At 63.2% G+C, this 256096-nt stretch overlaps 34 protein-coding genes, 2 long non-coding RNA genes and 1 other non-coding gene across 52 annotated transcripts in view; 23 read left to right on the forward strand and 14 right to left on the reverse strand.

Moving 5' to 3' along the window:
* The first annotated feature begins 700 nt into the window (after window positions 1–700).
* Window positions 701–8130, forward strand: LOC126650109 (uncharacterized). Of its 3 annotated transcripts, XR_007631301.1 has the most exons (4): window positions 701–808; window positions 2791–2914; window positions 3218–3453; window positions 6500–8130. It is a non-coding gene; the product is annotated as an uncharacterized LOC126650109 (long non-coding RNA). The 3 variants fall into 3 exon arrangements; XR_007631299.1 differs by lacking the exon at window positions 701–808 and having other exon boundaries at window positions 2615–2914; XR_007631300.1 differs by lacking the exon at window positions 701–808 and having other exon boundaries at window positions 2616–2914; window positions 3218–3347.
* A 1042-nt stretch (window positions 8131–9172) lies between these two features.
* ZNF740 (zinc finger protein 740) lies at window positions 9173–13448 on the forward strand. 2 transcript variants are annotated; one of them, XM_050334557.1, is made up of 7 exons: window positions 9177–9476; window positions 10392–10520; window positions 11359–11445; window positions 11539–11601; window positions 11756–11870; window positions 12149–12267; window positions 12362–13448. In XM_050334557.1, exons 1-7 carry the CDS (start codon window positions 9468–9470, stop codon window positions 12452–12454), a joined length of 615 nt encoding a protein of 204 aa, XP_050190514.1. In that variant the 5' UTR covers window positions 9177–9467; the 3' UTR covers window positions 12455–13448. The 2 variants fall into 2 exon arrangements, with proteins under 2 accessions (XP_050190515.1, XP_050190514.1); XM_050334558.1 differs by lacking the exon at window positions 11539–11601 and having other exon boundaries at window positions 9173–9476.
* Window positions 13449–14985: 1537 nt separating this feature from the next.
* Window positions 14986–22306, reverse strand: RARG (retinoic acid receptor gamma). Of its 2 annotated transcripts, XM_050334556.1 has the most exons (8): window positions 22175–22306; window positions 19124–19269; window positions 18307–18448; window positions 17950–18104; window positions 17330–17506; window positions 16719–16923; window positions 16027–16185; window positions 14986–15249 (listed from the first exon to the last, which is right to left on the reverse strand). In XM_050334556.1, the coding sequence occupies exons 1-8, from the start codon at window positions 22293–22295 to the stop codon at window positions 15074–15076; spliced, it is 1281 nt and encodes a 426-aa protein (XP_050190513.1). In that variant the 5' UTR covers window positions 22296–22306; the 3' UTR covers window positions 14986–15073. The 2 variants fall into 2 exon arrangements, with proteins under 2 accessions (XP_050190513.1, XP_050190512.1); XM_050334555.1 differs by lacking the exon at window positions 14986–15249 and having other exon boundaries at window positions 15629–16185.
* A 3385-nt stretch (window positions 22307–25691) lies between these two features.
* On the forward strand, window positions 25692–27795 carry MFSD5 (major facilitator superfamily domain containing 5). The gene is made up of 2 exons (XM_050334587.1): window positions 25692–25766; window positions 26449–27795. Exon 2 carries the CDS (start codon window positions 26485–26487, stop codon window positions 27793–27795), a length of 1311 nt encoding a protein of 436 aa, XP_050190544.1. The 5' UTR covers window positions 25692–25766; window positions 26449–26484.
* Window positions 27796–29713: 1918 nt separating this feature from the next.
* On the forward strand, window positions 29714–34142 carry LOC126650111 (zinc finger and SCAN domain-containing protein 2-like). Its single transcript, XM_050334583.1, has 4 exons — window positions 29714–30366; window positions 31280–31337; window positions 31878–31979; window positions 32732–34142. Exons 1-4 carry the CDS (start codon window positions 30205–30207, stop codon window positions 33424–33426), a joined length of 1017 nt encoding a protein of 338 aa, XP_050190540.1. The 5' UTR covers window positions 29714–30204; the 3' UTR covers window positions 33427–34142.
* A 564-nt stretch (window positions 34143–34706) lies between these two features.
* On the reverse strand, window positions 34707–37385 carry PFDN5 (prefoldin subunit 5). Its single transcript, XM_050334589.1, has 6 exons — window positions 37260–37385; window positions 36680–36782; window positions 36336–36367; window positions 35927–36001; window positions 35160–35265; window positions 34707–34914 (listed from the first exon to the last, which is right to left on the reverse strand). The coding sequence occupies exons 1-6, from the start codon at window positions 37329–37331 to the stop codon at window positions 34847–34849; spliced, it is 456 nt and encodes a 151-aa protein (XP_050190546.1). The 5' UTR covers window positions 37332–37385; the 3' UTR covers window positions 34707–34846.
* Window positions 37386–37865: 480 nt separating this feature from the next.
* On the reverse strand, window positions 37866–52014 carry ESPL1 (extra spindle pole bodies like 1, separase). Its single transcript, XM_050334513.1, has 30 exons — window positions 51961–52014; window positions 50544–51611; window positions 50133–50237; window positions 49625–49745; window positions 49357–49493; window positions 48708–48943; window positions 48214–48456; window positions 47614–47758; window positions 47353–47497; window positions 47038–47177; window positions 46826–46960; window positions 46498–46617; window positions 46188–46359; window positions 45624–45755; window positions 45293–45449; window positions 44963–45072; window positions 43338–44674; window positions 42456–42963; window positions 42266–42364; window positions 41673–41886; window positions 41238–41434; window positions 40899–41026; window positions 40568–40690; window positions 40113–40274; window positions 39784–39957; window positions 39440–39544; window positions 39164–39276; window positions 38908–38991; window positions 38573–38737; window positions 37866–38328 (listed from the first exon to the last, which is right to left on the reverse strand). Exons 1-30 carry the CDS (start codon window positions 52012–52014, stop codon window positions 38130–38132), a joined length of 6828 nt encoding a protein of 2275 aa, XP_050190470.1. The 3' UTR covers window positions 37866–38129.
* Window positions 52015–53060: 1046 nt separating this feature from the next.
* C1QL4 (complement C1q like 4) lies at window positions 53061–62307 on the reverse strand. Its single transcript, XM_050334527.1, is given in 4 exon segments — window positions 53061–53629; window positions 55477–55867; window positions 55869–56894; window positions 62135–62307. Coding segments are annotated over 3 exon segments (672 nt in total). The 5' UTR covers window positions 55970–56894; window positions 62135–62307; the 3' UTR covers window positions 53061–53449.
* DNAJC22 (DnaJ heat shock protein family (Hsp40) member C22) lies at window positions 62001–63848 on the forward strand. 2 transcript variants are annotated; one of them, XM_050334525.1, is made up of 3 exons: window positions 62001–62036; window positions 62375–63191; window positions 63635–63848. In XM_050334525.1, exons 2-3 carry the CDS (start codon window positions 62442–62444, stop codon window positions 63812–63814), a joined length of 930 nt encoding a protein of 309 aa, XP_050190482.1. In that variant the 5' UTR covers window positions 62001–62036; window positions 62375–62441; the 3' UTR covers window positions 63815–63848. The 2 variants fall into 2 exon arrangements, with proteins under 2 accessions (XP_050190482.1, XP_050190483.1); XM_050334526.1 differs by lacking the exon at window positions 62001–62036 and adding an exon at window positions 62069–62086.
* Window positions 63849–63982: 134 nt separating this feature from the next.
* On the forward strand, window positions 63983–81315 carry SPATS2 (spermatogenesis associated serine rich 2). 3 transcript variants are annotated; one of them, XM_050334521.1, is made up of 13 exons: window positions 63983–64294; window positions 70014–70210; window positions 73380–73459; window positions 73546–73654; window positions 74020–74069; window positions 74350–74569; window positions 74825–74959; window positions 76026–76161; window positions 78819–78877; window positions 79323–79432; window positions 79677–79779; window positions 79915–80090; window positions 80313–81315. In XM_050334521.1, the coding sequence occupies exons 2-13, from the start codon at window positions 70186–70188 to the stop codon at window positions 80490–80492; spliced, it is 1383 nt and encodes a 460-aa protein (XP_050190478.1). In that variant the 5' UTR covers window positions 63983–64294; window positions 70014–70185; the 3' UTR covers window positions 80493–81315. The 3 variants fall into 3 exon arrangements, with proteins under 3 accessions (XP_050190478.1, XP_050190480.1, XP_050190479.1); XM_050334523.1 differs by having other exon boundaries at window positions 74828–74959; XM_050334522.1 differs by lacking the exon at window positions 63983–64294 and adding an exon at window positions 64667–68328.
* A 3-nt stretch (window positions 81316–81318) lies between these two features.
* MCRS1 (microspherule protein 1) lies at window positions 81319–86216 on the reverse strand. Of its 3 annotated transcripts, none has more exons than XM_050334519.1 (14): window positions 85830–86216; window positions 85417–85541; window positions 84968–85100; window positions 84521–84673; window positions 84322–84431; window positions 83852–83960; window positions 83499–83637; window positions 83338–83413; window positions 82917–82945; window positions 82720–82812; window positions 82444–82526; window positions 82255–82342; window positions 81782–81909; window positions 81319–81699 (listed from the first exon to the last, which is right to left on the reverse strand). In XM_050334519.1, the coding sequence occupies exons 1-14, from the start codon at window positions 86199–86201 to the stop codon at window positions 81613–81615; spliced, it is 1725 nt and encodes a 574-aa protein (XP_050190476.1). In that variant the 5' UTR covers window positions 86202–86216; the 3' UTR covers window positions 81319–81612. The 3 variants fall into 3 exon arrangements, with proteins under 3 accessions (XP_050190476.1, XP_050190475.1, XP_050190477.1); XM_050334518.1 differs by having other exon boundaries at window positions 83852–83969; window positions 85830–85959; XM_050334520.1 differs by lacking the exons at window positions 84521–84673; window positions 84968–85100; window positions 85417–85541; window positions 85830–86216 and having other exon boundaries at window positions 84355–84416.
* A 366-nt stretch (window positions 86217–86582) lies between these two features.
* On the reverse strand, window positions 86583–98286 carry ITGA7 (integrin subunit alpha 7). Its single transcript, XM_050334517.1, is given in 27 exon segments — window positions 86583–87504; window positions 87584–87706; window positions 87781–87879; window positions 87964–88074; window positions 88359–88451; window positions 88671–88838; window positions 89041–89143; window positions 89224–89301; window positions 89592–89671; window positions 89761–89844; window positions 89931–90129; window positions 90262–90374; window positions 90505–90571; window positions 90573–90652; window positions 90920–91089; window positions 91198–91259; window positions 91355–91450; window positions 91844–91971; window positions 92051–92139; window positions 92419–92612; window positions 92915–93122; window positions 94418–94537; window positions 94627–94758; window positions 95113–95368; window positions 95454–95533; window positions 95616–95743; window positions 97192–98286. Coding segments are annotated over 27 exon segments (3573 nt in total). The 5' UTR covers window positions 97521–98286; the 3' UTR covers window positions 86583–87321.
* Window positions 98287–100365: 2079 nt separating this feature from the next.
* On the forward strand, window positions 100366–102082 carry BLOC1S1 (biogenesis of lysosomal organelles complex 1 subunit 1). The gene is made up of 4 exons (XM_050334553.1): window positions 100366–100460; window positions 100697–100769; window positions 101204–101336; window positions 101749–102082. Exons 1-4 carry the CDS (start codon window positions 100400–100402, stop codon window positions 101860–101862), a joined length of 381 nt encoding a protein of 126 aa, XP_050190510.1. The 5' UTR covers window positions 100366–100399; the 3' UTR covers window positions 101863–102082.
* A 366-nt stretch (window positions 102083–102448) lies between these two features.
* On the forward strand, window positions 102449–105491 carry RDH5 (retinol dehydrogenase 5). Its single transcript, XM_050334575.1, has 5 exons — window positions 102449–102528; window positions 103607–103927; window positions 104372–104630; window positions 104724–104887; window positions 105164–105491. Exons 2-5 carry the CDS (start codon window positions 103615–103617, stop codon window positions 105385–105387), a joined length of 960 nt encoding a protein of 319 aa, XP_050190532.1. The 5' UTR covers window positions 102449–102528; window positions 103607–103614; the 3' UTR covers window positions 105388–105491.
* A 302-nt stretch (window positions 105492–105793) lies between these two features.
* On the reverse strand, window positions 105794–109421 carry CD63 (CD63 molecule). 2 transcript variants are annotated; one of them, XM_050334577.1, is made up of 8 exons: window positions 109342–109421; window positions 108650–108723; window positions 107354–107542; window positions 106706–106780; window positions 106522–106617; window positions 106313–106456; window positions 106152–106235; window positions 105794–106014 (listed from the first exon to the last, which is right to left on the reverse strand). In XM_050334577.1, the coding sequence occupies exons 2-8, from the start codon at window positions 108713–108715 to the stop codon at window positions 105949–105951; spliced, it is 720 nt and encodes a 239-aa protein (XP_050190534.1). In that variant the 5' UTR covers window positions 108716–108723; window positions 109342–109421; the 3' UTR covers window positions 105794–105948. The 2 variants fall into 2 exon arrangements, with proteins under 2 accessions (XP_050190534.1, XP_050190533.1); XM_050334576.1 differs by having other exon boundaries at window positions 108650–108718; window positions 109342–109413.
* A 79-nt stretch (window positions 109422–109500) lies between these two features.
* Window positions 109501–112412, reverse strand: INPP1 (inositol polyphosphate-1-phosphatase). The gene is made up of 6 exons (XM_050334574.1): window positions 112375–112412; window positions 111480–111694; window positions 111344–111404; window positions 110819–111019; window positions 110568–110742; window positions 109501–110479 (listed from the first exon to the last, which is right to left on the reverse strand). The coding sequence occupies exons 2-6, from the start codon at window positions 111681–111683 to the stop codon at window positions 109987–109989; spliced, it is 1134 nt and encodes a 377-aa protein (XP_050190531.1). The 5' UTR covers window positions 111684–111694; window positions 112375–112412; the 3' UTR covers window positions 109501–109986.
* A 1634-nt stretch (window positions 112413–114046) lies between these two features.
* GDF11 (growth differentiation factor 11) lies at window positions 114047–121769 on the forward strand. The gene is made up of 3 exons (XM_050334586.1): window positions 114047–114558; window positions 118086–118459; window positions 118952–121769. Exons 1-3 carry the CDS (start codon window positions 114180–114182, stop codon window positions 119330–119332), a joined length of 1134 nt encoding a protein of 377 aa, XP_050190543.1. The 5' UTR covers window positions 114047–114179; the 3' UTR covers window positions 119333–121769.
* A 4355-nt stretch (window positions 121770–126124) lies between these two features.
* SARNP (SAP domain containing ribonucleoprotein) lies at window positions 126125–141851 on the reverse strand. The gene is made up of 12 exons (XM_050334561.1): window positions 141788–141851; window positions 141068–141167; window positions 140897–140943; window positions 140127–140194; window positions 138500–138551; window positions 136808–136881; window positions 136293–136321; window positions 135818–135843; window positions 135317–135385; window positions 129357–129446; window positions 127564–127626; window positions 126125–126679 (listed from the first exon to the last, which is right to left on the reverse strand). Exons 1-11 carry the CDS (start codon window positions 141821–141823, stop codon window positions 127585–127587), a joined length of 633 nt encoding a protein of 210 aa, XP_050190518.1. The 5' UTR covers window positions 141824–141851; the 3' UTR covers window positions 126125–126679; window positions 127564–127584.
* Window positions 141852–142383: 532 nt separating this feature from the next.
* Window positions 142384–145143, reverse strand: DNAJC14 (DnaJ heat shock protein family (Hsp40) member C14). The gene is given in 8 exon segments (XM_050334590.1): window positions 142384–142561; window positions 142564–142678; window positions 142817–142916; window positions 143047–143207; window positions 143286–143405; window positions 143513–143619; window positions 143688–144430; window positions 144848–145143. Coding segments are annotated over 7 exon segments (1410 nt in total). The 5' UTR covers window positions 144393–144430; window positions 144848–145143; the 3' UTR covers window positions 142384–142459.
* Window positions 145144–145929: 786 nt separating this feature from the next.
* LOC126650118 (transmembrane protein 198-like) lies at window positions 145930–148147 on the forward strand. The gene is made up of 3 exons (XM_050334591.1): window positions 145930–146053; window positions 146519–147094; window positions 147414–148147. Exons 1-3 carry the CDS (start codon window positions 145930–145932, stop codon window positions 147638–147640), a joined length of 927 nt encoding a protein of 308 aa, XP_050190548.1. The 3' UTR covers window positions 147641–148147.
* Window positions 148148–148371: 224 nt separating this feature from the next.
* Window positions 148372–150201, reverse strand: PYM1 (PYM homolog 1, exon junction complex associated factor). Its single transcript, XM_050334554.1, has 3 exons — window positions 150132–150201; window positions 149389–149482; window positions 148372–148832 (listed from the first exon to the last, which is right to left on the reverse strand). Exons 1-3 carry the CDS (start codon window positions 150160–150162, stop codon window positions 148373–148375), a joined length of 585 nt encoding a protein of 194 aa, XP_050190511.1. The 5' UTR covers window positions 150163–150201; the 3' UTR covers window position 148372.
* Window positions 150202–150789: 588 nt separating this feature from the next.
* Window positions 150790–157905, forward strand: DGKA (diacylglycerol kinase alpha). 2 transcript variants are annotated; one of them, XM_050334566.1, is made up of 24 exons: window positions 150790–151130; window positions 152142–152260; window positions 152676–152752; window positions 152836–152944; window positions 153029–153109; window positions 153198–153247; window positions 153375–153449; window positions 153529–153648; window positions 153722–153839; window positions 153971–154059; window positions 154297–154416; window positions 154621–154719; window positions 154809–154898; window positions 155010–155083; window positions 155315–155389; window positions 155468–155553; window positions 155671–155760; window positions 155844–156004; window positions 156085–156149; window positions 156391–156481; window positions 156555–156729; window positions 157055–157175; window positions 157267–157327; window positions 157429–157905. In XM_050334566.1, exons 2-24 carry the CDS (start codon window positions 152191–152193, stop codon window positions 157525–157527), a joined length of 2196 nt encoding a protein of 731 aa, XP_050190523.1. In that variant the 5' UTR covers window positions 150790–151130; window positions 152142–152190; the 3' UTR covers window positions 157528–157905. The 2 variants fall into 2 exon arrangements, with proteins under 2 accessions (XP_050190523.1, XP_050190522.1); XM_050334565.1 differs by having other exon boundaries at window positions 152836–153109.
* PMEL (premelanosome protein) lies at window positions 157759–161275 on the reverse strand. Its single transcript, XM_050334514.1, is given in 12 exon segments — window positions 157759–158161; window positions 158437–158524; window positions 158599–158801; window positions 158885–158978; window positions 159065–159344; window positions 159346–159491; window positions 159590–159892; window positions 159973–160368; window positions 160505–160666; window positions 160740–160871; window positions 160948–161094; window positions 161171–161275. Coding segments are annotated over 12 exon segments (2373 nt in total). The 5' UTR covers window positions 161190–161275.
* Window positions 161276–163462: 2187 nt separating this feature from the next.
* On the forward strand, window positions 163463–166236 carry CDK2 (cyclin dependent kinase 2). The gene is given in 8 exon segments (XM_050334567.1): window positions 163463–163535; window positions 163538–163577; window positions 163642–163719; window positions 163983–164103; window positions 164326–164496; window positions 164567–164668; window positions 165517–165720; window positions 165798–166236. Coding segments are annotated over 8 exon segments (894 nt in total). The 3' UTR covers window positions 165903–166236.
* Window positions 166237–167036: 800 nt separating this feature from the next.
* RAB5B (RAB5B, member RAS oncogene family) lies at window positions 167037–174129 on the forward strand. Its single transcript, XM_050334539.1, has 6 exons — window positions 167037–167109; window positions 170762–170982; window positions 171140–171291; window positions 171369–171491; window positions 171573–171666; window positions 172239–174129. Exons 2-6 carry the CDS (start codon window positions 170820–170822, stop codon window positions 172352–172354), a joined length of 648 nt encoding a protein of 215 aa, XP_050190496.1. The 5' UTR covers window positions 167037–167109; window positions 170762–170819; the 3' UTR covers window positions 172355–174129.
* Window positions 174130–174220: 91 nt separating this feature from the next.
* SUOX (sulfite oxidase) lies at window positions 174221–177415 on the forward strand. 2 transcript variants are annotated; one of them, XM_050334538.1, is made up of 4 exons: window positions 174221–174674; window positions 174954–174996; window positions 175071–175218; window positions 175881–177415. In XM_050334538.1, exons 2-4 carry the CDS (start codon window positions 174965–174967, stop codon window positions 177309–177311), a joined length of 1611 nt encoding a protein of 536 aa, XP_050190495.1. In that variant the 5' UTR covers window positions 174221–174674; window positions 174954–174964; the 3' UTR covers window positions 177312–177415. The 2 variants fall into 2 exon arrangements, with proteins under 2 accessions (XP_050190495.1, XP_050190494.1); XM_050334537.1 differs by lacking the exon at window positions 174221–174674 and having other exon boundaries at window positions 174808–174996.
* A 1108-nt stretch (window positions 177416–178523) lies between these two features.
* On the forward strand, window positions 178524–199769 carry IKZF4 (IKAROS family zinc finger 4). 3 transcript variants are annotated; one of them, XM_050334535.1, is made up of 9 exons: window positions 178524–178529; window positions 183565–183619; window positions 186122–186253; window positions 187728–187832; window positions 191590–191850; window positions 192432–192599; window positions 195470–195619; window positions 196576–196707; window positions 196991–199769. In XM_050334535.1, the coding sequence occupies exons 2-9, from the start codon at window positions 183580–183582 to the stop codon at window positions 197704–197706; spliced, it is 1704 nt and encodes a 567-aa protein (XP_050190492.1). In that variant the 5' UTR covers window positions 178524–178529; window positions 183565–183579; the 3' UTR covers window positions 197707–199769. The 3 variants fall into 3 exon arrangements, with proteins under 3 accessions (XP_050190492.1, XP_050190491.1, XP_050190493.1); XM_050334534.1 differs by lacking the exon at window positions 178524–178529 and having other exon boundaries at window positions 181492–183619; XM_050334536.1 differs by lacking the exons at window positions 178524–178529; window positions 183565–183619 and having other exon boundaries at window positions 186166–186253; window positions 187732–187832.
* A 584-nt stretch (window positions 199770–200353) lies between these two features.
* On the forward strand, window positions 200354–201798 carry RPS26 (ribosomal protein S26). The gene is made up of 4 exons (XM_050334550.1): window positions 200354–200495; window positions 200960–201137; window positions 201488–201618; window positions 201696–201798. Exons 1-4 carry the CDS (start codon window positions 200493–200495, stop codon window positions 201729–201731), a joined length of 348 nt encoding a protein of 115 aa, XP_050190507.1. The 5' UTR covers window positions 200354–200492; the 3' UTR covers window positions 201732–201798.
* Window positions 201799–202738: 940 nt separating this feature from the next.
* Window positions 202739–213973, forward strand: ERBB3 (erb-b2 receptor tyrosine kinase 3). The gene is given in 29 exon segments (XM_050334559.1): window positions 202739–202873; window positions 205136–205287; window positions 205357–205543; window positions 205945–206070; window positions 206146–206211; window positions 206291–206409; window positions 206563–206704; window positions 206784–206897; window positions 206969–207089; window positions 207161–207234; window positions 207326–207416; window positions 207682–207881; window positions 208054–208152; window positions 208155–208185; window positions 208490–208580; window positions 208653–208807; window positions 208930–208983; window positions 209159–209300; window positions 209586–209705; window positions 209905–210003; window positions 210089–210274; window positions 210353–210508; window positions 210657–210732; window positions 210803–210949; window positions 211061–211158; window positions 211228–211386; window positions 211698–211769; window positions 212126–212390; window positions 212932–213973. Coding segments are annotated over 29 exon segments (3990 nt in total). The 5' UTR covers window positions 202739–202761; the 3' UTR covers window positions 213468–213973.
* Window positions 213974–214713: 740 nt separating this feature from the next.
* On the forward strand, window positions 214714–223744 carry PA2G4 (proliferation-associated 2G4). The gene is made up of 13 exons (XM_050334560.1): window positions 214714–214812; window positions 216867–216995; window positions 217217–217322; window positions 217611–217680; window positions 218362–218454; window positions 218728–218791; window positions 219524–219602; window positions 220518–220596; window positions 220710–220843; window positions 221307–221401; window positions 221819–221946; window positions 222257–222310; window positions 222499–223744. The coding sequence occupies exons 1-13, from the start codon at window positions 214728–214730 to the stop codon at window positions 222562–222564; spliced, it is 1182 nt and encodes a 393-aa protein (XP_050190517.1). The 5' UTR covers window positions 214714–214727; the 3' UTR covers window positions 222565–223744.
* A 638-nt stretch (window positions 223745–224382) lies between these two features.
* On the forward strand, window positions 224383–225294 carry LOC126650092 (uncharacterized). The gene is made up of 3 exons (XR_007631297.1): window positions 224383–224524; window positions 224968–224990; window positions 225104–225294. It is a non-coding gene; the product is annotated as an uncharacterized LOC126650092 (long non-coding RNA).
* A 586-nt stretch (window positions 225295–225880) lies between these two features.
* Window positions 225881–228130, forward strand: ZC3H10 (zinc finger CCCH-type containing 10). The gene is made up of 2 exons (XM_050334552.1): window positions 225881–225971; window positions 226362–228130. Exon 2 carries the CDS (start codon window positions 226382–226384, stop codon window positions 227567–227569), a length of 1188 nt encoding a protein of 395 aa, XP_050190509.1. The 5' UTR covers window positions 225881–225971; window positions 226362–226381; the 3' UTR covers window positions 227570–228130.
* A 108-nt stretch (window positions 228131–228238) lies between these two features.
* Window positions 228239–236475, forward strand: ESYT1 (extended synaptotagmin 1). Its single transcript, XM_050334511.1, is given in 32 exon segments — window positions 228239–228514; window positions 229613–229654; window positions 229995–230129; window positions 230206–230279; window positions 230385–230457; window positions 230535–230624; window positions 230728–230783; window positions 230867–230990; window positions 231062–231238; window positions 231493–231575; window positions 231667–231715; window positions 231952–232041; window positions 232149–232241; window positions 232341–232412; window positions 232497–232583; window positions 232872–233056; window positions 233122–233201; window positions 233204–233217; window positions 233441–233617; window positions 233713–233795; window positions 233884–233932; window positions 234018–234107; window positions 234248–234343; window positions 234433–234504; window positions 234585–234671; window positions 234757–234903; window positions 234981–235129; window positions 235232–235324; window positions 235401–235532; window positions 235600–235705; window positions 235800–235849; window positions 235957–236475. Coding segments are annotated over 32 exon segments (3165 nt in total). The 3' UTR covers window positions 235991–236475.
* Window positions 236476–236812: 337 nt separating this feature from the next.
* MYL6 (myosin light chain 6) lies at window positions 236813–239987 on the forward strand. 2 transcript variants are annotated; one of them, XM_050334510.1, is made up of 7 exons: window positions 236813–236903; window positions 237188–237215; window positions 238174–238317; window positions 238398–238571; window positions 239159–239236; window positions 239346–239384; window positions 239767–239987. In XM_050334510.1, exons 1-6 carry the CDS (start codon window positions 236901–236903, stop codon window positions 239372–239374), a joined length of 456 nt encoding a protein of 151 aa, XP_050190467.1. In that variant the 5' UTR covers window positions 236813–236900; the 3' UTR covers window positions 239375–239384; window positions 239767–239987. The 2 variants fall into 2 exon arrangements, with proteins under 2 accessions (XP_050190467.1, XP_050190466.1); XM_050334509.1 differs by lacking the exon at window positions 239346–239384 and having other exon boundaries at window positions 236876–236903.
* Window positions 239988–240274: 287 nt separating this feature from the next.
* Window positions 240275–248528, reverse strand: SMARCC2 (SWI/SNF related, matrix associated, actin dependent regulator of chromatin subfamily c member 2). The gene is given in 31 exon segments (XM_050334502.1): window positions 240275–240486; window positions 240488–240500; window positions 240676–240855; window positions 240858–241046; window positions 241161–241473; window positions 241561–241695; window positions 241773–241939; window positions 242018–242147; window positions 242234–242298; window positions 242371–242532; window positions 242908–243166; window positions 243241–243303; window positions 243372–243494; window positions 243722–243814; window positions 243943–244096; window positions 244462–244575; window positions 244654–244725; window positions 244812–244942; window positions 245172–245209; window positions 245289–245348; window positions 245452–245576; window positions 245679–245794; window positions 245887–246018; window positions 246101–246176; window positions 246276–246345; window positions 246450–246519; window positions 246615–246707; window positions 246787–246868; window positions 247153–247238; window positions 248131–248250; window positions 248393–248528. Coding segments are annotated over 31 exon segments (3603 nt in total). The 5' UTR covers window positions 248504–248528; the 3' UTR covers window positions 240275–240425.
* A 1131-nt stretch (window positions 248529–249659) lies between these two features.
* Window positions 249660–249741, forward strand: TRNAS-CGA (transfer RNA serine (anticodon CGA)). Its single transcript has one exon. It is a non-coding gene; the product is annotated as a tRNA-Ser (tRNA).
* A 548-nt stretch (window positions 249742–250289) lies between these two features.
* The window catches only part of RNF41 (ring finger protein 41), a 6972-nt gene continuing 1165 nt past the window's right edge, over window positions 250290–256096 (reverse strand). The window contains exons 2-7 of the mRNA XM_050334504.1: window positions 255248–255399; window positions 254055–254167; window positions 253313–253584; window positions 252739–252874; window positions 252421–252524; window positions 250290–251634 (exon numbers count right to left, since the gene is read on the reverse strand). Coding sequence (XP_050190461.1) covers window positions 251283–251634; window positions 252421–252524; window positions 252739–252874; window positions 253313–253584; window positions 254055–254144 — 954 coding nt within the window. The 5' untranslated portion in view covers window positions 254145–254167; window positions 255248–255399 and the 3' untranslated portion in view covers window positions 250290–251282. The remainder of the gene's footprint in view (window positions 251635–252420; window positions 252525–252738; window positions 252875–253312; window positions 253585–254054; window positions 254168–255247; window positions 255400–256096) is intronic.

Below are 256096 nucleotides of genomic sequence, written 5' to 3' on the forward strand. Positions count from 1 at the left end.
CAATGGGTCAGCTGCAGAAGTTTCCTGGGGAGCCTGGAAAATGATGTGAGGTCTGCTAAGAAAAGTGGGGCCAAAAGAGCAGGATCTGCGTCTGGAAGTGTGGGAGAAACAAGGAAGAGAGCAATGCACGGGTCATGCTCTGTCTCCAGGAGGGAGGGTAGCAGGAAAGGCCATGGACTAAAACACCGAAGTGCTGTTCCCTAGGGAGCCCCTGCACAGCACTGAACTTTCTGCACTTTGCTGTCCCTTTCCCAGCAGAGCCAAAGCGTCAGGTGCAGGTGCTGGGGAGCTGAAACTGGCAAGGACAAACTGGGAGGCTGTTTGCAAAGAAGGGGGTAGAAGGAACTCTTGACGTGCTTTCTTTACTTGTTCATCCCACAGCATTGGCACGAGAGGAAATACCTCAGAGGGGCTGGCCTCCAACTAAGCTCTGAATATGTGCGGAGGTTTCAGCGGGGAGAAAAGAGCAGTGGAAGAAAAGCACCCTAAACAGTAGCCAGTGGGGATCATCGAGTTTTGCAGACAAGAAAAACAAGGACAGAGATGAGGGAATCGGTCTCCAATTAATAATGATTTGATGGGTATACGAATCACTGCCGGTTGTTTTCAGTTCCCGCGCCTCGCGCCGGCCCCGCCCCCGGCTCGCACCGCCTCTGCCCGCGCCCCCGAGTCAGGCGGCCGCCTGAGAGGCCAACCGCCATTCTGTCCCCTCCCATGAGGGACAGGCTGACAAGTGGGCAGTGAGGATGACGAGGGGCGGGACAGCCTCAGGTTGTGACCAGGTCTACCCGTTGGACTCGATCACCAGGTCTATCTTTTAAATACGGACACCAGATCTACTTGCCTAAAAGAGACCAGGTCTACCCTTTTGACACAGACACCAGGTCTACCGGCCCCTGAGGGAACGGGGGCGGGGCCCCGCGGAGGGGCCGGGCCGGGCTGGGCGGGCAGAGCGGGCGGGGCCATCCTGGTGCAGCCTGTCCTGCAGCCCCGCCGGGGATGTCCCTGCAGCAGCGCAGCGGGAGAGGAGAGCGCAGCAGGTGCAGCGAGCTGAGGCGGGGCTGTGGCCCGGGAGAGTGTGCATAATCCCCCAAAACCCGCACCTAAATCGAGCCCAAAAGGACCCCAAAGCCCAGAGCCAAACGCCGCGGGATGGTGCTGGCCCCGCCCCCCGGCTCGCACTGGCCCCGCCCCCTGGCCGCCCGGCCCCTCCCTGCCCGTCTCCAAGAACGCCGCTGTCCCCGCAGGCTCCGCCGCCGCTCCCCCTTCCCCTTGTCCCGGGAGAGCTCCCGGACGGGACGTGACCACGGAGTTCCCCCCACCTTTCCCCGGCCCCAGCAGCGCCCGCCGGGGCTGCGGCGGCGGCGGGAGCCGCGCGGAGGGGCCGGGCCGAGCCGAGCCGGGCGGGCAGAGCGGGCGGGGCAGGGCCGCGGGGACAGCGCGGGCTGCGATTGGACGGAGGCGCTCGAGTGCTGATTGGGCAGCCCCTGCCCGGCCCGCGCTATTCAAGGGCGCGCGGGGCCGGCGCAGCTGCGGCTTTTTGAGCGTGAGGGCTGAACTGGGCCCGCTGTGCTGGACCGTGAGAAGGAGAGCGCCGTGTGCTCTGTGCTCGTGGAAGGGGGGAGCTGAGCGTGTTTGGGGCCGCGCCGCGCTGCGCTGTGCTGGGCTGGGGGCAAGAGAGCGCCGTGTCCTCTGTGCTCTTGGAACGGGGCAGCTGGGGCGTGTTTGGGGCCGCGCCGCGCTGTGCTGGGCTGGGGGGAAGAGAGCGCCGTGTCCTCTGTGCTCTTGGAACGGGGCAGCTGGGGCGTGTTTGGGGCCGCACCGCGCTGTGCTGGGCTGGGGGGAAGAGAGCGCCGTGTCCTCTGTGCTCTTGGAACGGGGCAGCTGGGGCGTGTTTGGGGCCGCGCCGCGCTGTGCTGGGGAGAGCGCCGTGTCTTCTGTGCTCGGGGGGGAGAGCGCCGTGTCCTCTGCTTGTGGAACGGGGGGGCTGAGTGGTGTGCTGCGCTGGGGGGAGAGCGTCGTGTCCTCTGTGCTCATGGAACGGGGGGGCTGAGTGGTGTGCTGGGCTGGGGGGAGAGCGCCGTCTCCTCTGTGCTCGGGGGGGAGAGCACCGTGTCCTTTGTGCTCGGGGGGGAGAGCGCCGTGTCCTCTGTACTTGTGGAACGGGGGGGCTGAGCGGTGTGCTGGGCTGGGGGGAGAGCGCCGTCTCCTCTGTGCTTGGGGGGGATAGCGCCGTCTCCTCTGTGCTCGGGGGGGAGAGCACCGTGTCCTTTGTGCTCGGGGGGAAGAGTGCCGTGTCTCTGCTTGTGGAACGGGGGGGCTGAGCGGTGTGCTGTGCTGGGGGGAGAGCGCCGTGTTCTCTGTGCTCGGGGGGCAGAGCGCCGTGTCCTCTGTGCTCATGGAACGGGGGAGCTGAGCGGTGTGCTGGGCTGGGGAGGAAAGTGCTGTGTCCTCTGTGCTCGTGGAACGGGGGAGCTGGGGTGTGTTTGGGGCCGCGCTGTGCTGGGCTGGGGGGAGAGCGCCGTGTCCTCTGTGCTTGTGGAACGGGGGAGCTGGGGGGTGTTTGGCTGCACTCTGTGCTGGGCAGCGGGGCTGGTTATGCCCATTACCTGCCGGGAAGCCTCAGGGGGAGCCGTGGCAAGGCTGAGGGGCTGTTGCTCTCTGGGTGCCTCAAGTTTTGCTTTGGAATCCCAGAGCCTCTCCCTGGGCGGGCTATGAGGTAAAGGCTACTCTAACTCAGTTTTTTGGTGCCGACTTAACGCTCTTTTCTCGTTCTGTGTCCATTTCCAGCCTCCCTCGTGGTTTCCCCTGGTGATGGTGGAGCGTGACAAGTTGTGCTTCCTGCTGGGAGAGAGAAGGACCTTGGAAAGCTGCTCTGCGACCACAGCTGTGCCGAGCCTGGGCGTTTGTACCGGTAAGAGCAGGGCTTATACTCCCAGTGAGGAACTGGGTTTTGCTGTTGGAATGTGGAATATGCATGTGCCTTTTAAATCCAAGGAGGGGTAGAAGCTGGGAGGGACCCTGAGCAGGTTTGGTGGCACGACAGCAGCCTCAAAAGACCTTGACTGTGGGTGAAGTGTCCAGGAAACATTACTCCTTTTTTGCAGGGAGGCAGTTTGACAGGGGGTGCTCTATAGCCTCCGTATCCAAGTGTCAGGAAAAAAGGGGGGATGCTGTCTGAGTTTTGAGGTGTAACGAGAGCTGATACTTTTTGCAGGGGGCTGTGTTATGGAAACTGCACAGACCTGAGCCAGGGGATTGAAAAGGACTAACCCAGCAAGGTAAAGAAAGAAGGAAGAAGGGAACTGAGGCAGCAGCCAAGCAGCACCAAGTTCCTCTGTCAGCAGGTGAGTTGTCTTGAGGTTCCTAAGGCAGGCACTTGGGACTTCGGGGCCTCCAGACAGAGAAGACCTCGGAAACCCTTCGCTGAAGCCCTTCGGAATCCTTATCAGGGTAGGTGTGTATGGTTGTAAGTGCTGGGGAACGTCCTGAGCGTGGAACAGGAATGCAGGGAATAAAATGAACCCTCATGGCATGCTGAGCCCTCCCATCATCTGCAGTGAAGGCACCTCTGTGTGCACTGTGGGAGCTGATGGCCAGGGCCCCCGGTGGGCTGGGATCACTGCAGGGTGTTGTCAGCAAGGAATGCCTGGCTTCTAAAACTCACCAGCTGAGTCTTAGAGGCTTCTTTGCCAAGCTGTTTTCAGGCAGCCAAATTGGCCCCAGGCAGGGACTCTGAGCCTGCTCTCCTGGTGTGCCCAGGGATCTCTGGGCCTTCACGCCGGCACCGAGATGTTCTCGGGAAGGCCCTCAGATCCCCGGAGCAGTCTGGGATACGGGCAAGATCCCCCTGCATTTCAGGGGCAGATTGGGCCCCCCTGGAGGGACAGTGCTGTTGCTGCCCCCGGGCTGGGACACTCGGAGAACTCCAGCGCGCACCGAAATTGTTCTTCGGGGAGCTCCTCCGGGTGCCCCAAGCTGGGGAGCTGAAAGCAAGGTCCCTGGAATGGATTCAGGCATTCCTGAGAGTATCAGAGGTGTAGCTGTCTGTCCTGGCCATGCAGCTCTGGAATGGACTGTAACTGGGTTCTAAAAGTGGTGCTCCAGCTGCAAAAGGAGTGTGGGATTGGAATTAAGGAATGAGTGGTGATGGTACCGTTGGCTGTTTTCTCTTGAGTGGAATTGTGAGAGTTGCAGGAGTGCAAGGTGTGGGTTCCAGTCCCCACCGTTTGGTTTGCACGTGTCCTGGTCAGACACAGGTCCAGCTTCCTCAGCCCTTAACACCCCAGAGGGAGAATTAGGGGATGGCACTGGGAAGGTGATTGGTGTGACAGGGGTTAAGCTGGGAAAACACTGGGTAATTCCTCAATTTGTTTATTTGCAAGCTCCCCTAAGCCTTTGCTAGGAAGAGATGGGTTGGACAAGTTGAGGCAGAAATGAAACTGGAAAATGGGGAGATTGAAATTGTAGTTTCTGAAATTAACTGTGTGAGAGCAGCAGCTCTTTTTGTGCAGGAGATAACTCCTGTCAGCAGCACCGTCCCGACAGAAGTGGCAGATGCAGTTGTTCCTGTGGTATGGGCCAGTGGAAAGCAGTTGTGGCCTATGAAGGACCAGGTTAAACAGTTGTCAAACAGTAGCAGAAGTGACTCTCCAGGTAGCCCAATATAAATATGAGAAGCGAAGAGGTCAAGTAAACCAGTGCATGCTGTGACTGCAGAGGCAGGGATAGGTTGGGATCCCAAAAACTGGGCTGGAGATGCTTGTGATTTAGCAGCTTTAGAGCATGGTTCAGAGGGTGAAGTGTTTGCTGAAGCACAGCCAATAACAGGAGGGAAAGTGGAAGGTGACCCCGATGGTTATCCCGTCAGGCCTGATGTGGTGGAGGATTTTACTCAGCCTGAACTTGCTGGTGTTATGGACAGGTTTAAAAGCAAAGGCCAGAGAGTCTGTGATCTCCTGGGCAGTTGGGCTGCATGACCTGGGAGCCTCTGGGATCAGATTGGACTGGGCAGACAGGGAGCAGTTTTTCCCATGGAGCTGGGCTGGGTTTGTTCAGGATGACTTCGGAGGCAGGGCTGGAGAGGCTCCTTTGTTGGCTGTAGTGGTGGAAGGTTATCCCAGGAGGGCTGGAGCCCTTCGACCTCCTGCTCCCCCCGTGAGCCCCGACGGGACCGTGCACTTGGCAATGGAGGGCCCCCCATTGCTGAGTCAGCGGTTCCGGGGGCCAGCAGGGGTGGGATCAGGATGCCGAGCTCCAGCCCAGGCAGGGCAGGAAATGGTGCAGCCACTGAAAGAAGCGAAGGCAGAGTGAGATGAAGGCCGAGCTCCAGCACAAGGGTGGGTGAGAAAAGCCCATGGCCCTCAGGTGGAGCTTTGAATTCCTTGGAAAAATGGATCTTGTCAAAGGGCTCAGGCCCTTGTGGGTGCTGGAGTGGAGGCCTCTTCAACTGATGGTCACCCTAAAAAGGTGCAAGGACAGCAAGTTTTGAGGACAGGATGAGGTGGCAAACAAGGTGAAGTGGTACAGAGAAAAGCTGAGCTTCAGATTGGTTCTCTGCCACAGCAGCCTTGTGGAGTGCTTATTGCTGTGCCTGACTGTGGAAGGGCAGTGGATATTTCCAAGGGCTGCCTTGTGCTGAGGAACACTGGGGTCAGTTCCCTTTCCCTGGGCAGGGCAGACAGGGCATGTTTACCTGCCCCTCTCGAGGGTGGCCCCATAAGACTTGACTTGATCACCAAATGCAAAGAGTAAATAGAGGGGGTCCATTGGTGACCTTTGGGCATCAGGTAGAACAACTCACTGCTCACCTCTGGGGGGACATATTTACAGCATTCTCACCATCTGATAGGAAGTTTTTGAACACTTTATTCCATCCACTAATCGTAGTAATTACACTTGACTTTATCAACAATATGGAGTTGTTGTCTATGGTATCAACTCCAAGAAGTTGTTTCTCACGCGCCTACTGTGCTTGCGGACTGTGAGTGGAACAGGAGTATCCCCGGCCGCCCAGCATGCTGTTTTGCTTATTTGCATTTTCTATAAATCTTCAATAAATTTTTATTACTATATTTCAACTCAGTTTCATTTTACTTATAACAAGAGGAGAGGAACTGAGAAGTGACACCAAAAAAAAAAAAAATCACACAATCACCATATTACTTGGACTTCATGGAGGTCCAATGCAAATACATTCACAGCAGGCCAGGGCACCACAGCAGCTGGGCTTGCAGGAACACCATCTTCACGTTATGGAGCCAGAGGCTGACAGTTGGGATCCATCCTGGGGGACTGGAGAGCACTCAGGCATCAGGGCCAAGTCCTGCCTGCTCACTGCAGACAGTTCAGCCCCAGCAGCGGTGGGAGTTTCTGCTTCTCCCTCCAAGAGGATTTGGGACCCAACAGCTCAGTACAGTAGAATTTTATCTTCATGAATATTTTACAAAGTTGAGCTTCAGGAGAACTGAGGCACTTTTCATTATTCCGTACTATTCAGGTGCCGCGCTTGCCAGGATCCTTTGGGCACGACGAACCTTCCAGAATGCTCCAAACCTTCACAGCCCACTTGTTCTTCTTGCCACAGTTGGACCGGCTCAGTGTCCCTGCAGAAAGAGAAAATTCAATGATTCTCTCTGAAACCAGAACCTTCCCTGCTTTGCTTTCCCATTCCACGTTTTGTTCCCTACACAACTGAGGCCCTTCCGGGCCTTGCCAAGTGGCAGCCAAGAAATCCAACCCAAGAACCTGCCAGGGAGCAGCCTCTGTGCCACAGCAACAGCATTCCAGGCCTGTCACTGCCGACCCTCCGCTTCACCCAACAGCTCCAGTGGCACCACAACTTGTCCTGAAGGCAGAAAGGCTCCTTTTAGGAGCACCACGAGCCATCTATACTGTAGCACTGGAATTCCATCTTCTGGACAAGCTGGGAGAAGAAGGGAAGAAACCAGGACCTTAAAGGCAAATTAGGAGCACCTGTTCATCCAGCAGCAGCTCCAATAAAGGTACCGAGTCAACACCTCACCAAAGACACAGGACAGCAAGGGCCAACACCTTGACAATCACTTCAGTTTTCAATTTATAAAGCCAAATTAAAGCAAAGCTTTTCAGACACTTGGGAAGACTCAATCCCATTGTAACCAGCTTGTGGGACTCATTCCCAGCCTCCTGAGGTTCATTTCCCACCTCACTCGTGGCTGCACTAGACCTGGTTACACACACACACACAGAAGGAGCTGCTGCAACTTGTCCAGTTTCCTGCTTCTCCTTGAAACTCCTCCAGCTGTTTTCCCAGCTCTCCAGTGTCCATTCCTTTGCCCACTGGACTTGTTCCCAGCCCCAGGGCTGCCAGGGCCACCCTGGGCTCTCACCTGCCCTCACACTGAGTGACCTTTCCCAGCCCCGAGTCCATCCGGCACTGACCGAGCTGCTGGGGGCTGCGGTTCTCCCTGCTCCTTCCCTCCCTCTGCCTGGAGAACACCCCTTCCAGCTCCTGCACCCCCACCTCTTACCTCCCAGAAAAGCAGAGCTGCGTTCCCCCAGATCCTCCGGCTGGACACCGCTGGCTCTGCGCGGCCCCCACCCTTCGGCGGGAATGGTGAAGGGAGCTGGGAGGCCACGGCCCCCGAACCTGCCCGGTCTCCGGCTGCCGCACAGACCTGTTTTGTTGACAAGCGGGGCGCTCGAGGAAACTGTGTTGGGTCCGACTGAGCTGAAGTTCCTTTCCCCGCAGTAGCCCTCCCGATGTGAGGCTTTGCATTCGCAGCTAGAAGGGTGTCAATAACGCTGGTGTTTTGGTTACTGCTGTGCACAGCATCAGCACTGCAACATTCCTTCCTCAGCTGAGGGCAAGATCCTGGGAGGGGACCCAAGTAGGCCAGCTGACCCAAACTGACCAAAGGGGTATTCCAGACCATATGACGTGAGCTCAGATATAAAAGCTGAGGCGTTCATTGTGGGTATCCAATGGATGCCTGCTGAGGAACCGTGACACGTTCCGAAGCCCTGCTTCTTGGGAGTAGCCAACCGTCACTGCTCACGAGAAGCAGAGAATAAACCCTGGTATCTTTCGCTTCTGTGCGCGCACGCTTTGCTTTACTTTTTTGCTTTAAATAAACTGCCTTATCCCAACCCACGAGTTGGGTTTTTTTTTTACACCTTACTCTCTCCCCTGTCCTGCTGGGAAGGGGAGCGATAGAGTGGCTGGGTGGGCACCTGGCATCCGGCCGAGGTCACCCCGGCACGGGGTCCCAGCGGGGAGGAGGGGTCATAACAACGGCGATCTCGAAAAGGGCACGGGGGGTTCCCAGAGGGTGTCAGGGGGTTGCCCGCTCGGGGTCGTTCCCCCTGCCGCGGGGCTCAGGCTGCTCTGAGGGCCGTAGGCCGTGCGGTTGCCGTGGCGACCACCATCACCCAAGATGGCGACGCGGTGCCCGGCCTCGCTTCTCCTTCATACGAATGCGCAGAAATCTCGTCGCTTCCGCCCGGCTTTTGCAGCTCCTGGAGGGGTGGCGGAGGCGGAGTTTCCGGTTCCGGGTGAGGGCGGGGGCGGCGGGAGTGCGGAGGGGCCGCGGAAGGTACGGACCGACTCCCCCCAAAAACCCCCCCGGAGAGATCCCCGCACCCCTCCGGGACACCGCCGGGGCCGCCTCGCAACCCCCGCCCGGGGAGGGGGGAGGGGAGGTACAATGGCGGAGCGCCCGAGACTACCCCGGTGGGACCCTGACCCACCCCCGATGTGACCCCCCCGATGATTCCGTACCTGGGACACCTCCGGCCCGACCCCCCAAACCCCGGGTCCTCTCCCTGCTCTGGACCCCTGCCGGGACCCCTGGAGACCTGACCCTCCCCACCGATCTCACCTCCCCTCCCTAGGGCCCCTCCAAACTCCTCTCAGGGTCACCCACCCCCCAGGACCCTCCTTTCTCCCCTCACCTTGTCACCCTACTCCTGAACCTCCCCCGGGTTCCCCACGCACACGTTTGGGCCCCCAAACCCTGCCAGACCCCCTAGTTTAGGGTTAATGACCCTGACACCCCGTGTCACCTCCCCCTGGTCCTCCCCAGATCCAACACCCCGAAGCCACCTCCCACCCCCCCCAAATTACCTTCCGAGCCCCCCCCCCATTTTTGAGTAGGTGACCCCCCTCTTTCGGGGCCCCTCCTTAACTCTCTTTTCCCCCAGGACCCCCCGACAGCTTCATCCCTGCGGATCCAACGCCTCCCGCTTTGGGGGGTCCCGGCTTTGGGGGGGGGCCTGGCTGAGTGTCCCCCCCCTTTCCCGAGCCTGTGGCCCCCCAGGAAGAGAAAGAGGAGGAGGAGGAGGAGGAGGAGGAGGAGGAAGGAATGGCGGCGCCGTGGCGGGTACTGGAGCCCGCCCAAAAATCCATAAAAATTTACTGATCCCACCTTTTCTGCCCCCAAAAGGAGCTTTGCCTAGGCGACAGTCAGGCCAAAGGCTCCCACATCATGGCTCAGGTAATGAGCCCCCACCCCCCATCCCCAAAATCCCCCAAAGGCCCCCAAATCCCAAGGCCCAGCAGCTTTTTTGGGGAAAAGGAGCCCTGAAATATGGGAAAAAGGGGGAAAATGGGGCCACGGCTCGAGGTCCCCCTTTCCCCTGGGATTATTCCAAATTTTCTTCAGTCTTACTCCAAAGTTTCCCATTTTTTCTGGAATTATGCCCAAATTTCCCATTAATCCTTTGGTCCTGTGAGGCCCCAAATAAGGGGGTTCAGCCCCCCCATCCCCACTTTTGGGGTCTTCCCACTTTTCCCTGGGATCATACTGAATTTTCCCTAAAATTATCCAAATTTTTATGGGATTACCCCCAAATTTCCCATTAATCCTTTGGTTTTGCCACGCCCCAAAAAAGGGAGTTCACCTTCTCCCCCCGCCCCGACTGAGAATCAGCCTGGGATTACTCCAAATTTCCTTGAGATTTTCCCACGTTCCCTTCCAGGGTCTTCTTGGGTTTTTTGGGTCCCTGTTGATGGTGGGGGTCCCTGTCCCACCAGGCGAGTCTTGTAGGGATTTTTTTGGGGGGGGGACTTTTGGGGGGTTTGGCTCACGATGGGGGGGTCCCAGGCAAGTCTCCTAGGGGGTTTTGGGGTCTGTGCCGATAGGAGGGAGTTTGGGGGGGGCTGGGGGGTCTTTGTTGGTGTTGGGGGTCTCTGTCCCCCTCCCAGTGAGTCTCTTGGGGGTTTGGGAGAGTTTTAGGGTCTCTGTTGATGGTGGTGGTCCCTGTGCCCCCCCAGGTGAGTCTCCTGGCCTGTGAGGGGCTCTCGGGGGTCTCTGTTGATGGGGGGGATATCGGGAGGTTTTGGGTGGGTTTAGGGGGGTTAGGGGGTTTTTGGGGTCTCTGTTGATGGTGGGGGTCTCTGTGCCCCCCAGGCAAGTCTCCTGGCCTGTGAGGGGCTCTCGGGGGTCTGCCTGGTCCCCACAGTCGCCAGTAAGAAGATGATGCCCAAGGCTGGAAAACAGGATGGGAATCGGGAAAGAGGCTCCAGCCCTGACCTGCTGGTATGGGATGCGGGGGAACCCCCTGGACTGCAGGGGTCCGGCTCTAATGGGGGGGTTACACCTTCAGTTGGGGGGATTCTGGCTTTAATTTGAGGTTTTTCCTGCTTTAATTTGCTTACTCTTGACTTGTCGTTTTACACCTTTGATTTGTGTTTTCCTGCCTTTAATTTGGCTCTTTCAACATTTAATTTGGGGTTTTCCTGTTTTACAACTTGAAGTGGGGGTTTCCACATTTAATCTGGGACTTTCAGCCTTTAATTTCAGACTTTTCACCTTTAATTCGGGTTTTTCCACCTTTAATTTGGAGGTTTGCTGATTTAATTTGGCTTTGCCCTACTTTTATTTGGTTTTTTTTCTTCTTTAATTGGGCCTTTTCCTTCTTTAATTCAATTTCATTTCCCTTCAGTTGGACTTTTCCTCTTTTGTTTGGGTTTTTTCTCCTTTAATTGGAATTTTCTATCTCCGATTTGCCTTTTCTGCCCTAATTCTGTTATTTATGTTCGATTCCCTCCCCCCCAATTCCATTATCCCCCCTCCCCCATTCCCTGCTCTTTTTAACCCCCGAATTCCCTTTCCGATCTTATCCCGATTCCCAACCCCCCAATCCCGATTCCTGTCTCCCTTCAACCCTCAATTCCTGCCCTCCCTTACCTCACATCCTCCTTCCCGATTCCTGTCCCCCCAATCCCTCCTCCCTGATTTTTCCCCCAATTCCTGCCCCCCTTTAATCCCCCTCCCCGATTCTCAACCCTTCAATGACTCCTCAAATCCCTTCCCATTCCTACCCCCTTTTATGCCCCAAATCCCCCCCCTCCATCCCACCCCCAAATCCCCCCAGTCCCTCCGCCAAGACCCCGACAAGCCCCGCGCCCGCAAGGATGACGACGCCCCCGAGGCCTCCAACCCCAAGAAATCCATGAAAAAGGCAGGTTCCCCTCCCCAACTGGGAGGTCTCCATGGCGTGGGGGGTATCTCTGTGCCCCCCATGCCCGCTAACCTCCCCTGGCCCCCCCGGCAGCGCCGCAAGCGGGTTCCTGGCGCCGAGGGACCCCCGAGCTCATCCCGCCGCTCCCAGTCCCAGGTTTGCCGCCGCCCCCCAGGAGCAGGAGGAGGAGGAAGAGAATCTCCCAAACTCCGGCAGGCGCAGGACGGCCGGGGGGGGGATTTGGGTGGGGCTGCTGGGGGCCCCCCCGGCTCTGAGCTCCCCCAATCTCTACCCCCCCCATGGTTTGTAGATGGTGGTGATCGAGCAAAACGGGTCCTTCCAGCTCAAGAACTTCATCTGTGACCACTGTTTTGGGGCCTTCCGGAGCAGTTACCACCTCAAACGGCACATCCTCATCCACACTGGTGGGGGCACCAATTAATGTTCCCTAATTAACCCCTCCCAGCCTTAATCAGCCCCCTCCTCTCCCCCTATCCTAATTCTCCCCCCAGTTAGGTTAGGTGTTAATTAACCCCCTAGACCCCTCCCAGTTTAGGGGAGAAGCCCTTTGAGTGTGACCTGTGCTCCCTCCCTCCCCGATCCCAACCCCCCCTTAATCCCCCAACTCCCCCTCCTCCCCATTCCAACCCCCCCTAATTATCCCCGGGGATGTTAATTACCCCCCCAACTCCCCCCACTTTAGGGGAGAAGCCCTTTGAGTGCGACGTGTGTGACATGCGCTTCATCCAGAAGTACCACCTGGAGCGGCACAAGCGGGTGCACAGCGGGGAGAAGCCCTACCAGTGCGAGCGCTGTATGCAGGTAATTCCGTGGGAAATCCCACCTGGAATTCCCTGGGAAGCCCCCAGAACCATCCCCACGCCGAATTCCAGCCCTAATCGCCTCCATTCCGCAGAGTTTCTCCCGCACAGACCGGCTCCTGCGGCACAAGCGGATGTGCCAGGGCTGCCAGGGCAAGACTCCCCCTGACTCCCAGCTCCTGCTGTGAAATTCTGGAAATTCTGGGGGTGCTGGAGGAAGGGGGAGCCTCCCTCCTGCACCCCCCACCCTCTGCATCTGCTTCACCTGGATTTTTCACCCCAAGCTGAGAACTCCTAAAAAACCCTGAAGCGCTCCCAGTGTGAAAAACTCGGAGCCTTCCCATTCTTCTGGCCTAAAAACTGGGATAATGAGCCCAAAAATTCTCCTGGAATCTTCAAGGTGTGCCCTCCTCATCGTTGGATCCCTAAATCCACCCCACATTCCCCCCCAGGACAGACTGGGAGCCCCCAAACTGCCCCAAATCCCATCGGGTTTGGGGTACCTGGGACACAGGTAGGAGGGTCCCGCTAGGAATGACATCTCCAATCCTGCTTTTTTGGGGGAAAAAGAGGGAAAAATGAGGATTTTGGGAGAGTGTCTTGGCTTCAGAGGAAGGCAAATTCCCCCTTTTTATGGAAAACGGGAACAGAATGAGGAATTTGGGGGTGTCCCCATTGTGGGACTCGGCAGCGCTTCCCATTCCTTCTGGAATTCCTGTGGATTTTGGGGAGGTTTCCCCTGTTTCCACATGGTTTTGGGGAGGCTCCCTGTGTCCCCCCCCTGCCTGTGAGGGGGCTGCACCCGGAGGGGGGAGCAAAGGGACCGCCATTTTCCAGAAAACCCCATTCCCAGGGGGAGGAAAATCCTGGAAAACCCCATTCTCTGGGATGGAAAAACTGTGGATCTGCTGAGGGGGGGTGGTTGTAGGATGCAGGACCCCCCAAAAACTCTGAGGGTCCCCCTAATGTTCCCCCCAGTTTTCGGGTCTCATGCCGCCCCCAGTCACAGAATGCTCTGAGGGGAAACAAAGCTCATGAATTTTTGGCCCCCCGTTTTTTGGTGCCCTGACCCCCCTTTCTGGACCTGAAGGACTCTGGGGACACCACTCCCTCCCCCCCCAGTGATGCTTCAAAAAAGGCTTTGGCTCTGCTGAGCCCCCCCCAGCCCCCAAATTTAGGGGTTGGGGGTAATTGTGAGGAGCTCCAGGGGGTGGTTTGAGGGGGTTGAGGGGATGCTGGGGGTTTAGGGCCCCCTAAGCCTGGGGTGGCCACACACACACCACCCCCTGCCCTCCCCAGCTACATTTTTGGGGTATTTTGTTGGGTTTTTCGGGTTTATTACAGTTATTTTGCTATGGGGGGAGGAGGAGGGGTCACCCCAGGGTGGGTGGGTGGGGTCACTTTTAAACGGTAGTTTTTTCTAAGGGTCCTCAAATCTCGTGTCCCACCCCCCCCGTGTCCCCAAAATGTCATCCTTTTTCCCACACACACACCCCCTGTGTGCCCCCCCCGCCTTCCTTTAGGGTTTATTTAAATAAAACTTTGGGGTTTTGCTTTTTTAACCCAAATTTGATTTCTTCAGGGGCAGGGGGGGCAGTATTTGGGGGGACCCCCAGAACCTATTTGTGCTTCCTCCCCCAGACCCAAAAATGGCAGGGGAGTCCCCAAGTTTGGAGGGGTTCCCAGTGCCACACCCTGTTATCCCTGAGGGGATGTCGCAATGCGGGGGGCTCCTAAGTGCCCCTCTGCCAAATAATCAAGGAGTGCCACCACCCCCACCCCATTGGTGCCCTGTATCACCTCGTGGGGGTTCCCGAGCCTCCCTTTCCCCTCTTAGACGTCCTTGCCTTCCCAAAATGCACAAACCCCCCCCAAAAAAAAAATTTTCATCACTTTATTTTGCAAAAATAGAAAAGTCCCGAGACCTCCCCTCAGCGCAGAGGGATGGGGAGGAGCTGTAAGCTATGGCTGGGGGGCCCCCCAAAAATGGGGGGTGGCTAGCAGTGGGAGGGGGGCAGCGGTGGGGGCCCAATGTAAACGCAGAGGAATAAATAAAGGGGGGGGGGGTGAAAGTGCTGCCCCAGGGGGAAGAGTCACCACCCCCCCATAGTGTAACAGATCCCACCCAAGGGGGAGGGGGGCAAATTCAGGAGGGAGGCAGCAAGCCCTGGCCCCCCCCACCCAGCCAGGCTTGGGGGGGACGGGTAACAGATATTTGGGGGTGGCCACCCCCCCCCAACGCTGCCCTAGGTGGGGGACTGGGGTCACCCTATGGCTTGAGAACCACCCAAAATGGGGGAAGTTGGGGGAGTCATCTTGTGTTCCCCCCCATCTTTGGTCTCTGTAGTGTATAGGGAAGAGGGTGGGGAGAGGAATTTTGGGGTCCCCTCACCCCCAACAACATATAAATGGGGACCCACCAAACTGGGGGGGGACTGTCCTGGGCGACATAATGGGGGTGCTGCCCCCCACCCCCCGCCAAAATCCACCCTGTGTCCAGTAAATAAACCCCCAGGAGAGTATTTAGGGGCACCCCAGGAGTGTTAATTTGGGGGAGGGAGGGATGCCTGTCTTAAAATTCCTCTCAATACAAGATGGGGGGCAGCGGAGGGCTGGGGGCTTTGGTTGAAGCTGAGTTTGGGAGAGTCCTAGACCCCCAGTTTAAGGCAATAGCTTTGCTCTGTCAGTCTCTGACCCCTAACTCGGGGGGCACTTTGGGGTCTCTCCCCCCTCCAGAGCAAAAGGGGGGGACCGTGGAAGGCAGCTGCGAGTGCCCCCACCATGGGGGCTCTGGGGAGTTGGGGGGGTTACGGGGATTTGCGGAGGCCGGGGGGGCTGTCCTGGGCCGTGGGAGGGTCTGGGGGCAGGGGGGGGCCCCCCTGGCTCCCCTCGGTGAAGATCTCAGGGTTCTCCAGCATCTCCCGGATCAGGGGGGGCATCGGCCCCGGGATCTCCGTGCGCAGTGTCAGGGCCCGTTCTGCCCCTGGTGGGGGGCATAGTGTGAGTGCCCCCCTCCTCCAATAATTAACATCTCCCCCAGGGGCTTAAAATTTCTCCCGAGAGCTTAGACCTGCCCCATCCTGAGAGCTTGGAGCTCCCAAAACAAGCTCAAAAGTCCACCAAGAGCTTGAACCCCCCTAAAACTATGAACCCTCCCCCTGAGAGTTCCAACTCCCTGCAAAAAGACCTTGAATCCCCCCAAACTACCTTCAACTCCCCCAAATTTAAGCCCCTTCAAGAGCTTGAACCCCCCAAATTTCAACCCCCTCCTAGAGCTTTAGCACCCCCAAAGACTTTGAATCCCCCTCAAATGAGCTTCAACCCCCCCCCCCAAGACCTTCAACCTCCCCCAAAACTTTGAACACCGCCTGAGAGTTTCAACTCCCCCTCCTGCAAAACCTTGAATCCCCCAAAACCTTGGACAGTCCCCCTCCAATACCTTAGACCTCCCCCCTCAAAATGAGGCTTGGGGAGGTCCCAGAGAACAATTCTGGGGTGTTGAGAGGAGGTGTTTGGGGGATTTGGGGGTCAAAGGGGCTCAGAGGGGTCCCAGGGGGCCTCTGGGGGCTGTTCCTGTCTAAGGGCAGTCCCAGGGGTCTCACCCTTGGTGCTGATGCCATGCAGGTTGGTGATTTTGAGCACTTGGGAGAAGCACTGGGGTTGGGGTGGGTTTTCAGGGTGTCCCAGGGGTGTTGGGCTGTCAGGAGGGGCTGTACCTTTTCGGGGGGGTGTATTGGTTTGGGGGTCCCGAGGGTCTCACCCTTGGTGCTGATGCCGCGCAGGTCAGTGATTTTGAGCAGCATTCGGGGAAATCGCTGCGGTTGCCGTGGCCGTCGCCGCCGCGCGTAAACCCGGAGAGCCTCAAGCAGCGGCTCCTGCAGCCGCTCCACGCGCCGGGGCTGCTCCAGCTCCATCCGGTCTGGGGGGACAGAGACCCCCGGGATGTGACCACCAGGACAGTGTCCCTGTGTCCCCATATTCCCATGTCCCCTCTATCCTCCCATCCCTGTCCTCTCCTGCCCTGCAGATCCCAGTGTCACTGTGTCCCCACATGCCCACCATTGTCTCCTGTCCTAGGAGACACGTCCCGCAGCCTGGTTCCCAAGCCCCCCATGTGCCCCAATACCCATGTCCCTGATGACCCCCCCAATGTCCCCCTGTCCCCAGTGTCCCCCCACCTCTCCACGACGCCAATGGCCCTGAGCAGCCCTGTCTCGGTCCTATGTCTCTTATACCCCTTATACCCCTCCTATCCCCGAACCCCTGATACTCCCCAAACCTCCTGGTGTCTCCCCCATGTCCCCACTCATGTCGTCACCTCCACAGATGAGGCCAATGGCTGTGAGCAGCCCCAACTCAGTGTCACTGAGCTGCTGGGGCAGGAGCTGCCCTGGTGTGACCCCCATATTCCTGATATCCCATGTGCCCCTGGTGTCCCTCACATCCCCCCACCTCCACAGATGAGGCAGATGGCACTAAGCAGCCCTGTCTCAGTGTCATCGAGCTGTAGGGGCAGGAGCTGCCCCGCGAAGGCGAACACAAGGTCGGTGAGGGGCCCAAACCCTGCGTTGTGCATCTGGGTCCTGGTCAGGGTAAGCCCGTCCGAGAATGTCATCGTGTCCTGCTCAGGGGTGTATCGGGTACAAATCCGCAGCATCTGGGGGTCAGGGTACCCCAAAATCAGCCAGGGACCCCCCCAAAACACCCCCCCCCCCAAGTCAGCCCATCCCATAATGTCCTCATCTCTTGCTCAGGCTGTAACAGGGGCAGATCTGCAGCATCTGGGGGTCATGGGGGTCAGGGAATCCCAAAATCATGCAGGGGTCACCAAAATCCCCCCACCCAGGGACCCCAAATATCCACCCAGGGACATCAAAGCCCCTCAAGAGACCCTGAAATTTCCATAGGGGACCCCCAAACCCACCCAGCCCCTCTCCAGGACATCCATGTGTGGTTGGTGAGGTCAGAGCCACCATGGGACCCCCCAAATCCCCTGAGGAACCCCCAAACCTCCTCCAGGAACCCCAAACACCCTCCAGGACCCCACATCCCCTGATGCCCACCAGGATGTCAAGGCAGGCAGCCTTGAGCAGGGTGATCTGGTCAGCCATGCTGAGCCCTGTGAACCCGGGGATCCGCTTCGCAAACTCCACGATCTTGATGATGCACTTCGTGGCCAGTTCGCTGAACTTGTCCCACAGCCCCAGGTCCAGCTGCACGCGGTGGTCTGCACTCGAGTTCTGGGGGGCACAGACCCTGTCAGGGTGGTTCAGGGTGGACTGGAACCTCCTCAGACCTCTAGAAACCCCTGGGATCACTGGGACCCCCAAAAGCCTCCTGTGGACCCCTCCCCAGCACCTCTCTGCCTCTGACTCCAGCTGCCCTAGTGCTCAGATCTGGTGTTCTGGGGGGCCAGGGGGTCCAGGAACCCCTCTAAGGGTCTGAGGATTGGGGTGCCCCCCTCAGAGACCCCCAAAACTCCCTACGACCGCCTCGGAACTCCTGGGACCCCTCCCCAGCACCCCTGCCCCTGAACTTGCCCCCCAGCCCCAGCTGCCCCCAGAGCTCAGATCTTGTGTTTTGGGGGGTCAGGGTTGCTCAGTGAACCCTCCATGGATCCAAGGATTGGGGTGCCACCCTAGTGCCCACCCAGGGACCCCCCGGAACCCCTAGTCCCACTCACCGTGGTGTACTTGCCCAGCTGGCACAGAGAGGGGAAGGTCTCCTGGTGGGCTCTGCTCACCCTCCGCACCAGCTCGGCCAACTCAGGGCTCAGCTCGTCTCCCCCCAAATCCTCCTTCACCTCCTTCCTCCGCTTGCTCTGGTCGTTCCTCACAGCTGGGGGTGGCAGGGAATTTGGGGGGCTGGGGGAGGTTCAGGGGTGATCCCCCCAGAACCCTGACAGACCCAAAAATTCCCCCCGGCACAGGACCATCCCCACCCTGAGCTTCCCCCAGCCCCATTGTGATAACCCTGAGACCCCTCAGCACCACTTGGGGGGGGTCCCAAATTTTTGGGGGGTCCTGGAGCTCCCCCGCACCTTCCTTGGACATCCCAACCCGGAGGCACTTCTGCAGGCGGCAGAACTGGCAACGGTTCCGCGTCACTTTGTCGATGGGGCAGTTCCGCTCCCGGGGACACGTGTACACCATGTTCTTCTGGATGCTGCGCCGGAAAAACCCCTGGAATTGTGGGGAACAGGGGGTCAGTGGGGCTGGTGGGACCCCCAAAATGGGGGCAGTGGGAACAGGGCACTGGGGGTCCCAGTAAGACTGCCCAGGGTTAACTGGGGGCTCCCCAGTGGCTCCAAAGGGGTTGTTGGAGTGACTGGGGTCACTCACTATTGGGGAGGGTCCCAGGGCTTTGGAGGGGTTCCCAGTACCCTGGGGGAAAGGGGAGGCAAAAACGGGCTGAAGGGGGTCTAGGAGTACCCCCAAACTGGAGGCACCAGGAACAGATCACCAGGGATCCCAGAAAAGCTGCCCGGGGTCAACTAGGGGGGTCCCAGTCCTTGGGGGGGGATCCCCATTTCCCAGTGGTCGGGGTCCCCAGAGTCCCCACTTCCCACACAGGGTTCCCATTGCCCCCCACGGGGTCCCCATTGCTACTTGCAGGTTCCCACGGCCCCAGGAGAGTCCCACTGTCACTGGGCCCCCGCCAGCCCTGTGCCCCCCCATACCCTCCCATCCCTCCCATGCCCACCTTGCAGCCCTCCCATGAGCTGACCCCATAGTGATACCTGGGAGGTCCCCATTGCCCCCATGGGGTCCCCACTGCCCCCCCTCGAGTTCCCACTGCCCCGGGGGGCTCCCACCACCACGTGGCCCCTCGTGCCTCCTGTCCCCCCCCTTGCCCACCTTGCAGCCCTCGCATGAGCTGACCCCGTAGTGATACCCCGAGCTCTTGTCGCTGCACACGAAGCACGGTTTGTACACGCGGGGGGGAGGTGGCGGTGAGGGGGGGCCCGTGTCCCCCAAAACCCGCCCGGGAGGGGCCTCCAGGGCTGGGGGAGGCACAAAAAGAGGGGGAAGAAGGGGTCAGGCAGATCCTCTGAACTGCCCCCAAAAAGGAAGGAGCGGGATCCCCCTGGATGGGGGGGTTGCCATGTTAAGCCTCCCTTCATCTTGAGACACCCCACCCCAAAAAGAGGGTCCAGGACCTCCAACCACCCCAAATCGGGTCCAACCCCCACAGAGGGGTCCTAAATGGTCCCTCAGTGGGGTCTGCACATCGTTGTGGCCTTCCCCCCAAAAAAAAACCAGGCCCCTCTTTCTGCCCCCCCCCAAACGTGTCCAGGATGCTGTGACTGCCCCTCAAAAACACGATTCAAAAAAAGAGTCCCTCCCAAAAAGGGGACCCTTCATATAGCTCCCACAGCCCCAAAACCTGAGTCTCAACCCCCAAAGCCCAAAACTCTTGTTAGGGAGGGTCCCATCCCCCCCAAATTCAGAGAGGGGAGGTCTCGAGGCCCCCCAAATGCCAGAATTCGAGTGGGGGGCCCCAGACTCCCAAATTCTTAGCAGGGGGGTCCCGAGCCCCCCCAAACCCTCAAAATTTGGAATGGGGGGGTCTGGGACCCCCAATTTCCCCCGAGGTGCCACCACGGGGGCGTGGGGGAACATCATCAGTGTCATCCCCCAATGCCCACCTTTGTCGCCCCCCTAAACCCAAAAACTCGGGGTAGGGGGTCCCCAGCCCCTTCCACCCTCCAAAATTTGGAGACAGGGAGTCCTGAGCCTCCATAAACGCCAAAATTAAGGGGGGGGGGGGTCCCAGCCGCCCCGAACCCCAAAATTCGAGGTGGGGGCGTCCCAAAACCCCCCTCACTGTGCCGGGGAGGGTGTGACACGGCGCGGGAGGGGAAAGAAGGGCCTCCCCGTGCACGGCCCGGGCGGTGCTGGAGGAGGGGCAGGCGGGTATTTTTTGGGTGGGTTTTGTATGTTTTTTTCCAGAAAACCCAAAATTGCTGAAATTAAAGAAATTCCGGCCTCGTCCGGCGCGTTTTTAACCCTGGAGGGGAAGCTGAGTGGCGGGGGGGCTGCCTTGGGCGTGCACGTGCCACGAACACCCCAAAATAACTCCCCCTTGACCCCCCCACCCTAAAAATGGGGCCGAAATGGGGGCCACACCCTCCCGCCCCCACACTCCCCTCTCCACGACGACCCCCCAAGTTTAGGGGGGGAGGCTAGTTGTGCCCCACCCGAATACTGGAGGGTCCCACGGAGGGTTGTGGAGGGCACATTTGGGGGACACTCCCATGTCTCGTTGGATTTTGGGGGGGGGAACCAAAATTTAAACCCCCAGCTCCAGAAAACAGCCCCCCCAAAGTGGCTACACCTCTTGGGGCAGCGGGGGCACAAAGTTATATATCCCCCCCAATTTTGGGGGGACCTCCAACTCCAAGGCGAGGGTTTAAATTGGGACGGGGGAGCACGGGGGATTCCCCCTCCATGGGGTGCAATTTGGGAGGCCAGGGGGGTTCCTCCCCAAAAATCGGGGGGTGACGCCCCTCCTCGCCCTGCTGAGAAGGGGGGACCCCCCCGCGACCCCAAAGAGGGATTGGGGCGATTCTGGGGCGGCCCCGCAGGGGTTAAAGTGCCACATTGGCAGCGCGAAGGGGGCCTGGGGGCGGGCGCGGCCCCGACTGGAACCAGTTGGGCAGAGGAACTGGGCGTGGGGGGGACACGGCAGGGAAAACCGCGCCACAGGCACGGGGGGAGCTTTAGGGGGGGGTTAGGGAGAGCTTGAGGGAAGTTTGGCGGGTTTTGGGGGTCCTGCCCCCCGCCCAACCTCTTTGGGCCCAATTTACACGAGGGAGGTTCTCGAGGGCACCCCAGGACCCCCCGCGTGGGTCCCTCCCCGAAAACCAAGTCCCTCTTATTGCCACCCCAAAGGGGTCCAGGACGCCCCCAAAAACAGGGTTTAGGGCCCCCGACCCCCCAAATCGAGTCCAACCCCCCCAGCGATCCCAAATGGTCCCTTAGTGGGGTCGACGTCTCTGTGCTCCCCCCCAAAACCCGGGTCCCTATTTCTGCCCCCCCAAACGGTTCCGGGACCCCACGAGCCCCTCAAATGTCCAAGTCCTCCAACCCCCCAGATAGAGTCCAAACCTCCCCAGAAGGGATCCCGAGTGGGGTCTCCACGTCTTTGTGCCCCCCCCGCCCTCCAAACCGCGACATCCTCAAAACCGGGTCCGGGACCACCCCCCCGCGAAGCGGGTCCCACAAAACCACCCCCAACACACTCCCCGGCTCCCTCGTTGCGGGGAGAGGGGGAATTGAAGGTCCCACACCCCACTCACTCCCCACGCGCTCACACGCCCCCCACTCGCCCCCCCTCCCATTTTTCCACACCTCTCACGTCACGTCACTCCCGTACACGCCCGGGTCGGTCCCGCACCCACGCGCGTCACTCACCGGCTGCCCCCACACCCACGCGGGGTCTTCCCCAACCCCCCCGGGTCACCTGAGCCCCCCCTTGCAAGCGCATTTGCACACTCGAACACGTCTACGCCCGCAGCCCTCTCCACACCTCCGCACCCACGCGAGGACACGGACACGCCCGCCCCCGCGCACCCACGGACCCCCCCGCGGACCCACCGACCCGTCCCGCTCCTTGCACACTCCCTGTCGCTCTCACACTCATTTGCACACTCAGAGACTCTTTTTCACTCCTCACACCCAGTCGCAGACCAGGAACCCACCGACCCTCCACGCACACAGCAACCCTCCCCGCTCCCCGTTGCTCTCATTTGCACACTCAAGCTCACAGACGCTTCCCCGCCCTCCCTCGCCCCCACACCCACTCGCAAACACGCCCCCACCTCCCGCGCCCAGAGCCCCCCTCTCCGCGCCGCATTCCTCCCTCAACCCTCTCATCCCCATGTCCCCCCCATGTCCCCCTCGTACCTCTGCGGGAGGGGGTCCCGCAGCTCGCAGGCACCAGGACTCTGCGCAGCGCGCAGCCCCCCCGGTTGGTCACATCGTGGAGCCGCCGCGGTGCCGCCGCTGAGTCCAGGCAGTCGAACATGGTCCCTCCGAGCCGCCCAGGAACCCCTGGAGCCCCCCGAGACCCCCTAACACCTCCCGCCCCCGCCCGCCCCGCCGCGATCGGTCCTGCTCGGCCCCGGCGGGTGCGGCCTGGCCACGCCCCCGGGAAGGGGCGGGGGCTGAGGGGTGGGGCCCGAGGGGCGGGGTGAATTGGGAGACTAGAAATGGGGCGGGGTCTGGAAGGGGGCGGGGCTCGAAGGGATGAATGGGTCTTGAGGGGCGTGACCCGATCAGGAATTTGGCGTGGCCTAAGTGGGGGCGGGGCCTCGGGGGTTGTGGTTGAGTACGAGTGGGGCGTTGTCTGACCAAGGGGTGGAGCTTTGGGGGGGCCTGGCGCCGCGGTCACACGCGTGGCCGCGCACACACGTGTCACGCGTGTCACACACGTCACTCGTGTCACACACACACGGTGTCACACGGCTCACACACACACTCCGGTCGCCAGGAGGGAGGGACCGCCCCGTCCAGCCCCCAGCCCCGCCCTCCTGTCACCCCCTCAGCCCCACCCAGTCCTCCCAGTCCCCTCCCAGTTCCATCCCGCGCACTCTTAATCCCTCCCACTCCTTCCAGTTTTCCCAGTCCCGATGTCACCTCCTCCAGTCCCTCCCCGTCCTCCCAGTCCTCATTATCTCACTCCCTCCAGCCCCTCCCAGTAACCCCGGTCCCCGTGTCACCCACTCCCCAGTCCCCTCCCAGTTCCATCCTGTGCACTCCCAGTCCCTCCCATTCCTCATGTTACCACCCGTCTTCCCAGTTCTCCCAGTTCCCCAATTCTCGCAGCCCCTGTCACCTACTAAGTCCCTCCCAGTCCTTCCAGTCCGTGTCACCGCCTCATTCTCTCCCAATCCTCCCAGGTGTCTGACTGCACAGGAGTGTGTGACCCCACACACGTGTCGAGGTGTGCACGAGTGTGTTTGTGTGACTGTGCACAGATGTGTGAGGCCCTACACACGTGTCCATGTGTGCACAGGTGTGTCCAGGTGTGCAACTTCCCCCACGAGCAGACCCAGCCCCCGAGGCAGCGATGGACATGGAATCACATGTCACTACATATGTGACACACCTGGACATGTGTCACTGCACATGTGACACACTTGGAGGTGGAATCACGTGTTCCTGCACATGGAACACACCTGGACACGTGTCACTGCACACGTGTGTGTGTCAACAGGGACCTGCACACGCATGTCAGGGAGGGGGGACACGTGAGGACACCCCCCCACACTGACACACGTGTCCTCCCTCACACGCGAGTAACCCCCTCCTCGTGCTTCAGTTGCCCCTGGAAGCCCCCCGGGCTGGAGAGCGGTTGGAGTGGGGGAGGGGCAGGGATGAGGGGAGAGGCGGGAATGGACTCATGGAAAAAATTTTGGGTGGAAATTCCTACCCCGCCCCTCCCCCCACCCGCGCCTCAACAGCCCCTTTGTGCGGACCCGGCCCCGCCCCCACAGGGCCGGGACCCCCCGGGGGTTCCTGGACCTCCGTGTGCTCCCCTTACTCGTGTGTGTCCCCCCCCGTGTTCCCCCATGTCTTCCCCTCGATGTACTCCCGGGTTCCCCCATTCATGTGTGTCCCCCCATGTCCGCCCCACTGTGTTTCCCCAACGTTTTTCCCCCCGCGTCCCCTTCCGTGTTTCCCCCATTCATGTCCCCCACTTGTGTCCCCCCATGTCCCCCTATGTCCCCATAGCCCCGTGTCCCCTCCTGTTCCCCGTGTCTCTCCATCTCCCCTTAATCCCGTGTGTTCTCCGTGTCCTCTCCATGTCCCCCACATTTCCCGTGTCCCCCGCCTCTCGTGCCTCTGTGCCCCTCAATAACATCGTGTTTCTCCCAATTGTGTCCCCCCATGTCTCTCATGTTCCCTGTGCCCCTCATATGCCCCATGTCTCCAATGTCCCCCTTGTCCCCCCCGTCCCCATGACCCCGTGCCGCCCAGTCGGTCCCCCTGTTGTCCCCCGTGTCCCCACAACCACGCGTTCCGCCACGTGCCCCCCCCTCGTCCCCCGCGGCTCAGCCGCTTTTCCCGGTAAATCCCGAGGGGAGGGGGGCCAGGGGTGGTGGTGGTGGCAGTGCTATGGGGCAGGGGGCGGAGGGAAGAAAGCGGGGTGGCAGTGCCATGGGGCTGGGCTGGCCGCGACCCTGCTCCCGTCGCCGCGGAGGGACTCTCGGGGCTGCCATCCCTTCCTCTGCCACGCCCCCGTGCTGCGCCCTCCTTCTGCCCCTCCCCGCTCTGCCCTCTCTGTTGCCCCCCTCCTTCTGTGCCCCCTCCCTGCTGCCCCCACCCTGTCACTCTCCTGGTGCCCTCCTGGTGTCCCCCCGCCCGCCCTGTCCCCAGTGTCACCCCCGCCCTGTTGTCCCCAGTGTCACCCCCAGCTGCCCCAGTGCCCCCCAGCCCTGCCACCCCCTTCCCTGTGCCCCCAGTGCCACCCCCTCCTGGTGCCCCAGTGTCACCCTCCGCCCTGTTATCCCCTTATTGCCCCCCTGCTCCCGCCTGCCCCCAGTGCCACCCTCCGCCCTGTCCCCCCCGTGTCACCCCTCTCCTGCCCCAATTGCCGCCCCCTCCTGCCCCCAGTGCCGTCCTCCCTCCTGCTGCTGCCCCCCCGCGCCGCCCTTCCCCCCGCCCTGCATCAGCATCAAGTGAGGGGGTCCGGTCCCTCCCAACACCCCCAGGGATCCCCCAGGGACCCCCGGACCCGGTGGCCGAGGTAAGGGGGGGACTGCGCCCCAGTTTGGGGAAACTGAGGAACAGGGGGGCAGGCGGGGGGTTTACACGGGACTGGGGCAATTGGGGGGGTGTGGAGCAATTGCACAGAGGAAGGTTGGAGCATTTGGGGGGTTTGCGCAAGGGCTAGGGCAACTAGGGGGGGGGAATTGCACGGGGAGGTGCACAAGTACTGGGGGGATTTGCACGAGGTTTGGAGCATTTGTACGGGGCTGGGGCAACTGGGGGCCCAGGCAGTTGTTCGCTCGGGGGACATTTGCTTGGGGGTATTTGCACGAGGACTGGGGCATTTGCACGGGGTATTTGGGGCAGTTGCTCGGGGTTGGGGCAGTTGCAGGAGGGTATTTGCTCGGGACCGTGGGCGTGTGACCCTGGGAGGGTGATCCCGGGGACCTCCGAATGACCTTCCCCTACGCGGGGTGACGTCAGTGTGACGTCATATGGGTGACACAGCACCGACCCCTCTGGGAGGGGTTATAGGGGTCCCCACCCCAAAGGCCCCCCCCCATATACCCCATGGTGGGAATTATAGGGACCCCCACACCAAAGGGACTCCATAGCCCTCCCATGGGGTGCCTGGGGGGTGTCTGAAGGAGTCCCTTTGGGGTGAGGGTCTCTATAATCCCCCAAAGGGAGTCGGGGGATGCCTATTGACCCCTTAGGGAGTAATGGTCCTGTGTCACGTGACGTGGGTCAAGATGGCGGCGCCCATGGGGAGGCGGAAGCGGAAGTGAGTCTGTGGAGGAGCCGCGCCGCCGCTGCGACCTCGGTGGGGCCCGGGGGGCTGGTGGGGCTGCGAGGTCTATGGGGATCCTATGAGAGGCCTGTGAGGTTGGAGGGCTCTGGGAGGGTCTGGGATAGTCCTGTGGGGACTATGGGAAGGTTGTGTTGGGGCCTGTGGGGGTCTGAAGGGTCCTACAGGGCTTCTGTGGCGCTAGGGGGGGCCTATAGGGGTCCATTGAGGGGTGTGGAGGTCTATGGGGGTCTGTGGGAAACCTGTGGGGCGTCTATGGGACCGGGAGGGCTCTGGGAGGGGTTGATGGAGAGTCCTATGGGGCCATATGGGGATCTTATGTGGGGGCTGTGGAGCTGGGAGGGGGCTATAGAGGGTCTGGGGAGGTGTGGAGGGGCTGTTGGAGGGTGTGGGAGTCTCTGGGGCTGTTTGGAGGGTCGGGGTTCCCGTAGCCCCCAGTAGGGTATCCTTGGGATGGGGGTGCCTATAGCCCTCTGTGGGGTGTGTGTGAGTCTGGGGTCTCTATAGCCCATCTAGGGGGTTGCCCTGGTGTGGTAGTCCCTAATCCCCCCCTGTGGTGTCCGGGGGTCCCTAACCCCCCTCCCTATATCACACGTGGGGGGTCCTTTTGAGTGCCCCCCAACTCCCTCCATCATTGACCCCCCTTTTCCCCTCACAGGCTGCCAGTTCTCCTCCCTTTAATGCCCCCCTCCCCATGATGCTCCTGCTGCCCCTCATCACCCTTCTGCTCCTCCTGCTGCTGCTGCTGCTCCTGGAGTTCCCCCCCCGGAGTCCCCCCAGCTCCAACCCGGCATTCCAGGAATTCCAGCGGCGTTTCCACCTGGGATTCCTGCCCGCCCTGGCGGCCGATTGGCTGCAGGGGCCTCACCTGTTCCAGGTGTTCCGCAGCAGGGGCTTCCTGCAGACACAGATCGCTGCCCTCTACTCACTGGGATTCGCCTCCAACTTGGTGTTCGGGCTCTTCTCCCACTTTTTTGTGGACCGGCTTGGCAGGAGAAGGTCCTGTGTGCTGTTCTCGGTGCTCTGCTCCCTGTCCTGCCTCCTGCAGCTCTCCCGGGATTTCCCGGCACTGGCGGCAGGGCGGCTTTTGGGGGGTGTCGGCACCTCCCTGCTCTTCACCTCCTTCGAGTCCTGGTACGTGCACGAACACCTGGAGCACCACGATTTCCCCCAGGAGTGGATCCCAGACACCTTCTCCCGCGTGGCCCTTTGGAACGGGGTCGTGGCTGTGGCCGCAGGGGCCGTGGCTGAGCTGCTGGTGCTGGGAGGGGGCCCCGTGACCCCCTTTGTGGCAGCCGTCCCCTTCCTGGCCTTTTCTGGGACTTTTGCCATGAAAAACTGGGATGAGAATTATGGAAAACGCCGCTCCTGCCCCAAGACATGCGGGGAGGGGTTGCGGGGGCTGCAGGACCCCACCCGGGCACTGCTGGGGGTGGTGCAGGCGCTGGTGGAGGGTGTGATCCTCATCTTCATCTTCCTCTGGACGCCCATGCTGGAGCCACTGGGGATCCCACTGGGAATCGCCTTCTCGGGATTTATGGCAGCAAGTGCCGTAGGATCATCCCTGTTCCGCCGGGCGGTCATGGGGGGGTTCCGGCTGCAGCCCCTGCACCTCCTGCCAGGGTCCATCGTGCTCCTGGGGGTCTCCCTCCTCCTCCTCACCCTCCCCCTGCCCCCACCCAGTGCCTTCCTGGTGTTCCTGCTGCTGGAATTCTCCTGTGGGATTTACTTCCCGGCCATGGGGTTCCTGCAGCGCCGGCTAGAGCATAGGGGGACCACGGGGGGGTCGCGGTGGCTGCGGGTGCCCCTGGGGCTGGGAGTGGCCCTGGCACTGCCAGCACTGCCCCCCGGGGAGGGGGGGGCACAGGGGGTGTTTCGGGGGGCGGCGCTGGCGGCGCTGGCAGCACTGGCAGCAGCTGGGGGGGTCCTGGTGGCGGCCCAGGGAGACCCACAGCTGAGGGTGGGAGGGGAGGAGGGGGAGGGTGGGATGGACACTGGGATGTGACGGGGACAGGGACGTGGGGACAGGGTCACTGGGATGGGGACGGTGACATCAGGATGAGGACAGCAGGATGGACACAAGGATGTGACAGGGACAGGGACATGGGCACAGGGACACCAGGCTGGACATGGGGATGTGGCAGGGACAGTGACACCAGAAGGGGGACAGTGAGCTGGACACTGGGATGTGATAAGGACACCAGGATGGGGACACCGGGATGTGACAATGACAGAGACACAGGGACTATGACACCAGGCTGGACACCTGGATATGACAAGGTCACAGTGTCAGTTTGATGGGGACAACAGGCTGTGATTGGCACAGTGACACGGGGCCAGTAGGACAGGGATATCAGGCTGTGACAGGGTCACAGTGTCAACCCCACATTGGGCTGTGACTGGGACAGTGACACGGGGCAGCCCAACAGGGACACTGTCACAGTGTGACCCCCCACTGTGACCTGGTCACTGGGACAGCACTGTGGGGACACTGAGCAGTGAGAGGATCATGGGACCAGTGTCACATCCACAATAGCATCTGGGTGACAGGGACACCAGGACACCCCAGTGGTGACACTGAGCTGTGATAGGATAACAGTATCACCCCCACAATGGCCCGTGGGCGACAGTGATACCAGGACACTCAATGGGGACACCCTTACAACAAGCTACAGATGACAACACTGGGACATTCGATGGGGACACTAATCTGTGACAGGGTCACTGTGTCACCCCCATGATGGACTTCGTGTGACAGTGACACCAGGACACCCCAGCAGGGACACCAGGCTGTGATGGGGCCACGGTGTCACCACAATGGGCTGTGGGTAATGACACTGGGACACCCCAGTGAGGACACTGAGCTGTGATGGGATCACAGTGTCACCCCCCAAACCAAGGGACTATGGAGGGGCCATGGGGACACCAGGGTGTGTGTCCCCCCCATCTCCCCTTGGGGTGGCCTTGTGGTGTCCACGGGGAAGGTCTATTGATGAATTAATAAATTATTTTTTAATACCCCCCCCCCCAAATCGAGGTGTTTGTGAAGCCCCGCCTGGTTTGGGGGTCAAATGGGGGTGGGCAGAGCACAGCCACTGGGGACACCGCCCAAAACCTGTGTCTGGGAGGCCACCAAGCCACTGACCCCCGTAGTGACCCTCCCAGTTCAAACCCGTGACTCCCAGTCTGCCCCCCCCCTCCCAGTTCAGACCAGTGATGCCTCCCAATTCAAACCAGTGACCCCCAGTTCAAACCCTGACTCATTCCCTAATTCCAACCATTTTTAATTTCCAAAAGGGGGGGCAAGAAGTTTTGGGGGCACTTCCAAAACGAGAGGGAGTCTCAGAGGTTTGGAGGGTGCAGGGGACACCCCAAAACCCTGATCCCACAACCCCACAGTCCCAAAATCTCTCCATTCTGGAATCCTGAGATCCCTCTGGCTCCTTGTGTAATTGCAACCACTTTTAATTACGAGGGGGGCAAAAAATGCACCCCCAAAACTTTTAATTACGAGGGGGGCAAAAAATGCACCCCCAAAACATCGGGGAGGAGGGGGGTCTCAGGAGCTTGGGGGGTGCAGGGTATCCCCCCAAAACACCAATCCCATTATCCCACAATCCCCAAACCCCTCAATTCATTTATTTATCCCTCAGGCTCAGCTCTTTGCATAATTCCAACCAATTTTAATTCCCGGGGTGGGGAGCACAAAGCACACCCCCAAAACAACCGGGCGGGGGGCTCAAGGCTTGGGGGCCTCAGGGGACACCACAAAACTCCGAGCCCACAACCCCACCATCCCGTTATACCACGAGCCTGCTGTTCCTCTATCCTGGAATCCCGAGATCCCTCCGGCTCGTTGTGTAATTCCAACCGTTTTTAATTCACGAGGGGTGGGGCACAAACCACACCCCCAAAGGATCGGGGAGGGGGGGTGTCTCAGTGGCTTGGAGGGTGCAGGTGACCCCCCCATATCCCCAACCCCCTTATCCCATGACCCCAACCTCCCCTCCCGAATCCCATTATTTCCCCCTCCGGCTGTTGCGTAGTTCCAACGTTTTTAATTCCCTGGGGTGGAGGGGGGGCAGGAAACGCGCGGAGCCGCCGTTACACAAAGCAGGAAAGAGAGCTGTAATTTTTTTTTTTAGGGGGGGGGGGGCGTCCTCTTTTTCTCTCCCTTCGCACCCCAAACACCCCACGGCAAAAAATCCCGTTTATTTTCCCATCCCGGGGTTGGGAAAACTCCCCCTTCCTCCCCCAACCGCCCTTAATTCGGGTGATTCCTGAACCCCCTCCCCGGCTTTTTGTCCGGGGGGGTGGCGGGCGGGACTCCCTCAATTTTTGGAAGTTCACCCCCTTTTTCTCGAGATTTTCCCCCTTTTTCCCCCCTTTTTCCGTCGCGTATCCGGGGAACGGGATGACGGGACCTTCCTGTTCCCGGCCCCGCTCCCGCCTCGCTCCCGGGGGCTCCCCCCGAAACGACCCCCCCGGACCTCCCGCACCCCCCAGAGTCCCCCCAAAACCAGCCCTGGAGCCCCCCGGACCCTCCGGGACCCCCCAGGAACGAGGTCCAAAAGGGGTGAGTCGGGGGGCGATGGGGGGGTTGTTGAACAGCCATCTTGGGGGGCGGGAAGGGGATTGGGGAACATTGGGAGACACCCCCTTCCAAATTTAGGACCCCCGTGTTGGATTTGGGGAGGGAAAGGCGATTGGGGGGACGAGGAGGGGGCGATGGATGGGGGCGGGGCGGGGCAGGAACGGTCGTTTTCAGGTTCGTAAAGGCGGGGGGGGAGTGGGGACCCCTCGGAACATTGGGAGACCCCCCAAAAAAAAAAAATTTGGGCCCTCCCCGTGTTGGATTTGGGTCGGGGGAAGGCAATGGGAGGCGATGTATTTTGAGGCGGGGGATGGGGATGAACAGCCATCTTTGGGGTTGGGGCAGAGAGGAGTGTGGACCCCCTAGAACAGTGGGAGACACTCCCCCCCATAATTTGGGACCCCCCCGTGATGGATTTGAGGCGGGGGAAGCGATGGGGAAGGATGGTGGATTTGGGGGGGGCGAAGAATGAGGCGCCGTTTTTGGGGTTGTGAAGGGGGGGGACGCCCCGGAACATGGGGAGATCTCCCCCCCCCACCCCGAATTTGGGACACCCCCCCCTCCGTGTTGGATTTGGGGGGAAGGGACGCTGTGAGGGGACGCAGCGATGGACTGGGGGGGGATGAACAACCATCTTTGGGGTTGGGGGAGGGGAAGGGAATGGTGACCCCCCCGGAACACTGGAAGACTGCTCCCCAAAATTTGAGATCCCCGTGTTGGATTTGGTGGGGGGAGGGCCCTGACTCCCCCAGCGATGCTACAAGACCTCTTTGTCCCCCCTAAATGTGGGTGGGGGGCTCAGTTCAGCCTCTCCCAGCCCTGTTTCCATTGGGGGGGGGGGTACAAGGGACCCCCCTGGGACCTCCCTGTCACCCCCCCATCCCCCTCCCCCCAGATTTTGGGGGCTGAGTGTGGAGCAACCATGGAACCCCCTGAGACAACCCAAGGAACAGGTAAGGGGGGGAACAGAGGGGCCACAGGGGCAACTGGGGAGGGTGAAGAGGGGTTAGGGTCACATTTGGGGGGGCACAAAGGAATGGGGGATCACTCAGAGGGATTTTGGGGGGACAAATGGACTTGGGGGGAAACAAAGGGATTTGAGGTCACACAGAAGGATTTGGGGGGGCACAAAGGGGTTTGGAGAGCACAGAGATTTAGGGAGGAGCACACAGAGAGGTTTGGAGGGGAAACAAGGGATTTGGCATCTCATTTGGGGGGACATAGAGGGATTTGGGTGGCACAAAGGAATTGGGGGGGTAGCAAAAGGATTTGGGGTTACACAGAGGGATTTGGGGGGCACAGAGGGATTGGGGGGGTAGGAAGGATTTGGGGGGCACCCCCCCCAAATCCCTGGATTCAGAGGATCCATTCCCAGCTCAGCAGAAAACGGGATACAAAGGGTCCTTTGGGATTTGGGAGGGGGGGGGTGTCTCTGGGGTTGGGGGTTCCCATGTGTGTTTTGGGGTGCTCATGACCCCCCTGTTTCCCCTTAGGCCCCCCAAACCCCACCATGGAGCAGGAGGAGCCTGAAGTGGTGGAGCTGCAGGACTCGGATGAGGGGGATGAGGGGGACGTGGTCAGGAGGGTCTTCATTGGTGAGGGGGGGGGTGTTTCAAAACTGGAGGAGCTCCAGGCACCCCAGGAGGGGGTGTATGAGCAGTTTGGTGGGGTCCAGGCACTTCAGGATGCACTTTTGGGGTGTAGTAGGTACCCCAGGAGCGGGGTGCAGTGACTTTTGGGGAGCTCCTGACACTTTTGGGCGTTCCATGTATTTTTAGGGTTCTCCAGGCACCTGAGGAGGAGGGTAGAGCCCCTTTTGGGGTACAGTCCCTTTTTGCAGCACAGTAAGGGGGTACAGACCCTTTGAGGGCATTTGGGGGGGTTACAACCCCTTTTGGGGTCTCCAGCCTCTCTGGGAGGGAGTACCTGTTTTCGGGCACAGTGGCAATTTAGGACAAGGGTGCAGACCTTCTTGGGGCACAGTCAGGGGGGTGCAGCCCCTTTCAGGGTGCAGTGACCATTTTGGGGCACAATGAAGGAGTACAGCCCATTTTAGGATACAGTGCCTATTCCTGGGGGGTCACAACCCCTTTTGGGGTCTCCAGGCACGCTGGAATGTGGGTACAGACCCTTTTGGAGTGCAGTGATCATTCCTGGGGGGGGGTTACAACCCCTTTTGAGGTGTGGTGACCATTTTGGGGGGTACAAACCCTTTTGGGGTCTCCAGCCACCCTGGGTTGGGGCTACAGCCCCTTTGGAGGGGCAGTGAGGGGGTTACAGCCCCTTCTAGGGCACAGTGTCCCTTCCCGGGGTCAGCACCTCTGATTGTTGGTTTCCCTCCCTCCAGCTGACGATGGCATCGTGAGTGAGGATGATGAGGAGGAAATTCTGCCGCAGGAGATTATCCAGACCGTGATCCCCCACAGCCCCCTGTGCTCCCCCGGGCCGCGGGCACCCCCGGGCCCCTCCCAGGGCGGGTCCGAGGAAGGGGGGGGCCGTCGGGGGGGGGGTCGGCAACGCCCCTTTATCTGCAACGAGTGTGGGAAGAGCTTCAGCCACTGGTCGAAGCTGCTGCGGCACCAGCGAACCCACACCGGGGAGCGGCCGAGCACCTGTGGGGAGTGCGGGAAGAGCTTCTCCCAGAACTCCCACCTGGTGCAGCACCGCCGCACTCACACTGGGGAAAAGCCCTACAGGTGCGGCCACTGCGGGAAGAGCTTCTCCTGGAGCTCCAACCTCATCCAGCACCAGCGGATCCACACCGGGGAACGGCCCTATGGCTGCTCCGACTGTGGGAAGAGCTTCACGCAGAGCAAGAACCTCATCAAACACCAGCGAACCCACGCGGGGGGGGCGCGACCACGGAGAGCCCCCCAGTACCCTGGGAAGCCCCCCAGGGCGAGGGGGGAGTCCTCGGGGGTGGAAGGGGGAGAGGAAGGGGCTGGGGAACCCTTGATCTGTGTGGAGTGCGGGGAGAGCTTCGCTCGGAGCGCAGCACTGAGGAAGCACCGGAGGGGGCACCTTCCACTCTTCGGGCCCTGAGGGGATTTGGGGACACCATGGAGGTGACACCACGGACAGTGTGACATGGCCCTGGCACGGGGACTGGCTGCTGTTTTTGCCACAGAGGACATGGGGACACTGCCATGGACAAGGGCACACAGGGCCCGTGGGGCACTGGAGGGGGCATCACCCACTTTGAGGGGACACAGGGACATCGTGGAGAGGACACATGGACAGTGGGACATGGCCTTGCTACTGCAGAGGGCACTGGCTGCTGTTTGGGACATGGGGATACACGGACAGGGGACAGATGGACAGTGGGACACTGCCCTGGCACTGGAGGGGGCACTGACAGCTCTTTGTGCCCTGAGGGGACACAGGAACCATGTGACACCACACCAGGGGACACACGGACTGTGCCACAGGCAGCTCACACTCACAGAGCTGGGGGCACAATGCCACACACAAAGGGACACGGTGTCCCCAAATCCCCCCGTGTCACCCCATGTTCCCGTGTCACTGCAGTGCCCCCCAGGACCCCTGTGTTACCCTCAGGACCCCCCAAGTGCTTTCCAGTGCCCCCGTGTCACCCCCAATGTCCATGTCGGTGCCAGAACCCAAAGCTGTAAATATTGCGGGGAGGGGGGACACACACACAGGAAGGTGGGATCCCTGGGGGGAGTGGTGACATCGGGACCCCCCTGTAGGCAAGGGGAGGAGGGGCCAGGACTATGAATAAAGTTGTGTTTGGGGGACCTGGGGGGTGTTTTTTGGGGGAGGAGGGGGCAAAAATGCCCCCCATGGGGGCTGGTAAAACCCTAGGGGGGGTAAAGAGTCCTTAAGGGGGGAGTTTTGGGGGATTCAGGGGTTGAGGGGGGCAGCAGGATTTTGGGGGAGGCAAATGGGGGCCCCAAAACTGGGACATGGCTGAGGGGAAACCCCAAACACAAGGAGGGGGGTCAAGGGGGCCCCAAAACCCAAGAGGGGAGTTGGGGGACCCCAAAACCAGGAGGGGAGGTTGGGGGGCCCCAAAACCAAGGAGGGGGTTGGGAGAGCTGGGGGGTCCCAGGAATGGGAAGGGGGAGTCAGGGCGACCCCAAAACTAGAAAGGGGGTCAGGGAGGGCCATGAGAGCAGGAAGGGGGATCCTAAAATATGAGGGGGGGAAGTGGGACCCTAAACCCGGGAAGGGGGTCCCCCAAATTGTGTGGGTGTAGGTGTGGCAGAGCCCCCCCACCCCAGTAAATGGGACACCCCTGTATCTCAAGACCTCCCCAAAAGCCCCCCAGCCCCATTCAAAAACCCTCCCAGGACCCCCCATTCCATCTCTCCTTTATTGGGGGTTTGGCAGCAAAAGCTGCTACAAAACAGGGGGCAGGGATCTGGGGGAGCTGGAGGGGCTGGGATTTGGGGGGGCCACCTCCCAAGTCCCCCTGAGGATGAGAAGGATGAAGGGGAGGTTACGCCTTGGCCCCTGCCGGGGCCGTCGTGAGCTGCTGCAGCTTCTGTGTCATCATCTCCAGAACGGCTGGGGGAGACAGGGGGGTCAGGGGAGACCCCAAATGGGGGGAACCCCAAAACCCAAGGCGGGGGCACCGGGGACAGGGGGACCCCAAAATCGGGGGGTGGATGTGGGGGTCAGGGCACCCCAAACCCCAGGGGACCCCAAAACCGGGGGGGGGTTGGGGGGAGTTGAGGTTCCCCCCAGCCCTGGGGGAGTCAGGGAGGCCATGGGGGGTCCCCCAAAGCCAGGGATCCCAGGGGAGTGCCCACCCTGTTTCATGGCGTGTTTCTCCTGCAGGGCCGGTTGGATTTTCTCCATTTGCCGCGTCAGGAACTCAATTTTCCGCTGGAAAAACGCCCGGGCAGCATCCGCAGACTGGGAATGAGGGACGGGAATGGGGATAGTGCGATAATGGGAATGGGGGTAAGGGGAGGATAATGGGAATAATGGAGGGATAAATGGGATAATGGGAATGGGGGGATAGTGGGGGGGGGTAATGGGAATAATGGGGATAATGGGAATGGGGGTAATAATGGGAATAAATAATGGGAATAATAGGAATGTGGGGAAATGGGGGAGGGGAATGGGGGGAAATGGAAGAAATACAAATGAGGAATGGGAATAATGGAAACAGGATTGATGGGAATGGGGGAATAATGGGAATGGATTGGGGGAGAAGAGGGTGGGAATGGGAATGGGGGAGGAATGGGATGAGAATGGAGGTGAGAAAGGGGGTGGGAAGTGGGGAAAAGGGAGGAGATGGGATGGGAAAGGGGGAAAAGGGGGGAAAAAAGAGGGAAAAGGGACGGGAAGGGGAAAAAAACAAGATGAGAGCAGGGCAAACACCCTCCCCCAGGCTCCCCTTGGGCCACTCCTCCCCTCCAAGACCCCCCGGAACCCTCCAGACTCCCTCAGGGCTCCCTCCCAAGCCCCCCAAGAGCTCCCACCGTGCCATTCAGAGCCCCTAAAAGCCCACTCCAGCAAGAATCCCCCAAACCCCCTCCACAACCCCCAAACCCCCAAGGCCTCCCCCCACCTTCTCTACGTAGTACCCGGTGCCCACATCCACCAGGACCCTCCTGACGTCCGAGAGCTTCCCAGGCACGTACATCTGGGAGGGTCAGGGAAAAGGGGGCACAGAGGGCAAGGCAGGTCTGGGGAGGTCTGAGGGGGTTCCAGGGAGGGGTTTGAGGAGTCTGGGATGGGGCTCTGTGGGGGTTTGAGGGATCTTCACAGGGCCTGAGAGGGTTTGTGGGAGTCAGGGAAAAGGGGGGTCCTGGTGGGGCACAGAGACACCCCCACCCAAAGGAGAGGGATCATGGGGGAGTTAGGGAAAAGGGCAGTCCCAGAGAACAAAAAATGGGTCTGGAGGGCACAGGGGGGGCTCTGGGGGGGCAGCAGAGCCTGGGGGAGCACAGAGACCCCTGGGGGGGGCCAAAGGATACAGAACTGGTGAGAGGCACCAGCAGGTCCTTCCCTGGAAAAAATGAAGGGGGGATCAAGGGGGGCTGGGAAGACCCCCTGAGACCCCCTACAGAGACCTAGGACCCTCCAGAAGCCCCTCTGGGACCCTCGTGATCCCAAACAGTCCCTGGGACCCCCCCGAACCCTCCCAACACCTCCCTGGGCCCTCCAACATTCCCAAGGACGCCCTTTAGACCTCCCAAGGGCCACCCAGCAGCCCCCCAGTGCCCCCAAGCCCCCTGTGCCTCCCCACAGCCTCCCCCGGGATCCTGTGTACACCCCCAAGGGCCCCCTCTGAGGCCCCCCAGGTTGGGGCCCCCCTGACCCTCGTTGCCCTTGTTGAGCACGTTCAGACACTCCTTGGCCTCCACAAACTTGGTCTGGACCACTTTGAGCTGGGCCAGGGACGAGGAGAGGAACTCCACTTCCTGGGGGAGCACGGGAGGGCTTTAGGGGTCTAGGAAGGCTCGGGGGGTCCCCAGGGCTGGTGGGGGAGCAGAGAGGGCTCCCTCAGAGCCCCCCCAGCCCCCAAGACCCCCTGATCCCAAAGCTCCCCTAACCCGTCCCAGACCTCCACAACCCCCAGGACGCCCAATTCCCCCACCACCTGCTCCAGCTGCCCCTTGCGCAGCCCCAGCTGGGACCCCCAAAACCCTCCAGAGTCCCCTCTGATCTCCAAAGCCCCCTCAGCCCCCAGGATACCCCATAAATCCTTCCCAGACAGCCATAACCCCCAGGACCCCCAACCCACTGCAGCTGCCCTTTTAACACTTCCAGCTGGGACCCCCAGCCCTTCCCAGGACCCCCAAACCTGCTCCACCGGGGCCAGCCCCATCTTACCCTCAGCCCCCGCCCCCCGCCTCCGATCCCCACACTCTCCGCAGACCCCCCCCGGCTCCCGAGACCTGGTCCAGCTGCCCCTTGAGCAGCTCCAGCTGGGGCAGCCCCAGCTCCCCCACGCTCACGGTCTGCGCCATCTTGGGCCGCCCCGCCCCAGGACCCGCCTTGGCGCGAGAGCGCCCCCTGTCGGGCTGGAGGAGCGCGGGGGGCGGTCCTCATGCCCACCCCACCCCGGGAAAGGCGGGGGCAGGGTAATGCCCCCCTCCCGCCCCCCTCCCCACCCCGAGAAGGGGGGTCCTAATGCTCCCCCGCGAAAAAGGGGGGTCGTAAAAGCCCCTTCACTCGAGGGAAAGGGGGATGCAAGGTCTCTCATAGGGAAAAGGAGGGGATCTGACCCCAGAGAAAGGGGTCTGAATGCCCCCCCAGGGGAAAAGGGGGTGTCCTCATGCTCTCCCCAGGAGAAAGGGGGTGGTCTTAATGAGAGACCTGGGGGGACCCAGGGAATCTTGAGTGGGTCAGAGAAACTTGGGGGGGCCCAGTGGGAGTTGGGCGCTCAGAAACACTCAGAGGGGGGTGGGATAAAGAAGCAGCAGCTTTTATTTATTTTATTGTTGCAGAAACTCGAATAAAAACAATTTTATTAAAATAAATTAAGGCTTGCAAAACTCCCCAAAACAGGCAGGGGACCCCAAAACAGACACAGACACCCCAAAAGGCCCCATGAGGGTAGGGGACCCCAAAATCCTCAGCAAGGCAATGGGGGGACCCCTAAGGTAACAAGGGGACTCCCAAACAATGGGGGGAACCCTCCAAACATCGCCACAGGGAGATGAGGAGCCTGTAGGTAAGGGGGGAACCTAAAACCAACTGGGGGACCCTCCAGCCCACACCACAAGCCATGGGGGGGAGCCCAAAGACCATGGGAGGGATGCCTCTCAGCTGAGGCTCACGGGGAGCCCATAGGCCACGGGCGCAGCCCCGATGAGGGATTTGAGTCGGGGAGCCTGGCGGGCCTGGGCCAGGTGGGGTAGAAGAGGGGTCCTGGGCCCCCTCAGCCAACCCTGCAGCAGGGCCTGGGCAAAGCGGTCCAGGTCCCGGTCAGTGACGTCCCACAGTGTCCCCAGCACCAGGGGGCTGCAAAACAAGGGGGAGAGTCCACCCAATACAGGCTGTGAGAATGGAGAGACCCCCCAGAGTCAGAGACCCTCCAAATTCCCAAAGTCCCCCTCAAACTTAACATGCAGAGCCACCCAAAGCCACAGAGGCCCCCACAGCCACCACTCAGCAACCATGTATTTGAGAACGGTCCCCGTGGGTTCCAGGCCCCCCAGATCCCCCAACCTCCCCCCAAGCACCTCCCAGGCCCCCCAGAACTCACCACCCGGCCATGATGTATCTGAGCACGGTCCCAGTGGGCTCCAGACCCCCCTTCAGGGCCAGGGCAGCGCTGGAGCAGCCGAAGAGCAGCACCACAGCCCGACATTCCAGCCGGGAAAGGGTCTGTCTGTCCAGGAGTCGCATCCCCGATCCATGCCCCGCATAGCTGGGGGACACAGACCCCTGGAGTGAGCCCCAGGGGTCCCCAGAAGCCTGGAAATGGGGGACAGAGGTTCCCCAAAACCCAGGGAGGGGGGAAGAAGGTGTTGCTGGGGTTCACCCCCTCACCAACTCTGAGCTCTGACCCTCCAGGGACCCCCCCAAAACCCCACTCACATGTACAAGTCATGCTCCAGAAGGGCCTCCTGGATCTGCTCTGGGGTCGGGATGGAGCCAGACACACCGTGCCAGCCGGGCTCACTGTGGGGGATGGGGGAATTGGGGGGGCAGAGCCACCCCAGAGGGAACAGGGGCAGGATTTTGGGGTGTAGACACCCCCCAGGGGGATAGGAGCAGGATTTGGAGTGTAGACCCCTTGACAGGAGGGATAGGGACAGGATTTGGGTTGCAGCCCCCCCATCGGTGCCCTTACCTCTCGAACCAGGCCCGGAAGCGTTGCTCGGTGCCCCCCAGGTTGTTGTGGGGGTTTAGGACATAGAAGGTGCTTTTGGGGTTCACCCCCCGGGCCAGGACGGACCCTGAGCTCTGGGGGGGAGAGGGAATGAGGAAATAAACCCTGGGAATGGGGGACAGAGACACTCCAAATCCCAGGAAGGGGGGATGGAGGGTCCCCAAACCCTGGGAATGGGGTTCAGGGGGCCCCCCCACCCCCCAGGGATGGGGTCCCAGGAGTCTGTGCCCCCCTGACCTGCTGGGCCATCATATAGCTGAGCAGAAACCGCAAGGCTGGGAGGCGCGTCACCGGCACAGCCCCAAGGGCCGGGAGGGACTCCCAGGGGAGACGCTGCAGGTGCTGCCAGGGAGGGGGAGAAGCGTGAGGAAGATGTGAGGATGAGGAAGGAGCCCTGGTGGGGTCTCACCTTGTCCAACAGCAGTAACAGGAACCCCCTAGAGTCTCCCAGCCCGTCTCCAGGGCCTCCTCCCGGAGCAGGTGAGGAGAAGGAAGATGAAGGTGTGAGGATAAGGATAAAGGGTAAGGATGAGGAAGGAGTGAGGATGATGAGGATGAAGCAGTAGCCCCAGGGGTCTCACCTTGTCCAGTAGCAGCACCAGGGACCCCACTCTGTCCCCCTGGTCCTTCTCCAGGGCCCCCTCCAGGGCCTCCTCCAGAATCAGCCGTGCCCGGAGGGGCCGGGCCGGGCAGAGGCCAAAGGCCAAGGCCTGGACATCGGGGGGGGTCAGTGCAGGGGCCCCGTTCAGCAGCACCTGGGGGGAAAAGGGGTCAGCACCCCAAAATCTGGGGTCAGCATTCCAAAGTCAGGGGGTCTGCACCCCAAAATTTGGGGTCAGCACCCAAAATCCCAGCTCAGCCCCCCCAGTCACAGGATCACTCCCACCAAATCCCAGCCCAGCCCCCCCACCTGGACGAGGGTGGGGTCAGGGTCGTTCCAGCCACAGCTCCGCAGCTCTGGGATGAGCCGGGAGGATTCCTCTGCCAAGATGGGGGAGCTCCCGGGGGACCTGGGCAGGAGCAGCCCCCGCCAACACCCCAAAACATGAGACTCCAGGCTCTGGATGAGGGTCTGGAAATGAGAAAAACAGGAAAAAGGGGATGGAAGGCATGGGGAAGGAAATGGGAGATGTGGAAAAGAGAGTGGGAGATGTGGAAAAGGGAAGGGGAGAGGCAGGAATAGGAAGGGGAGAGGTGGAATGGGACACATAGGAATGGCAGATGTGGAAAAGGAAAAGGGAGACACAGAAAAGGGAATAGGGAGAGGTGCAAAAGGTAACAGGATCCAGCTTCAGGATGAGTCACTCAGAGGGGTCAGGACCCCCCATACCAAGTTTGGGGAGTTGGGGGGGGAGTCTCCCCCACCTTCATCCTCTGATCCAGCCGGGAACGCCGTGACCACCACTCCTGCTTGTCTGTGCATCCATTGGTTTCCTTCTGCTCACACTGGATCGACTCAAATTCCCTCAGGATTGAACTGAGGGGGGCCTGGAGGGGGAGGCATCAAGGATCTGGTAATGGTGAGGGGACACCCTAAAGGGATCCCAACCCCTGGAATGGTTGGTGAGTCCCTAAAGAGATTCTGGAGTTGTGGGAGACCACACAAAGGGATCTTGGAATGGGGAGTGCCCCCTCCCCAGGTGAAGATGAGTTGGTCCACAATTCCAGCCCCTGGAATGCCCCCCCCTGCACTCACCTGGGACCTGTGGGTGGGGATCCGGATGATCAGGGGCTCCATGTCCCTCTCCAGCCGGGTCAGGAGCAGAGTGTCCCCAAGGGCCCCCGGGCAGGGGCTGCCCAGGGTCAGCAGGACCACGGTCACCCCTAGGGGTACACAAGCTCAGGGACCTCCCGGGCATCAGAGACCCTCCAAAACATCACATACCCTCCCAGGGCACCTCTTCCTTCTGCAGCCACTTTCCCTGGTTCTCCAGCCCCTCCTTATCCTGCACAGGGGACACCCAAGCCCCACCCAGAGTTCAGGATCCCTCTCCCCACTGCTGAGCGCTGGTCCCAGTGGCCCCCGTGGACTCACCACTGGGGATCTGCTGGATCTGTTCCTGGAATTGTTCCCTCTCTGGAGCCCCCAGCCCCGAGGAGCTGAACTGGAAGAGCCCCTCGAGCTGGGCCAGGCGGGGGCAAGGCTGGGGGGGGTCCCCCCCTTCCCGCAGGGAAAGGCCCTGAAGCTGCTCTGACACGTCCCCCGCCAACTTGTCTTTCTTCCTCTTCTTCCTGAGGGAGGGGATCATCCCAAAGGTGAAGTGGGATTGTCCCAAAGGTGAGGGGATCATCCCAAAAGTGAAGGGGATCATCCCAAAATGACCTCTGGGGGGTGAGGTGGGTGTGGGGTGAGACCCTGCCCCAGGACAGGGGGGACGGTGGGGAAGAGAGGGGACATTGGGACAGGGCAATGGGATGGGACCCAAAGCCCAGGGGATGAAGCAAGAGGACACGGGGAGGGGACACCCACCTTGCCCGGCTGTGCAGGATGCTCAGCAGCTGGTGGCGGGCGGTGACACACAGGGACTCTGAGAGCAGCCCCGCCGTGCCCAGGGGGTCCCTGTCCCCCATGAGCAGGGCCAGCAGCTGGCACAGCCCCCCGTACAGGGACCCCGGGGGGAAGTGGCTGATCCAGCCCAGGGCCTCCTGCAGCAGCCCCAGAACTGAGTCCAGGGATGGGTGGCCTGGGGGGGAAAGAGAGGGGACACCACACACAGGGGTCAGGGACATCCCAGGGACACACAGACTGGGGTCAGGAACCTCACGGAGAGGTTAGGGACACCCAAGAGAGGGGTCAGTGAAACCCCAAAGACACTCCAGAGTGGGATCAGACACCATGGGGAGAGCAGAGAGGGGAGGGGACAGAGGGGGGAACCCACCATGGCCTCAGCCCCCAACTCTAAGAAAGGCAAGTTTTGGGAAAGTCAAGTTTTGGGGGAGGAAAGGTAAGTTGGGAGGGAAGGAACTCCTGGAGAAGGGAAGGAAAATAAATGAAGTTGGAAACCAATAAATGCCCAGCAAGACCTTTTCCCCCTTAAATTACCCCAAATTCCATGTTCTCACCTCCAGCCATGGGCAGAGGTCCCCCAAAACCTGGCAGGAGGTCCCCCCTGCCTAGGACGTCCACATTGGCCTTGACCTCCCCCTTGGGCTGGACCCTCCCTGTGGGGTGAGGAGGACACAGAGGGGCTTCAACCTCAGGCTGAAGACAGATCTGCAGACAGAACCCACCCAAATCGGCCCCAAAACTCACCTGGGGGTCCTCCCCACTCCTGGGAGACCTGCAGGACTTCCAAGCTGTGCCGTAGCTCTTCCTCCTCCTCTTCCTCCACGGCCCTCAGGGGGTTCAGCCCCTCCAGCACCCCCTGGGAGGGAGGTCCCTGCTTTGTTTTCTCCTCCAGAGCCCCTTTTTGGGGGGTCTCCTGCTCCTTCTTCCCCCTGAGACCCCCAGCCCGGCAGGTTCCCCTTTTCTTCTCCAGAGCCACATTTCGGGGGGTCTCTTGTTCCTTCTTCCTCCTGGAACCCCCAGCCCAGCATGTCCCCCTTTCCTTCTTCTCCTGAGTCACTTTTTGGGGGCTTCCCTGGCCCTTCCTGGGCCTCCCCCGCTGTGGTCTGACCCCCAGTCCTGGGGGGCTCATTTGGGGGGACCCTGCGGACTTGGGAGGCTGCCCCTTCCTGCGGGCACAGGATGTTTTTCGGGCGGTTGAGGGACTGTAGGGGGTTTTGGGATCCTCCAGATCACTGTCATCACTGAATGTCACCTGAAAGGAGGGGAACAGGGGGGTCAGAGGTGGTTTGGAGGGCACCTCAAACTTTCCCCACCAGCCTTCCCCCCTCTCTTTGCCTCCCAAAGTTACGCCCCCAAAACATTTTCCCCCCATTTTATCCCCCCGAAGTTTCCCTCTCCAACCCTTTTCCCTCTCAAATTTCTCACCTCAACCTCTCCCCCACCAACCTTCCCCCTCCAAACTTCCCCTTCCCCCCTCAAACTTCCACCTCCAAATTTACCCCCCAAACTTTCCTCCCCAGTTTCCTCCCTCTCAAACTTCCCCCCCCAAACTTTTCACCCTAAACCTTCCCTCCCAACCTTCCCCCTCCCCAAAATCCCCCCAACCTTTTCCCCCCCAAAACTAACCTTTAGGCGGGACTTGACCCTCCCCTGGGCTCTGGGGGCTCTGCTGAGCTGGGCCTTGGAAGTAGGGGGTGAGGCCTCATTGTAGATGGTGAAGGGGGTCCTGGGGAGGCCGGGGAGCCCCGGGAGGGAGGGAAAAGCCTTGGGGCAGGGGGTGCAGGGCCCCCTGATGACAATGGGGGGCACAACCTCAGAGTCCAAGTCCCCTGGAGCAAACATGTCCTGAGGGCTAGGGGGGCTCGCCCTGGGGGGCTTCACCCCGGGGGGCCTCTCCTTGGGGGGCTTCTCCTTGGGGAGTTCCATCCCATGGGGCTTCACCCCCCTGGCCTTGGGGGGGGCGGGTTTGTGCTTTTGGAGTTCAACCTTGGGGTCTTTCAGGGTCTTTTTTTGGGGAGGGGGCTGCAGTTGGAGGGTCCAGCCCTGCGCAAGGATGTCGTCCACGGAGAGGCCCAGTTTGGTGGCGACATAGCCAAGGGTGGCCATGGCCTTGGCCAGCAGGAGGGTGGCTCTGGAGACCCCCAGGCCAGGCAGGTGGGGGCTGCAGGACCCCAGGAAGGCCAATCCCCACTCCAGCTCCTCGTCCTGGGGGTCCCAGAGCCCCCTGGGGCTGCTCAGGCTCTGCAGGGCCAAGGTGCAGTAGCCCATGGCCACCAGCTCATCCAGCAGGCCCAGGGTGGGCTGGGGTCTCATTTTGGGGGGGTTCTGGGGGTCCAGGGTGGGCAGATCCCAGTTCTCAGCAGGGTCTTGGTCCTCATGGGGGTCCTGCAGCCCCAGGTCCCAGTACCCAAGTGGGTCCCTGTCCCTGGTGGGGTCCCCAGTCCCAGGAGGGTCCCCATTCCCAGGGATGTCCTGGTTCCTGGGGTGGTCCCTGTCCCTGGGGGGCTCCCCTTCTCCATGGTGCCCCCTCAGCCTATCCCCCAGCTCCCTGGCAAACCTGTGGCCTACCCTGGCACAGCGGGGTAGGACCCTCCTCACCAGGGCTACCCCTGCAGCCCCCTCCCCTGCCAGGACCTGGCCCCGAGCCTGGGCCAGGGCCCAGCGCAGGCCCAGGACCGACACCACCAGGTCTGAGCAGCGGCAACAGGGGCAGCTCCAGGGGTGGGAGAGGAAGGCCAGGCTCATCTTCCTCATGGGTTTCAGCTCGGGGGAGGCTGTGAGGGCACCCAGAGGGTCCTGGGAGTTCGAAGGGGCAACGAATTCCAGGGCAGGGCCCTTCAGGAACCCCTCGTCGTCCTCTCCTGGGGTGTTTTTGGGGTGGTCCCAGCGCCTCCTTGGCTCCATGTGGCCCTTCCTCAGGTGGATCTTGGGTGGGAGCAGTGGTTCCTGGGGAAGTTTGGGCTCTGAAAGGGAAGGTAGGGTTAATTTGGGGTCCTTCAGCCTCAGAAACCTGGATGCAACACTCTCCTTTCTGGATTTAAACTCTGGGTGGAAGGGAGGGATATTTGGGGTCCTCCAGCCAAAGGATCCAACCTGAATCCTACACTCTGACAGCTCAAGGTCAACCCCAGGAGCTCCAGCTCCAGAAAGGATCCTGAGGCAGATCCCAAAACTGGGGACCCCCAGGATCCCCCCCAAACTCAGAGATTCCCCCACCCCTCAAAACCCCGCTTGCATCCCGGGGGTCTCACCTGGGTGGGGCTGCAGCAGGAACAGGGTGTGCTGGAGGTTGAGCTGGCTCAGCTCCAGCTCCCCCTGCTGCAGCTCCAGCTGGGATTTCAGCAGAAGGAATGACGTGCACCTGGAAAAGGGATGGGGAAGAGACCCCTCAGACCCCCCCAAAGACCTCTCAGATGCCCCAAATGCCCTCAGACCTCCAAAACACCCCTGAGACCCCCTCAAAGACCCCTCAGATCCCCCCAAAGATCCCTCAGGTTTAGTGTTAGGGTTTTGCCAATCCTGTTCTTTAGTCCCATTTTCCCCCTATTCCCAACCCCAAGGATCCCAACCCCAGGACTCACCACCGTGTGCCCTGCAGCAGCCCCGACACCCTGAGGGCCTCTCCGCAGAAGGCCCTGGCCCGGCACAGCACCTCGGCCTGGCCCAGCAGCATCACCAGGCGCTCACAGCACCACAGGGCCTCCCCCAGCACCTCCCACTTCAGCACCACGTTGGCACCTGGCGAGGACAGGGGAAGCAGGAGCTGTTCCAGAGGCTCCTGGTCCTCCCTGGAAGAGCCCAACTCATTGCAGAGGAACCTGACCCTTCCCAAGGAATTCAACTCATTCCAGAGGCTCCCAATCCTTTCCAGGGATCCCACCCCATTCCAGAGGGTTCTCCCTCGCCTCTCACCATAGTCCTGGAACTGCTCTCCCCCCTCGTTGTTCCGGGAGCCCCCCAGGATGTCAAAGCCCAGGAGGAAGATGATGACACTGCGAAGGAGCTTCTGGACCTCCATCAGGGCCACCTTGGGTGTCTTCCAGCCTGGGGGGGTTTGGGAGGGGGGTGAGCACCAAAGAAAGCCCTTCCTAGTGCCCCCAGCATGGAAAGATCCCCAAAATTCCCTCTCCTTGTTCCAAGTTTCCTTCTCCTCCCACCAAACCCTCTTCTTCCTCCTCAAATTGAACCTTTTTCCTCATCCCCCAATTCCCCCTTCCTCCCCATCCTCAAACCCCCTCCATCCTCCCCATCCTCATCTCCAAACTCCCGGCATTCCTCCTCCTCAAACTCCCAGAGTTTAAACCTTCCCAGAACCCTTCATTCCCCCAGAGACCCCCTGGGACCCTCCTCCCCTGTCCCCATTGTCCGCCCTCTAGGACTATCCATCCTCCCCCCAAAACCTCCCTGGGACCCTTCATCCCCTCTCCACACCCCTCCAACTCCCCCCAGGGGTGACTCCCACCCCCCCAGTCCCACCTTTCTGGTGGAGCCGGTGCCGGAGCTCTGGACCCAGGTGTGCAGGAGCCATTCCCAGGTACGTGGCCACCACCTGGAGCCCCTGGGCCTGGAGTAGGTACCAGCCTTTGGTGGCCTTTTGGGCCAGGGGGCTCTGGACAACCTGCAGGAGCAGGGACAGCCCCTCCTCCACCTGGGAAAAAAACGGGGATTGCATGGGGCCTCCACATCCATAATTCCCTCTTGTCCTACTTTTGGAGGGGGTCTCTCCACCCCTCAAACTCCCTCTTCCCACAGCTTTTGGGGCAAAAAGGAGCCCTTTTGGCTTTACCTTTTGGCTAACACAGCACAGGTGGCTCCGGAGCAGGAGGCAGGAATGTTGCAAGAGCTGCTGGGATTCATCTCCACATGGGAATTCCCTCAGGATGGACTCCAACTCTTCCAGGAAAACCTAAGAATGCCACACTGGGATGAACACCAGGACCTCAAGGATCATCCAAACCCCTTTCTGGTCATTCCCAGGATGTTGGAGGAGCTGCTGGGAATTCCTGTGGGATATACTCCAGCTCCTCCAGAAAAACCTGGGAATGCCACACGGGGATGAACACCAGGACCTCAGGGATCAACTAAACCATTCCAGTGCATCGTTCCAGGCTCACCTGGGCATGGGTGGGACATTCCAGCTGCAGGAGGAGCCGGGTGAGGTGAGACAAGGCCCAGGCAGTGCCAGGAATGTCACCGAGGCTCCGGCACAAGGATTGGAGCAGCAGGAAACTCTCCAGGGCTTGGATGGGCTGGGAAGCACAAAATCCACTGGTTATGGCCCAAAACCACCTCCGGGGGGGTCTCCTGGTGGTCCTGGGGGTCTCACCTTGGCCAGGAGCTTATAGAGGGTGGCCAGGAGGTGCAGGGAGGTCACAGTTTGTTCCAGGCTCCGAACACGGGGAATTCCAGGGGATTCCAGGAGCTGCTTCCACAAGGAAAAGGCTTCATCCAGGCTTTTGGTAAGAGCTGAGGGGACACCAAGGGGCTAAGAGAGCTCAGATAGAGCCAGGAAGGGCCAAAAGGAGGATTCCCAGGCTGGCACCTGGCTCTTCCCAAAAGAAAAGTTCTTCCCACCCCTCCAAGGTCCCAGAAAAGCCCCTCCTAGTCTCCCAGCCCCCTCCCCCAGCTCCATCCCACTCACCTCTGTCAGTGTCCAGGGTGCAGCTGATCCCATCCCGCGGATCCAGTTCCTCTCCCACCCTTCCCTCGGCATTCAGGTCATTGGGCTCGAAGTCCTCCAGGTTCTTGCTGCCCTGGGTCCTCCCCCTCTGCTCCCTCTCCATGCCCTGGGAATTTGGGACACCACAGGAGGCTCTGGATGGGTCTGGGACACACCCAGAGCTCCGGGATTTTCCCAAATCCTGGGAAAAAACAGCTCCTTTGAGCCCCTGATTCACAAAACCTTCTCTATGTGGGCCTCAAGGGTGCAGATGTGGAGCCAGAGCAGGGCCTGGGCCTTCTCATCCAGGAGCTGATCCCGGTTCTGGGAATTCTGCTGCACCTTTTCCAGCAGCCTCAGGGCCTCCCAGATCGCGTCCATCGCGGAGCTGCCAGGAAAAGGGGTCAGGAAACCCCCCCCCCCCAAAATCCCTAGAGCTCCACAGGGGGATCAGGAACGGCCCCCAAAACCCCTGGAGGTCCACAGGAGAGGGAGGGAAAAACCTCAGGACCCCAGAGAGACACCACGGGGCTGAGAGACCTTAAACAGGGACAGGGGATTAAAAAAAAAAATGTTCCCAGAGGGACACTCAACAAGATGGGCCTGGAAAAGCTCATCCCAACGCATCAGAGTTCCAAAAAAACCTTTCCTCACCTTCTCACCTCTCCTGGAAAAGCTGTTCCCACCCCACCAGGGTCCCCAAAAACCCCTTCCCACCCCTCAAACACTCTCCCACACCCCAGACCCACAAACCCCCTCCCCAAAACCCCAAACCTGAAACCCTCCAGTGCCTCCACTGCTTCCGGGGGGCATTTGGCATGAGGGTGGTCTCAGGGCACCCACCAGTCGGTGTGGGGGGCGAAGCTGTGGTAGCACAGGACCTGGGCCAACTCCAGGAGCCCCAGAGCTCTAGGAAGGAGCCCCCCAGGGTCCTCAGGGCAGAGCTCCAGGAGGTCACACAGGACGTTGTAACGCTCTGGCCCCGTGTCCCACTTCAGGCACTTGTAGGCCTGGAGCTCAGCCAGCAGGAAGGACACTAGGGTGGCCTTGTCCAGGGAATGGCCTTCCAGGGAGTCCCTGAGGGTCCTGGGGGGAGAAATCCCATTGTTTTCATGGATTCATGGAATGGGTTGTGTTGGGAGGGACCATTAAAGCTCATCTCATCCCATCCCACCCCCTGCCTTGGGAACTTCCACCATCCCAGGCAGCTCCAGCCTGGCCTGGGACAGTCTCAGGAATTGGGCATCCTCTGGCAAATCCATTGCAGGGCCTCACCACCCTCACGGCAGCTCCCAGTCCCCACCACAGTCCCTCCCAGCCCCCCAGTTTCCCCTCACCGCAGCCGCAGCTCTTCCTGTCCCTGTTTGGCCGCCTCCGACTTGATCTTGGCCCAGAGTCCCACAGGTTCGTGCAGGAGCCCCCCGGGCTCGGTCCCCAGGACCCCCTCAGGCCGAGCCAGGGGGCTCCCAGGCCATGCCAGGGCCAGGAGCCACGTGGTCACCGAGCCCAGAGCCCGCTCCGGCTGCCCCACACGCTTCCAACTCTCCACCTGCATCCGGAAACACTTGTGGAGCTGTGGGAGAACAGGAAGAGAATCAGGGCATGGAGAGGGAATTCCAGGGGTTCTGCATCCCCCTTAACCTGCTCTGGACCAAGGGAAGGGCATCCATGTATCCCATCCCCACCTGGGAGTAGGGAACCTGGGAATTGGGATTGTTCAGAGGCTAAGCCATTCCTATCCTCTCAGTTCCTCCCCTCACTGGGATAATCTCATGTCTCCCTTCCCAACCTGGAACAAGGGGAGGGTTGGGAAAAAAAAGAGGAAGAGCTGGTCCCAGGAGGACACAGTTGGTCCCATCCTCTCTCCCTTCACTAAGACAACCCTGTCCCACCCTTGAGAAGAGAATTTCTCAGAGCTTGGGATAGGGGTTATTCCAAGACCAAATCCCTCCACTGCCTCTCTCCCCATTCCCAGCCCCCCCATACCCTCTCTGGGGGAGTGTCAGGGCAGCCGTAGCCCCCCAGTTCCCCCACCCCCCTGCAAAAGGGCTCGCAGATGGTTCCGGCCTCTTCCAGAAAGTTCCGGCTCTGGAAGGCGAAGCCCAGCTTGAAGGTGCACGAGGCTGTGGGGAGAAGGACCCAAAGTCACTGAGAGAGCCCCCTCCCCACCCACAGGGGGACTGGGACCTCCCAGCTGTACAGAGACACCCTCCCCCCAGGACAGGGACAAGGGCTCCCCCTTGGTGGCACTGACCTGTGACATCGAGGAACTTGGCCCTGTCTGTCTCGGGGAGCCCCCTCAGAGCATCCACCATCCAGGTCACGCTCTGGGTGCAGCTCCTGCTCACCTGGGCCAGCCCCAGCCACCCTGAGGGCTGGAGGGACAGGGGGGTCAGCAAGGGGACCCCAAACCTCCACAGCCCCCAAAGAACCACCCCCAGGGCACCTTGAGCCCCCATTCCAACCCCACCAAGGGGAGAAGCCTCCAGGACCCCCAGAAATCCCCCAGGGTGGCTGAAGCCCCCATTCCAAGCCCACCAAGGAGGGGGCAAGCTTCCAGAACACCCTCAGGGCACCTCCAGCCCCCTCTTCCAACCCCAAGGGACTTCCAGCATCCCAAGGGTCTTATCCTGAGCACCCTAAACTCCCCTTTCCAACCCCACCAACAAAGGGAGAAGATTCCAGCACTCCCAGAACCCCTTCAGGGTCACTGAAGCCCCCCTTCCAACCCCAAGGATCCTGGGGATCCATCCTGAGTGTACCTGGGAGCCCTGGAAGGTGTCGTGGATGGTGTTGGAGAAGAGCTGGAGGGTCCGGAAGAGGAGCTGCTTCACCATCACCTGCTGCTTGTGGGCATCAGGGGGCACCTGGAGGGAGGAAAAGAGGGGTTCAGAGAGGGTAGGAGCTCCAGGAGCTGGGAATGGGGACAGGCATGGACTTGGGAATGGGAGGAATGGGGATCAGGGGCTGCAAGGTCTCTGGGAGCTGCTGGGATGCACCTGGGAAGGGCAGGGAAGGAGGAAAGTGGGATTTGGAGGTTCAGCAGCTTCTGGAGCTGCTCCTGGTGACAAGAACATCGGAGAGGGACATAGAGGGTTCACACAAATCCCAAACCAGGGTCACACCCCTGACAGCTGCCCCCAGACCCACTCCCAGCTCCCCCAGGCCCTCACCCTGCCCAGCAGCCGCTGCAGGGCCTGGCAATGCCCCTCGGTGAAGGCACAGAGCCCAGGCAGGTCCTCAAGGCTGAAGGGCAGCTCCCGACGCCTCCTCGTCACCTCCCCAAGCTGGGACGTCACAAACCGGGCCCCCTCCAGCAGCACCCCAAGGGTCCTCTCTGAGCCCTCCCCCCTCAGTGCTGCAGCTGCCTGGGACAGTAGGGGCCCTGGGGGGAACCTCCCCTTTCCCAGTTGGATCCCGGCCTCCAGCAGCACCAGGGGGGCCCCCAAATCCTCCCTGGAGTGCCCCAGGAATGCCTTGGCCTCCTCCAGGGCCTCCAGGGCCTCGTGGAACCTGCCAGCCCTGCAGAGGTGCCTAGAGCACTCCAGGGTGAGCTCCAGGAAGCACAGGGAGTGTTGGATTCTTGGAGGATTTGAGGCTTCGTTACGGAGAGTCTCCAGGAGGAATTCCCGGAGCTGCCGAGCCAGGAACACAGGGCAGGGAGCCCTCTCAGCCTCATAGAGGGCAGAGGCTGCTGCTGCCTTTTGGGCCGTCTGGGAGGTGAAGAAGGGGGGCTGCAGGGAGGGCAGATACCCCCCATCTCGCTCCAGCAGAAGTAGGAAGCGCAGGGCACGGATCTGGGCAGAAAACAGGGATCTTCCCTCTTCCCGAGGCCGGTCAGGCCCTGCCAGGGCCGCTGCCCCTTTCCAGAGGACACAGAAGGTGTTGTAGGTGACGGTGGTGAAGTCCTTGGGGGGGTCCTGGAGGGGGGCGTAGGTTCGGAGCCGTTCCCACAGCAGCTCTGCTGCAGCCCAGCAGGAATTCCCGGTGCTCCGGCATGAATTCACAGCGTTCTTGAGCAGGTGAAAGAGGATCTTCTCCAAGTACAAGCCCGGGGGGTTCGGGACCATGCTGAGGTAGCCCCTGGCAGCCTCCTGGGCCAGGGCCACAAGGGGGGGGCCAAGGGAGGGGGGACCCTCCCGGCCCAGCTGTTCCACACAGGATCGGAGCACGCGGTCACACGTCTGGAGCCGCCGCTGCCGGGACGGTGGGGGCACTCCCGGTGGGATTCGCAGGGATTCCTGTGGGGAAACAGGGACTCAGACCCCAGAAGACAGAGTCAAGACCCCTAGAACCCACCCAGAGCCCCCCGAGGGTCATTTCCTGGGGGAAAGAGTGAGTCAGACCCCCAGTCCCAAGGCCAGAGCCAGCCAGGGGGTTTGCTAGAGGGATAAAGAGGGTTTCCTGGGAATAAGAGGAGTCAGAGCCCCCAAACCCAGCTCAGAGCCCCCTGAGGATCCCCCTTGAGAGTCCCCCTAGCTCCCCCACAGCTGGGGGGTGCCAGTGAGAAACCCAGAGGGTTTCCCGGGAAAAGCAGAGACTCAGCCTCCAGTCAAAAAAACCCTCCCCACGGAGGCACCTCCAGCTCACCCTCAGCTTCTTCAGCCTCTCCTCGATGTCGTTCCGCTCTTCCTTCCCGTCCATCCTGGGGAGTCTCTAAGGGGTTTCCAAAGTGATGTGGGGCTGGGAGAGGTAGGAGAAGGTGTGAGACGCCCACAGCACGCCCCCCCCGTCCCCCCCGAGCTCACAGCCCCCTAAAGCTCACAGCCCCGCCATCCTCAGGCCCCCAGTCCCAATATCAGGCCCCCAGTTTCCCCTTCAGGCCCCTCCAAACTCCCTCCAAATCCCCCCCGTTTCTGCAGCCCCTCACGCCTTTCACCCCGCCCCCTTTTGTCCTTCCCATCTACAGCTCCCCTCCCCAGGACCCTCAGCCCTCTGAGGGGGTCCCACGACTCCCGATCTCCCCTCAGGACAGCCCAACCACACCCCTCCCGCTGCCCTCAGGCCTTTCACCCCCCCTCTTTGCCCCCCGGTTCCTCCTCACCAACCTCCTCCTGCCCCGGCCGCCCTCCCCGGTCCCCCTGGCGACCGCAGCCCCCTGAGCCCCCGCTCAGGACCCCCCGAGCCCCCGCTCCGGACCCCCCAAACCTCCGCTCACGTTTCGCGGCCGTTCCTTTTCGGCCTCCAGAGGGCAGCTCGCGCCGCGCGCGCGTTCAAACCTCCACGACGGCCAATCAGCGCTCTGGCCCGCCCCCTGGCCCGCTCCCCGCGCCGGGAATCACGGGAGCTGTAGTTTTTGCGAATAGCGAGGCACGGGTGCGCACGCGCAGAGCGGGGAGGGCGATGGGAGCGGAGGAGGGTTCAGGGCGTGAGGGGCCTGAGGGGCGTGGTCAGTGCAAAGGAGGCGAGGTCATGGTGATGGGGCGTGATCACCGTAAGGGGGCGTCCCCAGGTGTCCTCCAGACCCCTCTGGGGTTCCCCTCCGTCTGCCGGTGTCCCCCTTGCCCCCAGGTGTCCCCTCCAAGTGTCCCCGGGTGTCCCCATGTGTCCCCTAGACTTCCCTGAGGATCCCCCTTGACCCCAGCTGTTCCCAGGTGTCCCCCCCTGTCCCCAGACACCTCCTTTCCCTCCCCAAATCAGCAGCCGCAGCTCCAAACCTAGAGCGTTTTATTGGGGGGGGGGAGGCGGGACAGACCCCACGAGGGGCCCGGGGGGTGTCCCAGGGGTGGGGCCACAACACTGGGACCCCCTTCCCCCCTCGGGGGTGGCGACATGCGGGGGGGCGGTTTTGGGGTATTTTGGGGGCGTTTTGATGCTTTTTACAGGCGGGCGCTGCGGGGGGTGGGGCGGCATGACCCCCATCCCAGCGCCCTGAGCCCCCTCCTCACCTCACGGGAGCGGGGGGGATCAGTCAGGGTAGATGATGAAACCGGACAAGGTGCTGGACTTAGGGGTATTTTTGGGGCGTTTGGGGGTGGTTTTATGATGGGGGGCTGAGAGTCGTGGGGCAGGGACAGCAGCAGGGGGCAGGACCCCCGTCTCAGCGCCCCGAGCCCCCTCCCCGTCCGGGGGGTGGAGGTCAGTCGGGGTAGATGATGAAGCCGGAGAAGGTGCTGTACTTGTTGGTGTTGCCCCCGTGCACTTTGCCCCCGTCGAGCTTCACGAACACCTCGTCGCCCACGTCCAGGTGCAGGATGACGCTGTTACTCGCGTAGTCGTAGTTCTGGTCCGCATCCTGCGCGATGGCGCTGGCACGGACCTTGGGGGCGGGGGAGGGGCGTGGGGTCAAGGACCACTCCCCACCCACGAGGGAATGGGGATTCGGGACCCCCGAGGGGTGCTCAAGGTCATGGTGCCAGATGGGGCAGAGCCGATGTCCCCCCGGGCCACGAGTGTAGCCGAGGGGACAACCTGGAGACACCTGGGAACACGTGGGTTCCCTTCCCGCACCACCGGCATCCCACAGGATAACAGGGGTACCCCGGGGGTCCCACAGAGTGACAAGGAGATCCCCCTACCCAAGGCAGGCTCCAAGAACGGTGACCAGGAGCACGGGACCCCTCCAGGCTCCTGTGCAGCACCTCCCCGGACCAAGGATGTCCCGGGGGGACACGGGGACAGCTCGGTTTGGGGTGGTGGTGCTGGGGGGGCATTGACCACCTTGGATCGATCCTAGTTTTTCCCGTAATACAAGGATGGGAAGAGTCCCGGGGTGAGCCCACTTGGGAGCAAACAAAGGGAGTGGCCGGGGGGGCATAGCCCGACGCCCCCCACCCCCATTGGGGGTGTTCCAGTGACCCCCCACAGACCCCCCACGTCCCATCAAGTCCAAGCTCAGCATTCTCAGGGGATCGTGTCCCCTCCACCCCCCTGGCAGGACCTCTGGGAAGGGGGGGGGGGTGTGACCCCAAGGTTGAGGAGAGGATGGGGATGGAAGGGGAGGGGGGCAGGGGGTGTCATCCCCTCCGTGATCCCAGAGGGGGAAGAGGGTGGGAACAGATGGAGAAGGGGGCGGAGAGCGTGGGAACTGGGGGGGTTGGATGGAGAAAATGGAATGTGGGGACTTGGGAGGGAGGAACTGGGGATGGGGAACTGGGAATGTGGGAAGAGGATGGGAATTGAGGGTGTGGGGTTGGATGGGGGAAATGGCATGAGGAGAGATGAACTGAGGATGGGGAATCAGGAATGGGGAAAGAGGATGGGAACTGGGGTGGGACTAGATGAGGGAAATGGGTGGAGGAAATGGGATGTGAGTTCTGGGGGAGGGAGGAACTGGGGATGAGGAATCAGGAATGTGGGCAAAAGGATGGGTATTGGGGAAGGATTGGATGGTAGAAATGGGATGTGGGAAGAGGGGAGGAACTGGACGTGGGGAATCAGGAGTGGGAGGAAATCAGGATGGAAAGGGGGGGGTATTGGATGGAGGAATGTGGGATCTGGGGGAGGGAGGAACTGGGGATGGGGAATTGGGAGTGGGAGGAAGAGGATCGGAAATGGGGAGAACTGGATGGAGAAAATGGGACGTGAAGATTTGCAGGGCAGCAGAACTAGGGATGAGGAATCAGGGAGGGGGGAAGAAGGGTAGGAACTGGGGGTGGGATTGAATGGGGGAAGTGGAATGTGGGGACTTGGGAATAACCAGGGATGGGGAATCGGGAATGGAGGGACTGTATGGGAATTGGATGGGGGAAATGGGATGTGGGGATTTGGAGGGGAGTGGAGGGGTGGGAACTGGGAATGGAGGGGGAGAGAGTGGAAGTTCTGGGGGGAGAGGATGGAAATTGGGGAGCAGGGATTGGATGGAGGAAATGGGATATGGGGATTTTGGGGGGAGCAGAACCGGGATGAGGAATCAGGAATGGGAGAGAACCAGGCCAGGGGAACTAAAATTAAGGAAAACCAGACTAGGAAACCTGGGATGGGTGTAAACAAAAAACGGGACAGGTGTAAACAAGGAAACTGAGGCACCACAAGTTGGGTGGGAAAACCGAGATGAGGAAAACCTGGGTGGGGAAAACCGGGATGGAGGGGGACCATACGGAGAGACATGGGGCCAGTAGAGAGCAGGGGGGGCCCGGGGGTCTCGGGAGTCTCTCCCTGCATTACCTGCCCGTTCTTCATGAGGTCTGCCCACATACTGGTGCCGTCCCCACCGCGCATGAGGACGTGGTAGGTGAAGAAGTAGATGCCGGGCAGGGGGCACGTGAACTTGCCGCTGGAGGGCTCGTAGTAGTTACCCACGTTGGTTACCACGTCGTCGAACCGCAGCACCTCGTAGCCCTCGTGGGGCTTCCGCAGCCCCGCGTAGAAGGCGATTTTGGGGCTGTAGAAGGACGGGATGTACCCCCCGGGCCCCGGCCCCGGGGGGCCCGGCGGGCCCGGCCGGCCCGGCTCTCCAGGGGGCCCTCGCGGGCCGGGGGGACCAGGGGGTCCCCGCGCTCCGGCGCGGCCCCGGCGGCCCGGGGGGGGCTGCGGGGAGGCCGGGGGCGGCTCAGGTAGGGTCGCAGACCATGCGGCAGCTCCCCAGCATCTCGTAGTGCGCGGCCGCCTTGGAGCTGTGCACGAGCAGCGGGATGGCCACCAACAGCACCAGCACCATCGCCACGCCCGCGGCCACCCCGGCCACCCGCCGCCGCCGCCGCAGCCGGGACGCGGCCACGGCCAGCAGGTCCTGCTCGCCCTTGGGGGCGATGGTGGCGACAGCGGGGGGCGCGCAGGGGACGCCCCCGGGGCAATCAGGGCACGGGGAGGGCGGGGGGAGAGGGGATGGGAGTGGGACTGGGGATGGAAATAGAGGCAGGGATGGCGATAAGGATGGGAACAGAGATGGGGATGGTGGCTGGGTTGGGAGAGGGGATAGGAGTAGGAACAGCAGCAGGGATGGGGACAGAAACGGGCCTGGAGATGGGGACAGGGATGGGGATGGTGGCAGAGTTGGGAGAGGGGATGGGAGTGGGAACAGCAGCAGGGACAGGGGTACAGAAGCGGGGCTGGAAATGGGGATAGGGATGGGAACAGAAACGGGATTCAGACGGGGCTGGAGATGGGAACAGGGATGGTGACAGGGATGGGGACAGCAGCCGAGGCCGAGGCTGGAGCTGCGGGTGGAGCGAGGGATGGGACTGAGAGCAGGGATGGGGCCGAGGATGGGATCAGGAGCAGGAATGGGACCGAGAGCTGAGATCGGGACGAGGACGGATCGGGAGAGACGACGAGACTAGGAATGGGGCTGGGGACGGGGCCGGGAGCGGAGCTGCGGGTGGAGCCAGAGATGGGACCGGGAGCGAGGCTGTGGCTGTTCCAGGTGATGGGACCGGGAGCGGGGCCGGAGCTGCGGGTGGAGCCGGGATTGGCACTGCTGAAGGGAACGAAGCCGGAGCCGACGATGGTACCGGAGCGGAGCCGGGAGCGGAGTCGGGAGCGGAGAGTGGAGCTCCTGCAGTAATAGCCGGGACCGAAGCCGGTGTTGGAGCTGGTGATGTCACTGGAGCCGGGATGGAGCCGGGAAGAACCCGGGAGCAGAGCTGGGAACGAGCCGGGATGGAGCCGTGAAGGACCCGCTACCGAAGACGGGATGGAACCGAGATAGAGCCGGGGAGGATACGCCACGGCGCGCGGGTCAACTTCTCCCCAAGTTGTATGTGAGAGGGACCCCCGGGACCAGGACCCCTGGGAATGAGACCCCCGGGAGCGGGACCCCCTTGCCCAGGGAGCGCCCGGTTCTCTGGGACTCCCCCGCGCCCCTCCCGGGGGACCCGCGGCCCCGGGCCCTCGGTGAGCCCCCCTCCCCCCAAACCAATCCCTCCCTCTCCGGTACCTGCTGCCGGTGCCGCCGCCCGCACCGCGCCCGCCCCGCACGGCCCCGCTCCGCCCGCCCCGCTCGACGGCTCCGGGCACGGCGGGGGCGGGGAGGCGGCCAGGGGCGGGGGGGACCCGCAGGAGGGTGAGTGTGCAAGGGAGGGGGTGAGTGTGCACAGCCCTGGGCGGGGGAGAGCGGGGACCGGGAGATGCGGGAGAGCTGGCACAGAGTGAACAGGGATCCCCCCCCCCATGCACAGGGACAGCCTCTGGTGGGGGTCAGCCCCACGCAGGCGGCCGCAGGGCAGCTTTTGGGGGCCCTTTGGGGTCCAAACGCGTGGGGAGCTCCGTGTTGGGGTGCGGGGCTCACGAGCCCTCCCCAACACCGTCCTTGGGGCCTCAACCCTCCCCCCCCGCCACCGAGGGGCCCCCGGGAGGGGCAGGTTGGAGAGGTGGGATGGAGGGGTGGGATGGGGGAGTGGAATGGAAGAGTGGAATGGGGGGTCCCCTGCACGAAGCCGGGGGAGGGGCCTGGGGTGGTGTCCATGTGTGTCCGTGAGGTGTCACAGTGGGACCCCCAGGGACAGAAGCTGGGGGGTGGAGGTGTGTGCACAGGTGTGTAGGGGTGTGTGCTCTGTGTGAGGGTGTACTCAGTTCACGTGTGTGCTCTGTGTGTGTTCTGTGAATGTGCGTGTGCCCTGTGTGTGTGTTCTGTGCATGTGCGTGTGCCCTGTGTGTGTGTTCTGTGTGTGTGAGCACAGGGGTGTGTGTTCGTGGGTATATGGGCATGCTGGGTGTGTGTGCTTTGTGTGTTCATGCTTAGTGCATATGTGACTGTGATCCTGCTGTGTTCGTGTGTGTGCACGCATGTGTGTGCTCTGTGCACGTCTGTTGTGTGTCCATGTGCGTCTGTGTCTATTCCCTCTGTGTCCATTCCATCTGTGCCTGTGTCCCTCTCATGTCCATGTGTCCATCCCATGTGTCTGTGTGTCCATCCAATGTGTGTCCATCCCACACCCTTGTGTCCATCCCATGTGTCTGTGTGTCCATCCCATGTGTGTCCATCCCACACCCCTACGTCCATCCCATATGTCCGTGTGTCTATCCCACATCCATGTGTCCATCCCACATCCATCCCCAGCACATCCGTGTCCATCCCCACTCAGGAGTCACGCGGGTGGGCTCCACTCCCCCTCTCTGCCCCCCGCGGGTGATTTATCGGGTCCGTTCTCCCTCTCCCGGCGCTTCCAAAGGTCTCGGATCCCTCCGATCCCCGCGATCCATCATCGGCCGTGGATCGGCCGCGGATTTACGGCCGCGCTGCCCGCGATCGATGCGGCCCCGACACCGCCGTGTTTGTGCAACAAATTACGGCGCCGAGTGGTCGGGGGGGGGGGGCGGTCTGGAGGCATCGATGCCACACCATGTGTCCCCCCCGCCTCGGGGACACGGTGCAGCCCCGACCCCCGAGCAGGCTGAGCTTAATGAGCAGCAACAACGAATTAATTAAGACGGCAGCGAGGGGAAGCCCGGGCGCTAATTAGCAGGGCTGGGAGGTGACGGGGACACGAGGGGACATTGGGGGGTCCTCGGGGGTCCTGGTGGGGGAGGTGAGGCTGAGGGGCAGCGGTGAGAGCGGGGGAGATGGAGGTGTGGGGGAGTCACGGCCAAATTCTGCCTAAATCCCCCCCGGGCTGATCCTGGAGCGGGTTACACTGGGTTTGGGGCGGCTCAGTCACGGTCTGATCCTGCCTAAAACCCCCTGGGCTGAGTCTGGAGCTGGTAAAACTGGGCTTGGGGGGCTCAGCCCCACCTTTGGGGTCTCTCGTGTCTCTGCCTCAGTTTCCCCATCCTGCTGAGCCCAGACAGGACCCAGGACCCGCCCCGGACTCCTCCCGAATGAGGACACGGACCCAGGCTCCCCCCAGGCTGCGAGGGGAGCTGAGCCAGGGAGGCTGAGCGGGGGGGGGCGGCGGGGCCGGATTTGGCCGCAGCACATGAATAAATTCATGACACCACGTCCCCATGTCCCCGCCGGCCCCCTGTCCCCCCCGCCGCTCTGACACAACCCCACGGTCACCAGCTGCCTCCGCGGCCCCCCAGGATCCCCCGGCTCAGGGGGGAGCACGTCCAGTGCCGCCCAGTACAGCCCAGTACACGGTGCTGAAGCGTCCCCAGTGCCTGGAAGTGTCACCCCGCTGTCCCCGGGGGGACTGGTCGGGGTCCATACCCCGCGTCAATGGATATGGATGGGATGGGGGCGGCCACCGGGGGAGCCGGGGCGGGTTGGGGACAAATGGCCCGAATTGGAGGAAAATTGTCCTTGAGGGCATAATGAACCAGCGGTGGGGGACACACACACACGGGGGGGGTGGTCCTGGAGCTGTCGCGGGGCTGGGGGGGCGAGTGACAACGCTGGGGAGTCCCCGCTGTCACCCGCACCCCAGTGTGCCTCCCAGACCTCACTGCAGCCCCCTCCCCACCCTGGCACCTCCCGAGCACCCTCAGCCCACCCCCCCACCCCCCTCCCAGCTCATTAGCGACTGCTGTTTATTAGGGCCGAGAGGGGGTCAGGGGGCTGTGCCAGGCCCCCTCCCCGAGCAGTGGAGGTCTGGGGGATGCGATGGGGTGGGGGAGCGGGTCCCACCCTGGGGCAGCTGCATCACCCCAGGGTTGAGCGGTGCTGCGTGTGGGGGGGGGTGGTGTTATCTGCACCCCAAACACGCCGTGTGCCCCCCCCCCCGGATGGTGCTGAGCCCCCACCCCACAGCGGTGCTGGGGGGTCTCATCCACACCCCGAGCTCCCCCTGTGCCCCTCGGGATGGTGCCGAGTCCCAGCCCCACCACGGCCCTCCTACTTTGCCCCCACTGTGACGAGCCGTGGGGTCCCAACCCCGGCTACGGGGGCATCCCTGGGGCGGGGGGATTTCGTTCCCCCCCCCCCCTTATGCCCCCCTCACCGGCAGGAGATGGACGGACCGGTCGGGCCGGGTTCGATTCTCTGGACAAGCGACATTTATCAGGGATTCAGGAGATGTCGGAGCACAAACCCAGCCCGGCAGTGGGGGGGGGCCGCCGGACCCCCATCTCCGTCCTCACTGCCCCCTCCCCGCCGGGCCGGGGGGGCCAGGAGGGCTCATTGCGATGCGCCTCATGCGCACCTGAGCCGGGCGCTGACAAATAGACATTTAAATGAGACAATTAGCGGGGCCGCGCGCTGACATTTCTAATGGATTAATGCGCCTCGCGCCTAATCCAGGCAAAATTCCCCCAATTCCGGGCCCGCGGCGCTGGCGGTGATGGACGAGCCCGGGGGGACCCTCGGGCAGGGGGGGCATCGGGGAGGGGGAGGGAGGGGACGGGAACGGGGTTGGGCCTTTACACGTGTGTGTGTGTGTGTGTGCGCGCGCGTGCACACAGGTGTGTGTGTGAGCACACAGGTGTGTGTGTGTGACGTGTGTGTGCACATGTGTGTGTTTGTGCACACGTGTGTGATGCACGTGTGTGTCTGTGTGGATTGAGGGTCACATGTCCCTCTGTGTCCCCTCGTGTCCCCTGCATGTCCCCTGCATGTCCTCCCCTATCTCCCCCCGTGTTCCCCATGCCGTTCCCCTCCCACCGTGTCCCCCCCTCCCGGTGTTCCCAGTGTTCCCCCTTGCCCGGGCCGTGACAGATGCTCCAATTCCCAGTAAACTTCCCCCAAATCGATGCCCCCCCGTCGGTGCCCGTGAACGATCAATGGCACAAATTACACCCAAAATGGTGTTGGGGGGGGAGGTTGGGGAACCTCTTAACCCCTCCCAGCACCCCGAGATCCCCCAGGACTCCACTGCTTTCCCCCGGAGTGCTGGGGGGCTCTGAGAGCAGTTGAGGCCACCCGGGGGGGGGTGTCGAGCCCCCCTCTCCCCCATCGACCCGAGGCAAATTTGACATTTTTAAATCCAGATATTTGAAGGGATCGATCGGGATGTCAGAGAGACCCCCCCGCACCGAGCGGGGGAAACACTGAGGGGTCTGGGGGCTGCCCAAGCGGCGGTGACCCCCCCCCCAGTGGTGCTGGCGGGGGCTGGACCCCTCTAAATTGGCCGCGAGGGGGGCTGGACCCCCCCCGTTTGGGGCTGTCGGGGCCGGGGGGCAGCGGAGCGTGGGCGGGGGTCCCGCGGGAGCCGCTGTCAGGGAGGCAGCGAGGCGCGGGTGGGCAGCGGGGGGGGGCCCGTCAGCCCTGACGGCAGCGAGACAAGGGGGCTACAGCAGGCCCCCCCGGCCACGGCACGGGGGGGCACGGGGGGGAGCTCCAGCTCTGCCGAAACCGGAGGGGCAGCAGAGAGGAGGGGGAAGGTACCCACCAAAAAGGGGGGAGGGGCTTTGGGCAGCAGCGAGGGAGTGGGCAATGGGCCCCTAAAAACCAGGAGTCTGGGGGGGCCCATCCAGCCCCAGGGCAACAACAAAGGCGGGGTGATCGACCCCCAAACCTCAGGGCAGCAGCGGTGGGGGGACAATGCACCCCCAAAAAACGGGGGGTCTGGGGGTCCCCATTCGGACAGCAGCGACGGGGGGCGACGGATCCCCAAACCTCAGGGCAGAAGCGATCTGGGGTGAGTGGGGCGATGTCCCCCCAAAAGCCCATCCCGGCTGAGGCGGGGAGCGGTTGCAGCCCCCCCGGGAAGCCCCTGAGAGGGGTTCGGGGCGGGGGTGGATGGCGGGGGGGGCGTGACCCTCGGCAAGGGGATTTGGGGCTAGGGTTTTCCAGGGGGACTCCAGGCCCCCACAGGTCCCCCCGCCCTGTGCGGTGCCCCCCCCCTCCCCCGTGGTGCCCTTTGCCCGGGGCAAAGTCTGGGGGTGACGCGGCAACGGCAGCGTTGGGACAGGTGGGGTGGAGGAGCCCGGGGGGGCTCACGGGGGGCTAGGGGAGCTCAGGGTGGGTCAGTGGGACCCAGGAGGGTTCAGGGGTCCCAGGTGGGCTCACAGGGTGCTGGGTGGGCTCAGGGTGTCGTGGGTGGGTTCAGAGGGTCCCAGATGGGCTCAGGGTGTCCTGGGTGGGCTCACAGGGTGCTGGGTGGGATCAGGGTTTCCTGGGTGGGCTTGAAGGGTCCCAGACGGGCCCAGGGTGTCCCGGGTACGCCAGCAGCTCCTTGGAGGTCTCTGATGTGGGGGGGAAACACCAGTATGACCAGGGGTCCCTGACCCACCCCCACCCCCCTCACAGAGCTCTCCAGACGCCGGGGCCACGCCAGAGACCCCCAGGACCCCCGAGCTCCCCCTCACCCCCCACTATGGCCAAGAGCCTCGTGGTGGCCCTGGGGCTGTGGGCACTTGGGGGGCTCCTGGGGCTGCACCACGTGTACCTGGGCCGTGACCGCCACGCTCTGCTCTGGATCCTCACCCTGGGGGGCTTCGGCGCCGGGTGGCTCTGGGACGTGTGGCACCTCCCGGGCTGGGTGGCAACTGCCAACGGCCCCCCCCGGCTCCCCGAAAGTGGGACTGTGCCCATCCTTAGCCCCCTGCGCGTGGCAGGGCAGCTGCTGGTGGGGGCATATTTCGGGCTGGTGGCCGCGCTTGGGGTCCCCTGGGTGCCCCCTCCGCTGGCCGTGGCGCTGGGGGTGCTGCTGGTGGCCTCGGTGGGCGACCAAGGAACCAACCGCTCCCGCGTCCTGGTCACCGCCTTCCTCTCCTCCCTCCTCTTCCAGGGCGGGCTGTTGCCCACCAGCCTGGCGACCACCGCGGTGGCCGCGTGGCACCGCCGGTTCGAACCCCCACGGGACCCCCCGCCCCCGCTGTCGGCCCGGCTGTGCCACCTGGGGCTGGGGGTCGTGGCTTTCGGGGCCCCCCTGGCCTGGGGGGGCGTCAGAGGGGCCCTGGGGGTCGCAGGCACCGTCCTGACGCTACCTCTCAGGATGGGGGTCCTGCCCCTCCGCGCGGGGTGGGCGCTGCTCGAGGGGCTGGGGGTCGTCGAGGGGGCCCCCGAGGTGGGTCAAGGGGGCACGGGGAGCGGAGCGAACGAGAGGAGGCGGCGGGCGCTGGAGGTGAGGGTGGCGCGGGGGGAACGAGGGGATGCGGGAAGGGGGGCTGGGGGCTTCCATGGTGGAGGGGGATGGTGGGTTGGCGGGTCCGGGAGTCCATGGGACAGGTGATGTTCTGTTGGGGGTTTGTGGCGTGGGGGATGTTGGGATTAGGGCCTGTGGTGTCTGTGGGATGGGGGACTGGGGGTCTGGGGGTGGGCTGTAGGGTGGGGATGCTCTGTTGGGGAATCCATAGGACAGGGGATGACGTGCTGGGGGTCCATGGGGTAGGAGGGGCTGCGATGGGGGTCTGTGGGATGGGGGATACTCGGATGGGGGGTCCATAGGGTGGGGGAAGCAGGGATGGGGGTCCAAGTGCTTCAGCCGCTCCCACACTCCGGGGGCCAGACCTCCGCTTTGGGCGCCCCCTCCACCGTCCCCACCGCCCTGCCATGTACCCCCCGCAGGTTCTGGGGCTGCACGGGGGGTGCTCGGCCGAGGACGTTCAGCGGAGCTACCGGGAGCTCGTCAAGCTCTGGCACCCGGACCACAACCGGCACCGCGTGCGTGAGGCCGAGCGGCGCTTCATCGAGCTGCAGGAGGCCTACGAGGAGCTGGCGGGACCACGGCGGGCGGCGGGGGGGTGACACTGTGACAAACACGACCCTCCCCGTCCTCTCACCCCGGCGATCCCTCGTTGTGTCGGGACAGGGACTCGAACCCGCGATATCCAATCCCATCCCCTCACCCCCCCCTCTCCCCGCCCCCTCCTTCGGACATTTCCGGCAGTTTCCGGCCACGTTCGGAGTTCTTCGCCCCGCCCATTACGGGCGTGATCTAAAAGATCCAGGCATTTGATTGGCTGTTAGGGGGTTAACCGCGCCCCTCTCGTGGGGAGGGCGGGGCTCAGCTGCGGAACGGCAGTGGAGGGCGGGACTAAAGGGGCCTTCCCACGCTATCATTGGTGGAGCTCTCCCCGCCGGTGCGCAGTGATTGGTCTGCCGGGCGAGGGCCGCGCGCTGATTGGCTGTCGCGCGGAGGGGGCTCTGCCGGGCCGTGGCCCCCGCGCGGAGCGATCGCGGGAGGAGGAGAAAGGGGGGCCAAAAAGGGACCCCCGGGACCCCCCGGTGAGTGCAGGACACCCCTCGGGACACCCCGCGGACACCCCTGGGACCGGCCCGGAGGGCGGGAGGGGGCGGGGGAGGCGCGGTTGGGGCCTGGCCGAGGGGGTCTCGTGAGGGAGTGAGGGGGCACTGAGGGTCTCTTTAGGGAGGCTGAGGGGCCTTGTGAGGATTTGGGGGGGCTGAGGGATCTCTTGATGAGTTGGGGGTGTCTGAAGGAGTCAGAGGCGCCTTGTGAAGGTTTGGGGGAGTCAGAGGGGGCTTCGTGTGGGGTTGGGGTGCTGGGGGACCTTATAGGGGGTCTGAGGAGTCCAGTCATGGGGGTGGGTGAGGATTTGGGGAGGGTGTGAGGGTACTTGTGAGGGGGGTGGAGGGAACTTATGGGAGGTCTTAGGGACTTTATGAGGATCTGGGGGGGCTGAGGAGCTTTGCCAGCCCAAGGGGGTGACAGGAATTTTGGAGTTGTGAAGTGGCTCCCAAATCCCCAGGGACTGGGGTTTTCCCTTCCTTTGGTCGTTATTCCCAACAGTTAACGCAGTGAAAAATGATGATGATGTTCCCCCCAGACCCCCTCGAAGTTCCTGGGTTTAGCACAGATTCTCACCCTCCCCATCCACTCAGGGATTTCTCCATGGCACATCCAGGCAGCAGGATATGGAGAGTCTTTTCCAGAGCCTGATTCCCACTTTTCTAGAGCTTAAATCCCACTTTTCCAGAGTCTAATTCCCACTTTCCCCACCCCCGTGGGTGCTGCTCTTGTCCCAGCCCGTTGTTGAGAGAGCCAAGTTGTGGTCCATTCCCTGTGGAAACACAGATTCCAGAGGGATGGAAAGGGAAACATGGGATTTAATTCCATGTGGAGAAGGGGGAAGATTCTGATTAGGATGTGGGAATTGTCCCTGAGGTGCTTTCTGGTGTCATTGTCCCCCCTCTAGGGGTCCTGAGGGTGAGATTTGAGGGGTCCCAGCTTGGGATTGGAGGAAAACTTGGAAAACCAGGAAAAATGGCTGAAAATTCCCTTCCAACTTCCCAAGCGCTTGGCCTCAGTGTCCCACCAGATATTTTGGGATTTTGAGGGGTTTAGGATTATTTTTTCCTCATTCTGGGCTGTGTTTCCCACTGGATGCTCCCACAGGAAAGCTCTGGCTGCCACATCTTCCCTGGGAGGTTTTTCCTTGGGTTCCGTGATCCCAGAGATCTTTTCCAGCATAAAAATGGTTCTTTTGGAAGATGTTGAGGTTTTTTCCCCTCAAAAGTTGCAGGTGGAGAGTCTGGAGAGTTTGGGATCTTTCCTTTCCCTCTTTCTTTCCCTTCTTTCTTGCCCGTCTTTCCCTTCCCTTTTTTCCTTCTTCTTTTCCCTCACCCTCTTTCCTCTTCCTTTTCCCTTCCTTTCCCTTTCCTTTTTTCCTGTTCTTTTTTCCCTTCTCCCTTATTTCCCCCTTTTCCCTTTCCCTCCACTTCTCTGAACGCCAGTTTTACCCCTTTGAAGCAGGAAAACGTGTCCCAGTTACCTCATAAAAGATGGATGTGGGATGATTCCTCATTCCTGGCCGTGCCTGGAATAACTCCAGACAATAAACGCGTGGATTTCCCTGGAATACAGACACCTCATTATCTCCCACCTTCCACTTCCCCCCCCCCACCAGGCCCCAGGAGGAACATTAAAGAATTATTCCTTTAAAATCCTGAGATGGGGTTTGGTATTCCAGGAGCACCTTTGGGATGGGAAAAGCCACTGGAATCGGCCTTTCCTTGTGTTTAAAAGGCTTATGAAAACTGATTATCCTGATTTTTTTAGGGCGAAAAAACCTGATTCTCCTGATTTTTTGGGGGGGAAAACCCCTGCAATTCCAGGCAGGCTTCCTTCCTTTGCAGTAAAATCCCTGGATTGATGCATTCTGTGTCTGTTTTGGGGCTAAAATACTTGCTTTTGGGTCAGAACCCACCAAGGGGTATGTGAAAAGAAGGCATTTGAACTTCATGTGTTTTGGGGGAGAAAAAAATCCCAAAGTATAGGGTTTAAATTTCCTGGGAATTCAGCAGAATTTGGGATAAAACTGGAGCTGGGAGTTCTAAACATGAAAAACCTTCCTACCACAGCACAGAAATTTGGACTGTTGGGGTGTTAAATCTTTGTATATTTTATTTAAGTGTTATTTATATAAATCTATAATATATTTTATATATTTATGCATTTTATTTCCTGCCCAGAATTCCCTTTTCCAAACCCTCATCCCAGCCCTGGGTGTGTTTATTCCCCCCTTCCCACTTAAATCCTGTTTATTGTCCTCCTTTAAACTGAATGAAACTCTTATTTTTTGGCTGTTCAGGTGGAAATTTGGGGGGGGATTTTTGAGCTTCCCCGGAAACTTCACAGGCAATTTGTGGTTTTTTTCCAGCTCTTTGGGAGGACTTTGAGGTGTTTTTTTTGTGAGAAATCCCTGGATTTTTAGTGTCTTATCCCATTTTTTAGTCAGGATTTAATTCCTTGTGCTCCACGGGGGGGTCAGGGCCCACCTGGGGCCTCCAGAGTGTTGGAAATTGGATTTTTTATTGAAAAATAATTAGAAAATGCCAATTTCTGTGTACTCAGGGATGATCCCCAAGATGGAAATAAGCTGGAATATGAGGTCCCATAATTCCAGAGCCAGTTATCCACACGGTCCTTTCCAGGAGACCAAAACACCCCCAAAACCCCCAATTTTTGTTTAATTCTTTCAAACACCAGTGTTTTCAGCTGAATCTCCCTGAGCCCGATAAAAACCCAGACAAATTTCTCCCTTTTTTCACTTTTCCACCCAAATTTTCCTTGAATAATCAGTCTGGATGGAGCAAAAACAGCTCTGGAACTGGGAGTTTGGGAATTGGGTTTTTTTTTTTTACTTACTGGCTGAGAATTTTAACTGTTTTCCTTCTGATAACAGTCCCCTGTAACACTCCTCTGCATTTCCATGGGATTTGGGGAAGTTTCCTGCAGGAATTTGGTTGTTCCAGCCAGATTTGGGTTGTTTTGGTCCACGTAAATTCCCTTAAAAAAACCACTATTTGTTTGAAATACGGATTTTTGGGGCAGTTTTGGGGCTTTCCTGTGTCTCCGTAACCACCCCCCCCGCCATGTTAATTCCTCTTTTCCCGCTGAATTCCCACTCGGATTTAGGGGGGTTTTTTTCAGCCCTTTATGTTGAAAATTCCCACCTAAAACCGGTTAGGAATTCCAGGGATCTGCTGTGTTCCAGGAGCTTTATCAGGTGAAATATTAATTCATATTAATTAATTATCAAGAATTAGCCATTTGATCCCATTTTATCCATCCCTGTGCTTTCACTCCCATTCCCAATATTGCATTTTCTCCTCAAAATTCCCTTTTCCAAACCCTCATTTGTTCTACCCCTCTAAATTTCTGTTGATTTTCCTCCTTTAAACTGCACAAAACTCTGTTTTTTGACTGCTCAGGTGGGAATTTTGGGGAGATTTTTGAACTTTCTCCAAAAATTCCACGGACAACTCATATTTTTTCCAGCTTTTATATGAACTTCAAGATGTTTTTGGCCCGATTTGCTCCTGGGATGTCCCTGCAGAGGCACTTTTTAAACATCCCTTTGTTCCACGAATTAAACCCCAGGGAATTAAAGCACTCCCAAGGTGCTCCAAACCCCTCATGCCCAGGCATTCCCACCATTTTTATTCCCAAAAATAAGATTATAAAGGGGATTTTAGGCTTGGTTTTACTGAATTGCTGCGTTTTAAGCCTGGCTTTAGGTTTAAAGCCCTTCCAAAGGGTTCTAAAGCTGGGATCAGAGGTCGGGGCGGGAGCTCCAGCCTTTCCTAAGCTCCGGCTTTATCTGGAATCTGAAGGTTTTCCTGGCACAGCATTTCCTGGTTGTGGCCACAGAGCAAAGCAGGGAAGTGAAACTGGGCTGGAATCCCTCGGATCCCCCTGAAATTCCCAATTCCAGACTTGCTTTTAAGGGATGAAGGAGTTTTAATTGGGAAAAGCTGAAGGCAGGAGTTTAATCCCTTCCTTTTGGGACTCTTTCCAGGTAAAAAATTCCTTTTCCTGTTTTGCTTTGTTTTGTTTTGTTTTTTTTTTTTCTTTTTTGGTACCGACAGGAGGGTTGATTTCGTCTGGGATTTCAATCATTGGGATTCACTCCTCAGGAATAAGTTTGGGAGCTTGGAAGGGAAGTCCAGAGTGGAAAAGACTGGTTTTAAATCCAAACCCTGTCCCTGTTCCTGGAGCATTCCTGAGATTTGTGAATCCTTACGAAAAATTCCTAGGACTTGTCAATGCTTAAAAAAAATTCCCTTGGCACTTTTTAATCCTTAAAAGCAATCCTGATCCAGGGGGTAGTTAATCCTGCAGCAAATTCGCTGTCAGGTCATTCCTGCCCCTTTTCCCACCAGGGACAAACTCTCCCAATATCCCAAATATTTTGTGCCCCGAGATCCCTCTGTTTTCCAGAGGAAAATGAGAATTTTGGGATCTGTTTTGCACAGAAAATGGGAATTTTGGGAGCTTTTCCCCTGCTCCATCGGGAGGTTTATCCCAGAGCCGGATCTATTGTTCCCTCACCTTTGGATCCTGGTCTTTGTTTAACCCTTATCCTGCTTCTTTTTTTTTTCCCCAAGGAAAATCCTCCCCTGGAATTCTCACCTTGGAGGGTGGGTTGTGCACCTTGAAAGAAGCAGGAAGGAGTTAAATTTGGGGGTCTTTAGGTGCTGGTGGCAGGATTTTGCCTTTCCTGGGGGAATCAATCCTGAAATCCAGGAGTTTGGGTTGTCCCTGGGTGGGATTTGATCCCGAAATGTTGGGATTTGTGGCAGTTTTTATTGTTTTAGTTCAAATCTAGATTTTTTCCACTCACTGTTAGGGGTTTAAAGTGGCTTTAAATTCAAGAGTTGAACTGAAGCAAATCCAAAGGGATTTGGGGCTTTATGGATATGTTATGGATAATTTATAATGGAATAAAGTTCATATTACATAAAATTTATGTTGAGTATAATTTATGTGTTTATATTAAGCAAAAAGTATATAATACAAAATATAGATTACATTGAATAAAATCTGTATAGCATAGAATATACATTATATAAAATTCATATAGAAAATATCTATAACAAAAATAATATATATTATATATATACAAAATAATGTTAAAAATATATAAGATTTATTTTATGTACAAATTATGTGCTATAAAATTTAGAGTATAACATTTCTGTGCTATAAAATTCATAGTTGAATAATTTCTGTGATATAAAACTATATTAACAAAAGCTATATGAAATTAGATATAATATGTGGAGGTTATTTGATATGGAATTTACTTTATATGCTGTTTAAGTTATGAAAATTTATATATTAAAAATTATTACATTTATATTGTAAACATTATGATATATAACGTTGCATGCAATTACCGTATATTAAATTCTATAATATATAAATTAAAGTGTATAAATAATAGTGATTATAGGCAATATTTTATAGCATTATTTGTAATATTTCCAATATTTAATATCATTAATAACACATAAATTAAACCTATGTAATAAATAGAAATTTATATCTATTTTTAGCTGTTTTTTTCCCTACCTGGCTCTTTTATCCCTTTCAAAGCCCAACTCCTTAAAAACCCCTGGAAACTCCTGGGAACACTTTGCCTCCCAACCCAGCAATTCCCTCCTCTCATCCCTTATTTTTGTTCCACCTTTTCTCTTCCAGAAATTCCACTTGGAGCTGGGACAGAACCTCCTTCAGGAAGGAGCTGCTCTGCCTGTCCCTACATTCCCGACAGCTCCAGGCCCCTGGACTGGGAATTTTCCTCCCCAGTCCCCAAAACCTCTCAGAATTCCCATTATTTCCTCCCTTTTTGTAGCTGAATTTGGGGCTGAAAATGTCTAAAAAGCAGAACACAAAAGGTAAGACGTGACAGGATCAAACCTTCCCTTTTCCACCCTGCCCAGGGCTGGTGATTCCCAAGTTTTTTAATTGGGAAAAGGCCTCGTTCCTACCCCGTTCCCTGGGGAGCCTCTGGGGCCTCTCTGACAGCTTCTTGTCACCATCTCGGTGACATCCCGGGACCTTCTGGGCTCGGTGACATTTTTAGGAGCATTTCAACTTCCCGCTCGGACAGCTGTGACTTCCAGGCTCTAATGGGAATATCTCAGCCTTTCCACAGGCAGCAGGAGTGAAAAGAGCAGGAAAAAATGAGGATATTGAGGGAAAAAACAGCAGCTGGGAAGTAGCAGAGCTGGACTTTGTGGGTTTTTTGGGATCCCAGTGGTGAAATCCCATTGCTGGGCCTGGATTTAGGGAGTGCTTTGGTTCCTTATGGATTAATTCTCCCCAGATTTGGTCATGTTTTCCACAGAATTTGGGATTTTAAGACAGGATTCCTCCTTGGAGTGGCTCATGGGAGCCCATTCCTAGGAGTCCAGTCAAGGAATGAGCCGAGATTTGGGGTGGGAAGGCTCAGGCCTTGGAAAAACACTTCCCTCTTGGAAAAACACCTCAAATGAACCCTCTCCAAGCCTTTTTTTCCTTGGGTGTGGTACCAGGAGCAGTTTTCTCCCTCCAAACCCACCTTTCTCTGCCACCTCAGAGCTGATTCCAGGGGATTCTTTGTGTGGAATATTAATTCCAGAGGGTGTTTGTGTGTCGGGAGGTCACATTTTCTCTTTATTTGCACCGACTAATTAATAATTTAAGGCTCCTGAGTTGACAATTCCCGTCCTTTCCCTCCTGGAAGAGCTTTTGTTCTCTATGCATAAAGTGGTTATTTCCAGAGGCTTTGTCACAGAATTGCCACCGATCTGAGGAGCCCTGAGCTGGATTCAGGGAATTAGTCCTGGAAATTGGGATATGGGATCATTTGGGAGTGGTTTTCAATGGTTGTGTTGGAGTTTGAGCCCTTGGAATCATTTAAGGAGTTGAGGAATGGAGTCGGTTCCATGTGCTGAGGGAAAATCCCACCTGGGAAAGGAATTGAGGGGTCTGGGAGGGGAAAAACAAGGGGGAAACTGAGGGAAAAGATGGGAAGTTGAGGGAAAACATTGGGAAGTAGTTATTTTGAAGGAATTCAGGCTCTGACCAGAGGGAAAATCTGGCTTTTCCTGAGCTGGGGAAGGAGCTTTTCCTGGCGCAGGGAAGAATCTTTTCCCAACACAAGGAAGGATCTTTCCCTTTCCACAAAAATGCAAATTCCGAGCTCTTGAGTCCTGGCGGCCGCGTTTGAAATTCCGTCCCTTCCTGGGGAGCCCCTGGTGCCAGCAGATCCCATTAAGGATTCCTGGGAGCACATCCAGGGCCATATCCAGCGGGTTTGGGGTTGGCTCAGGCGCATAATTTTTGCATGAGAAGTGTCTGAACTCCGGGAGGATTTGGGGCCGGAGCAAAGCAGCCAGAGAGGGAATGTAGAAGGAGCTCCCTGCCCTGGGAATCCCAGTACTTCCAGCTGGGAATAGGCACTTCCCAGGGCTCAGGGAGCCTCTTTAATGTCCTGGGTGATGATTTGGGATCAGTCTGGACAAGGGGATGGAGGCACCTTCAGGATGGTACCGAGTTGGGCGGGATGTGGGAAGGGACAGAGGGATGGGCCAGGCTGGATCCTTGGGATCCTGGAATTCTGGGATTCCTTCCCCAGGATCCTCCGTGGCTGTTCTGCTGTGAAAGTTTTGGGGGAAAACATCGTTAATTCCCACTGTTGAGATGAGGTTGGAGCTCTTTGGAAGATGAAGGGCTGGAATGGGGAGTGACATGTCGGGGGTGGGAATGTGGCTCCAGCCAGGGGGCTTTGAGGGATTTATCCTCTCAGAATCCAGGGCTGACCTTTCCATCATTCCCAGGGTTCTGTCACTGTGTTTGGAGCTGTGGGGGAGGAAAAGCTCCATCAATGTCTGGGAGTCAATGGGGCGTCTCCGACCCACGTCCTGCTTATTTACAGGAGGGGAGGGGATGCGCCAGCGGCTCTGGGATATCAGGAATGTCGGTGGGGATGGAGCAGGGAGGGCCAGGACACAGCCAGGGACACCGGAGGGGCTCTGCAGGAGAACTGGGGAGTGGGATGCCTCAAATCATGGGGATTTGCCAAGGAAAAGGGATCTGGGTGTGGTTTACTGGGACAGAAATGGTGGGAACTGGTGGTTCAGATCTCAGGAGGGAACAGGTGTCATGGAATCTCTGGGGAGTCCTGGAATTATGGAGGTTGGAAGAGCCCCCTCAAACAATGGGATTTGGTGTCTGAGGGGACTTTTCCAGCCTTAATAATTCCATGACTCCCTGGAAAGGGGGTGGTGGTGCCAAATGGGATCATTCCAAACCTCCGGGTCCTGTTTTTGTCCCCTCCAAGGCCCTTCCTGAGCCCTAAACCACCATATTTTATCCCAGAAAACCACAGCAACATCCCTTTTCCTTCTTAAAATCTGAATTAGACCTGCCTGGCAGGAAATCCCCCTGGGAATGGCTGGGGATGTGCAGATTTATGTGACCTTTCGGATGTCAGTGATGGCTCGTCTCCGTTTATGGGTCTCTTGGAGCATCCAAACATTCCCTGGGAGCTCCTGGAACACAAACTGCTGGATCTTCATTCCCATTTATCAGTCTGGATGCCACTGGTGTCTCCAGGAGGAGGAAATTGGTATCCAAGGGCTGCTCCAGAGGCTCCTTAACTCTTTGCTGCTGGGATCAGGGGGAGGTTTGATGTGGGAATGAGGGGTGGGAATGGTCATTGTTCATCCCAGTCTCTGCTCTGGAGGACCCCAGGGAAAGGCTGGAGCTGTGACAGGGGAGGGTTTAGGCTGGATTTTGGGATAAATCCAACCCCCAGGGGTTGGTGGGACCCTGGAACTGCTTCCCAGGGAAGGAGGAGGCTCCAAACCTACCAGAGCTGAGGGAAAGGCTCTGAAAAGTTGAGATTTTGGGAATTAGAGTGTCCTGAGCAGGACTCAGAGCTGGACTTTCCATATTCCAGAGGTCATGGAGGGTTTGGACAATGCTCTCAGGTGCTGGGATTTTGGGATTAGTGGGATTTGGGGGTCCACGTTCTCCTTGGCACAGTTATTTAGGACTTTCCTTGTCCTTTTCCCACAGATCCTTCGGGATTTATCTTTGATGTTCAATCCAACACTGTGATGGCCCAGGGAGGGACCTTTGAGAACATGAAGGAAAAGGTAAAGGAGCCTTTGGAATCTTTATTCTGGATAAATCATCTCCCACAACCCAAATTCCAGCCACTTTTCCATGTTTTTCCCCCTAGATTGGAGCTGTCCGAGCGATTGTTCCCAACAGGAGCAACAACGAGATTGTCTTGGTCCTGCAGCACTTTGACAACTGTGTGGATAAAACAGTCCAGGCCTTCATGGAAGGTGGGAATTCTGGGATTTGGGATGGAATGTGAGGTGTAGAAGGTTCATCCCATGTTTGTGGACAGGGATTTGATGCCCAAACCTGTGAAATGGCAGAAATTTTGGGAGATTTTTTTTCCTCAGAAACGGGGATTTTTCCCCTGGAAAATGGGATTTTTCCCCCCCAAAAGTGGGATTTTTCCCCTGTATCCCAAGGGGGCAACATCTCAACTGGGAATTCCCAAAGCCCAACTCAAACCCCTCCTTTAATTCCATCAACCAGGAGATTTGAAACTTGGTTTTCCAGGTGTGGAAGCACCTCCAAGTGTCTAGGAAGGACCTGGAATGCTCCTTTTCCCACCTCTCATCCCTGTTTTCCTTTACAGGGAATGCCAGTGAGGTGCTGAAGGAATGGACTGTGACAGGCAAAAAAAAGGTACCACTTCTTAAATATTCCCTAAAACCTTTGGAATTCGGGGGATCCAGTTGGGAATGGTGGGAAAGGGAATCCCAAGGGGAATTTAATCTGCATCTTTTGGGGACCTGGCACAGAAATTCCCTGTTTTCTTCTGGGATTCTCATGAGATTTCCCATGAGATTCCTGTGATTTTCCATGGCATTCCTGTGGGATTTTCCAGCCAAAATTCCCTCCAGGAATCACAAATCCCCTCAGGAATCACAACTAACATGTTTTTTTTTCTCCTCGAAATTCCCAGAACAAAAAGAAGAAACCCAAACCCAAACTTCCCAGTGGTTCCAGCCCTGCCCTCCCAGCCCCTGGAAAACCAGTTTCCCCCGGAGAGGAGACCCCAGGAAACTGGGAAAAGGGGGGAATGAACGGATTCCATGTGAACGGCTGCGCCCAGGACACAGAATCCGTGGATTCCCTGAGCGAGGGCCTGGATGGGATGTCGATGGATGGCAGGGAAGTGGATGGTCAGTGCTAGAAAGCTGGGAATAGGAACAGTGGGGAGGGGCTGAAGGGCATTTTAGGGGCTTTTCCTTGGGTTTGGGCCTAAATCCTGATTTTCTGGCGGGTTTTTTGGGGGATGTTTTTGGGTCCTAAGTCCCAATTTTTCCAGGTGTTTTTTCAGCACAGCCTTGATTTTCTGGGAGGGCTTTTCCTTGATTTTGGGTCCCAAATCCTGATTTTTGCTGGATTTTTTGGGCTCAGAGTTTGCCTTTCCCCAGCAGAGCCGAGCCTAAGGAATGGACTGTCTGACCCGGACCCCCCAAGGCTCCCTATATCCCCCCCCAGGGCTCTGCCCACCTCCCACCCTGAGTCCCGGGAAGAGGCTCCGGTGTCACCCCCTGGCAGGAAAATGGGTAAGGACACAAAACCTTGGGAATGTGGAGGTGTCATAGGGTTTGGAGCAGCTCCTGGAGGAGGAGAGGCCTTGGGAGCTGGGCTTGGTTAGGCCAGACTGGGAGGGGAACTCATCAATCTGTAAAATATGTCAGATAACCATAAAAATACAGGAAAAGCTGCTCAAGCCTTGGATAATTGAGGGAAAACCATAAACCTATGGATTCATGGTATGGTCTGGGTTGGGAGGGGCATTAAAGATGATCCAGTACGAACCCCTGCCCTGGACAGGGGCACCTCCCATAGTCCAGGTTCTTCCTCCTCCTCCACCCAGCACAGCAGAAATTCCAGCACTTTCTCTGAAGCAGGGAGAGCTCATCCCTTCCCCCCCACATCCTATCACATCCCGGGGCTGTTCCTGAGAACCTGTGAAGGGTCAGGCTGGGGCTGTGACAACGAGTGACAACAAGTGACAGTCCTGGAGGGGGTTCCCCTCCCCTTTTTGGGGTGTTTTGTCCAAATCTGGGATGTGACAATAACAGGGAGGGACAGGAGGGACCTGGAGACCCCCCGGTGACCGGGGAGGTTGTGCCAGGGGGGATCGGAGGCGGAGTTCAGGGAATGGTGGAACAAGAGCCATAATTTCACTTGGCAGGAGCCAAACTCTGCCCCCAGGACCTGAAACAACGGGTCCTGTCACCTCCTGGTGGAGGCTTTTCATCCCTTGGAGAATCCAGACATTCAATCCCAGAGAAATCATGGATTTCCCATCCCTGGCAGTGTCCCAGGCCAGGCTGGAGCCACCTGGGATAGTGGGAGATGTCCCAGTGGAGGTGGAACTGGATGAGCTTCAAGGTCCCTCCTGTTCCGAGGTCCCAAACTGTTCCATAATTCCTTGAAGTTCCCTTCCTCAGACAAACAGTTGGTCTCCCTTGTGCTGGGCTTTGCAGCAGCCTGGGCTTTGGTCATCTCCAGCCTAAATCCAGCTCAGGGTTGCGTTTAATCCCCGCTATATTTTTGGAACACCCCTTCCCATGCCAGCGGGAAGGATGCAGGGCTGGAACTGCCCATTCCCTCCCGTTGCAGGGTCGAACATTGAGAAGTCGGTGAAGGACCTGCAGCGCTGCTCCGTGTCCCTGGCGCGCTACCGGGCCCTGCTCAAGGAGGAGATGGACACGTCCATCAGGAAGATGAAGCAGGTCTTTGCTGAGCTCCAGAGCAGGTGGGTGGGAATCTGAGTGTGGATCCTGCTCCTGGGATGGCTGGATTTGGTTGTCCCGGGGGGTTTTGGCTACACCACCCGCTGGGAGAGTCCCAGGATGGTGGGAGGTATTGCTGCCTATGGAACCGGATGGGCTTGAACGTCCTTCCCAGCCAAAACATTCCATGAATTCATGACAAACCAACCAGGTCTGTGTCTTGGCTTGCCCTCTGAGCTGAGCTGGAAGAAGAAATTTTGGGATGTGGAAGGAGAAGTTTTGGGAGTTTGTGGCCTGTTCCTGCCTGTCCTTGAGGAACAAACATTCCCATTCCAAACCCTTGAATTAGGCTTGACTGTGATGTCACCAGGGAGGTCTAAAAACACATGGAAAGCCTTGTTTCTGCATTTTAATCCAGGCTTAAACTGTGCCCCCTCTGTGTAATTAGTGCTGGGGTTTAATTGGGGCTGGGTTTGATGTTTGGAGCAGCTGATTGAACCCAGCCCTGAGAAACTGCACAAATATTGGGTTTGGGGGAAGAAAATATGCATTAAACAAGAAAATATCCATAAAACCCTGCCTTGGGTTGACAAGGAGCTGAAATCCTGCTCCCACATCCCAGGATTTCAGCAGCTCTTGGTGTCAAAACTGTTTGTGTCAAAAACCTGACAGTTTTAAATTATTAAAACCAAGAATTTAAAGCCTTTTAGCCAGTTTTGGCTGCTCATTGTGGCCTTGTCCTTGTGCTCCTGCAGCATTCCCATCGGGAAGTGCTTCCCTGAAGGAAGTGTTTGGGTTTTTTTCCAGACTTAAAATCAGCTGAAAATCATTCAAAAATGGGAATAAATGAGTCTGGAACTTCCCTGAGGGTTGGGGTTGAAGGTGCCCAGGGGGTTTTGGGGTCTCTGGGCTGATCCTGGAGAATTTCCAGAGGGAATTTGAGTCTTTTTCCAGCTATGTAGTCTATATTATATAATTATATATATTGACATACATTATTATATATAATACACAGAATATATTATACTTTTGATAATATCTTATAATTATCTGTACTGTGTTATTATCTATATTGTAAAATATTGCCTGTATTATTATCAAAATTCTGTATTATTAGAGGGAGGGTTTAAGGGTTTTTTTAACCTCTCCACACAAATTCCACGTGTAAAAACCTTCTCCCAGGTCTGGAAAACATCCTTCCCTCGGTTAACTGGGATTAATCCTGGTTTTTATTCCTGGCTAACAAGGAATAATCCTGGGAACAGGATGAGGCCGTGAGACTGTTCCTGCGTCTTAATTAATCATTAGTTAAGGAATATTTAATTAACCCACATTCCCACCCTTCTCCAGTTCCGGGAATTCCAGATGCCCACACAGAGATGGGCAGGAGGGAAAGGGAACCTGTGGGAGGGGAAGATCCAGGTGCGAACACTCTGGGAATGGCCTGAAATGGCTGGGAATTAATTAATTAAGGCTGGAAATGGCTGGGAATTAATTAATAAGGCCACATTCCCCCCTCCTCCACCAGCTCCCGGAATTCCTGCCCTTTCCAGGGGGCACTGGGGCACCTATGGGTGCTGCAGATCCAGGTGTGGCCACTCTGGGAATTCCTGGGAGCAGGGAGAAGCCTCATTCCCAAGACTGCCCCTTCTCTGCCCTGGAAAAAGGCAGGAGGAGGGAGCCATAAATCACCAGAAGCAGCCAAATGTCAGAGCTGCTGTTCCAGGGAATTGTGGAGATTGATCCCCCTCCCTCCCAGGGAAGGGGGGTTGGTATTTCAGTGCCTCAGACAGGGACTAAATTAAACATTCTGCCCATTTCCAATGCTTTTCCCTCAAAAAGGTGAGGGATGAAGGGCTGACCCCGCTGTCCCCTGGTGGCTCTGAGCGGGGAGCAGGGACAGGAGGGTTTGGGCTTTTGTAGTCAGGAATGAAAAGGGAAATGAGCCCAATTAAAGGGCTGGATTTGAATTCTTGACTCACCTGGAGCAGTGGGAACCAGGAATGGGGGCAGAGAGGGCTTAGGGGGGCTGGGGTCTGTCTGGGAGCCAGTTCCTGCACAGAGCCAGACTGGGGGGACTGGGATTCCTTCGGGGTTTGTTGGCACCCGAGGGAATGGGTGGGAAAGGCTCTGGAGTGGGAGCAGAGAGATGTGGTGATCCCGGGGGCTCTGAGAGGGTTGCACCTTACCTGGGGGGCTGTGCCTCAGCTGAGGAACCCCCGGCTCACCTGAGGGATATGAGGTCACCGGGGTGGGCTCGGGGTGACCTGAGGGGGCTCTGGGACGCCTAAAGGGGCTCTGGGGTTGTGCCCTGCTCTGAAGTCCCTTGAGTGTCCCCTGTGTGTCCCAAAGGGTTAGGGCCCTGCGGGGCTCCAGGTGCCCTGTGGGGCTCACAGTTCCTACTCTCCAGTTCATCCTCCTGCCCCCAACTTCGCCCCCAGCTCTCTGCTCCCAGTTCCTGCTCCCACCTCTTCCTTGTCCCAGTTCCTGTTCCCCAATTTCTTCTGCTCCCCAGTTCCTCCCTGTCCCCCCTCTCCCCTTCCCATTCCAGCCCAGTCTGGGGCTCTCCAGCCACTTCCCGCGGTTCCAGCTCCACCTGCTGGTGTGTCCCGGCTGGATCCTCCTCCTGGAGCCTTTCCCTGCCCTCTCCAGCACTAAATCTTTTCCCTGTTTTCCACAGCCTCATGGACCGAGAGGTGGCTTTGCTGGCCGAGATGGACAAAGTGAAGGCAGAAGCAAGTAAGGGACTGTTCCTGGAGGGGTTTTCCAGGATTTCCCTCCTGTTTCCATCATTCCCAAACACCTCAAGACCATCACGCCTCCCCAGAGGGTGGAAATTCCTGAAATCCTGAGAGTCCTGAGGATGGAAACAGCTTTTCTGCTCACTTTTAGGGTCCCTCCCAACCTAAACCATTCCAGAAAATTCCATGAAATTCCCTTCAGGGTTTATCCTACATCTCACCTCTCAAGATATGGGGGATGGCGGGATTTCCCCAACAGTATATGGGACAAATCTTATGGAAAAGACCCAAATTTCAGAGGTGGCAAAGGGACAGAGCTGCTCCCAGCGTCCCTCCTAGAGCTTCCACCTCTGGTTTGGTGCCTGTTTGGAGCTGGAATTACCCCAGGGAGGGCCTGGGGGGTCAGAGGGGTGGTTTTTCCCTGATCCAGGGCTGTTTTCCAGTGGAGATCCTGGTGGGGAGGCAGAGGAGGGCAGAGGCCTTGCGGAAACTCACGGAAGGGGCTGCGCGGATGTCGGAGGAGCAGCTGCTGGAGCTCAGGGCTGACATCAAGGTGGGCCCTGGGGGGGCACCTTGGATTCCAAACACCTTTGGATTCCAAACAGAATTTAAAATGGTTTTGTAGAATCCTGATTTCATCCCAGCACCTGGGGAAAGTTCTGCCTTCCCTAAATTCCCTGAAACCCCTCTTGTCCTGGGCTGAACCAGGAGAGTCTCCCCTGTCCAGAACAGAACCAGGAGGATCTTCCTGTTCCCATTCCCAGCCCAAATCCCCCCCTTTTTCCCTGCTTTTGCAGCACTTTGTGAGCGAGCGCAAGTACGACGAGGAGCTGGCCAGGGCTGGCAGGTTCACCTGCGACTTGGAGGGGCTCAAGAGGAGCATCACCTGCTTCGGCCAAGGTGGGGCTGGGGGCTCCTGGGACCCCCGTGCTGGGCTCACTCACCTGAGTCCCTCCATCTGCTCCCCAGAGTATCCTGTCCAGTGTCCCAGTGAACCCAGCCCCTCTGACCCCTCCCCTGCTGTCTCTGTTCCAGTGTCCCACCCCAAGACCAGCTATTCCAGCCGCTCCCGCTGCAGCTCCGGCCCCCCTGGGGCCCCCCTGGGCCTCCCTAGTGCCTCCCCCACCCCCAGCACGGCCGGAAAACCCCTGGGACCCATGGAGGGGGCTCTGGGGGACACAGCGGAGGGCCGGCCCCGGCCCCCCCAAGAGGTGGGTCTGGAGAGGGTATGGGGGGTTCTGGGGATCCCACCCCCTGTCCGGGGAGGGTCTGGAGGGTTCCCTGGATAGATTGACCCCATGGATTTGCGGTTCAGGGGAGGGGGCTGTTTTAGGGGGGTCCAGGATTTGGGTGTTCCCAGAGCGGGATTTGGGGGTCCAGGAGAGGGAGTTTTGGGGGTGGGTCCCTGTTCTTACCTCCCCCTCCATTCCCAGCCTTCCCAGCGGATCCGGAGGGTGGGAGCAGGACCCCGAGCCCCGACCCCGCGGCACAACGGCCCCCCTGGGCCCCCCAACAGCGGGACCCAGCCTGGCCCCCGCGAGCCCCCAACCCCGGGCCCCCTCAGCCCCCCGAGGGGGGCTCCCCCCACGGAGACCCCGAAGGAGCCGTACTGAGAGAGCGAATTCCTGAGGAAAACTCCAGGATCCCGCCGGGGGGGGGGTCCCAGCCACGTTTACAATTCCCGTTCTGTGCCATTTTTCCCCCTTTCTCTCCCCCCTCCTGGTCTGTTCCGTGTTGTCCCACTGGGATTTGGGGGTCCAGGACACCCCAGTGCTGCCATCGTCCCTTCCACCTCCCTTTTTCCTTCCTCTCCATCTCAAAAATCCCTCGCGCTGGAAGCGAGGAGGAGTGGGGAAGGAGGAGGGGGCTCTGACCCCCCCCCAGGATCTGGAATGTTCTCCTCTGGGAACTGGGGAGTCCCCTCTGTCTCCCCCAGATCTGGGATGTCCCCAGACCCTCGGGGATCTGAGGTGTCCCCCCAGGATCTGGAATGTTCCCCTTGGGATCTGGGGGGGTTCCCTCTGTGATTTGGATTTCTCTCCATGTCCCTCCAGGCTCTGGAATGTTCCCTGTGGGATCTGAGGTGTCCCCTCTGTGACTAGGGGAGTCCTCTCTGTGTCCGTTGGGATTCGGGGGGGGGTTCCCTCAGCTGCACATTTGGGGTTTTTCCCTAGATTTTCTTTAGGGAATTTCCTTCATTCCCATGCCAGTTCCTGCCCCCCCCCCCTCAAATCCCCACCACAGCAACACCCAGGAGCAAATCCCAGACATTCCTGGGAACAGGGACAGTAAATCCACATGGGGGAGGGCTGGGAGGGGTCCCCAACTTTGCTCCCCCCACACACACACTTTTTCCATGTTTTTTTTTTTCCAAGTTTGATTTTTTGTTTTTTTTCTTTAATTAATTAAAACTTCAGAACAAATTAATTCAATGAACTGTTGAACTTTAAAAATGGTGTTTTTTTGGGAGAGGAGAGGAATTCAGGGATAGGGGTTTGGAGGGGTGTCTGTGTGTCCCCCCAACTCACCTGGGTCAGGTAAAGTGGGAGGGGACCCCAATATCTTTGGGGGGGGGTGTTCCAGTTAGCTCCTGGGTTGCCTCAAGCGGCCCCTCCCCAGGGGTATCGACGACTTTATTGGAAGCAGTTTGGGATGAGGGGGGACACAGGGGAGTCCCAACCCCACCCACTGCCAAATTTGGACCCCTGGGGACCCCAAGCCCCCTCACCCCCCTCACTGCTGGGCCAGCTTGGCTGCCTCGGCCTTGATGAGGGCAATGAGATCCTGGTTGATAAGGAAGACGAAGCGCAGGCTGGCAATCTGGGGAGACAAAGGGGGGCTTAGTGGGACCCCCGGGATCCCCTGGGACCCTCCGGGACCCCTTGGGAACACCCTGCCCCACCTCGACCACAGAGTTGTTGTTGAGCTTCCACTTGTTGCCCCCTAGGACAGGGCGGCCATCGATGTAAATGGGGCGCCGGCCCTCGTTGGCGATGAAGAAATCTCCGTTGTTCTTCAGCTTGATCACTCCTGGGGGGGATTCCAGGGATTCAGGGGATTCAAGAAGATCCAGGGGAAAGGGGGTGTGGGGGCAGGAGGGGGCCAGGAATGGCCCCCAAAGAAGGGAGAATGGGGGAAGGGGCTCTCTTGGGGGGGGTTCTGTCAAGGGGGTCCCCAATCCTGAGAGGATCCTTGGGGTTGGAGGAGGACCCCAGGGTTGGGGGGGTCCAGAGGTCCCAAAGCCTGAGCAGAGGAACCTCCCCCTTGTGAGGGGTCCCAGGTTTGGGGGGTGGGGAGTTTGGGCTTGGGAACACCTGGCAGGTAAACCCAGTTAGGAAAGGGGTGCCCTCACCCCTAAAGCCCCCCCAGCCCCACCTTGTTTGCGGGAGATCTTCCAGGCCGGGCCCTCCAGTGCCAGGTCCACGTCAATCTGGTTGTCCTTGGTGGCCCTGCCCAGGGTGATCTGGGGGGGTTGAGGGGGTGGGGATATTTTGGGGTGTCACAGCTCCAGATCCACCTCCTGGGAGTGCATGAGGTACTGGGAGTCGTTTAGGGGTGTTTTACCTCCCGGGAGCGCATCAGGTACCTCACCATCCGCCCCCGCAGCACTGCCAGGGTCTGGCTGTCGAAATCTGGGGAGCTCATCCCTGAAATGGGGGGACAGGGGGTCAGGGAGGGACACACAGACACAGGAGGGAGGAACAGAGGGACACTGGAAGTCAGCATGACGCAGAGACATGGGGGGACAAAGGGACATCAGGGACACACAGGGACATGGGGGGGGAAAGAGGGACACGGTGGGGGACAGAGGGACACGGGGGGACAGTTGGGGCACCCCACCTGTGATGGAATCCACCAGGACCTGCCACTTGTGCAGCTCCTGCTCCAGCTGCCGGATCTCCCGTTTCTGCCGCCGATCTGCCACGGTCAGCTCTGGAGAGGCGGCAAAGGGGGTCCTGGGGGGCCAGGGGCTACCTGACCCCTCCCCCAGGGATCCTGGGGGTTTAGGAGGGCTCAGGAGGGTGGGAGTCACTCACCATGCTCCAACACCTCGTCCCGCACGTCCCTGCGCAGGAGAAGGGGGGGTGGGATGGTGAGATGTCCCCTGGGACTCCAGACCCCCCAAAAATATCATTGGGGCTCCCTGGGACACCCTGAACCCCCCACGGGGTGACCTGTCTGCCTCCCAGCCCCCCCAAACAGCCCTCAGCCCACTTGACCCTCCCTCAGTCCTCCCAAACCCTCCCTTGAGCTCCCTGTGCCTCCCAAACCCCAAACCTTCCCTTTATCCCCCAGTCCCCCCAAACTCTCCCTTGAGCCCCCCCAAACTTCACTGGAGCTCCCTGGTCCTCCCTCGCCCTACAAAAAACCCTTCCTTTCATCTCCCAGCCCCTCCCTTGACCTCCTATCTCCCCCTGCTTCCCCAAAACCCCCCAAAACATCCCCAAGCCCCCCTACCTGAGCTTCCCATCATCCACCATCTCCTCGGCATCCGAGAAGTTCAGCACTTGGTCCCCCTTGGGCAGGGGTTGCACTGGGGGGTGAGAAGTGGGGGTGAGGGGCTGGTGAACCCTGAGGTACCTCCCAGGACCCCTCAAGCCCTCCCAGGCCCCCCTCACCTGTCTGGTCCTGCAGCAGGTGGTACTGGCGCAGAAGCTGCCAGTGCAGCTGCAGGGCCTTGGGGGTCCTTGAAGGGTAAAACACCTCGGGGTGTCGGAGCAGCAGGTCCTGGAAGGTCTCCAGGGATGGCTGGGGAGTCTGGAAGGGACAGAGAATATGAGGGGGGCATGGGAGGACACTTTGGGACAAGAGGGGAGACGTGGAAACCCAAGGGGACAGGGAGGGACATGAGGGGACACAATAGGAAGGGCCACAAAGGGACAGTTGGGAACCCCCCACTGTCACCAATCCCCCCCTGATGAGCAGCTGAGGGAGTCAGGAGACATTTGGGGACACATTTGGGGCCACTCACCGAGGGGACCCTGGTGAGCAGCTGCTCCTCAGCTTTGCTGAACAGGACCTTGCTCTGCACGGCAGCCACAGCCTCGGGGTGCAGCGACCGCATGGCCTGGCAGGCCAGTCTAGGGGACCTGGGGGTGAGACCCCCAGGGAACCCCAGCGTGGGGGAGACTCCCCAGAGACGCCCAAGGACAGCCCAGATACGAGACCCCACCAGGGACAGGTGAGATGCCCCAAGGACCGCCCAGACCTCCAGGGAGGGCTGAGATGCCCTCCAGGGACACCTGAAACCACTCCCTGGGGACATCCTGGCTCCTCTGGGGACATCTGAGACCTCCCAAGCCCCCAAGGACCCCCGAGCCCCCCGCACTTGCAGATGAGGGGGTCATAGAGCAGCGCTCCTGGATCTCCCTCAGGGAGCAGGGACCACCCCATATGCCCCTAACCCCCTAGAGCCCCCCAGGACCCCTGGTCCCCCCTCACTTGCAGATGACGGGGTCGTAGAGTAGCGCGTACCAGCGCTCCTGGATCTCCCTCAGGGTGAAGCGGCAGCTGAACTTCACTCCCAGGTGAACCGAGGTGAGGTCGTTGGTCTGGGAACACCCCCAGGTCAGGGGGGAGGCCTGGGGGGTCTCCCCAAACCCCCCCAGGTGCAGGGGGTCCCTTGGGCCCCCCAGCCCACCTGCAGCACGGCATTGATGAGCAGCAGGTCGTCAGCAGGTTTCCACCGTCCCAGATCCCGCGGCACCGCTGGGCTTTGTTTGCTCTTCTTGAGCCTCTTGGGCAGACCAGGGGGGGGCCCCGGGGCCGCAGGGGGGGGCACCGCCCTCGACACCTGGTAGGAGGGGTATACGGGTTTAGAGGGGTCTCTGGGGGTCCCTGGGCTGCCAGGATGTCCCCAGTGACTCCAAGATGTCCCCAATAGCCCTGCAGGTGGAGGGGTTCCCAGGCTGGGGGTCATGGGGGGGGCACAGGGGTCTCTGGGGGCTCCCCAACAGCTCCTGAATGAACCTGGATGGCCCCAGTGACCGCAGGATGGCCCCCAGAACACCTTCCCTGGGACTCCCCCATTGGCCTCAGGGTGTCCCCAATGTCCCTGTGCTGTCCCCAGTCCCCACTCAGCCCTGACCTTCCTCCTGTCCCCCGGGGGGGGGTCAGGGCCAGGCCGGGGTGGGGGCTCCGGGCCCCCCTTGGCGCGGCTCGAGGACTTGGCCAGGCTGCTCTCAACCAGCTCGTCGTCGAACTTCTTCCTCTTGATGAACCTGCCGGGGGGCCACAGAGGGGCACAGACATGGCACCGGACCCCCCTGTGCCCACACCCTGCCTGGGGCCCCCGTGTCCCCCACGTCCCCCACCCCCTATCACATCACCCCCAGTGTCCCCTCGTTGCGGCTCACTCTCAGACCACCAGACCCCTCCCAGACCCCCCAAGACTCCCAAAGGCCCCCGTACCTGGAGGACCTGCAGCATCTGGGGACAGTCCCCAGGGGACCTCTCCAGTTGCCCCTCGTTGTGGCTCATTCTCGGCGACCCCGACCCCTACCAGAATTCCCTCAGCCCCCCCCAGTACCTCCGTACCTGGAGGAGCTGCGGCGTTTGGGGACAGTCCCCGGGGGGCGGGCCCCTTTGGTCCCTCCCAGGGACTCCTCGTCCTCCGAGCGACTCGTGGCCATGGGGTGTCCGGGGAGGGTTGCTGGGGGTCTCTGGAGGGGACACAGCAGGTGGGTGGGTCACCCGGTGCCTCCCTCCGGGGCTGTCACACCCCTGGGGTGGGGGGTTTCTGTCACACCGCGGGGGGCAGATTGGGGGGTGGGGGCCATGAGAGGACACGGGGTGACACCACGGGGGGAAATAGGGCACAACCCGCCGCCCGGGGGGGACTCGGCCCGGGTCCCATGCCCCTCCCGCCAACCCCAGCCACGTGTACCCCCCAGAACCCCTCACAGACCTCCCCAACCTCCCCGGACCCCCCACTCCCCCTCAGGCCTCACCAGCCCCGGCATCCCCGGGCCGCCATGGCCTCTTCCCTTCAGGAAGCCCACTGACGTCACTGAAGCCGCGGAGGCCGCCGCTTTGTTAAAGGTTCCTCCTTTTCCTTTGCGGCGTGACGCCATTTTGACTAAGGGCAGGGCCGCACCTCCTGCGTTCTGAGCCGGAGGGCAGGCCGGAGGCTGCCGGGTCCAACTCACGGGGCTGCGAACGGGACGTGCCCCCTTATCCCGGCAGACACAGCTTGTTCTGGCGGTTGAAGCTGCCATTCCCATCATAGTGGCACCACAGCCACACTTATCATGGCGGCTGCCCGCACCCATCATGGCGGCTACCGTCACGGCCTCACGGCACCCACCACCTCCACTTATCATGGCGGGTGCCCTCACTCATCAGAGGGGTTGTGCGGCCCCGCCCGTCTCGGTGTCCTGGAACTTCCCGATCGATCCGATCAAATTTATTCGACCTAATTAGTAAACCTATGTAGTTTGGCTGCTGGAATATCCACTGGCTCTTGTGTCTGAGCCAGGAGCCACCCCAATGAGCTAGGGGCCAACTTAAAGGCCATTTTTAGGGGTTCTTACAGACCCTGATGAGCCAGGGGCTGTTTTAGGGGTTCGCACCAACCCCCCCAATAACTCAGGGGCCAATTTAAGGGCTGTTTTAGGGGCTCCCCTCAGTCCCCCAATGAACCAGGGGCAGTTTCACCCCCCCCTGCCATGACCGTCCCCAGGCTGTGAAGGACTCAGGCCCTATGGGGGGACAGCACCTTTTATTGAGGTGAACATTGCTGTGGGGCCGAGCTGAGCCCAGGGGTGGAGACCCCAGTGTGAGGCCAAACCCTCCATGTGGGGCTGAAGTGACCCCTGGGACCAAACTGACCCTGTAGGGCCAAAATGCCCCGTGGGCCCGATGATCCCATCCCATGACAAACATTCCCAGGAGCTCCAGCACAGCCAGTGCCTTGCTGGGACCTTCCCAGGGCACGGCCAGGGCGGGAAATCCATGTCCTGTGTTCCATATTCCGTGGCCCGCATCCCAGGTTCCGTGTCCCAGACTCTGTGTCCATGTCCGTGTCCCCTGTTCCTGCCACCATCCCCAGAGCACAGCCAGGGCAGACAATCTCATGTCCCATGTCCCATGTCCCCTGTCTGTGTCCCATGTTTCATGTCCCATGTCCCATATCCCGTGTTCCGTAATCTGTGTTCCACGTCCCATATCCCATGTCTGTGTCCTATGTCCATATCCCATGTTCCATGTCCACATCCTGTGTTCCATATCCATGTCCAATGTCCTGTGTCCATATCCCGTACCCATGTCCCTTATCCCTTGTCTGTGTCTGTGTCCCACATCCCGTACCCATGTCCCTTATCCCTTGTCTGTGTCTGTGTCCCACATCCCGTATCCCATGTCCGTGTCCCACATCCCATGTTCCATATGCCCTACCCTGTGTCTGTGCCCCCCGTGCCCACCCCCCATTTCACAGCGGGGGGTCTATGCAGAGCTGGGGGTCCTGCGTCCGTCCAGGGGCTCGGCGGGGCTGGCGGCCCATTCCTGCCTCTGGATCGTGCCCGTTCTGCCCTCGAGGAGGTGCCGCCGCTGCTCCCGCGGGATCCGCACAGCATGGTACTGGGGCACCGCGGGGGGGGCACGGCGGGCACGGCGGAAAAACCCCACCTGGGCCATTGGGGGACAGGTCAGGGGACGGGGGGTGGGTCACCGGGGGTCAGGGGGGTTGGAGGGGTCCGTTCCTCACCTTCCAGAGCCCGAGGACCAGCAGGGCCAGGACGAGAATCCCAACCAGCACCGCCAGTGGGACAACCCACCATGGGATCCCCGCCACCGCCACCCCTGGGTCCAGGTGGATGGACACCGACATCTGGGGGGTAGGGAGGGTCAGAGGAGTCTGAGGGAGTCGGGGGACTCGAAGGGGGATCGGGGCAGGAGTCAGACCTGCGTGGCCGCATCCTTGAGCACCAGGTTCTTGCTGGGGGAGGTGATGGAAACCTCGGCACGAACAATCAGCTCCAGCGAGGAGACATCCAGGAATTCCTGGGGGAAACAGGGGTAGACCAAGCCGAGCTGAGCCCCCTTCTCGCCAATCCCCACCCCCCACCCCCCCTGCGGCCCCAGTACCTCCAGGAAGGTGCCATTCCAGAGGCGGCCCCGTGCCCGCAGCTCTGAGCGCTCCAGGGTGGGCAGCGGGCACCGGAACAGGCGGCAGCGGGCGGTGCCCCGGGCACAGTCCTGGGGGGATGGAGGGGACACCCCAGGACGGGACATCAGGAATGGGGGGAAGACCTCAGGAATGGGGGAAGGGGGGGTGTCACACTGCAGCCTGAAACAGGACTCCAGGAATCCAGGGGGCCCCAGGAATGCGGGTACCCCAGGGTGGGGGGATCCCAGGACTGCATACTGGGATAGGGGCACTCCAGGAGGGGCATCCCCAGAGTACCCCCCCTTGAACAGGCCCACCGAAAGCAGGACTCCCCCTGAGCAGGGCCCCCGAAAGCAAGTGTCCCCCCACTCACCAGTGTCACGTTCCTCCTCCTCTCTGAGGGCGCTGGGACCCACCAGGACCGCGGTGGGGGCACCTGGGGGGGGTCACCTTGTCCCAGAGGTTCCTGGGGGGGAGTAAGAGCGGGGGCAGCAGGGACCCTCAGACATACCTGGGTACTCCCAGACAACCCCCATACACCTCTGGACACCCCCCAGGCACCCCTGGGCACTGCTGAGCACCCCTTGGCTACTCCTGGGCACCCCCTTGGGCACCCCCACAGACATACAGGCACCCCCCAGGTGACCCCAAACCCCGCAGCCCTCCCCAGCCCCCGTGGCTGTACCAGGGTGAGGCGCAGGGGGTTGGCAGAGGGGCTGCAGGGCACGGGGGGTGTGCCCAGTTCCAGGCTCAGGGGGTACAGGAGCCACTTCCCGTTGGGCAGCTCAAGGGGCCAGTGCAGGGTGAGGAAGGCAGAGCCCAGAGTCTTTGGCGCCTGTCCCCTGTGGGACACCTGGAGGAGGCACGAGACCCCGACCCCATGAGTGCCACCCATGCCACAAACACCCCTCACCCTGTCAATGCCACTCACATGGACCCCCCAGACTCCAAAACACCCCCCACCTCATAAATGCCCCTGCATGAATCCCCCCAGCCCACAAACACCCCCCACCCCACTCCCACCTCTCCCACGGGGGTCCCGGGGGGGGACTCACCGTGACCTTGAAGCTGACAGCGCTGCCCACCTGGCTCTCCCTGCGCACCGCGCTCTCCCCCCGCACCTCCCCCCCGAAAAACAGCCGGGGGGGCACGGCCACTCTGGGGGACACAGACGGTGGTCAGGGGGGTCCCAGAGAGGGTCCGGGGGGGGTTCTGGGGTGGGCCCGACCCCCACTCACCCCGTCACGGAGAGGGGCAGCTCAAGGACCACCCGGGCACGAGCGACCACTGGCTCCAGCCCTGGCTGTTCGCTGATCCTGGGGAGGGGGAGGGGGTTCAGAGGAGGCAGCACCCAAACTCTCCCCGTGCTGTGCCCAGAGCCCAGCATGTGGGGCTGAACCCCCTCAACCCCAGGATCCAACCCCCAAACCCCCCAGGGCTTCACCCCAAATCCTGGGGCCTGCATCCCCTAAATCCCTGGGTTCTCCAGCCCCCAGACACCCCAGATCTCTGGTCTCCAAATCCCCCAGGGCTCCAGCACAGCCCCCACAGGGGTCTCGACCCTCAACCCCGGGGGTCTCCACCCCCCTCTCCCCCCACCGCTCACGTGGAAAGCGCGAGCTCCACTGCCAGGTCCGAGGTGTGGATGGTTATTCCCGAGGTGCTGAGGATGAGGAAGAACCGCACCTGGGGCACAGGGGGGGCACAAGAGGGGAGCGCTGGAACCGGGCTGGGGGGCAGGGGGGGCGAGGGACTGGGGAGAGGGCTGCGCCCACCTGTGCTCCACGTTTCAGGGGGTTCCCCAGCTCACACTCCACCTGGGAGCCGTTCTGGTTGGCGAGGCACAGCACGGGCTTGTCCTGGGGGACACAGGACTGAGACTCCCCTTGCGGGCACCCCTGTCCCACTGCACCCCCACCCCCCTCCCCACCCCACATCCTCTCACCCCAAGCCCCCCGCCCTCATCGGGCCGCACGGCCGCGTAGGGCAGCTCTGGGGGGAGGGTGGCCGTGAGCTGGGCCTGGTGGGCGTCGTCCCCGTCCCGCTGCGGCTCCGCCGGGTCAGACGGCTCGTTAGTCACCAGGACCTCCAGGGCCACGTCCTTCTGGTCACTCATGGCGAAGATGGCAGTGCCATCATCGGCCCTGCAGGGCACAGCCACTGTCCCACACCTCTGGGACCATCCCACACCCCCAGGACCATCCATGTCCCACACCCACATGCCCCCGCACCCTCCATCCCCCCCCAGGGTGGGCACTGCCCCCCAGCCCCCCAACCTGGGCAGGGGCAGGAATTCGCTGTCGCCACGGCGGGTGCAGAACTGGAAGCGCAGCTGGAGGTTGCTCTGGCAGATCTTGTCATCCCCGCAGCCCTGGCGCAGGAAATGCACCTGGGGAGGCATGGGGGGGGCACTCAGGGGGGCTTCAGGGGGGATGGGGCAACCCCAGGGACAGGGGTGACACCCCAGGTACCCCTGGGTGGAACAGGCCCCCAGGCCGGTGGTCCCTGGCAGTGCCCACCTCAGTGCGGTGGGTGCTGGGTTGATGGGGGCTGAGTGCAGGGGAAAGGGGGGGCAGCACAGCCCCCCGCCCCCCGGTGTCCCCCAGGCCCCCGGATCCCATAGGCCAAGGTGACAATGATGGGCCGCAGCTTATCCCGGATCCCGTCCTGGGGGGACACAGAGATGAGGAGGAGGACAGAGGGAGGAAGGTCAGGGGCCACTCAGGGATCTGGAGGTGTTGGCACAGCTGGAGGGGGCCGTGGGGGTAGGATTGAGGAGGGGGATGAGGATGGGGATGATGAGGATGAAGGTGGAGACAGGAGTGGAGACGAGAAGGATGAAGATTGGGAATGGGAACAGGGATGGGGATGCTGAGGATGAGGATGCGGCCGAGGCCAAGGCTGAGGGAAGCGAGGCCGAGGCTGAGCACCCACGTGCAGCTGGAAGGTGGGGGTGACGCAGGCCCGGCTGCGCTGCCGGGGCAGCTCCAGGGTCCCAGAGAGCTGGTGCTCGGGGTCCGTGGGGCCACGGCTCAGGAACAACCCCCGGGGGGCTTGGCCACGGCGCCGGCGCTCGGTGTCCACGTCCAGCACGAACTCCAGCTCTGGGGACACAGGGAGGGGGGCATCAGGGGTGGGGGGTCCATGGGGCTGGGGGTACTCAGGGTTGAGATGTTCCCGGGGCTGGGGGTCCCTCCTGGGGGCGGTCTCACCGAGGCGGGGGCTGTAGGTCGCAGGACTGGCCGTGTAGCTGAAACAGGCTCGGACCTCCACGCTAGGGGGAACATGGGGTCAGACAGGGGGAAAGGGATAGTGACCCTCTGGGCCCATGCCCAGGGTGGGGGTGCCAGGGGGCTCGGGGGCACCCACCAGATGCCCTCCCGGTGGTGGCAGTTGCTCTGCTCCAGGTCGATGGTGGGGGGCAGCAGGGACACGTTCCGCGACACATGGACCACCGGGCGGGCCCTGCCGGGGGCAAACAGGGGGTGCCAGAGTGCGCACCCCCCTCCTGAGGGCACCCTGAGCTCTGCAGGGACCCCAGGGCAGGGGATGCTCTGAGAGAGATTGAGGGGGTCCTGGGACGGGGGGGTCCTCAGGGATGGAGGGTCCTCAGGGAGGGGGGATGCCCAGGTATGTGGGGCGTCCTTGGGGATCCAATCCTTGGGACTGGGGGGGGTCTTTGGGGATGGGGGCAGTGCAGGGCTGGAGGATACTTGGGAACGGGGGTCCTCGGGGATGGGGAACTCCAAAGGATGGGGGTCCTCAGGAATGGGGGGTCCTCGGGGATAGGGGGGATGCTCAGCCTCAGGGTTCCTCAGGGCCAGGGGCTCCCGGGGTGGTCCCAGGGCAGGGTCTCACCTGTAGAGCACCACGGTGTCGGACAGGGACCCCACCAGCAGATCAGGGTACAGGTTCCCGTCCACGTCCAGCCCCCCCGACAGGGAATACCCGAAGGTTGGGACCCCCACGGCCTCCCCGTCCAGGACCTGGGGACACCAGTGGGTGACAGGGGACCCCAAGGGGGGCCCTGCCCAGGGCAGCCCCCTCCCCACCGTCCCCCCTCACCTGGGCCGGCCTGGCTGCGATGCCCAGGGCGCTGCCGTGGTAAATGAACACTTTGCCGGCGCCGTCGAAAGGGGCTCCCACCGCCAGGTCTGGAGGGGCAATGGCAGCTGGGGAGGGGGGTGCAGGGCCCTGTGGGGACCCTTGCGGGGGGCAGCCCCCAGTGCCACTATCCCCCTGCCTTGGCAGGACCCCAGAGCCCCACTGAACCCTCCCCTCACCCTCAACTCCATCATGGTTGAGGTCTCCAGTGCCATCATCCCCAGCCCTTGGAGACCCCAACCCCCCCAATCCCCAAACCCTCAAATCTGTCATAGTTGGGGCCCTTGTGGACCCCAAATGCCCCTTAAATCCCCCCCAAAGCCCCTCACCCTCAAACCCATCGTGGTTGAGGTCCCCGGCTGCGCTCAGGGCGGTGCCGAACATGGACCCCCGGGTGCCGTTGAGCCGCAGGGGGGTCACATTGTCCCAGAGCCCCCCGGGATTGATGTAAACATAAACAGCCCCCCCGATCTCCTCCTGGCGCTCGAAGAAGTGGGGGGCTCCCACCACCAGGTCCATCCACCTGAGGGAACATGGGTCTGTCATGCCCCCTGAGCCCCCCAAAGTGTCCCGGTGCCCCCAGACACGGCACTGGGATTTTTTGGGGTTTCAGCGATTGAGGGGTCCTTGGGGATCGGAGGGGATGCTTAGGGATGGGGGTCCCGGGGGTGGGGAATCCCAGGGATTGAGGGGTCCTTGGGAATGGGCAGGGTCCTCAGCCTAGGGGCACTTAGGGATGGGGGGACGGGAGGTCTTGGGGAACAGAGGATCCCGGGTTGGACTCTGTCCGGGGGGGAATCTCAGGGGGGGTCCCCCCGCGCTCACCCGTCGCTGTTGAGGTCGAGCACGGCCAGGGCGTGCCCGAAGGCTGAGCTGAGCTGCGGCCCGGGCAGCACCGCCTCGGGCACCAGGCGGTTGGCGCTGTCGCGACGCAGGATCACCACAGCCCCGGTGTGGTTGGCGCGGGGGGCGCCGGTGACAAAGCTCAGCCCCCCGCGGCGCGTCAGCCCCGCGCCCGAGTCCACGGAGAACCCTTCGGGAGGGGGGAGAGGGTTGGTGCCCACTCGGATCCTGGAACGCCCCCGCGGCCCGTCCGTCTGTCTGTCCCATCCCCTCTCTGCTCGACCCGTCTGGGACCCCCGTGGGAATGGGGGAATTCCCCTCGTGAGAATGGAGGGGGATGGGGGGATTCCCCTCATGGGAACGGGGTGAGTGGGGGGATTCCTCTGATGGAAATGGGGGGAATGGGAGGATTTTGCTCCTGGGAATGGGGGGATTCCTCTGGTGGGAATGGGGGGCCCATGTACCTCAGTGTCCCTGCTCTTCCTGCCTGGGGAGGGCAAGATCTGGGGTCTCCCCCAGCTCGGATGGGGGGGCGGAGCCTGTTGGGGGTAGGGGGGAGGGAGGAGCAGCCCCCCGGCATTGCCAGAAGGGAATGTTTGGGGTAGAAAAGGGCAGATTTTGGGACCAGAGCAGCAGATTTTGGGCTGAGAGAGCGGGGAGAGCCCCTTCCCCACATGCAGCTATTGCAGAGTGCAGCCCCCGCAGCCCCCACGGCCACCTGAGCCCCCCAACAGCCCCCTCGAGCCCCCAACCAGGCTCCCTCCCTGCAAACAGTGCACCCTCCCCATGCAGAAACATCTCCGGGGGGACAAGCAGGAGGACGGGGGGTGCTGGGTGGACACACCAGGCTCAGGGATCCGTCCCCCGGGCTCTGACCACCCTCCCCCAGCCTGGCAGTGACCCCAACACAGCCCAGACACAGTGATGGGACACAGGACGCGGGTCGGGGGGACAGGAATGGGGGGACAGGGATTGTGGACACTGGGATTGAGGGGACAGGGCTGGAGGGACAAGGAATGGGAGGGGACAGAGATGGGAGGTCTGAGGGGATGGACACGGGAGGAGTGGGGGTGTGCGGGGGGGCTGTGGCCACATGTGCACGGCTGCATGTGCAGGAGGGTGCGGGGGGGTGGGGTGTGTGCAGAGAGAGAGAGAGAGAGGCGTGTATGGGGACATGGATGTGAGGGGGGAAGGGGGTAATCCCCAGGACTGGGGACAAGTGTGTGCTGGGGGGATGTGTGTGTGTTTGGGGGGGACACATATCCAGAATGACACGTGTGCACGGGGACATATGAGAAAGGGGACATGTATGTGCAGGGTGACATGTGTGTGCACATGTGCTCCCACAGGGCCCCCCAGAGCCTGGGTCTGTCCCCACGGGTGACATGGGTGACACAGCACAGGACACGCTGCAGGGAGGGCATACACGGCACACATATGGCACACACATGGCACACGCGTGGCACAGCCGTGGCACACACGAACCCATGTAGCTATTGTGGGCCACGTCGGGGGCGGCGCCGGGGACCCTCTCGCCGGGCTGGGGGGTCCGGAAGACCCTCTGGTCGGGGGCGGCGCTCTCAATGTTTGTCACAAAGAGCAGCCCTGGGGGGGCGGGGGTGTCAGGGCGGGCACGCGGGGGGTGCGGGGGCCGCGGCAGCCGGAGGGGACCCCCGGGCCGGGCCCCCCCGTACCGAAGTAGCTGTTGGCGGGCACGGGGATGAGCGAGGGGTCCTGGTCCTTCTCCCCCCCCGCTTCAAAGGGACCGGCGTCCGGGCGCAGCAGGTCCAGAGAGCTCTGGTTGAGCTGCTCCACACGCAGGGTCCCTGCGGGGGCCGGGGGTGAGAGGGGCAGGGGGGACCCTCGGGGACAGCACGGGGACACTTCTGCTCCAGGGGGCTCTGGTTGAGCTGCTCCATGCGCAGGGTCATCTGCATACATATGTGCACACCCAGCCCACCTGCCCAGGCAGATGTTGCACTCACACCCCACATCTACCCAGAGCCCCCACACACTCTCACACACGCAGCCCCTCATCCCCTGGGGGGGCATCCGGGTTGCCCTCTCACCCTTCCAGTTGTACATGCCCGGGGCTCTGAGCAGGAATACCCACCCACATCCCACATCCCCCTCTCCTGGGCAGCCCCTCGCCCCTACGGGGGGTTCCCGACCCCCCTCACCCTTCCAGTTGTAGGTGCCGGGGGCCCCGAGCAGGACGTAGCGGCGGTCGGGGCTGAACGCGGCCGCCAGGCCCTGTTGACAGGTGCCGAAGCGCTCATGGCCCTGAGGCCGACCCTCGCAGAACTTCCATTCGCCGCCGTCCATCTCGTCCCGCACCCGCAGGTCCTGACTCAGCACGAAGCACCTCCCGATCACGTCCCGCGTCTCCAGCGGCTGTCGCACCCGGTGCCGCACCTCGTACCGATGGGCGCAGGTCTGGGGGCACCCAGAGGGGTCACGGGGTGCCGAGCCCCCTCCCCCAGAGCTGCCAGTGCCCCCTGCCTCCAACCCCGGCACTCACCACGATCTTCCCTCCGGCTCCTTGGCTCTTCACGCTCACCCCCAGCCACTGGTTCTCTTTGCTCTCCCGCTGCGGGTCCACTGTGGGCACAGGGGGGAGGGTCAGCCCCACCGGAAGCCTCTCACGGGACCCCCTGCACCTTCCCCGGGGAGCATAGCTCACCTCCCTCATCGATGGGCACCCGCCAGCAGTCGGAGAGCTCGGGGGTCAGTGGGCAGGCGAAGAGCCCCCCGGTCCGGTTGGCACCTTGGCTGGGCAGCGCCTGCGCCTGGGGGGCCCCCACCAGCAGCCTGGCAGGGCATGGACCCCCGTCAGTTGCCCAGAGCCCCACCGGGGACCCCCCGGAGCCGTCACACGCCCACACCGATGTCCCAGTGCCCGGGTTATGCCAGCCCGGCCGAGCAGCTGCTGCCCCAGCACCATTCCCAGACCTCGGCCGCAGCTCAGTGCACGGGTGGGGGTAGGGGGTCGCACATCCGGACCCCCCCGCACTCCCCGACTGCCCCCTGAGACAACAGCGTTGGGGGCACCCTGACCCCCACCCAGACCACCACCCCGGGGTCCCCGAATGGTCACACTCCGCAGGACAAGTCCGGTGCCACCCGGGGCTCCTCGGTGGCCGCAGGGCACCTGCAGCCACCCCCGGCCCGTCTGCCCCGGGGGGGTTGGTGGCCTGGGGACACGGCCGAGCCCCGGGGGGTGGCAGAGAGGCAGAGTCGGTAAAAATAAACTGGAATTCACTCAAAATAACCCCGCAGCAACATGCCCAAAAAAGGAGGGAGGCACAGGGAGGCACCGGGTGCCCCCCGGAGCCGGGCCAGGGCATCCTGAGAGAGGACCGGGGAGCACCGGGGGATGGGTGGGGGCTGCGGGTGAGGGGCCGGTGGGACCGAGCCCAGCGCGGCTCCGCAAACACCCGCAGCGGCCACCGGGAGCCAAAAACCGCCCTCGGCGCCAAGAACGTGGAGCGTGAGGGAGTCGGGTGACAACGGCGACAACGGCGCCAACGGGGGCACGGGGACGGTCGGGAAAGGGGGGCAAGAGGGGGGCACACGACGGTGACACTACCCAGAGACCTGCCCGCTCAGGGGCTCTCCGGTGCTGAGACCCCCGGCAGGATCCCGGGGGCTGCCAAGGGGACATGGGGAGTCCTACGGGCTGTGGAACACGGGGACACGGGACGCGGGGACAGGGGACACGGGGCCGTGACGGGGGTCTCGGCAGCCGTGGGTGGGCGTTCGCCGCAGCGCCCGCGGGGGAGGCCGCGGTCACGGCCTGGGGGTCCCAGCCGGGGGGGTCCATCCACCCGAGCACCCTGGGGATGCAGCGATGGCCCCCCGAACCCCCCCAACAACCCCCCCAAGTCCCCGTCCCCGGTTAATGCTGAATAATCCCTGGCCGCGCAGGCGGTGACTCTGCGCCTGTCCCCGTCCCCTCGGGGCTGCAGTCCGGGTGGGTGGGTGGGTCGGACCCTCCGAGAATCCCGAGGACCCCAGCCCCACTCTCCGGTTCCTCCAGCCCCGGGGCTCCTTCCCATTCCCGGCTCCCGGGCTCGCCCAGCCCAGGTCCCTCCCAGAGCCGGGACTCCCGGTCCTGCTCCAGCCCCCCAGTCCCGGAGCACCAGATCCCCCCAGTCCCGGGACTCATGGTCCACCCCATCCCCGGGGTGGGGTGTCCCCACCCCGGGTCACCGGTTCCCCCCTCCCCGGGGGTCGCCCTCCCGGCCCCTTGCACTCACCAGCCCGCCGGTTCGGGGCTGAGCTGCCGGTGCAGCGCCACGGCGGCCCCGAAGAGGCTGCCCCGCTCGCCGTCCTTCAGCACGGGGCTGCTGCCGTCCAGGTTGAAGGCGGCGACCGCGAGCAGCCGCAGGGCGACCCAGGGCAGCCACTGGCACCGCCACCGGGAGCGGTCCCGGGGACCCTCCATCCCGCCGCCGTGCCCCGGCCGCGCCGCTCCGCCGCCCGCGGGAGGAGCCCGGACTGTCCCGGGGAGGGGGCTCGGCCCCGGCCCCGCCCGCCCGCGCATGGGAATCCCCCGGGAGTCCCACCCCGGGACGGGGCTGAGCATCGCTACACGAGTGGTAGGGACAGCTCCGTGTGGCAGGTGCTGCACCCATGTGGGACTGACTGCACCCCACAGCACAGGGGCTGCACCCACAGCCCATGCACCCCACACTCTGTCATCAGGGGTCCAGGGGGGGTACACAGTGACCTCCCCCCACCCGACAGAGTCCCAGGGGCACTAGGGACCCCCCCGGTGTCTCCCAGCCCCAAATCACTGCTCATCACCGGGCAGTAGAGGGTTGGATGAGTGGGAGGGACCCCAAAACTGGTACCCCACTACCTGCAGTGATATCCCAGTATTGTGGGACACAGCAGAGGGTGGGGGGGACCAGAACAGCCCCTCTGAGGTCCCCCTTCCACCTCCATCCTTTGGCTGGGTGAGGAAGAACCCTCTGAACCCCAAAAACAGGAGGAGAGGGCCCCACACCTCCATTCTGAAGGGGCTGGTGCCCGTGCGGGCTCCTGGGGGGACATGAGGGGTCAGCAGTGCCAGGACCCTCGACATCATCCAGGACAGAGGGGGTCAGTGGTGCCAGGATCCCTGGGAGCAGCTGTGACACCAGCTTGGCCCCAGGCACCCCACAGGCATTTTGGGGGGGGGGGACTGGGGGGAGTTGTCATGTTTTCCAGATCCCTGGCTATTTTTATCCACTCTCCAAAGGCCTTGGGAGATATTTGGGAGCTGCCAGGGCCATGTGAATGAGCTCCAGTGCCACTGGAAGCACCCCCAGCTCCTCCTCCCCACCTTTGGGGGGCATGAGAGCAGGCCCAGGAGGGTCCGTGCCCCCCATTTCCCCCTCCCAGATCCCCCCACACTCTTCCCACTTTCCAGCCCAAATCCCTTCCCAGACGTGGGAACAGCCTGGGAGCGGAGGATGGGAATAGACCCATTCCCAGGGGGGCTACTTGGCCTCTGCCCCCCCGGTGGGTTCCCCAGGGAGGAGAATGTGCAGGATAACTGGGAAGGACATCGGGAAGAGGGATAAACCAGGATTCAGGGTGGTGATGGCACAGAGGAGACCTCCAAATCTGCTCCAGGGAGTAACAACCCAAACCTTGCCTGATATGAGCTCCTGAGGCTCCAAATCCAGGTTGTTTTCCCTCAAAATGAGCTGAACTCGAGTTCTGGGATGGATCTTTGGGGGTCTCGGCCTGGAGCTCCCCCCTTTTCTGGAGATGTGCTGGAGGCAGCAGCTGCTCCTGATTAGAGCCCAGGGATCCTTTGGGATGGGGATTTCCAACCCCAGAACTGTCCCACGACCTCGTCCCACCTCGGCATCCCTGGACACGAACCCTCCATGCCGTCCGTCCCATCTCCAGGGGGTTATTTTTGGGACGAGCGTCTCAAAAAGTGAAGGATGTGCATACGGAGCATGAGGCTCGCGGGGCTGTTTCCACCCCCCCCTTCCCACCGCCCGCACAGAGGGAGCAACTGGGGCCGCGCTCATCCCCGCTCCCACAGCTCCAGGACTGCGGCCAAGGCTTTGATGGGATCGGGAGCTCCGAGTGGGCGACAGGGAAGCGCTCCCTGGGGAGCGGAGATGGGAGCGGCGATGGGGTGGGGCAGGGATGGGAGGGAAGGAGGGAGGGAAACTCTCCGCGAACTCCGGGAAGGGCTGGATGGGATCCAAGGATCCGGGATCCCCCCGGAGCACCGTCCGCGGACGGGGAGAGGGACAGGAGCAGCTCCCCATCAGCACATTCGCAACAGGATGAGCACCTGGAGAGGTGTCACCCCCCCGTGGCACCTGGGCGAAGGTCGCTTGTCACCTGAAAGGTCCCCACCGGGCACTGACCTCCCGTTCCTGCGGAAGGCGGGGCAGGAATTGCCGAGAATGGCGGTCCCTGCCCACCCCAAAACTCGCCGAGACCCTCCCGGAGCCAATCCCGGAAAGGTGGGGAGGGGGGAAGGGGGAGGAATCCCGACAGTTTCCCCCCCCCCCAGTCCCAAAACACTCCTTGGCTCCCGGGATCGATCGCGGAGCCGCTCCCGGGGCTCGGCGGGGCTGGAACCGGAGTCGGGATTATTTTTATCCTCCCGGGTTTATCTCCGGCCACGTTTCGCACTCGGGTTCTGCGGGAATTCCGCCAGGTCCCTGCTGGAAGAACTGGGAGCGGCACCGCGGGGATGAGGAATCGAGAGCTGCAGGACCCTGAGCCCCCTCCCCACTTTGACTTTCACCGTCCTCATCCTCCCTCCCCAACGCGAGGGAATGATGGATCTTCCTCCTCCTCATCCTCTGGGGCTGCTGAACCCCGGCTTTTGTGCCTTCCTCATCCTCCCTCCCGTGCCCAGCCTGAGGGAACAGGATCTTCCTCCTTATCATCCTCCCAGTTCTGGGGCTCCTGAATCCTTCTGCTTTCCTCATCCTTCCTCCCCCTCCCCAAGGGGAGGGTATGACCTTCCTCCCGCTCCTCTTCCCTTCCCCGGCTCCCGGGGTGACCCCAACGGTTTTTTTTGGCAGCCCCCCCTCTCGGCTCTCCCGAAGGAATTCCAGGAGCACTTTCCTGGCGGCGGCTCCGGCTCCAGTCCCTCCCTGAGCGGAACAATTCCCGAGGATTCAGGGCCGGGAAGGGGGTGGCAGGGCGGGAATTCCCACTCGGGAACACCTGGAGAGGAAAAGTGTGTGTGTGTGTGTGGGGGGGGGTGTCATTCCAGCAGCCCCTGGAGTGCAGGACCCTCTAGACCTCCCCAGTCCTCTACAGCCTCCCAGTGCCCTACAGACTCCCCTCAATCCCCCATAGTCCCCCCCAGTCTCCCACACAGACCCCCCCCATCCCCCAGAGACCCCCACAGCCCCCAGGTCACGTGTCCCCACGCTCCGTGTCACGTGCCGGTTTGGGAATCACGTGTCGGTGACGTCACGGTCACGTGTCCCGGCCATGCTGTCGCGGCTGCTGAAGGAGCACCAGGCCCGGCAGAGCGAGCGGCGCGAGCTGCAGGGTGAGCCCCGCCCCCGTCCCCATGGCGGCCGCGACGGCCCCACCCGCCATTGGCTGCGGCACCTGCCACTCACCACGGGCTGCGCCCCATTGGTTGGCACCACTGTCCGTCAAGGAGGGAAGCGGGAGGGGAGTGGTGGCACGATGACGTCACGCACGAGCATACTGACGTCACGGGGGTCGCGGGGGCTTGGGGGTCCTGCCCTGTATGTGTGTGACCCCCCCATCCCATCACAGAGCGGCGCCGAAGGGACGCGATCGCGGCCGCCACGCGCCTCACAGAGGCCCTGGTCGATCATCTCAATGTGGGGTGAGCCTGCAACCCCTGACCCGGACTGGGGACAGCTGACCAGGGACCCCCGGATCCCCAACCCCCCTAGGGACCCCCACACCACGGCTGGGAACCTCCGGACCCCGACTGAGGACCCCCAGGCCGCAAACCACGGCTGGGAACCCCCAAACCCTCTCTGAAGACTCCCTGATCCCCAAACCCCTGCCTGGGGATCCCCGAGCCCTGCAGGCCCTCCTTCCCAGGGAATTCCAGCCTCACAGAACCCTCAAGCCCCCAGCTGGGGACCCCCCCTAAGACCCCCACCCCTCACCCCTTCCTCCCCAAAACCCCGCCCAACACCCCCTCCTCCCCCTAACCCCTTCCCAGCTCTTTGTCCCTTTTCGGGGGCTACCCCTGCCCTGGAGGGTGTCAGGGCAGGACCCCATGACCCAGCCCCTCCCATACCCCCCTAGGGTGGCCCAGGCCTACGTGAACCAGCGCAAACTGGACCAGGAGGTGAAAACCCTGCAGGTGCAGGCGGCCCAGTTTGCCCGGCAGACGGGGCACTGGATCTCCATGGTGGAGAACTTCAACCAGGCCCTCAAGGTGGGGGACCCCTCTCCACAATCCACGGCCCCTGGGGAGGATCCCACTCCTGACCTGCCACAGGGAGGGAGTCACTCTGGGACGCCCCTGGGACTGAGTTAGGGCACTGAGGAATGAGGGGATGGGGCACTGGGACAGGGGGGAAAGGTCCCCTGTGTCTTTGGGGGGAGGATGCAGCCCCCAGACTCCTGGGTTAGTGCTGGAGTGGGTGGGCAGCACCCAGGGGTCTTGGGCAGCATCAAGGGGGTCCTGGGTGGCATCTAGGGGGTCTCAGGCAGCAACCAGGGGGTCCCAACAGAATCCAGAGGGTCTCAGGGAGCACCCAGGGAGCCCTCCCTCCACCATGGGACCCCCCCAAATCCCTGAGCCCCCATGGGATCCCCCCAAACCTCCAGGCCCCCCTGTCCCGCAGGAGATTGGTGATGTGGAGAACTGGGCACGGAGCATCGAGATGGACATGAGGACCATTGCCACCGCTCTCGAGTACGTCTACAAGGGGCAGCTCCAGCCCTCCTCCTGCTCCTGAGGGACCCCCAGGACCCCCAGCACTGTGGCTGCTCCCAGCACAGGATGGGGGTCCTGCAGCAGCAGGTCCTGGAGTGTTCCCGGGACCCCCAGCCCTGGGAATGGGTGGAATAAAGTGTGGGGAGCTCAGGGGAGTGGGGGGCCGGGCCAGGCACCAGCAGGACCCTGGTACAGCCCCCCCCCGGTTCCCCCTAAGCCACCTCATCCTCCTTAGTGCTTAACTTGGCTCAGAGGCTCCTTTTTCCTCGGGACAAAGGGCCCGTTCTGGGCTCTAAATCCCCTCGCTGGGGGGGCTCTGGGTGATGCCCTCCCTATTTCCCAGTGCTGGGAGGGCTCTAATCCCCCAGGGGAGGGGGTGATGGCCCCCCATCCCCCAGGGCTGGGAGGGGGTCCCAGGGTCTCTGTGGGCAGGACCTCCTCCATGGGGAGGGTCCCTCAACAACGGGAGGGGGTCTCCCAGCACCCCCAGAGGTGCTCAAGCCCCCCCCTCCCCCGGAATGTTGCGGGGGAGGGAGTTCAGCCCACCGAGACCTTTGGCCGTGCTGGGCACAGGGAGGAGCGGCCATGGCCCCCCCTCCCCCTCCCTGGCTCTCACGGGACCCCCCTCACCACACTCAGCCCCAGCACCGTGACCAGAACAGCGCCTGGAGCCCTGTGCCCTCAAGAGGTAGGTGGGGACCCCCCTTTGCACCCCTGACCCATGGGGGTCTTCCAGGGGGTTTCTGACCAGAGAGGGGGTTCTGTCCTGGGGCTGGGTGAGGGGAGTTTGTCCAGGGTGGGTGGGGGCTCCTACCCACCCCCCGCCCAGCTCTGGGGGTGCAGGACAGACTCTGAGTGTCCCCCCACCCTTCAGTGTCCCCCCTAAACGTGAGAGTGAGGAGCAATGGGAGTCCTGGCACCTGCCCTCCCAGATGGGCCTTCTGGAGGGGAGAACAACTCCCCCCTGGCTCTGGGGACATAAGACAGACTGTCCCCTCCCTTTAGTGTCCCCCCTCAAGCCCAAGGGTGGCAAAGGGGGTCCCTCCCACCCCAGCAGGTTCATAATTCCCAACAAGAAATGAGGGGTCCTGACACCCCCAAAACCCCTCAGACGGGGCTCCTGGACAGGGGCACAGCCCCCCTAGGGCTCCTTCCCTACGAGGGGTGGGGGTCCCAGACCCTCCGGTGCCAGACCCCTCCCTGCAGGCCCCGGGGGGCAGAGGGCCCTGGGGGTCGCTCCTGCTGCAGGAGGGGCTGTGGTGGGGCCCCCCCAGAGCCCCCCCCGGCGCTGAGTCCAGCCCAGGTGGTGACATACGACCGGTTAATCCAGGCTTGGCTGCCTGCGGGCCCGGCCTGTCCGCGGGGAGGTGGGTCAGGGATCACAGGGGGCTCGGGAGGCCCACCCCCCACCCCGAGCGGGGGGCCTGGGGGACCAAACACTAACCTGGAGGGGACAGGGACGCCCCTGGGGTCACCTGTGTGCCCCGAAGCACCTGGGCACTGAGTGCCCCCCTTTGCCGACCTTCCACCTGAGGAGGGCCAGAACCCCGGGGGGGGCCAGGGTGGGCATCCTCACATCAAGTGTGAGGGGTTGGGGCTCCTCTTGGGGTGCAGGGGGAGTCCTGGCAGGGGTCCCACAGTCCCCTGCCCTGGTGCAAGGCTGTACGTGGTGCTGGTGGCACTGGGGCAGGCTGGGGGTCCAGCCAGGCTTCACCCAGGCTGCAGGGGGGTCGTGGCGAGGGTCCCACAGCCCCCCCGCCCCGCAGGCCCCCCCATGTGGCTGTACGTGGTGCTGGCTGCCCTGGCCTGGGTGCTGGGCTGGCTCGTGCGAGACCACCGGACCCTGCCCTCGGTGAAGGACAAGCACGTTTTCATCACGGGCTGTGACAGCGGCTTTGGCAACCTCCTGGCCCGGCGGCTCAGCCGGAGGGGCTACCGAGTGCTCGCTGCCTGCCTGACCCCGCACGGCGCCGAGAGCCTCCAGAGGAGCTGCGGGGGCCACCTCCGGACCACCCTGCTGGATGTGACCTGCTCTGACAGCATCCGCAGGGCCGGGGAGTGGGTGAGGGCAGAGGTGGGAGAGAAAGGTGAGGGCAAGGGGGACACGGGGGTGGGGGCACAGGGAGGGGTTGTGGGGTGGGACAGGACCTGAGGGGTCCTCAGGGAGGATGAAGTCCCCAGGGAGGTGCTGTGTGGCAGGATTAGGGGTCCCCCACAGGGGGTTAAAGAGTGCAACGTGGCGGGGGGAGGTGTCCCACCAGGGCATCGCAAGGTGAAGGGCAGGGGGGTGCTGTGGGGAGCCCCAGAGAGGGGCTACAGGTTGGGGGGGTCCCAGCAGGGAAGGCCATGGGGCAGGACAGAGGGGAGGGTCCTGCCAAGGCACCCTGGAGGCAGGATGGGGCTCCTGAGGGAGGCACAGGGATATGGAGGGAGGGTCCCACCAGAACACACTGGGGGTGGGATGGGGGTCCCAGGGGAGGGGCCCTGGAGCAGGGCCATGGCAGGGGGACCACGCCCCCTGCCCCCCACAGGCCTGTTCGGGCTGGTGAACAATGCGGGAGTGGCCAACCCGATCGGCCCCACGGAGTGGATGGACATCGAGGACTATCGACGGGTCATGGCCGTCAACACCTTCGGGGCCATCGAGGTGACGCTACAGCTGCTGCCGCTGCTCAAACGGGCGCGGGGCCGGGTGGTCAACACGTCCAGTGTCCTAGGCCGGGTCTCGGCCAACGGCGGCGGCTACTGCATGTCCAAGTACTGCGTCGAGGCCTTCTCCGACAGCCTGCGGTGCGTTCCAGGCCCCACCTGCCCTGGAGCCCCCCACCCACCCCTGACCCCCCGGTGTCCCAGAGCCCCCCTGATTCCCCCTGTGTCCCCTAGAAGGGACATGTACCACTTTGGGGTCAAGGTGAGCATTGTTGAGCCCGGGTTTTTCAAGACGGCCGTGACCAACCTCGACGTCATCGAGGCATCGCTGCAGCAGCTCTGGGAGCGCCTGGCGCCCGAGACACGGCTGAGCTACGGGGAGGACTTCTTCCAAAAATGTGGGTGAAGAGGGGACTTCTTTCGAAAATGGGAGGAGATGGGGGGCTTCCAAAACTGTGAGGGGGGAAGGGGGGGGCTCCTATAAGTGTGAGTGGGCAGAGGGCTCTGCCTCAGTTTCTCTCCTCCTGAACCCTTTTCTCCCTTATCCCCCTGAGCTGCCTCAGTTTCCTTCCATACCACCCCCATTTCCTGCATCCTTTGCATCCACACGATGCTACCAGCTCATCTCTGCCTTGGTTCCCCCTTTCCTGACCCTCCTCTTTCACACTCCCCAGACCTGAAGGTGCAGAGGTTCATCATGACGCTGATGTGTGACGGGGACCTGACCAAGGTCACGGGGTGCATTGAACATGCGCTGGGGGCACGACACCCCCGGACCCGCTACAGTGCGGGCTGGGATGCGAAGCTGCTCTGGCTCCCGGCCTCCTACCTGCCCTCCTGCATCGTGGATCTGGTCCTGGCCACCATCCTGCCCAAGCCAGCCCACCGTGTCCGTTAGACCCCCCCAGACTCCCCTCCGGAGGCGGCGAGGCCCCCAAAGTGTGGTGAATAAATCCCCTGGCCCGACCCCTGCCTGCTCGGGGCCGTTGGGGGCTGTTGGCACTTGGGGATTTGGGGACATTGAGGTTGCATATGGGCACTTGGGGACATTGAGGTGGCACTCAGGGACTGTTGGGATCATTGAGGTGGCCCAGAGAGCTCCCAGACCCCCACAGGGCTGTGAGAACCCCCCCAAGGGTAGTGAATAAACCCCCCAGCCTGCTCGGGGATTGCTGGGGACGTCACAGTGACATGTAGGAACTTGGGGACTCTGACATGGCACATGGGGCCCCCACCCCGGAGGGTCCTTGTCCCACCCTGAGGGACCTCCACCCTCCCCCACTCCCAAGGGGCACACTCAGCTCTACAGAAGCTTTTTCTCTTTATTTCCACACCTGGAACACCCCCCGGTCCCCCCAGGCGGGGACACTTGGGGGGATGTTGGCACATGGACCCTGCTCTGGCAGAGCCAAGGGGGACCCCCCAGGACCTCAGAGCACCCCTGGGGGTGTTGGGGTGGCTACATGACCTCATAGCCGCTGCGGATCCCCCTCATGAGGCAGCAGGCGAAGATGATGCCCAGGATCTGGGGGGGAAAAAGGGGAATCAGTCCCACGTGGGGCGGGGGGGGAGTCAGTCCCACTCCAGAGGGGTTGGGGGGCAGTCCCATAGCGGGGGTGTTAAGAAGGCCCCACATTGCAGGGGTTCGGCCCCACATCCCACCTCAAAGAAGGCAATGCCCAGAGCCACTGCGGCCACGACCAGGATGTTCTTCTTCATCCACCCCTCGATGCTCTGCACGCAGCCCTGGGGGGCACAGGGGCGGTCAGGGGGCTCAGGACCCCCACAGGGCATGGCAGGAGGGTCTGGGAGGGGGGTCTCACCTTCGCGTAGACGGTTGCAGGGCTAGGGTGGACGTTGCAGGTGGTGGTGTTGACGCGGCAGCACGACCTGGGCACAGTGTCATTGGCCTGGAACTGCTCGATGTTGGCCCAGTCCGTGTAGTTGATGGCCCCACAGCAGTTGAACTGAGAGGAGAAGGGGGGTCAGGGTGGGCTGGACGTCCCCCCGGCACCCCCACCCTGATACTCACGTCCCTCTGGAGCTCGTCCAGCGCTTCGGTCACCGCTGGGTCCTTCCCGTACTTGTTCATGGCCTCCTGCAGCCCCTCGTTCAGCACCGAGCGCACCTGGGGGGGGATGTGGGTCACACCGGAGCTGAGGGGGATCCCTGGGACCCCGGGGTGAGGGCTGTGTCCCTGTCCCACGTGTGCCCACCTTGTCCTTGAAGACGTATCCAGCGATGGCAGCGGCGATTTCCACCAGGAAGATAATGCTGAGCAGGACAGCAAACTGGGGGGCACGGGGGTGGTCAGGGGGTTCACAGGGGCAGGGGGAAGTTGGGAGGGCAGGGGTCACAATGGAGGTGGGGGTTCATGGGGGCTGAGGGGGGGTTGTAGCGGCAGCGTCAGGTGAGGTGTCAGAGTGAGGGAAGGTCATGATAGGGGTTACAGGGAGAGATTTGGGGGGGTGTCAGGTATTTTGGGGTGGAGGGTCACAGTGTGGGGGGGTCATGGTTAGTGAGGGGTTATGGTGGGGGTTCACAGTGAAGGGGTGAGTTGAGGGGGTCACAAGAGGGGTTATGGTGGGGGGAGTCACACTGGGGGTCAGAGTGGGAGGTTACAGTGAAAGGCTGGGTGCAGGAGGTCATGGGGGTTGTGGTGAGGGGGTCACAGTGGGAGGGGCATGGTGGGGGCTCAGGGAGGGGAGATTGGGCTGGGAGTCACAGTGGGGATTATGATGGGGGATCGGGTGGGGGTCACATTGGGGGTGGTCAGGGTGGGGGGCTTGGATGGGGGTGTCCCTGTGGGGGGGGGCTTGGATGGGGATGTCCCAGGGGGGTCCCAGCAGGGTGTACCCCCTCACCGTGGTGACCATGCAGTAACTCTCCTTCCAGGCACCGCAGCAGCCAAAGAAGGAGATGAAGAAGATGATGACGCCCAGGACCAGGATAGCCACGGGGGTCCCGGCTGAGGAGCCACTGCTGACCACCAGGGCCTTACCCAGGGCCACCTGGGCGTAGATGCCGATGGCAATCAGGGCCACACCACACACCTGGGGGGGTACAGAGCGTTAGGGTACAGCCAGGACCTCCCTGGGACCACCCCAAGCCACGGAGCGGGGGGGGGCACCCGCAGCCTCTCTGGGGTTTGGCTTCACACGGAGGACCCCCTTCCTGGGGGCCATGGGGGGTTTCTCTCCCAGCACAGCCCTGCCGCGGTGGAAGGGGGGGCACAGAGGGGGGAGCCACCGCTGGCTCTGTGAGCGCCAGAAAGTCCAGGAAGTCCAGCCTTCTGGCCACGCGAGGCCTCGGCGGGGGAATCTGGCACCAGCTCACCGCCCTGGGGGTCCCTGTGGATCGTGGGTGATGGTGGGGGGGAGGGTTATCACACCAGGAAGCACCAGCAGCCCACTCTCACGGGAGCCAGGACTCCTTGCCCCTGCCCGGCTGTGGGGTCTATTTCCCCCCATTTCCAAGCCCCCCGCAAGGGTGGAACCCCCGCCAAGTTCCCCCCGTGTCCCGGTGGCGGCGGGACCCCCCCGTGCCGTGCCCTGTTTGCTCGAGGGGCGTGGGCTCGGCCGCCGCCGCACAAACAGCGGAGGGGGCGGGGGGGGCTGGCGCCGTGTCACCGTGTCCCCCCCCGCTTCCCCCGGCCCTCGAGGGGTGACTCAGCCCGGCAGGATCAGGGTGGGGACAAGTGACTCCATGCGTGGGGGGGCGGGAGAGCGGCAGGGAAGGGGCCCGTGACCCCCCACACCCCCATCCCCCGCTGCAGCCGTTGGGTTCTCGCGCCTCTTTCCTCACCCCGACTTCCCCAAACCCACGCCCTGCTTATCAGGGGACCCCGGGCAGAGGGGTCCCCCCCAACCACGGGGACCCCGGTCACCCGCGGGATCCCCACCGTGACCCCAGGGCCGGGCTCCCCCCGTTAACCCTGGAACCGACGGACGGCACATGGGGCTGCAGGGACCCAGAGTGGGCACGGTGGTCCCTCCCTACCCCTCCAGGACCACCCCCACGACAGCAGGATCTCCCCTCCCGGTCCCCGCGACCCCCAACCCAGGGTCTGTGGGATGTGGGGAGTGGGGGGCTGGGTCCACCTGCCAGGTTCTGCAGACCCCCCTCGGGTGCCCCCCGGTGCCCCCCGGCCCCGCACTTACCCAGAAGATGAAGTTGAAGAAGAAAACCAGGAACTTCACGCATTTCATTCCCCCCTCGACCGCCATGGCCTGTCCTGGGAGAGCCGCCGCTCAGCAGCGGCCCCGGCACCGCGCCCGGCCCGAGCCCCGCTCCCGTTCACCGGCCCAGGACCCCCAGTCCCGAGCCCAAGGACCGAGCCCCGCTGTTCTGGCACCGTTCTCGTCCCGGTCCCGGTGCTCCCGTAATTCCCGGTGCTGCCCGCCCCCGCTCCCGGAGCTCCGGGGGCTGCTCCACAACCCGCGCCAGTCCCGATGCTCCCAGGGCTGCTCCACAACCCGCGCCAGTCCCGGTGCTCCCGGTGCCGCTCCGCCCACTCCGGTCCCGGTTCCCGTCCGGTGCTCCCGGTGCTGCTTCATTCCCTGGTCCCGCTGCTCCCAGAGTTCCCGGGGCAGCTCCCCTCCTCTCCCCCGTCCCGGTGCTCCCGGTCCCGCTCCCCACCCCGGTCCAGGAGCTCCCGAAGTTCCCGGTACCGCTCCCCCCCGGCCCATAAGCCTCAGCGAGTTGCCGGTGGTCCCGGTGCCGCTCCCGGTGCTCCCGATACCGCTCTTCCCCCCGTTCCCCTTGGACCGCTGCCGCTCCTCTCTGCAGTCCCGGTAGTCCCGGTGCCGCTCCCCCCTCCCCGGTTCCCGCTCGTCCCGGTGCCGCTCCCCACCCGGTCCCGGTGATCCCGGCGCTCCCGTTCCCCGCCGTCCTTCCCGAGGGCTCCCCGATCATGTGATGGGCCCGGGGGAGTCAACAGGACCCCGGACCCGCCCCGGCACCGCCCCGGGCCCGCCCCGCCCCGGCAGGACACGCAGGACAGACGCGGGGGTGCGAGAGGCGCTTTAATGGGAGGGGACACACGGGGATTCCCACCGAGGGGAACCGGCACTGAGAGCTCCCACCCCATCCTGGCAGCCCTCGGTCAGGGGGTCTCGGCCACCCCAGCACCGGGGAACCCCGGAGGCCCTGTCCTCCCTTACCCTGTACCCCTGACACCCCTGATCCCAATTCTGGGGTCTCAGCCCCCCTACCCCACACTTTGAGATCCCTGACCCCAAACCCGGAGTCCCTGCCATCTCCCTGCCCTTGGTCCCTGTCACCCTGTGACTGCATCTCAAGGTCCTTGAGAGCCCCTGCTCTGCATCCTGGGGCCTCAGACAGCCCTGAGCCCACACCTTGGGGTCCCAGCCCCTCCTGAGCCCACACCTTGGGGTCCCAGACCCCTCTGACCTTCCATGCCAGGGTCCCTGCCATCCCATTGTCCTTGGTCCCAGCCCCCCCATACCCACTCGTGGGGGTCCCGGCCGCTGTGGGCTCACAGCCCGGGCACAGTGGCCAGTGCCCCCAGCACGGCATCCAGGTGCTGGGGGTGCAGATAAGCCACGAGGCCCCCTCGGTTTGCCCAGCGCTCGGCCCCCCCCACCCCCTCTGCTGGGCGGTTATAGACCAGCTCAGGGGGGTCCCCGGTGCGCCCCTCCTGCCGTGCCCGCAGGGCCCCCTCCAGGGCCACCAGCCCCCCGCCCAGGGCCCGCAGGATGGCATGGGGGGCACAGGCATCCCAGGCGAAGGTGGTCCCCTCAGACAGCACATAGGCGTCCGCCAGCCCCAGGATCACGCACAGCATCTTGTACCCCGCTCCCGCCGCAAAGTGCAGGTGACCCCCGCACAGGGGGCCCAGAGCCCCCCGCACCGCCGCCCCTTCTGCCCGGCTCAGCACCACGCGGGGCACGGGGTGGGGGTCGGGGGGGCTCAGCGAGCACAGCCGGGTGTCCCCATGGGCCACGCCCCAGTGGTACCTGCCCTGCCACCTGCAGGGACACGGGCACAGTGAGTGTGGATCCTCCCATCGCTGGGGGTTGCCCCGGTGCCCCTAGAGTGCCCCTGCGGTGCTGGTACCTGCGGGTCTGGGGGTCCCGTCGGAAGAAGGGCTCATTGATGACTCCCAGGACGGGGCAGCCAGAGAGGCGGTCGAAGGCCCCAACGAGCACCAGGGCAGAGCAGAGCCCAGCGGGGGCGATGCCATCCACAGGGGGCACGTCCTCGCGGCCCTTGATGTACTCGTTGGTGGAGTCTGGGGAGCGCAGTCGGGGCTCAGCGGTGCCACACGGCAGGGTCCCTGCCCCCCACCCCCGCAGCCCCTCACTCACCAATGGGGTCTATCCACACAGCCAGGTCCCGGGGAGACACACCGGGCTCAGCGCCCGCCAGTGCCACATCCCCCAGCACCACGTCCCGGTGCACGGCGTCTGCCAGCAGCTCGGCCGCCGCCTGCTCTGGGCCCAGCACCGACAGCAGCAGGGCCACCGTGTCCTCCCGTGTGCCACAGACATGCACGGCCACCGTGCCCCCTGCCACACCCTGAGTCAGCCCCAGCCCCATCACAGGCACCCCCAGCTCAGCCACAGCCCCACAGACCCAGTGTGGGGACCCCCAGTTCAGCCACATCCCTGGCATGGGGACCCCCGACTAAGTCATAGCCTCATAAACCCAGTGTGCAGACCCCCTCCTCAGCCACAGCCCCACCCAGGCCCTGCTGAAGGGACCCCCGAGTGAGCCATGGCTCTGCAGACCCAGTGTGGGGACCCCCTCAGCCATGACCCTGGGACCCCCGACTCATTCACAGCCCTGTGGTTCCAGTGTGGGGTCCCTTGCCCCAGTGACCTCCGACTCACCATGCACATCCCTGAACTCATTGGACTCCTCCCCGTGGATGTGGCCCTGGAGCTCTGGGAACTGGGGGGGCACAGAGGGGCTCAGCATGGCGCGGGGGGCGTGGGGTACCCCGAGGATCCCCGAGTCCGTGCCCACCTCCTTGCCCAGGTCGTGCTTTATGACCTCCTGGATGAGAACGTCCGCTAGGGTCTTGAAGTCCTGCAGGAACCTCCTGTTCCTGTCGGGGCCCGTCTTCTCGGCCACCAGGAGCTGGAACAGCGGCTCCTCCTGCCGGCACAGCCGCGCCAGCTCCGCCGCCTTCTCCGAGACCCCCACGAGTGCCTGCAGCAGCCCCCCCATGGCGGGACGGGCTGGGGGGACACGGGGCTCAGGGGAACCCCAGGGACCCCTTGGGAGGGGCAGAGCCCAGGGACGGGCCCTGCTTGGCCCCGAAATGATCCCGGGAGCAGAGGGAGGAGGGGGTATGTGGGGACACTGGGGGACAGGGTGACATGGGGACATAGGGATGTGCGGACAAAGACGTGGGGACGTCAGGATGTGGAAGTGGGGACATGGGCCTGCAGGGACACGGGGACCTGGACGTGGGGATGTGGAGCTGGGGACGTGGGGACATGAGGACATGAGGATGTGGAGACAGGGTGACATGGGGACGTGGGGACACAAACATGGGAACGGGACCGTGGCGGCATGGAGAGGTGTGGACATGAGGACGTGGGCATGGGGACACGGGACCATGAGGACATGGGGACACGGGGACGTGGGGAGATGGACATGTGGCCATGGGGCTGCGCCTCCCCGATGGTGCCCCCTCGGGGTGTGGGGAGGTCTGTCCCGCGTGTGCAGGAAGCGGTCGGGGCGGGGGGGGTCCCCGCTGCCCCCCGGAAGGCGCGGGGAGATGGGGCCTCCCCGTAACGACCGCGGCACAAACTTCCCTCCCCTACCCGGACCCCAACCCCTCGGTGCCCCTCCACCCCGAGCCGCCCCCGGGGGGACCCCCGGGCCCCTCGGGAGACCCCGCCACTGCCGTTACCGGGGCCGGGGCCGCTGACAGCTCCTCGGGAGGCCCGTGGGCGGGGACGGCGGGTGCGTCACGGAGCCGCCTTAACCCGCTCACTTCCGCGGCCCGGAGCGGGAGGACCCGGCGGAGGGGTCACACCGACGGTGGCGAGACCCTCGAGGGCGGCGGGATCCCGGTGTAGCGGGGGACGGACCGGCACGACTTCCCCGGGGTGTCACCCCGGGGAGCGGTGCTGCAGTGGCGGCGGGGAAAGCCCCGCTACGGGTCCCGTGTGGGGTCCTTGTGGGGTCTCTATGGGGTCCCTGTGGTGTCCCTTTCGGGTCCCTGTGTGTCCCTGGTGTCCCGGGGGGTTCCCGGGGGGTCCCCGTGTCCCCCCTGCAGTTCCCCCGGTGGCCGCGCGGTGGCGTCGCCCCCCCCGGTGCTGTGGGACGGGCCCCGGGAGCTCAGTGGCGCCGCCTGGCGGGACGCTCTGGAACCGCCCCCCCGGGACCGGGGGGTAACGGGGCCGCCCCCCTCCAAACCTGCCGCACCACCCCGGGACAGGGTCCCCGCCGAGGCCGAGTCACTCTCCCACCTCACAGGGCCAGGATCCCCTCACCAACCCCACCGCGCCGGAGTGGTGCCGGTGTATCGCCGGTGTCTCTTCCCCTCTCCATGGTTCTGATGGGGCCGACACCGGGAGTGAGGGGGGGTGTCTCGGGTCACCTGTGGGGTCCCCGCACTGCTCTCAGTGCTTGTGCCAATCGTTGTTTCTCCTGGAACCTACTGACAGTGTCATCTGCCCCGTGCCAGGCTTTGCCCGTCTCCCCAACCTCACTGCTCTGCCCCCCCAAAGCTCGAGCGCCTCCACCTTGGGAACAGGACCCCCGTGACCCCTCGGGGTCCCCATGGCCCCCAACTCTCGTGGCTGGTCTCCCCTCGGCCATGGTGTGATGGTCCTCGTTGCCCCTGGGACCCACTGACGGTGGCTGCAGCTCTGCCCGGTGCCAGGCTTCTCCCACAGTGGTCAGTCCCCTTTCTGCCACACCCCCCCCCCGCACCCGCTGTAGCTCCCCGGGGATCCCCACGCCCCCCAGCTTACGAGGGGGCTTCCCTCGGCCAAGGTCCCTGTTAGTCCTGGAACCCACTGATGGTCACTGCAGCACTTCCCAGTGCCAGGCTTCTCCCAGGGCGGGCACCCCACCCCCCAGCGCCCACTGCAGCCCACCGGGGACCCCCATGCCCCCCAGCTCAGAGTTGGGCTTTCCTGAGCCAGGCTCTGTCAGCCCTCGCTGGTCCTGGAACCCACCGATGGTTCTCGAGGGCTCTACCGGGGCCGGCAGCGGAGCGGGGCGAGCAGAGGGGGCTCTGAGGGTGGGGGGAGTCCGGGGGGGCCCGGGACGCGCATCCTGGGGGGCGGTGCACTTGCTGGGACGCGCATCCCCCCGGCCGCACTTGCCGGGAGCGGGTCTCGCCGCGCCGCCCCCCGCCCCGAACCGGAGCCGGGCGGGGAGTCCGGGGCGCACCGGGCGGCGGCGGGGCCGTTCCCCGGGCTCGGGGGGCCGGCGGCGGCTGGTGCCAAGCCCCTGCCAGAACCTCTTTTGTGCGCCCGCAGCCAATCAAGGCCGCTGACGACACACTTCTCTTGGGGTATAAAACCCCGGGGCCGCGGCTACCGCCGCTTTTTCATCCCCTTCGGCCCCCGGGGTCCCCGCTTCCCCGCCCCCGCCGCCGTTACCGCCTTCCCCCCCTTGCGCGTTGCGGTGGAAGCGGGGCGGGGGGGCGGCCCGGTGGGGAAGGGTTTTATTTTTTTTTCTTCTTTCTTTTCTTTTTCTTTTATGTATTTTTTTGTTTTCCCCCCCGGCATGGCCCCGTTGTGGTGGTTGTTGGGGTCGGTGGTGGCGGTAGTGGCCGGGGGGGGGTCGGTGGAGCAGCCCCCCGCCTCCGAGCCCGCCTGCCCCGTGTGCCTGTGGCGGCGGCAGAGCAAAGAGCTGCGGCTGGAGAGCATCAAGTCGCAGATCCTGAGCAAGCTGCGGCTGAAGGAAGCGCCCAACATCACCCGGGAGGTGGTTAAGCAGCTGCTGCCCAAGGCCCCCCCGCTCCAGCAGCTCCTGGACCTCCACGACTTCCAGGGGGACTCGCTGCAGCACGACGAGTACCTGGAGGAGGACGAGTACCACGCCACCACCGAGACCGTCATCAGCATGGCCCAGGAAAGTCAGTGCCGCCCTTTGTTCCGCTGCAAACTTCGCCGGAGGACTCCCCCTCCAACCCCCATCCCCGGCCCGGGCTCCCCCTTCGGTTCCCCTCCTGGTCCCCCCGTCCTCTCCCCACCCGCCGGCACCGTCCCTCTGGGACGCCCCATCCTCCGCTGCCTCCCCCGGGGCTCCCCGACCTTCCTCGGTGCTCCCCAACATCCCCCCGGAGCTCCCCGACCCTCCCTGGGGCTTCTTGACACCCCCCCCTCCTCCGGGGCTTCTCGGTTCCCCCCGGTCTGCGCGGGTCCCGCGGGGACACAGGGACGTGGGGGCATGGGGACACAGGGATGTGGGGACATGGGGATGGGACAGTCTGGCTGCGGCAGCCCCGGTACGGGGCACCGGGAACCGGGAGATGGGACTGGGACTGGCCACTGGGGCCTGGGACTGGGGACTGGGAGTTGGGACTGGTGTCTGGGAACTGGGAGCTGGTGCTGTGTACTGGAACCAGGGACTGGGTGCTGGGACTGGGGACTGAAAGGTGGCACTGTGTCCTGGGACCTGATACTGGAAGCTGGGACCGGGGACTGGGAACTGGTACTGAGTGCTGGCACCTGACTTTGGGTGCTGAGTGCTGGAACCCGGCACTGGGTACTGGGACTGGGCAGTAGCACCAGGACCCAGCACTGGCACTGGGAGCTGACACTGGGGACTGGGCACTGGGACCTAGCACTGAGTGCTGGGACCTGGCACGGGGGACTAGGACTGGAGACTAGATCTGGGAACTGGGACCAGTGAAGGGGGACTGGGACTTGGTAGTAGGGACTGGTATCAGCCACTGAGTACTGGGACCTGGCACTGGGAACTGGGACTGGGAACTGGGCACTTGAGACTGTGACCGGACACTGGCATCAGTCAGGAGTGGGACTGGGCACTGGGAGTAACACCAGGACTCCGCATTGGGTAGTGGGACCTGGCACGGGGAGCAGACTGGGGGCATGGGGCAGGTGGCACGGTGACCTCCCAGTCCCCAGGGCACAGGGCAGGGTGACAGGAAAGTGTCAGCCAGGTGATGGCAGGGTGACAAACACAGTGTCTAACAGGGTGACATCAAGGTGACAACAGACTGTGCTGGGGACAGGCCAGTGCAGCGAGGGGCTGTGAGGGCTGTGAGGAACAGTCCCCAGTGGGACAGCAGGGAGGGGACAGGTCACGAGGACTTTGCTGGGACGTGATGTAGCCCTGTCCCCCCCCGCAGATCCCCCAGGGTCTCTCCACCTGCTCCAGGCGTGGGACCCCCGGGACAGGGGGGCCGGGTGCGAAGGGCAAGCGGAAGGGAGGGAAGTGTGAGGCGCTGCCCCCCTCCTGCTGCCCCCCGACGAATTTCCTTCCCAGGCATTAATAGACTCGGGCGGCTTTGAAATTTTATTACCCATAAAATTGACGACACACTGGGGTTTTCCTCCCTGAGCCACGGCAACGCTCGTGGCCCCCAGGCCTCCCTCCTGCCCCTTCACAGCTCGGGGGCCCCCAAAATAAATACCAGAGGGCAGCCCCTCCTCCTGCGTGGCCCCACGCTGGGGGTCCCACAGCCCCGGACACCCGTCCGGATGCGCCACGGGTCCGCTCCCCACCTCTGACTGCCACCGCTCCGTTATTATTATGATTTTTCCTCCCTCCTCACCCTCCCCGGGGCAATTGTGGGGGGTTTTATGGTTCCTGAACAGAAGGAGGGAAAGGGCTTTACAGGCAGCAGAGCCATAAAGCTCTCGGGTTCCCCCCGGCTGCCCCCCGCCCCCCTGCTAATCCCCGGCCACCACCCCCAAAGCCCCCACACCCCCAGGGGTCTTTAACTGCAGGAGGAACCCGGGAAGGTTAATTGGGTCCTAAACCCATTGAGGGGCTACCCGTGACTCCCAGCGACCCGCGGGGAGGGAGCTTAATGAGGGGCGATGGGGGGCTGGAGGGGCTGGGGCGAAGGCCTGGCAAGGAACAGGGGGGCTGGAGCTGCTCAAGGTCAGTGGGAAGTGATGATATGGGGACACAAGGACATGGGGATGCAGCAGAGCCACCACTGGCACATAGCACCTTGGGGCTCCCTGGATCTGGGGGGGCTCCAGTCAGGGGGCTGAGGGGGCGGGTGTGGGAGCCCCAATCCGGGCTCCAGTGGGAACAAAGAGCGGGGGGGGCCGGGGGTGGCCCCCCTCCCGGCACATGCCCAGCTGTGACCGGTGTCCCGGTAACCTTTATCCCCTGTTGCCACAGCGACCGGACGAGCATCCTGGCACCGCAGCCAGTGTGGCAGAGCCCCCCCGCCGGATCCCCCCGGGCCCGGTGTCCCCCTGGGATGTCAGTCAGAACCCTGGTGTTCCCCAGGAAGCCACAGCGACCCCCGGGCCGGCAGAGGGTCAGCAGTGCTACTGGTGCTGCCACTGTCGTGGCGAGGGACTTTGGGGGCAGCTCCACAGGACCTACCCTGGCTCCAGAGCTGCTCTGACATCTCCCACCTGGAGACCCCCCCAAACCCCACCCCATGGCGCAAACTGGCCACCACAGACCCCTGTGCAGGAGTGTCACCTTGCCGACAGCCCCTCGTGGGGTGGCATCCCACTGGTGGCGGGTGGCAAAGCCTCCACCAAGGGACTGGGGGGGCACAATGTGCTGAGAGGACGGGCACGAGGGGGTTCAATCGGGGCTTTGAGCACAGTGCATTACAGTGGAAGTTTTGGTGGTGGGTGCCCACGGCCCCCATCCCCATCCTGGGGGGGTCGGGCCCCCCCCAACAAGGGGGCCAGGCAGCATTCCGGGGGCTGTGGCCAGTGTCGTGACCCCCGTGAGCCCGGGGAGGCCTCAGCACAGCAAATGGCCCCGCTGCAGCTGGGCGCTATTAAACCTGACCGGTGCAGGGGGAGGGGGCTGCGAGGGGCAGGGGGCGAATTCCCAGCTCAATTTGACACAGATGTTTGCCAGGCCGAGAGGGCCGGCATGGGGCCAGGGTGCTGCCACATGGCTGGGGGAGGGACCCCTGGCAACCCCCAGGTCCGATGGGTGCTCAGGGTTGTCACCCCACCAGGGGGGATGTCCCTGAGGGTCCAGTCACCTTCACCACCTCTGAGCACATGGCCCTGGCACGTCATGCTGGGGGGCCAGGAGAGACCTCTGCGGTGTGGGGCTACCCCGTAAACCAGCCGAGGGAGGGTGGCAGAGGCAGAGTGGGAGATACAGTTTAGAGGTACCTTGGGGCCAGGCACATTCCCAGCTCCAGCACTGAGATGTGCTGGGAAGCGGCTGCCCCGAACAGGTGCTGCAGGGCCGGAGCCCCCTGCCCCACTCAGCCCAGCCCCCTCTGTGGGGGGCTTGTTCCAGGGGGCTCAGGATTCCCTGGGGTCAGGGGGCAGCTGGGGATCACTGTGGGTGGAAAGGTGGTGACCCCCAGAGCGGCCTCTGACCCGACCTTCAACTCCTAATGACCGAGGAGGAGCTCACGGGGTCCCAGGGTTTGGGAGGGATCCTGGGGCCACCTCTGACACCTCCTTCCTCCTGCAGCGGACCCAGTGGTGCAGATCGAGGGCAACCCCCATTGCTGCTTCTTTAACTTCAGCCCCAAGATCATGTTCACGAAGGTGGTGAAGGCGCAGCTCTGGGTGTACCTGCGGCCGGTCCAGCACACCCCCACCGTCTACCTGCAGATCCTGCGTCTGAAGCCTGTCACAGATGAGGGCAGTCGCCACATCCGCATCCGCTCCCTCAAGATTGACCTCAACTCCCGCTTGGGACACTGGCAGAGCATCGACTTCAAGCACGTGCTGCAGAACTGGTTCAAGCAGCCGCAGAACAACTGGGGCATCGAGATCAACGCCTTCGACCCCAATGGCAACGACCTGGCCGTCACCTCTCTGGGGCCCGGCGCCGAGGGGCTGGTGGGTGTCCTCAGGGGGGGAGTGGAGAGTGTGGGGGGCAATTGGGATAGGTGGTGATGTGGCTCTATGGGGAGGGTGACGGCTTGGGAGGGTGGTCATGGATCTGGGGAACAGGGGCAGCTCCACAGGGACAATGACAGCTCCCTGGAGCTTATCACAGCTCACACTGGGGACAGTCACGGCTCCATGGGGACAATGACACCCTCATGGAGCTGGTGACAGCTTTTTGCAACTGGTGACATCTCCATGGGACTGGTGACACCTCCGTGGCATTGGTGACATCTTGAAAGGGCTTGGTGACAGCTCAGTCTCAGTAGGGCTGAGGGCAGCTCCTTGGGGCTGGTGACACCTCCATGGGACTGGTGACACCTTGATAGGGCTGGTGGCAGCTTCACGGGACTGGTGACACCGCCATGGTGTTGCTACCATCCCATGGGGCTGGGCGGGGGCTCCAGTGGGGTGGTGGTTCAACGTGTCCCTCTCTCCCCCCAGCACCCCTTCATGGAGCTGCGGGTGCTGGAGAACAACAAGCGCTCGCGGCGGAACCTGGGGCTGGACTGCGACGAGCACTCGACTGAGTCCCGCTGCTGCCGCTACCCCCTGACCGTCGACTTTGAGGCCTTCGGCTGGGACTGGATCATCGCCCCCAAGAGATACAAAGCCAACTACTGCTCGGGGCAGTGCGAGTACATGTTCATGCAGAAGTACCCCCATACCCACCTGGTGCAGCAGGCCAACCCCCGGGGCTCGGCGGGGCCCTGCTGCACCCCCACCAAGATGTCCCCCATCAACATGCTCTACTTCAACGACAAGCAGCAGATCATCTACGGGAAGATCCCCGGCATGGTGGTTGACAGATGCGGGTGCTCCTAGAGCCCGGCTGGGGCTGCCCCTCCGCCCCACCACCCCCTCCACCACCAACTCCTCGTTTCTTCCGCTGTTTCTTGCTTTTTTTTTAAGATTTCTTTTTTTTTCGGGGGAGAGGAAAAAAAAAATACAAAGACCAAGCGTTGAAATTCCTTTGGATGTTGGAAGAGAGAGAGAGAGAGATAGACAGAGAGAGAGAGAGAGAGAGAAGGAAATCCCACGGAGAAACGCTGCACCAAACCCGCGATTCGACATGCATTGTGCAATAAAGCAACCGAACGGAGAAGGGAAGGGGGGGCCGGGACCCCCACACGGTGACACGGTGACATGGTGAGACGACACTGGGCGGCTCCCCCACCCCAGCTCAGCGGCAACGGGGAGAGGAGGAGGCCGAGCAGACCCCGCGCCCCCTCCCCGCGCTCCTGGAGCGGCCGAGGTGACACCCAAGGGCGGGTGACCCCGAGGTCCCCGAGCAGCCACGGGCTCCTGCTGGAGCGAAGACGGCAGGATCCGGCAGCGGCACCCCCGGCACGGGCGCGCCGGGACCGTTCCGACCGGTGAGGAAACCGTCTCCCTTCTTTAATTTATTTATTTATTAATCACCCTCCCGGCCGGCGCTCGCCTTGGTCCATCCCATTGCACCCTCAGTTCGGACTGCTCTGGAGGTGCCACCCGGGGACCACCGGCACTCCCAGGATGGAGGGGACAGAGCTGCCGCCCAGGCTTTGGATCCAGCCCTGGCACCGGCAGAGGGCACACAGCGCTCTTCCGGGGGACTTGGGGGGTCTCCGCTGGCGAGAGGGCGTCCGGCCGCCCGGGGTTACCAGGAGGCAGCACCGGCAGGCGTTGGACGGAGGCTCCGGCCGGGGAGAAATTCCGCTTACGCGGCACATTCGCGTCCCGCCGCCCTCGGCGCTCCGGAGGATTTTTCACGTGAGAAATGATGATTCTCCCGCGTTCCCAGAGCCCAGCGGCTCCAGCGGCTCCCTCCGCGATGCCGCCGGGGCCGCTCCCGGCGCCGGGCGGGCGCTGACCCCGCGCCGGGGTGGGAGCGGCGGCTCGGGGAGGGGAAGCGGCCCCCGGGCCCAGCACTTATCCCGAGGGTGCCGGGGGGAACACGCGGCTCCATCCCGGGGCCAGGCGGGGAACGACCCCGTGGCCAGGCACGTCCGCACCCCGCGTAGCACTTAAGGGCCGGCGCCGGGCGGCCGGGTCTTCTCCCGGGATGTTCAGCACTTGTCCCCGGCTCCGCGGAGCCACAAGCGCTTACAAGGACGAGGCCGCCCCCGGGACGAGGACACGGTGCCGACCCCCGGCCGTGCCGGATCCCGAACTCCCCGGCCTGGCAGCACTTACGGCCCCTCGTGCCAGGCTCACGATGCCACCGGGCTGGTGGCTCCGGTGGCGGCAGCAGGAGTGGGAGGTGAGGGGATGGGGACGGGTAGAGCCGGGATTTCAAGGAATGGGGTTCTGGAAGCAGAGGAGAGTCCCCCAGCCCCGCTCAGGCCGGAATGGGGGGCACAGCTCAGCCCCAAAACACCGTGGCCAACAGCCCCTCGTAGCCGAGGTCCTCGAGCCTGGGGGTCGGTGGTGACTCTTCCAATACATTGGATACAGTGATGCCAATGAAAACCCCGGGGCTGGGGCACCCCCTCCCCCTGCCCTTCAGTGCCTTTTGGGGGGGCTGTGGCCTCCGGCAGCCCCGGGGCTCGCTGTGGAGGAGGGGGGACCCCCAGTGTCCCCACGCAGTGCCCGTGTGATGCCGAAGGCACCAGTCCCAGGGAAGACAGAGCCAGGCACTTGGAAAGATCCAGAAGCCACTGGGAAGGGACTGGAAAAGGCATGGAGCTGTCCCGGCCCTGGGGGAGCCCCAAACCCACTTGTCACCCTGAAAGCCCCCCCCAGGGCCCCAAGGCGACTGTTACAGGCAGGTGGCACTGAAGGAGAAATGATGAGAAGACCTGGGCACTGGGACCAGTTAGCATGGGGCACAGGGACCCATCAGGTCCTGGAAGTGTGACCAGTCAGCTCCAGGTACTGGGACCAATCAGCCCTGGGCACTGGGACCAGTTACCTCCAGGCATTAGAACCAGTCAGCCCCGAGCACTGGGACCAGTCAGCACTGGGACCTGTCAGCTCCAGACACTGGGACCAATTACCTCCAGGCAGTGGGACCAGTTAGCACTGGGCACTGGGACCAGTCAGCCCCAGGCACTGGACCATGGTCCCAGCAGCAGGCGGCACCAGTCCCAGTGCCCAGGGCTGAGTGGTCCCGTACGCAGCTCTCCCAGGCGGGGGTTGCAGGGGTGGTGGCCCCCTCAGTATATTATTATTATAATTATTATAATTATTATAATTATTTCCTGGTGTATCGGTCTGTGTGTAATGTCTTAGGTTCCTTTTCTGTTCGTCTGTTTGTTGTTTTGTTCCTCGTTCTGTCACTCTGGGGGGTCCAGGGAGGGTCCGGGATGGGCCCCGGGGGAGGGGGGGGTCACAGCGGGTCCCAAAAGGCCACGGTTGGTCAGAATGGGGTTCACGGTGGGACCAAACTCAGCACTTGAACAGCAAAACTATACAAGAAATAATAATAAAAAAAAAATAAAAAAAAATAAAAAAAAAGAGAGAGAGAGATAAATAATCCAAGAGTTCCAAGCTTTCAGCTCCATCTGCACCCCTGGGGTCCCAGCACCAGTTCAGGTGGCACCAGGACCCCTGGGCAGCACCGGTGTCATCGATGTCCCCCGAGACACTGGGCTTGTGGTGGCTCATCCAGTGTCACCCGGAGGGAGCTGGAGGTGACACCGCAGCCGAGGGGCGGCCGGAGGGAGCAGGGGCGGAGCAGCCCCTCAGGGGCTGGGAACCATTTGCACTATGGAAAGGTGGAGAAGGGACGAGGTCAGGACCGATTGCCTTCGTGAGCGTCCGTGGGCACCGGGATCAGCCTGTCAGTGCTGGGGCCGGGGGGCTGTGGCACCCTGGGGGTCAGGAAGAGGAAAAGACCCCCCACAGAAGAAGACCCCCCACTCCCAGGCTGGCCTGAGGCCCCGCAGTCCTCATCCCGTCTGAGCCCTGGATCCATGGGGGCATCTGGCATGGGGACATCCAGCACTGCCACCATGTCACACATGGCCTTGTCACACTGTAGCCTTGTCACACATGGACTTGTCACAAAGGTCCTTGGGCGGCAATGCCACCCTGCCCTCCCCCAGTGGCAGAGAGGGAGGGAGTTGGTGCCCCTGGAGTAGGTGAACAGGGTGGGATCAGGGGATTCAGGGCCCCGAAGAGCCACAGGAGAGGAAAAGCCCCATGAATGTCCCCATGACTCCAGTGCTGGACAAGTGACATCTGTTGTAACTCGTGCCCTAAAGGTCTCCCCGGCCCCAGCCCCAGCCCCAGCTCCTTCGGTTTGTTTAGACCTTTTGTACAATAAAAAATTTATAGAGTCAAAAAGATATGGGGAAAAAAGGAAAATTGATCATAAATGTGTTTTGCTCAGGCTACTGATCGTGGCCCTCCCTGGGACCCAACCCCCCACCCGGATCCAGCCCCTCATCTGGATCCAGTCCCTCACCAGAACCGGATCCCACAGTCAGCACCAGATCCATGTCCCCGCAGCCCCTCTTGTGTTTCCGCAGTCCCCCCCGCCGCCCCCTCCCACCCATCCCTTGGGATCTCCTGGCCTGATCCAGCTCCGGGCGCTTGGGAAATCTTTCCTGATGCTTCTCATTTTTCCCATGCTCCCAAAGCCAGACGTGCCTCAGGGACGAGGGATGAGAGGGGATGGAGTCCATCCGGTGCCTGGTGCCCAGCTCAGAGCCCCTGGACATTCCCAGGTTTATCTCCCACCTGGGAATCACCCACAGCCCCCTCCCCTCCCAAGCCCCCCAGACACGCTGGTCCTTGTGCCTTCACACAACCAACACCTGGAGAATTCGCCCAGGAACAACCACCCCAAAACCTGTTCAGCCCCCCAGAGATGGATGTGCCTGTCCCAGTGATGGGGAAGGGGGGTTGAGACCACAACTGAGGGGGGGTCACCACCTTGAACCCCCCGAGAGCTGCAGTGAGGGCGGGTTGACCCTGACGGGGGGGACAGACAACACAGGACAAGGAGAGAGGATAAGGGACAGGGATGGAGGACATGGGACAGGGATGGAGACCCAGGACAGTGTGAGGGAACACCTCACACCAGACTACCAGCTCCAGGTCATGGCAGGAGCTGTGTTCCCCCTCCCAGCCCCCATTTCCTCCCAGTGCAGCCCCCTCGGTGGTAAAGCAGAGATTTACAAGTGGCCCCAAGTGCCGGAGGAGCCGCGGGATCAGGGGCAGCTTTATGGAGCCTCATTAGGGGCTGCAGGTATTCCGGGAATGTCCAGCAGCTAATTATGGCTGGGCCAGGACAGGGGACAGGGTGGGCAGGGGATTCATTGTGGGAGGGGACAGGGTGGACACTGGAGGGTCACTGCAGGAGGGGACAGTGCAGTCACTGCCCACGGGGCTGGGAAACCTTCTATCCCAAGCGAGCACCAGGGACATGGACATGGCTCCAGCTCAGCCCCCGATGGCCCTGCTGGGGCAGTGATTCCATGGCCATTGGCCATGTCCCTGCTCTCCCACCCCAACCAGGGTCCTTCAGGACATGTTGGAAGCTGCTGTTCCCCCTGGGAATGCCTCGGGCCCCTCCATACCCCATCCCAGCCCTACAGGTCCTGTCCGCCCCACCTAGAGACCCCTCAGCCCCCCTGAGCTCCAGGGAGAGTGCCCAGCTCTGCCCTCTCCACACTCTGAGGGTAAAACCCTCAGAGGCCTCCTGGAACCTTAGAGAGGCACTGAATCAGTCCCATCGATGTGTCAAGAGTGACACCCCACTCTGTACCCCAACACGGCCCTGGGGACAACACACAGCTCCCATGGGATCAGAATCCCCCTGGGAGCCACGGCCAGGAGGTCCTGCAGGGGGACCAGGCTGTGCCACCCATCCCGAGGGCCAGAGGAAGGAGGTCCCGGGGCGGGGGGTTTGTTTGTTTGCTTCGAGGGCGATGTCAAGAGTTTAACGAGCGCTCGCTTTTGTTCTGGTCACGTCTCCCCCGAGGCCGCCCGGGGGCTGCACCCCCACATCCCTGTTCCCCCTGGCCCCCGCTGACCTAATTCGGAGACCAAGGGCAGGGCTGGAGGGGGACAAATTAGGAATGGGGACATCCGGGTGACCACCCACGGTGGTCCCACAGCCCCCTGGACTTGCCCCTCCGCCGCTGACAGGACCGGCCGCCTGCGACATTCACAGTAATTAAACCACCAGCGGGGGCTTGGCCCAGCTCCACCGGCCCTGCCGGGGCCCGAGGATTATCCAGGGGAGCTGGGCACAGGCCAGGCCCCCAACACAGCAGGGGCACGGTCCAAGGGCAGTGCTGGCACCAGCACGGGGCTCCCCAGGGACCCGGCGAGTCCGTCCCCAGCCTGTGGCAGGGATGGGGTTTGGTGCCATCCCAAAGATGAGTGGTTCAGTCCCCAATCTGCATCAGAGTCATCCCTAAGATCCCCGAAACATCCTGGGATCCAAATGGCTCGGTGCCCTGGCAATGCCCAACCTACATCAGGGACGGGGTTTGATGCCATCCCAAAGACCCCCAGACCCTCCCTGAGCTCTGGTTGTCTCACACGTAGGGTTTGAGGCATCCCCATTCCCTGTCCTCCAGTGAGCACATCCCTCATGGAGCTCCCTCCTCCATGGCAGGGCAACAGAAGGATCCAAGGATCCAAGAAGGATCCTAGGGGATGGATCAGCTCTGGCCATGCTCTGGTTCCTGGGACATTCCTGTCCTGAGACAGGAGCCACAGCCAAGGAGGGGCAATCGTTGGTCACCTCAAGATGAGACTGATGGGAGATGAGGCCAGTGGGAGACATGACAAGCCTGGTGGGATTCAAGGCCAGTGGGATTTGAGGTCAGGGGGATCCGACACCGGTGTAGGGGAAGGAGGGGTCAGTGGCGCCAGAGCCCCCCACCCCTTTGTGCAGCCCCCCTTCTGCTCCTCCTGAGCCCCCCCCGGCTGACCCAGGGCCCCCCCACACGTCCAGCCCCGGGGGCTCTGACAAGCGACTTCACGCCGCATTTGGGCCCCGCTCTGCGCGGTCCCACGGCAGTCGCAGCCCCGGCCCTTCCTTTCTTCCCCTGCCTTTCCCACACGAATTTCCCCCGCCCATTGTGCGCCCGCGGCTTTTTTTCTTCCCCTATTCAGCCCAAATTAGTCACAAGGATCCCCCGGCTCGGGGAGGAAAAATAAATTAGGGGGTGTTTGAAGCCTGGGGCTGCTCGGAGTGGAAGATGCAGCCCCAGGGGGGAAGGGGAGCGGTGGCAGTGGCCCGGGATCCGCAGGGATGCGGAGGAGCCCATCCCAAATTTGATGCCACCGAAAACTCATCTCCGAGGAGGGAGAGGGATGGACACCAGGAGGAGAAGTGTCACCAGGACCTTCTGAGGTGCAGCTGGCGGGACCTGGAGTCCTGCAGAGGGACAGTGCCCACCCATGTCCCCTCACCCGCCCGTGACCCCAGTCCAGGGGAGTCTGTGCTTCCCCTGGAGCTCCACGAGGACCTGGTCCCGAAATTGTGGGGAGGAGGGGAGGGGAACAGCCCTGCCCTGGGTGACATCCGTGTGCCCACGTCCCGCTCCGGAGAGGCCGGAGGGGCAGGAGTTGGGCCATGGAACATCCTGGGTAATGCCAGGGATACCTAGCCCTGGGTATGTTGGGGGCAGGAATGTTGGGGGTTTCCCAATCCCAATCCAGGGAGCCCAGGAGTGCCTTGGAGAAGTTTTATTATGAAAGCGAGGAAGGAATGTCTGCCCTGGCACCACAAACCCTTCCAAGCCAACAGCCAGCGGGGGGAACCACGAGGCAAACAGAAAACACGGAGGAGAAATCCCAAACATGGACCAAAACACTGGGATAACGGGAGCACAGGGAATGGGGAGGAGCAACCAAGCTGGGGCTCAGTCAGACACAAACAGCCAAGGACACAGAGTGTCCCCCGGACCCCAGGGTGTCCCCTGGATGCCGTGGCCCCACCTGGATCCTGTGGCTTTCAGCTGCCCTTTGGGGAAGGAAAGGAACATTCCAGGGATTTCCTGGAGGCCCCGAAACACTCAGGGAACAGAAGCATTTTTGAAGACTTTCCACATTACAAAAAGTAGATCTATTGCTTGTCACTGGGGTGGGAGCCTTGGAATGCCTGGGGTAGGACATCCCTGCTGCTCCCAACGGCCTTCCCAGCGCTCCGGGATGAGGATCCCACGGGGAATAACAATCCTGGGACGTCAAGTCTTCACCAGGGGAAGGGTTTCGGTCAATGCCCACCTGAAATACAAGCAGACATTCCTGCTTACAGACACATTTCCTGCTCTGAGAGCTCTGGGAAGGCAGCAGGAGCTGATTCTCTGGGAAGGAGGAGGGGTCCTGGGCAGCCCCCACCAATCTCACGGGATTGGGGATGCCACACTTTCCCCCTTGGAGCTGCTCCTCAAATCCCTCAAATCCAAGGTGCCAAAGCTGAGGGAGCCAGAAAGGCTTCACCAGCAGCAGCTTTGGTGTGTTTTAGCCGTGGATTTTTCCATAATTTCACCAAAAATGGGATGTTGTAGCAGGGGGAAGAGCCACATTCCTCCAGGAACATCTGCACCCAACACATGGATCCCGGGGCAACGTTCCTGGTTTGGGGAGAAATCACCTGGTCTGGGGTTAATGGGCAATTCTGTCTCTGGAAGCTCCTGCAGGGAAGGTGGGTGGTCATGGGAATGCCCCAGGACACCACATTTTGGGAAAGATGTGACGGCGGATTTGGGAAAATCCTTCCCTGACGTTCTCAGAGGCAGCAGAGACTGAGCAGGACTCATGTCATTGTCCCCTGGGGGGAGTGGGGCCTGTCCTTGTCCCAGCTGTGCCATGGCCACAGGGATTCCTGGAGCCCTGGGAAGGATCAGGAGCTGCTGCCACGACTCCCCAGAACACTGGGAAACCCCTGGAATGTGGGGCTGGGGTGGCACCAAAACCAGCTGCTTCTTTTTGCTTTTTCCTCTTTTCTAAACTTGGCCATTTGAAAAAAAAAATCAAATGTTAAGTAGCACAAGCATCCAACTCTGGGGGAATTCCCTGTGTCCTGTCACTAAAACCATTAGAAAAGTGTGGGAGTGGGAAGTGGGGAGGGAGGAGCAAGAAGAGGAGGAGGAGGAGGAGAAACCCACGGCAGGAGCTCCGGGACGGCCTCACACAATCCCGAACCGTTCTGCTCTTTTCCTCTTCTTTGCCTGGAAAGGGAAGGACAAGGAAAATTAAAAAAACAATAAATGAGTTATTTAAAACCTCACAAAGAACCTGAGGGAGAACTGGTTCAAAATTCAGCCTAGGGAACACGCCTGGGAATCGGAGGCTCTGGATCCTGCTCCCACAGAGGGGGAGAGATGGAGTTTTTCCCAACACAAAGAGCCCCAAAATAGGGAGATCCAAACCACAAAGAACCCAAAACTGAGAGACCCAAATGACAAAAGGATCCTTGAAATACAGGGACCCAACCCACAAAGAGCCCCAAACCCCAGAGAGATCCCCAAACCCATGGAACAGGAACATACAGTGCCCGGAATACAGTGGGAAAGAGCCACAAAAGGGGCTGAGCCGGGAACAATGGTGACTTCAGGGGCCTGAAACCCTGGAAGGGAGTAGGGAGGTGGGAAATGGAAAAGGGCAAAGGGTGAACTCTGCTCTATTCATGGGGAAGGTGAGAGGGACACATTAAATACGCAGCCGATTCCCCTTTAAGCCGCTCCACGAGGGGCGTATAAATCTTAATTTTTAGCAGGATAAATAGCCCGGGGGGCAACAGAAGCCCCCAGTCCAGGATCTCCAGGGAAAGGTGCATTTGAGTGCACACAATGCCAGTAAAAAGCCCTTTTTGTTCCAGCACAGTCTCCGTGTGACCCGAAGGAAAAGCCTCATGCTCCCCCCACTCTGCCGGGAACAGAGCTCCTGCTTCACCCCCCCTGGGGAAGAAACCCCCCCAAAAACACACAGCCCTCAAATCCCACCTGAAGGGGCTCAGTTTCTCGCAGGAAGCAAACTGGAGCTGCCTGGTTTAGCTGTACCCAAATCCTGGTGCACTCACCCGGCACCCCCCACCCTGGGGGGGTCCCTTTGTCCTCAGCGAGGGTCCCCAAATGCCATGTTTGGGTGGCATTTAGGTGTGCAGGGCACTGCCCACCTGCTTCAGGCAGGAGCCACCTTCAAATCATTCCAGCCTGGAGCACAGGGTTGGAATTACTTGAAGGAGAAGTGTCAAAGCACAATAAAAGGGACCAAAATTGCCCTGAGGAGGTGATAAATTTAAAAGATGGGCCAGAACCGTTGAGGCCACGACAAAGCACTGGAAACAGGGTCAGCATCCCAATCCTCATTATATCCTGGAGCCTCCCGGGATTTATGGATGGAGAGCAACAATAGTAGAGGGTCCAGGAGCTGCTGGGGCCCAGGGAATGACGATGAGGAGAATCAGCTCCAGGGAGGGGAGGGGGATCAGGGTGGGATGTGCCCCCTGCTCCTTCTGGAACCATCCGTGATGTTCTGCCAGGGGAGGAGGCTCAGAGAGCTCTGGAGCAGCCTGTTCCCAGCATGGATCCATGGAAACCCCATCCCACGGGGTTCACAGGGGCTGCCTGTGCCCCCTTCCCCTTCTCCTTCCCAAAGAATCGGCTCCCGCTGCCTTCCCGGGACTCCCCCCAGCCCTGGGCCGAGCAGGGACATCTGTGAGCAGAAATCTGTCCTTGGATTTGAGGTGGGCATTGACTGAAAACCCTCCCTTGGGAAACCCTTTTTGTGGAAAAGCCCCCCTGGACTGGGAGGTGGGAGGGGAGGTGGTGGGGGAGCACAGCCCCGCTGTGGGGGCTCAGCTCCCCGAGGTCCTGAGGGGTCCCTGGATCACAGAGGTCCCCGGACTCTCCCAGCTCCCCTCCCTGTTCCATATTCCCTGGGAGAAGGATTTCCCTACCTCTGTGTCCTCTGTGGCTCCAGCCCCGGTTGAACTCGTGACGATCCCAAACCGCTCCTTCCTCTTCTTCAGCTTCTCATCCTCCTCGCTCTGGCACAAGGAAGGGACCGGGTTCAATGTCTGGGAATGCCCAGGAGTGTTCCTCCTATCCCTCCCCAGCCCACTCCACCTCTGCCTTGAGCAGGGACACCTTCCACTAGCCCAGGTTGCTCCAACATGACCTTGGACACTTCCAGGGATGGGGCAGCCACAGCTTCTCCAGGAAATGGATTCCAGGGCCCCACCATGCTCACAGGGAGGAATTCCCTCCCAAAATCCCATCTAACCGTGCCCTCTGGCAGTGGGGAGCCATTCCCTGTGCCCTGTCCCTCCATCCCTTGTGCAGTCCCTCTCCAGCTCTCCTGGAGCCCCTTCAGGCCCTGGAAGTGGCTCCCTGGATCCTTCCCTTCCCCATGAACCCCCCCAATTCCCAGCAGAGCTGCTCCACATCTTCCACTTCCTCCTTGGGTTAAACCCTGCGGTGACATCCAACAGAACAGCTCCCAAATCCCACCCCCACTCCCAGGGGGTTCAATTCCCTGAGCAGGGGGTCCCCAGATCCACTTTGGCACCACAATATTCTGTGCCTTCCCCCCTCCCTGAGCTCTGGGATCCTTGTGATTTATCTCTCGGGAGGCCCCTTCCTTAAATCAATCCCGGGATAACGATCCCGCTCCCTGACCCCCCTCCACGCGCCCGGTGAACTCCCCTCCATCCCAAGCTGTTCCCCTGCCAGGGGCTGATTCATGGGGTGCTGAAATCCAGCTGAGGAAAATGACCCTGAGCCCCCCCGGCCACATCCATCAATCCCAGCCCTGCCAAATCCAGGGAAAGCTGACCCCGCTGACAGCCCCTCACATCCATTTTCCAACCTCCTTGTTCCAATTTTTGTTTCCCTTTGCTCTCCCACTTCAAGAACGGGAAGAAGAGGGGAAAAAAGAGTTTCATGAGGGATTCCAAGCCCTGGAGGCAAAGCCTTCCCTGCGATCTGGTAACAGGATCCCCAGGATTGGGAATCCTGACAAGTCACCCACGTCTGTCCATGGATTTGTGCTGGATTTGATCCCAAAGAGTTCATTTTGAGCCCTGATTTTGGGGGGGATCCCAGGGCTGCTGGTAGCAGCAACATTCCAGTGCCATGGGAAATCAGGCTCAGGGTCTGCCCCCTCTCCAAGGGCTCCCTCCTGGCCTGGATGTCCACCCTGAATCCCAGAGCTCCAGGCACCAAGGGGACCCTCCTGTCCCCTCCCAGGGGATGAATGACCCGGTTCCACGATTAAATCTGGGATGAGCCGCTTCTCCGGCTCCAATCGCTTCTTCCCCAAGGGGAGAAGGATCCACTGAAAAACTGGATCATTCCCCTGTCCTGTGCCAAAAGGCTGTTATTTGTGGCTTCTGTGGCTCTGGCACTCAGGGAGACCTGCCCAGGATCCCGACTGGATCCCAGCTCCATCCCATCCCAATCTTCTGCTGTGGGCAGGGACACCTTCCAAGCCCTGTCCAGCCTGGCCTTGGACACTTCCAGGGATGGGGAATCCTCTGGGAAATCCATTCTAGTGCTTCACTGCCCTCACAGGGAGGAACTTCTTCTCAAAATCCAACCTGTAACTCCCCGTTTCCAGCATGAAACCGATCCCCCTTGTCCTGTCCCTCCATCCCTTGTCCCAAGTCCCTCTCCAGCTCTCCTGGAGCCCCTCCAGGCCCTGGAAGTGGCTCCAAGGCCTCCCTGGATCCTTCCCTCCTCCATGAACATTCCCAGCTCTCCAGGGCAGAGCTGCTCCACATCTTCCCCTTTTTTCCCTGCAGATTAAACCATTCCAGGAGGAAACTGCTCTGGAATTGCAGGTGAGGCCTCGAGTGTCCTCATCACAGGCCCCAGAGAGGGGCCGTACCCAGGCCGGGGCCGTCCCGGCCGCTCTCCCGGTGCGGGATGACGGATGAGGGGATGCAGAGCGGAGCTGAGGCCTCCAGGCACTGGAGGATTGATGGTGGCACGGCCTTGACCCCCCCAAGGGAGAGGTGACGGACCCTCAAGGGCAGCTCCGCATCCGATTCCGGCCCCGGGGGCGGAGCGGCAGCTCCCGGGGGAGTCACTGCCGGGAACGCTCCAATCCCGGGGCACGCAGCTGCCACCCAGGGCCTGTTTGAAATTCATCCCGACCTTACTTCCTCCAGGCTGTATTCCTGCATTTGCTCCTCCAGTTTCTTTCCCCTCCCCTCCCAATCCTTCCAGAGCTGACGCTTCTGAGCACCAGGAGACACGATGGCAAAGCCCGGGGTTTCTATGGGAATGTTCCACGTGTGCCTCACGTCCCTTCCCATTCCCAGTCCCAAAACTGCCTTTCAGGAGCTCTTCACCGCCTCACACTGAGCAGGACACAGGGATGCTCTGCTCTCCAAAGCCCCACCGGTGACCCCTTTCCTCCCACAGCTCCTCCAGTTCGAAGGATTTGGGATTCCAGCCCAGATTTGGGGCTGGTGGCAGTGGGACTGAGCCGGGCACGGCCTCTCTCCCAGAGAACACGAGGATTCCGCCTGGAACAGCCCATGAACCAGCTCCCAGCCTGTCCCAGGGGTTTTCCCATGAAAAGCCATCTCGGCTGTCACAGCTGGCAGTTTGTGCTCGCTCCAAAGGGGTTCAGGGGGAGGAGGAGGAGCAGAAAGTCACATCCATGTGCTAAGAGCACATGGAATGGAATTCCTGCCCTTCTGCGTCAGGGATGAGGCAAATGATGCCGCTGGAACGAGGCCAATTCCAGGAGGCAAAAGGGGCTTTTCATCTCTTCGCACCCCCAGAGCACCTCCAACGTCACCCTGTGTTTGCAGAGGCTCTTCCTGCCCCAAATTCCCAGCTCCAGCACAGGCAGGAATCGAGGAGAGTCCCCTGGGAACTGGGAACTGTGGAACTGGGCAAACTGGAGGTTTGGACCTTCTGGGTGGGTTTCCCCACCAGGTAGGGATGGATTCCCACATCCAGCCCTAAAACAGGGAGCACACTGTTTGGAAACACGTGATTTGGCATGGCTGAGTGAAAATCAGGGAGTCAGAATATCCCCCAAAAACCACTCGGAGCAACATCCCACAGACAAGGGAAGTGAAACCATCGAGTCTTCCAAGAATAGAACAAAGTTGGGAATTAAAAGGAATCTCTGGGAAGGAAGGGATTCCTCCCAGAGCTCCAGGAGTTCGGGAAGGAGGGATCCCCTTAAAACCCTGGGAGTTTGGGAAAGAGGGTTGCCCTGTGCTCCCTCCAGGCTTTCCACAGGGGGAATTTTTGGGTTGTTTTCATTACCCCCCCAGGAAAGGGGAAGGTCGGATTGTTCCCCCAGGCTCAGGAAGGGCCGGAGCCGGAGCAGGCCCTGCCATTCTCCTCCAAATTCCTGCAGCCAAGGGGTCCAGGAGCCCCTGAATGGGACATAATGACATCATTGATGGAATCATAATAGAGGGGGAGGGGGGGATGTATTTGTGTTCCAGACAAAAGCCAAGTCCTGTTTCCCAGCGGGGCCCAAGGAAGGACCAGTTGAGTGGGAGAGGGAGGTCAGCGAGGCCGGGAATGAGTCCTGGCCACGCCCGGAGCTTCCCTGGAGCCCTTGTTTGGGAAGTGACACAGGGAGGGAAGGCCTGGAAAGGCTCTGGGGAGAGGGAAGAGCGTGGATGGATGATCCTGAGGGAGAAGGGGATGATGGGGAGGCCAAAACGGAGCCGTTGCTGCTCCTCTATGTGTCCCAATGGGGCCTTCCCACTGTGGGATGGACATGGAATGGCAGCTTTGGGATGGGGCTCGTTGCGGTGTCCCACGGGCAGAGCCTGGGAGAAGAGCCACCACCACCTCCCTGGGCAGCTCCTGCCAACGCCTGACCACCCCTTCCATGGAGAAATCCCTCCTGATGTCCAGCTGACCCTCCCCTGGCACAGCCTGAGGCCATTTCCTGTCAGGGAGTTGCAGAGCCAGAGGGTCTCCCCTGAGCCTCCTTTTCTCCATGATGAGCCCCCCCAGCTCCCTCAGTTCTCCAGCCCCTTCCCCAGCTCTGGACATGCTTCAGCCCCTCAGTGTCTCTCCTATTCTGAGGGGTCCAAAATTGATCCCAGGATTTGAGGCGTGGCCTCCCCAGTTCCTCTCTGTCCATGTCTCTGACCTGTCCAGATCCTTCCTGGGGGGTTGCACAGCATTCCAGGGGTTTGGCCCCATCCCCTGCCCACATCCCACAGCCTTGTCCAGAGGCTTCACCTCTTTCACAGTCAGAAAACATGAAATTTGGGAAGAAAATCCCACTCAATGGCACGTGGCCTTTCCTACAAGGCCAGAGCCACCTCTCTAAAGTGCCAGAAATCAGAATTTCCCAACAACAAACCCTCCACTAAGGTCAATCCCACTTCTCTAATCCATAGGAATTGGCCTCCTGGAACATTCCACCAACCCTCTTCCCTTTCCTCTGTCAACATCCCCCCTCCATCTCCACCCTTGGCTTCCTTGGGGGCCAACAGCTCCTGGTGCAGGCTGCCAGGGGGGGTTTGAAAAAGCTGCAGGCACAGGGATTATCCAGGAGAAGGATATTCCTCCTCAGGCTGCCGCTCCGAGCTCCTGGAAGCCAAACAATTAAAGGAATTGTTTTCTCTGCCTCATTTGCTGGTTTGGACACACAGAGACTTTCTGCTGCTCCACTGAGTCCTGGTCCCCCCTGGCTGATCCAGGCCCGGATCTGCTCCACAGAAAACATGTTCTTGTCAACTGGAATTAAAGTAAAACTCAGCTGGAGCCATGAGGGGTAAAAATTAACCTGTCCCAGCACAGGGAGTTGGGACTTTTCCATGGAAGGGACACGCTGGGGTCATTCCCAGGGCTCCTGGCACTTCCCATGGCCACAACACTGGGATATGACGTGGAGAACTTGCAGCCAGGGAAAGGAAAATCATGGAAGGAGTTGGGAGGGGGGTTTAAGCTCATCCAACCCCAACATGGGCAGGGACACCTTCCACTAGACCAGGGGCCTCCAACCTGGCTGTGGACACTTCCAGGCATGGGGAATCCTCCAGAAAATGCATTCTGGGGCCTTACCACCCTCACAGGGAGGAACTGCTTCCCAAAATCCCACCTAAATCTTGTCTTTCCCAGCGGGGAGCCATTCCCTGTGTCCTGTTCCTCCATCCCTTGTCCAAAGTCCCTCTCCAGCTTTCCTGGAGCCCCTTTAGCCCCTGCCCGGGGAGCCACGGGGAGTTGTGTTCATCTCCCAGGACGTGTTTATCCCTCATTTTGCTTTCCCTTCCCATCTTCTGCCCCCTTTGCTGGCTTTAGGTGATGGACTATTGCTCCAGTTGTTTTCCAGCCATGTTTTCCCATTCCCAGCACACTTGGCTCCCTCAGATCCCACCCTGGAGCTGGACATGGATCCCAACTCCATTCCTGAGCTGGGCACAGATCCCAAATCCATCCCCCAGCTCCATCCCCTGCCCCTCCCGCAGATCCCACAAGATCCAGTACAAGGAGCTCCACAGTTTGTGTCCATTTTCCCCTGGAAAAACCAACAGCTCCAAGGCCAAACCCATCCCCGGCACATCTGTTTGTACTTCCAAGGGTAATCTCCCTCTGGAACCTTCTCTCCAGAGCTCCAGGTCTGGGCTGACCTGGCTCCTGCTCTCGGCAGGGACCTGCACAGACACGGTGGGATTTGAACCCCCTGGATCGTGGGGGCTCTTCCCACTCAAAATCTGGATGAACAACCTCAAAACTCCAACCCCTTGGGAGCTGTAACGCTTGGAAAACCCCATGGAGTCCCAGCACAAATAACCAGAGGGGAAGGGGAAGGAAATGGTGTTGACAGGGTTTGGGAATGGGATGTAAAACCTCGGAGAGGGACAGTGGTGGGACTGGAGCACTGGGATAACCCTGAGGTGGAAGGAGTGTCCTGGAATGTCCTTACCTTTTTGGAGAGTGAGGAGACATTCAACCCAAACCTCTGAGCCCTTTCCTTTAGTTTATCCATGTTTATCTACAAGAAGCAGGAAACAATTTCCGTGGCTTGTTTTTCCCATCCCCATCCCTCGGGTTTCAGGGACAGGGATCAGCCTCATCCTCAGATGGACAATTAAGGGCCTCTGGGAAAGCTGCCAGGACTCCTAAAAACCAGCTCTGCTCCCGGGCTGCCCCAGGGCTGGGAGGTTGCACCACCCCCTTCCAAACCCAGCAGCTTCCCAAGGTTTCCCAGAGCTATCGGGTACTGTTATCTCTAAATAAATTACCCCTAAAGAGCCCAGATTTTTGGGACAAGCCTTCCCTGGCAGAGCCCTGCGAGGGTTGTCCCAGCCCTGGCACAGAGGAACCACAACCTCCCCCAGGGGGTGATGCCACAGCACCCCCTCCTGCAGGAACCACTTGGACCGTGTTCCCACCCAAAATTCCAGCGGAATTAAGCTTTTCTTACCGTGGGTTTGCTGTCTGCAGAAAGGCCTGAGAGGAGGGAAGAGAGAGAATTCCCAGTTAGGGAACAGCACTGGAGTCGGATTTTGTCTCCAAGGAGACGACAATTCCCACTCCACTCTTCCCACTTTCCATCCTTGCTCACTCCCAGTTCCACTTTCACCTTCAAAGCAGCTTCTCCACCCTCAAACCCACCCCCATCCCACCTCTCCAGCAGCTCAAGGAGTGGAACGTGGTATTTCAGGAAGCCAAAGATGTTTGGAAGGACCAAGGAATGCCAAGGAAAACCCGTCTGTGCCTCCCAGCTGTGCTTGGAGTGAGAGACATGGGGAAAATCCAATCCCCCAGAGACAACGCGTGCCCTTTTCCTCCTGATTCCGACTCAAAAATTCCCACCTGGAGCTCCAGGGAAAAGGAAATCAAAGCTTGTCCCACCAGCCTTTTTTTCCCCCTCAAGGGCTGGTTCTGCTTCTCCTCACCTTTCGTGGGAGTTGTGGCCAAACCAAACCTGTGGAATGTGAACAAAGGTGAGTCAGTGGTGGGAATGATTAGCCTGGAACTCCCCTTCCAAGGGTTTTCCCTGGTTTGGGGGCAGGATGAGCTGGAACACGTCATTCCCAGCTCATGGAATTCCTGCAGCAACTCCCACCTTCTCCAAACCCAACCTCAAAGCCACTCAGATCCCAAACCCTCCAGCAAACCTGGTCTTCCAGACCCTTCCAGTGTTGTTGTCCCACCCCCTAGACAGAGGTCCCTGGAGAGACTTCTCCCAGGGAAGACTCATGGAATGGGTTGGGAGCTCCAAGTCCATTCACCTCCACCTGCCCTGGGGCACCTCCCGCTACCCCGGGTCGCTCCAACCCGGCCTTGGACACTTCCAAGGGATGGGAAATCCATTCCAGGACCTCCCCAGGCTCCCAGGGAGGGATGTGTTCCCCAGCCCCCCCACCCTGCCCCGTGGCAGCCGAGTGGGAGCCGCCCCGGCCGCGCTCACCGTGCCGCCCGCGCCGCCTTCTTGCTCTCGAGGCTCACGGGGACGTTGAAGCGCTCGGCCCTTTTCTGCATCCGCTGGGAAAGGGACACGGGAGTTGGGAGGGAACAGGGAGGGCTGGCAGGTGGCAGAGTGCAATGACAGACCCCAGCAGGAGAGGGAAGGGAAAATTTCCCCCCTGGAGCCAAGGGAGAAGGTGCTCCCGCGGCACCTCATGTGACCAGCAGGCTCCGGACACCCCCGGCCCCCAGAACTCCAAGGAAACCCCTGATGGAAAAGGTCCATCATTGCTCAGGGAGGAAACAGGAACAGGCAGCAGAGACAGGTGAGTATTTTGGTATGGCTGAGGCCTTCATCACAAGGAATTTCTGAGCCAGGGAAAGGGCCCTGGCCAGGAACAGCCAGCATCGCTCCTGGAGGCACCACCAGCTCCAGGGGCCAACACTTCCCTCCCTTCCTTTTCCCCAGGTAAAAACCCCAGGAAATGTGTTCAAAAGAAAAGATGAAGATGTTTTTTCCAGAGAATTTGTTTCTTTGTAACAAGCCCCTTCTCAGGAGCCAGACCCCATCCAAGACCACTTTGCCACCAGCGGAGAAATTCCAGGTGAATTCCAGCTACGACTCAGCCACTCGCTGGCTCAGAGCACAGGGAAAACCCTGGAATCATCAGGAATGCAAAGGTTTGCACTTCCAAGGACTTACATCCCCCCGAAAGCCCCAGGGAAATGATTAATATTTGATTCTTACGCCGCATGGGGTGCTTTGGAGGTTAGAAAAACAGGGAATATTTAATGGAAACACTGAGTGGAGCCAAGGGCACAGCGAGGAGCATCATAAACATCTGCTCCAAAATATAAATGTTTGGAAAAGCTGGACTGGGAGTAGCACTTGGGCCTCTCCCCGGGACTGAGGAGCTGGAACTCAGCGGAGGAGGGAAAACAAAGGTGGAACAAGGCAAAATAAGGGTGGAACAAGGCATCACCTTTTTCCCCTCAAAATCCACCCCCAACACCATTTTGCCGAGACCCACCAAACTCACACTAAATAACAACCAAAAAAAGAGGGGATTTTCTGGGAAAAATCTCGCAGAATTCAGGGGAAAAAAAAAAGTGCAGGAGGAGAAACTGCAGCAGTTCCCTCCAGGATCTGTCCTGGCCCCCCCCGACCCTGTTCCTGCCTCTCCAAGGTCACAATCCCCCTCCTGTGCCATCGCTCCCGTTGCTGTGGAAATCAGCGTGTCCCAAACAGCAGATTAGACCCTGCAGTCATTGGGAACAGCAGGAACTGTGTTTTCATAGGGATTTCTGCCTCAGGAGCCAACAAAATTAAGGGGGGATTAGAGAAGCAGATTCCTGAAACTTCAGAGCCTTCCCAGAGGAATCGGCAGCACCCGAGAGTTTCCAGGGAGCACAAACACAGGGAGAGGGGCGGGAAAAGAGACCAGGGAATCATGGAGTGGGCCGAGACGGACATTAAAGCTCATCCCATCCACCCCCTGCCGTGGGCAGGGACACCTCCCACTATCCCAGGTGGCTCCAACCCAGCCTGGGACACTCCCAAGGATGGGAAATCCAAAACCAATCCACAAAACTAAAGCAGTGTTCCCGTGGAAACACTGACCCTGCCTCAGGTACCCCCAGAAGGAGGGGAAAAGGGGAATCCCCTCCCAGAAGGATGCAGCAGGAGGAATCTTACCTCCATCTGGGATATCTCCGATGTTATTTTCACCACCTTCTTTTCCGTGATCCTGGGGGGGTTGGGAAAGAGAGAAACCAGTCAGAGCAGCTCCTGCAGGTTCCAGAGACATGTCCTGGTGGGAAAGGGGTTAGGAATCTGCTCTTGGCCACACATTCCCAACCCAACCAAGGGTCTGTGTGGAAATGGGAGCAGCCACGAGCCAGGTTTGTGGACTCTCCTCAAATCTGGAGCCCAGCATTGATGCCAAAGGGAAGGATGAGGTCTGGGAAACTTCTAACCAAAATTTTGGGAATATCTGGGGCAGAAAACATCACCCAGCAAAGGAACAGCTCTTCCAGCATCCCTGAATTCCCTTGGGAAATGAGGTGGGATCACACCAGGAGCAGCCACACTCTCATTCCTTCAGGATTGGAGGGATCATGAACCACTGAAAGCAGAACAAACCACCCCGTGGGGACCCCAAAACCAGAGGGATAGGCACTGGAACTGAAAAAAGGATGGACTGGACACTGGAACTGCAGGAACAACCCCTGGCCCAGCTCAAGGCTCCTCCAGCTCCCGTGGGAAGCCCAAAGCCTCGAATCACTGGGGAGTTTTATTCCTTTATGGCCCTGGAACACAAAGAGTTGTTGTGTTCTAGTTCATGGGGCAGCTCCAGGCATATTCCCTGCCCTCTGGGCGATTCCCACCCCCTACTTCCCCCAAAATATAACGGAAGGGGTGGATTCCAGGGTTGGATTCTGGGGCTTGTGCTCCCAAAACACAGCTGGGGTTTGAGGGGGAGAAACAAAGGAGGAAGAGCCGAAGTTGGGAAATTCCCAGGAGGGAAGGAGCAGCTCCTCCCCCCACAAACAGCTCCCATAAAACAGTGGGAACGCCAGGCTCATTAAGGAAAGTGAGCGGCTTTTGTTCCCGGTCCGGCACAGGTTCCCCATTTTATGCCTGGAAGGTCCTAATGGCTTAATGGCACTTCCCCAGGAAGCAATTCTGCCCTGGAGCCGGGCTGGGAACCCGCTGGGATGGGATGGGAGCAGGGCTGGGATGGAGCTGGAACGGCCCCAGGACGCCCCCTCCTGCCCAGGAGCTCCCGAGCTTCTTTCTGGGGTGGGAGAGCTGAGAGCTCCTCTCCTTCCACGGGCAGCAACACTTCCCCCCTGCCCCGGCGGCTCCAAGTCCTGACCAACCCAGCCTGGGACAATTCCAGGGATGGGGCAGCCACAGCTTCCCTGGGGAATCCATTCCAGGGCCTCCTCACCCTCACAGGGAGGAATTTTGTCCCAATATGCCACTTAACTCTCTCCTTTCCCAGTGGGAAGCCATTCCAAAGGATCAAAACCCACGGAGTCTTAACCCCAGGAACCCTCACCCACAGATTCTCCCACCCCAAGGATGGAATCCCACGGAATCTCCAGTCTCAAGAAATCTCCCACCCCCAGGAACCTCCAATCCAATCCCCCCCCACCGTTTCCCACCCCCAGGTGACCCCCTCAGGACCCCCGGTCCTGCTCCAACACGTGGGATCCACTCCCTCCTTCCATCCCACCCTTCCTCCCGGGTGGTGGATGAGTCCCGTGCTCCCTTGTGCTCCCGGATTTTCCAGGCAGATCCCAATTCCAATATTTACACATCAGGGGATTTCACCGGAGCCTCTTCCACCTTCACGGGCGGCTCCGCCGGCTTCGGCTCTTCCTCCTGGGAACCAACGTGGAGAGTCCGTAAGAAACATCCCAGCCACCTTTCCTGGGTGGTTTCCAAGGCACAAACCCCTGTTCAGCCCAAACATTCCCAGGAATTCACAGGTTCTGTGTCCAGTGGCCCCTCAGGCTTCGCTACAGGAGGGTTGGAAACTCTCCCTGTGCTTTTCCAAAGCCCCATAATCCCTTCCCAGAAGGTCTGGGCTGCACAAGGGGCTGGGGATGACCTGAGGGTGACATTCCCAGCCCAGCATAGAGTGGGGATGGCCAGGAGAGTGGGAATGACCAGGAGCGGCTCCAGCAGCACCCATCCTGCTTCTCACCCAATATTTCGTGGGTAAACAGGGAAAAATCCTCCTTATTCTGCACTTGATGAGCAGGAAGGAGCCTGACAGCGGAAAGAGTCACTTCCTGAGGGTGTTTTAGGCTGTATTTTTTTTCAGGCTGGACTTCCTGGCCCTGACAGGAACAGGGCTCAATCCCACGGGATCCACGGGTACCAACTGGGAGACTTTTCCTTAAACAGCCTTAAAACCCCCAGGTGTGAATCCCGCTGGGCATGGAGGGAACAACCCTGTTCCGAGGGATCCCAAAAACTGGGATCACATCAGTGATGGGATCCCCCATCCCACCCTCTGGAGAATCCCAGTTGGCAAACCACGACCCCCGCGGGATCATCCCAACCAAAACCACAACACACCTCTATCTCCTCTCCCAGCACGTCCTCCTCGTTGGCTTCTTCTTCAGCTGGAGGACAAAACAACGGAGCCATTGGAGCAGTAAAACACCCCAAGGAACCTCTGGATTCCCAGAGAACACAGGAATCCAGGCGAGAATTCCGGGGGATTCGGGAAGGGCCCGCAGCACCCACCGTGCTCCTCCAGGTAGGCCTGGAGCCGGTTGATGAGGTCCTGCTTGTTGCCTTTGGCCTCCAGCCCCCTGGCCAGGCATTCCTGCTTCAGCTCTGCCAGCTGCGGTGGGAAAAGCTTCCGTGAGTTGGGAAATACAGGGATTGAACGTAGGCATCAAAGGGGGGTTGAAGGACGGAAAGGAACTGGGATGATTTGCTCCAGGGGGAGTGTCCCAGGGGAACGTCCCTGGGACCCTCCCAGGGAATCGCTTTGGGACCTTCCTGGGGACCCTCCTGGGAGAATCCACTAGGGGAACCAACCAAGGGAACCCCCGGGGACCCTCCTGGGGGACCCTCCCGGGAGCCACCGCTGGGCCCCTCCTGGAGGAACCTCCCAGGGGAATCAACAGGGGGAACTTCTTGGGGACCCTCCTGGGGGACCCTCCCAGGGGAACCTCCCTAGGACCCCCTTGGGGAAACCAAGTGGGGAACTCTCCCCAGGACCCCTCCCCACTAATCCCCGCCCCAGGTACCGCCGTCCCCGGTATTCCCCCCCGGGTCTCTCCCATGCGGCTTCGCTCCCACGCGGGGCCTCAGGGAGCCCCGACTTCAGGGGTTCCGGCCCCCGGAGAGGTCACATCCCCTGGGGAGGGGGTCTGGCCGGCCCCCCCCGCGGCGGCCGCGGGTGCTGCCCCCCCGGTTCCCCCTCCCAGCCTGCCCCAGCCGCGGTCCCCGCGACACCTTCAGCTTGTGCAGCTCCACCGGCTCCGCCGCCATCTTGTCCCCGCCGCGCCGGCCCCGCCCCCGCCCGCGCCGGCCAATCAGCGCCAAACGCGCCCGAGGGACGCGGCAAGAGCGCCGCCCGCCATTGGTCAGTTCCGCCCGGCACCGCCCTCGTGGTATTGGTCGGTGGTGTTGAGTGACGTGGGGACGGACCAATGGGAGCGCGGCAGTGCCGGAAGCTCGGTATTGGTATTAATTATTCGTTATTAATTTGTTAATTATGGGATCATTAATTTAACCCCCCGGCCGAGGGGGATCAGTGACCATCAACATCCCTGGCCCTCACACACTCTCCCTTCCCCCACGTATCTGCCAGTCCAGCCCCTAAATGGCCTTAAATTGGCCCCTGGATTACTGGGGGTCGTGCAAGCCCCCAAATCCCTGGTTCTTTGGGAGCTGACTGAGCCCCCAAACAGCCTCTGGTTCGTTGGGGTCTGACTGAGCCCCCAAACAGCCCCCAGCTCTGTTTTGTTTCCCCTCCCAACCTGCAGCTCCTGGGCCACATCCACCCCCTCCTTTTTTAAAACAACTCCCCCACGTTAAAAAACACTCTCTTTTCTTAAAAAAAAAAAAAAAAAGAAAAATAGATTTTTTTATTCAAAGAAGCCCTTTGGCGGGGCCTGGGGCCCCTCAGCGCGGGAGCGGCCGCCGCACCTTCTTCCTCCTCTTGTGCTTCGTGTCCCCCCTGGGGGGGACCCCCTCGGGTCTGGGGGGGCCTCCAGGCGGGGCTGCGGCCCCGGGGGTGGGGGCGGCGGGAAGGGCCCCCCAGGGGCTGCCGGGGTCTGAAAGATGCGGGCGAGGAAATCCTGCAGCTCCGAGGGGGTGGGGGGGCTGCCCTTGGGGGTGGTCCTGGAGGGGCGACAAAGGGGGGTTTGGGGGTCTGGGGCACCCTGTGCGGGTCAAACCGCCTGAGAGAGGGTGCGATGGCACCCTGAGACCCCCAGGGCATCGTGTCACCCCCAGGTGACCCCTCCCCCCGGCACTCACCGCTGCCTCCCGGGCGGGGGGGCCCTGGCGCCGAAGGACAGGTGGTAGGGGACGCGGTGCGTGTCCGGGGAGATGCCCACACGCTGGCACCCAGCCCACTCTGGGGGAACAGAGACCACTCATCAGGGGGTACCCCAGGGGGGCCACAGAGGGTGGGACCCCCAGGGATGAGTACCCACTGGGTGTGGGGCTCTGTGACCCCCCCACGGGTGTGGGGTCCCTGTGCCCACCGGTGATGTCATAGACCCTGCCGTCCATGCGGGCCATGTAGGTGATCCTGAGCCCCAGCAGGTGGGACTCTGCCCACAGGTCGCCCTCCTCGGCCGGGTGCAGCCCCCCGCACTCAGCGCAGTACCGGGCACGCTGCGGGTCCCTGTCCAGCTCAAACCGCCTGGGGGGGACGGCACCGTGAGCCCCCCAGGGCACCACGGCACCCTGACCCCCACGCCCCCGAAGCCCCCCGGCCCACCTGTGGCGGCCCCCGCAGCGGCTGCAGGCCATGGCGTTCATGGCCTCCCTCAGGTCCTCCTGCAGCCGGCTCAGGAAGGCTCCCACGGACCGTGCCAGCTCGCTCTGTGCCAGCCTCTTCCTGCGGGGAACACGGGGGGTCAGAGCCCTCCACGGGGGATCAGAGCCCTCCATGGGGGTCAGAGCCCTCCACAGGGGGTCAGAGCTCCCCCAGACCCCCAAACTCACGTCTCGTAGTCCCGGCGCCGCTCGGGACTGCTCACCCGGTCCCAGCCCGCCTGCAGCACCTTGAAGGCCTCCTCTGCCCGCGGGTGGGGGCTCTTGTCAGGGTGCACCTGGGCAGGGAGCGACCCTCAGGGGCCTGCGGGGCAGGGGTCCCCAGGCCCCCCCAGCTCACACCCACCAGCACGGCCAGGCGTCGATAGGCCTTTCTGAGCTCGGCGTCGGCTGCCGAGGGCTCCACCCCCAGCACCTGGAAGGGGTTCAGCTCCTCCTCGGGCACCTCGGCCAGGGCCAGCAGCCGCCCCAGCTCCTCCTCCCCCGCTGTGGGGATGCCCGGGGGGCTCCTCCGGCCCCGCAGCCACTGCCGGGGGTCCCCCAGGAGCTCCCGAGCCCGGCGGGCTCCGGCGGTGAGGCCACGCCAGCAGAGCCGAAGCCCCCCGAGGAGGAGGAGGAAGAGGAGGAGCAGCAGCGCCAGGAGCGCCCCGAGCAGCCTCAGGCACAGCCCGGCTCCCGCCCGGGCCGCCCGCAGTGACCCCCGGCCCCAGCCCCGCAGCCCTCCACCCTCCTCCTCTTCCTCCTCCTCGTTCTCCCGGGGGGCTCCGCGATGCCTCGGCCACCTCCGGGCCCTCCGGGCCCTCCCGTCACCGTCGGGGGCTCCCCGGTGGCGGCAGCCGAGCCCGCAGGCCCCGGCCCGGGGCTCCCCCGCGGGGCTCGGCGTGGGGGCCAGGGGTCCCCGGCAGCCGCAGGGAGTCCCGGGGTCGCCGCTGCCCCCTCCGTCCTCCTCGTCGTCCCCCGGGCCGGGGGCGGTCCCGGCGCGGCCGCAGGTCCCGTTCCAAGCAGCGCTGGAGACTCCTTCGGCCGCGTCCCGGGGCCGGGGCTGCTCCATCCCGGGGTTAAGTCACGGCCATCCCGGTCCTGCCGGGGCTGGAGAGAGAGAGAGAGAGGGGTCAGCGAGGGGCAGAGACCCCCAAAATGGGCCGGGAGCCCCCGAACGGCCTCTGGGGACCCCCCGACCCACCCCGGGACCCCTCGGATGGGTCCCGAGAACCTCCGAAAAGGGCTCCGGGGAACCCCTGAACGACCCCGGGACCCCCAGATGGGCCCCCAAGAAACCCGCAAATGGACCGGGAGGGGGAGCTGGGGGTATTTTGGACTCACCGCGCTGGTACCGGTGTGGGGGGGGTATGTTAGGGATGTTTTCGGGGTATTTTGAACTCACCGCGCCGGTACCGGCGGTGGCGGGGGGGATGTTAGGGATCTTTTCAGGGTATTTTGGACTCACCGCGCCGGTACCGGCGGGAAGTGTGTGCTAGGGATGTTTTCGGGGTACTTTGGACTCACCGCGCCGGTACCGGCGGTGGGGGGGGGGTCGCCGCCGCCGCCCCCCCCCAGGTCCCCTCACGGTCGTACTTCCGCTTTCCACCCGCCGCCGCGCCGGCCACGCCCACTTCCGGGGAGGGGCCTCACGAGAGGGCGTCGCTTCGCCCGCCCCTAAAGGGGTGTGGCAGTCACGACTGGCGTGACCACGCCCCTTCGGCGGGCATGGACACGCCCCTTGGCTGGGTGTGGTCGCGGTCCCTTCAATGGGCACCGCCACGCCCCGTATCCCTGTCCCCGCCTTTTAAAGGGGCATTTCCCACCTTAAAAGGGCAATGCCACCCGATATCCGCGGTGGGCTCCGCGCGTCCCACACTGCCGCCCCCGCCAGGCCTCCCCCGCCAGGGCCCCCCCTGTGCGACCCCCTGTCTTCCCCGGGACTGGCCCCACGCGGGACCGGCTCCTTTCCCGACGCTTAACTCCCGAATGCCGCCCCCGCCCCCGCCAGACCCCGCACGGGACCCCCCGACGGCCACGAACCGCTCCCGGTCCCGCCCCTCCGCATCTCGGCCCCGCCGCGATCCCCGCGACGTCTGCGACGGTGAGTCCCGGGCGGGGGGACCGAGCGGAGATGGGACCCCCGAGCGGGGACCTCCCCCAGGCCTCGGTGGGAACACTGGGAGAGCTCTGGGATGAAGCTGGAGGGGCGGGGGGAGCGAGTGGGGATGGGAACCCGGTCGGAGACTCCCCCGGGCACACCCCCCTTCCCCTCCAGTCCCGTCCCACAGCGTTCCCAGTACCCCCTCCCAGTGCTCCTAGTGCCCTTTCTCAGCACTCCCAGTACTGCCACAGACCCCTCCCATCTCTCCCAGTTCCCCCAGTATGCCATTTCCCAATGCCCACTCCCAGTGCCCCCATCGCCCCCAGTTCCCCCTCCCAGCGCCCCCAGCCCAGTCCCTTCCAGATGTGCCGCCCCTCCCGCAGCGTCGCTGCCAGATGTTGGGTGTGGGGAAGGGGTCGTGGGGAGGGGGACACGAGGAGGGGGTGGAGGAGGGGGTAGGGGGTCGGGGTCGCTCACCCCCCGCCCCCACAGAGCCCGGGGGGCGATGGACCCCGGCGCCCCCCCCGCAGAGCCCCGCTGTGCCCTCGGACCTCGGGGACCCCTCGAGCCCGTCCCGGCCGCGCTCTGCGCCCTCGGGGCGCTCCTGGGTCTCGGCTGTGGCTGCTTCGGTGAGGGGGGCACGGGGTGACCCCCGGGGGCACGGCTGGGGGCTGGGGGGCTCCTGGGGCTGGGACTGAGGGAATCCCGAGGGAGGCACTGCTGGGGGTCGGGGGACCCTGGGGCACTGTCAGGGGCTGGGGGGTCCTAAGGGCACACCGGGGAGGACCCCGAGGGGGGCACGACTGGGGGCGTGGTTGGGGGCCTGGGGAGCACGGCGGGACCCCAAAAGAGAGCCCCAGGGACCCTGAGGGCATGGCTGGGGGGACTGGGGGCACCCTGGGGAGGCAGGGGCCACAGCTGGCACCCAGAAGGGATGGCACAGGGGCCACTGGGGGACAACTGGGGGACAACTGGGGGTCCTGGGCAGAGAGGATGGCACAGGGGACAGCGGGGGGCACGGGGGACACCGCGACCCCCAGGGACTGCCCAGTGCCCACCAGCACCGCCCCCACTGACCCTCATCGCCCCCCAAGGCTACCGCTGCTTCAGGGCCGTCATGTTCCTCTCGGGGCTGCTCTTCGGCTCCGCCGTCATCTTCCTCCTGTGCCACCGGGAGCGCGTCCTGGGGTCCCCGCTGAGCCTGGAGGCGAGCGCGGGCATCGCGCTGGGCATCGGGCTGCTCTGCGGGCTCCTCACGGCGCTGCTGCGCAGCGTGGGGCTCTTCACCACGGGGCTGCTGCTGGGGCTGCTGGTGGCGGCGGCCGCGCTGGCCGCGCTGGCCCCGGCGGAGCCCCCCGGCAGCCCCTGGGTGGGCGCGGGGGTGGCGCTGGGGCTGGCGCTGCTCGGGGCCCTCTCGGCGCTGCGCTGGCCCCGCGCCCTCACCGTGCTGGGCACGGGCGTGGGGGGCGCGGCCGCCCTGGTGGTCTGCGCGGATTATTTCGCCGAGGGGGCGGCGCTGGTGGGGTTCGCGCTGGCCCGGCTGCGGGGGGCGCCGGGGGGCCCGCTCTGCTGGCCCGGGTGGGCGCTGCTCGGAGCGTGGCCCGCGCTCAGCGTCACCGCGGTGCTGCTGCAGTGGAAGGTGACGGCTGGAGGGGCACCGAGGGGACACGGTGAGGGACCCCCGGGGGGAGGGAGGCGACAAGGGAAGGGTGGGATGGGAAGGGGACGGGGCTGTGGATGCGGGTGGGGATGAAGGTGAGGATGAGGAGGGTGAGGTGGCAATGGGGACAGGGAGGAGGGAAAGGGTGGGACTGGAAAAGGACTGGGACGAGGCTCTGAATGCTGGTGGTGGTGGGACGGATGAAGGTGAGGGTAAGGAGGGCGGGGATGGGGTGGTAAATGGGGGTGTCCCAGGTCGGGGGTGTCCTCGGGTCAGGGTGTGTGCCGGGATCAGGGGCTGACAGCTCAGGTCTCGCCCCCTCCCCACAGTCCTCAGTCGGCGGCAGAAGCGGCTCCGGCACAAGGAGCCCAAACCCTCCCCCGAGGGTCCTCCCGGCCGCCAGGCCCCTCCGGCCCAGCGTTGCATGGACCCCCCGAGCCCCGGGGACCCTCGAGACCCCCCGAGCACCGCCCAGAGCCTGCGGGACCGGCAGCCGGACAGCGGGGCCCCACCGGGACCCCCCAACGCCGCCCCCCTGCCCCGACACCGCCTCTGAGCCCCCCCAACGTGCCTTGGAGACCCCCACACACACACTTCGGTGTCTGCACCTTTAAATAAGCAAATGAAGTGCCTCGTGCCTCGCCACCGGGGGCGTGGCCTGTGGAGATGGGCACGTGGGTGGGTGGGACACGCGAGGGGAGTGGGGGAGAGCCCTGTGCACCCAACCCACCCCTCCGGCCCCTGGGGACACCCTTGAAAAGAAAGCCCCTCATTTATTTTTGTAGGACCTACCCAAATACTTTGAACCGTGGGCTCAGCCCCCTCCCCTTCTGTTGGAGGGAAGGAGAGGGGTCCTAAAAGCCTTAACCTCCACCCTGGGTGGGGGTCTCACTCTGCCCTGGGACCCTCCAGCCTTGCCTGACTCCTACAGCACCACATGGCCCCCACCCTGGGGAGGGTCCAGCCACCCCCCAAGCCCCCCCCAGGGGGTCCAGGCCTGACCCCCCCCACGCTGGGTCAGTGCTGCAGTTTTTATTCTTCCACAATTTTTAAAAATAAAGGGAAAAAAGAGAGAAAAAGAGAAATAAACGCGGGGGGAAGGGGCTGTGACACAGAATGGGGGGGGTGGGAAGAGCGGTGGGGCACGGTGGGGGGCACGGCCACCTCCCACATAAACCCACATCGATCCAATTAAAAACCAGGAGCTGCCGGGTCCTTGCCGGGAACAACCGTCCTGCCCTCCCCTCCCCAACCCCCCCAAACCGCCCCTGAGACCCCCCAGCCCCCCCTACGAGTCCGACTCGAGCCCCCTGAGTTCGTCCTCCAGCGCTTTCCTCCGGCCCAGCTTCTCCAGCTGCTCCTGGGTGGGCTGGGGGAGCCCCTCGGCCTCGAGGCGCCGCCGCAGCTCCTCCACCTGCCGCAGCTTCTTGCGCAGGCTCTTGATGCGGCGGCTGCGCTCCGAGTTCCCGGCGCCGTCGCCCCCCTGGGCCGGGGGGGCCCCTCCTGTCCCCGAGAGCGACACCTTCTCCAGTGCCGAGCTCAGTCCGTCCGTGTCCTGCGGCTGCTCCGGGGCCTTCTCCTGCTGCTGCCGCCGCTTCTCCTTGCGCTTGAGGTTCCTGCGCGCGGCCTTGGACAGCCCCTGCTCGGGGGGGGGGCCCTGGGGGGGCCGCGCCGGGGCCGTGTCCAGGCTCAGCCCCGGGGGCAGCTCCGGTTTGCTCCGGAAAAACTTCACATATTTGTTCTCGTACCTGCGTGGGGAGGGATGGGCTGAGGGGGTCCAGGGGGGATCCACGGGGGGCTGTGAGGATCCAGAGGGGATCCCTGTGGGAATATCCACAGAGGGGGCCAGGAGGGGTCTGTGAGGGATCCCGGGGGCGTTATGAGGGTCTGTGAGGGTCCGTAAGGGAGCGGTGAGGGAATCTGCGAGGGGCTGTTGAGGAACACGAGGGGGCTGTGGGAATCCAGGAGAGGCCCAGAAGGGACCTGTGAGGGTCCAGGATGAATCTGTGAGGGATCCCTGGTGGTCCAGGAGGAGCTGTGGGGGAATCTTGAGGGACCTGTGAGGGTCCATAAGGGATCAATGAGGGATCTGTGAGGGGCTGTGGGGCTCCAAGAGGGGCTGTGAGAGGATGGAGGAGATCCAGGAGCGGTGCAGGAGGATCTGGGGTCCATGAGGATCTGGGTGGCATATGCAGCCCCTGGGTTGGGACCCACCCACATGGGGGCACAAACTCAGCCCTGGGAGGGGGGACACGGCCCCAAGAGCCCCCCTCCCCACCCCAGCCCAGGGACCCCCCCACTCACACGGGCACCTCCTCCTGGGGGACGTATCCCTCCTTCACCCGCCGCTGCTTCCGCCACGTCCCGTCCGGCCGCTGCGTGGAGGGGATGTACCTCCCTGGGGGCACAGGGGGGCATGGGGGCACCTCGAGCCAGGGGGCTCCAGGACACCCCCGCGGATCCCAGGGGAGGTCTGGGAACACCCACAGCAGCCTCAGGACAACCCCACGGGGATCCCAGGACACCTTCAGGGAGGTCCTGGGACCCTCCACAGACCCCACGGGAGTCCCAGGAGACCCAACAGAGGCTCTGGGACACTCCCACACAGACCCCAGAGGAGGCTGGGACACCCCCAAGGGGCTCTGGGACACCACACCGAACCCAGGGGAGCCCCAGGACAACCTCCAGCTCCCCGGACACCCCCCGAACCCCAAGGGGACCCCAGAGACCCCACGCCCACCCTCAATGGGCCCCAGCACCCCCACCCAGAGGTCCTGCGAAATACTCAGAGCGGCTCTAGGACCCCCTCACAGACCCCACAGGATCCCCAAAACCGTCCACCGCAGCCCCCTGCCTCCCCCACATATCCCCAAGACCCCCACCGCGGGCCCCACGCCCCCCACGGGCCTCCCTCAGCGCCGGGACCCCCGTGAGGGTCGGCGGTGGGCGCGGCCCCCGCGCTGGGGGGGGTGGGCGAGCGGGGCCGTACCCGGGGCGGTTCCGGGGGCGTCCCGGAGCCCCCGCCCCCGCGGCCCCCCCGCGCTCACCGGTCTCGTCCGTCACATAGGGCGTCGCCATCTTTGCGCGCGCGGCTCGGCCCCGCCCCGGAAGTGACGCCACGGAAGAGCCTGCCGAAGCTAAGGGGGCGGGGCCATCCAGAGGGGGCGTCTCCAATGACCATGTATAGACGTCATGGGGCGGGACCGCAGAGGGGGCGCGGCCATTGGACGCCTCGAAGAGGGGCGTGGTCCGTGCCGGGGGCGCGGTCTGGGGCGTGGCCACCTTGAGGGGCGCGGCTCTCGAGGCGCTCAATGAGGGGGCGTGGCCGCCGCAGGGGTGTGGTCTTTGAGAGACAAGGCGCGGTTTAAAAGGGCGTGGCCTCAGAGACGCCATGTTGCTTTTAAAGGGACCGCGTCCGGCCCGGTGCCCCCCCTCGGAGAGGAGACACCCCCCACACCGCCCACCCCCCGGGTCGGGGCAACTCCCCGGGATGGAAGAGCCCGCCCCCACACCCCCCCCCGGGGAACACCCCGACCACCACTGGGATGGAGAGACAGCCCACCCTCCCCATCCCAATTGGGAATTCCCGGGATGGAGAACCCCGAGAGAGACCCTCCGCATCACCGGGCACCGCCCGGGATGGAGACACGCACACACATGAGAATTCCCAGGATTGGGACCTCTGTCACCCCAGGGACCCCCGGGATGGATCCTCCCCCTCCTTGGGAATTCCTGGGATGGAGACCCCCAGGATTGAATCCCCCTCACCTGACAAGCCCGGGATGAAGGCATGCGACCCCCCCCGGAATGCCCAGGATTGGGACCCCCGGGAAGAGACACCCACTCCCTCTCCCCTGGGAATCCCCCCTGGATGGGCATTTCCCGGGATGGGCCCCCCTTCCACGGCCTCCCCTGGTTGGGACCCCCGACCCTTCTTTGGGGGGTCCCCTGGGACGGTCCCGGCCACGGCGGCACGTGCGCGGTGTCCCCCCCCTCACCGGTCCGTGACGTCACGGGCGGGGCCGGACCGGGAGATCCCGGACCAGGTACGGACCGAGCGGGAGAGCCCCGGGGGGTCGGACCGGGGTCCCAGGGGCGTTACCGGGCTGAGCCGGAGCGGTGCGGGGTCCTACTGTTCTGTACGGGGGCTGTTTCGGGCACTACCGGGATGGACCGGGGCGGTACCGGGCGGAACCGGCGCGTTACCAGGTGTAACGGGCTCTAACGGGCCGGACCGGGCGCTGATGGGGCAGTATCGGGCTCTACCGGCAGTACTGGGGCAGTACGGGGTTGAACCGGTCCGTACCGGGGCTGTTCCGGGCACTACCGGGACTCTACCGGGCTCTACCCGCGTGGTACCGGCCACTACCGGGATGTCCCGGGGCCGTCCCGGGCGCTACCGGGATGTCCCGGGGCCGTCCCGGGCGCTACCGGGGCAGTACCGCGTTCTACCGGCGGTACTGGGGGAGTCCCGGGACGTACCGGGCTGCACCGGGGCCGTTCCGGGCGGTGCCGGGCGGTGCCAAGGCCGTACCAGGCGGTACTGGGGACTCCTCGTCAGCGGGAGACCCCCGGGGGTCCGTTCCCTGCTCTCTCCGGTGCCCCCGGGGTTGGGCGGGTCCCGCTCCAGTCGCGCACCGCCCGCTGGGGGCCAAAGCTCAGCTGGGGCCGCACACACGCGTGTTCAGGCGTGTTCGGGGGGTGCTCACACGTGTCAGGGCGAGGCCACGCACGGGCAGGGGCTGCACGACCACCCCCAACGACCCCCCTTTTCCACCCCCATCACGGACCCGCGTGTGATCCCGTGTGGATCCCGTGCGATCCCATGCACATCCCGTGTAGATCCTGTGCTGCTTCCACGTGATCCCATGCAGATCCCGTGTAGATCCTGTGCTGCTTCCACGTGATCCCATGCACATCCCGTGTAGATCCTGTGCTGCTTCCACGTGATCCCATGCACATCCCGTGTAGATCCTGTGCTGCTTCCACGTGATCCCATGCACATCCCGTGTAGATCCAGCACAGATCCCATGCAGCTGCCCTGTGATCCTGTGCAGGTTCTGTGCAGATCCCGTGCCTTTCCCGTGTGGCTCCCGTGTCTCAGCCATGGAGCAGACCCGGCCCTGGGCCCCCCTGAGCCCCGCGGACTTTGCGCAGCTGCAGAAGTACCTGGACTGTGAGTGGGGCCCTGCACATGCGTGTGCCGGGGGGGCTCACACGTGTGGGAGGGGGGCTGCACACGTGTGGGGGCTCTGCACACGAGTGCACACCCCAGGGCAGCTCCACACGCACACACAGTGGCTCCACACGTGTGTGTGTGTGTGTGCGTGTGTGTGTCCCACAGCAGCCTTGCACGTGTGTGTGGCCTCTCTTGTGTGCCAGCACGTGTTGTTCCCGTGTGCAGACATGTCAGGGCACACATGTGTACCAGGTGCAGCTGTGTCGGGGCACACACGTGTGTGGTCTCTCCCACATCAGGACACACGTGTCAGCACACACGTGTCAGCACACACATGTCAACACACACATGTTAGAGCACACACATACATCAGCACACACATGTCAGAGCACACGCGTGTCCCTGCCCTCAGACAGCAGCCAGAGGGTGCAGGATGTGCTGCAGGATTTCGGCGGTGGGGAGGCCCTGGCTCAGCCCCACCAGGGCAAGGTGAGACCTGGAGGACCCCTGTGGGGTGGGGGGGGGTCAGGGGATCACCCCCCCACCCCCCCAACCCGGCCGTGCCCCCTCAGAGCCTCGACCTCGAGGGGTTCTCGCGGTTCCTGCGGAGGTACCTGGAGAGCGACGATGTCCCGGAGCAGCTTTGCCAGCGGCTCTTCGCCTCCTTCCAGAGTCAGGACGGTGAGGGGGCTCGTGGGGGCGGGGCAGGGGGTCCTGGACGGGCTTTTGGGATCCCTGGGGGGCTCACGGGGTCCGTCCTCACAGGCAGCGACTGCGTCTCCCTGAGCGACGTCTCCTGCTACTTCTCCCTTCTGGAGGGGGGGCGCCCCCAGGACAAGCTGGAATGTGAGTGGGGGGTCCCAGAGGGTCTGGGGGGGCCTCAGGGACAGGGAAGTCCAGATTTGGGGTCACCTCACCTGCTGTCTCCCCACAGTCTCCTTCAAGCTGTATGACAAGGACGGGAACGGGGTTCTGGACAGCTCGGTGAGCAGCTGGGGGGGCTGGGGGGCTCTTGGGGGGCTGGTGAGCGGACTGGGGGAGCTGTGAGGGGGGGCTGTGGATCTTGGGGGGCTGAGGGACCCCCCCAGCTGTCATTCCATCCCCCCCCCAGGAGGTGGATCGGATCATCACCCAGATGATGAGGGTGGCCCAGTACCTGGACTGGGATGTGACAGAGCTGAAGCCGGTGAGCGGGGCCGGGGGGGCTGTTTGGGGGTCCATCCCCCATCCCTGTGCCCCCCCTCTGAGCGCCATGTCCCCCCCAGATCCTGCAGGAGATGATGCGGGAGATCGACTACGACGGCAGCGGGACGGTGTCTCTGGGCGAGTGGCTGCGTGGTGGGGCCACCAACATCCCGCTGCTGGTGCTGCTGGGGCTCGAGGGGGTGAGTCTGGGGGCGCTGGGGGGGCCCCCCCCGGCCCAGAACCTCCCCCGAGTGCCCCCCGTGTGCCCCCTAGGACATGAAGGACGACGGGCAGCACCTCTGGCGCCTGAAGCAGTTCTCGCGTCCCGCCTTCTGCAACGTGTGCGAGGGGCTGCTGGTGGGGCTGCGGAAACAGGGGCTGCGCTGCTGCCGTGAGTGGGGATGGCAGGGATGGGACAGGACGGGGCGGGGATAGGATGGCTACAGGGACAGGATGGGACAGGGATGAGCATGGGATGGGAATGGGATGGAGGGACCAGCTCTGAGCTCGTGTTCCCCCCAGTGTGCCGGTTCACGGTGCACGAGCGCTGCGCCCGCCACGCCCCCCACAACTGCATCAGCACCTACGCCAAGAACCGCAGGGAGGCCGAGGTGAGTCCACCTGTCTGTCCGTCCATCTGTCCGGCTGGGCATCTGTCCACCCACCTGGGCATCCACCCACTCATCCACCTGTCTGTCCACCTGCCCCTCTGTCCTTCTGCTCCTCCGTCCAGGGTGGGGGTGCTGAGGCTGGGGGGCGTGACATGGGCTGCTGGGGGTGACCCTGGCAGTGGGGTGGGGGAGGGTGCGGGGGTGACCCCAGGGGTGACCTGGGGGGGTCACCTGCAGGTCCAGGCCCACGTGTGGGTGAAGGGCGGCTGTGACGGTGCCAAGTGTGGCGGGTGCCAGAGGAAGATCCGGAGCTTTCAGAGCCTGACGGGGCTGCACTGCGTGTGGTGCCACCGCAAGGTGGGGGGGCCTGGGGTCCCCAATTTCCCCCGAACACCCTGACCCCCCTGTTCCCAGATCCACGACGAGTACCAGCCCCCTCCCCGTGTTGTCCCTGTGGTATCCCCATCCCTTTGGTGTCCCCATCCCTGTCCCCATGGTGTCCCTGAACCCACGCTGTCCCCATCGCTGTCCCTGTGGCCCCCCTGCTCCCTCTGTCCCCAGATCCACGAGGAGTGCCAGCCTCTCATGCCCCCAGCCTGCGACTGTGGGGCCCTGCGGGACCACATCCTGCCTCCCGCTGCCATCTACCCCGTCCTGCTGGTGAGTGGGGTCCTGGGGGGCTCTCCTGGGGCAGAGGTGTGCCCCCCACTCCCCTCCCGGCCTCCCCTGAGCCGGTGTGGGGGTCCCAGGAGAGGCAGGACAGCCAGAGGGACAACGGTGGGACCCCGGTGGAGGAGACCCCCCAAGTGTTCACCACCCCTGAGGGGCAGGCGCTGCGGGTGAGCCATGAGCCCCTTGAATGTCTGGGACTCCCTGGGGCCCCTCATGTGCTCCCTCGAGTCCCCTCCATGTCTCCCCTGGGGCCAGGCTGACATCCCCTCTCCCCTCAGGTCAGCCCCCCCCCCGAGACCCACCCGCTCCTTGTCTTCGTCAATCCGAAGAGCGGAGGGAAACAGGGGGAGAGGTAAAGGGGAGCTGGGGGGTCCTGGGGCTGCTCTGCACCCGGGGGGGGACAGGATGGGGTGGGATGGGACAGGATGGGGTGGGATGGGACAGGTTGGGGTGGGTTGGGATGGTGTGTGGGGACCAGGATGGTGGTCAGACAGTATTTCGTTGTGGTGGGGAGGGGGTGGCCACCGGTCCCCCCAGCCCCCCTGTCCTCCCCAAGCTCCCCCAGCTCCCCCTCTCCCCTCAGGGTGCTCCGGAAGTTCCAGTACCTGCTCAACCCCCGGCAGGTTTACAACCTGCAGCAGGGAGGCCCCATGCCTGGGTGAGTGGGGACGGGGCAGGGGAGGGCACTGGGGTACCCGGGGGATCCAACCCAGCCCTGACCTCCCCTCCCTCCCAGGCTCGATTTCTTTCGGGATGTGCCGGATTTTCGCGTCCTGGTGTGCGGCGGGGACGGCACCGTGGGCTGGATCCTGGACGCCATTGGTGGGTGCTGCCCCCCCAAAATGGGTGCTACCCCCCCCAAAATGGGTGCTGCCCCCCCAAAATGGGTGCTGCCCCCGCCAGCCCCCCAGGCTCTGCCTCACCCCCTTTTCCTTGCAGACAAAGCCAACCTGCCCCACCGTCCGCCCGTGGCTGTGCTGCCCCTGGGCACTGGGAACGACCTGGCCCGCTGCCTGCGCTGGGGGGGAGGTGAGAGGAGCAGGGCAGCCTGGGGACACCCCCCGCGCCCCCAGCCCCTCTCCCCCTCTCCCACTTTCCCCCTCCTGCCGCAGGGTATGCGGGGGAGGACCTGGGCAGGATCCTGCGGGAGCTGGAGGGCGGCACCGTGGTGCAGATGGACCGGTGGAGGCTGGAGGTGCTGCCCCAGGACCCGGCGGCCGAGGGGGACCCGGTGCCCCAGGGGATCATCAACAACTACTTCTCCGTCGGGGTGGTGCGTGGGGAGGGCAGTGGCCACCGGTGGGGCCATGTGTCCCCCCCAGGGCCTCACTGTCCCCCCTGGGTTCCCCCCAGGATGCCTCCATCGCCCACCGGTTCCACGTCATGCGGGAGAAGCACCCGGAGAAATTCAACAGCAGGTGGGGGTGGGTGGGGACAGGGCCCCTCCCGTGGTGTCCCTGTGGCATCCCCATCCCTATGGTATTCTTATCCCCATCATGTCCCTGTGATGTCCCACATACCCGTGGTATCCCTGTCCTCATCTCCCTAGTGTCCCCATCCCTGTCCCCATCCCTCTGGTGTCCCCATCTCCACGGTGTCCCCAACCCTGTCCCCAGCCCCATTCCCACGGTGTTCCTGACCCCACCCCTGCCCTCCCAGGATGAAGAACAAGCTCTGGTACCTGGAATTTGCCACCTCTGAGACCCTTTTCTCCACCTGCAAGAGGCTCAAGGAGCACCTGAGTGTGGAGGTGGGAGGAGTCCCTGCCCCGGGATGGGGGGGGAGTTCAGGGGGCTCTGCCCAGCCTGACGTGCCCCCCCCAGGTTGGCGGGACCCCCCTGGAGCTGGGGGGAGCCCTGGAGGGGCTGGCAGTGCTCAACATCCCCAGCACCCACGGGGGGTCCAACCTGTGGGGCGAGACCCGGCGGGCACTGGGGCCCAGCACGGCGCAGCCCCCCAACATCACCGACAGCGAGACCCTCCGGAGCTGCGTGCAGGGTGGGTGGGGAGACCCCCTCCCCAGAGCCGGGGGGGACACCACGGGGATGGGGGGGACACCATGGGATGGGGGGGCATGGGGATGGGGACAGGGACAGGGATGTGGACAGGGACTGGGACAGGGACGCCACGGGTATGAGGATGGGGATGGCGTGGGGATGGGACACCACAGGGATGGGGACAGAGTTGTCATAGGGATGGGGGACACCACAGGGACATCACGGGGATGGGAATGAGGATGCCACAGTAATGGGGCCAAGGACATCATAGGGATGGAGATGCCAAGAATCTGCCCCCACCACCCTGACCCCTCTCTGTCCCCCAGACCTGGGTGACAGGCGGCTGGAGGTGGTGGGGCTGGAGGGGGTTCTGGAGATGGGGCAGATCTACACCGGGCTGAAGAGCGCGGGGACACGACTGGCGACCTGCTCCGAGCTCACCCTGAGGTGAGGGGAGACTGGGGGGGTCTTGGGGGGCTCTGGGGGGTCCCAGGACAGGCCAAGCCCCGGCAGTGATTGACCATGGGGGGGTTTGCAGGACACTGAAGGCCCTGCCCATGCAGGTTGATGGGGAGCCCTGGATGCAGCCGCCCTGCACAGTACGTGGACACCCCCCATCCTCACTGAGCCCCCCAGGAACCCCCTGAGTGTGGGGGCACCCCCAGCCCCCCAGCACCCCGCCCCAGCCTCTGTCTTGCAGATCAGGATCACCCACAAGAACCAGGTGCCGATGCTCATGGCTGCCCCGCCCCGTTCCTGTGGCTTCTTCGGCACCAAGAGGGGTTCCCTCGAGGCCTGAGGGGGCTGGGGGGGCCGGGGGGGCGCCCCCAAGCTGTGCCTGGGCAGGCAATACAGGCCAACCCTCCCTACATCCCCCGTCCCCAGCAGGAGCAAGGGGGGCTGTGCCCCTCCCTATACCCAGGGGTGCTCAGAGCCTGGGGGTGCTGGGGGGTACGGGGGGGCTGCATGGAGCCCCCCAGGGTACAGCGCAGTGGCCAGAGCCCCCCACCCTGTCTGGCCCCCTCGCTATTTATTCCCACCCCAATTTCAAGTGCCTCTCGCAGTAATAAAGCTGGTGTTGTAATAAACACTGGGGCTGGTTGTGTCCCCCGGCCCCCCAGGCCCCCCCAGACACATGACCAGGTGGAGGCACCGGCGCAGCTGAGCCTTTAATCTTGGTGGCATCGAGGCCACGCGACCCCCCCACAGCCCGCGGCCCCCCCTGGGTCTGGGGGCTCGGGCCAGGCAGGGGCGGCGCGGGGCGGGGGGGCTCTCTAGACGGTGTTCCCGCGGAGGAGGGGCTGCTCTCGCCACTCGGAGCCCCCCCGAAGGCCCGGTGCAGCAGCAGGCGGAGGGCAGGGCCGGGGGGCAGCCACCCCCTGGGCCGGGGGGCCGGAGGGGCCATGGCCAGCAGGGGGGTGTACTTGACTCGTCTGGGGGGACACGGAGGGGGCAGTGTTGGGGGGCCAGGTTGTGCCAGGGTGCCCCCCACCCCACGGTGTATGTGTGTTCCCCGGTGTCCCCACCACCCCACAGAGCCCCCACCCCACAGTGTGTGTCCCCAAGTGTTCCCTCCATCCCACAGAGTCTCCCACCCTACATGGTGTGTCCCCAGTGTTCCCCCATCCCACAAAGGCCCCAGCCCCATGGTGTGTGTGTCCCCCCTGCTGTGTGTCCCCCGCTGTCCCGAGGCCCCCAGCCCCCTGACCTGTAGGTGTAGGCAGCTGTGCCCAGAGCAGCAGCGACGAGCACCAGCCCCACAAAAATCGTGGGGCTCCCAGAGGCCGGGGCAGCGCCTGTGGGCAGGGACAGCTCAGCACCCCTGGCCTCCAGAACCCCCCACCCCCAGGGCCCCCCGACCCGCTCCCACCTCCGACAGCCACGCGGGTGCTGGCCACGGCCAGGCCGTTGCCGTTGGCCAGGGACACGTTGAGGCAGTAGAGGCCGGACTGGTTGAAGTCCTGGCGCAGCACGAGTTGGCAGCCGGGCGCGGGTTCCACGGCCGAGCACGTCTCCGTCTGCACCGTCTGGCACTCGGGGTCTGCCACCACCGTGCACACCTCCTGGGGGAGGCTGCGGGGGCACGGGGGGGTCAGCTGATGTGAGCCTCCCACCCCAGCGTGGGGTCACGGCCCCCGCCCCCTCCCCATCCTCACCTCCCCTCGCATGTCACCGTCAGCTCCACGCTGCTCTCGCTGCCCTGGGGCACCACCGGCACCACCTGCACGATGGCCACGCTCTCGATGCCCTCTGCAATCAAGGGGTCGAGGTGGGCTCAGCGTCCCCTGCCCAGAGCCCCCCCAGAGTCCTGCAGAGCCCCCCGGCCTGGTACTCACGGACGATGTTGAGCTGTGTGGAGAAGGTGCCGTAGCGGTACAGGATGCAGCCGGTGGAGTCTGCGGCTGGTGCCTGGCGCTTCACCAGCACCAGCGGCTCAGCAGTGGCTCCAGTAGTGGCGGGAGCAAGGGACAGAGCCGTGGCTCCCACGGTTGCTCCCACTGTTGCTCCAGCTGTGGCATCAACCGTGGCTCCAACTGTGGCATCAGCTGTTGCTCCAGCTGTGGCATCAACCATAGCATCAATCGTGGCTCCAGCTGTGGCTCCAGCTGTGGCATCCAGCTGTGACTCCAGCTGTGGCATCAAGTGTGACTCCAGCTGTGGCTCCCACTGTGGCTTCAGCTGCAGGTCCAACTGTGACTCCAGCTGTGGCTCCAGCTGTGACTCCAGCTGTGGCATCATCCGTAGCTCCATCTGTCTCTGCATCTGCAGGAGAAGAGGCTGGGAACAGCCGAGGGGACACCGAGCCCTCGGGACCACCCCCCAGACATGTCCTGCCACCCCCTGCCCAGGGCAGCACCCACCTGCAGCCATCGTTCCCTCCAAGGGTGTGGGGGCCACTGTGACCAGGGTGTCCCCAGCTGGGACCACCGAGGTGGGGAGCAGGGGGGTCCCGGACACTGCAGCAGAGCCGGCCTCGGTGCCGCTCACCGCGGTGCTGAATGCCAGGAGGGCGGGCTCGGTGACAGAGGGGGCCGAGGGATCAGTGACAGCAGGGTCTGAGGTCTCGGTGACAGAGGGGGCCGAGGGATCAGTGACAGCAGGGTCTGAGGGCTCAGCTGCAGATCCCCCCGTGGGCTCCGCTGGCTCGATGCGGGGTGTGGGAGCTGCGGGCAGAGCAAGGGCCGGAGGTCACTCCTGTCGGGGAACACCCGTGGGGACCCCCGGACCCGCTGTGCCCCCTTACCGGTGCTGGGTGCCCCGGTGGTGCCCTGCCCGCCCGGCGTGGTGCCTGCGGGCTGCGTGGGCGTGGGGCGCACCGAGGGTGGGGGACCCGTGGTGGGGTTCACGATGGGGGCGGCGGAGGTGCCACAGGGGCTGAGGGGGATGGCGGCCTGCAGGGTCAGGCGGGCGGTGAAGGACCCGGCCTCCAGGTAGGTGTGGGTGACGGTGGGGCTGCGCGAGATGAGGGTCCCGCTCTGGTCCCCGAAGTTCCAGGAGTAGGCGATGTCGGCGTCGCGCAGGTACCGGCTGGGGTCGTGCAGCCGCACGGTGAAGGCCACGGCGCGGTTCCGCACGAAGCGCCCGTCGCCCGCAGCCGCGTCCTGCACCTGCTTCACGTCCACCGCAAAGGGAACCTGGTCTGGGGGAGGCAGGAGGGGCTGTCGGTGAGGCCATCACCATCACTGGTTCTACTCCCGCCGCCCCAGTATCTGTCACCCTGACGCCCACGGCCCTGGCACCCACAACTCCACTGCCCGCAACCCCCCAGCACTCACCAGTGATGCTGAACTGGGTGCTGGCACGACCGATGGGGATGAACTTCTGACGGCCACGGTAATGGTAGACGACGACCTCCATGGTGTAGGAGCCGAGGGGGACCCCGGCCGTGCCCACCGTGAGCCGCGACGCTGCCCCATCCACCACCTGCCAGTAGCGCCCTGTGGGGTGGGACGGGGGGTCAGCACCTCCTCAGGGCTTCCCCGGACCCAGGGGAGGGGGTCGGAGCCTTACCCCAGGTCCACCAGACGTAGACAAATTTGCCCTTCTTGCCCCTGGGGAAGGGCTGCCCGTCAGGGAAGATGCCACCCACGTCCTCTTCTGGCTGCTCTGGAAAGACAGGATCGCCCTGGGCCACGCGGGTGCCTGTGGGGAGCAGAGAGTGAGGGACGCAGGGCAGGGTTCCCGGGACAGGGGTGGGGGGTTTGGGGTGGCCGCTGACCATTGACGGTGCAGTTCTGGCTCCAGACGACGCGGCCGTCGGGAAGCGCCGCCTGGGTGCCGGGGAAGCGCAGGGCGATGGAGAACGTGGCGTCGGCACCCGCCATGGTGGGAGCGTCGTTGCTGATGTCGAAGGTGACTTCGCCGCCTGCCCGGCACAGGGACGGGGGCTCAGCGACATCCCGAGCCCCCCGCAGCCCCCACGGCCCCCCCAGGGCACCCACCTCGCCAGCAGTCACGCATCCCCTCCTGCCACGGCCGGTACAGCCCCGCGTCCCAGCTCCGGAACGCCGCCGGCCGCCCGCTCCAGGCCTGGCTCCGGCCACGGCTCCGGCCACCAGATCCTGTGGGAGAAGGGCATTGTGGCACCCAGACCCCAGCCCAGCACCCCCGACCTGCCGGGCAGCCCCCCCGGGATGTGTTGGCCTCTCGGTGGGGTGTCCTCTGGGACCCCGGGCCATGTGACGGGCTCGGGCCAAGCCCCACGCGGGGCAAAGCCCATCACATGCGCCCGGTGCCGCCCCCAAAGCCCTTTCATGTGACGCTCAGCTGAGCCGGCGCCGGCAGCCCCAGCCAGGGCGGGGTTGGGCACCCCCCTCGCGGCCCCCCAGTCCCGGGGGGCTGCCAGGACCCCCATGTCCCTCACTGTCAGGTTTCTGCCAGGTCTCCCCATATGACCCCATTTGTAGGGGGCTCAAGGACCCCCCATGTCCCCCACTCACACAAGTCTGCCAGGTCCCCCATGTCCCACTCTCAAGGGTCCAAAGAGCCCCCCCATGTCCCCCTACTCTCAGGGGCTGCTGGATTCCCCTCACAGACAGAGTGGGGGCCCCCCATTTGAAGGCAGCACAGGGTTGTGTGTCCCCCGTTTACAGAGGGATGGGGACCCCCTCTGTCCCACCCCACTCCTGAAGGGCTGGAGGTCCCCCCTACATCTTGGAGAAGGATGAGGACCCCACAACAAGCCCTCCAAGGCCTCCAAGGGGAGATTGTTGGTGTGTAATCAGGATTTGGCTTTGGAGGGTTCTGCTCCCATCGGTGCCCCCCGTAGCCCTCAGAGCACTGGGATGGTCCCATGTCAGGCTCTGGGTGCTCCCCAGATCCCCCCCAAGCCCCCACTTACGACGCTGAGCTGCAGCCAAGGCCAGGAGGGTCCCCAGGACCGCGATCACTCTGAGCACCCGCATGGTCCCTCTGTGTCGTCTCCCCCCACGCTCGGGCACCGCCGGGGTAGAGGCAAAGGGGTTGGGAACAGGGGGATTTGAAGGGGCTCTCATTTGCATAATCCCACCCCAAAAAAGGGGGGTCCCAGCCCCTCCCCCGTGTGCTGCGTGGGGACACGTGTGTCCATGCGTGTGCGGCCCTGGTCACACGCTCCAGCCCTTCTCCGGGTGGGGGAGGAAATGCGGGGTGACACAGAGACACTCAGCCCGGGGAGGGGCTCTGGAGGTGCTGCCCCCCTGCTCTCAGCACCTGGTGGCCCCAGGGACCAGGGGGATTTGGGGTCCACGGGGACCCTCCACCCATCGAGCTTGGGGGGGGGGCCCTGCTGTGCATGGTGGGGGGCACATGTAGGGAGACCCCCGATCTGACACACACAAAGGGGTCCCCGATGCCATCGACATGGGAGGACCCTCAATGTGACACCCGTGGAGGGACCCCCATCCCACCGACACGGAAGGACCCTGGCACTGCGCGTTCAGGGGGACCCCCTCGCCGTTGACACGAGGGAACGCCGATCTTTGCTGCTGGGGGGTTTTCCAGCGCCCACCCGGGACTCGCACCCCGGGGGGTTTCAACCCGCGCCCGTGGAGGTCCGTGTGCTTGGTGTGACTGCTCGTGCGGGACGGGGCCCGCGGGGCCGCGTGTGCGGGACAGAGCCCGGACCCCGGAGAGCCGGTCCCAGTCCCGGTCCCTGTCCCTGTCCGCGTCACGATCCCACTCGTGGTCCCGCTCCCGGCGTCCCCCCGAGCGTTCCCTCCGGGTCGGTATCGCTTTAAGGGATCTCCCGCGTCGCCGGTGACGTCACGCGGGCCCGGCCAATGGCGCTGTGCGGGGGGCGTGGCCGGCGGAAGGCGGGAAGGGCGGGGGGCGGGGCTCCCCGACAATTGTCGCGCGCGCGGGGGGGACGCGGCGGCCGCGCTCGGGAACCCGCGACTCCCACGGACCCCCCCGGGACCTCCCCGCCCCCGGGACACCCCTCGGTCCCGGGATACCCCCCCAATCCCGGGACATCCTGCAGGGCACCCCCTCCACCCCGGCATACCCGCCCCACCCATCCCAGGGACCCCCCCGGGACATCCCCCAGCGCCGGGACACACCCCACCCCCGGTGACAGCCTCCTTCCCCGCCAGGGACACCCCCTGGGACCACCCCCATACCCCCTCCCTCCCCTCCACTCTCTTCTCACTCCCCCGGTGTTTTCCCGGTTCCTCCGGGACAGGGACACCACCTCCCTCCCTAGACTCTCCTTTCCCCCCCGCCGGTGTCCCCCGGGCCGCCCCCACGGACCCCCCATGGAGAACTTCCAGAAGGTGGAGAAGATCAGGGAGGGCACCTACGGCGTGGTGTACAAGGCCCGGAACAAGGTGACGGGGAGGTGGTGGCACTCAAGAAGATCCGCCTGGACACGTGAGTGGGGGGTCCCGGGGGCTGGGGGTGCAGGGTCCCGGGACTCACCCCCTCCTTCCCACAGGGAGACCGAGGGCGTCCCCAGCACAGCCATCCGGGAGATCTCCCTGCTCAAGGAGCTCAACCACCCCAACATCGTCAAGTAAGCGGGGGGCTCTGTCCCGGGGCTGGGGGTGGTGACGAGCCCTGCGACCGTGGAAAGACCACTGGCCGTGAGGGGGCCCTGGCTGTGGGGAGCCGTGGCTGTGAGGACCCCCACGGCCGTGGGCAGATGCCCCGTGGGGAACTGAGGCTGTGGCACGCCCGTGGCTCTGGCTGTGACAGCCCCGTGGCTGTGCTGAGCCCCTGGGGCTGTAGTGGGTGCCCTGTGGCCCAGGCTCTGCCCACCCCCCGCCCCTCCCTCAGGCTCCTGGACGTGATCCACACGGAGAACAAGCTCTACCTGGTCTTCGAGTTCCTGCACCAGGACCTGAAGAAGTTCATGGACTCCTCGTCCCTCAATGGCATCGCGCTGCCCCTCATCAAGGTGGGAGTGGGGGCCGTGGTGTGAGGCCCTAAACCCCCTGGGGTGACTCTGGGGTCTCTCGGTGTCCCCCAGGATGTGCCCAGCGGGTCCCCAGCCCCGCCCAGGTCGACACTGGAGTGCTCCATGGCACATCCTGGGGCATCCATTCCCCACACACCGGGGGGCTCTGGGGACCTCCTGGGCACAGCCCAGCGTCACCCTGATGAGGTCCCTGCCCTGCAGAGTTACCTGTTCCAGCTGTTGCAGGGCCTGGCGTTCTGCCACGCCCACCGGGTGCTGCACCGCGACCTCAAACCGCAGAACCTGCTCATCAACGCCGACGGCGCCATCAAACTGGCCGACTTCGGGCTGGCCCGCGCCTTCGGGGTGCCCGTGCGCACCTACACCCACGAGGTGGGCACCGGGGGGGCCGGGGGGGCGCGGGGTGGGCCGGGGGGCTCACGGTGTCCCCCGTGTGTGGCAGGTGGTGACCCTGTGGTACCGAGCCCCCGAGATCCTGCTGGGCTGCAAGTACTACTCGACGGCCGTGGACATCTGGAGCCTGGGCTGCATCTTCGCTGAGATGGTGGGTGCCAGGGGTGTCCCCAGGGTGACACTGGGGTCCCTGGGAGTGTGCCTTGGGGGTCCCCAGAGCCCTCCTCCAGGGGGATGCTGAGGTCCCCCGGGATGTGCCCAAGAGTGACTGTGGGGTCCCCCAGGCTGCTCAGACCACCCAGAGTGACTCTGGGGTTCCCCAGGGGTTGTGTCCTGGGGGTCCCCAGACCCTCCTGGGGGTGACACTGTGGACCCCTGGGCTGTGCTAACCCCAGCCTGGGGGTCGGTCCAGCGGCTCCCGGGGGGCAGCCCTGACGTCAGCAGGGTGTGGGGTGACAAAGGGTCTTTGTGAGGAGCCGGGGGGGACATCATGTGAGCCCCCCCCGTGCCCACGTCAGGCGGGCGACCGCAGGCCCCGGAAAACCAGGCCTGGGGTCACGCGGGGCTGGTGTGAGAGCTCACGGGGTGGGGGCTGCGTGTGACCCCCCATCCGAGGGGTCAGACCCCCCCAGTGCTGCACTGGAGGACAGTGAGGAGGAGGAGGGAGATGAAGGTGCTCAGCCTGGTCCCAGGGACCCCCAGGAGGGGCCATGGCCATGCTGGGGGTGAAGCAGGGCCCAATATAGGACCCCCTGTCCCTCTGGGGGTCCAGCTCTGCACTGGGGGGCCCCTGGGGGGTCTCAGAAGTGTGGAGGGGGTGGGGTGTGGGAGAAGGGACATCCCTGGGATGAGACCAAGGGTTTGGTGCCCAGGGGGTGACTCTGCAGTCCCTTGGATGTGTCCTGAGAGTCCCCAGACCCTCCTGGGTGACTCTGGGGTTCCCCTGGGTGCTCAGGCCCCCCTGAGGTGACTCTGGGGTCCCCCCCAACCCCTGCCCAGATCACCCGCCGTGCCCTGTTCCCGGGGGACTCGGAGATCGACCAACTCTTCCGAATTTTCCGTACCCTGGGGACCCCTGACGAGGCTGCCTGGCCGGGGGTCTCAGCCATGCCCGACTACAAGCCCAGCTTCCCGAAGTGGGCCCGGCAGGACTTCGGCAAAGTGGTGCCCCCACTGGACGAGGAGGGGCGGAAGCTGCTGGCGGTGAGTGAGGGGCTCAGGGGGGCGTGGGGGGCACGTGGAACCCCCCAACTTCCCCCTCACTCCCTTTTCTCCCCCAGCAAATGCTGCACTATGACCCCAACAAGAGGATCTCGGCCAAGGCGGCGCTGGGACACCCCTTTTTCCAGGATGTCACCCGAGCAGTCCCCCACCTGCGCCTCTGAGATGCCCCCCCACCACAGGGGTTCCCCCAGAGCAGAGCCAGACCCCCCCACCGGGACAGGAGGGGGTCCCACAGCCCGTCCTGCTCTGCCCCAGGGGCCCCTCCCCCCAGAATCTTGGCACTTAATGGCCCATGGGGGGTCTCTGGAACCAGCACGGGGAGGGGGGGCTGAGCACCTTTGTGTCCCCCCACCCTCCTCCCCCTTCTTGCTGTCCCCCAGCTTGGTGCTATGGGGGGGCTGTCCCCCCTCGTCTCAGTCCTGCAGGAGTGGGACAGTGGTTTCACCCCGAGGTCTCCCCCTGATGGGGACTCCCCCTTGTCCCCCTCCCGGCCCTCAGCCCCACCTCGGGGGCCCTGCTGCCCCTCCCCTCCCCCATCGTGGGGGTTTTTTTGTAACTTTGCAAATTTTGTAGCAAATGTCGAACTTGGCGTGTGGTGCCTGCAAGGGGGGGGATGGAGGGTGTGGGCTGTGTCACCATCGCACCCTGCTCTGTCAAATCACCTCCCACATTGCCTCCTCTGCCCGTGGGGCCCCCAAAATGGCACCCAGGCCTCCCCCCTTGGTTCCCCTGTCTGTGTCCCCCCCGTCCCCCCTATGTGTCCCTGTAGGGCCCCCCCGTCCCCCCTCCCGTGTCCCTCTCGCCCCTCCAACGCCCCCCGTGCCCCCAAGGCCACGCCCACCCGGGCTCAGGGCACGCCCCCACGCACCCTGGAGCGCCGTGATTGGCTGGCCGTGGCACCGCCCTCCGAGCCGCGGGCGGGGCGGCCGCAGATCGCGGCCCCCGGCGGCCCCTCCTGTCAGTCACGTGAAGCGCCTCCTGTGATTGGGCGAGGCTGAGCTCCCCGCGTTCCCATTGGCTGCTGGTACTCCTGGTTCCCGCCCCTTAGGTCACCGCATTTGTTGTCAGTTCCGTGCCCCCCGCGCGGCTCCATTGGTTCCCTGCCGCGTCACTCACCCAAGCCCTGCCTCCCCGTGACGCTCCCTCCCTTCCTATTGGCCGTTTCTCTGCCCATTTCTCCGCTCGCCGCCACCCATTTGCCAAGCGTCGCGGGGGCGGGGCGCCGTGCCCCGGCCCGTGCTGCCATTGGCGCGGCGTGGGGGCGGGCGCGGCGCTGATTGGCTGCAGCCGCGCTCGGTCCCGCCCACGGCAGCAGGGTTTGGTTGAGCGCTGTTTGTGCGCTCGGGGCCGCGCCGGGAGCGAGCGGAGGTACGGGGGGCACCGGGGGCACGGGGGCACCGGGAGGGGCACTGAGGGGCGGCCCCGCCGGGAGTGGGGGCCGGGGCGGGGCGGGAGCGCGGGCACGGGCGGGCCCGGGGCGCTGGGGGTTGGGGCGCCACTCCCCGGGCGGGGTTTGGGGCAGAATGGGGGGGCCAGGACCCCTCCCGGAGGGGTCGCGGTGTCGGGGCCGGGTCCTTCCCGAGGGGATCGGACGCGGCTCCCTTCTGGGGGTTTTATCCTCCTTCCCGCTGTGGGGGTGTTGCCCCCCTTTTCCCCCTCACGGGGGTGTTTCCCCCATTACTGGGGGCTTCCCCCCATATTCGGCCGGTTCTGGGCCCTTTTCCCCGGCCCAGGCAGAGGCACCTGGAGCCTCCAGCCCCTCCCCGGGAGTGGGATCTGTGTTGGGCTGTGGGACCTCTCGTGTTTGGGGCCGGTCCCAGTCCCGGGGGGAGTTCTTGGTGTGGGATTGGCTGCTCCGGGAGTCTGGGGGTGAATCACGGACAGGGAGATCCCCTGTCCCCTCCTGGCTCCTGCCCCATCCCGGCGCTGTGGAGGCTCCTCCAGGGGGGCTGGGGGAGGCCACGACTCCTTCCCCGCCAGGTGCTCATCCCTCCTCCCACTCCTGCCTGGAGCTGGGGATCTGAACTGGGCCTCCTCCAGAACTGGGGCTTCCACAGAATTTGGGAACCTACGGAGCTGGCGCTCCCCCCAAGCCGGGGTTCCCCCAGAATGGAGGTCCCTGGGTGCCCTCACCCTGAGCTGGGGCTCCCTGGGCCTCTCTGCTCCACTGAGGCTCCGTGGAGCCACGGGGTGCTCCCTGTCCCCCGAGGTGCTCCCTGTCCCCCGGGGTGCTCCCGTCCCCCAGGGTGGTCCACGCCCCTGGACTGTGGGTCTCCAGCAGCACCCAAACCCCCCCAAGCCATCAGGACACAGAGGTGCCCGGCCCTTCCTGGAGCAGCACATCCATGGATTCTGTCCTGGCCACCCACCAGCTTCTTCTCCCAAGGGACTCTCCTGTTCCCCACCAGGGATCCCTTGGGATATCCCTGGGAGGACGAGGGTCCTCTCCAGGGTGTCCTGGGGTGCTGGTGCATCGGTGGGGGGTCCGGTGGGGCCGGGTGGTCACTGTGCCCGAGGGGTTGGGGGACAGCCAGGGCTCGGACAGATCCCTGGAGCTGGGGGAGATCCTGGTGTGTCTCTGGGGAGGGGTCCCAGTGTTTCAATAATGAGGGGTCCCAGTGTTTGACTGGGGAGGAGTCCCAGGGTTGCACTGAGGAAGGATCCCAGTGTTCCATGGAGGAGGGGTCCCGGTGTTTTGCTGGGGAGTGACCCCAGGGTTTCCTTAGGGACAGCCCTGCCTGGGGTGCCCGTCGGTCCCTCTGGGTTAAGTCCTGGCTCCGCTGTCCCAGCCCTGTGGCCAAGGCCATGCTCCCCCATGCCCCACTGGGACCGGTCCTGGTGGTCCCAGCCCCGCGTGGCTCTGCCGGGCACGGTTGGGCCACAGGAACAGCCCGGGTGGCAACAGGAAAAGCCGTTACCCGGCTGGGCTGTCGCAACCCCGGTGACAGACTGTGCCGGCCACATCCCAGCTCTGTCCCAGCCCCATCCCAGCTCCGTCCCAGCTGCATCCCAGCTCTGTCCCAGCCCCATCCCAGCTCTGTCCCAACCCCATCCCAGCTCTGTCCCGGCCACATCCCAGCTCCGTCCCAGCTCTGTCCCGGCTCTGTCCCGACTCAATTCTGGCTCAGTGCTGGCTCAGTTCTCTTTGGGAGCGGCTGCACCGGGTGGTGTTTTGGGGGAGCCAGAACGAGGCCCCTTGGAATCCCTGTGGCTCAGCACAGCCCCAGTTGATCCGTTGTCAGGGCCAAGATCCCAGTGTTCCATTGAGGAGAGACGCCAGTGTTCCATTGAGGAGGGATCCCAGTGTTTTGAGGAGGAGTGATCCTGGTGTCCCATTGAGGAGGGATCCCAGTGTTTTGAGGAGGAGTGATCCTGGTGTCCCATTGAGGAGGGATCCCAGTGTTTGTTAAGGATGGATCCGAGCGTTCCATCAGTGCGGGATCCCAGTGTCCCATTGAGGAGGGATCCCAGTGTTCCAGCACACCCCTCAGCCAGGGAGAGCAGGGTTTGTATCCCCACGTGCTGCCCTGCTCGGTAGATCCGCCCATCCGGCAGCTGGCGGCACAGGAACACCCCAAATGGCATCAGAGTCCCAGGGATTGGGGGGTGGGCACCTCCCACCTGGAACCGGGATGTTCTGGTGGGAACTGATGGGTCTGATGGCCCAAAAATCCAAGTTTCTCTGAGGGAATCTGAGTCTGGGGGATTGTGCCTCCCATGATCCCTCAGAAGATCCCTGGGATCTCCTGGATCTGAGTGGCCAGCACAGGTGGGGATGGACACGTCCTGGAGCATTGGCTACATCCAGAGTGGGATGGGGCCATCCAGCCCCCGGAGTGGGAAGAGCCGAAGCCTCGGGGCTGTTTCTCCAGGAAACCAGGGGCTCCAGGGGGTGTCTGGAGGCTCCATGGGCTGTGCAGGGGCTCTGTGGGGAGCAATGGGCTCCTTGGAGCAGGGGGGAGGAGGAGCCCTTGCAGTGCTGGGGGTCCACAGAAAGCCGGGATCCACCGGGATCCAGAGGTCCTGGAAAAAGTGCTTTGGGGGTTGTAGCATTCCCTGTGCTTTGGGAGGAGTTTGTATTCCCAGGGCTCTGCCAGGCCTTGGGTGGGAACAGGACAACCCCCTTAACCTGGGTGAGATCTGGGATAGCGGGATAGGATCCATGCTGTGGTTGGAGTTGTTTCCTGCTGGGATGTGGCTGGATCCCTGCTCCCGGGAAGGGGAACTGGCCACAAACAACTTTCTGCCTGGGCTGGTCTCCGATCCCTGTCCTGGCACTGCTGGAATCTGCTGCGGGCTTGGGACGGAGCATTCCTGGGCACAGCGAGGTTAGATCCCGAGACAAACGCAATCCCAGCAGGAATTCCTCCTGCCTGGTGACCCCGGGCTCCCGGTTGGTCTCCAGGTGCTCCTCCCAAAGCCTTGTGGTTCCGGGTGCTGGCAGGGATTGTGCTCCATCCCAGGGGGATGTGCAGGGATTGTGCTCCATCCCAGGGGGATGTGCTCTGCACCCCAACCTGGGCAGCACCATCAACCCCTGCTGCTCCAGTTGGGAATGGAAATCAAATCAAAACCAGGGAGAAATAAACAAAAAACCCTCAAACCAGGGTGGGGGGAGGGTTTTGGGGAAGAGCTGGGGAGTTTTCCAAAGCCTCCTCCCGGCCGGCAGCCGGAGCCACTGTGGCATCTCCCGAGCCTGGAGCCGCTGTCCTGCCACCCCTTCCCGGCTCCGGCGTGTCCCGGCTGGAGCTGCTCGGGGAGCAGGAGGAGTGCTGACTCACTCCCAGCCTCCTCGGCTGCCGGATCCCGGCGGCCTGGCTCCCAGATTAGCTCCTTCCCACCGAGCTGCTCCAGGAAATCCCTCGGGAACTGGAGCTCGGGGAGCGCAGCCGTGGCCAGCGAGTCCCTGCCGTGTGCCGGGGGAGCCCCCAGCTAAGGGGGGGACCCCAGGGACGGATCCCGTGGGGACGATCCCACCCTGGGGAACGTGTTGCTGAGGGATCTCCCCTTCTCCCCACAGGAAAGCCGAGGGATCGGTGCCTTCCAAGCTCTCCAGCGGGTCCGGCAGCACCGGGGCCATGACGAGCCGTGGGGCCGCCAGGCCCAACGGGCAGTCCCAGGCCAGTAAGATCTGCCAGTTCAAACTGGTGCTGCTGGGAGAGTCAGCCGTGGGCAAGTCCAGCCTCGTGCTGCGCTTCGTGAAGGGGCAGTTCCACGAGTACCAGGAGAGCACCATCGGGGGTGAGTCCCGTCGGACACGAGCCCAGGCTGCCAATCCCTCTTGGGACAGGAGTGGGGGCGCAGGGAGGGCTCCCCGGCAGGACTTGGGATGCGGGGAAGGACCGGGGGTGCGGGGGCGGCTCCCCCCGCCCATCACTGACCCCCCCCCTCCCGGCAGCGGCGTTCCTGACGCAGTCCGTGTGCCTGGACGACACGACGGTGAAGTTCGAGATCTGGGACACGGCGGGGCAGGAGCGGTACCACAGCCTGGCCCCCATGTACTACCGGGGCGCCCAGGCCGCCATCGTGGTCTACGACATCACCAACCAGGTGGGGCAGGGGCTCGGGCGGGGTCCTGTGTCCCCACAGGGACGGGGATAGTCCCTGAATTCCCCCCTCTGCCGCAGGAAACCTTCGCACGGGCCAAGACATGGGTGAAGGAACTGCAGAGACAAGCCAGTCCCAGCATCGTCATCGCCCTGGCTGGCAACAAGGCTGACCTGGCCAGCAAACGCATGGTGGAGTATGAGGTGAGGGGGGCCCTGGGGGTCCTGGGGGCCAGGGGGCGCTCCCAGGGGAGGTGCTGGAGCTGACGGGTCCTGTCTGTGCAGGAGGCGCAGGCGTACGCGGATGACAACAGCCTGTTGTTCATGGAGACGTCGGCCAAGACAGCCATGAATGTGAACGATCTCTTCTTGGCCATCGGTGAGGCTCCCCGGGGCACACGGGGGGGCTGATTGTCCCACCCCCAATGGGTTTCATGGGAGGCTGAGCAGGGCAGGGGGGCTTGTGCTAGGGCTGGGAGGGAGCAGCGCAAAGGGAAGCGGCTCCTTCTCACTGGGAAGGGCCCAACTGGAGAGGAGGAGGCTCAGGGGGGACCTTCTCGCTCTCCACAACTCCCTGACAGGAGGGGGGAGTCAGGGGGGTCAGGCTCTGATCCCAGGGATCGAGGGACAAGACAAGAGGGAACGGCCTCAGGCTGTGCCAGGGGAGGCTCAGGTTGGACATCAGGAGGAATTTCCTCATGGAAATGGGGTTGTCAGGCACTGGGAGGGGCTGCTCAGGGAGGTGGTGGAATCCCCACCCCTGGAGGTGTCCAAGGGAGGACTGGCCATGGTACTCAGTGCTCTGGGCTGGGGGACAAGATGGGGATCGGGCACAGGGTAGACTTGATGGGCTGGGAGGGCATTTCCAACCTCAGGGATTTGGGGATTCTGTGCTGAGGTGACTCAGCTGGGTCACCCCTCCCAATCCCACCTCCCGTGTCCCCTCTCCAGCCAAGAAGCTGCCAAAGAACGAGCCCCAGAGCACGAGTGGCGCCGGGGGCCGGAGCCGAGGCGTGGACCTGCACGAGCAGAGCCAGCAGAACAGGAGCCAGTGCTGTAGCAACTGAGCCAAGATCCCACCTCCATCCCCGTCCACGCCGCACCTCCACCCCAGCACCGAGACCCCCAACCAGGACCCTCCCAGAGCTCCTCTAACTGCACTTTTTAATGCTTCGAAGCCACCACTCGGCACCTGATCCCACCTGGCACCCGATCCCACCTGGCACCCGATCCCACCGGCTCCCGATTCCGCCACCACCCCACCCCCCACCCTGGAGGCAGCGGAGCCAGATCAGCTGGGACTTAACTTCTGAGAAACAACGAACTCTTCTTCACTTTGTATTATAGGTGCAAATAGCGCCCTAATGCTCGGATTTCTCCCTCCATCTCCCCCCTCTGCCCCTCCCTCTCTGCTTTGGGAAATCTGGGTTCCCCAAACTGCCTCCTCCTGCCCCCACCCCGGTGTGGGGGGTCCCTAGGAGGCGGCAGCACCGACCTCGCCGGTTCTCGTCGTGCCGAACTGGCCGGAACCAGAGCCCTCCGGAGCCGACGGGGCTTTTCCACGGGGTCTGTCATGGATTTCTTCGGAATTTTTATTAATTTCTCCCCCCTCCTCTTTCCTGTTGGGCTGTCAGGGGGAGGGAAGCTGCAGTGTCCTTCATTTCTTCCGAGGTGGCCTTTTTGATGGAAGATTGGAAGTGCCTGGGGACTTTTTTTTCGGGGGGGCAGTGGGCTCCTGCTGGACCCCAAGTGCCATGGGAGACCCTTCCCCAGTGCCCGCCCTCGCCCCGCTGTGTTATGGCTCTGTGGGGAACGTCCCCACGGTCACCCTGGCTGTGGCCACCCCACAGTGATGTCCCCTCGGTGACCCCGGCTGTGGTAACGATGTCCCCCTGGTGATCCCGGCTGTGGTGGCCCCCCAGGTGCCCACAGTGATCCCACCCCACAGGTGACATCCTCCCGTTGGTGCTGGTGGCCACCCCCCAGGTGACACGATCCCAGCTGTGGCTGCCCCGTGGGCAGTGCCCCCCTGCTGATCCTGCCCCAGTGATCCCGGCCATGGCCACCCCACGGGCTGTCCCCTGCTCCTGGTGATCCCAACGCACATCCACGTCCCCCTGGTGCTCCCACCGATCTCCACGGTTTGTCCTGGTCCTGGTTTGCACTTTAGTGGTGAAATGTCCTGTTGAGACTCACCTCGGTTCTGTTGATGTGTCGGGGGGTGCCGGGGGGGCAGCAGCCCCTTTGTCCCACTGCTTTTCCCTATGGAGCTTTTGGAGCTGGAGGGACCCTGGGTGGGGTGGGACAGGCGAGGACCTCCATCCCAGGTGCTGCCACGCAAGGGGGCACCCCAAAATGGGGACACCCCAAAACAGGGACACCCTGAACTGGCAGCACCACCTGGGCCTGTCTCCCTGCTGGCAGCTTGGGGGGCTCTGGGGACCCCCAGGCCCGGGGGAACTGGGGGGGCTGTGGCTGTGGGGCGGAGGGACCAGTCTCATATGAAGCCCCCCAGCGTGGGGGCAGAGCCTACAGGATTTCAGCCCTCTCCTGCTGTCGGAGCAGCCCCCCAGGGACCCTCTGGCTGCCGTTCTGGTGCTCCCAGTGCTTCATGTCATGGCCTGGGAGCCCCCCGAGTGGGTGACACGTATTTAACAAAGGGCTGGGGACCCCAACCCTCTCCCCGCCATCTTCTAGCCCAGACCCTGGACCAAATGGGGGACACTGCAACTTCTCTCACTCTTTTTTTTTTTTCCTGCTTTTTCTCTTATTGTTGTTATTATTTTTGCTTTGGGAAAGCTCCTCCATCGCAGTGAAATAACAATCGTGGTAACAGAACTCGGCCGCTGATTTACCGATGTATTTAATGTAAGTAAAACCAAACCGAACAACAAAAACAGAAGGAAAACGAAAAAACAAGAACTTTGTGTGCTCAGGGCGGGGTTTAGGGGCGGGGGGGGGTGACTTGGACGACGCAGCCACCGGCTGTTGGCACCGAGCAGGAGTCGGAGCCATCCGGTGCCAACAGCCGGTGTGAGATCGCGGCTCTGCCCTGATAACGCTTATCAGAGCGCCCAGCTGGGTGGCGGCCGCCGGGGCTTTGCCCCCTCCCCTCTCCGGGACAACCGGGACCGGCACCGGGACAGCGCTGCCCGGTGAGACCCGAACGCGTGGCCACTTTAAGCCCCCAAGTACTGCGACCGCTGTTGCCCCTTTAAGCCCGGGCTGGTGGGGCCCACTCTCCGGAGAGGCCACGCCCACGCGGCCCCGCTAAGGTAAACAGAGGGGGCGTGACCGGGGGGGTTCACCCCTTGAGACCACGCCCCTCGCCCCCCTCTTAAAGCGGCAGCGCCGCGGGGACGTCGCGGGACCGGAACCGTTACGCAGGTGGGCGGCGGGGGCAACCGGGATACGGCCGGGACCGGGCTGGGGCTGGGGAGGGGGGAGCACCGGGACCGGGCTAGTGGAGGGAGAACCGGGACCGGGATGGGGCGGGGGGAAAAAACTGGGAGTGGGACCGGGCTGGGGTTGGCGGGGGGAGAGAAGAGGGTTTGTCACACGCAGAGGTCCCCGATTCCTGCTTCCCTCGGGAGCGTCACGGGGTCCGCTTCCCGGTAACGGCGTCCGGTGACCGTTCCAGCCGCCCTGTGTTTCTCTCCCGCTCAGGAACTGCCGCGATGCTGCTGCTCCGGGCCGTCGTGGGGCGCAGGTAAGAGCCGCCCGCCCCGTCGGGGCTCCCCGGTGCCCGCCGGGGCCCGGTGTGAGCCCCCGTTGTCCCCGCAGGCTCCCGCCGCTGACGCAGCTCCGCCGCGGCTCCTCCCGGTTCACCGCGGGTGGCGCGGCCGCGGGGGGACAGCGGGGGGCGGCCCCGGTGCTGGCGGCGCTGCTGGGGCTCGGGGCCGTCCTCGCCTACGGAGAACGGCGGCGAAGGGTGAGCGGCACCGGGGAGTTGAGTGCCGGGATGGCGGGGAAGGCACCGGAGGGGCAGCACCGGGGGTGGGGTCCTGCGGGGTGGGGTGACATCCTGGGTCCTTCCCTGGGACGGGGGCACCGCGGGTGGGGATCCCGGGGAAGGGGTGGCACCAGCACGGCGGGGTCCTGGGGATGCAGCACCGCGTGAGGGGGATCTCGAGAAAGGACGTGGCAATCGGGGAGGGAAGAGGGGGCACTGGATCCTGGGAAAGGGGTGACATCGGGACAGCGAAGTCCTGAGGATGAAGAACCGGGGGGGTGGATCCCAGGGGAAGGGGGTGGTGCCGGGGGGTGGATCGCGGGGGAAAGGAGCCGCACCGGGGCGAGGGGTGGATCCCGGGTTGGGAGGAACATCACCGAGACAGCGGGATCTGGGGAATTCAGTACCGAGGGATAGGGGGGAAGATCTGGATCCTCTGGGACCCCCCGATTCTTCCCTGGAACGGGGATAGAGTGTTTAGCTGGGGAGGGGGCAGGCGTGCCCCTTCCCCTCCCAACTGTGGATCACCCCAGCAAGGGCCTGGTTTTGGGGGGACACCCCAAGCTCCTGGGTGGGGGGAGAGCCCGGGGGAAGGGTCCCCGGGTGCAGCATCCCCCACTAACAGGGCCAGGGTCCCGCAGAGCGCCCAGGCGGCCAAGGCCACCCCGGCCCCCCGGTACCCCGTGTACACACGGGAGGAGGTGCGGCGGCACCGCAGCCCCGGGGACCGGGTGTGGGTGACCCACGGCACCGAGGTCTTCGACGTCACCGACTTCGTGGAGCTGCACCCAGGGGGGGCCGACAAGGTGCTGCTGGCGGCCGGGGGGGCCCTGGAGCCCTTCTGGGCCCTCTATGCCGTGCACAGCCAGCCCCACGTGCTGGAGCTGCTGCGGGAGTACAAGGTGGGCGAGCTGAGCCCCGAGGAGGCCCCGCCGAGCCCCGACGCTGCCCAGGACCCCTTCGCCGGGGACCCCCCCCGGCACCCGGGGCTGCGCGTCAACAGCCTGAAGCCGTTCAACGCGGAGCCGCCGGCGGAGCTCCTGGCCGAGCGCTTCCTGACGCCCAACGAGCTCTTCTTCACCCGCAACCACCTGCCCGTGCCCGCCGTGGACCCCGGCTCGTACCGGCTGCGGGTGGAGGGCCCAGGGGGCCGCGCGCTGTCGCTGTCGCTGCCAGAGCTGCGGAGCCGCTTCCCGAAACATGAGGTGACGGCCACGCTGCAGTGCGCCGGGAACCGCCGCGCCGAGATGAGCCGCGTGCGCCCCGTCAAGGGGCTGCCCTGGGACATCGGGGCCATCAGCACCGCGCGCTGGGGCGGCGCCCGCCTGCGGGACGTGCTGCTCCATGCCGGCTTCGGCGAGCGCCGCGATGGCGAGTGGCATGTCTGCTTCGAGGGGCTGGATGAGGATGTGGGGGGGGCTCCCTACGGGGCCTCCATCCCCTACGGACGCGCCCTCAGCCCCGAGGCCGACGTGCTCCTGGCCTACGAGATGAACGGCGAGGAGCTGCCGCGCGACCACGGCTTCCCCGTGCGCGTGGTGGTGCCCGGCGTGGTGGGCGCCCGCAGCGTCAAGTGGCTGCGGCGCGTGGCTGTGAGCCCGGCCGAGAGCCCCAGCCACTGGCAGCAGAACGACTACAAGGGCTTCTGCCCGTCGGTGGACTGGGACACGGTGGATTTCCGCACGGCGCCGGCCATCCAGGAGCTGCCGGTGCAGTCGGCCATCACGCAGCCGCGGCCGGGCGCGGCGGTGCCGCCGGGCGAGCTGGCGGTCAAGGGCTACGCGTGGAGCGGGGGCGGGCGCCAGGTGGTGCGGGTGGACGTGTCGCTGGACGGCGGGCGCACATGGCGGGCGGCCGAGCTGGCGGGAGAGCGGCCGGCGCCGGGCCGGGCCTGGGCCTGGGTGCTGTGGGAGCTGCGGGCGCCCGTGGCGGCGGGCGCGGAGCTGGAGATCGTGTGCAAGGCGGTGGACGCCAGCTACAACGTGCAGCCCGACACCGTGGCGCCCATCTGGAACCTGCGCGGGGTCCTGAGCAACGCCTGGCACCGCGTCCGTGTCAGCGTCACCCGCTGAGCGCCGGGCACGGCCCCGGCGCGCGGAACGCGTGGCTCGAAGGTCGTCGGCTTTTATGGCCCCCGACGTGTGAAAGCGGCTCCATAAAGATTTGGGCAGTTTTATGGACTGGGCTGTTTGCTGGGGCGGCGAGGGCACAGCGGGATGGGAAGGGTGGGAAGGTGGGTCTGAGGACTTCACAGAGCCCCCTGGACCCCTCAGAGCAGCTGCCAAAGGACCCCCCTGTGCACAGGTGACCTTGGGACCCCATGGGACCCCCTGACCTTAAGTAAGCCCCTGGTCCCAAAGGACCCCTTGTTCCTATGGATCACTGTGGCCTTATAGGACCCTGTGACCCTATGGAACCACCTGACTGTGTAGGACCCCCTGACCCTACAGAGCCCTGTGACCCTGTATAACCTCTGACCTTAAATAACCCCGTGATTCTATGGGACCCCTTGATCCTACAGGACACTGGGACCTCATGGTAACCCCTGACCTTAAATAGCCCCCTGATCCAAGGGACCCTGTGATCTTATAGGACCCCATGAACCCTATAGGATCCTCTGACCTTAGGGCCCCGTGACCCTGTGTAACCCCCTGACCCTAAATAACCTCCGACCCCATGAGACACTCAACCCTAAATAACCCCTGACCCCATGGGACTCCAAACCCTAAATAACCCCCAACACTAAATAACCCCTGACCCCAAGGGCCCCCCTGCCCTGGGGACCCCCGGTACCTCCCAGCCCGTCCGGGCCCTGTCGGCCATCTGTGCTCTGTATTGATCCCCAGCTATTGGCTATTGGTCCTCTGTAACTGAGCATCAATATCGACCCTTGGTTATCGACCACTGGCTATCAATTCCCGGTTCTTGATCACCGGCTATCGGCCCCACTGATCGATCACCGGCCATCAGCCCCGCTGATCGATCCCCGGCTATCGGCCCCGCTGATCGATCACCGGCCATCGATCCTCGCTCATCCATCCCCTCTTCCCGCCCCGACCCCGCGCCTTCCCCATCGATGTTCTCGGCGCTCGGCTGAGCCCCCGCGCCTGCCCCCCCGCATGCCCGCTCGATGCGCTCGGCGCTCGGCGGCGCGGGCTGGCGGGGCCGGAAGTGGCTCGGGGGGGGGCCCGGGGCCTCCTCAGGTGGAGCCGCCGCCGCCGCCGCTCCGGACCCCCCTGAGCCCCCCAGGGCCGGGCCGGGGGGGCCTCCGAGCCCGCCCCACCCCGCCGGTGAGAACGGGACGGGACTGGGCGCGGGGGGCTGGGTTGGGGGCAGGGGGCTCTTTGGGGGTGGGTCGAGGGCGCGGTGTCTGTCTGTCCGCAGGGCTGTGCTGGGGGGGTGCTGATTTGGGGAGGGGTCCGTGTTCCCCCCCCGGCGAGTGTCAGGAGTTTCGGGGGAAGGGGCTGTTTTTGGGGTCCGTGTCCCCGGGGTGTCAGGGGTCTGTTGGGGGGCTGGTTCGGAGGGGTCAGGGGCTGAGCGGGGTCTGTGCCGAAGAGGGGTCGGGAGAGGAGAACAGGGAGGATTTGGGGGCTGTGACACCCGCGAGGGGGCGGCTGCGCCCCGAAATCCCCCCTGAGCCCCCCACGTTTTGAGGGGCTTGTCCCTCCCTCAAACACCCCCATTTGTGGGGGTGAGACCCCCCCGGGACCCCTCCCCGGAGCGATCCATGGAGAGGTATTTGTGGGAATACCTCTCGTGCCCTGGGGGGTCCCGCCCTGCCCCGGGGGTAGCGGAGCCCCCACCGCAATTTCTGGGCTTTTCCTGCTCCGTCCCCTGGATCGTTCCCCGCCGTTTCCCTCCCTCCTTCTGCCCCCATTTTTGGGGAGATGGGATTTTGGCCGGGGTGGGGGGGGCTCATAGGAGGCTCTGGAGGTTTGTGGAAGTCTTTGTTGCCCCCCTGGACGCTCCCGCCCGGGGGGCTCCGGGGCTGCTTTTCCCGGGCAAAGTTTTCCCCTCCAGCCCGGGGAAATTCCAGCCCGGGAATGCCGGAGTCTCCTCCCTGTCCCTGGCATGGGAGGCTGGGATTTGACCCCCTTCCCCCCTTCCTGATCCCCCAGGCAGGGGAGATTCCAGAGAGGCTCCGGAATCCACCGGGATGGGCAGCACGTGGCTCCAGATGGGATAATCCCCCCCCCATCCCGACCCTGTTCCCGTCGGGACCCTCCCACTGTGCCGACCCCCACAGTATTCCATGTCCATTCCATTCCAACCCTCGCCCGAAGCTCCGGGGGGATTCCCGGAGGAGGCTCCTGGGAAAGCTCCGGGGAATTCCCAGAGGAAGCTCCTGGGAAAGCTCCCGAGGCAAAACCTCTTTGCCGTGGCACCCTCTGGATCCTGGGAGGGGGTGGGGGGGTCCAGACCCACGTCCCGGCAGAGCCAGGAAAAGGGATTTTGAGCCTTGGCTTGGGCTTTTGCTTCCAAGGACTGCGGGAAACCTGAGCCCAGGGAGCCCCGGGGACGGGACCAGTGGCTCCCGATCCCGGGGAATGGCGATCCCCGGGGAATGGCGGGGTTATCCCGGGGCACACGGACTGGAGGGGAGCGAGGAGGGAGCTCCCAGCAGGGCCCATTTCTGGGCTCCCGGTGGATCAGCTCCAGTTCAAACCCCGGCGGAGCAGCCGGGAGCGAGGCCGGAGCTCTGTCCTGTCTGTCTGTCCTGGAGCTTCTCCCCCCTCCCTGGCTCCCCTGGAATGGTTCTCCAGCCCTCCCGGGGTGATTTACTGCGTGGTGCCCCCGGGGCTGGATCCCACACAAAGGCACGGGGAGAAAACACCCCCGGGTTGGCTGGGAATCCGAACTTCCCTGGAGCCGCGGGATGCTGGGAGCGTGCCGAAAGGGAGGAATTTCGTGTTGTTCCCCGTTTTGGGATGGTTTCTCCGGGAAGGGCTGATGTCCGGCCAGAGCTGCTCCGGCGGGGAGGAGCTTCTCCAAACAGGGAGTATTAGGGAAAAATAACATCCCTGCTCCCATGGGAAGCAGGGCCTGGAGTCCCCGCCCGCAGCTGGGCCCCGTGGCCACCCCCGGGCTGGGATTTGTCTGGAATTTCATTCCCTGCTGTAGCCACAAAAAGGGTGGAATTCGCAGCCGTTGTTTGCCTGGTTCCAGGAAAAAGGCCCTGGGAATGTGGGGGATTTGTGGGAGAGGATCCCAGCCCGTAACCAGGGTCAGGGAGGGCTGGGCTTGGACTGGGGGATCGTGGGGATCTTTCCCAGCTGAAATAGTTCTGGGATTCCTTGTCAGGCCTGTCCTGGGGTTTAGGGCTCTGTGGGGAGGCCGAGCCGTGGGACAGACCCGGAGTGCTCTGGGGGGGCTCTGCCCCATCCCTAAAACAGCGACCTCGGAATTCCCCAGGGCACCTTTCCTGGGAATGTCAGAGGGGACCGTCCCCCTGTATCCACTGTTCCCTCTTATTTGGTAAAATACCTCAAAGTATGGGAACAATGGGAGCTGTTTGACCATGGACAGAACCTCTCCCAGCACTTTATGTTCCCTTTTCAAGGCTCTTCCCTGCTCCGGCAGAGCCGCTTCCTTGGCATTTCTCTGGGAATGCTGGTGGGATGGGGCTTTCCGTGGGCTCCGGAACGTTTCCACTGACACAACCTTTGGGGTTTTGGAGCAGCAAAGGTGGAAAAAACGTCCTCAGCGTCGGAAAATAAACTGCAGCTGAGCGGAAGCAGGGCTTGGGAAGGGAAACAGGGAATTTCGAGTGGTTACTGGTTCCTACCCGAGGGGGCTTGGAGGTGTTTGTCCCAAAAACCTCTTCCTGGTGCTTCCAGAGCCAGGATGAGCTGCCTGGCAGCAGATCAGCACAGAGACAGGAGCCAGACCTCGGCACTGACAGCGCTGGGGTGGTGTCTGGGAGGTGTTCTGTGAGGAATTCCACTGCTCCCAAGGGGTCTTCCTGGCCCAGAGGGTCCGACCTGCCCCGGGACCTTCCGGGAAGGAATCCCTGTGGCAGAGGAACGGTTCAGACCGAGGGGATTTGCTGTTCCAGGCCGGTTCTGTGTGAGTTGGCGGGAGCTGAGCAGTTCCCTCCGTGGTGCTGGGGTTGGGATTCCACCCAGATCAGCAGATTCCCTGCTGGGGTGGGACTGGGGGGTCTGGAGGTGCCTGGAGGTGGGAATTGTCCCCGTGCTGAGCGTTCAGAGTCATTCCATGGCGCTTCGGGTACAGTGGGAACAATAAGGAGGATCCAGGTGGGGGATCCATGGATTTAAGAGGCTTTTCCCAGTTCTAGGACGGTCACGGCTGGGGTGGGGGGATTGAAATGAGGCTGCTCTGGAGGACTTTTCTGTTTCCTTGAGTCGTTGCCACCTGGGGAAAAGTCCTGATTTCCGTGGGAAGGAGAGCGCTGCTCTAATTGTGTCGCGCTCCCGCCTCCAATTCCCGGGGCAATCCCGCCTGCCAGCCGGGAGGGAAGTTTGGAGACGGGGCCGTGCGTGTCCCCGGAGCGGGTCAGACCCCCCGGGAGAGGATGGATTGGTGCTCCAGGGGCTTTGGGGAGGGGAGCTCCGAGCCCAGGCCGTGTCCTTGGAAGCGGCCCCGTTGTCCTGGGGCTGTGCCGGGTGTTTGTCCGTCTGTCCGTCCGCACAGCTTCTCGTGCTACTTGTCCCAGTCCAAAGGGCTCGGAGAGCAAGCAACTGGCAGGGCCATTTCCCATCTGGGGCTGGGTGTTGCTACAGGGCCGGGGAGAACTTTGGGAATTTGTAACTTTTAGTTCCAGTTCCTGCTTGGGAGGCCTCAGGCTCAGCCAAAATCAGGGAAAATAACTGTGGAAATAAGAGCTCCCGATGTTTTCTTCTGGGTTCTCTTAAAATAACAAGGAGTGAGGAATCCACCACTCCCTGCCCATTATCCCATTGGCATTGATGGGGTGGCACGAGTAGGAATTACAGAACCAGCTCCTCCAATTGATTTCCCTCAAATTACTCATCCAGTAATTAATTCCTGGCTCTCGCTCCTCGTTGTCCGTGGACTGGGGTCCAGCTTGTTCCCTGGTTTCCCTGGGAAGCGGAGGGAGTGGTGCCAGCATTTCCCATGCTCACCCCTCAGACCTCAGACAATTGGCCTTTATTTTTTTTTTTATTAGAAATTCCTGTTTTCAGGGATTTCTGAGGAGCCCAGGAGGGAAAAGCCTTTCCGAATGAAATCCCTCCTCATTACGGTGCTGCTGTTCCCGTCGTGCCGAGCCCACGGATCCCCCAGCGCGGCTGAAAAGCCAAATTACGGCTTCCATGGAAATAAAGCTGCAGGATGCGTTTTCAGACCACAATTCCTGCACAACCCCGCGCTGGGGAGGGAGATTCCAGCCCAAATTGTTGTCAGCTCGTGGAGTGAATGGATGCTGTGGGGCGGGAAGGGGAATTCCGGAGTGCTTGGCTCTGTTTTTGCTGCCTGGAATTGTCTTCGGCTCTGGGATTGACCCCGGGATGTCCTTGACCCTGGGATGGCCCTCAGCCCTGGGATTGTCCTGGCCCTTGGGATTGTCCTCAGCCCCAGGGATGTCCTCAGCCCCGGGGTGCCCCCTCCACGTCGGTGACACAGATGCCAGGGTGGGAACAGCGCCAGTGTTGTGACACCGGCCCGTGTTGTCCTTATTTTGTGCAGCCCCTATAACTAATTAACTGATCCCTCCCTGACTGGAACTGCCTCGAGTTCCCGTGGTGCCCGTGGCACTCAAGGACACGAGGCACCTCTTCAGCAGCTCTGGCAATGTGCAGCCCAGGCTCCTTGGGCTTGGCCCGTTCAGGAGCACTTTAATGTTAAAATTTTGGGTTCGGAAGGGAACGACCGATTTGTGTTGGCTCAGGAAGCTCTGTGGGATGGAGGGACCCCCTGATGGGGCTGCTGCAGCTCAGCTTTCCTTATCAAGGAGACAATTAATCTCCCAAATTGTCCCTGGTTTAATTGTTCTCCACAGCAAATGCTCCGTTCCTGACCCAGCCAACAGCCAATTAGAGCAACTGCACACAGCACAGCTCCTGTCTCCAAAACTGGGCTCATTTGGGGTTTTAACAGCTGGGAATCGATAAATAAAAGCCATTTGAGCATCTGAAACCTTGGGTATCTCTGTGGGGTGCCAGGAAACACAGGACATGGCCGATTTTCCTTGGATTTCAGGGTTGGCCCTCGTGAGGCCGCACACGGGGTGTTGGTGTTCTCTCCTTGCCCAAAATCTTGATTCTTTTTGTGGATAAAATGAAAGGGAGACACCTCAGCAGCTTCCAGAGGCTGATCCTGACTGGGCTCTGCTTTCTCTTCCAGCCAGAGCCCTCAAAGATGGATATAGAAGACTGTAACGGGCGAGCCTACATACCTGGTAGGTCCAAGCTTGATTTTGCCTGGCTGGTTAGGGTTGGGTTTAGATGCTCAGCACCCTCCTCCTGCCCTGTGCTCCGTGGCTTTGCCCCAGGCTGTTCCATCACACACTGAGGAGCAGCTCTGGGAACATTGTTGGGAACACCCGTTTCGTCCGAGAAGGGTTAATTCCCACAGGGTAATAAGATTCCCAGCTCTGAGGTGGAGCCTGGGAAGTTCTCCTTGGAGTTTGTGTCCTTGTGCCTTCACCTGGTGCGTGCTGGTAGGGGACATTGCCAGGCTTTGTGTTAAACTGAAAGGAAAACGAGGACTCTGTGCTGGGGGTCACAGCCCAGCTCCAGAGGGGATCCCAGAGGATCCAGGGGATTTAGATAGTCCTGCAGAAACCTGGGATGGGCAGTGGGTGAAAACTGGTTGGGTGGGATTTGTCCTTATCTCCAGGAAAGTGGTGTTTGCAGAGTGAGAACTCCTCAGCTTGTCGATCTTTGCTCAGGATTAGAGTGAGAGCTGGTGGAGATTTACAGGTGGCACAGCCAGAGGAAACTTTCACAGTGACTGCTTCCGGCCCTGGAGAGGCAGGAATCTGTGTGGGAGCTGGGATGTGCCAGGGTGAACGGCACGGAGGGGATGGAGGTCAGGAGCTGGAGGTGTTGGGAGGAGGATGGAGACCTTTTCTCCCTCAGCACAGTCTGAATCCTTCCTGGATTCCAGCTTTTGGGGCCTAGGTTTGAGCAGCTTCTGGAGCTGAGAGGGAAGGGGAGCAGTTCAAGCTCCTGTTTGTCAAGAGTGAAGGACCGAAAATCTGGGAACTCCGTGAGTGAGAAATATTCCATCTCCTTGTATCCTTCACAGGGCAACAAGACAGTTCTGAACCAGCTCTGGCAGAGATGCAGTTATCACAGGGGCGGTGGGAGCTCGGGGGAGGTGGGGAAGGGGCCTCTCCATGCTCCTCAGGCTCTGAATGCTGTGGATGCTCATCCCAAAAAAATGGCTTTGCTGTGCTTTGTGTGATTCCCCGCTATGGGAGCTGAGCCCTTTGGCCCGTCCCGGCTCCATCCTGCTCCAGGGCTCAGGTCCCTGTCCCGAGCTGAGGACCCCCAGGCAGGCAGGAGGGGATCAGATCCCTGTCCTACCACAATTTCCTGAGGAATTTTGCCCTCCCTTGCTCTGTGCTCTCCCATCAGAGGCTGTTGGAAGGTGAGGGATGTTTCCAGGGCACCCCTCCCAGCTCCACTCCCCAGAAGAGCCCAGATGCCCTCCATCTTCCCCCCTTTTTTCGGGTGCTGTCACCTGAGAGCAGGAGAGCCTGTCCCAGCTCCGTGGATAACCAGGGTAACTGGGCTCCAGGCTCCAGAGCCGTCTCTTTCCTGACATTCAGGTTTCCATTTTTCTTTTTTTAGAACTGCTGAAACGTGACCCCAAAATTTCCTGAAATCCCAAATCTGAGCAGTTTTCCGAGAGGGAAATTGCTGAGGGACCATGGGAACGAGGCGCTGGCTGCTCCCAGGGGTGGGGTTGCAGCCCCTGCTCCCAGGGGTGGGAGTGCAGCCTACCCGTGTTCCCAGGGCTCTGAGCCATCCCCGGGGGTCCTGGTGCCAGACCCACTGCTGCACAAAGGGAAAAATCCTGTCCCTGTGTGTGTGTGATTTTCCAGAGGGGGCTCCTGGCAGGGGTCCCTGACAGTGATCCCGCCTCAGGAAGCTCCGCCCTGGCCTGATCCCGATTTTGGGGCGGGCTGGGCACCAAGGATCAGCTCAGTGATGTTTCCAGTCAGGAGGAGCCTGGGGATCCTTTGGGATCAGCAGGATCCTCAGGGATCCAGAGGATGAAGCTGGCTGGCAGAGGAGCTGAGCTCGGAGCCTACGCCGGGTCTTGCCTTTGTGCTTGCGGGGACTGAGGAGAAATTTCCTTTTTTAACTCCTTAATGTTTAATTCCATTGGAATCTGGAGGCTTTAACCTTTCTCCAGAGCCCGGCAGTCGCTGGGATCAGGGAGAAAGGCACAGGAGGTCCTTCCTGCTCTCAGCATCCCCTGGATGCTTTGCCAGCAGCCCAAATCTCCTCCTCAGGGATAAACCCGGGGCCGGGAGGGGCTTTGTTTGTGGGGTGGGCAGTGCATGCCACAGAAAGCTCCTCAAAAATTCCTCGCGGCTCCAGCACGAAGCTGTTCAAGGTGTGTGTGGGGAAGGAGCGAAGGGACACTTTTTGAGCTCTGGGTCCACACCAGCCCCTGTGGCTCCTTCCCCGGAGCTGCGGATCGAGCAGCAATGCCGGAGGGTCGGAGCCCATCCCTGGCTGTGGCTGAGCTGGGAGGGGGAAACACTTCTCCCTCTGCTCATTCCGCTATTGGGGATCCTGTGCCTGGTGGCTGAGTCCCCTCCCGCGTCCCGTGCCCACCTCCCCGTCCCCCGCTCTGCCTCCTTCCCCGTGCCCTCCACAGCCCCGGTTCCCGCTCGCCCGGTGCCTCCTGACTGTAAAATGACGGACGTTTCCCTCGCTTCCAGGAATCTGCTCTTCCTGGAAGGTGAGTGGCTGCGTGCGCCCTGCCAGCGACGCAGACATGCACACGCAGCCCGGAATCCAGCGCTGTTTCCAAGGAGTTGGATGTGATAACACTCCAGGGTATCTCCAGCAAGGTACAATAAATGCGCCTCAAACGGGAGCGAGGGGCGGGAGGATCCGGAAATAACTCGGGCACGGCTCCGCTCGCTCTGTGTGTGTGGAGAAGGGATGCAGGGGCTGTGCTGGGCTCCGGGGGGCTCTGGGGTGCTGGGATTCCCTGTGCCAGCAGGAGGAGGGGGGGGAAGGACCTGGCCCTCCTGAGTGCAGGTTGGAACGAGGTGGGCTCAGGACGCAACTCTGAGACCCTGCAAGAGGGTCCGTCCTGCCCCACTCAGAGTGGGTTTGGCACCGGGATGTGCCCTGAACTGACTCTGGAGAGGGATTTAAGGGTGTCTGGAATTCCCTGTGCCAGCAGGGAGGAGATGGGGGAAAAGGCCTGACCCCCCCGAGCGCGGATTGGAGCGAGGTGGGCTCATGACACAGCACCGAGACCCTACGAGAGGGTTGGTCTCACCCCCACACAGAGGGATTTGGGCTCAGGATGTGTCTCCAGAGTAGCCAGAGATCCTGAGCAGCTCCAGGAAGGGATTTAGGGGTGCTGGAATGCAGGGACTCATTGGCTCCAGGAAGGGATTTAGAGGTGCTGGAATGCAGGGACTCATTCCCTCTGGGCATCATCATCCTCAGGCTCAGAGTCACTGGCAGCAGCTCTCCAGCCTCTCAGGAGCATGGGGAGGGGAGAGGGAAGGGTGCTCCAAGTCTCTCCCACTGCCATCCCAGGAGGGAAGGAACCTTTAAATCCCGCCTCCAGGAGCTGAGGCCGCTGCTGGGTGTCCCAGGCTCTCCAGGGACACTTCCCATGAGCGATTCCCATGCTCAGCGAGGCCGATGAGCTCAGCCTCCCAACAGTCACCAGACAATGGGACAAGCCGGGCTCGGGGAACACGGAGAGGAGAGTTTTCCAGCTGCCAGTGTTTAGAAATAACATTCCCAGCTGTGCTCAGGGAGCTGCTGCACTTTCCATCATGAAACTGCCGTTCCCGCAGCATCGCCCGGCTCCAGGGCGGCCGGGGGGGCTCCAGGGATTGCTGGGATTGCCGGAACAGACACTTGGTAGCCCCCGAAGGGGAAGGAGCGAGGGGATCCATGGACAGCTGTGTCAGGGAATTCATGTGCTGGTGTGAGCGGGGAAGGGCCCGTGTCCAAGTGGGGAGGGATCGGCTTCCCAGGGATGTGAGTGTCTGCTCGGGAATTGTCGTGGAGGGGGATCCCAGTGCCTGGTGAAGGGACAGGTCCTGGGGGTTGGTGCTTGGGCGGGGGGTGGTCTGGTCCCCCTCGGATGGACGCCTTGGCTCTGCCGTCGGCTCCGGGATGCGGGGTTTGGGAAGCTCCCAGCTGGAGGGCTGGAATCCGAAATGCACCCAGCCTAATACCATGGGAGTAAATTCCTGCCCTCCAGCCCCTTCCCAAAGCCGAGGGGCCGGGCAGGGGGCTCAGCGGGGGGATTCCCACCGGCCACTGCTCACTCATGTTTCCCTCCTCCCAAAGGCAGTGGGGATTCCTCGCTGGAGAAGGAATTCACCTCGGCGATCGTGGGCCCCGCGGTGAGCACCCCCAACAGCCAGCACTCCTCCCCGAGCCGCTCCCTCAGCGGTGAGTATCCTGACCCGGCTGTTCCCAGTCCCTGCGCTCTGCCAGGAATTTCGACTTCCCGCTGTGACAGATTTCGCTCCGAGTCTGACTCTTTGTTTTCCAAGCAGAGGGGATAAACCCGGCTTTGGGCTCCGCGTGGAGCAGCTGCCTGGTCCCTGATCCCAGTCTCAGATCCCGGGCACTGATCCCAGGAACTGGCTGCTGCTGAGCTGGGTTTTTTTTTTTGTGGAAAAACCAATGTTGAGGGGTGGAAAAACCTCAGCCGGGGGTGGAGGATTCAGAGTCTTTCCTTGTGGTCCTGAATTCCATCTGCACAAGAAGTGTGTTCCATACTGTCAGGGATCGGCTCTGAGGGGCTGTGGAGCTGTGGGTTTCTTTGGAATGAGTTGTATTTTATATCCATCGGGATGGCAGTGTGGGAAACGAGGAGCTTCCTCTTGTGTGGGAGCCGGGGCGGGTCGGAGCAACTCACAGAGCAGAACTTGGCCTCAGTGGGAATGAGGCTGTTGGGAAGTTATTTGTGTCACTGCCGTGGATTCAGAGAGGCCCTGGGATCCTTTGGATACACCGGGAATGCCACGGGCTGCTGAAACCAGCTCCCGGATGGGCTGTTGTGTCCCTGTCCAAGTGCCATGAGCCGAGCTGGTGACCCGACAGGGATCCAGAAATGGAATTAATGTGGGGAATGAAATTCTCCATCTCCTTCCCTACCCACCCTGGAATTCTCTGCTTTTCAGTAAAAATGAACAAAACTGCTGTTTGAGTTCTGTGTAGGAGCCCCCCCTCAGGCAGGTCCCCTCTCTGAGCTGTGGCTCCATCCCGCACACTCCCACTGCTTCCTCTGCCTTGCGCTCCCGATATTCGCAATCCAACAGTTGCTCCAGCTCTGGATGAACCCAGCCAGCCCCGAAACACCTGGCCCAGCTCTGATCTTTCCTCTCTCCCACTCCCAGCTGTCACTGCACATCACTTTTCCCTGGCAGAGGAACTCCCCGTCACTTATCCGGTGAGGTCGTGGCATTTGATGGTTGTTTTTCCTGAGCTGGGATAAAATAAACCCCAACACCACAAGTTCGGGAGGACAATGCTTGGAAATAGCTCTGTTACCATATTACTCGTTATTTATCTTGCACTTGTGCTCTGAAGCATGTGGAAGCTCCTTGCAGAGATGAGATCTTGGTGTTCCAAGGGGTAGCGCGGCCTTTTTGCTCGCTGGGAAGCCAGAGGAATATTGAACACGTGGAAAATCCCGATCCCTTCCCCTTTAACAGCAGGACACGGGTGATGGCATTGCCTCTGATCTGACTTGACTTCACAGCTGGTTCATCCGGCGAGCGCCGTGCCCAGAGGAGCAGGAATATTATATAACCTGTTCTGCCGGCAGAGACTTCTCCCGGACCCCACGTCGGATCTGAAAGGAGAATTACAGAACAATACTTGGCCTCTCTTCTATGCCCAGGAAAAAATTAGTCCCCGGGGGAATGGGAGAGGAGAGAAAAAAACCCAACAAAACCCAACCACAAACATCAACTCGTCCCAGCAGCTCCGGCGCGGAGCGAGGAGCTTTTCACTCCGTGTTTGCGCACGGAGGCGGCTCCTGGTGCTCCCAGGGGAGCGTGGTGGCACCGGATGAAGTCCTGTTCCCCCCCGGGAATGCTCCAGCCACAGCCTCCTCCCAGCCTCCTCCCATCCAGGGGCTCAGCACGTGGCCTGGAAGTGCCTGGGGGTGCCAGGACCGGGGGACGCGTTGCCCGGAGCCCCCCGGGGAAGCAGCATTGTCTGTGCCGTGAGGATCCAGGGAGGGAAGGAGCCAGAGCCAGAATTCCTGGGCTCTTCACCCAGCAATAAACCTCAGGCAGTCTCGGATGAATCACTTCCATGCTGCTGCTCCTCGGTAATCCCCACTTGCAGGGCTGTACCTGGCTCCGGGGAAGAGCCCGAGTGCCGAGGGTGGGGGGCTGGCCTGGCTCCTCGGGGGTCCCACGGCACCGGGACCATCCTGCCGCACCGTCTCCGCTCTCCGGCGTTTGCGCGCCCGCCTTGCCTGGTAAGCGACCCAGGGAAGGGTCTTCCCCGCCCCAGCTGATGCCAGAGTTTATCCAGACCCGCCCCAGCTTTTAAAGGAGCCCCAGGATGTTCCCGAGGTTTTCTTGAGTCCCCTCAGACGGTCCCGGGGTGTCCCTGGGCTGTGGGTGAGAATCCACACTCTCACAAAGAGCTGGACCCCTCCAGGGGACACATCAGCTCCAGATTTGGGAACCACTGGGAATTCTGTGGTTGTGCTCTGTCTCTCCATTCTCCACGAGGCAGCTCGGACTCCGCCAGCTCCTGCCCTCCAGGAAGCCCCCTCTCCTTGAGCAGGCAACGCTCTGTCCCTCCAGCCCTGCGGTTCCCCTCTCAAGGGACTGGGAAGAGCCTCCTGCTTTAGAAGGAAGAAATAAGAATCTGATCCTTAGAGGAATTCTGGAAATATTTAGCTGGAGCCTTGGGCTCAGTGCTTGTGGGTGACCTGGATTCCACTTTGCTCCATCATCCTCCTCCTCCAGCCTGCCAGGACCAGCGCCACAGGAGCAGGTCGCAGATGCCATCAGCTGAGGAGCCTCCCAGGGAATTCCCTCTTGCTCCCAGCTGCTGGTGTTGGCTTAAAACGGGAGGAAACTTCCCAATCTGATCATTTTGAGCCCGGATCTCCAGCCTGGTGTCTTTTCCCGAGGGTGTCTCAGCGGTTCTCCCTCAGGCAGGGGGTGCAGCTGCATGGAGAGGTGGGACAACCATTTGGATACCTGGCTGAGGGAGGAAGTGTGTGGGATCAGGGTGGACGAGTTCACTGGGAAGGAGGAGAGGGAGAGTTTCTCCCTGTCCTTCCCATCCCAGCTCCCTGGCAGCGCAGAGGGAGTGGGCTCGGGAGTGTTTGATTTGTGGCATTCCTCAGATCATTAGAGCAGTCGGGAATGTAGGTCAGGACTGGTGCATCCCCTCCATCCTGGTGCTGCAGGAGGAGGGAAAGGTGGTGGTGGGGAGGGAAATCCAGGGGTTCTGCTGCAGTGGGGAGACCCCCCGTGCTGCCCCTGCGGTGTCTGGAGGGTGGGCTTATCCAGCACAGCTCCACCAGCCCCTGCTCCCATTTAGGACACCAGCACTCCTGGCAGCCACCAGCCCTCGGCTGTGGGACCTTTCCCTGGTCCCTGGCATCACTCACATCCCCTTCCATGTCTTTCCAGGGGTTGTCCATGTCTGTCCCTCCATGTGTGGCCCCGTTCTCTTCATGGGATGAGGGAAAGGCAAGAGGCCAAGGTGCCCATGGGTCAGGTTTTGGGTGTTCCCAGGCAGCACCTCCTGCTCCACTCCTTTTTCCTGACATTGGATGCCAAAGGTGGAAGCTGTCAGTGAAGCCATGGCTGTCCTGGTGAGCCCAGGTTTCCTCACTGCCCAAGGAACTCGATGCTCAGCTCCTTCTGCTGCGGAGTTTGAGCCTTTCTGGATTCCAAGACTTGAGATTTGGTGTCTTTGCTTGCCCTTGAATCCAGGGAGTTACATGTCTTTTCCCTTGGGACAAGGAGTGAAGATCTCCAGGTGTCCAGACCTTGGATCCCCTGTGGAATCTGTTCCCGAGGGCCCGGGGAGACGCAGACTGATCACAAATAAATCACCGAGCCCGTTGGTGTTTCTTTCAGGAGTAATTCCCACCTGAACTCTGGGAATTCTTCTGGGAGTTTTTCCTGCCCTGACCCGTGCCGTCCCCTCTCCCTCCCCGCAGCCAACTCCATCAAGGTGGAGATGTACAGCGATGAGGAGTCCAGCCGGCTGCTGTCGCAGGACGAGCGGATGCTGGAGAAGGAGGACAGCGTCATCGTGGAGGACTCGCTCTCGGAGCCCCTGGGCTACTGCGACGGGGCGGGCCCGGAGCCGCACTCTCCCGGGGGAATCCGCCTTCCCAACGGGAAGCTGAAGTGCGACATCTGCGGCATGGTTTGCATCGGCCCCAACGTGCTCATGGTGCACAAGCGCAGCCACACCGGTGAGGTTTGGGGCGGGGGGGGCTCCAGTGGCCTGGGGGGGTGGGCTGGTGGCCACAGATGCCGTGGGAGAGGGCTGGCAGGTCCAGGTGCTGACCCCACAGATTGAATTGGGGAATCCCATGAGGATTTGAGTTGGGATGGACCTTAAAGATAGATAGTCTCATTCCACCCTCTGCCACGGGACACCTTCTACTAAACCAGGTTGCTGCAAGCCCCGTCCAACCTGGCCTTGGACACTTCCAGGGATGGGGCATCCTCTGGGAAATCCATTCCAGTGCCTCACCACCCTCACAGGGAGGAATTTCTTCCCGATACCCCACCTAACCCTACTGTCTTTCCCTGGGAGTGGTGGCCAGAAGGTGCAGGTGAGGGAAAGTGCAGGAAAGTGCCTGTGGCTGGTCTTTCCTCGTCCCTGTCCCCACTCCAGCAGCAGATCCGTCCCTCCCTGGGTTGGGGCCACATCTGGATCACTCTGGTGGCTGACCCAGGGCTTTCCAACGCGTGGACACCTGGGGAAGCTCCCGCTCTGCAGGGCTGTTGGCTCTGAGCAGGAGTTTCACCCGCTGCTCCGGTTTTCCAGGAGAAAGGCCCTTCCACTGCAACCAGTGTGGAGCCTCCTTCACCCAGAAGGGAAACCTCCTGCGCCACATCAAGCTGCACTCGGGCGAGAAGCCCTTCAAATGTCCCTTCTGCAACTACGCCTGTCGCCGGCGGGACGCGCTCACCGGCCACCTCCGCACGCATTCCGGTGGGTCCCCAGGGCCAGGGGGGTGGGCTGGGGGTGGGAGCCAGGGAGGGAACACGGGAGGATGGTGCAAACCCAGGGATTTGGGCTGGAGAATCATTGAGGTTGGAAAGGACCTCTGAGACCGTCGAGTCCACCCTGTGCCCGATGCCCACCTTGTCCTCCAGCCCTGAGCACTGAGTGCCTTCCTTGGGCACCTCTGGGGATGGGAACCCCACCACCTCCCTGGACGGCCCCTTCCATGGAGAAATTCCTCTTGATGTCCAATCTGAACCTTCCCTGGAAGGTTCACAGTCATCAGCCCTGAGCTCCCAAACAAAGTCGCTCTCTCTCGGACCAGTGCGGAGCTGAAGGCAGAGGATGTGTCAGAGTCAGGGACTTGCTGACCAGAGAGGTGCCCACAGGGCTGGTCCAGTTTCTTCCAGCTGATAAATGTTTAAATTATTTTACTGAGTTAAGACAGGTCCCACCCGTGGGTGTGGTGGAAACCAGCACCAGGGGGTTGATTCGTGTCATGTTTTGACATTGTCCTTTTTAAAGATGACATTTGAGCTGTGGTTTCCACCTCCATTTCCATGATGTAAGAGCTGGTGGGGCCATGGAGGGGAGGGCAGGATGCCAGGCCCCCATCTGGCACCATTTTCCCTGGATTTGGGCACCACTGGGGCCTTACAGCGCTCTCAGGTGTTCGGACACCTGCAGCTCCAGGATCTTTAGAGACTGCGTGGAAATGAGTGTCAGGGGCTTCCTCGGAGGAAGGAACCTTTCCCTGAAGAACCTGTTGGCATCAGGAGCCCCCAGACCCGCTCCATCCATGATAGTTCATCCCTGGGTGTTCCCGCTGCCGAGGAACAAAGCTGCTTCTTTTGGTCCTTTGGAGTCCTTCAGTCAGGAGACACGGAAATGGGACAAACCCTCACATCATATCAAACAAAAATTAGGCTTTATGGGAGCTAATTACTAAGAAAATCCTTGATTTGCTGTGGATTTCAGAGGCGCTGCCCTGGCGGGTAGAAGCGGAGGGGGTTTGGTTCTCCCTCCTCACCCACAGGCCTGAGCGTTCCCTGCGTCCCCACGAGGGACACCCGCCTTTCATCTGCAAGGATGTGCTGCCCAAAAAAGTGAGGGATTAACATCCAGATCAAACAGGCTGCGATGCCCCGAAATAGATCAGAGGCTGCAGCCCCCAGCCGGGGCTGCGCAGGGAGCTGGCACTCCCCCGAGACCCCCGCCCTCCTCCCGTCCCGTCCCCTGAACAGACCAGCCTGGGGCTGTCTGCCTGTGCAGGGCCACAAGACAATTCTGCTGGGGCCCAGATTCTGAGGCTTAGGGTCAGCTCTGGGCTCTGGGAAGAACTTTTTGGGTGAAGAACCTCAGGGATCCTAAACAGACCCACGGGAAGCATCTTGATAGCTTTGGGTGACAGATGGGCTGATGGCCTCATCCCAGAGTCCTCCATGTCCTGCTGTTGCCCTGCGCCCTGGGGGTGGGATCCTGACGATCCTGTTTGTCATGGAAATCCATTCCAGTGCCTACCACCCCCACAGGGAAGAATTTCTTCCCTACATCCCACCTACCCCTGCCCTCTGTCAGTGGGAAGCCATTCCCCCCTTGTCCTGCTGCTCCACGCTCTTTTATTATCCCTAGGAAATGCCTCTGGGGTATCCATGGGGAGTCCTCTGGTGTGGAAAACCAACCCCAATCCCATCAGGGGAGCTTGGGGAAGCACAGTTGTTTTGGAGTAACAAATCTGAGCAATTTGAGGGAATGTTTAAACTTTAAAAGCTCCTCGAGTGATAGGGATTAATGAGAATAATGGAAGTTGGAGTCGAGTCGCTCGCATCCGAATTGCTGGCTTTGAGGAATCGGCTCCTGGGGCACATTTTTGTGCTGATGCTCGGAGGCCGGGGCCCTCCTTGCCCCCCTTGGGATGGAGGAAACCCGTGTTCAGCTGCCTGAGACAATGCTGGTGCCCAGGGCGGGATTTGCACTTGTCATCGGCTCCTCTGGATTGATTTCCAAGCCGGAGCTCCGGCGGGGAAATCCAGGGCTGCTCCTGGACTCCCAGATCCCCCAGGCCAGGGCAGTGTGTGGCCATTGGGGTCCCCCTGCCCAGTGTGGGGGTTTGGGACAGGATCTGGCTCCTGGGGAGGTGCTGATCCCACTTTCCACACGGATCCAGGTGTTGGAGGGTGAGTGCGGATTCACCAACAGCCCCAGCACGTGGCTTTAAAAAATCCCTTTAAAGGTTAAACCACAAGCTGCCAAAAACAACCCCCAAACAGCCTGTAGATCTGACAGGAGCAGCACATCCCTCCCTCCCCGAGCTCTGTGCTCTGCCCTGGGGTGTCCAGCTTTTTTGGGGAGGTGACATCCCATGGGACTGATGGCTCTGGGAGTGAGGGTCTCTGCCTTGCTGGGTTGCTCCCTGTTGACCAGTTCCTTTTCTCCCCCACTGATCAATTCCTGTTCTTTTTCTCCCCCACTGCCCAATTTCTGATGCTTTTTCCCCCCCACTGACCAATTCCTGCCAATTTTCTCCCCCTTGACCGGCTCCTGCTGCTTTTCTCCCTCACTGACCGACTCTTGCTGCTTTTCTCCCCCACTGACCAATCCCTGCCAGTTTTCTCCCCCACTGATCGATTTTTGCCATTTTTCTCCCCTGTCAGTCGATTCCCACGGCTCTTCCCCCCGCCTTGACCAGCTCCCCCCGTTTTTCTCCCCCATTCAGCAATTCCCGTTGCTTTTCTGCCGTCTGACCCGATTCCTGCTGGTTTTCTCCCCACCGTGAGTCGCATCCAGCCCCTCCCAGGTCCCTCCAGCGAGGGCACCATCCCCGTGCTCACATCCGGGCTCTTCTTTTCCTCTTCCAGTCTCCTCCCCCACCGTCGGCAAACCCTACAAGTGCAACTACTGCGGCCGGAGCTACAAACAGCAGAGCACGTTGGAGGAGCACAAGGAGCGCTGCCACAGTTACCTCCAGAGCCTCAATCCCGAGCCACAGGCGCTGCCTGGCCAGCAAGGTCAGTGCCAGGGGGGTCCCGGAGCCCCAACGCCCCCCTGGATTGGGGGAGGCCGTGAGGGGTCTCTCAGCAGGGTGGGGAATGGGAGCGTGGGGTCACTTCCCAGCCCCCAGCTGGTGCGGTTGAGTTTTGGGGACGGGGTTGAGTTTTGGGGAGGTCTTTCCCAAGGAAAGGGGGTGCTGGGGGGGGGAGCAGTGCCCCCAGTGGGCTCCATGCCCCAGATTGGGGCGGAAGGTGCGATGAGCCTGCGCTGGGTGATGCCACGAACCTGCCAGTGCAGTGTGACCTCCCAGGCTCTCCCCGGCTTCCTCTGGATCCCAAAGCCCTGAACCCAAACACTCCCCAACCCCTCTTTCCAGTGCAAGAGCTACCAGGAGTGTTCTCCCTAAGCTGTGGTGCCATGAGCTGGGATTTACCCCTGCGGGCAGAGTCCCAGCAGGCACGTGTGGCTTGGGAGCTCCTCGGGAGTTGCAGGCGGGCAGAATTCCCTGGCAAAGAGCCAGAAATGGGGCCCTCCTGGCTCCTCACCCTCCTGGAGTCGGACATGGAGCCACTGGAGCTCACAGGGAGGTTCCCAGTGCTCAGGGCCAGGTTCCCCGGGGATGTGGGAGCTGCCCTCGCCCGCAGAGCGCGGGGTCTGTCTCGCCGGGGCCAAGAACCGGCAGGAGAACTCGAGGGCACTTCGATCCGTTGAAGCAGCTCCTCTTCCCAAAGTGGCAGGAGCGGGCCCGGCTGGACGGAGGAGGGATGCGGACCGGCTGCCGGCGCTCCCCTGCGACCGACCACCGACGGGGTAAGCTCGGGGTCCGGCAGCCGGTCCGTAGGTCCGTCCCAGCTGGCAGAGGGCAGGAGCGGCGTGTCCAGAGCGCTGCCCGCGGCGTCTCCGGCCTGGGTGGCAGCGTGCCTGTCCCGTCCCGCCACGCCGGCTGATCCGGGCTTCTCCCTTCTCTCCCCAGCTGAGGAGATGCGGGACCTGGAGATCGTGCCCGACTCCCTGCTCCACCCCTCGGCCGAGCGGCCGACCTTCATCGACCGCCTGACCAACAGCTTCACCAAACGGAAACGCTCCACGCCGCAGAAATTCGTGGGTAAGGGGACGTGCTCCCACTGGGAACGGGGAGCCCCCCGACACCAGCCCTGTCAGGCACCCCTCGGGAGCTGAGACCCACTCCCTGGGCTGTGGGGGGTCTGCTCGGGGCCTCTGCTCTGGGATGGGGTCGGTGTCGGACATGGTGCTGGGAAGGGAAGGGATATGGGGGGATGTGGGTGGTCATCCCAACACCAGACCTGCCTGTTCCAACACTCTAATATGGGGGGGGGTGGTATCCCAAATACAACCCCGCCTGTTCCGACGCCGGTCTCCTCCCGCAGGGGAGAAGCAGATGCGCTTCGCCCTCTCCGAGCTCCCCTTCGACGTGAACTCCAGCTTCGAGAAGGACGTGGAGGTGGTCTCAGCCCACCACCCCCTCGACGCCTCCTACGGCGGCCCCCTGTCCCTGCTGGGGGGGGAGCACCTGCGCTCGCTCCGCCTGCCCCCCACAAACTGCATCTCTGAGGTCACCCCCGTCATCAGCTCCGTCTACACGCAGATCCAGGCGCTGCCGGCACGGCTGGAGCTGCCAGGGGGCCGGGAGGCGGCCGAGGGCCACGAGGAGGTGCCCGACGGGGTGTCAGTGGTGTTCCGGGCCCGGGAGCCCAGCGGGTCTCCCTCCAACGGCTGCCAGGACTCCACGGACACGGAGAGCATCCACGAGGAGCGGAGCTCGCAGCTGGCGCCCGGGAGCAGCCGGCACAGCCCAGCCTATGCCAAAGAGGAGCCCAAGGGGCCGGAGGGACCCCCGGGCGCCCGGTGCACCCCCAGCTCCGCCAAAGAATCCCTGCGGGTGCTCAACGAGGACGGAGAGCAGCTCCGGGCCTTCAAGTGCGAGCACTGCCGGATCCTCTTCCTGGACCACGTCATGTTCACCATCCACATGGGCTGCCACGGCTTCAGAGACCCTTTCGAGTGCAACATCTGTGGCTACCACAGCCAGGACCGGTACGAGTTCTCCTCCCACATCGTGCGGGGCGAGCACAAAATCGGCTGAACCTCCTCCGGGCCCCCCAGCCCAGCCCACCCCCCTCCTCAGTTCTCCCCCCTGTCTCTAGCGCAGCCCCTCCATCCCTAGGGCATGGAACTGTTGGTTTTTCTTTTATACTCCTTTGCACTGACTTTGGCTACAAAAAGTATTTAAAAAAAAATTTTTTTCAATAATTAAAAAAAAAAAAAAAACAAACCACAAACCAACCGGCCCCGCCGAGGGGGAGCCCTTAATCTGCCTTTTTATAAACGGAGTTATTTAAATATTGAATATTAATGGACTTTTTTGTGCTTTCCCCCCACCTCCCAAACCTCTCTCCGTTATTTATTAAGCTTTTGAGTTTCCCTTTTTATAACTCTGTCGGGTCTTTTACCCAAAGAAAGTCTCACTTGAACTTTTGAGACTGTTCCCGCCTGTCCTGCCCCATCGGCTCCTCTCTGAGCCCATTCCTTGGTGCGAGCCCGGCATTGCCCGTCCCCATTCCCGGGCAAACTGAACCTCAAATTAGGTGCTAAACCCCCCCGGGACCCCCCCAGTCCCCAGCCTGACCCTTCCCAGCCCGGCAGGAGCCACTGCATCCCGAGCTTTGTCTGGGAAACCCCCGGAGTGGGATGTGGGGACTCCCAGGCACCTTCCCAGCTCCCCTCTCGTGGAGTTCAGAGCCCCCTGACCCCACGTGGGGGCAATGGGGGTCCATGTCCTCCCAAAAAATGAAGGATGAGCGTCCGGGGGCAGATCCATCCTGTTCCTGGGATCTCCTCCTTCTCCTCTTCCTCGGCACAGGCCGGAATCTGCTGCAGGGCAGGACCCCCCCGGGGGACCCCAGATCCGGCGGGACCCCCCCGGGGGACCCCAGGTCCGGCCCCCCCTTGCTCCCCCCAGCACTCCCAGGGGTCAGCGGGGTCTCCGTGCTCTCCTGGTGCTCCAGTTCCTGCTTGGAGCAGCCGGAAGCTGGAGCCTCCCAGGACCCCCACGTTTGGGACCGATGCCCCCAGCACGCCCCTCTTCCCCCTGGGATGATCCTGGGGGAATTGCCGGGATCCAGGCGGATTCCAGGGGTGAATTCCATTCCCGGTTAGGGGTTCCCAGTCCCACGGCTGGGGGGTCTGGGTGGGAGAAGGGGCCCCTCTGGGATGGGAGAAGGGATTCAGCAGCGAGAACCAAAAATCCCGGGCTCAGCCCCCGCCCCTCGGAGCTGGGGGACCCCCAACCGCAGCCCCCCTGCCCATGGGGACCCCTGGCTGCAGCCCCCCCTCCCCTTGGTGCTGAGAGCCCCCCAGCCCGTCCCCCCCGGCCCAGGATGCATAAAAGGCCCCTCGTGGCGCCCCCGAGGGCGAAACCAAAGCTGTTCCTTTGTACGGACACACACACACCTCAGGGCGGCCGCGCCCGCTGCCCCTCCCGCCTCTCTTTGGGAGATTATCCCATTTTTGGGGATTTTATCCCTTGTTTTCCCCCTCCTTTTTGCTCTCCGTGACGGCCTCTGGTGGCGAGTGGAGGTGGGGGACGGCTGAAGGAGGGGGGGTCACCCCATTCCCAGCCGCCCATAACGGGGTGCCCACGGCACCTCTCTCCCCCCCAGCGCCCAAACCAACCCAAAAAAGGGGTTTTTTAATCCAAATCGAAGCTCTGCCGTTTCCAACCCCTCTTGGGTTGGTTGGTTGTTTTTTTTTCCCCCTCTTTCCGTTTTCTTTTTTTTCCCTGTCGGAGTCTGAAACAAAACTGTAGGAATTTTGTAAAACCTCCAGGTCGCTTTATCCCTGTAAATATCTATTTTTTAATCCGATGGATGAAGAACAAACGAGGATGTGCAATACCCCGCCCCTCCCCGGAGTTTTTTGGTTGTCTCTCGTTAATGGATTCGCTGTTGTCTTTGCTTTGCCCTTTTTTGTGAGGTTTTGACTCGCTTTTGGACACCCTCTGTCCCCTCTCCCCCATCTCCCCGCCCCCAGGAGCTTTTGTATCTGTAAAATATTGTAATTAATGATTTGTGTAACGAGATCTACTGTAAGTTTTGTACTGTACTGGCTGAGGGTCTGTTATAAATAAACCGGAGTAATTTAATGCCCCCCCTGGTTCCCTGATGTGGGGGGCTCAGGGGGGACCCCACAGGGGTTTGGGTGCTCAAAGGACACTGGGGACCCCCAGGGATGGGGGGGGGGGGCATCACTGAGGACCCCCCAGGGATGCAGGGGGGGGTGACATCACTGAGGACCCCCCAGGGATGCGGGGGGAGTTTGGGGTGGTGACAGGACAGTGAGGACCCCCAGAGATGGGGGGAGGACACTGGGGGTCTCCTCTGGGGGCTTGCGATGGTGACAGAACAGTGGGGACCCCGGGGGGATGTCCCACAGGGGATACTGGGGATGAGGACACCGGGGGTCCCACCACAGGGGTGGGGCAGGAGGGTCCCCCCCCCCGAGAGTCCCCCCGGGGGTGGGGGGGGGACCCCGGCCCCCCGGACTCCATTTCCCGGCGGCCCCCGCGGCCGGTGACGTCACACAGCGCGCGAATCGCCGCACACCTCGCGTGCCGCGGATGCCTCCGCCGCTCCGAGCGAGGAGAAATAGTTCCCGTCCCCCTTTTCCCCCTCATCTCCACCGCCCTTCCCCGTCCCGCCGCCGCTCGGGGCCGCCTCTGCCCGCTCCGGTGCCTCGGGCGTAGCTCCTGAGAGGCGGCCGGGGGAGCCACGACGGGTCGGGGCGGTGGCGGAGGCTCTTCCGGGCGGAGGGAGCGCATATAAGGGCGGTGGTTCTGCGGCCGCGCCTCTTCCGGCACCCCTCAGAGCCGCCATGGTGAGCGCGGCGTGGCCGGGGGCGTCTCGGGGGGCTTTGGGGGGCTCGGGGGGCGGCGCGGGGCACTTTTGGGGCAGGAGGGACTGAGAGAGGTCTTTGCGGAGGTTTCGTGAGCGCGGGGGGAGCGTGGGAGGCAGAGGGGCGCAGGGCGGCCCATATTGGAGCAGGGGTGCTGGGGCGGTTGGATGGGGAAGGGGATGGTGGGGGCGGAAGGAAACCCCAGGCCCTCTAAGGGGATGAGGGGACATCAGGGAGCTGTTGGGGTGGATGGGGACCTTAAGGGCCGGGAGGTTGAAGGGATTTATGGGGGGGCGTAGGGAGTGTTGGGGCTCAGGGAGTGGTAGGGGAGGGCTTGGGGGGGCTGTGGGGGCTTACAGAGAATGATAAGGGTTATTATAGGGTGTGGGGGCTGGGGTGGGCTCGGGGCAGTCCCGGGGCTCACCCTCAGCTCTTCGCTCGGGCAGACGAAGAAGAGGAGGAACAACGGGCGGGCGAAGAAGGGCCGTGGGCACGTGCAGCCCATCCGCTGCACCAACTGCGCCCGCTGCGTCCCCAAGGACAAGGCCATCAAGAAGTTCGTCATCAGGAACATCGTGGAGGCTGCAGCCGTCAGGGACATCTCGGAGGCCAGTGTGTTCGACTGTGAGTTGGGGGGGGCCCTGCCCCTCCTAAAACCAGCCCACCCTGCTGCCTCTGCCACCCCAAAACCAGCTCATCTTGGTCCCCCTGCCCTCTCTACCTGAGCACACCCTGCCTAGGGCAGGGCTGTCACCCCAAAAACAGCCCACCCCCCGCTCCATCACCCCAAAACCAGCCCACCCCCAGCTCCATCACCCCAAAACCAGCCCACCCCCATCTCCATCACCCCAAAACCAGCCCACCCCCCGCTCCATCACCCCAAAACCAGCCCACCCTGCTTCCTCTGCACACCCTACCTGGGGGGGGCTCAGGACTGTGGCCTGGGGGGCTCAGGTCCTCACCCTCCCCCCCAGCCTACGTGCTGCCCAAGCTGTACGTGAAGCTGCACTACTGCGTGAGCTGCGCCATCCACAGCAAGGTGGTCCGGAACCGCTCCCGGGAGGCCCGCAAGGACCGCACGCCCCCGCCCCGCTTCCGCCCTGCCGTACGTATGGGGAGGGCCTGGGGGGGCCCCTGGGCCTGTGCCCCCCCAGAGCCACTAATGCTGATCTCTCTCCACAGGGTGCAGCCCCCCGGCCGCCCCCCAAGCCCATGTGAGGAGACTCTGCCCAGATGTGGCCCTGGGACCCCCAAGCTCAGACTCAATAAAGGGTCCTGCTCCGGCTCCTCCCGACTCTGTGCTTTTGGGGGGGGCTCTGGGAATTGGTTGGGGAATGGGGGGTGTTTGGGCCTTCCTGAGAGGGTCCCACATCCTTTCTTAGGGGGGACCCTGGGCTAACCCCCTGTGGGGAGGTGGGAGCTGCTCTAAGTCTGGCTCTGTGTTTTTTGGGGGTCTGGGGAATGGAGAGAGGGGGCTTGGGGGCTTCCGGAGGGGCTCCCAGCCCCCTTCTCATAGGGGAACCCTGGGGTCACCCCATTTTGGGGGGGTGTTGCTGCCCACCCTGGAGACCCCCCCTTAAGGGGGTCTCTGTCCCCTGGTGTTGTCCAGGTGTGTTTGGGGCACAGCTGGAGGTGTCCCCCCTGGGGTGGGTGAGAGGGGGCAACCCCTGCCTGCATGAGGCACACGGGGGGAGCTGTCCCAGAACTGTGGCCCCAAATGTGGGGAGGGGGACTCTGGGGGCTCCAAATCCTGCCTGGGGCCTGGACCTGCTGTGAGCTGGGGGAGAGGGGCAGCTCTGACACCCCCACCTGCCCCCCCAGAAGGGTAGACCCCCTCCCCGTGTTCTGGGGTGTCCAGTGTGGGCCGGGCTGTGCCCGGGGCGGTGTGAGTGGAGTTGGGGGCACAGTGGAGGCTCAGGGGGCTGCGGAGGGGTCAGACTTTGCCCGGGGCCGGGGGGGTGGGTGGGCACAGGAGCTTCACCTGAGCGGGCGGGGGCGGGACAGGGCCGGTCCCGGCCGTGCCCAGCGAGGATTTGGGCGGGCCGAGGGCTCCGGTGCCGCCGCCTCGGGCGGGGCGGGCGGGTCCCGGGAGGGGCGGGGAGAGAGCAGGGCCCCCACGCCCCCGCCCCGCCGCTGCCCCGCCCGTCCCAGCCCGTTCCCGGCCCGGCCCGCCCCGGCGGCCCCGCGCCAGGTGCATTCCCCCCGCCGCGCCCGGGCACGCGCCGCCGGGCCCGCGGAGACAGCCGCGATGGACCCGGACCGGCCCCGGGACCGGGACCGGGACTGGGACCGGCCCCGGGCGCTGCTGCTGCTCCTGGTGCTGCTGCTCCGCGCCCCCGCGCCGGGCTCCGCGCAGGCAGGTGAGCACCGCCCCGGGGAGCTGCGGCGGGATCGGGCACCGGGGACAACCGGGGGCTGCCGGAGGGCTCGGCGGGTCCCGGGACGGGCGCAGGGACCGGGAGAGTTTGGGGATCCTGGCGTCCGCGATCCCGCCGGTGCCGGATCCCGACAATTCCCGCGGCTCCTTCTCTCGCGGGGGCGTCCCGGGATCCCTTGTCCCGGGGGGACTCCCATGGCCCCGGGGGGACGGGGACCGGCAAAGTCTCCCCGGGTTGCGGCTCCGGCGGGGCCGGGGCTCAGTTCCCCCTTCCCGGGGGTCGATCCCTGGCTCGGGGCCCCCCCGGGTAGAGGCACCTGTGCCCCCCGCAGCTGCCCGGGCTAAATTTAGGCTGCGGGGCCGGGACCCGCCGATACCTCCGGGATCCGGCTGGGACAGGGCGGGACCCCCGAGGGGGAAGATCCCTCGAGAGGGGGACCCCGTCCCTGCTCACTTCGGCCCCCCCGCACCCTCCGCACCCCGGAAGGGCCGGATCCGCCCGGGAGTTGTTTTTTAGTCCGCAAAGGATAAACACCGAGGGCTGGACGCGCAGGTGGGGCCGGCGCGTCACCCCCGCAGGCCGGGGGGTGCCCTGGTGGGGGGGGCGTGCGGGGGTCGCGCCCGGCCCCTCGGTGTCCCCGATGCTCCATGTGCCACTGGCGACGCCTCGGGGGTGCCACCCACGGGGTCCGGATCACACGGGGGGCTCCCACTCCGAGAGGGAACAGTGGGGGACCCGGGAGCACCACGGGGAGCGGGACCAGCGCTGCTCCCCCCAAACCTTCGTCCCCATCCTCTCTCAGAGCCCCCTTTGTTTGGGGCCGGGCCCGGCGCACACAGACCCCTTTGTGCCGCCGCCGGCGGGGCCGAGGGCAGGAGGTCGGGGCTGGGACCCCCCCGCCCGGGTCCCCCCGGTGCTATTCCTGGCGGCGGGGGCCGGGGGGCCGCGGTGGCACGCGGCTGATAGCGGGGACGTGCCGGAGCTGCCAGAGAGGCACCGCGCTGATAACGCCCGGCCGCGACGCCGCCGCGGCGCCCGGGGGGGCCCGGCCTCGCCCCCCACAGCCCCCCGGGCAGGTGCACCCCGGGAGTCGGGTACCGGCAGCCCCTCGTGCCCGGGGGGTCACGGTCGGACTGGTTGAGCAGCCGTTAATGATTCACCACGTTGCCCAAACACACTGAGCGCTCCCGGCCACGAGGGTCCAGGGCGGGGCTGGATCCTGCCCCCTCAGCATCCTGGAGAACCCCCAAGCAGATCCCAGCTGCCCCCCGCCACTCCCCGTGTTTCACGGGGGGCCCAGCTCCCCCACCCCCCGCTTTGGGCCCCGCTGTGCCCATCCCCGGGGCGTCGAGGCTGGGGGCCGCGCTCGACACAGCTGGGACCTTTTTATAGCCCCTTTCCCTATCAAAATAGCTCTGGCCGGGGCGGGGGGAGCGCCGTGAGGGGAGGTGCTGCAGGCCCCGCGCCCCTTCCCGTTCATGCACCGAGCTGCCCGTTCTCTGCAGCCGCCCCCGGAGGGGTCTCGGGGCCGGACAAAGCTGCCTTTTACCCACCGCAGCCCCCCCGCGCCGGGGCCCTGAGTCACGTCTGCTGGGCCGGGGGGGGCTCGCACCCCTCTGTGCCCCGGGGGTACCGGTTTCGGGGGGCTCAGCCTCCCCCCCGTCCGCCCGCCACAATCGCCGCTTTGTGCGGTGGCGGGGAGGGGGCGCGTCCTTCCCCGCGCACAAAGGGGGCCCTGTGCGCCCACGCGGGGGGGGGACGGAGCCCTTCACCCCGGGGGGACCCACCGCCCCCTGCACTCGGGGGTGTCCGGGGGGCCCCAGAGTCGGGGCGGGTGGGTCGGGCCGGGCCGGGCCGGGGCCGAAGTCCGGGCGGGGTGTGCCGGGCGTGGGGGAGCCGTGCCCGCGGCACCCGCCTTGCGCAACCCTTGCCCGGCCGGTTCGGGCACCGCGCAGGGGTGGGGAGGGGAGGGTGGGGGAGCACCCGTCACCCCCCCCCGGCACTGCCACCCCCACGGCGGGGACAGAGCTGGGCCAGGGCTTTGGGAGGAACAGGGATGGCACAGGGGCACTATCATGACCAGCATGGGGGGGACACCGTGGAAAGGACAGGGACCCCGTGGGGGCACCACTATGGCCAGGACACCATGGAGGGGACAGGGACCCCACGGGGGACGTGGCTGTGGCCACAGAGCGGCCCCAGGGGCGCCGTGGTGGCAGTGGGGACAGGGTGCTGTGCCCACAGTGTGCGCAGGGACCCTGAACGGGCTGAGCGTGACGGGGGACGCGCAGCACCAGTACCAGACGCTGCACAAGATGTACAACAACTGCGAGATCGTGATGGGCAACCTGGAGATCGTCCTCATCGACCACACGCAGGACCTCTCCTTCCTCCAGGTGAGCTGGGGGGACGTGGGGGACACGAGGGGATATTGCACCAGCCGAGCTGACCCCCCCTGCCCACAGACCATCCGGGAGGTGACGGGCTACATCCTGATCGCCATGAACGTCTTCGCGTCGCTGCCGCTGCAGAACCTGCGCGTCATCCGCGGCACCCAGTTCTACGAGGAGAAGTTCGCGCTCTTCGTGCTGCTCAACTACAACCCCAACACCACCCACGCCCTGCGCCACCTCGGCCTCAACCAGCTCACAGGTGGGACCCCCCAGGGACCCAGCCCAGAGCGGTGCCAGCCCCCCAGGGTCTCTGTCCCAGACTGGTGCCACCCCCCCTGTCACCCCAGGGCCATGCTGTCCGCATGGTGACCCCCATCCCAGTGTGACAGTGTCCCCATCCTGGGCCCCATCCCAGAGTGTTTCTGTCCCCATGTACAGCTGTGCCACCCCCCTGTGCCCCACAGTGGTCCCTGTTATGGGGCAGTGGCACTGCCCCCGTGCCCCCCGTGCTGTCCCCATCACAGTGTCCCCTGGAGTGGGGCTGACCCCCAGGGTCCCTGTGCTGGAGCTGTGCCTTTCCCTGTGCCAGCCGTGGTGCTGGGCAGGTCAGGGGGGTCTGTGCCACCATCACATCCCTGGCCACGCCCTGTCCCCCTCCAGAGATCCTGTCTGGAGGCGTCTACATCGAGAAGAACGCGCAGCTGTGCCACGTGGACACGGTGGAGTGGAGGGACATCATGCGGGACCCCCGCCAGGAGCCCATCGTGAGGGACAACGGCAAGGCCTGTGCGTGGGGAGGCTCAGGGGGCTGGGGTGGGGACCCTCCGGCTTTAGGGGTAACCCCTCTGCGCTGTCCTGCAGGCGCCCCATGCCACGAGAGCTGCGGCGGGCACTGCTGGGGGCCCGGCCCCGAGGACTGCCAGAAACGTGGGTATTGGGGGCTGCGGGGGGCTAAGAGGGCTGGGCTGGACCCCTCCCCTCCTGCTGACCGCCCCCCTCCCCGCAGTGACCAAGACCATCTGTGCCCCCCAGTGCAACGGGCGCTGCTTCGGGCGGGCGCCCAACGAGTGCTGCCACGAGGAGTGTGCGGGGGGCTGCACCGGCCCCCTCCGCACCCACTGCTTCGTACGTGCCCCCCTTCCCTCGGGGTGGGGTGGGAGCCTTTGCCTGTCTGTATGATGGCATCCCTGTGTCCATCCATCCGCGTCCCCCCTCCCCGTCCCCCCGTCCATCCCGTGTCCGTCCGTCCATCCGTCCATCCGTGTGTCTGTCCCGCAGGCCTGCCGGCACTTCAACGACAGCGGGGAGTGCGTCCCGCTGTGCCCCCAGCCCCTCATCTACAACAAGCTGACCTTCCAGCTGGAGCCCAACCCTGACACCAAGTACCAGTATGGGGGCGTCTGCGTCCGGGAGTGCCCCCGTGAGTCGGGATTTGGGGGCCCCGGGGGAGCCAGGGGGGCTGAGGGGGCCGGGCCGTGACCGCGAGGGTCTCCCCACAGACAACTTCGTGGTGGACCAGAGCTCCTGCGTGCGCGCCTGCCCCAACGACAAGATGGAAGTGGAGAAGAACGGGTTGAAGATGTGCGAGCCCTGTGGGGGGCTGTGCCCCAAGGGTACGGGGCTCAGGGGGCCCGAGGGGGCCGGGGGCTGCGGGACCACCCCTCACCCTCCCTGCATCCCACAGCCTGCGAGGGCACCGGCGCCGGCAGCAAGTACCAGACCGTGGACTCGAGCAACATCGACACCTTCATCAACTGCACCAAGATCCTGGGCAACCTGGACTTCCTCATCACGGGCCTGGAGGGGTGAGGGACAGGGACTGGGGGGCTAGGGGGGATGCAGCCCCCCAGCCTGGCTGACAGCTCCGGCACCGCAGGGATCCCTGGCGCAACATCTCGGCGCTGGACCCCGAGAAGCTGAACGTGTTCCGGACAGTGCGGGAGATCACGGGTGAGCAGCGGGGCTGGGGGACACTGGGACCACCCCTGGGACACCCTGGGGCCCCCTGGGGCCGCTTTGACACCCCCTTTCCCTGCCCCAGGGTACCTGAACATTCAGTCCTGGCCCAAGCACATGCAAAACTTCAGCGTCTTCTCCAACCTGGAGACCATCGGCGGACGGAGCCTCTATAAGTGAGGACCCCCTTCCCTGCATGTCCTGCATCCCCCCTCAGCCCTAATCCCTTCATCCACCTGTCATCCCCCATCCCTGCATCCCTTTCCCTGAGTGCCCTCATTGTCCCACATCCCTACCCATCCCTGCGCTCTCCCATCCCCATGTCCTTGTCCCCGTATTCCCTCAGGGTGGTTGTTGCCCTCCCCACTCCCAGAGCATCCCCCCCTGGCTCCTGGAGCCCCCCTCTCCGGGACCCCCCACCCTGACCTCCCCTCCCCGCAGCCGGGGCTTCTCTCTGCTGATCATGAAGAACGAGAACGTGACGTCGCTGGGGCTGCGGTCGCTGCGGGAGGTCAGCGCGGGCCGCGTGTACATCACCGAGAACCGGCGGCTCTGCTTCCTGCACACGGTGCACTGGGCAGCGCTCAGCCGCTCCCGCGCCGACCTCGACATCCGCAACAACAGACCCCGCAGCAAGTGCCGTGCGTGGGCTGGGCTGGGTGGGGGGCGTGGGACCCCCCGGGACCCCGCGGGCACCCCACGCTCAGCCCCCTCTCCCGCTGGGGTGCGGGGATGTCTCGCTCTGCTGAGCTTCCCCCAGAGGGGTGTTGGGACCCACAGAGCCTGCTCTGAGCCCCCTTTTTTCCCCCACAGAGCAAGAGGGGAAGGTGTGTGACCCGCTGTGCTCGGCCGAGGGCTGCTGGGGGCCCGGCCCCGGGCAGTGCCTGTCCTGCCGCCACTACAGCCGGCGTGGGTCTGCGTGCCCACCTGCCACTTCACCCACGGGTCAGGGGGAATGAGGGGCACGGGGGGCTGGGGGCGGCTGGGCCTGCGAGGGTCATGGAGTGGGCACCAGAGGGGATCAGCCCCGGGTGGGCACGGGGTGGGAGGGACCCTGGAGTGGGCAGCAGGGTCAGCACCAGGCTGGGATGGGCATGGGGGAGGTTTACCGGGGTGGGATGGGCACTGGGGGTGGGCTCCCAGGGTGGGATGTGAACTGGGACGGACCCCACCGTGGGACAGACACTGGCAGGGGCTCCCTGGGTGGGCGGATGCCGGGTGGGCTGGTGACCCTGCCCTGTGCCCGCAGGGAGATCCGGGAGTTCTCCCAGGACGGCGAGTGCTTCGAGTGCCACCCCGAGTGCGAGCGCATCGAGGGCGGCGTCACCTGCAACGGCTCGGTACGTCCTGGCCGGGGGACCCCCGGGGACCCCGCTGACACCCCCGGGGTGCTCACACCGTGTCCCCCCCAGGGCGCCGACACCTGCACCCGCTGCGCCCACTATCGCGACGGGCCGCACTGTGTGGAGCGATGTCCCGACGGCGTCCTGGGCGAGCGCGGCCCCATCTACAAGTTCCCCGACGGCAGCCGCGAGTGCCGGCCCTGCCACGAGAACTGCACCCGCGGGTGCGCGGGGTGGGGGGCGCGCAGGGGGGCTGGGACCCCCCAGGGGTCGGGTGGGGGCCCAGGACCCCCTGCCCAGCCAGAGGGGGTCCCACCCAGGCTCAGCCCTGTCCCCATCTCCGCAGGTGCCTGGGGCCGCTGCTGCGGGACTGCCTGGGGGACGCCCTGCCCGTGTCCAGGTATCGTGGGCGGGGGCTGCGGGGACCCCAGGGGGCCACTGGGCCATCGCCTACCTTGCCATGCTGGGCCTGCCTTGCCATGCTGGGCCTGCCCTGCCCTGCCCTGCCCTGCCTTGCCCTGCCCGTCTGGGGGGACCGTGCCGGGAGCTGAGCCCCGGCCTCCTCCCGTGGCCAGAAAGACACCGACGCTGATCGCGGTGATGGTGGTCGGGGGGCTCTTCCTCTCCTGCTCCATCGTCCTCCTCGCGCTGCTCTACTGGCGGGGAAAGAAGATCCAGAAGAAACGGGCGATGCGGCGCTACCTGGAGAGGGGAGAGGTGGGCTGGGGGATCCTGCTCCTTGGGGGGCCACGGTGGAGCTGGGGGGGAACCCTGAGGCTGTGGGGAGGGGGCTCAACAGGTGGGAAGAGTGTGGGGCCCGTCCTTGGCTGTTCCTATCCCTGTACCTGTCTATAGCCATTGCTGTTCTTCTCCAGCCCCAATCCCGTCCATCTCCATCCACCTGCATCCGAGATTTCCATCTCTGTTTCCATCCCAGTCACTCTCTGTCCTCATCCTGCTCCATCCCCGTCCCTGGTCCCATCCCCATCTCTCCCCCAGCAGAGCTTGGAGCCGCTGGATCCCAGTGAAAAGGCCAACAAGGTGCTGGCCCGAATCTTCAAGGAGACAGAGCTGAAGCGGCTGAAGGTTCTGGGCTCTGGTGTCTTTGGCACCGTGCACAAGGTGAGGGGGAGGCTCCGTGTGAGCCAGGGCTGTACACGGCACCCACCGGGACATCCCATCCCATCCCATCCCATCCCATCCCATCCCATCCCATCCCATCCCATCCCATCCCATCCCATCCCACCCCACCCCTCACCTCACCCCACCCCATCCCATCCCATCCCATCCCATCCCATCCCATCCCATCCCGTGCCATCAGGGCATCTGGATCCCAGATGGGGACTCCATCAAGATCCCAGTGAGCATCAAGGTGATCCAGGACTGGAGTGGGCAGCAGTCCTTCCACGCCGTCACCGACGTGAGTGCGGGAGGGGCCGGGGGTGTTCCCGGGGGAGCCCCCGTGGGCAGGGGGGCCGGGCCGTGGCTCACACTGTGCCCCCCAGCACATGCTGGCCATCGGCAGCCTGGACCACTCGTACATCGTGCGGCTGCTGGGGATCTGCCCCGGGCCGCAGCTCCAGCTGGTGACGCAGCTCCTGCCCCTCGGCTCCGTCCTGGAGTACGTGCGCAAGAACCGCGACTCCATCAGCCCCCAGCTGCTGCTCAACTGGTGCGTCCAGGTGGCCAAGGTGAGTCCCTGTGGCGGGGTGGGGTTCATCCCGGTCCTCCCCGGTGCCGCTGGAGCCCCCGGTGTGTCCCCCTCCCAGGGCATGTACTACCTGGAGGAGCACCGCATGGTGCACCGCAACCTGGCCGCCCGCAACGTGCTGCTCAAGTCGCCCAGCCAGGTGCAGGTGGCCGATTTCGGCATCGCCGACCTGCTCTACCCCGACGACAAGAAGTATTTCTACAACGAGGTCAAGGTGGGGCCTGGCAGGGACCCCCCCTGTTCCCCCAGGACGCCCTGTGTCCCCTCCTCTCCGTGTCCTGTGTTCCTCAGGGCGTCCCCCCTCCTTGTCCCCGTGTTCCAAACCCCCACCCACGCCCCCCGCTTGCCCCTTTTCCTGGCAGACGCCCATCAAGTGGATGGCCCTGGAGAGCATCCACTTCGGGAAGTACACGCACCAGAGCGACGTCTGGAGCTACGGTGAGCGCAGCCCCCCCTGGACCCCGCCCGGCAGGTCCCCCCGGGCTCACGAGCGCTGTCCCCATGCCAGGAGTGACGCTGTGGGAGATGATGACCTTCGGGGCCGAGCCCTACGCTGGGATCCGCCTGGCAGAGGTGCCCGACCTGCTGGAGAAGGGCGAGCGGCTCTCGCAGCCCCAGATCTGCACCATCGACGTCTACATGGTGATGGTGAAATGTGAGTGGGGCCCCCCCCGCGGGCCCTGCTGCCCTGCCCAGGGCTGGCCCCGTTTCCAGGAGGGTCCTGCTCCTGTCCCGCCCCTGCTCTCAGCCCCCACCATCCCCCCAGGCTGGATGATCGATGAGAACATCCGTCCCACCTTCAAGGAGCTGGCCAACGAGTTCACCCGCATGGCCCGGGACCCCCCGCGCTACCTGGTGATCAAGGTGAGCACAACCCCCCTGAGCCCCCAGGCCCCCAGCCCCACAGCCCTGACCCAGCCTCTCCTGCAGCAGGAGAGCGGGGCCGTGCCCCCCGCCGAGCCCCCCACCCTCAGCGACAAGGAGCTGGATGATGTGGAGACGCTGGAGCTGGAGGAGGAGGAGGAGCTGGATGTCTCCTTCGGCCTCACCGCCGGGCTCTACCCACAGCGGCCACGGGGCAGCTGCGCCCGGGTGAGACCCCCCCCTCCCTCCCCTCCGGGTCTGGGGGCTTTGGGGACCCTGAGGCTGTGTCCTGGACTGTGACGTGGAGTCCTGGGATGTGGCACAGGGCAGGGAAGGGGCACGGGGTCCTGGGATGTGACAGAGTCCCAAAATGTGCCCTGGGGTCCCAGGACGTGGTACGAGGTTTCCCAGCCCCAAACCCTCCCATGGGGGTGGGATATGGAGCCCACCCCTGCAGTGCCACCCCCCTGCAGCGGTGTGGGAGGGGTCCCAGTGTCTGTGTCCCCCTCCCTGGGTGCCAACCCCCATGTTCCCCGCAGAGCCCCAGCCTGCTCAGCCCCCCTGCCGGATACATCCCCATGAACCAGCCTGGCCTTGGCAGCACCCGCCTGGTACTGGGGTCGGGGGGTGAGGGGTCATGGGGGAAGCTCAGGGGGTTGGCCTGGGTAAAGGGTGGGGTGTGGGGTGCCAGAGCAGGGCACGCAAAGGGGTGACAATGGGAGGGGAAGCTGTGGCTGTGGGGTGGGAGCAGGGTTTGGGTCCCCCCACTCACCACCGTGTCCCCCAGGGTGGAGTGGGGTGTGGTCAGGTCCAGAGTCCCCCAGGGTGGGGAGTCCTGGGGCAGTGGCGGGGTTGGGGTCCGCAGGGGTTGGGGTCCGCAGGGTTGGGATCCGCAGGGTTGGGATCTGTAGGGTTGGGGTCTGCAGGGTTGGGGTCTGCAGGGTTCCCCCTCACCCCCTCTCCCCAGGGCGGGGGGTCGCGGCCGCTGCGGCGCAGCCGGCAGGAGTCCCTGGGCCGGACGGTGTCGGAGTCATCGGAGGGGCGCGGCACGGCCTCGGAGCTGGACCTGGGCGAGGGCGGGTCCCTGTCCGGGAGCCTCTGCCGCAGCCTCCGCTCGCGGGGGGACAGCGCGTACCTGTCCCAGCGGGAGAGCTTCCCCCCCCCGCCCCCCAGCTCCGAGGGCAGCGAGGAGGACCCCAACGGCTACGTGACCCCCAACTGTGCCCAGCGGGGTGAGGAGGGGTGTCCTTAGGGGTGGGGGTCCGGTCCTTGGGGAGGGGGTCCCATCCCATTGGAGCAGGTCTGGGGTCTCCCCCATCATGGGGGTGCAGGGAGCCTGTCCTTGGGGAGGGGGTCCCATCCCATTGGAGGAGGTCTGGGGTCTCCCCCATCATGGGGGTGCAGGGAGCCTGTCCTTGGGGAGGGGGTCCCATCCCATTGGAGCATTGGTCCCATCCCATGGGTCTCCCCCATCATGGGGGTGCAGGGAGCCTGTCCTGGGGTGGGGGGTGGGTTCCATCCCTGCAGGGGTTGGGATTCAGGGGCTGGGGGGCTCCTGTATCTGTAGGAGGGGGGCAGCTCATCCCCAGGGATGGGGGGGCCTGTTCCCAATACTGAGGGTGGAGGAACCCATCCCTGCATGGTGGGGGTGAGGGTTGTGGGGTGGGATGGGCCCAGATGAGACCCCACCTAAATTCGGACAGGTCCTGTGGGCAGAAAGGGGGGCCTGGGAGCGCTGGGGGGCCTGGCTGGTGTCTCACCTGCACCTCACAGATCCAGAGCTCGCCGGGGGCTCGATGCCGGAGCCGGAGGAGGAGGAGTACGAGTACATGAACCGCCGGCCTGGGGGTGCCCCCGGAGCCCCCCAGCCCCGGCCGGCCTCGCTGGAGGAGCTGGGCTACGAGTACATGGAGGTGGGCTCGGAGCCGGGGGGGCCCCCGGGTGCTCCCCCGGGCCGGGGCGGGCAGGACGAGGAGGACTACGAGTACATGAACAAGCAGCCGCGGCTGAGCCGCTCGCTGGGCAGCGTGGCCGGGGGGCCGGGACCCCGCCCGCAGGGAAGCCCCCCCCGCCACGACGGCTACACCGACATGCGCCCCGGGGAGACCCCCGCGCCCCCCGCCCCGGAGGAGGAGCAGGGCTACGAGGAGATGGAGGCCGTGGTGACCCCGCGCTGCCCCGGCTGCCGCGGGCCCCCCACCCCCTGCATGAAGCCCCTGCGCAGCCTGGAGGCCTCGGACTGCGCCTTCGACAACCCCGACTATTGGCACAGCCGCCTCTTCGCCAAGGCCGATGCCCAGCGGACGTAGGGGACCCCCCCGGCCGCCCCCGGGTCCCCGCAAGGGCTCTTACATTGGATATGAAGGATCCCCCCCCGGGGGGATGAGCCCCGCGGGAAGGTGCCCGGTCTGGGGGGCACCTGCTCCCTCCCACCCTTTGCAGGGTCTTTCTTTGGGGGTGCGAGGCTGGGGGAGCTAATCCTGAGCCCCTCGAGGTGGTGGGGAGGGGGTAACCCAGACCCCCTGAAGAGGGGGTCGGTGGGGGTCAGGACCCCTGAGTCCCCCTCCCACCGTGCCTGGGGGGTGTCCCCCGGCTGCTCCCCCCAGCTGAAGGTGCTCCCCCTGTGCTGGGGGTCCCTGTGGGGCCGGGGGGGAGCAGCAGACGAGGTCAGATGGGATTTCTGAAGAACCCCAGACTCATTTTCAGGTTTCCCCATTTCCTGCTGGAGCCGGAGTGAAGGTTTGGAGGTGCCCCCTTCCCCCCGCGGGGGCACTTGGAGGGGTGGTGGGGGGAGAGCACTGCCCGGGGTGAGGGGGGTCCGCACAGCCCTCCTGCCCCGCGATGGGGGGGGAGTCCCGGGAATCTCCTCCGTGCTGCTGTCCCCGGTTTCTCGGGGGCTGCCCGGAGTTGGGGGTCAGCCTGACCCCCTTTCAGGGATCAGCCTCGGCGCCGGGGGGCGGGACGGGGCTGAATAAATAAAAAAGGGAATTTCAACAACAGTGTCGGTGTTGCGGCTTCGGGGGTCCCGGGACAGGGTCGGGGAGGGATCACCGGACGTGGGGGGAGGATCGGGGAGACCGGACCGGGGGCTGCGGTGGGGCCACGGGGCTGGGGGCGGTGAGTGGGACTGGGGACAGCGACAGCCTCGGGCAGGGAGCGGCGCCGGGGGGGTCGCGATGCCGGGGGGGTCGCGATGCCGGAGCCCCCTCACCCTCCGCCTACATCCCCCATCGCCCCCCGCGCGCCACTTCCGCCACGATCGCCTCCTCTCGCGAGAGCCGCGCTGCGCGCCGGGAGTTGCAGTCCCGGGCGGAAATGCCCGCCCGCCGCTCTGCGCGCGGGGGCTGCCGGGAGTTGTAGTCCGGGGGGCGTGGAGGACTCGCGTTCCCAGCGTGCCCCGCGCGGAGCCCGCGCTCTGCCCTGCTCGCGCCTCGGGCTCGCGGTCCCGGGGGCTCCTCGGCGGCGGCGGCGGCGGGCGGGGGGCTCGACCAGGCCCGGGGCTCGACCAGGCCCGGGGGGCTCGACCAGGCCCGGGGCTCCGGGGAGGCTCGGGCTCGGGGGCTCCCACCATGTCGGGCGAGGAGGAGGCGGCCGAGCTCACCATCGCCGAGGACCTGGTGGTGACCAAGTACAAGATGGGGGACATCGCCAACCGTGAGTGCGGGGCCCGGGGGCGGGGGCACGGCGGGGGCGGGCGGGGGCGGCTCCGGTAAGGGGCGGGAGGCGGCGAGGGCTGGCCCCCACGGTCTGACCCCCAGGCCGGCCCCTCTCGCTGGTGAGGGGGCTGCGGCCGCGGGTTGGGCCCCCCGTTCCACCTCTCGGTACGCGGGACCCGCCGGGCCCCGGCCCCGCAGCGGCCGCCGCCGCAGCCGGCACGTGGTCCCGCGCCCCACGTGCACCGGCCGCGGGGCGTGCGGGGCCGGGCCTGTCGCCCCCCGCGCCCCCGTCCCGCGCCGGGACACAGAGGGACCCCCTGCCCCGCCGGTGCCCCCGGGGCTGCCCCGCGCCGCCCTTTTGTTCGGGGGGTCGAGGGGACCGGGGGTCCCGCGGTGACGGCGGGGATGGGATCGGAGAGGGGAGAGCTCCGGGGGCTCCTGCCCTGGCCTAGGGGGGTCCTGCCCGGGAATGGGGGTGGAGGCTGCCCCAGGAATGCGGTTCGTGCCCCAGACTGGGGGTCCGGCCTCGGGAGTGCAGATTCTGCCCCTGCTCGGGGGTCCTGCCCCGGGCCAGGCTGTGCCCCCCCCGCCGGGCTCAGCCCCCTCCCCCCGTGTCACTCCCTTCCCCTGTTATTTTTTAACCCCTGTCCGCGCTGTCGCGGGTGCCCCGCCGAGGGTGACAGCTGTTAGAGCCGCCCCGACCGGTTCCGTGGGGCTCCCGGGTGTCCCACGCCAGCTCCTGCTGACTCCAGAGCTTCTCTCGGACTCCTGAGCTGTCCCGGGAGGCAGCTCGGGCCGGGAGCGGGGATGCAGATTCCCTTCGGGAAGGGAGGTCGCCGCCGCTTTGGCTCCCTCGGTCTGCTGGGCAAACTGGAAGTTTGGCCACCTCCCTTCCCGGGGGGAAAGGCAGCTCCACGCGGGTTCTCCTCCCTTGGGAAGAGCAAACACACAAGTGTGGCAAAAAAACTTCCAACTTCCTCGAGTTCTTGCCACAGTGAGGGCCTTTTAGAGCTGTAAAGTGCTTTAACTCCCTAAAAAACACTGGGAAGGGCAGAGCAGAGTCGGGAGTGTTCCTGGGCAGTGCTGTCAGCTGTCCCTGCTCCTCGGATCCCTTGGAATGCTCAGAGGGTTCCCCGTTTATCTGCTTCCCTATTTGTTTTATTTCTTCTCTGGGTCCTGCCAGCCACAACTGGCTCCTATCGGAGTGTTATCTGTGCTTTGAAATATTCCCAACTTTCCCATGGAAGGAGTGACTGCAGGGGGCTGAAATCTGATTTGTTGCACAGGTGAAAGGACCCACCTGTCCCTTCAGCCCTTCCAAGGATTCCTTGGAATTCCAAGACAGCACATTTCCCCCCCTTGTGTGATTCCCCCAAAACAAGCTCTGGTACAAACAGCGTGATCACAGAACAAGGGGAAACTTTGAGGAGATATCCTGGAATATTTGGGATCAGGGCTGTGGTTACCTGTGGAGTGTCACAGGTGGAAGCAGGAGGAGGAGGGAAGGGGCCCTGGGACACCCCTTTGCCACAGTTTGTCCCTAAAGCACGAGGCAGGCTGGCATTGCCAGCAGAATCTGAACAAGACTCACAGAGACTGAAATATTCCCCAAACTTCCTGTAAGCCCAGCACAGAGATGGGCGTGGGGAGCTCCTTGTGCCAGGCTGGGCTGGGAGCACATGGATTCCTTGGGAAACAGGGACTCCTGGAGTGGCAGAGTCTGTCTCCAGTCCGGCACGTCCACAGCGCCTTTGATGTCTCCCGGTAATTCCCAAACCTGTTCCTGGAGCTCTGACTTCTCCCAAAGGAATGTGGGGCTCCTGCTTCCCGCTGGGTGTCAGAGGTGCTTCACCTGTGCAGCCCTGTGGGAACAGTCCCAAAGGTTGGGGCGGGATTTGTGCCTCTCCAGGGTCGTTTTTAGCCAAGATCCGAGTCTGGAATCTTGTTTTGTCTCGGACTGCAGCGAGGTTTTCCCAGCACGGTGCTGTGAGGGGGATGTTGGATTTGAGGCTGTTTATCCGTGGAATGCTCAAGGTGTCCTTTGGAATTCAGGGGTCCTTCGTGCCGTGGTGGAGGCGGCGAATCCAGGAGCGTCGGTTCTCTGCCTGTGCGAGAAGGGGGATGCCATGATCATGGAGGAGACTGGGAAGATTTTCAAGAAGGAAAAGGAAATGAAGAAAGGTGAGGCTGCTCCGAGGACGTCCCGTGGATCTCGTTCCCGGTGGGAACGGACAGGAGCACGGGGAGTGCTCCTCGGTGCTGGGGGATGTAAGGAATGTTTTGCTGCTCCCAGGAAGCCAGTGCTAGCCCAAATCCTGCTGCCTGCAAAGTGTCCCTGCCCATGGCTTTGAGATCGCTCCAAACTGCTCCTTGATTCCAGGGTTGTGTTTTTGCCTCTCTAGGAATTGCCTTCCCGACGAGTATATCGGTAAATAACTGTGTGTGTCACTTCTCCCCCCTGAAGAGCGACCAGGATTACATCCTCAAAGACGGAGATCTGGTCAAAATGTGAGTGCCTGGGGTGTGTTCCCCGGGAGTTCCTTCTTCTGGTCCTGCTCCCTGTTAAATAACTTCCCAGAATCCCACAATGGTTTGGGTTGGAAGGACCTTACAGATCATCCCCTTCCCCCTGCCATGGGCAGGGATGCACCATCCCAGATTAATTACTGCCTTGCTAATTAAAGACTCATATCGAGTCTGGAGCAGCGCCTGGGGCGCTCTTCCATCTGCTGATGCCTCTGGAATCGCCCCTGAGCCGTGAGACCCACCTGGCATTCCCTTTGCTTTGTGTTGCAGCGACCTGGGGGTCCACGTGGATGGGTTCATCGGGAACGTGGCCCACACCTTCGTCATCGGCGCCTCCAAGGTGGGTTTGTCCTTGGGGGGTGTCTCTGGCTGCCCCTCGGAGCATGGCATCCCAGAAATCACACTGGGGGGGGTCTCTGGGAGGAGGCAGCACCAGCAGCCTTGGAGAGGCCGTCCCTACTGCCCAGTTTTGCTGCTGGAATGCCCCTGGATGGATGCTCCCCACCCCAAAATCAGTCTTTGTTTCTCCCTTCTCCTGCAGCACACACATTCCTTGCTGGGGGCTGGTGTTGGCAGGACACACTGGGATTTGCCCAGTCTCGTGCCTTGGGAATCCCTTTTGTGATCCTGAAGTTGCTGCTTAAAAAAGCTCAGGATAAATCCTTGGGTGTAGCCTTGGGAAGGGGATGACACTGTCCTGGGTTTTGCTCCAGTGGCTTTGGAAGGACTTGAAGGGTAGAGGACCAAAAATCCTCATTTGGAGCGTGTTGAAATCCTCCCAGTCCATGTTTCTGGCCACACTGGAGTCCTGATCCCTCTCCAGTCGGTGATACCAGGACTGGGAAGTCTCTGGAACTCCTGTGGGAGCTGATTTGGTGGTGGTTGACGGGGCACTAACAACTCCCCTTGGGAGCTGGATTCCCTGCTCGCTCCAGGGGGAAGGTGTCTGGTGAACCAGGGAATCTCCTCCTCCAAACGAACAACAGCCCTCAGAAATCCTCCTGTCTGGCTGTTTTCCCAGGAAAACCCCGTGTCGGGCCGCAAAGCCGACGTCATCAAGGCGGCTCATCTGTGCGCCGAGGCCGCCCTGCGCCTGGTGAAACCTGGGAACCAGGTCAGGACCCCAGGGGGGATGAGCACAGGGGCAATCTCCCTGGGAAGAATTCCCAGCCTGGGGAATTCCGTGGAGCAGCTGGGAGCAGCTGTCGGGGCGGGTGTTGGGAAGAGTCAGAGCCTGGCACTGTCTCTCTGGTTTTCAGGAGGTGTCAAAGCACCTGTTGGTTATAAAACCTGTGGGATTTATCCCAGAACACGGAATTAGAGGAAGCCTCGTGCTTGTGGTGGGAATTTTCTGTGCTTTACGTGTTTTCCTGTGTCCTTCTTCCAGAACACACAAGTGACAGAGGCCTGGAACAAAATAGCCCACTCGTTTCACTGCACACCCATCGAAGGTGAGGATGGGGAGCAGGGGTCCCAGGGAGCAAGTCCATCCCAGCTTTGTGATACCAGAACCTTCCCAGGGTGGGCAGGGTGTCATTTCCTTCCTACTCCAAACCCATGGATAAGTGGGAAGGTGCTGGGATAGCTGCTGGTGGCAGTGGCACCGCTGGAGCCGTGTCTGGAAGCTCAACCTGGCATCAGGCACTGGCAGATCCTTTTCTCCTGGCAGGGCCGTGGGGTTCTTTCAGCCACCTTAAACTGGTCCATTGCTGGTTAAATTTTCCAAAATTCCACAGAGCTGGCTCGTTCCCTGGGATCTCTGGGAACACAGATTCCTTGCTCTGTGTGTGGGATGGCTTTGTGGGCCTCCTCAGTGCTTTGTTCAGTTCTGCAGGACACAATCCAGCGCTGTCCAAGGAGTTCTGGGGAAGAGTTGAGTCCCAGGGTTTTCTCGGGGAGGTGATGGGAGCAGAGCTGGTTGTGCTTCCTATTCCCAGAAGGGACATCCCACAGTCCCTGCTCGCTTAGGGAGTAGATTGGGAATGTGCTGGTGCCTCTTCCCAGGCTGGGGTTTGGAGGTGAACTGGATATGATACTGGTGAGGAATGGCATGTGCCTGAGGGGCCCAGTACAGCCCAGTACAGCTCCCAGTACACCCCTGTTTCCGTGTGACCCTGAAGACCTCCCTGGATCTGAGCTGCACTCCCAGTACTCCCAGTAAGCCCAGTTCCCTCTCACGACAGGGATGTTGTCGCACCAGCTGAAGCAACACGTGATCGACGGAGAGAAAACCATCATCCAGAACCCCTCGGACCAGCAGAAGTGAGTGAGGGGCTTTTGGGGGGGTCAGGGTGCCCTGGGTCAAAGTCCAGCTCCTGGCCCTGCACAGGACAACCCCAAAAACTTCCCCAGTCCCCAAATCCCACGGCCTGAGAGCGTTGTCCAAATGCTCCTGGAGCTGTGGCAGCCTTGGGGCCGTGCCCAGGGCCCTGAGGGGCCTGGTCAGTCCCAACCATCCTCTGGGGGAAGAACCTGTTCCCAAAATCCATCCAACTCCCCCGACACAGCTCCAGCTGTTCCCTTGGGTCCCATCACTCATCCCAGAGCGGCTCATCACAGGGTTGGACCTTTCAAGGTCCTTCCATCCCAAACCATCCCAGGTTCTGTGAGTTGTGAGTCTGCGTTTGGGGTCATTCTGAGAAAGAAAAGCTGGAAGCCACCGGGGAGGCTCCATGCTGGCACCTGTCCTTGGTTCCTGTCCAGTTTCTGGGGATCTGCTGGAAGCTGCCAGCACAAATCCCAACTGTTGGTCGTGGAGGTGGTGCCAGCTGAGAGCTGTGCCAAGACCTGTTGGCTGTCCCGCAGGAGCTGCCAGGATCCCACGGGATGGAGGTGTCTCAGTCCCATCTCAGGAGGGACTTCAGCTTAATGACGTGGATTCTCCTTCCATCCTGCTCCAGCAGCTTGGGGATCCCCTGGGATTGGGCCTTACACTAAATATTTATAGAGTTTGGTGGCTTTAAATCCCAGTCTCCATTCCTGGAGGCGTTCAGGGAACAACTGGACGTGGCACTCGGTGCTGTGGGTGACAAGGATCGGTCACAGGTTGGACTCGGTGACCTTAGAGGTCTTTTCCAACCTCAGGGATCCCAGAATTCCAAGTTCTGAGGGCTCTTGGGAGGTTTTCTCTTCCCTATTCTCCATTTTTTTTAGCTCACCAAACTCTTTTCCACGCAGGAAGGACCACGAAAAAGCCGAGTTCGAGGTCCACGAAGTTTACGCTGTAGACGTTCTCGTCAGCAGCGGAGAGGGAAAGGTGAGTGCACCCCAAAAACCCAGGGACACCTTTGGGCTGGGGGGGGTCTGGAGGGGGCTGCTCCGAGGGCAGCACCGCTCCGGGTGTCCCACAGCTCCCGTTGGTGTTTCCAGGCGAAGGACGCAGGACAGAGAACCACGATTTACAAAAGGGACCCTTCCAAGCAGTACGGCTTGAAGATGAAAACCTCCCGTGCCTTTTTCAGCGAGGTGGAGCGACGCTTCGACACCATGCCCTTCACCCTCAGGTGTGGACACCCGTCCAGGGGGCTGGGACACCCATCCATGGTGCTGGGACACCCGTCCAGGGGGCTGGGACACCCATCCAGGGGGCAGGGACACCCATCCAGGGGGCTGGGACACCCATCCAGGGGGCAGGGACACCCATCCATGGTGCTGGGACACGCGTCCAGGGGGCAGGGACACCCGTCCAGGGGGCAGGGACACCCATCCATGGTGCTGGGACACCCATCCGGGGGGCTGGGACACCCTTCCAGGGCTGGAATACGTGCAGAGCCAACGTGTTTTGCTGTCCCAGGTCAGAGCAGGGCATGGCCTTGGCTGCCCTCGGTTGGGACTTGCAGGATTCGAGCCCAGGAGAGGGTGTAGAAAGGATGTGATGGGCTTAAGCGGGAATTGCAGGGGATTTGAGCTCAGATGTGAGCTTGGGTTTGAGCTCAGGTGAGCCCAGGTGTCTGTGTCTCCTCCCAGGGCTTTTGAGGACGAGAAGAAGGCCCGGATGGGGGTGGTGGAATGCACCAAACACGAGCTGCTCCAGCCCTTCAACGTCCTCTACGAGAAGGAAGGTGAGTCCTGGCTGGGGAGGGGGCAGGTGAGGGAGGAACAGGGGAGGATGGAGCCGGAGGAGCTGCTCAGGGACAGGGACTGTGGGTCCTGGCAGGTTGAAGGAGCTCCTCTGAGGTGGTTTTTAGCCAGGTGGGAGCAGCAGAGCGTGGAACAATGATGGGTCAGGGATCGGCGCTGGGATCGGGGATCGGTGCCGGGATCAGGGATCAGTGCTGGGATCAGGGATCAGTGCTGGGATCAGGGATCAGTGCCGGGATCGGGGATCAGTGCCGGGATCGGGGATCAGTGCCGGGATCGGGGATCAGTGCGGGATCAGGGATCAGTGCTGGGATCGGGGATCAGTGCCGGGATCAGGGATCGCTCCGGGGGTTGGGCCCGCAGGTCCTGGCAGGTCTGACCCGGGCTGTGCCTTGCAGGGGAGTTCGTTGCACAGTTCAAGTTCACGGTGCTGCTGATGCCCAACGGGCCCATGCGGATAACGAGCGGCCCCTTCGAGCCCGAGCTCTACAAGTCTGACTTCGAGGTGCAGGACGGAGAGCTGAAGGTTGGTTGAGTCACAAAAGTGATTAGTACTGATAATTACAAATATTAATAGATGGATTAAATGTGTTGATAAAAATGTGTAAGTAATAGGGATGTATGGTGTACATAATATGTGTATTTATCTAGAAGTGCTCCCAGTGCTTTCCAGGAAGGATTTAGGGAATCACACCTTGGAATTCCCCATCCATCCTGTGCCCCTGAGGATTTCCCTGCCGTTCCCCTCTTAATTCTCCTCTAATGGTGTTCCCTATTCTCCTGAATAAAAAAAAAAAGTAATTTTCCAGCTCCTCACGTTTCCTTCCTCTCTCCAGGCCCTTCTACAAAGCTCTGCAAGCCGGAAGACCCAGAAAAAGAAGAAAAAGAAGGTAATTTGTTCATTCCTTGTGGGAATTTGTCCATTTCCCTGTGGAAACTTGTGGCTCAGCAGTGCCCAGACACTCCCAGGTCCCGTGTTTTGGGTTCATTTCAGTGCTCTCCCACCTCAGGAAGCAGGAGTGGGCTGTGTCCATGTGGGACCCCCCCAGCTCTGATCTGTTCCCGGTTTGCCCCCCAGGCTTCCAAGAACGCAGAAAATGCCACCACGGGAGAGACGGCGGAGGAGAACGAGGCTGGCGACTGAGAGCCCCCAAATCACTCAAATGGCCCCTTTTCCCCCCAAAAAAAATCCAACCAGAAGCAAAATAATCTGGCACTGTTGGTCCCCTCAGGACTGGACAGTCTGGACTTCCCACTGACTCCAAGCAGCTCCTTTTGACTTTGCCAAGCAGGGAGGAATCTCTCGGCCACTTCAGATGACTGAAAAAAGAGCAGAAAAAATAAAATTAGGAGTAAAAGTCACTATCAAATCTTTAACCTTTTATATTTCCCACATTTGAAGAGGAGAATCAATCCCAATCCAGTGAGAGGGAGTGTAGGGAGCCGCCTGCTTCCTTCCTCCTCCTTCTCCTCTTCCTCCTCATCCTCCTTTTATATTTTTTAATTTTTCCCTTTACAAATTTTAATGGAGGACAAAAAAACCACACCCAAAAGCAGCTAATTACACCCAGAAAAGTGCCCTGTGTGAGTGATCCAGGACATGGTGCCAGAGGATTTATCTTTTCCCTCTGGATTTATATTTATGATTGGGAAAAATAGCAAATTGGAGGTCCCCTGGGAGAGTGGTCTGGCTGCTCCGTTCCGTCTCTGCCTTCATTTAAGGGATAAACTCGCTCTTTTTAACACAAACTCGTTTTTAAATCGTCCAAATCCTTGGAAGCCGCTGACATTCCGGCCCTGCGGAGGGGCAGGCGAGTCGAATTCCCTGTGGCCCGGGAGCACATTCCACCCTTCCCACGTGTCACCTCGGGCCAGAGGATTTCTCACTCTTCCCTCTGGATCACACCTTTTGTGACTGGGGAAAATCTCAGCCGTTCCTCAGGTGACCCCTGAGGGAAGCGCTGCCGGAGCCGCCGGGGTCGGGGCCGAGCCCAGCCAGGGGTATCGCTCTTTTTGTAGTCACTTTTATAAAAAAACAAAACAAAACAAAAAAAACACGAAAAGAAAAAAAAAAAAAGAAAAGAAAAAAAGCCACCCGATGCCATGAGTTGAATGTGAGGTTTTTTTCTTTGCCGATACCTCTGGTTCTTCCCCCGACGGAGCTGAATTTGGGAAAAACTCTTTGCCTTTAAGAACATTCCCGGGCGTCTCCGCAGGCCGCTGTGCTTCCTTCGTCAAGATCCGAGTTTTCCACCCCAAACTACACATGTGCAAATATTACCAAAGTCAATAAAAGAGAATAAACGATGCGATATTGGATTTTATTCTGGATTTTTTTCCATCTCTCTGTGCTCTTGGTCTCCAGTTCTTTCAGCTCTGGGGTGGGTGCGGGGTGGGTTGTGGGATCCTGGGCATCTCTGGCATCTGAACTGTGAATTTAAGGGAAAAGATCCTGATTTTGAGGGGAAAAAATCCCTCATTTTGAGGAACCCCCCTGATTTTAGCCTTTTTAACCAATATTTTGCCTGGAGATAGGAGGCATGTGCTTTCTTAGTCCACAGCACGGATTTATAAACCCCTGAGACTCCTTGGAGGTTTAGTTAATTTTTTGGGTGTTTTTTATATTTTATATTACAGCGTAAATATTTATATTTTTGAAGGAAAGCCTTTGTGATGCATCAACAATCCCGTTCAAACCCTGGACAAGTGGGAACTCCCAGAAAAGCTGGTTGATGCTCATATTCCAAATAAACCTGACGGTTGGCAGCGCGGAGGGGTCTCTGGGGGGGGAAGGGTGGGGACACCTTTGGGGACCCCCAAACGGGGGGCAGCGCAAAATGGCGGCCCGCGGCCGGACTACAGCTCCCGCCATGCTTCGGGGCACGGGACTACAACTCGCGTCGTGCTCCTCGCCGCCGTGGGCGGGGCTTAACGCCTCTATAAATACCCCCGGCCGGGCGGCGCGGGCCTCTCTCCGCCGCTGCCGCCATTTTGGGGCCTTCCCCGGCCGCCGCCTCCATCCGTCTCTATCCGCCTCCATCCGCCGCCCCGCCCGCCCGGACTGAGCGCGGAGCCGCCGCCGCCGCCCCGCCATGAGGGCCAAGGTGAGAGGCGGGGGGAGCCGATGGCGCCTCGGCAATGGCGGAGCCTGGATAGGGTGCGGGGGGGACCCTGCGGCCTGGACACCCCTGAGGCGGGGGGAGAGGGGTGGTCCCACCTCGGGGTGCAGGGGACGAGGGTCTCGGTGGGGGTCCCCGGGGTTGGAGACTCTTGCTGGGGTGTCGCTGGGGGCGGTGGGAGTTGGGGTCCCTCGGGAATGTCTTCGCTGGGAGCAGGGTGGGGGAACCTGTGATGCAGGAGGGTTCCGAGTGCCTCAGGTGAGGAAGGGGGCTCAGACCCGCTTGGGGCTCACTGGGACGGTTTGGGACTGGGAGTACTGGGACAGTGTCGGACGGGGGACACTGGGAGGGTGGGGGAATGGGGCACTGGGGCACTGGGATCCGGCCCCCCCGTACCGGCTCTAACGGCCCCTCCTTCTCTCCCGCAGTGGCGCAAGAAGCGAATGCGCAGGTACGTGGGGACCCCCGGGGGTGCCCCCGGGGCCGGGGGGCTCGGAGGGGCCCCAGAGGGGAGTCTGGGGGGTCCCGGGGGTGACGCCGCCACCCTGTCCCCTCTGTCCCCAGGCTGAAGCGCAAGAGGAGAAAGATGAGGCAGAGGTCCAAGTGAGCGCCCCCGCCGGGGCCGCGGCCCGGGGCCACCTCGGTGACACCCTGAGGACACGCCGGTGACCCCCGGGGGTCCCGCTGGGCCGGGCCCCCTCTGTCTGCTCTGTGACGGCCGCTGTGCTGTGAATAAAAGCTGGTTATTACAACAACGTGTGGCGGCTCCTGGGGCCGGGGATCCCCCGGTAACGGGGGCACCGGGGCGGCGGGAAGGGGCTGCTCTGGCAACGAGAGGGGGACGGAACCCGGGATTCCTCTCATAACGGCGATCGGCACCGGGGATGCTCCGGGAACGGGGCAGGCGCGACCGGGGGCTCCTCCAGTAGCGGTACTGGCGGGTGGTGGCGGGAGCGGGGACCGGGGGCAGCTGGAGCGGGGCGGGAGGTGACACCGGGACCGGGATCCAGGGCGGTGTGACAGGACCGGGAGGTGACACCGGGCCCGGGACTCAGGGGGCTGGCACGGGCACCGGGAGCTCTGACGGGACCGGGACTCGGGGGGCTGGCACAGGCACCGGGAGGTGTGACGGGACCGGGACTCGGGGGGCTGGCACGGGCACCGGGAGGTGTGACGGGACCGGGACTCGGGGGGCTGGCACGGGCACCGGGAGCTCTGACGGGACCGGGAGGTGACACCGGGACCGGAGAATCCCCACGCGAACACGGCGCTGCGACGGCGCTCCTGAATGACGTAGAGGTGACGCACTTCCGGCGCGCCACCGCGAGGGTTGTTCCGGGCCGCCCCGGAAGCGGTGCCGAGCGGGTCCCGCCCGCCGCCGGCACCGGCCGCGCGTTCCGGCACCGCGGGCGCCGCGGGGAGGCCGCGGGCGGTGAGTGTGGGCTCGGGGGGAGGCCGCGCTCCGCCGGGCCGGTCCCGCCGCGCCGGTGCGCCCCGCCGGGCTGTCACGGGCGGGGGCCTCTCAGCCCGGGTCCTGGCGGCACTCGGGGGGCGCTGGCGGCACCGGCAGCCGCGAGGAGCGGCGGAAAGGGGCGGTCCGGGGTCCCTCCGGGGCGGCGGTGGCGCCGGAAGCGGGTGGGGACTGTGGGGACACCCGGGACCGCTCGGGGGGCACCGGAGGGCACCGGGGCCGGTGGGGGAGCTCCCGGGCCGTGCCGCCTCCGCGCCGGCCCCGCGGCCGCGCCGGTGCCCTGGGGCGGGTGATTCTGCCCGGTCCCGGAGCCGCTCCGGCGCCTCCCTCACCCCGTCCTTCCCCCCGCAGCACCCGGAGCCGCCCCCAAGATGCCGGACCGGGACGGCTACACCAACGGCAGCGGCGGCGGCGGCGGCGGGGACGAGGTGGGCGCCAACGCCGACGACATCTGCCGGGACTTCCTACGGAACGTCTGCAAGCGCGGGAAGCGCTGCCGCTTCCGCCACCCCGACATCAGCGAGGTCACCAACCTGGGCGTGCGCAAGAACGAGTTCATCTTCTGCCACGACTTCCAGAACAAGGAGTGCGTGCGCCTCAACTGCCGCTTCATCCACGGCACCAAGGAGGACGAGGACTGCTACAAGAAGACGGGGGAGCTGCCCCCGCGCCTGCGCCAGAAGGTGGCGGCGGGGCTGGGGCTGTCGCCCGCCGACCTGCCCAACAGCAAGGAGGAGGTGCCCATCTGCAGGGACTTCCTGAAGGGCGACTGCCAGCGCGGGGCCAAGTGCAAGTTCCAGCACCTGCAGCGGGACTACGAGTACGAGGCGCGGGGGCGGGAGCAGGGGCTGGGCCCCGCCGGGCGCCGCTTCGAGCCCTTCGACGGGCTCCTCTACGACCCCGACCGCTACGACGAGCACGAGCCGGTGCTGAAGCGGCGGCGCGTGGAGGGGCTGTACGAGACCTACGAGTACAGCTTCGGCAGCCCCCGCGCCGTGGAGTACCGGCTGCTGGAGGAGGAGAACGTCCTGCTGCGCAAGCGCGTGGAGGACCTCAAGAAGCAGGTGAACAACCTGCTGGCCACCAACGAGGTGCTGCTGGAGCAGAACGCGCAGTTCCGCAACCAGGCCAAGGTGATGACGCTGAGCTCCACGGCCACGGCCACCGAGCAGACTCTGGCGCCCACCGTGGGCACCGTCACCAACTACAACCACAGCATCGCGCAGACGCACACCACGCTCAGCAGCCAGGCCCTGCAGCCCCGGCCCGTCACCCAGCAGGATTTGGTGGCCCCCGCCGGCGCCCAGGCCGCCCCCCCCGCCAACGCCGCGCCCCCCATGAACCCCGAGATCGCGCCGCTGTCGGCGGCCCTGGCGCAGACCATCGCCCAGGGCATGGCCCCCCCCGTGTCCATGGCGCCCGTGGCCGTGTCGGTGGCGCCTGTGGCCGTGTCCATGGCACAGCCCCTCGGGGGCATCACCATGAGCCACGCCACCACCCCCATGGTGACCTACCCCATCGCCTCGCAGAGCATGCGGATAACGGCCATGCCCCACTGACCCCCCACCTGCGGAACTGAGCCTGGGGGGCAGCGGGAGGAGCACGGACACACGGACCCTCCACAGCCTGTGGACACTGGTGGCTCCCACGGGGGCTGTGGGTGCAGGACCCCCACGTCGGTCCGGCACCTGCCGTGTGGGGAAACCTCTGTGGGGGCAGGGGGGGGTTGTGGCTGCCCCCTCCTCCAGGAAAGGACACGGCCACCCTGCCCGGTGCCAGGGCTGAGTCCCATGGCAGGGGTGGCACTGGGGCTGGGCCAGCCCTGTAATGTTTTCAGCTATTAAAAAAACCCCAAACCACACTGTCCCGGCGGTCGCTGTCCCGGGACTGCCAGGGGAGTGTTTCGTTACCCCGGGAAGGGCCGGGGGACCCTCAATGCGGGGGAGATGCACACACGTGAACTCGGCCACGCCCCTCGCCTAACCACGCCCACTCATGAATATGGGCGTGGCGTGGCCCAAGTGACTCCCGGGGTCACGCCCACTGCGGAGTGGGCGGTGCTTGGGGTTGGCGGGCGGCCAATGAGTGGCGCGGGGGGGCGCGGGGCGTGGCCGGGTGCTGTCCCAGGTCAGCCAATGGCTGAGGCGCGCGTGCCGTGGGCGTGGCCGTGGGCGTGGCCCGGCGGTCCCGGGAGCGGAGCGGGACCCGGGTGCGGGAGCGGCGCGGGGATGGAGCGGCGGAGCGGGAGCGGCGCGGGGCTGGCGGCGCTGGGCGCGCTGGGCCGGCGGCTGCTGTGGGCGCTGCCCGCCTACGCCGCGGGGCTGCTCGGGCTGGGCGCGGGCGCGCTCGTGCTCGCGCTCGCGCTCTACGCGGGCTGGCGGCGGCGGCGCCGCGCCCGGGAGCGCGGGATGCGCGCGGCCGAGCGCCTGCAGCGCGACGAGGAGGCGGCCGTGCGCGCCGCCGCCGCCGGGCTGGGCGCGGCCCGCGGGGAACTGCCGGCCTGGGTAAGCCGGGCGCTCGGGGCTCCGCCGCACCGTTATTGCCCGCGGATGCGGCGGCGGGAAGGGCTCGGGGCAAACCCCCCCTCTACAGGGCCGGGTGTGACCCCCGGACCCAGCACCGCGTCCTGCGCCGGGGGTGGGAACCGCATTCCCCCCGGTGGGACCCCCGGACCGGGCACCGCGTCCTCCCCTGGCCCCTCTGGCGGGTCCCCCACCTGTGTCGTGCTGCAGTCCCCGCTTGAGACTCCTGGGGTTCCCCGCCAGCCCCCGGATCCTCCCTCATCATCCTCCCGCATCTCTCCGGGTCCCACTGCTGGGGACACTCCCCCCTGTGCTGCGCTGCAGACCCCGCTTGAGTTCCCCGCCGGGCGGGACCCTGGGGGGACCCCCGTCCAAATCGGCCCCGCCGCATCGAGTCGCGCTCGCAGTCCCCGCAGGGCGGGATCCCGGGGATGGGAACCGCATCCTCCCGGGTCCCGCCTTCTGCTGCGCAGCTACCCCAGCTGGGGCTTTCCCCGGGCGGGACCCCCAGGGCCGAGCACGTCATGCGCTCCCGAGCCCCGCTTGCCGGGACCTCCGCGCTGAGCGGGACCCCCGGCGGCGTCACCGAGCCCCGTTTGAGCTGCCGGCGGTGCGGGACCCCCGGGGCCGGTCACCGCCCGCCCCCCGCCCCACTGAGGGCCCCCGTGACCATCCCCCGCTGCCCCCGTGCGGGGACCCCGTCCATTCCCGCAACGGGGTGACCCCCCCGGTACCGCCCGGGGCCTTCCGGCATCGCCGCAGCCGAGCTGTGACTCACCAGGCCCGGGGGGGCCGTTTCCTGCCCGTCCGCGGATGGGGTGGGTGTGGGAGGGGGGCGCGAAACCCTCCCCGTTTTACCAGAGGGGTGGGAACCCCCTTTCTCGAGACCCCCTTTCCCCGAAATCTCCCGTTTCGTGACCCCCCGGAACGGGCCTCAGCTGGGGGGGTGACAGGGCTGGGCGGGGTCCCTCCGCAGCTTGGGGAAACTGAGGCACGGGGCTGGGAGGGACCGTGCCCTCCCCGGCCCCCCCGGGCTCAGGGTGCCCCCGGGCTCATGGCCCCCCCGCCCGTGTCCCGCAGGTCAGCTTCCCGGATGTGGAGCGGGCGGAATGGCTGAACAAGGTGAGGCGTCCGTCTGTCCATCCGGCCCCGCTCCCTGCCGTCTGTACAGCCCTCCCTCCGCCCTGCGCATCCCTCCTGCATCCCTCCCGGCATCCCTCTAATCCCCACTCCTGCATCCCTCCTGCATCCCTCCCGGCATCCCTCTAATCCCCACTCCTGCATCCCTCCCTGCATCCCTCCCTCCCTCCATCCTTCCTCCTTCCCATAATCCTTCCCTTAATCCTTCCCTCCCTCCTGCATCCCTCTCTCCATCCCTGCACCCTTCCCCCCGTCTCTGCCTCTGTCCCCGATTCCCGGTGTCCATCCCTCCATCCCGTGTCCGTCCCTCTGGCTCTGGCAGGTCCTGGCCCAGGCCTGGCCCTTTTTCGGGCAGTACATGGAGAAGCTCCTGGTGGAGAACGTGGCCCCCTCCATCCGCGCCTCCAACACCCACCTGCAGACCTTCACCTTCACCAAGGTGGACATGGGGGAGAAGGTAGGTTTGGGGTGGGGGTTGGGATGCTTCCCCCAGCCCCCCAGGCTCTCCTGCTCACCTCTGCACCCCCCCACAGCCCCTCCGGGTCCTGGGGGTCCGGGCTCACCCCGGTACCCACAAGAAGCAGATCCTGCTGGACCTCAACATCAGGTGAGTGGTCAGAGCCACCCGTGTGGCAAAAGCACCAGGTCTCAGCCCCTTTGCTGGGGGGCCGGGGGGTGTCATGGTGAGGACCCCCCTGTCCTGTCCCTGCAGTTACGTGGGTGACGTCCAGATCGACGTGGAGGTGAAGAAGTTCTTCTGCAAGGCAGGGGTGAAGGGGATGCAGGTGAGGGGGGTCCTGAGGGGTGGTGGGAGGGGGTCACGGCCCTGGGGGTTGTCACATCTCAGTGCTGCCCCCCCCAGCTCCATGGGATGCTACGGATCATCCTGGAGCCGCTCCTGGGGGACGTGCCCATCGTGGGGGCCCTCACCATGTTCTTCATCCGGCGCCCGGTGAGTGTGGCCGTGACCCCCCCAAAGAACCAGCAGCCCCAACCCCCTGCAGGACACGGTGGGGGTCCATGGACCCCCACCTGACCCCAACCCACCTCCCCAGACCTTGGACATCAACTGGACAGGGATGACCAACCTGCTGGACATCCCAGGGCTCAGGTGAGCCCCAGCCCTACTGCAGGGGCTCCTCGGCCCCCCGGGCCCAGCCCCCCACGGCTCCCCCATGACCGTGCCCCCTCCAGCTCCATGTCGGACACGATGATCATGGACACCATCTCCTCCTACCTGGTGCTGCCCAACCGGCTCCTGGTGCCGCTGGTGCCTGACCTGCACGAGGCCGCCCAGCTCCGCTGCCCCCTGCCCCGGGTAAGGGCTGCCCAGGGGGACCGGGGGGGCACCCAGGGATCCCGCCCCCCCCGGCTGACCCCCCTCTGCAGGGGGTGGTGCGGGTGCACCTCCAGGGTGCACGGGACCTGCGCTCCAAGGACCGGTTCATGGGGGGGCTGGTGGAGGGCAAGTCGGACCCCTACGCCGTCCTGCGCGTGGGCACCCAGGTGTTCACCAGCCGCGTCATCGACGACAACCTCAACCCCACCTGGGACGAGGTCTATGAGGTGAGACCCCCCCCGGGGACCCTGGACCCTCCTCACGGCCCCCCAGACCAGCTGGACTGCAGAGACCCCCTTGTGCCCCCTGACCTGGCTGTGGGAAGCACAGGGACCCCTCTGAGCATCCCCAGCTGGGCTGTGGGGACAAGAACACCCCAGTCCCACCAGACTGGGCAGGAGGACCCCTGGGATGTCTCCAGCCTGGCCCTGCTGGGCAGGGGGACCCCCACACGTCCCCCCCAGCTGACCCTGTCCCCCAGTTCATCGTGCATGAGGTGCCGGGGCAGGAGGTGGAGGTGGAGCTCTTCGACAAGGACCCCGACCAGGACGATCTCCTGGGCAGGTGCGGGGGGGACGGACCCCCAGCCTGGTGATGGAGGGTGGGGGCTGCTGCCCCCAACCTCCCCCAGCTCACAGGGTCTCCTGCCCCCCAGGATGAAGCTGGATCTCGGGGAGGTGCTGAGAGCCCGGGTGATGGAGGAGGTGGGTGCTGGGGGAGGTGGGTCCTGGGGGGTCAAGATGGGGGGTCCTGGATGGCAGGATGAGGCTCAGGGTCTGGGGATGGGTCCTAGGGGGAGTCAGGGTGGGACTCAGGGGATGGAGAGAAGCTGGGAAGGAGCAATGTGGGACAGGGGGCCTGGGCAGCAGGAGGCGGGTGTTAGGTGGGGGTGATGGAGGAGGTGGGTGCTGGGGGCCTTGCTGATCCCCCCTCCCCGCAGTGGTTCCCGCTGCAGGAGGGGGGCCAGGGCCGGCTCCACCTGCGCCTGGAGTGGCTCTCCCTCATGTCCGATGCCTCCCAGCTGGACCAGGTGAGGGGGGCTCAGCCCACAGACGAGTTTGCTGGGGCTCAGCTGAACTGGGGCGGGGAGTGGGGTGGTCCTGCCCTCCCGACACCCCCCTTGGCACATCCCCCCAGGTTCTGGAGAGGAACCGGACGATCGTGGCCAAACCCGACCCCCCGTCCGCCGCCATCCTGGTCGTGTACCTGGACCGGGCCGAGGAGCTGCCTGTGAGTGGGGGGCCGGGGGGAGGGGAGCAGGGCTGCCAGACCCCTGTCCTGGGGGGGTCAGAGGCGTGCAGGCCCCCCCAATCCCCTGTTTGTGCACAGATAAAGAAGCCTGGGAAGGAACCCAACCCCGTGGTGCAGATCTCGGTGCAGGACGTCACGCGGGAGAGCAAGGTGGGAGGGGGTCCTGCCCCCAGGGGGCCTGGGGAGGGGGCGGAGGGTTTTGGGGCGCAGTGGGATCTGACCTGTGCCCCCCAGGTGGTCTGTAACACCTCAGCCCCCGTCTGGGAAGATGCTTTCCGCTTCTTCCTGCACGACCCCAGGAACCAGGACGTGGATATCCAGGTGAGATCCCCAGCCCCCACATCCCCCGAGATCTCCCCAGTTCTCCAGCCTTTTGTCCCCCCATATCCTCCCAAGTCCCAGTTCCTTTTCCCACCCCAAATCCTCCACTGCCCCTTTTCCCCTCTTTTCCCCCCTTTTCCCCTCCTTTTTCCCCTTCCTTTTCCTTTCCTCCTTTCCCCCCTCTTTTTTCCCCCTTTTCTCCTCCTCCTGTCTCCCCAGCATTTCCCTCCCACTTCCCCCCATTTCCCCCATTCCCCGTGCCCCCCCAGTGACTCCCCATGCCCGCAGGTGAAGGATGACCCCCGGCAGACCCCGCTGGGGTCCCTGTCTGTGCCCCTGTCCCGCCTGCTCGAGGCTCCGGAGCTGACTCTGGACGAGCCGTTCCCGCTCCAGCGCTCGGGGCCCGGGAGCCGCCTGTTCATGAAGCTGGTCCTGCGGGTGAGGGGGGTCTGGGGGTCCGGGGAGGGCCCTGCCCCCTCTCACCCCCACTGACCCCCAGATCCACAGGTGCTTTCCTCGACACCCCGAGAACGGCGTGGCCCCCTGTCCCCCCGGGGCAGACGGAGCCCCCGGCCAGCACCGAGAGCCCCCCCCGGCCCACCCAGGCCAGCCCGGACCCCGGTTTGGCACCGAGGTGGGGAGGGGGCAGGATGAACAACAGGGGCTGGGGGCTGGGGAAAGGATGGGGGTCCTGGGGGCAGGATGTGCCATGGGGAGTGGTCCTGGGAGATGGGTTGAGGGGTCCTGAGGGGCAGCTCGGAGGGGTCCTGGGTGGGAATCGGGGTCAGGACTGGGGGGTCTGGGGGGGCCAGAGGTGCTGGCAGCCCCCTGCCAGTGCCTGGTGGTCCCGTGTCCAGCACGTGCTGCGGATCCACCTCCTGGAGGCCGAGAACCTGATCGCCAAGGACAACTTCTTCAAGGGGATGGTGCGGGGCCGCTCCGACCCCTACGCCAAGGTCCGGGTGGCCGGGAGGGTCTTCCGGAGCCGAGTGATCAAGGAGGACCTGAACCCCCGCTGGAACGAGGTCTACGAGGTATCGGCGTTCCCGTGGGCAGGGGAGGGTCCTGGGTGGGGAAACAGGCCCGGGGGGCTCGAGGTGGGACCCAGATGACCCCTGTCCCCACCCAGGTGATCGTGGACAACATCCCAGGGCAGGACGTGGAGTTTGATCTCTTTGACAAGGACGTGGACAAGGATGATTTCCTGGGCCGGTGGGTGCAGGGGGGTGTGGGGGGTGCTTGAGGGGGGTCAGGGGACTGTGGGGGCCCCCCAAAACCTCACTGAGTGTCCCCCACCCAGGTGTAAAGTGCCACTGAGGCGGGTTCTGAGCAGCTGCATCGTGGATGAGGTGGGAGAGGGACTTGGGGGGTGGTGCTGGGGTTGGGGGGGTCACCAAAGGGGGTTCACTGAGGGGGGTCTCCCTGTCCCACCAGTGGCTGCCCCTGGAGGAGGTGAAGTCAGGGCGGCTGCACGTGAAGCTGGAGAACCTGGACCCCCGGCCCAGCACTGCCCTCCTGGAGCAGGTAACGCCCCCCCCCTGCTCTTGAGGACACCGTGGACCCCAATCTCTGTCACCATGGACCCCGTCTCTGCTCCCCCATCCCCATCCATCCCCATTTCCAATCTCCTGGGGGTCCCGACGCCCACCCCCGGTGTCCCCCAGGTCCTGCACACCAACAGCCTCCTGCAGCCTGCCCGGGGCGAGGAGCTCTCAGCCGCCCTCCTCTCTGTCTTCGTGGATCGAGCCGCCGACCTGCCGGTGAGTGGGTGTCCCCCCCTCGGCCTGGGCCCCCCAGGGTGCCCCCAAATGTCCACAGCACCCCCTTCACCCCCGTCCTGCCCCCCCAGCTCCGGAAGGGCTCCAAAGCACCCTCAGCCTTCGCCAGCCTGGCTGTGGGCAACGTGTCCTTCAAGACCAAGGTAAGAGGTGGTGGAGGGGGCCCGGGGGGTGTTTTGGGGGATGTTGGGGTGGGGTCTCTCACCCCTTCTCGTCCTCCCAGACCTGCGCCCCGTCCACAGAGCCCGTGTGGGACGAAGGCTTCTCCTTCCTCATCAAGCGGCCGCACGAGGAGTCGCTTCAGCTGCAGGTCTCTGCCCCCCCAGGGTGGGGGTCCCGTCCCCGCGGCCCCCCGGGGGTCCCGCGTGGGGGTCCTGAGCTCCCTGTGCCCACAGGTGAAGGAGGAGGGAGGGCAGCCCCTGGGCAGCCTCAGCCTGCCCCTGCCACAGCTCCTGGCCTCGGAGGGGCTGGCTCTGGACGGGTGGTTCCCGCTGGCCGGGGGGGGTCCCGGCACCCAGATCCTGCTGCGGGCGCAGCTGGGGGTGAGTGGGGTCCTGGATGGGGTGGGGGGGGATGAGGCGAGGTGAGACCCCCCCTCACCGCCCCTCTCGCCCCACAGGTCCTGGTGTCGCAGCAGGTGGAGGCAGGGGCCGGCAGGTCCCTGGAGGGGGGGGACACGGACCCCCAGCCCGCAGAGGCGTGCGGGGAGCAGGAGGAGGAGCAGTGTGGGACGGGGGGGCTGCGCCAGCGCCTGCCCCCCACGGACAGGTGGGAAGGAGGGGCACGAGCCCCCTCCCGAGCGTCCAACCCCCAGCCCCCCATGTTCCAGGGAGGGGGATCTCTGGGTGTGCTGACCCTCTGCCCCCACAGCCCCCCTGAGCCGGCAGAGGGTCCCCGGCTCCAGCTCACGCTCTGGTACCACCGGGACGAGAGGAAGCTGGTGGCCATCGTCCACGCCTGCAGGTGAGGCTGGGGAGGGGGGCTCGGGGCCGGGACCCCCAGGCTGGGTCCCCCCTCTGAGCCCTTGTAACCCCCCCAGGGAGCTGCGGGCGGCGGCGAAGGAGCTGCCGGACCCCTACGTGTCCCTGGTGCTGCTCCCCGACCGCAGCCGCGGCACCAAGAGGAAAACCAGCGTGCAGAGGAAGACCCTGAACCCCGACTTCAACGAGAGGTAAGTGGGGTGAGGGGGGGGGGCCCTGTGCCACCCAGTACAGCCCAGTACAGCCCAGTGTCCCCAGGTTCGAGTGGGACCTGTCCCTGGAGGAAGTGTCACGGAGGAGGCTGGAAGCTCAGGTCAAATCCACCCTGTCCTTCATGACGCGGGAGAAGGAGGCACTGGGGAAGGTAGGGGGGTCCAGGGGGACCCGGGGGGGAATTCAAGACAGGTCTGGGAGGTCCGGGGGGCCAGGGAGCCCCCTGAGCCTTTGCTCTCCCCCAGCTGCATCTGAACCTGGCGCAGCTGGACCTGTCTGAGGGGGGATCCCACTGGTGAGTGGGGCTGAGGGGCTGTGCTGAAGGGGGAGGGCCCTGGGGGTCTCTGGGGTGGGGAGGGGGCTGTGTCCCCCCCATGCCCCCTCACCTCTCCCCCCGCACAGGTACGAGCTGCAGGATGAGCGGAGCGGCCCCTAGAACCGGACCATCGGCCCCAACCCGTCCCCTGGGGACCCTCTGGCTGCTGCCGCCCCCACCCCCGCCAAGCCCCCGCCTCGCCACCGACCAAAGACGTGCTGGGCCGGGCCCCCCGCGCCCCCCAGACTGTTACGAACCTCGTGCCTTTGCCCCCCCGAGGGGCCCCCGGCGTTGGGGGGGCCCGGCTGGGGTTGTGTCCCCCGGGTACCCCCCACTCCGAGGGGACGCTTCTTAGAGCCGCTGCTGCCACCGCCGGGCTGTCACCGGGATGTCACTGCCCGGATCCCCCCGGCATGCCACTGCCAGGCCACTGCCTTGATGCCACCACCAGGGTGTCGCCGGGGTTCCACCTCCGGGCCACCATGGGGACGCCACCGCCGTGCCACTGGGATGTCACCGCGCTGCCACCGCCGTGCCACCCCCTCGCTGCCTTCCCAGGGCCGCGTCCCTGTCCCCCCCTGCGCTAATAAAGGAGGGAGGTCACAGCTTCGTGTGTTCCTGGGGGGTCCCGGGTGTTGGTGGTGTCCCACAGGCGTCCCCGGTGGGGTCCAGGCACGGGTGCCCTCCATGGGGCGTGGCCGTGGCCGTGGGATGCCCTCACTGGGGGGCCCGTGAGGGGAGTTGGTGTCCCCCGTGGGTGGGGAGTCCCCCGTGTGATGTCCCCGTGGGGGAGAGGGTGTCCCCCGTGGGATGGGGTGTCCCCCGCGGGGGAGGTGCCCCCCGTGGGGTGGGGAGGGTGTTCGCTCCGTGCCCATCTATAGCCAAAACATCCCCCCAAGGGGATGAGGAGGGGGCGCGGCCTCCCCGTTCCCCCGCCCCCCTCATGAATAATCCCCGCCCTCGTTACCGGCGGTGACGCCGCGCGCGGTGACGCCCGAGAGCGCAGGAGGGAACGGGAGCGGCCGGCGCCATGGTGGGCACCGGGAGCGGCTCCGGGACCGGCTCCGGGAGCGGCTCCGGGACCCGCACCGGGAGTGGCTCCGGCGGGGGATGCGCGGGCCGGGGGGGATGCACGGGCGAGGGGCGCTGTGGGGGGGATCGGGGCGGGGGTCGCACCGGGGAGGAGGGTGGGTGGCGGATGCGGCGGGGGCGCGGGGGGCACCGGTTGGGCTCGGCGGGCACCGGGCGCGGGCCGTGGCCCAATCCCCAATCCCGGGGGATGCCGGTGCCCGCTGACGGCCGCGCTCTCCCCCGCAGTGCGACTTCTCGGAGGAGCAGACCGCGGGTGAGTGACCGGCACCGGGCACCGGGAGCGGGACCGGCACCGCTCCAGCTCGGGGCACCGGGAACGGAACCCCCCGGGGCGGCCCCGCCGCCCCCAGCGCTTCCTGCGCGACCGCGGGCGGGGCCTTTTCCCGGGGCAAAGTCTCTCCCGGGCGGGGCCGTTCGTTCCGGGGGGAACGGGGGGGATGCGGAACCGGGGCCGGTGGCTGCAGGGCCGGGGATACGGGACCGGCACCGGCACCGGGGATGTTTGGGCCCCTCCTGCGCAATTTGCCCTTATATGGGCACAGCGCGCGCCGGCCGCGCATTCCTGCGGGGCGGGGCCGCGGATTCCTGAGCGCTCCCGGTTCTCCGGGATCCGCCGGGATCCGCCCGGGGCTCCCCGCTCAGCCCGGGCAGCATCCCCCAGGGCGGCGGCCCGACTGCATCCCGGCCGGCGTCGGATCCCACCGGGAAACCGGATCCCACCGGGAAACCGGATCCCACCGGGGAACGAAACCCGACCCGCAGTCGGAGGGGGTGCTGGGAGTGGAGCCCCCGAGGTGCGAGGTCCCGGGGAAGAGGTTATGGGGTCCCTGAGGTGTTGATTTCCAGGGATAGAGCGGGATGGCAGGGCTGACCGTGTGCTGGGGGTCCCAGAGGCACTGACAGGGGGATCCAGGTGCTCTGGGGGTCTCGGTGCTGCTGACACGAGGGGGTCCTGGTGCATTGGGGGTCCTGGAGGTGCAGAGTCGGGGGTCCTTTTGCCCCAGGGGTTCCGGTGGTGCTGATGCAGAGATTCTGGAGGCTCTGACTGGGGGGTCCCGTGCCCTGGGGGTCCCGGTGGCACTGCCATGGGGGAGGCCCAGTGTGCTGGAGATCCCAGCAGTGCCTGTGTGGGAGTCCTGGCAGCACCGACACACATTGGGTGTCCTGGTGCCCTGGGGGTCCTGGCACCGCTGACACGGTGGTCCTGGCAGAGTTCAAGGAGGCGTTCCAGCTGTTTGACCGCACGGGCGATGGGAAGATCCTGTACAGCCAGTGCGGGGACGTGATGCGGGCGCTGGGCCAGAACCCCACCAATGCCGAGGTCATGAAGGTGCTGGGCAACCCCAAGAGCGATGGTGAGTGGGGAATTCCCCTATTCCCCCCCTCCAGGACCCCCAGGACCCCCCAGCCCTCACACACGTGCCCTGTCCCACAGAGATGAACGTGAAGACGCTGAGCTTCGAGCAGTTCCTGCCCATGATGCAAACGATCGCCAAGAACAAGGACCAGGGGTGCTTCGAGGACTACGTGGAGGGGCTGAGGGTCTTCGACAAGGAGGGCAACGGCACCGTCATGGGTGCCGAGATCCGCCATGTCCTCGTCACCCTGGGTGAGCCTCAACCCCCCGCTGGACCCCCAAATCCCCCATGTCCTCAGGGAAAACAGATCCCACTGGGAAACAAAACCCAACCTGGGCCAGACAGCGAGGTCTGGGGGATTTGGGAGTGGGGTCCCCGAGGTGTTGGGTTCCAGGGATCCAGCACGATGGGAGGGCTGGCGGGGGCGTCCTGGTGCTCTGGGTGGTCCTGGTGCTGCTACATGGGGGGCTCCTGGTGCATTGGGCATCCTGGAGGTACAGATTCAGGGTTTTTTTGCCCTGAGTGTCCCAGTGGTGCTGACACAGGGGGCTCAGTGCCCTGAGGGTCCCAATGGCATTGATGTGGGGATCCTGGTGCCTTGGTGCTCCTGGAGGTGCTGACATGGGGGTCCTGGTGGCACTAATACAGGGGACCCCCTCAGGGACCCCTCGTCCATCCCTGAGGACCCCCAAAGCCCAGCCAGCTGCAGGGATCCTGTCAGCTCCCACCAGCCCTGGGATCATCACAAGCCCCCAGCCAACCCCCGAGACCCCCTGCAAGGCCTGGGGACCCCCAGTGTGGGTCCCCCTCACCCCAGGGTGTCACGAATGTCCTACAGGTGAGAAGATGACGGAGGAGGAGGTGGAGCAGCTCGTGGCCGGGCACGAGGACAGCAACGGCTGCATCAACTACGAAGGTGAGGGCTGGGGGTGGGAGGGGGGTCCCAGGGGTGCTGGGGGTCCCGGGGGTGTTCGTCCGTGGCCACACTCCCTCCCTGACCATCATGTCTCCTTCCTTCCTCCCAGCGTTTGTGAGACACATCTTGTCAGGGTGACGCCGCAGGGGTAACGCCTCCCCCCCGCCCCTTCCTTCAGTTACTTCCAGTTTTTTTTTCCTTCCTTTTTTTTTCCCGCCCTGGTGTCTTTTTTTTTTTTTTATGAAGAAAAAAAAGGCCGCCTGGTTTGCGCTCTCGCCCTTGGTGCAGCCCCCCCTCTGCCCCCCTCCCCCCGCATGTCCTTCTGCATGGAGCCCCCCCTGCGCGCCGGGGCCGGGACGTGGGTGCTGCTCTGGGGGGCTGCAGGAGCCCCCTCCCCCTCCCCCCCGTAGCGACGCCGGGTTCTCCCTGCGCTCTTCAGCTGTTTGACTTTGGTTTTCCTGCCTCTCTCTGGGATTAGGGAAATGGGGGACCGGCAGACCCCTCCTCACCCTCATTTCTTCTCTCCACAGAGCTGGTCCGGATGGTGCTGAGTGGCTGAAGACTCCCCCGTCCTCCTGTGTCCCCTCCCCTCCACTCAGTTTTGTGCCTTTTTCCTCATTTTCCTGCCACCGCCACCACATCCCCACTGCCCCTGTGTCCCAACCCCTGCCCTAATGCCCCCAGCCCTCCCTCGGCCCCCTCGGCTAAATTATTGCCCCACAGCATCAAATAAAAGTCTCAGAACGTTGAATGTGACCCCCTCCCCTCCTCGTGTGTGCCCCCCTAGACAGATCCAGCACCACGAGGCTGTTTCTTCCCGCCCCAGGGACTTGGAATTTTATTTTTATTGGTTTTTTAAAAAAAGAAAAAAAAAACAAAAAAGAAAAAAACAAAAAGGGGAGGAGGAAAAGTAGCTGGGTGGGTGTTGGGGGTTGGTTTTGAGAGGGGGGGAAATGCCCATGTGCCAGGTGGGATCGGAGCTGTCTCATAAATAGCCGGGGGGGGAGCAGGATCCCAGCCCCCCCCGGGAGACCAACACTTAAATAAAATCTGGGACAATCATAAAAAAATACCAAAGCTGGGGGCGAGGGAGGTCGGTTGAGGTGGGCAGGGGGTCCTTTGGGGTGCCTTGCAGGGGCGGGAGGGGCCGGTCTGGGAGGGCTGCGGCGTCCTGGGCCCCGGCCGGGGCTCACTGCGTGGGGGGCACAGGGGTGGCCGTGCTGGGGGTGGGCGCGATGGGGTCCGTCTGCAGGGGGGCCTTGGTCTGTAGAGAGAACACAAAGGACAGGGCGGGGGTCACATCTGGGGGGCAAGGTGGTGCACGAGCACCTCTTGCCCCACAGCTCCGGGGGGAAGGGTTGAGGCCCCCGCCCGGCCCCGTGCCCGCGAGTGATCCGCCCGCTCCCAGTGTCCCTCCCGTGCTCCCCCCCATGTCTCACCTGCGAGGAGGCCGGGGTTGGGAAGGAGGCTTCCCTGCACGGCGGCCACGATGGCGGGGCTGTGCGCGGCGGCCGAGCCCCCCGCGAGGTGCGGCAGGGCCAGGCCGGGTGGGTGGGAGTTGGGGGGCAGCCCCCCGCCCCCCGGCATGCTGCTGGCCAGGGCCCCATGCAGCGGGATGGGGGCGGGTTAGCGGGGAAGGAGGCGCCCAGGGGTCGGCGGGGGTTAGCCATGCTCAATGGGATGGCGGATGGAGGCAATCCGAAGGGCAGGGCCGCGGGAGCATTACCGGGCACAGCGGGGTGGCCGCTGCCACCGAGGGTCCCCGCCAGGCTCTGGGACGGCGGCTGCTGCCCAGGGAACGGCGCCGGGGCTGCGGGGAAGAGGGGTGGTGAGGAGACCCCAACGCTGAGACACCCACCCGTCCCTCCCTCCCCAGCCCTCAGCACCCCGGGACCCCCTCGCCCAACCCCTCCCCAGCCCTCACCGTGCGGGACGTTCGGGGCTCCCGGTGGCGGGGCGGCTGCGGCGGGGGGCCCGGGCAGCGGCTGCCCCACGGGCTCAGCGGGGCCCACCATGGCCGGGGTGGGCGGCGCGGCCAGCGGGTGGGCGGCGGGGGCCAGGGGGGCTCCGGCGGCGGGCAGGGGCTGAGCCCCCGGGGGCAGCGGGGGCGGCTGCTGCTGCTGCTGCTGCTGCAGGTGCTGGAAGTGCTGCTGCCGGGCGCGCATCTCCGCGTACTTCAGCTGCTCCATGTGGAAGGCCTGGCGGTCCGCCAGCAGCTGCTGCCGCTGGTATTCCAGCTGGGGGGGACACGGCAGGGTCAGCTGGGCAGGGGGGACAAGCAGACAAGCACCTGCCACCCTCCTGGCGATGGCACCGGCACTCACGGCCTCGCGCTCCCGGTCCATGATGGTCTCCAGCTCCTCGAAGTGCCGCAGTTTGATCTCCAGCTTCTTCATCTGCGTCTCCACCAGCAGCGCCACGAGGGACTTGATCTTCCGCTCCTCCACAGCTGCCAAGTGCTGGGGGAGGCCACCCGGGGGGGTCAGAGCCCACATCTGGGTTGTGCTCCCCCCCAGCCCAGCCCCCCAGCCCTCACCTTGGCCTTGACGGCAGCAGCAGCCAGCGCGGCAGCGGCGGCAGTGGAGAGGTTCCCCTCGCCGATGTCCCGCTCCACCTTGGCCTTGCGCTCAGCCTCAGGCTCTGGAGGCTCCTTAGGTGCCTCATCTGGCCCCTCCTTCACCTCCTTCTCTTTCTCTGGCTCTCCTGTGGCGCAGTGGGGGCCGTGTCAGCAGTGTCATGGGGGGCTCAGCATCCCCCAGCCCTGCCAGGTGCCCCACTCACCTGCACCATCGCTGTCACCCTTGTCGGGCTCCTTCTCACCCTCCACCTCCTTCCCCTTCTCCTCCTCTTTCTTGGGTGTATCCCCGGGCTTCTCCTTTGCCTCCTCCTCGGTGCTGCTGTCCCGGGGCTCCTGGGGAGGGATCGGCCCCACGGCCACTCAAGTCCTGCCTGAGCCGCCCTCCCTGGCCCCCAAACCCCTCTCCGGCCCCCTCCTACCTTCACCTCCTTCTTCTCCTCAGCCGGCTGCGCATCGGCCCGCGCCTCCTCCGCCCCACTCTCCTCTGGGGACACAAACCCGTGCTCAGGCCCTGCCACTGCCCTCCCAGACCCCTGACATCCCCCTGGCCCCTCACCGATCCGCTCCGGCTCGTCCGAGGTGGTGCCGGCGATGCCGCTGCTCTCCAGCCCAAACGCGGGGTCAGCCTTGCCCGTCACCTTGGCCGCCTCCTCCACCTTGCGCACGTGGGCCTCCACCAGCGCTGTGGGCACCTCCTCCTTCATCTTGGAGAATTCCTCTGGGGGAAGTGCCAGGGAGGCCTCAGTGGGACCCCAGCGCCCCTTGGAGTCCCCCCAGCACTGCACATCCCTTGGGGGGGCTCGTCCCAGCTCAGCAGGCCTTGCCCCAGCTCCCCACAGGATTCATCCCTCTCCCCATCAGATTTGTCCTGTCTTCCTACAGAACTTGCTATAGGACTCCTCATAGGACTGATCTTATCTGCTATAGGGCTCCCTACAGGACTCCCCATCCCTCTTCCCGTAAGACTTATCCTGTCTCACTATAGGACTCATTCCGTTCTCCTACAGGACTCCTCCCTGTCCCCGTGGTCCCTGTCCCCTCTTCTCCCAGGACTCCTGCAGCCCCCAGGCTGGACCCCTGCCCAAGCTGATACCCAGAGCCGATTTGGCGGCAGCGGAGGCGACGCGGGGGTCGACGACGGAGGCCAGGAATGCAACGGTGCTCATGACAGGGTTGCCCGACTGGCTGAAGGGGATGGGCTGGTAGGCCAGTGGTCCCAGCGATGCCTCTGAGTCCTCCAGGTAGGGATCCTCGATGGGCAGCCGCAGGAAGTGCAGGATGCACTCATCCTGAGTCCGGCTGCCCACGTGCTCTGACACCTTGTTCCAGTCGTCCTTGTACATCTCCAGGGCCTGCGGGATGGAGCGGGGGGGCATCAGCGGGGTCTGGCAGCCCCATTCCCCTCTCCCCACGGACCCTCACTCACCTCCAGCAGCAGCAGCGTTTCCTGCTCCGTCCACTCCCGCGTGGCGCTGGCGGCAGCCTTGCTCTGCGGGTGGAGAGAGAGGGGTGAGGGGTGGCGGGCGGGGGGCCGGGGCCAGGCCGAGGGCTGCCCACCTTGGAGGGGACGTTCTTCTTGGTGTACATGTCGGTGCGGAGGCCGAAGTTCTGCATGTCGGCTGGCTTCTCCTTGCCCTTGTCCGGGAAGTTCAGCATCTGCTGCGAGGCCGAGGTCGGCTGCTGAGGGGAGAGAGGATGCTGGGATGCGGCCGTGGGGGGACAGGACATCAGGATACCAGTCCCCCCCGCCCCTCCATCCCAGAGAAGTCTTCGTGCCCCGTCTCGTCACGGTGTCCCCCCCGCGTCCCTGCTCCCCAGGGCAGGGCGGCATGCGGGGCGCGAGGGGGAGGAGGGAAGGAGCCTTCCTCGGCCAGCGGCGGGGGCACGGACCCCAAGGAGCCGCCTACCAGCTCCGGCTTCCCCTTCACCGTCTCGCTGACGAGCTCTTCGATCTCTTTGCTCTTGCGGCCGGTCTTGGCGTCGCCGTCGCTCTGCCGGCCCTGAGGCAGGCACGGATCGAAGCTGTGCATCCCCCACCCCCCGCCCCACCCCGCGCTCGGCCCCTGCGGGGACCGGGGGATGGCGGGGGGGGTCGCGGCTGCGCAGGGCGGACGCCCCCTGCACCCACCTGGGGCGTCTTGGGCTGCAGTGGCACCAGCCCCGAGGGAGTGTCGGCCAGCACGTGGAAGTGCGAGGTGGGTGGGGGGCCCATGGGGGTGGGCCGGCTCTCGGCATCCACCTGGTAGTTGATGAGGCCCCACTGCTCCAGGAAGGCGTGGACCCTGCGGAGAGCTGGCATCAGACCCTGCCAGAGCCCCACTGGTGTCTGTGGGGTCCCACACTGACCACCCCTGCCCCACTGGCACTGAACCCATCAGCACTGAGGTGCAAAACCTGTCAGTGCCTGGTGCTCCACCAGCACCAGGCCCCCACCAGGGTGCCCCAGTGGCACCAGACCCCCGCCAGCATCAGGGTACCCCACTGAGCCCCCATCGATGCTGAGGTGCCACAGTGACCACCAGACGCACCAGTATCAGGCCCCGGTCAGCACCGCAGTGCCACGCCCATCCCAGCCCCACTGGCCCTGGCCTCCTGCCAGCACTGGGGTGCCAAACCCCCCCCCCCACGCCCCTGGCACGGCACCCACCGCATGATGGCACAGACGTCGCCGGCCAGGTTGCGGCGGCAGGCGGTGGAGGTGAGGTACTCCTGCGGGTTCAGCCGGTACGTGTCGATCATGAAGTTGCGGTAGGCCAGGTATCTGCGGGGGGCAGAGGGGTGAGCGCTGGGCACGGCCCCAGGGGTGACAGGGGGGTGGCAAGGGCAGGTCAGGTCTCACATTTCGGGGGTCTTGGATTTATTCTTGCCATTGAAGAACTCGGGCAGGGCACGGCGCTCGATGGCGTGGACACTGCAAGAGGGGACGCTCAGGGAGGGCCCGGTAGGTGACCGGGACACCCTTCTCATCCCCATCCTCATCCTCAGCCAGCCCTGTACCTGTTGTAGTCGAACCAGGCCGCGTAGCTGGGGATGATGATGTGGTGGGTCTGCTCCGTCACGTTGTCCTCGTGCAGGTCAGGGTTCTTGGCCTGCTCCCCCTTGCTCCCAGTGCCGTTCTCCTCCTCGTCCTGCCCACAGACCAGCACAGCATGGGCAAGGGGGTCCTGGGCCCCCCATTCTGCGCCCTTCATCATCCTCACCGGGAGCAGGATGAGGTCAATGGCCTGGGGCAAAGGTGCCTGCAGCCCCAGGGGTGAGAGGGTGGGCAGAAAAGGGCCTTTTTGCACCCAGAAGAGGGGTAAAGAAAGAGGGACAAAGAGGTGACTCCCATGCTGGGAACACCTTCCCTGGGCTCACCTTGCCAGCCGTCTCCATGCTCTCATCTTCCTGCTCATCTGAAGGGAGGGAGGAGAGGGGTGGTTTTGGGCACTGCCAGGCCGGGGGTCCCGGGCTCTGCCACAGTGCCTCACTCACCCAGGTCTGTCATGGTGCCCCCCTTCACGGGCGCTGATTCCGAGTCCTTCTTGGTGTTGACTGTGGTGCAGGGAATCGGCACTAAGCACCCCAGTACACCTCCTGCCCCACCCCAGTCCCAGGGGTAACCTCACTGGGGGGGGCTTCTGATCCTCACCCTGACCTGTTTTGGGCAGGGTGACCTCCTCCACGTTGGGGACGGGTGAGGGCTCGTCCATGTCCTTTGTCAGGTCCTCCTGCTCCTCCTCGCGGTGCCCGCGCTTGGATTTGTTGTAGGGGGTGGAAGGTCTGGGAAGGTAGAGACCCCCCATGCCCAGTCACCACCACCCCAGGGCCAGCCTCCCTCAGCCTCTGTGGGGCCCAGACCCCTCCCTGGACCCCCCAGCTCACCCCTTCTTTGCGTTCTTCTTCTTGGCCTCGGGGGTGGGTGACGGGGAAGGTGAGCGCTTCCGCTTCTTGTAGTTACCCCCCTTCTTGTCCCGCCGGTCTGAGTCGGGGCTGTTCACCTGGGGGGCACGTGGGGGGGTGTCACTGTGTTCAGCTGGGTGGACACGACCCCCAGCACCCCCTCTACGGGGGGCTCTGCACCCACTCTGACCTCATCCGTCAGCGTCTTGGCCGAGATCTTCTTCCTGCGGGTGATGGGGCTCTTCTCGTCCGTCACCTCGTAATCCTCCTCGTTCATCCACTCGTTGAAGGTGTCCGTGTCCAGGATCCACTTGGCATGGACCTGTTGGGCAGGTGTGGGGGTGTGTCAGGTGGGCTGGGAAGGGGGCTGCAGCTGCTCCCCCAACCTGGGGGACCCCCGTTACCTTCCGAGGCTTCTCCGGCGTCGGGGCATCCTCCACGGACGCCTCGATCTCGCTGGCGGGGATCCAGGTGTCGTAGCTGCAGGTGAAGGATGGGGGTCAGAGTGGCACCCACAGCAATTCTGGGGGGGTCAGGGGGCTCCCCAAAGTTTCAGCCCTCCCACCTGGGCCCTCTCACCTGTCGGGGTAGTAGCCCCAGTGCAGCAGCACCTGCTTGTCACGCTTCATGACCGGCCGGACCCACTCCTCTGTGGGAGACACGGGGAGGCTGGCACTGATCCTCCAGCCCCCCCAGAGCCCCCCGTGATCCCAGGCACAGCTCTGACCCCCCCAACCCCTCCCTCACACCCACCTTCCTCCAGGTTCCCCGGGACGGGGCACACAATGTGGGACGCGTTGCTCTTGTCCTCGGTCACGGTGCCCTGCGAGAGCCAGGGGTTGGATCCAGGGCTAAATACCAGGATGAGGTGTTGGATGAACCCCCCCTCATGCCCCCCACCCCAGCGCTGCCACCCACCTGGTGCCTCTTGACGATGTCCTTCAGCTTGCCCAGCAGTTTGGGCTCGATCTCCTGGTGCAGGAAGATGTTGGGCCGGGCCAGGCAGTTGTTCTGTGGGAGGGAAGAGCAGAGTGGTGAGGTTGGAGGAGGACAAGGGGGCCCCGGGGGGGTCAGGGATGGGACTTCTTACCTGCACCAGGGATTTCTCGATGGTCATGAACATCTCCACGTTGCGGTCCATCCGCGAGGGATTCTGGAAATCGAAACGCCGCCTTATTGGAAGAAAAGAGCGACTCTCATGAAAGCCACAGCTCAGGTCTCCTTGTCAGCATCCAAAATTTGGGGGGTGGGGGTGGGACACGCGCCTGAACCCCTTCAGGGGTCTGTTTGCTCTGGAGGTGGGAGCCCTACAACCAGCCCACCCTATGCACCCCTGCCCGAGGCCACCCCAGGGTGTTCCCATGGAGGGGACCCCCACCCTTGCCCCTGGGATCCCCTCATGGCCCCCCCAAACCACCCAAGACCCGCCGTCCCCACGGTGCAGGTGGGTGCTCACCATCCTTGGTCGCTCTTGAATTTATAGGCCGCTGCCAGGATGTGGCACAGGGCTCCCCCCGCCTTGAAATCCAGGAAGCATTTGATCTGGAAGGGGAGGAGGTGGGTCAGGGGGGTGATGGGGGAGCTAGGCAGGGCGTCACCCCCTTGTTGGGGGGTGCCATTCCCTCGCTGAGGTCCCATCCCCAAGTCTGGGTGCCATCCTCATCCAGGTGCCCTGGGCTGGGATGCAGTCGCTGCAGGGCTGGGGCACTGTCCCCAGCTAGGGACCTGTCCCTGTGTGGGGACACCATCCCCAGGGCCATGGGGTGCTGTCCTGTGGTCCCAGGGGCAGTGTTCCCTGGTCCTTGGGGCACAGATGCTGCTTGGGGGCAGCTGCCAGCAGAATGGTGCCCAGGGTCCCCAGGCACTGTCCCCAGGACAATGGGACACGTCCCTGACCAGGGCACTGTCCCAGGGCTGCTGTCCGTGGTCAGGTGCTGTCCCCAGGTCACTGCAATACTGAATGAGGTCACTGGGGCTTTGGGTGCTGTCCCCACTCAGGTCCTTGTCCCCAGCTCACTGGGGCTCCGTCCTGGGCGCTGTCCCCAGGTCTTTGACCCAGGTCATTACGCTGCTCTCCCCACGTCTTTTGGGCACTGTCCCTGCTCAGGACCTTGTCCCTGCTCATCAGGGCCTTGTCCCCAGATCACTAGGGCTGTCCCTGGGGACCGGGATGCTGTGCCCTGGGTACTGAGGGCTGGCTCCGGCTATCAGGGTGCTGTCCTCACATCTTTGGGTGCTGTCCCCAGTCAAGGTCCTTGTCCCCCGTTCATTGGAGCTTTCACTCGGATCTCCAGGACCCCGTCCCAGGCCCATCGGGGTCCATTCCTGCACCGTTTTGGGGCATCGTCCCCGCTCGGGGTCTTGTCCCCAGACCCCCGGGTGTTCCCCCCTCGCCCCCCGTGTCCCCCCCGTGCCCGGTGTCGGCGGCTCTCACCGGCAGCTTGGTGAGGGGCGCGTTACTGACGTGCTTCCCGAACACCTCCTCCTGGAACTGCAGCAGCTGCACCACCAGGCTCGACAGCGACTTGTTGGTGGGGGGCTCTGCCTGGATGTACTGCGGGACCGGGGGGTCAGCGCGGCCGCGGGGCCCGGGGGCGGCGGCGGGTGTGGGGGGGGCGATGGCGGCGGCGCCGCCGTGACAGGCCGGGCCCGGCGCGGGGCGGCGGTGCTGCCCCCTCACACCCTCGCCCACCTACCTTCTTGTAGTTCTTGCCGAGCCAGAGCCGCACGTTGTCGAACTGGCTGACGGTGTCCGAGGCCTCGTAGTACTTGACGTTGGGGCCGCCGTCCTTCTTCCGCACCGCCATCTTGAGCGGGCCGGGCCGCGCCGCCTCCGCCCGCCCGCGGGCTCCCCCTGCGGGCCCCGCGCCGGTACCGCCGCTGCCGCCGCTCCCCCTGCCGGTCCCGCTCCGGTACCGCCGGTCCCCCTCCGGTACTGCCGGTCCCGCTCCGGTACCGCCGGTCCCCCTCCGGTACTGCCGGTCCCCCTCCGGTACCGCCGGTCCCCCTCCGGTACCGCTGTTCCCCCCCCGGTACCGCCGGCCCCGCTCCGGTACTGCCGGTCCCCCTCCGGTACTGCCGGCCCCGCTCCGGTACTGCCGGTCCCGTTCCGGTACTGCCGGTCCCGTTCCGGTACCGCTGCCCTGTTCCGGTACCGCTGCTCCCCCTCAGGCCCCGCTCCGGTCCCGCCGGTCCCGTTCCGGTACCGCTGCCCCCCCTCCGGTACTGCCAGCCCTGTTCCGGTACTGCCGGTCCCACCCCGGTCCCGCCGGTCCCGCCGGCCCCGGTCTCCGTTACCGGCCCCAGGGGATGTGCTGGACTTGTCGGAGCGAGCCCGGAGGAGGCCCCGAGGCGATCCGAGGGAAGGATGGAGCGGCTCCGCCGCGAGGAAAGGCCGGGGGATCGGGATCGTTCGGCCTGGGGAAGGGAGGGCTCCGGGGTGACCTCGCTGTGGCCTCCCAGGACCCGAAGGGAACTTTCAGCAAAGACGGGGTGAGACTTTTTACAAGAGCTCGGAGTGACGGGACAAGGGGAACGGGTTCGAACTGAGACAGGAGGTTTAGATTAGACAGGAGCAAAAAAATCCTTCCCTGTGAGGGTGGTGGGGCGCTGGAATGGATTTGCCAGAGCACCTGTGGCTGCGCCGTCCCTGGAAGCGTCCAAATCCAGGCTGGAGCGGCCTGGTCTAGCGGAAGGTGTCCCTGCCCATGGCAGGGGGTGGAATGAGCCGAGTTTCCCACCCAAACCATTCTATAGTTCCATGTGTGTCGTGCGGGAGGCTGGAGCGGTTGTGGCTCCGAGGCGGGGCGGGGAGCGCCGGTGAGCTCCCGGGTGGATCCCGGCTGAGCTCCCGGGTGGATCCCGGTGGGATCCCCGTCCGGTCCCGCAGCCCCGCGGCGGGTCGCGGTGGCCGGGGCGGGGCCGGGCCGGTCTATGCGGAGCGCGGCGCACGGAGGCGCGAGAGTCACGGTGGCCGAGTGGTTAAGGCGTTGGACTCGAAATCCAATGGGGTTTCCCCGCACAGGTTCGAATCCTGTCCGTGACGCCGATGCTCTTTTTTTTATGGCGCGGGGCCCCCTCGGTCCCGGCCCCTTCACCGGCGGCAGCGGCGCGAAAAACACCCCCGTTCTGGTGGCGGCTCTTTTAACGGCGGCAGCAGCGGGGACTCCCCCAGCGCTCGGTTCCTGTTCTTACCGGCGACACAGGGGGGAGCCCCGGTACCGGCTGCTTTACCGGTGGAAACAATGGGAACGCCCCCTCCAGTCGCGGCTCTTTGAACGGTGGGAGGGAGGAGGAGCCCCCCAGCCCCGGTACCGGGTCTTTTTTACCGGTGAGAGCCACGGGACAGGTTTATCCTTTTAAGGGAGCACAAAAGGGTGACCCCCGTGGCTGGAGCCCCCCCCAACACTCAGCCACATCCCCGGGGGGCCCGTTCCCTCCCGGGGTGGTGGAAGCCCATCAGTGACATTTATTGATCTCAGGGATCCCCCCAGGATGGGGAGGACACCCCCAAACCCACCCAGTTTTCCACTGGGGCTGAGCCCTCCGTGGTGGGGGGTTTCAGGGTGCAGGTGAAGGCCCCCAAAGCAACAATAAAGCAACCAGAACGCTGTTTATTGATCATTTCAATCCCTGCCTCCTGCCCGATCCGCTGGGACCGACACCGGAGGAGAAACGATGGTAAAAAACAAAACAAATGCAAATAAATTAAATTCCCACCAAGTCCCACAGAACCAGGCCAGAGGCGCCTGCCCATGGTACTTCAAAAATCAAATAAAAGGGGGGAATAAAAATGAAAAAAAGGCCAAAAAAAAAGTACAAAAAATACAGAACCACAATCACAAGTGTCAGGAAAAGTAACACCAACAGTGGAGAAAGCGGAGCCAAACACGGGGCAGGACCAGGGGGAGGTGGGAGATGCCCGAGGGGAGATGGCTGCTCCTGAGGAGAGGGGCTGGGGCATGCACAGAGCAAGGTGGGGAAGAGGGGTCCCCAAGGCCAAGGACCCCCCACTCCAGGGGCTCGGCTGTGGCTGTTTGGCTCCGGGGTCAGTGACACTGGCAGTGCCCAATTTGGGGACACCAAGACAAGCCCCTTCCCCGCCCCTGCAGGAGGGGAGCAGCTCCTGCTGCTGCGGGGTCGGATAAAAGCTTGGAGAGACACCAGAGAGTGAGGTGGAAAACCCAGAGGGAGTGAGAAATCCCGGGAGGAAATTGGCTATGGAATGAGTGAGAGCTGCCAGGCAGCAGGGCTGGTCCTGGGGGTCTGGGCTGGATCACGAGCCGGGATTTGGGGAACCCACCGAGGGGTCTGGCAGTGCGTGTGGAGCTGTCACTCCTTCTGTCCAAGAAAGACACGGAACGGGGAAGCAAAGGGGGGACGTGGAGGGGCTGCAGTGCCGGCTGAGCTCTGCGCAGGGTTTACCAGAGGGGTTCAATCGTGTCACTGAGGAACACAGAGGGGACAGTTCCCTAAAGTCCGTGTCGGTGACCAGGGAATGCCAGCAGTTCTGAGTGGCCTCCCTGGGCCTCCCCCTCTCTGCACCTTCCCCCTCCTCTCCCTCGAAGGGTTCGTCCCCAGAATCCCTCAGATCTCCTCCACTCCGTGTGCAAAGATCATGACGAGTCCCGGCTCGAGCACCATGTCCTCGCCCATGTGCTGGTTCTCGCAGGCCATCACCACCACCGCCTGCTTCCCGGGGATGCGCTTGGCCACATAGTTCTCGTAGTAGCGCCGGTTCATCTGGCGCGTCTCCAGCGTGGCCAGGCCCTGCGGCCAGTTCCGCTCGTGGGCGTTCTCGATGAGCTCGTTGATGATGGACGCGGGGCAGCCGCTCTCCACCAGCGAGCGCTTGATGACGGCCTGGAGCACCGCGTCCGGCGTGGAGATCATCCCGCCCCACCGCGTCACCCGTGCCGGCTGCAGGGAGTTCACCCACCTGGGGACACAGAGTGGGGGAAGGGGGTGTTTTCGGGGTAGAATCCCAGAATCCTTGAGGTTGGAAAAGGCCTCCAGAATCATCAAGTCCGAGCTGTGCCCAATTCCCACCTTATGACCCAGCCCAGAGCACTGAGTGCCATGTCCAGTCATTCCCAGGTCACCTCCAGGGGTGGGGTCTCCACCACCTCCCTGGGCAGCCCCTTCCAGTGCCTGACCACCCTTTCCATGGAGAAATTCTTCCTGATTTCCAACCTGAACCTGCCTTGGGGCAGCTTGAGGCCATTTCCTCTTGTCCTGTCATTTGTTACCTGGGAGAAGAGGCCGATCCCCACCTGGCTACAATTTTCCCCCAAAGCTGGGGACTGGCTCTGTCTCAGGGCTGTTCCGTGTTCGGGAGTGAGACTGGATGGGGAACACTGAACCTCCCCACCTTCCCCTCCTGTTTTCATCCCAGGTTGCTTCAGTCAGCTCCACGATCCCGCCCTCCAGGGAGGGGAGAGAGGACGAGCAAGGAGCTGCTTCCTCCAGCCTTTTTCCCAAGGAGGAAGGAATCTGGCAGCTTCCTGTTCGTGGGCAGGATGCAGGTGGAACAATAACACTCTGAACCCATTGTGTGAGCAGCTCACGTGCCTCCCCCAGCACAAACTCCCCTCTTCGCTCTTGCAAACCGTTTCCTTTTCATCAGAAGGCACTTCACCCCCTCCCCAGTCCCTCAGCCATGCTGGTAGATTCCCAGTCCCCTCTGCCCCACGTGGAGCTTCCCCCGCCCAGCCCTGGGACTCACTCCAGGATCTCATTGTACTCGATGGTCTCCTCCAGGTTCTGCAGGTTGGGGTTGACGCTGCGGATCGCCCGCATGTAGGCCTTGAGCAGCTGGATATCCCGCTTCTGCCACGGCAGGGAAAAGTGGGATTTGGGAACAGTCACCGGCAGGGCCGCGTGGCACCGATCAGCCCCACAGAGCCCTCAGTGCCACCCCAGCACCCACAGAGCCCCAGCCACACTTAGCTCAGGCCACTCTCCAGCCCCTCTGTATTTTGGTGTCCAAGCACCCCGTGGGACCAGGAGAACCCTGGCACAAAGCTGGCACAGCTGGACCCACCTGCTCAGCCAGCTGGTGCTTGTGCTCCGCCGAGGTCTTCTCCAGCTCGGCGATCCGTGTCTGCTGCTGCTGCACCACCGACCGCAGGTGCTTGATGCAGTTGTGGTTTGGCAGCTCGTCTTTGGGCATTTCCAAGCTGCCAAGGAGAAAACGTGGAGGCCCCACGTTAGGGGCAGCTACACGCAGAGCACTCAGCATGGGCGTGTGAACGGCTTCCAGAACTAATCCAGGCGTGGAGCACCAGCTCCGGCACTGCCGTGGGTGTGGGAAGGCCCTGCTGTGCCAAACGGTCTGGGGAAAGTTATGGGAATGAAACAACCACCGCCACAATGCCATGGCATGGGGACTTCCCTCCTCCAAAGGGATCAGGGAGCAGAACTAGACAGTGCATGGGCCTGATCCAGGTTCTGGCTTCATCCAAGGAGATCTCATTATCTCCAATCCAGGTCCCTTTCCGGTCCCTGTCCACAGATCCAGGGCTGCCCCGGTCCCAGTGCAGAATCCAGCCCTTGAACTTCATATGATTGGTGATTGCCCATCTCTCTAGTGGCCCCCTCCACGTCCCCCTCCTCACCCGCATCCCTGCTCGCATGTCACCGGGCGCTTGGGGTTGTGCTCGCAGTCGTTGAGGTGAGACATGAGGTTGTCGAGGCGCACGACGGCCGTGCAGCCGAAGACAGCGTTGTCACAGGTGATCTGCAGCTTGGACAGCATGTTCCGCATGATCCGCGGCACCGGGCGCAGGTGGGCGACCGTCACCACGCTGCGGTCCACGGGGCACGTCTGCTGCTGCGAGAACCACTGCGTGATGCAGGCATTGCAGAAGGCGTGCTCGCAGTGGGGAGCCTGCGGGGAGGGGGCAGGACACGGCCACGGGTCACCCACGGGGTCCCCAAGGCTGGAAAACATCTCCGGGACCGAGCCCAAGCTGTGCCCGACGCCCACCTTGTCCCCCAGCCCAGAGCACTGAGTGCCACGGCCAGGCCTGCCTTGGGCACCTCCAGGGGTGGGGACTCCACCACTCCCCCAGCTCCCCCATCCTGTCAAGGAGTCGTGGAGAGTGAGAAGGTGCCCCCTGAGCCTCCTCCTCTCCAGGCTGAGCTCCCCCAGCTCCCTCAGTTCTCCAGCCCCTTTTGCCACCAGCACCCCCAGGGTAGGACCTGGCACTTGGCCTTGTTGATCCTCACACCACAGGCCTCAGCCCGTGGATCCCTGGGATGGCACAGATCCCTTGGAGCAGCGTTCCTGCTGTGCTCCATCCCGGGTCTTGCTGCCTCCTGCAAGGGCTGATGGGGCAGGAAGGACCAGGATCCTACCTGAACCGGCTCCTCCAGGACCCCGCTGCAGATGGGGCATATAAGGTCCTCATCAACGTCCCCCTGGAAACGAGCTACATCATACCCCATCGCTCGTCACCGGCGCCAGAACCCTGCAGAGGGGACACAGGGCTCAGGGGAGTAGCCCAGGGAGCTGCCCAGGGCCTCTGCTTCACAAATTCCTGCTCCCTCCCACCCCATGTATGCCCAGGGCTCTCTACAGGTGCCCTGTGAGGGGGCAAAAGGGTCTCAGCCCCCTCTGTGTGCCCGCAACTGCCCCGATGCTGCTGCTCCCACTGCTTATTCCCAATCCTGATGTGATTTTCCACTCGGTGGCTGCTGGGGTTTGATCTGGGGGGCTGTTCTGCACAGTTTATTTGGTTTGCTGAGGCGGGACGTGTGCCAGGGACCGTTCCTGGGGCAGCCAGACCCTCGCCAGCCTCGCGCGACGGCACCGGCTCCTCCCCGGGAGGGAGGAACGTCCTGCCAAGGACAGCACCGCCAGGTAACTCCCTTCTCCAACCCCTGAATTCCCTGCCAGGGCCGGCCTTGAGCTTTGCCCCGGCAGTTACCGGACCCTCTGCTCCTCCTGCCCCGCTCTCACGATATCAAAGGCGGTGCCAAAGCCCCGCAGCCCCACAGGGCGCCTGACTCCCGATAAAGGAGTCCCCACCCCAAATCCAAACAGGAGCCAGCAGGGACAGGAGGAGTGGGAGCTCACGGGGAGCCCTCACGAGGCTCTGGAACCACGGCCCTGCGGCGAGGAGAGCGTGGCAGGGCAGCAGCTCCAGCTGTGCAAACATCAGCCGGCGCCTCTCGGGGTGCAGCTCCAGATCCACGGGGCTCTGGATTCATCCGGGGGGTTCGTTACCAAAACCCTTCCCCTGCCAGTCCCGGGGATCCTCTGGGAATTCCCAGGTCTGCCCGGCTCCTTCTACGTGAAATACAAGATGGAGAAACCAGGCAGGGGCAGTTCCTGAGCCAGTTGGACAGGATTTCTGTCAAACCTCTGGAATTTAAGGAAGATCTCGCTATTTCCCCGTGGATATGGATTTACATCCAAGGTTTTTGGGGCGAGAAACCCCCCAGACCTGGGAGCAGCCACCACAAGGCTCCACTCCTGCAGAAAGGTGTGGGGGAAGGACTGAAGCCATTCCCAGGAGAAGGGAGGCTCGGAGAGGCCCCTGTTTTACCTCCCGTGGCAGAATTCCTCCTGGAGCGGCACAGGGCTGGGCTGGCTTCACTCTGTGCAGGGACGCTCTCCCAATGGCCCATCTTTCCCTTCGCTCTTCCACAGCCCAGAAGGTTCCTCGAGGGCCCCGCGCCGGAGTCAGACAGGGCAGAGCTGGTCCCAGGGAACACAGAAGGGAGGGAGGGTGAGGATGGGGAAGGAGGTGGGGGCTGTGCCCTGCCCCTCAGGCCCCTCCAGCCACGTGGGAAAGGAGCTGGCATTTTCTGAGGAGCCTTTGAGACTCTCCAAAAACCAACGGAGAACCTGTGGAGGAGCCGCCCGGAAGGCGCCGATTTCCCCCCGGACACAGCGGGATGAGGGGCCAAAGGCACTGGCCAGGCAGAGGATTCCCTCTGTGTCCCAACCTGTTCCCTGCCTCTGGGGATTCCAAATTCCAGTGGGAAGAACGAGGGTCCCTCCAGAGCCCCAAACCAGCCCTGGAGAGCCCTCGTGGCCCCCCTGAACGTGACCATGACAGGGATGCACATCCCTGTCTCCCTGTGGCCCTTGGCTTTGGGAATTCCAGCCCCATTCCCCGCTGGATCCACAGGGCAGGGACACAAACACCAGCCCGTTGGGCAAAACCTCAGCTCTGCAGTGACAAAATCCTGCTAAAAATACCCGTTTCCCCAAATGCCACTTTAAAAAAAAACCCACCATCTCCTGACACAAATCCAAGTTTTTTTCTCTCCCTTGCTGCGAAAAATCGACAGAATGGGAAAAACTATTTTGGTTTGAGCTCCTGGTCGTGGCAACAAGGAGGAAAATCAGCTCAGGAACAGCCTGGGTGGTGCTGCCACAGGGTCTGGGC

This window comes from Myiozetetes cayanensis, unplaced genomic scaffold, assembly GCF_022539395.1.
Source record: "Myiozetetes cayanensis isolate MyiCay16 unplaced genomic scaffold, myiCay2020 scf55, whole genome shotgun sequence".
In the NCBI taxonomy this organism is placed as follows: Eukaryota; Metazoa; Chordata; class Aves; order Passeriformes; family Tyrannidae; genus Myiozetetes; species Myiozetetes cayanensis.

Bases quoted from the DNA above. Each gene is read 5' to 3' on its own strand.
- ZNF740 (XM_050334557.1), top strand. The intron at 10,521-11,358 runs GTATGGGATGCG...AAATCCCCCCAG, and splicing joins GCTCCAGCCCTGACCTGCTG to TCCCTCCGCCAAGACCCCGA. The intron at 11,446-11,538 runs GCAGGTTCCCCT...CCCCCCCGGCAG, and splicing joins CCAAGAAATCCATGAAAAAG to CGCCGCAAGCGGGTTCCTGG.
- RARG (XM_050334555.1), bottom strand. From the start codon at position 22,295: ATGTTCGACTGCCTGGACTCAGCGGCGGCACCGCGGCGGCTCCACGAT. The intron at 18,449-19,123 runs GTGGGCAAGGGG...CCACAATTCCAG, and splicing joins GCTCATGCGAGGGCTGCAAG to GGGTTTTTCCGGCGCAGCAT. The intron at 17,507-17,949 runs GTGAGTGGGACT...TGTGCCCCCCAG, and splicing joins AGCTGGGCAAGTACACCACG to AACTCGAGTGCAGACCACCG.
- MFSD5 (XM_050334587.1), top strand. From the start codon at position 26,485: ATGATGCTCCTGCTGCCCCTCATCACCCTTCTGCTCCTCCTGCTGCTG.
- LOC126650111 (XM_050334583.1), top strand. From the start codon at position 30,205: ATGACGGGACCTTCCTGTTCCCGGCCCCGCTCCCGCCTCGCTCCCGGG. The intron at 31,338-31,877 runs GTAAGGGGGGGA...GTTTCCCCTTAG, and splicing joins TGAGACAACCCAAGGAACAG to GCCCCCCAAACCCCACCATG. The intron at 31,980-32,731 runs GTGAGGGGGGGG...CCCTCCCTCCAG, and splicing joins GGTCAGGAGGGTCTTCATTG to CTGACGATGGCATCGTGAGT.
- PFDN5 (XM_050334589.1), bottom strand. From the start codon at position 37,331: ATGGCGCAGACCGTGAGCGTGGGGGAGCTGGGGCTGCCCCAGCTGGAG. The intron at 36,783-37,259 runs GTCTCGGGAGCC...GTGCTCCCCCAG, and splicing joins TCAAGGGGCAGCTGGACCAG to GAAGTGGAGTTCCTCTCCTC. The intron at 36,002-36,335 runs GTATCCTTTGGC...TGACCCTCCCAG, and splicing joins TGGTGCCTCTCACCAGTTCT to ATGTACGTGCCTGGGAAGCT.
- ESPL1 (XM_050334513.1), bottom strand. From the start codon at position 52,014: ATGGACGGGAAGGAAGAGCGGAACGACATCGAGGAGAGGCTGAAGAAG. The intron at 50,238-50,543 runs GTGAGGGCCTGG...TCCTCCCTCCAG, and splicing joins TGCAGCGGCTGCTGGGCAGG to GTGCCCCCTGATGCCCACAA. The intron at 48,944-49,356 runs GTATGGGGGGGC...GTTCTCCCACAG, and splicing joins CTGACACTCCCCCAGAGAGG to CTCCACAAGTGTTTCCGGAT.
- DNAJC22 (XM_050334525.1), top strand. From the start codon at position 62,442: ATGGCCAAGAGCCTCGTGGTGGCCCTGGGGCTGTGGGCACTTGGGGGG. The intron at 63,192-63,634 runs GTGAGGGTGGCG...TACCCCCCGCAG, and splicing joins GGAGGCGGCGGGCGCTGGAG to GTTCTGGGGCTGCACGGGGG.
- SPATS2 (XM_050334521.1), top strand. From the start codon at position 70,186: ATGTCTAAAAAGCAGAACACAAAAG. The intron at 74,960-76,025 runs GTAAGGACACAA...CTCCCGTTGCAG, and splicing joins ACCCCCTGGCAGGAAAATGG to GGTCGAACATTGAGAAGTCG. The intron at 79,433-79,676 runs GTGGGCCCTGGG...CTGCTTTTGCAG, and splicing joins AGCTCAGGGCTGACATCAAG to CACTTTGTGAGCGAGCGCAA.
- MCRS1 (XM_050334519.1), bottom strand. From the start codon at position 86,201: ATGATAAGTGGAGGTGGTGGGTGCCGTGAGGCCGTGACGGTAGCCGCC. The intron at 84,432-84,520 runs GTGGGCTGGGGG...GGGTGTTCCCAG, and splicing joins TCATCAATGCCGTGCTGCAG to ACCAACGACCTCACCTCGGT. The intron at 83,638-83,851 runs GTGAGTGGCCCC...TGTCCCTTCCAG, and splicing joins TGCTCACCAGGGTCCCCTCG to ACTCCCCAGCCATCCCTGGA.
- BLOC1S1 (XM_050334553.1), top strand. From the start codon at position 100,400: ATGCTGTCGCGGCTGCTGAAGGAGCACCAGGCCCGGCAGAGCGAGCGG. The intron at 100,461-100,696 runs GTGAGCCCCGCC...ATCCCATCACAG, and splicing joins CGAGCGGCGCGAGCTGCAGG to AGCGGCGCCGAAGGGACGCG. The intron at 101,337-101,748 runs GTGGGGGACCCC...CCTGTCCCGCAG, and splicing joins ACTTCAACCAGGCCCTCAAG to GAGATTGGTGATGTGGAGAA.
- RDH5 (XM_050334575.1), top strand. From the start codon at position 103,615: ATGTGGCTGTACGTGGTGCTGGCTGCCCTGGCCTGGGTGCTGGGCTGG. The intron at 103,928-104,371 runs GTGAGGGCAAGG...TGCCCCCCACAG, and splicing joins GGCAGAGGTGGGAGAGAAAG to GCCTGTTCGGGCTGGTGAAC. The intron at 104,631-104,723 runs GTGCGTTCCAGG...TGTGTCCCCTAG, and splicing joins GCCTTCTCCGACAGCCTGCG to AAGGGACATGTACCACTTTG.
- CD63 (XM_050334577.1), bottom strand. From the start codon at position 108,715: ATGGCGGTCGAGGGGGGAATGAAATGCGTGAAGTTCCTGGTTTTCTTC. The intron at 106,781-107,353 runs GTGAGGGGGTAC...CGTGCCCCCCAG, and splicing joins GTTACTGCATGGTCACCACG to TTTGCTGTCCTGCTCAGCAT. The intron at 106,236-106,312 runs GTGAGACCCCCC...TGTGCCCCCCAG, and splicing joins CTGCAACCGTCTACGCGAAG to GGCTGCGTGCAGAGCATCGA.
- INPP1 (XM_050334574.1), bottom strand. From the start codon at position 111,683: ATGGGGGGGCTGCTGCAGGCACTCGTGGGGGTCTCGGAGAAGGCGGCG. The intron at 111,020-111,343 runs GTGAGTCGGAGG...AGGGTGTGGCAG, and splicing joins TGAGTTCAGGGATGTGCATG to GGGGCACGGTGGCCGTGCAT. The intron at 110,743-110,818 runs GTGAGTGAGGGG...TGCGCTCCCCAG, and splicing joins TGTGTGGATAGACCCCATTG to ACTCCACCAACGAGTACATC.
- GDF11 (XM_050334586.1), top strand. From the start codon at position 114,180: ATGTATTTTTTTGTTTTCCCCCCCGGCATGGCCCCGTTGTGGTGGTTG. The intron at 114,559-118,085 runs GTCAGTGCCGCC...TTCCTCCTGCAG, and splicing joins CATCAGCATGGCCCAGGAAA to CGGACCCAGTGGTGCAGATC. The intron at 118,460-118,951 runs GTGGGTGTCCTC...CTCTCCCCCCAG, and splicing joins GGCCCGGCGCCGAGGGGCTG to CACCCCTTCATGGAGCTGCG.
- SARNP (XM_050334561.1), bottom strand. From the start codon at position 141,823: ATGGCGGCGGAGCCGGTGGAGCTGCACAAGCTGAAG. The intron at 141,168-141,787 runs GTGTCGCGGGGA...TTCCCACCGCAG, and splicing joins TGGAGCTGCACAAGCTGAAG to CTGGCAGAGCTGAAGCAGGA. The intron at 135,386-135,817 runs GTAAGAAAAGCT...TGCTTCTTGTAG, and splicing joins CTGCAGACAGCAAACCCACG to ATAAACATGGATAAACTAAA.
- LOC126650118 (XM_050334591.1), top strand. From the start codon at position 145,930: ATGGACCCCGGCGCCCCCCCCGCAGAGCCCCGCTGTGCCCTCGGACCT. The intron at 146,054-146,518 runs GTGAGGGGGGCA...TCGCCCCCCAAG, and splicing joins TCTCGGCTGTGGCTGCTTCG to GCTACCGCTGCTTCAGGGCC. The intron at 147,095-147,413 runs GTGAGGGACCCC...CCCTCCCCACAG, and splicing joins AGGGGCACCGAGGGGACACG to TCCTCAGTCGGCGGCAGAAG.
- PYM1 (XM_050334554.1), bottom strand. From the start codon at position 150,162: ATGGCGACGCCCTATGTGACGGACGAGACCG. The intron at 149,483-150,131 runs GTGAGCGCGGGG...CTGTGCCCCCAG, and splicing joins CTATGTGACGGACGAGACCG to GGAGGTACATCCCCTCCACG. The intron at 148,833-149,388 runs GTGAGTGGGGGG...CTCCCCACGCAG, and splicing joins CCCCAGGAGGAGGTGCCCGT to GTACGAGAACAAATATGTGA.
- DGKA (XM_050334565.1), top strand. From the start codon at position 152,191: ATGGAGCAGACCCGGCCCTGGGCCCCCCTGAGCCCCGCGGACTTTGCG. The intron at 152,753-152,835 runs GTGAGACCTGGA...GTGCCCCCTCAG, and splicing joins CTCAGCCCCACCAGGGCAAG to AGCCTCGACCTCGAGGGGTT. The intron at 153,248-153,374 runs GTGAGCAGCTGG...TCCCCCCCCCAG, and splicing joins ACGGGGTTCTGGACAGCTCG to GAGGTGGATCGGATCATCAC.
- RAB5B (XM_050334539.1), top strand. From the start codon at position 170,820: ATGACGAGCCGTGGGGCCGCCAGGCCCAACGGGCAGTCCCAGGCCAGT. The intron at 171,292-171,368 runs GTGGGGCAGGGG...CCTCTGCCGCAG, and splicing joins TCTACGACATCACCAACCAG to GAAACCTTCGCACGGGCCAA. The intron at 171,667-172,238 runs GTGAGGCTCCCC...TCCCCTCTCCAG, and splicing joins CGATCTCTTCTTGGCCATCG to CCAAGAAGCTGCCAAAGAAC.
- SUOX (XM_050334538.1), top strand. From the start codon at position 174,965: ATGCTGCTGCTCCGGGCCGTCGTGGGGCGCAG. The intron at 174,997-175,070 runs GTAAGAGCCGCC...TTGTCCCCGCAG, and splicing joins CGGGCCGTCGTGGGGCGCAG to GCTCCCGCCGCTGACGCAGC. The intron at 175,219-175,880 runs GTGAGCGGCACC...AGGGTCCCGCAG, and splicing joins ACGGAGAACGGCGGCGAAGG to AGCGCCCAGGCGGCCAAGGC.
- IKZF4 (XM_050334534.1), top strand. From the start codon at position 183,499: ATGAAAGGGAGACACCTCAGCAGCTTCCAGAGGCTGATCCTGACTGGG. The intron at 187,833-191,589 runs GTGAGTATCCTG...CCCTCCCCGCAG, and splicing joins CCCGAGCCGCTCCCTCAGCG to CCAACTCCATCAAGGTGGAG. The intron at 192,600-195,469 runs GTGGGTCCCCAG...TTCCTCTTCCAG, and splicing joins CCACCTCCGCACGCATTCCG to TCTCCTCCCCCACCGTCGGC.
- RPS26 (XM_050334550.1), top strand. The intron at 201,138-201,487 runs GTGAGTTGGGGG...CCTCCCCCCCAG, and splicing joins GGAGGCCAGTGTGTTCGACT to CCTACGTGCTGCCCAAGCTG. The intron at 201,619-201,695 runs GTACGTATGGGG...CTCTCTCCACAG, and splicing joins CGCCCCGCTTCCGCCCTGCC to GGTGCAGCCCCCCGGCCGCC.
- PA2G4 (XM_050334560.1), top strand. From the start codon at position 214,728: ATGTCGGGCGAGGAGGAGGCGGCCGAGCTCACCATCGCCGAGGACCTG. The intron at 217,323-217,610 runs GTGAGTGCCTGG...TTTGTGTTGCAG, and splicing joins GACGGAGATCTGGTCAAAAT to CGACCTGGGGGTCCACGTGG. The intron at 219,603-220,517 runs GTGAGTGAGGGG...TTTTCCACGCAG, and splicing joins AACCCCTCGGACCAGCAGAA to GAAGGACCACGAAAAAGCCG.
- ZC3H10 (XM_050334552.1), top strand. From the start codon at position 226,382: ATGCCGGACCGGGACGGCTACACCAACGGCAGCGGCGGCGGCGGCGGC.
- MYL6 (XM_050334510.1), top strand. The intron at 238,318-238,397 runs GTGAGTGGGGAA...CCTGTCCCACAG, and splicing joins GGGCAACCCCAAGAGCGATG to AGATGAACGTGAAGACGCTG. The intron at 239,237-239,345 runs GTGAGGGCTGGG...CCTTCCTCCCAG, and splicing joins CGGCTGCATCAACTACGAAG to CGTTTGTGAGACACATCTTG.